Source organism: Triturus cristatus, chromosome 4_1 (assembly GCF_964204655.1).
Source record: "Triturus cristatus chromosome 4_1, aTriCri1.1, whole genome shotgun sequence".
Lineage (NCBI taxonomy): Eukaryota > Metazoa > Chordata > Amphibia > Caudata > Salamandridae > Triturus > Triturus cristatus.
Window position 1 is genome coordinate 727,781,842 of NC_140585.1, and position 288,358 is coordinate 728,070,199.

The window sequence follows — 288,358 nt, forward strand, 5'->3', positions numbered from 1 at the left end:
AAAGGTAAGGTAGCACAACAATACACCAAAATGTATCTACTTATGACAACTGTATCAGGACAAAAAATGATAGAATCCACTTTCTAATACGCTATACTGTAGCAGTAGATTTCATAGAAGAACTACCCTCTGGACAATAGTATTAGTTCTATTATGTTTGTAGAAGACTTATTTACAAAAATTGCATACTTTATACCAGTCAGAGGCAATCTTGTAACAGTAGAAACTAAGGAGTTGTTTCTAGAAAATATTGTTTACCTCCACGGAATACATTCTGTATTAATTTCAGATTGAGAATCTCAGTGAATATCACAATTTTGGGAGACATTTTGCAATACTTTAGGAATCCGAACTTTTACTGTCTACTCCATACCATTCATAGATGGCTAAGTCAAGATATAGAAGCTCATCCATGATGTAATCGGCAAGAACAGACATCTTGGGTTCAACATCTATGGTTGGCAGAATCTTTTTCATAATATTTCTGTTCAGCTTCAATTAATCTAGTCCATTTTTTGTCATCAAAGGTGTTGTACTGAAGTTCTCTTAGATATAGCTCAAGTAGTAACATTTGTGCCCTCTATAAAGGAACATTTACATTTAATGTCGTATCTCGATAACTAAGACAGCATTATAGAAAGCCAAAGAACTGTACAAGAAATATGCAGATAAACATAGCTGTGAAGGCTCCCAATTAGCACCCTGGGATTTCAGGCTGGCTCTCTACTAATCATTTGAATGGTAAACAAACATTTCAACTGTGTTTTATTGGTCCATTTTCTATCACAAAAGTAATAAATGATGCCACTGTGAAATTGGTCTTACCACCAACTACGAAGATTCACCCAGTCATTCATGTGCCTCTAGTGAAACCAGTGAAGAACAATACTCACCTGGTGCATCCTCCTCTATTGTAGTACATTTTGAATTTGAGAGGATTTTAGATTCCTGTCTACTTTGAGTTATACTACTATAGATAGAGGATTGGAAGGAAGTTGGCCGAAAAGAAAGATCTTGGGAAGCAATTACACATATTTATGCACCTAGACTAGTAAAGAATTTCCGAGATTCCTAACCAAACAAGCCAACAGAGGGACTGTGCTGGGGGGGGGGGTGTTGTGGAGGAGGGTAAGGTGTTGTGCTCTCATAACACATAAGAGGATTTGTCATGAGGGGCAATCAAGGTAGATGGACATAGGCATTCAGTACATTCACAGTTTCTTACATTTAGTAAGTCAGAACATTTATATCTTGAATATTGATTTCACAAATTTAATATCAAATGCAGATTTAAATAATGTTCTGTACTTTTAAGGTGGAAGCCAAAACAGTGAGTGACTGGTGTATCTTTCCCAGGCCTAAATAGTGTTCACATAGTGAGAGTCACATTCCAAACTAGAACAAATGTGAACTAGAATGTGACATCCATCTTGAACCTAAGTATACCAAGGTGTTATCCTGGAGAACCTTGCAGCTCAATGGCCACTTCATGTCTATTCTTTCTGCTTGAAGACTAAATGTGTGCTACAGTTATCTATAGAAAATCTTCTTTGTGGTATCAGGTACATTTCTTCAGTGGAACTGATTTTTGTTGGAGTGGCACCATCTTCGTTGTATGGACTTGGCTAATCTTCATGTTACAGCGTAATTGATACCTAAGAATTCTTGCTGCCTTAACCATCATATGTGGGTAGACAGGCCATCATCACTAACAATTAACAACTTGTGTAGACAGTAGCTGGTAGTTTTTTGTTGATTTTATAAAAACGTTACATTGTAATTCACAGTTTGTTATCACATCTCAAATATCCATCACAGCAGAGACTTCTTCAAGATCCCTTCTCATGTTTGGTCACTCCGAACCTCAATGCTATATGCAATAGAACAAGTGCTGACGAAAGGTGATCATAAGGAAATATGCTGTTGTGCAGTAGTAAGGCAAAGGGTGACCCAAGGTTGATAAAAAGGGCTTCAGACTGAAATAAACCAGCTATGCAAGCCTTATATTCTAGGACCATCTCCTGTCCATCAAAACCTAGCTACAGTGGAGTGTCATCCCTGGGATGCTGGGGATAGAACCACCTCCTAGTCAAGACATAAAAGTATAAGGAACTTCTGCAAAAAAACAGACCATGGTGTAGAATAATAGTCAGGAAAAATGTCCACCTATTGCCTCACAATGACCAACAATACTAGATTACCTCTGAGAGGTAATTCTGACCCAAATAAGTCCTTAAAAATCCTGGACAGCCACATACTTACCCGGGGACAACGTACTTTTCTCAAAGAATACCCACTCAACATCCATACTGACTGCTTCATCTAACAAAGCTGAAAAAGTCAGAACTGGTGACCCCAGAAATCCCTTGGAGAGACATTCTGCATCAGTGGAGGGGAAAGAGATATACAGGTGAGAAATGGAAAAAAGTTCCTGTGCACTTAGTAGGGAGGGAGGCACTATGATCACCTCGTCCTCCTCCTGAAAAACCATCATCAGAACCCTGGCAATTAACAGGAGGGAAGGAAAAGCAACAACAGGACCCTTCAGCCTTGGTGTCAAAAGAGCCTCTGACCCAAGGCAGACAGCTCCTTAAACAGGGGCAATGATTGACTGATGTATCTGAATTAACACTAAGCATTCATTGGCATACCCAATAGGTCTCACCTTTGGGACCTTATAAGTGTTTAGCTAGAGCCACTAGCTTTGCCAATGTCTTTAAGCTATGTTGCAGATCATTGTGGTTGTTGTGCAGTATGCTTAAAAGTTATAATAGAAAAGTGTTATAAGCATTTTTGTTGGCTTATATTTTACAAAGAAGACATTATGACATTATGTACAGCTGAGATTAAACAAAACCATTTAAAATAGGGTCCAAGGGATATATATTTTAAAGACCCACACCTGATTTTATCCCCAGCACCAACTGAATGTATAACACACGAAACACAGGGGGTCTAACAGCCAAATTTGAGAGGCTACACTGTCGATACTGAGTCAACAAGATCTCAAAATATCTTTATCGCACACACATAACGTATTAATAAAGATAAAGAAGGAAAAAAGGCTGACACTACATGCATAGAGGAGACCGGTACATCATCGATTATTCGCAAAATGGCTGATTAATCCACAACAGATTGTAAAGGGTTTCCATCAAATTAGACTCAATGATCAGTCCTATCATTTGGCCAAACCCATGTGCAAATGAGGCTGGTCCCCTGATCAGTGGGAAACTCAGCTCCGCACCTTATTGTTGTATCAGGATTTGGTCCACCAAATACACAAACCGTCCATGATGACTGATCTTTTGATGGTAAAGTAAGAAGAAATAGTGCAACGAACAAGAAAGTGATTTAAAATAGGATGGAATGTCCTCCTTCTAAATACTTTATTCTACGGACTGGACACACCTCCTAATTAAAAAATAGAACAGTGCAAAAGAAGACAGTGACAATTATCTGTCTACATAAGGGCCAACATGTTTCTGCCTAACGGGTATTTAATCCCTTGGCATTCGTCAGGGCCTCTGCTCGTATAATAGTTGCACTCCTAATAGTGAAATATAGAATTCACCACCATCACCAAAAACAAATTATAGTAAAACTGGTTAGAAACGGTACAACCTGTAACAACCATGGACATTAACCCTCCGATTCACAATGGTTACTGTGAATTCTGTGAAGGAAAACGTTATATCATTAGTACTGTATTCGATGCATCAGTCTCATGTGCATAGTGTGTCACCAAACCAACCAATAATGTGTGTCAGAAAATTAATTTTTATGCTTACCCTTTGTGGTAGGGCAATAGACCTCACCTCACCTGGACACTGCACAGGTACTAAGAGGCCCCGCACTACAAAGATATAGGGAAAACAAAAGAATGTGGCAAAGTACTGTAAAGAAATTTTTTCCGCTTTATACCCTGCCTATGATCATTCCTATAACCAAATGCCCTGTATCTAGAGGCAAAACATGTGAGGTAGATAAACACGCCAAACTCAGTGTACTAAGCCTCAAAATGACCCAGAAACTCGACTAAGACACCAAACTTTAAGGAAGATTAAAACTCCTTTGTATGCTTATTCAGGAATTTTACAACATACTGATCTACAAAACCTGTGATTTGCTAAAGTTTACAACATAGTATAGCTAAAGATATTCTAAAAATATTCTGTGGTAGCTGCTCCCCTTTCCGTCGGTACCTCAAGCTCCCATCTGAGACTTGGGGGAGGCACCGATCTGTAAGAGATGCTAGTATAAGTAGTCTAGAGAGGGTTTGTTAGTGAAGTATCCCTCCACCTTTAAGATGTATACTAGATAGTGGCGATCTTATCATGTGTCCCTTCAATTGGTATATATTAGTGGCAAGGACACTATTATCAGACATTTATTGTGAAGTAAGCCTTATTGGTCTTTATTTTCATAAGAAAACTAAGGACACTACTTTACGCTCGAAATCTCGCGAGATCTCGCGAGAGGAAGTGCTCAGAACTACCATATGATGTCATATCGGCCATCTTTGTAGTTCCTAACACTATGATTTGGTAATCATTAAACCGTGATTATTCCTCACGTGCATATGATGTTAGAATGCCCCCAGTGTTGTGAGTCACTGCCTATTTTTCTCCAAAATAAGCCTGCTTGAGCTTGTTTTCTTAGGAACAAGAGCGCACTACGTAGCGCTCGAAATCACGCGGGAAGATGCGCTCAGAACTACCCGATGACAACATATCGGCCATCTTTGTAGTTCTGAAGGCTCCAACCTGTATATCATAGAATCACGATTGACCATGTGTTGTTTTTGAAAAAGTACCAGTCATTGGGCAATGACAGCTGCCCAATGATGTCATTTCGGACATCTTTGTAGTGCAATGACTGCAACCTATTGGTCCGTGATATTCCTATGTTGTTTTTGGGAACACAAATGCTCTAAGTAGTATGCCATGAGTGGTTTCAGAGTGTATTCAATGGGCATAACTATGCAGATGCTCCAAAATCTTAAAATGTGGGAACCATCCTAATGGTTGTGCATAGCTATATGTCACCCTCCAGTGTATGTCAGAAAACTCCCATAATCAAACCTATTTGTGATATTATGAGAAGAGTGTGAGCAAAGTAATTCAGGCATGAATCAATATGTACAACATGTTTATATAGACACACCCTATTACAGTCAGTATATCCCAGTTATTACTCACTAGTGCCAAGGCTACAGGGAGGTCCAAGGAATATCATCATTTAATCCTCCTGTATCTGTCCGAAGTTTATAAATCCATTTTTGCTCTTTTCTAAAAAGGTAACCCGACACATCACTTATGTGACTGGGAATATATGGCTTCTCCAGGACAGTCCATTGGAAGTCCGTTTCTAGATGTGCACGCTCCAGGAAATGTCTCGTAAGTTTAGTGTTGTTTTTCTTGCAACGAAAAGAACTCTTGTGTTCCAACATCCTGGTGCGGACTTTGCGGGTCGTCATACCCACATATCGTGTGGAGCAAGGACATGTCAGCATATAAATCAGATTGGTACTATTGCAATTACTATAGTTACTCTGCAACCAAGGTCTCGTGGTGCCTATATCTATCTCCTTCGTATGTTTGGTCTGAGGGCAGACTGAGCCAAATGCCGCAAGGGTGATGCCCGACAGCTGGTGGAAGGTTCCACAGTGTTCCACCAAGTTTCCTAGGGAGCTCTTTTGGGCGTGCGTGAACAAGTCGATCCCGAATGCTGCTTGCCCTTTTGAACGCAAACAAGGGTTGCGCGATTTTCTCTCTCCCATGGTTCAGAAGGCGCCAGTGTCTTTTGACAATCTTCTGGATGGCATTGCTTCTAGTATTGAAGGTGCTCACGAAAGTGAGTCTAGTCAGAGGTGGTTTAGGGATTGGAGCTTCCAGGAGGGCCTCCCTATTGTTGTTAACCGCTCTCTTTTTTGATCTTTTTTTAAGTGAATTAGGATAGTGTCTGTCCCGTAATTGTCCACAGAGATTCCTAGCATGCACCTCAAAGTCCTCTCTATTGGAGCAGTTCCTGCGAACCCGTAGGAACTGGCCATATGGTAGATTCTGGCGCAGGGACTTCGGGTGGTAGCTCTCGTAAAGGAGAAGTGAGTTCCGCGCCATAGGTTTCTTGTACAGTTCACTCTGCAATCCTGCAGTAGTGACATAGATCGACAGATCTAGGAATGCAATTCTTTCCTTATTTGTTTCCATGGTGAATTTAAGAAACTGGTTTCTACTGTTTAGCCATTGGTGGAATTCATTGACGGAATCCACCGTGCCTCTCCACACCACCAACACGTCATCAATATAACGCTTCCACCACCTAATAGAGGTGTGGAAGGGGTTGGTGGGTGTCAGTACGTGTTGTTGTTCGAACTGGTGCACGTATAAATTCGCCAGGCTCGGCGCGAAAACGCTGCCCATACTCGTGCCCGAGATCTGGAGAAACAGCTTGTCCTCATACTTGAAGAAATTCATTTTCATGGCTATAGTTGCCAAAGCCATTATAAATGGTACAGGGGTGATAGTTTCACATATACTATCCCTCAGGATGGATGTTACGACTTCCAAAGTCTCATCCTGAGGGATAGAAGTATACAGTGATTCTACTTCGAAAGAGACCAAGAGGTCTCTTTCAATATCATAATCAATTTCTGGAAGGACACGCAAGACATCTTTAGTGTCCTGCACATATGTAGGCATTTTCTGTACAATTGGCCGCAGAAGATAATCGACAAAAGTTGACAACGGCTCCAGGAGAGACCTTATTCCTGAAATAATAGGCCTACCAGGCGGTGGCCTCTGTGGTTTGGGTACCTTTGGTAAAAGGTAGAAATAAGGAGTGGTTGGGTGTTTAGCAACCAAATAAGTCGCCTCACTTTGAGTGATCCAACCCTCAGATAAAGCTTCTTCAACCATATCCTGTATCTGTTTAGTCACCTCTTCTGTAGGATCTGTAGACAAGGGAGAGTATGCCTGTCTATTGTTTAGTTGTCTATAGCACTCAGTCTGGTAATCCGTGGTGTTTAAAATAACTATAGAGCCGCCCTTATCTGCAGGCTTTATAGTTATTAAATGATCCTCTGAAAGTGATTTCAGTGTCATTTGTTCTGATTTGGTAAGGTTGTTAAATGACCTGACTGTTGTGCTCCACAGTGAAGCAATATCACCCGCAACAGCTTGCTCAAAGGCTAAGACCTGTGGAGGAACCGTGTGAATAGGTGGCTGTAATTTAGATTTTGGTCTAAGACCGGTGTTTGTGTCGCAATCAGCATTAATCTGATCCTTGAAGAGATAGTGTAATCTAAGTTTCCTGAAAAACTGACTCAATTCGCATTGGAAAGTGAATGGGTCCCCATGATTCGTCATGACGAAACCCAAGCCTTTATTCAGTACTTGTTCTTCAAGTGGAGTTAGTATCTTGTTAGATAAGTTGACTACGAGGGATTGTTCGATGGGCCTGCTTTCTGGTTTTTGGCAGTTTGGCTCCGTGTACCTGCATGTGGGCCTGTCTGGTCTTCCCATTGTACAACTGTGTTTTGTGCTGCTCGCCTTTTGCCTCTTGGTCGGCGTGGGCCAAACCCTAAAAAATGTTGAGAATTGTAGGCATTTGGAAACCCTTGGAAATTCGGCGGAGGTGGAGGTACAGGGTAAGGCTGTTGGTTCGGTGGAAAACCCCAAGGGGTGGGTGGCCACCATTGCTGGTATGGATCAATATGTTGATTGCCATATGAGTAGGGTCTGTTCCCCCTACCTCTCCCACGTTGTGGAAAGCTAGGAGCGCACGTGTTGGTGTTGTCTGGATCACTATTGTCAGACCCTGAACTAGAGTAGTTAGACCCATAACGTTTTCCATTGTTTCTGTATACAGGTGGTGTGTACGTATCGCTCGTATAGGGGTACACACGTTCATGCTTCCATTTACTCAAATCTTTTTTGAATTTATCTAATTTTGTTTGCAGAATAGTCTCCTTGAATTCACCTGAGTTTTTGTTCGATTCGTCCTGCTGTTTTTTAAACAGAATCGGTGTTACTGTTGTTCTTATTGCTGCTTCTAAAACCTGTATTTCAACCAAGATGGTATCGGCTATTCTTTTTGCTGTGCTAATAATCAATATTAGCCAGTCTCTAGTACATCTCCATGCTATAAGCGACCAATCCTTCAGGAAGATCTTATCTTGTAAGAATAGTCGAGGAGCATTGGAGACCACTAGACCAGGCGGGGCGCAACTAGCCCTCAGATATTCTGCCATGGTTATTCCATGGACCAAGGTTCGGGCATGTGTCTTTTTTAAAATCATAACTTTGGCCCAATCATCTCCTGTACTAGGAATGGCTGTTGAAGGTATGTTCAAGATGCTGGGCATACTATCCAATATAGAATGATATATGGCATCATCATACGCAATACCACTAATTTCTGCCATGTTAGTGTTGGTAAAACTAGTTTGTGAAAAAACTAGTTTGTGAAAAAGGTGTCAAAAGCGAACCACTGAGAAATCGAGTCTCAATCACCACTAAGGTCGGGGGTCGACCGACTCTCAATGATATGTAACAGTTCTACAGCTGGTAACTGTCAAAGAACCATCTAATCGTATGGTTATATAGTCGGACCCACAGCCAGACAGCTGCTCCAGAACAGATTAAACAAAACCATTTAAAATAGGGTCCAAGGGATATATATTTTAAAGACCCACACCTGATTTTATCCCCAGCACCAACTGAATGTATAACACACGAAACACAGGGGGTCTAACAGCCAAATTTGAGAGGCTACACTGTCGATACTGAGTCAACAAGATCTCAAAATATCTTTATCGCACACACATAACGTATTAATAAAGATAAAGAAGGAAAAAAGGCTAACACTACATGCATAGAGGAGACCGGTACATCATCGATTATTCGCAAAATGGCTGATTGTTCCGATTTTCAACAATGAGCCACAAGTCCAAAAGTGGGAATGGACCACAATCCTGACCTAGCAGATGATGTTTGGGATAATATGTTGACCTTTGTGACTAAATTCACTGATGCAGTAAACATTTTAATACCATTTATACAGTTTGCTTCGTTATTTTAAGAGAGTTTCCCATTTTGCACATCTGAAGGGTACACTTTCTTAGACTCTGGACAAACCTATAACGCTTGGGCCCGTGTTCAAGGTTTGGGTGTATAAAGGCTTCCTTACACATCAATGGATGAAGGTGAACACTGCCACCATTTGGATGAACCTTCATATGCTTTTGATACATCTTGAAGCCATCCCATCTGTTTCTTACCAATGATGGAAAGCGTCTGGTTGTTGCCATTTTCTCAGGAATATTATTTGAGATAAACAAGGGGCTGTTTGAGAATTAAAGAGTAGTTTATCCTCGATGTACTATCTAGTTTGTCAAAGACCATACTCTGATCAGATGGGCACATGTGCTGGGTAGACTCATGTGCTGGTTATTTTGAGCTCTTTAAGATAGCAACTACATAGAGCAGATGGTACTCTCTTGACAGACCACAACATCCCATTAAATCAAACCACTCTGGGAACATCTGCACTTGTCTCGTGGCTGACAAGGGTTCAGGAGGTGTATCTTTGGGTGCGAGGTCTGTTCACAAGGATGCTCAGTTTGGACGATAAGAGTAGAGCTGAAGCACCAATAACATAAACATAACGTGTATTTGTAAATCTCACGTTCACCCAGAAGGGTATCTGGGTGCTAAGTAACAGATGTGTATTGTTACCCAACTCCATGGTACTCATGTTATCAACCTCAGGAGGATGATTGTCTGAGTGAACCTGCTGAGATTTGAACATGTGACCATGAGGTCAAACATAGGCCACTAAGAGTAGGCGCATTAGTCTACTAAGGGATCACCTACTGTCTTCACACTCCTTAAGCAGCACAGATGATAAACATGAAGGTGTGGTACTCTAGAACAGAATACTCTCAGGAGTATACTGCGGTTCTAAAACTTGGGAGGTGGAGGGAAGGCAGCTGAAAAGGAGTGGTTGAACGGACATTATCTCTTGAAAGACCAGCTCTTGTATTATTTGTATTGGAGGGATTTTAAATAAACAGAGGAAGTTTCTCTGAGACTTTGTGGCAATTTGTCTTCCAGTAATGTAAAACAGGAGGAGAACAAAAGGCAGGTGTGTTAAGGGAGACATCCTGGGACTCAGGTCTACTGGTGAAGCTATCAACTGAGCAAGGAAGAGAACTCCTCCTTTAAACAAACCCTGGGACACTGCTAAAAAAGCTTCCATTTCCGCAGGAATCAGTTTCGTAGCATGCCAAATTTAGGAGAACTTGGTATCAAGCTAAGCAGCAGCATGTAGATATGTTGCAAAAGCCGCCCAGCATTGCAATGGCAGAGATGCCGCCCTGCCAGACCTGCGGCAGTGCCGTAAAATGGTCCATCACTGGGGCACTCAGCGGGGATTACAGAGCGCTTGTGTTCACATATCAGCCCTTTCATGTGATGCCCTGCACTGGTCGCTCACTGCGGAGCCCATTCCAGTGCAGTCCTCCCCCTGCATTCAGTGGCACAATGCATTCTCAGAAACGGTGCAATCCCGGCCAATCCAGACACAGAGCACCCTTTCTCCAGGGAGCCGATTAAAGCTGCCCATGAAGGGCTTAGTCACTGACGGAGCACAGATTTGAACACCTTGTGCGGAGAGTCCCAAGCACATAAAGGTGAGCAGAGGGGTGCTTTGTGCCAGGTCGAGGTCTGCGCTGTCAGCTGTGCCACCCAGTGGGGGTTGGCAACCGGGGCTGTTTGGAACAGTGTGCATGGAGCAGTCCATGCACACAACTTGCATGGCAAGCATGCCCACATTGTATTGTTCAACCCTCTGCACGACCAACAGACCACAGACCAGTGTGAAACTACATGGGGTAGAATGCGGGCATCGGAGAGCAGGGGTGAATACTGCTTCCTGGACAGGCAGTTGGGTTTCTCTGGGGCACTGCAGTATCCAGTGCATGGAATATACTGTGATGTAGTGGGTGTGGAGGAAATAATAGGAAGTATTTCAGAGAGGAAGGGAACTGGACGCAGAAATGGGGCTGCTGGGTATGCAACTCACAGAAGGGTTACACCTGGGCTTCCAACTGAATGATTCTCCGAGGCCTGAACGAAGGGCATCATTTAACCTTCCATGAAACCAGAAAGAAAAAAGACTATGGAAAAGAACCTGGCACAGCTGCAACACAAACAAATATGAAGTGACCATACGGTGACCTACCTGAATTAACTTGACTGCACGAGGGACAGAAGCTAAAAAACGTCTTTACCTAGGGTGACAGTGACACAAACAAGGGCATAGAGACTAACTGGCCATCTGCATGTACAGAGCTACCCCCACTTCTGATTTAGTACCCACTGGCTAATGCAGTGTATCACACCCAATTTCAATGCAGACACAAGAACAATGCCCCTAGTTGTTTGACACAGCGATGGCTCACAGGGAGCTAGCTGCCTGGGATCTCCAGGTTTGCCAGTGAAGTCTCAAAGTTAATGCAAACGGACAAAATCCTGTCCCATTAATAATCACCAATTTTGAAACCAGCAAGCAGGTCACCGACAGGCCGACAACCCTCATCCCACCCGCCGAACAGAACCACTGGTGGAGACGGAGCACAATCAGCACTCCTTGCAGACCAAAATTTCAGCCTGACCGTACAGAGTGAGACAGACACAAACACACCGACAGAGAAGGACTACAGAGCTGTTCTGGGCATCCGTCATGCTGGAGTTCAGGATTATGAGTTATGCGAGTCCGCAGAAAGGAGACGCAAAATTACATCACTAATGCGGACGTCACATGCAGAGTCAATTCAATTCAATTCAATTCAGCTTTATTCGGAGCAAGTTAATGTCCATAAAAGCAAACACAGTCATAATCACAAATACAAACATGAACACTTATAGCAGACATAATCACAATTCATATACAATATTAATCATTAAAAACATAATACATCTTAAAATTACATATCTACATCTAAAAAACACATACTTTTCCTCAGGTTAATGCATTTGTTTAAAAAGGAAGCTGTATAAAAGCAGATATCAGCAGATTGTAAGTTAAAAATCAATTTCATAGCCTGCTCAACCGTCCGTGTGCCATATTTTACAAACATGGGCTTTAACAGAATAACACGGTAGTTGGAGTACAGTTTACAAAATAATATAAAGTGCATTTTGCTCTGCTTGGAAAAACCGTCACATCTACAAGGGCCTATAGGGTATTTTCTCATTACAGGATGTGCCACCAGGTGATGCACTATTCCAAATCTCAGTCTTGTTAGTACAAATTTGTGTGTAGGTCTGGTGACTAAAGTTAGATAGACGGGGAATCCATCCATGGACAAATATCTGTTATAGAACATGACAGTGGACAGAGAACCTGCAATTACTCTTCTTTTCCTCTCGGCAAAGGCTAGAAAAGTCACTTTCATCTCAGTCTTGGGGATTAATAAGACAGCTTTTGGATCAGTTACAATATTCAGGTTAAAAATATCCGAAAAGCACATAATAATGTATTTAATCCAGGGAATTGCCTTTACTTTATCTAATCGCATACAGTCCTGGATTATAGACCTAGTGAAAGATTTTTCTTCATTCAAATATATTGATCTCCACAACATTAAAGGTCTCAGTGACAAAAGATCGGATAAATAATTGACATTTAGTTCATAATGACATAATGCATTAGAGGTCGAGGTGGGTAAACACAACACCTTTTTTAGGAAAGAATTCTGTTCCAGTTGCACCTCGTGTGTGCTACTGTAACCCCAAATTCCAGCCCCATATAATGCAATCGAAACACATCTAGCCTGATAAATTTTTACCATGTCTCTGGTCCTACGATCCCCAATTTTCTGTGCAAATCTAAAAATTCCATGTGCATTTCTAGCCATTTTATTGCGAATATTATTAAATTCATGTGTCCACTTTTTATCTTCAGCGAAGGTTATACCCAAGTAGCAGAATTTGTCCACCTGCTGCACTTTTATTTTATCTATAAAAAACCCTTTCGCTGCATGTTTAATTTTCTTTGGGCCACAGATCATTGTATAAGTTTTGCTTTTATTGATAACTAATTTTTTATCTTTAATAAAAGATGCAAAACTATCCATTAATCGTTGTAACCCTATCGGAGTTCTTGACAATAATACAGCATCATCGGCGTATAATAACACCGGAACGGGGGTACCGTTAATCACTGGAACATCTGCTGGTACTTTTTTTAAAATAGCATCAACATTATTTATAAATAAAATGAATAAAAGAGGAGCTAAAACACAACCCTGCCTTATACCGCGTTTAACGCTAAAGTTCCTAGTGCATTCACCCTTCCTACCGAAACGTACACATGTTTTTAATCTCTCGTACATTCTGGCAAGAAAATAAATTATGGCTTTTGGCGCCCCTAATTCTAACAGGGTCCTCCACAGAATAGAGTGGTCGACCATGTCGAAGGCGCTGCTTAGATCAGCAAAGCACATGTAAATATGGCCATGTTTGGCTTCGCTGTATTTCCCGATCAGTAATTCTAAATTAATGCATTGATCGAGTGTACCCCTGCCTTTCCTAAAGCCATATTGGCTATCTGTCAGAATATGGTCCTGTTCTACCCATTCTTCCAGTCTAACCAACATAATCCTACTCATTACTTTTACTGAGGCGTCCAATAGTGAGACTGGTCGATAATTTTTCGCATCGGACCTAGATCCCTTCTTGTATATAGGTACAATTATAGACTCCTCCCAAGTTTGTGGAGGGCCTATACATACCGCGGCATTAAAAACAACAGCCAACAACGGGCCCCATACTTCCGGAGTCTCCTTATATACATCACTTGGGACCCCATCCGGGCCTTGGGCCTTTCCTCCCTTACTTGCTCTTATCCCACTTTCCACTTCTTCCACAGTAATATCAAGTGGTATGATAGGCCATCTTTCTGGCCCAACATTACTATTTTTATTTGAATCAAAGATACTAGAAAAATGGGTAATCCATCCTTCACAGGAGACATTTGCTGTTAACTCCGGGGTATTTGTTTCCTTGAGGAACGGAGAATTAATTGTTGACCAAAATAAAACAGAATTCGATAATTCTGCGGCCTGGTTAAGAGATTCCCACGCCTGTAGCTGCAAATCCTTCTTCCTATCTTTAATAGCCTTTTTGTATTCTAGCCTCAGAGTAGTTATTAATTTTTTATCCCTAGGTCTTATTGCTAGGGCTTGCTTAAGGTCGGTCAGGGCATCCGAACAAATTTTATCAAACCAAACGAAGCCAGGCTTCTTACTGCCCCTACTACCACTTGTGAACTTGTCGTTAATGGCGTTGTTGATATCTTTAAAACTAGACAAGACCCGCTCATGATCTAATCTATTATCTAAAATAAAGACAATGTCTGCTAAATTCTTCACGATAATAGACTTAGTTAATTCAGATGCTTTAGCACCTATCCACCTCAGCCTTACCCCATTAACCCTGTGTGCTTCAATGTTTCCAACTGTAACCCCTACCTCTACATCATTCTCCTCCCACAAAGTCATGGGGACAATAATACAGTTGTGATCACTAGTATCCATTATTTCAATTTCAAGTGGACCAAAACAATCGGCAATACTGGACGAAACCAACACATGATCAATTACAGAATTCGCACGCCAATTCCTAAATGTGGGGATAGGTGCACCATTACTATCCCTGCAACAGTCCAAAATTTCCAAGTCAAGGCCCCCCATTAGTGCATTCACTTTTTCCCCATACATATCATGGGCAAAATGTGGAGCCTCCCATCCAGCATTATTTGTAACCCCACAAGCTGTAGTGGATAGTAATTCACATAATGAAACATTGAAATCCCCACACCAAATGATATCAAATACTTCATGAGAAATCGAACTTAAGTTCTCAATAGCATTGTTCAGATCAGTAACAATTCTGCCCCTGCTACTATCAAAAATGTTATTATAATAATTGATCAGAAGGATATTACGATTTTTACCTTCTTGGATCCAAATCATCTGTATTAAATTTCCTACCGGCACATATTTTATCACCGTCATCTGTCGATGAACCGATACAAGGGTGAGTAGACCTCCCTTGGCTCTACCTGGTCCATCTCCATATGCTGGCAGGTTATATGAAATGAATCCCTCATAATCAATATTATCTTTGCACCAGGTTTCCTGAAAGCATAGGATATCAAACCTGTTAATAAAGGAGTTCCAACCCGGGTCCCTACTTTTGGATTTCAGACCAGCTACGTTCCAGCACACCAACCTGGAACATATACCTGCTCTGACCATATTCCCTCTAGGGACACCTTGTATAACATCCTCCATAATGGCAACCTCAGCAATTTGGCCCAAATCGCCAGAATTCATACAACCATCTGGTGTGGTCTCAACTTCATCCTGCTCAGGCGTCAGTCTGGGGGTCAGTGTTGTTATACCAGAACTTACAGATATGCAGTCAACTCTGTGATCCTCCAAGTTCGCTTCCTCTTCCCTTCCCGCACATATCTCCGTCTCCTTTATACGTCAATCGTTAGAGTCCAGAGTACTAAGTGCAAGAAATCTATTCTGGGTTGGGATATCAGAATGGGGTTTGCAAACAGGTGGGAAAGTAACATTTCTATTGTTGACCCTCCCATTAGCATTGAGGTGATTATAAAAGTATCCTAGCGCTCTTGCGCATACATTGCCATCTAAGATTGGGAGAGATGCCGCTCTTAGGAGGACGGTAGAGACGTGCTGCGGATATTTAAAGTTAATAATTACACAGTCCCCTTTTAACCTTTTCTTATCACTCCCAATCCAATTGGCTCTTCTGGTTGTCAGAATACAGTCAGAAAGATTCAGTGGGAAACCACATTGCCTATTTAACCACGACAAACATTTGTTTTTTAAAGAATCGTGAGTCTCTTGGGGAGCCTTGTTATCTAGCGGTGGCACATTTGTAAGCACCACCACATAGGGAGCACACTCAGGTGGTAGGTTAACAGCACCCTTCATTTTATTTCCCTCCCAGCTGTTTGTATTATCTAAAACAGGCAAATTACTTCCTGATTGGTTTGTGCCTATTTGTGGTACTACCGGAGTAGCACTACCATTCGCTTTGGTCCCTGTGGCTTCCTTAGTAGGGTCTCCCTGTCCTTGATTCTTACTTTGGGTATTAGTAGTGGTGTCGGCTACCACCTCCATAACCGGAGTAGCAGCAGACACTTCTCCCAGTTTGCCCAATGCCTGATTTAGCAGACCGCTCAATCTGGCAACTTCTTCCGTTAGCTCCTTTATTTTGAAAACCAGCGGATCTATTGTGTCCCTAATCTTTGTACTAATAATCTCCTTGATGTTACTAACAATATTATCCTCTGTTCCCGTCTTGTTCACTGATCTCAAGGCGGAATTCTCAATATCTTTATATGACTGATCTGCAGATTTCTTCCCATTATATGATGTCCCCTTTTTAGACTGGGTTTTCCTGCATGTTCTTACTGAACGTTTTTTTAAGGGAGGTGAACATTGTTCCACCCTGTCATGGCAGTCATCTGTTATTAACTCATTGGGGCTATCTTGTACAGGATCAAGGTGCCCCAGCTCCATTAACTCAACCACCTCCGGGGTGGTAATATCAAAAAGATTGTTTACATCCTCCATACTGGAGGTTAATAAACCTCGTGAGGGACTGGCTCCGGGAGGGGTACCAGCTTTCCCTAATGACTGTCGTCTTTCACAATTTATCTTATTAACCTTCTGAACCAAATAATTATCCATTGTACGTGGCCCTGAAGAGGCTTTAGATCTAGACATATTATGAACAGTCTCACCCTCGTTACAAGCCTGAATTGATAGTACGTTATATCTGTTAGTAATTATTAAAATGACGATTTGTAAAACACACTAGCAATGATTGGCAAATCCTCAATGTCACCCCCCGCTGCTTCATCCAGTTCTTGTGACCAGGACCAGCGTCCCTGGCCCAGTCCAGTCTCCTCAGGCCTCTGAGGGCCAAAGAGGGCCCGCCCTTTGCCCGGGCTTAGCCCGGCGCCGCCCGCGCGCGTCCCGCGACGCGGAGGGAGCCTCGCAGCTTTAAGCGCCTCCGGGCGCGCAGGGGATCGGAAACAGGAAGTGCCGCTAGGGCTTCTGGGGGCTGTAGTCCCCACGCGTCGTCCAGCAAGGTCTGTGGCGGCAAAAATGAGGAGCAGAACACCACCGGACCCCCCGGGCTATGCAGAGAGCGCAGCGGAGCGTCCACCAGCCAGGTAAGCTCTTTGTTGTGCCCCCGCTCCACCGAGGGAGCCTCGCAGCTTTAAGCGCCTCCGGGCGCGCAGGGGATCGGAAACAGGAAGTGCCGCTAGGGCTTCTGGGGGCTGTAGTCCCCACGCGTCGTCCAGCAAGGTCTGTGGCGGCAAAAATGAGGAGCAGAACACCACCGGACCCCCCGGGCTATGCAGAGAGCGCAGCGGAGCGTCCACCAGCCAGGTAAGCTCTTTGTTGTGCCCCCGCTCCACCGAGGGAGCCTCGCAGCTTTAAGCGCCTCCGGGCGCGCAGGGGATCGGAAACAGGAAGTGCCGCTAGGGCTTCTGGGGGCTGTAGTCCCCACGCGTCGTCCAGCAAGGTCTGTGGCGGCAAAAATGAGGAGCAGAACACCACCGGACCCCCCGGGCTATGCAGAGAGCGCAGCGGAGCGTCCACCAGCCAGGTAAGCTCTTTGTTGTGCCCCCGCTCCACCGAGGGAGCCTCGCAGCTTTAAGCGCCTCCGGGCGCGCAGGGGATCGGAAACAGGAAGTGCCGCTAGGGCTTCTGGGGGCTGTAGTCCCCACGCGTCGTCCAGCAAGGTCTGTGGCGGCAAAAATGAGGAGCAGAACACCACCGGACCCCCCGGGCTATGCAGAGAGCGCAGCGGAGCGTCCACCAGCCAGGTAAGCTCTTTGTTGTGCCCCCGCTCCACCGAGGGAGCCTCGCAGCTTTAAGCGCCTCCGGGCGCGCAGGGGATCGGAAACAGGAAGTGCCGCTAGGGCTTCTGGGGGCTGTAGTCCCCACGCGTCGTCCAGCAAGGTCTGTGGCGGCAAAAATGAGGAGCAGAACACCACCGGACCCCCCGGGCTATGCAGAGAGCGCAGCGGAGCGTCCACCAGCCAGGTAAGCTCTTTGTTGTGCCCCCGCTCCACCGAGGGAGCCTCGCAGCTTTAAGCGCCTCCGGGCGCGCAGGGGATCGGAAACAGGAAGTGCCGCTAGGGCTTCTGGGGGCTGTAGTCCCCACGCGTCGTCCAGCAAGGTCTGTGGCGGCAAAAATGAGGAGCAGAACACCACCGGACCCCCCGGGCTATGCAGAGAGCGCAGCGGAGCGTCCACCAGCCAGGTAAGCTCTTTGTTGTGCCCCCGCTCCACCGAGGGAGCCTCGCAGCTTTAAGCGCCTCCGGGCGCGCAGGGGATCGGAAACAGGAAGTGCCGCTAGGGCTTCTGGGGGCTGTAGTCCCCACGCGTCGTCCAGCAAGGTCTGTGGCGGCAAAAATGAGGAGCAGAACACCACCGGACCCCCCGGGCTATGCAGAGAGCGCAGCGGAGCGTCCACCAGCCAGGTAAGCTCAGCGGGGATTACAGAGCGCTTGTGTTCACATATCAGCCCTTTCATGTGATGCCCTGCACTGGTCGCTCACTGCGGAGCCCATTCCAGTGCAGTCCTCCCCCTGCATTCAGTGGCACAATGCATTCTCAGAAACGGTGCAATCCCGGCCAATCCAGACACAGAGCACCCTTTCTCCAGGGAGCCGATTAAAGCTGCCCATGAAGGGCTTAGTCACTGACGGAGCACAGATTTGAACACCTTGTGCGGAGAGTCCCAAGCACATAAAGGTGAGCAGAGGGGTGCTTTGTGCCAGGTCGAGGTCTGCGCTGTCAGCTGTGCCACCCAGTGGGGGTTGGCAACCGGGGCTGTTTGGAACAGTGTGCATGGAGCAGTCCATGCACACAACTTGCATGGCAAGCATGCCCACATTGTATTGTTCAACCCTCTGCACGACCAACAGACCACAGACCAGTGTGAAACTACATGGGGTAGAATGCGGGCATCGGAGAGCAGGGGTGAATACTGCTTCCTGGACAGGCAGTTGGGTTTCTCTGGGGCACTGCAGTATCCAGTGCATGGAATATACTGTGATGTAGTGGGTGTGGAGGAAATAATAGGAAGTATTTCAGAGAGGAAGGGAACTGGACGCAGAAATGGGGCTGCTGGGTATGCAACTCACAGAAGGGTTACACCTGGGCTTCCAACTGAATGATTCTCCGAGGCCTGAACGAAGGGCATCATTTAACCTTCCATGAAACCAGAAAGAAAAAAGACTATGGAAAAGAACCTGGCACAGCTGCAACACAAACAAATATGAAGTGACCATACGGTGACCTACCTGAATTAACTTGACTGCACGAGGGACAGAAGCTAAAAAACGTCTTTACCTAGGGTGACAGTGACACAAACAAGGGCATAGAGACTAACTGGCCATCTGCATGTACAGAGCTACCCCCACTTCTGATTTAGTACCCACTGGCTAATGCAGTGTATCACACCCAATTTCAATGCAGACACAAGAACAATGCCCCTAGTTGTTTGACACAGCGATGGCTCACAGGGAGCTAGCTGCCTGGGATCTCCAGGTTTGCCAGTGAAGTCTCAAAGTTAATGCAAACGGACAAAATCCTGTCCCATTAATAATCACCAATTTTGAAACCAGCAAGCAGGTCACCGACAGGCCGACAACCCTCATCCCACCCGCCGAACAGAACCACTGGTGGAGACGGAGCACAATCAGCACTCCTTGCAGACCAAAATTTCAGCCTGACCGTACAGAGTGAGACAGACACAAACACACCGACAGAGAAGGACTACAGAGCTGTTCTGGGCATCCGTCATGCTGGAGTTCAGGATTATGAGTTATGCGAGTCCGCAGAAAGGAGACGCAAAATTACATCACTAATGCGGACGTCACATGCAGAGTCCTCTGCACATGGTACAGTCCAGAATAAAGGGAAGAGTTGGTGAGCCATAGCTAAAATGATGCATTCTTTCGGGTTATTCTTGCAGCGCTGCTTGGCAGAGACCAGAGGTTACATTACACTGCGAGAAAATTGTATTTCTGACAGTCTGATTTTTTGAACGTCCTACCGTTAGCCTCCATTATGGAACCATCCTCCTCTGGATCTGTTTCACTGCGTGGGTTTTGGAAAAACAGGGAGAAAACTCCCAAACCAAAATTGCCACCGCAAAAGTAACCATTAAAGGAGCCTCACTGAAAGGGAAAGATTCCTTTGCTTCACTAGGCTCTGTCAGAATAAAACAAGAGAGCGCAGCAGCCGTGAAGAAAGATCAAGTGCTGCAAATGAAGCGGCCATGCTCATTTCTTTTACCAACACCGCGCCTGAAGTAAATAAACCACGAACACTTATAAGAAGTGTTTGTTGTAAAGTAAACACAAACCAGTAATAGTTAGAGGATCAGGCGGCAATGGAGTTCGAAGAAAAAAGAGTGCTCAGATCAAACCATAAATAAACAAAAGAGTAGGGGGATGTGTAACAGGGGCAGCATCCATGAAAGAGAAAAACACACCCAATGGCAGGACACATTGCAACCTTTCACCAATGAAAAGAAAGTAATTTAAAAAGGCACACGAAAGAACCAATGAAAAGTGATGGGTGTGCTGGAAGCCCATAAACTTAATACAGCATATCATGTGCTAGCTAGGCTCAACCTAAGAACTGTGAAACCACATTGGAAGAAACCACATGATGGAAAAACTATTTTAAGAAAATAAAAATAAATAGAATATTATAGGAAACATTTCAAAGGAAACATCATTTCAAGGGGAAAAAACTAAATTAACTGTGGAGTTTAGGGGTAGAGAGGAGTTTTCGAGTTCAGTGGTGGGTAATGTTGAGGGTTGATGACTGGATTTTAGGGGTCAGGGATGGTTGGAGTTCAGGCATAGAAAGAGGTTTCGGGGGTTCAGAGAAGGGTGGAATTTAGAGGTTGTGATGGATTTTAGGGGACAGGAATAGGTTGAGTTTAGGGCAGTGATGGGTGTTCAGGGTACACTAATGAGTGGGGATAAGGGGTGGAGGGTGGTTTAAAGGTTCAGGGCTGGGTTTAGTGTAGGTGTGTTGAGGGGTTTTACCCTAAATTCCCCATATTGGCAGAAATATGAGGGTTTTCAACGTTCCGTGATGGGTAGAGGTTAGGGGCGGTGATGGGTTTTCACGATTTAGGAATGGGTTGAGTTTTGGCGTGGTGCCTGGCTTTAGGGGTCAGTGGTCACTTTTAGATGCAGGAAGGGTTTTCGGATTCAAGGTTGGGGTTTACAGGTGGTTGAGGGGCTTTTAGGGGTTATGGATGACTGCTGTTTTGAGTGGTAAGGTTTTTTTTAGTGTTCAGGGGTAGGTAGAGTCAAGGGGTGGTGAGGAGTTTTAAGGCAACTGGGACCAATGGGGTTTAGGAGTAGAAAGATGCTTCTAGGATTCAGGAATGGGTAGAGTTTAGGGGTAGTGATGGGTTCAAGTATGGATGGAGTTTATGGGTAGAAAGAGCATTTAGGTTTCAGGGATGGGTGGGATTAGAGTTAAAGGATGGATGGATGGAGAGTCGGGGGGTAAAGGTTTTTAGGGTTCAGTAATGTAAGATGTTTTGGGGTAGAAAGTGCTTTTAGACTTTGGTACAGTTTAAGGGCCAGGCATGTGTGTAGTTAAGGTGTGGTTTGGGTTTTTAGGGCTCAGGGATGGGTGGAGTTTAATGGTAAACAGGGCTTTTATGGTTCAGTAATGGGTGGTGCTTAAGAGTGAGGAATGTGTATAGTGTAGGTGTGGTGAGGTGTTTTCAAGGGGCAGAAATATATGGTGTTTAGGGGTTGTCACGAGCCTAAGGATTGATGGTGTTTTGGGGTAGTGAGGGATCATCAAATTAAAATCCTCTGTAGTAATTCCTTGCCAATGAAAAGGATATAAATCAAAATAATGTACACTGTAGTAAAGCAATGAAAGTAATACCTGCAACCATTTCATTTACACCTTAAAAAATGAATGTGAGATCTGTCAGTCGTGTGTAGTCTCCTCCCAAACGTATTGTTTTTACCCTCTACTTTGCAGAATGTGTTTTATTGGCTCTAGGACTCTGTGCACTTTACCACTACTAACCAGTGGAAAAATGCTTGAGCTCGCTCCTTTAAGCAAGGTGAAATTGGCTTACCCCTGATTGGGTTATTTAATTTGCTTATAAGTCCCTTGCAGAATGATATACCATATACAAGGGTCTATAAAGTAATTGTTATTAGTGGGCCTGCAGCACCTATTGAGCCACACACTTAAGTAACCCCTTAAACCATGTTCCAGGCCTACCATTGAAGCTTTAATACAGTTTAAACTGCCAATTTGACTCGATAATATAGCACCTTGCCAAAACTTAAACTCCCCTTTTATTGCATATAAGTCACTCCTAAGGTAGGCCCTAGGCAGCCCATAGGGAAGGGTGCATTGTAATTAAAAGGTTGTACATGTACTTTTATTATTTAAAACCCTTTTAAATGGAGAAGTCAGTTTTTAGAAAGTTGGCATTTTCCATCTCTAAATATTTGGTGTCTGCAGCCTGTTACTGGGTTACATGACTGGATGCAGTTGGCAGCTGGACTTTATTTATTCCTCCCACACAACCACATAATGGAGGGATTAGGTATGCCTGGATGGGCCATCAAATAGCAGGGTTGGGTTAGCGAAGGAACTGGGCACAGCCCCACTTGCAACTGAATAGGCTATGTTCTGCCTTCACACAAATGACTTATCACACCTGCATTGTTCATGCAGCCAGCTTGGAACTAGGGTAGGGGATGCAGGAAACTTCAAGCACTTCAAATGAATGCTCTTGCTATTTCTCCTTCAAAGAAGGTTCTAGGTATAAATATAGGACACTCAGACCTGCTCTTCAGTTCGCTTTCTGCACCTGCAGAAGGACTCTCGGAGAACTGCCTGCTGCTGTGGCCTGCTGTTAACTCCACAAGTCTGCTTTTCTACACCTGGAAGGACTGCTTTGTTGCCTAGGGCCTATCTTAAACACTCAGTGGTCTGCTCTGCTGCTTGAGCCCTGTACCACTGCTTGAATCTAGGAATTTCAGAGTGACTCCATGGAGTAGTTGGGTGGCCTCCTGATAAGAGCCTCAGGGGCAAGGCTCCAACCATCTTGACTTTACACCTGGATCTAGCCTGAGTTAGTCCTAATCCCCTAAGTGGTGCTTCTCCAGTCCTAGACCCTTTGTGATGGTTCTAAAGGTGTCCAGATAGCCAAAAGTCAACACTTGGGACTTATTGTTTTGGCTACGGACTGCTCTGAGAACCAAGAAAAGACCGGGATCAACTTATTCATCTGTCTGCCAAAGGTGCATCGCCAGTCGGCCTTACTTCGCGGAGGCTCCTGCTACGTTCTTCTACGCAACAGCAAATTCTGTTCAGTGGTCCTTCGCCAAAGCGGTATCCGGCCTTGTGTAACTCTAGTCAACTACAACTTCCAACCTTGTCTCACTGGAGATATTTGACTTCCAAAAAAGTGACTGAGTATGAACAAAGAAATCCTCACTGTGAATTCGTCCAATGGCTCCCCGACGATGCCGTTTCCTTCGCTAACCCAACCCCATTCAACAAAAAATCCAATTTCTCACCATAAGCACGCAAAACCCCATTTCACAAAAAAGAAATTCTGTGAATTGGTTTCTATGAAATGGTAACTGTAACTCATCTTGCAAATTTCCATTAAACAGTATTGGTGGAATGGTTTCACTGTAATAGTGTTTCACAAAATCGTTTTGCCATGAAATTACATACAACCAGATTGGCACAGAAATGCATTGTCCCAAGAAGAAAACACGTTGATGGTAGCATGGCCAACTTGTCTTCAAAACACCTTGAAGGCCCCTTAAGAAAGAAAACAAAGTCTAAAGGCACCAAAACAGGCAGCTCAAGTGCTCTGCAAGTATGTTGTCTACAGTCCAGTAATAGATAGCCCACATTAAGACCAGATGATGCCCAGGCACATGTTATTTTATTCACAACTGTCACTTCTAGGATTTATGTGCTCTTGACAATTCACGTAAGTCTTGGTAAGTGTACTGTTCATCCTAATAAGCATAGATTGGTTGTCAAAGCAATCAGCAACAATCACTGACAAATGGCTCCCAGTACTCTCTTGCTGGAAGATTTGGTAACTCCCAGAGCAACCCAGTGACCCTTTGTCTCCAATCCTTTCAGAGTGATAGCCCTAGATAGGTGGGTCAGGAAGTGACAAACAAGGGGCTTGAAATGATACCTCATCCATGGAAACCAGTATAAAACAGGCTACCATGTGATGCTGGATCAGAGCCACAACCTTACTCGAAGTCCCAGACACAAAAGAAAAACGCAGTGTGTAAGGGTTGGGGAAGTACAAATATCTAACAGAAGTCTTGAAAATGAAAGTCAAGAAGCGAAAAAACTGTACATAAATTAGTTTTTCCCTTCATGATCAAACAATAACAATCTCTAAGAACAGTACAAACTACAGCCATGTCCCCGATTGACCAGCTGATATATGGAGTGTGAGTAAAACAGTCATCTAGGTAAAGGTACACAAAGACCGCCTCTGCATGCAGAATCCCAAAGGGTGTAGCAAGCGTTTTGCATATCTAAGTGCACCAGCAGGAAGTTGGGTGAGGGGGCTTAAACTTTTCAAAAACCCACCCCAGTGAATAGCCCCGAAGGTCTGAATACTAGGCCTTTACAACACAATTTGAGGAAGGAGCTCTTTAGTTGTTCGTTACAGCAGAATATGATGGTATTTTTTAATACTATTTGTCGAACTACACAGATAAGAAACGCGGAACATAATGTCTTTATATTAATTTCCCAGTAACATTGTTACTATCTGATTATCCTACAACTGGACAGTTTTTACATCACACATTCCATCCAAAGCTCATGCTGAAGATACTCTCTCTCAAAACATCATTTACAGAGTCAAAATTGGCCTTAGAAAATTTCCTGCTTTTGAAGCAATAATTTCAACCAAGGGATTTTTCAAAATCACTCCACTTTCCAACACATCAACATGCTCCACGAAAGAATCACATTTTCACCACAATCTCTAGTGCTGCTATCTCCTCGTCATTTGTAACTATTACAAGAACGACTCACAACCATCCTCCTCTAGGAAAACATTACAAGGGCGCATGGTAGCTCGTCCACAGCTGCACTACTCAAATACAAAGGAGATCTTCTCTAAACACTGTGATAGTACTTCCAAAAAGCAGATTATCATGGTCGTTTTGGTATAACATACTTCAGTTAACAATTTTAAAGTTAGAGTACACCATCATTGTTTTCTGTGCCTGCATAAATCAGCAACCTTTCGCTTCATATTGCATAGTAGACTTCAAAAACTAACATCCTTGTACACAGTTCATGGTACATTACTTTATACATATAGCCAGTATGCTATTAATTGGATTTACTATAGGAGGTTAACAGTTGTTTTCCTTTATGTACCTCAAAAGTCTATACTGAGATTGTGAAACAACAACTTTTGGCTGTTCATCTTTTATTGACAACTTGTAGTCTTAGCTGTAAACACACATTTTTAAATTAACGATTATCACCTGGTTATACAAAATAACTGCATTATTTTGTTCTACACTGTAGAACAAAACACAAAAAATCTGTAACGGATGACACAGGAGTTTTTGTCAACTTCCCTTGTTGTAATTTATAAAAAATAAACACAAAAGGCCCGATTCACAAAGAATTTCTGAAATGTATACCTGTTGATTCACAGATAAAATTTCTGATAGAATTATATTTTTTTGCATTTCTCAAAGGAAACCAAGAGTGTTCACAGTTGGTTTATAGGCGTACACACAAGTACACAATAATTGAACATAGTGTATTATTTTGCATTTTGAAAATTATCATTTTGGCCTTTTCAAAGGGAAACTATTTGTCCCTATACAAAAACACTTTCTTTTGCACTTTCACCAATTTTGAGATTGTTATTTGCCCACTGCCATCCTCGAAACAGGTCTACTACTTCCAGAACCAGATGTAAATCTCTGGATATTTCCTGAAAGGTAAATGTGCTAATGTGCTGAGAAAATAAAATGTATGTGAATACCCACTAACTCAAAGGGTTGTGGGTCTGCACAGACTTCGTTATGTATCCCCACATTTGCATGGCAACTCCTATACTTTACTCACACAGAATATTATACCACACTGATGTAATATTTTGTGTGAGTGAACAGATTTACGAGTATAAATTCAGATTCTGTAAATACAATCACTGAATTTGCACTTATGAAGTAAGCCATTTGAAGACAGTGTAGTTGACCTTACGTTTGCAAACAGCTTTGTGAATCGAGCACACAATAGCACAAATGCATCATTGTTATTTATATGAAAACTGGAATCTTTTCTTCTCTTAATAAAGGACTAAGAGTTTATTCCAGTTTGCATGACTATATTCCATACAGATTCCCTCTTACCAAACAATTCACTTCATAATTGAATACTGTGCATTTTTATTGTGCTTTGTAACTGCAATGACAATTAAAAGTGGGTAACCAGTATACATGTAGGTGTAAGTAATAATCCCGGTATTTTCTTGAGGGTTTATGGAGGTTTTTCAACAAAAAAAACTGTAAAGCAATTTTAAGCACGTAAATATGTACAAAAAACACACAATGAAAAAAATAGATAACACTTTAACATTTTATAAAATCAACCAAACGTTCTTGACTTTGCACCCACAAAAAAGGTCCCAAAGTCATTCTCTTTGAAATGAAGTGACACTTGCTTATAGCTTTTTCCATATTTGGACTACTGAACGGTCAAGATTGTATTTATCTACTTTAAATACCAGCATTTAGAGCTATTCTATTACATGCCGGAAACATGAAACCGATGCCTACACGTGGTATCGATATTCTGCCAAGTAATCTTTCAACCTTACTGGTAAAGGCAGTTCACAGATCTTTTGAGTACATTTGTTGACAGTTATCCTGCATAAATGCTGCAGAGTTGGACTAGAAATATAAAGAGGTTTGGTCAACCATAGATGCACTGTTCTGTTTGAAAGATTTTCAACCTCCATTCGGTTATTTTCTGACACACCAAAATAATATTCCACTAGTTGAACGACGCTGTCAAACTGTTTGAGTCTGGAACGGATGCAGATCACAGAATCCAATCTGAATTTGCCTTCCTTGTATTCTATTCGCAGATTTGTTGGTCCTGCTGATGTTTTAACAGATATTGTAAGAAGATACTCTTCATGCGAGCTATCTCTCAATAAGAAGGTCCCTTCCGGAGCATCCTGTAAACGCTCTTTGGCTTCCGCGACAGTCATATTGCCCCAGTACCATCCTATTCAATAGAATTGGGGAAGAAGAAAAAATATGGGCTCTCATTAAAATAATATAACCACGTCACAATTGGTGTAGAGTCAAACAAATGATCACAAAAATGGCATTTTATAAAGTCATCCTCAAACACTGGCTACGATTCAAGACTATGAAATGCAGACAACTGCGACAGTTGTTCTCTAACTCCTGGAAATTATCATGTATGGTATTTTCCTTTCATTTCTGGATATTTTCTTGATTATTCCTGATCTGTTCTATTATTTAGCAATTTAAAAGTAGTTTATGTTTTTTAGCAAAGGGTTTATGCAAAGACACATAAACCATCTGTTTGACGTTAAGCATTACTACTGGTTCATTTAATTTACTAAAGTTCTAGTTAACAATGACCGTCGATATATTTTATGCACAAAAATATAATCTACATGTAAACTGTGCATTTAAAGCCCCTCCAGTGACTGGCTGAGAAATTTCGGACATCTATAAAAGTGCTTCACATTTCTAGATAAATGGTGGAAATGGTTATCAGTGTCTACTAGTGTTTAAAAGTTTCAACCCAAATTGTATGTAACAAGTACATTTCCCGTTTTCTATTTCCACTGGATATATTTATCTAAAGAGCACTAGGTGAATGTAGCAAAATGTGATTAATGACAAGTTAAATATGACCTGGACCATAAAAACATCAAATCAAAGCTGGAAAGTGAACATCACATCGAACAAACATGGATGTTGGTGGTAAAGGCAACATACACCAAAGGAAATGGGCAATAACCCATAAGGCATGATCACATGCATTCTTTTAGACAAGTAGCACCCGAATTAACTTGATTTCCAAATACGTGCCGGATATAATGCAATTGCATATAATGAGTCTAAATTGAGGCTAAATTGAGGCTAAATTGGAACTCATGTACATTGTCAGTAGTTAATCTGAAAATCTGTCAAGGATTCGCCCTCCCCACCATAAATTAAACCCTCTTTATCTAGACAAACATAGCAATCATGAAAAGCAAAAAATCATGCATTACGCAGTGGCATCTGGATTACTATCCCAAAGATATACTGCCTGAAGTACAGAAAAGAAATCATGCTAAAAGCATGCTTACTGACAGACCCACCGAGAATGAAATGGCTAAAAAACAACCTACAAGGAAACAGAACTTCTCAGTACTGACAAATTTGCTAAGTAAAGCATTTATTCATTCACTCTTCTTTCTAACTTTCGGATCAAATCATTTCCCTTAGGATCGTTGTCCTGCCGGCATTTTTCCATCTGCACCGGATCTAATCAAAGCAACTCCTTTGCAAACATGTAATATCACAGTCTCCTAGGAGTAAGTCCATTTTTGGGAGGAAAAGGGCCCTGACTCATTTAAAAAGCCCAATACTGACCCTGTAATTTGTTTTCTAATGTTCGGCCTAATTCTCTCAACTTGCTGTACTCAGCAACATCCACCTTTCATTAACTATTCATCTACCTCATCAGAAGCTTTTGACAAGTGTCCCACACTATTCACACTGAAAGACTGCGGAGGTTTGGGTGAGCAACAGTGCTTGGCAATGACGTTATTCCTTTCCATCCATGCAGAGGCCGCTCATCTTCCACCTTTCTGTTTTAAGTTCCTCCCTGTCACCAAGGACTTTCTTTGGATCATCTACAGAGATCATTGCCCTACAATTTTCGATTTCCACATGACTCCACTAGCTCTATTGATCAGGAAGCATGACTCATTTTTAACCTATGCCGATGATAACCCATTGGTATTTGTCATACAATGCTCAGCCAATTTTACTGCACTTTAATCCTCCATTTTGAAACTTAAACTGACCTTCAATAAAATGGAGATTCTCGTATTTCCAAAAAAGCCTCATATTAATTCTTCCTCTCCTCTCCTCCCTCTATCTTGTACGAAAACAATTTTCAATATTTAGTCTATTCAAAAATTGACAATAGTAATATGGTCTTCTTGGATCTCCCAAAGTACATCAACTTATATAGTTTATTAAAAATCTTGCAGCCCATCCCTAGGTCCTCCAAGCTGTGAAAGAGTTTCCAAATATCTTCAAGCACTGCGCTGTATTCCTGTTAATGCACACATTCAGTTTAAAGCCCATTGGATTGTTTACAATTTTATTTAAATTTCAAGTCCTGTTCTTTTGCATCTTGCTTTCAGAAACAGATTCCAGTCAGTCATTCCGCTCTTTCTCCAACTTTTTACTTGTTTTTCCCACACTAAATGCCTGAATGCCAACATGTGGAAAGGCTATATAACGGTACCAAACCAACCGCTACCTGGAGGGGGAGGGACCCCAGTACCTGATTGTGGAAATACTCAGACTTCAACTTTCATACAATGCAGTCATTACCTGAAAAGGTACATACCTGTACTAATGTCCCCGTACACATACTCTACAGAGGTATAGTTAGTCTATCTGGGATGTGCCTAAGAACTGTATGCTGAAATTCAAATTTTGCGAGATCTGTGGGATAATGTGGATGAAAATCCCTGGCATCATTGTGACTATCTGAAAGAAGTGACAATATGCAAGTTTACTGTATTCAAAATATTGATTTATGCACTGGCAATTCCACCATGGAACGCTAAACAGGTAACCGCAACATCTGTCATCTTTTTGCGTAGATGACAGAAGAAAGAATAACCACTAGAGCATCTTACAAGAAAAACAAATCTCTGCAGCCTACACACTCTCTCTGCTTTGCTTATGAATCACTTGCTGGGACGGCCAGTGCAAAACCATTCCTAAAGATGCTAAACCAGAAAAATGTTTGAAGAGGGGACTGTGTACTCACAGCTAATACCATATTTATTTATGGCATGGAAAACAAGCATTAAACATTTCTAAAATTCAACAACTCAGAGGAGTGGGCTCATTTCTTTTGGACTTCCCATGTTTTGTGCCTACCTGCAGCACAACAGTTGAGCTCAACTATAATGTAAGGCACAGTGACAGCATTATATTTCTAGGAATGTTAATATATATACGATAGAAGTCCATGGTTGGTTAAATGTATTGCATAAATGCATCTCGCATCATTGTTTTCATTTATTGTCTCTTACTTGCGGTATTTCACTGGATTATCATATCACATTGTCATGCTTTTTATTGTTAACAGTATAGGAAAATCCAACAATACACCAAGAAACTCCCAAAGGACACAACAACAATCAGTTTCCTCCTACTTTAGAAAACAATCTGCGTAGGTGAAACTACCACCCTACATTGGAAAGTCTTGTGGGCCACTGGTTCCGAACCTTTTGACTTCTGTGGACCCCACTTAATCATTACTGGAATCCAGGGGCCTCCATCTGATTCATTATTGGAATCCGGAGACCCCCCACTGAGAGATTACTAAAAGTCAGGGATCCCATCCAAAGCTATTGCGATTATTTGAACCATAGACCAATACACACAATTACAGACACAAGCATTCATCAAACAAAAACACAAATTAACTATTTTATTTAAATCACAAACAAATATAAAAAATCTACGTTTTAGTTTCAGTGGGAAGGTTGGAGCTTTTCTTAATTCAACCGGTGTCACCCATCGTCCTCAATATATTCTGTTTGATGCATTTGTACTGCTCCAACAAATCAATATGAGGGTATCAACTTAATTTGTGTCCTTCAATTTCAAATTCCTTCACATTTACAAAACATTTTAAAATGTTCAATTTTCAATATTCCTTCTTTATTTAAATCAACTTTATTAATCTTTTAGTAGTATTTAATTTTCTAAGCAGTTGCGAAGCCCCTGAGTGGCCTTCACGGACCCCCAGAGATCCCTGGAAAATAGGTTAGGAATCGCTGTTGTAGCCTGTGAAAATTTACACCTGGATCTTATTATTGTAAAAATGCATTAATACATTTTATTATGGTTAAGTGCATATCATATACCCTAATGTCATAATTTCCATTTGACCAAGACAAAAGGACAAAAGCTAACAGTGTCAGTAAAGACAAACAAAAATAGATTATATACATATCAATCAATCAATCAGAAAATTTGTAGAGTGCACTACTCACCCGTGAGGGTTTCAATGCGCTGGGGGGAGGGGTGCTGCTACTGCTCGAATAGCCAGGTCTTGAGTAGGGAGGGTGTTCCAGGTCTTGGCAGTGAGGTGGGAGAACGATCTGCCGCCGGAGGTCACTCTTCGGATGCAGGGGACGGTAGCAAGGGTGAGGTCGGCCGAGCGGAGCTGGCGGTTCGGGGTGTAGAAGGTGAGTCGTCTGTTGAGGTATGCTGGTCCGGTGTCGTGGAGTGCCTTGTGTGTGTGGGTGAGGAGCTTGAAGGCGATCCTCTCGTTGACAGGGAGCCAGTGCAGGTCTCTCAGGTGAGGTGTGATGTGGCTGTGTTGAGGGATGTTGAGGATCAGGCGGGCAGAGGTGTTCTGTATGCATTGGAGCCATTTCAGGAGTTTGGCCGGGGCTCCTGCGTAGAGGGCGTTTCCGTAGTCCAGCCTGCTGCTGACGAGGGCCTGGGTGACCGTTCTTCTTGTTTAGGTGGGGATCCACCTGTAGATCTTGCGGAGCATGCGGAGGGTGTTGAAGCAGGAGGACGAGACGACGTTGACTTGATTGGCCATGGAGAGTGTTGAGTCGAGGTTGAACCCCAGGTTGTGTGCGTGGTCGTTCGGGGTCGGTGCTGCTCCCAGGGCAGTCGGCCACCAAGGGTCGTCCCAGGCTGAGGGGGTGAAGCCGAGGATGAGGACCTCCATCTTGTCAGAGTTCAATTTCAGACGGCTGTTCTTCATCCATTCGGCAACGGCTTTCATTCCTTCGTGGAGGTTGGTTTTGGCATTGAGGGGGTCCTTGGTGAGTACGCCAAAAACAGTTTAAGTTGAACTGTCTGCGAACCAAGTCATGTATCCCAAAAAAACAAATTCCTTGTCTGAGGGAAGGTAAAGTCTTTAAATAGTTGAAAGCAGAACAAGTGTTGACGTTTCGGATTCTCAGCATCAGACATACAGGAGACTCTCCACAGGATAACCCAGAATTTCCTCATCAGGTTTGTGCCTATTGCTACAAATGAAATAACTGCTTTAATTTCAAATATCACAGATATATCCTGATTGTATTCAAATACAAGTTTCAAGTCGAGAAAATTACATATTTGATAATATGGGAATGCTTTACAAATTAATTGACAAACAAAGACAGCATTTTTTACTTATATACACTCAGATCACCAAAAACAATATATTGAAACAATCAAGTCTTTCAAAGTATTATTTTCCTCTAAGTACTCTTCAAAAAATGTTTCCAACATAAGACTTTCTAAGAAATGAAAACAAACATGTAAAATCCTAGTGACAGAATGCAAATTTAATAGTGATTCTATGTCAGGACCGAAGGCGAGGATTAGGCTTAATTTTCTCCACTTTATTACATCAGCAGCCATTAACTTTATGTAGATGAACATTAAACCACATCTCCCAAAAGGCCTTGGGAAAGGAAACAGGAAACAGTTCATGCAATCCAGGCATTGCAGACTCTCTCAACATTCTCTGAAGACTCTCTATCTACCTCTTTCTTCGCTGCTCCAGCAGACTCAGACAAGTATTTTCTTCTCTCTGCACTTATATTGCCTTTGAAACGATGTTTACTTCTGTTTATGAACTGCCTACCCACTGTGTATCTCAATGAGTGAGATGGGTCCCGTGAGTTCAAATCTTTGGTATGGCTGCCTTCTTTCATGTCTCTGTCATAGTGTCGTTCTTCTTGGCCGCTTCTTGTCTGACGGACGCCAGCTGTATTCTTCCATGTAATGATTTTCATTCATATTGATACTTGATTCATGTATTCCCATATTCCTTATGTTCTGGCTCATCCCTGGTATGAGTACTGTGGTGGTGTGTCCCATATACCTTCTCATGTTTTTTGATAAGGTACATTGAACATACAATATGTAAGAATGAATGTAATATTTGATTTCACTGCCATCCAGTTTTGTAAAGCCCACAAACAGGCCATCCTGTTTGATTGTATTAGTTGCCACTTATGCATGGCCCATCATCTGCGGCCAGATGAAGTACATTATTTCGTACGAATGCACCATGTTTGCCTGCACATTGTGTTTTTCCCTTTGGATTCATAGTTATAGTGGTATTTTTATGGAGTACTTGCCTAAACTTTGTTGCACAAGTGATGGCTTTGTATGTTACGTACACTTTGTTATATGAAACCGTGCAGAACAGACTCAGATTAATGATTTTTAGTGGTGAAGATTATTTTGTCAATTGCATCATCTTATTTTCGTGGTGTGATTTCTTGGGCACTATATTTTCATTCAATCTATGGAAAAAATACTTTTTATTAACAAACTGAATGAAGATTAAAATAATATGCAATAAAGTCACAAAAATACTAATTTACAAATAGGCAAAAGTAGAAGAGCCACCCAGAAAAACTGGCACATGTACTGCCGTCTTCTTTTAGAGGTGAGAGAACTACTTCGGTTTTGACGGCAGACCATTTGCAGACTCTGCCATTGAAAGCCCTTTGGCAGTGGTCCAGCTGCCATATGTCTATTGGCTTAACAGTGTCAGAACACCCTCCTTACTTTGGGCTGTGTTTCTAATTCTGTGCTTTCCTGTTTGCACCCACCATGTCAGGCACGGAGGCAGCGAACAGCAAACATTAACAGTAACCACCACATGCTGGAAGAAAGCTCTCGATGCTTCGGGGACATAGACATTGTGTGGTTGCTACCCCCCGCCTTGGAGTCTGTTACTGTAAAATGAAACAGTGGCTAACGTACCAGCATTACATGTTTTCCTAATGAACACCCACTGTATGGACAGAAACATTTTTGGTGAAAGTTCGCGTCATTTGGGGAATGTCATTTATTTTGGTTTTTTTAACTTGATTTTCATTTTGCATAGCAATAAACAATTCAGCAGCTTTAAAGGTACGATCATAGCACAGAGTAATTACACAGTCGGTGTACAGCAACAGCATACAGTAAGTTATCCTGCACATACTTAAAGAGTAAATACTAAAATGTTGAGCACCATGGAGCAGATGATGGGCCCAAAAGAAAGGGAAGTGAATTTGAATATCTGTGACTTCCATTGAAACTGCAGGAAACGTCTGTGAGGGGGGGGGGGGACATGGAGACTGTGAGGTAGGCGTCTTATAAATCCGGGCAGACTATCTAGTCGTTTATCTGCAATAAGTCTGTGAGAAGATGGACTCAAATCAAGTATCGACATTAATTATAATTATTATAGGAAGGTGACAGTTGGCGTTACTGAGACAAACAGTGGCCAAGATGAACTACACCATGACAGAGACATGAGAGAAGCCAGCCATACCAAAGATTTGAAGTTGCAGGACCTGGTTGAGCTACACCATTGGAGGGCAGATCATAAACAGAATTAATTGATCCTGCTCTTCATGTAGAGCTTTGGGGTAGGGAGTAGCATAATGCATGAGGACAGCTACATGACAGAGGTATGCAAACATCATCCTCTCTTCAAGCACAGGCCCTCAAGGGCTGACCTAGAGGCAAGAGGGCAACAAACAAAAGAGCATCCAGGAGAGTGTATTAGCCCAACTGTGAGCCAGCACCTAGGAAGCGATGTACAAGGAACTCATTGAACACTTGGAGGCAGCTATTAAGACAAGGCAACAAGGAGATCAATAGTGCTCCCCCCCATCACTCCTCACCAAACACAGTAGCAGCAGGCAGACCATAACACAGCAGGGGAAGGGGGTGCAATGTTTTGAGTGAGTACTCTGCTAGAGAACAGAAATACTAAATATTTTAATAGAGATGACAGTTGTCTGCATCACCCGAATCATCTCACATATAAGCCAGAATAACAAAGTCGGCTGCTTTCAAGAGCTGGTGCATTGTGTCTGAAAAGACTGGTAGACAGTAAACAGTTGGCGGATCCTGCTTCTGCCATTTCTAGAGTAACCTGGTAGACTGAAGGTAGAAAGTGGGACAATGGGACCCGAGGTTACATAACAACCAGAGTGAGTGTCAAAAATCAGAAAGGATCTGTTTCTTTATTATCTCATAATCCTAAAATAAGAGACCAAAGCCCCTACACTCAAACATGGGACAAATAATGCAAAAATGGGAAAGCACACAGTGAACTAAATGAGACCCCTACCAACTGTTAAGCATCAAAATGCAAAAAACCCGCAGCTAAATACCGAGACTCAATTGAATGATCAAACTTAAAGCTTGTGCGCACCCACAAAACTAGATACATTTGACAACATATTTAAAGCAATAGGGAGCTCAAGGAAATCCATGGAAGCCAAAATAGTCTGTGGCCATCACCCTAGAACCTCTGAGGGAAGATCAAAAGAAACCTAAAGACTGGGTAACACAGACTGAAAACTCCTTGCAGGCACTGGAGCCACAAACAGAAGAATTGCAGCAACAAATACAGAATCAGCCAGAAATAGAAGACAGTCCTCATATTCTTTGATTAACACTGCCCATCCAGCATCACAGAGGTTCCTTCATGTGAGTGAAGCACAAGCTCTCAGAAATGGGCTCAAAATAAGCCTTGCTCATTGTGGCCAAACTGAACATAATGAACGCCAAGTTAACTTCTTTACTGAATCAGAAGTGCCACAGGATTGGGAAGAACAACACAAAACAGCAAGTCAAGCAGGTGCAGCAAGAACAAGGGAAATACTCAAAACCACGTGAAAGAGAACTATGAAGAGACTGAACACACAGCTGATTTAAACCTGGATGCCCACCCTGAAGCACTGAACAACCAGGAGGAATCCCTGAAGACAGCGACCTCCTTACTAAACTCTGTAATAATACCCATACCTGGGCCTCCATTTGCGAGCAGCGATGAAGATGGGCTAATACTGTCCTCCTTATCAAGTGAAGAAGAAGATCAACCAAAGATGACTCCACAATAGGCAGATGACCAGATAGCAACCTGTCCTGGTACTTAAAACATGTAAAGAAACCAAGACTGGACCCCAATGGAAGGCAGACTGCAGGGCACAAGAGGAAGGCAAAGGCTGCATGTTATGCAATTGGCCCACACAGAGAACTGGTAAGGCTGTCGCTCGCCCCAACATGCTTGACACAACCATGCTAGGCTCATATGACACCATGCAAAGCCTGACATGAAGGGTGAGACCCAGAATAAGGGGGCAATCCTGACAACCAAATTACCTGACCCAAGTCCCTTCAAATGTAGACAAAAATGAGTGAATGAGAGCTTCTGAAATGTTATTGTAGCTAAAGTCTGATAACACTGGTTGGTAGCTCAAAACAGTGACGACTACATAGCACACCCAACCCTATGTACAGCAGTTTAGATCAAAATGGGCATGTGGCAATTTGAAGTCCAATCCAACGAAAGGGAGTTCAGTTAGTGATATTATGATTTCTTAGTACTGTAGTATGAAATAGTAGACAGAAAACAAATAGCGGCAGCCAGAGCACAGTCAAGAGGCAGAAGATCGCAAACAGAAACGGAAGGCTTAGCGGGCCAATCAACAAAATAACTTTGAGTGATAGCAACATAAGATGTCACACTGTGAGTTTGCACTTTTGTAACACCACATACAAATGATGAAACCTGAACAATGCACCTTTCTGACAAGGAACATCGGATGGTTGGGACATTGGACCAAAAGACATCAATTACATGCTTACCTAAGAAGAGTATGATTGCAATTTGTGACACGGCAAGAGAAACACTTTCAGAAAACAGAGGGGGAGAGGCTAGAGGACACATGCACGATACCCTATACTCAGCCTATGCTGAAAGGTTTCGGAAATGGATGTGGCTAGGGGTCCCCTTGAAGATGGAAAGGAAGGTAGACAGTGCAGGAGTCTGATACATATATGTCAGCTGGCAATTAGATGGCAAATGAATCCACTTTCTGGACCTCTATTTCCCCAAATCCAAATAGGCAACCCTCATCAACATCACACCCTTGATGGTTGTGTACTCACAAAAGCTGCTTCTGATTTCTGATGGCAGGAGATTTTAATTCTGAAATGAATGTAGGTAGTGAGATATCCTGCCGGTTCTCTAGCTGGTGCACCAATTAGAAATCTCTCAGAAAAACTGATGAAATAAGCAGTGGGCTGGAACTTAAAAGAAAAATGGAAAGCTGCCTACCCAACACAAAGGTAATATTCACATTTCCCATATATACACACATTGCATACCAGCATTGACTTGTGTAAGACATTGAATTACTATTTGGGCTAGGTGATTAACAACATCAACGAATAATCACACCTCTTATGAGGATGATCTCTCAAAGTCACTTAATTATCCTGAGCTGAACACCTTGGCAGCTATGGCAAAGAGCAGACTGGCTTAAAGTAGGGCAATGTGTAAAGTATTTATGTAGTACCAAAAGAGTAATCAAGTCAAACACCATACAATAAAAATCCCAGACTGAAATAGAAGAAAAGAGTAAAATTTAACAAATAAAATGAAACCAAAAGGCCAAAAATCTAATCTCATATGGGGTACCTGAGATATGAGTTTAATGTAAAAATAGTATCAAAAAGCACAAAGGGCCAAGGGAAGTCAATGCATGCAGTAGATCAGGACAGAGGAGCGATTTGAGGCTGACCACAATGGAGCACAGGTTGGATACACCAACCAAGATTGACTGGTTAGAGGTTTTACCTTGGGACTCAGTCTTTTTTCTGGAAGTCATCTCCCTTCTGTGACACCTCCCTAGAGAGATACACAAGGCATGGTAATTAGACGTCCTACTTACAATTCAAGGGCTCAAAAAGGCCCAATATAAGGCCTTTCAGGGTCTTGTTGAATCTTTCAACAAGACCAATGGTTTGGTGATGACAGCACATGGAGAACTTGGGCATGGATTTCAAGTATGCTGACATGAAGTGTGTTCCCTGGTAAGACACTACCTCCATGGGGAACACTACTCTGATAACTATTCCCATCAGTGTTCTGACTACCACCGGCGCAGTCATCATCCTGAGGGGTATGGCCTCAGGGTACTGGATGGCATAGTCCATGAACACCAACTCAGGGTAGAACAGAGTTAAAACAATCAGAAAATGGAGCTTTGGGATTCTAAACAAAAAGACAGGAACTGACACACAAGAAGAGGCACAATGTGACCTATGCAATAGGCTGGAACTGCAAAATGATTACTAACCCAAAGGTATGCAGAAGCAATAAAGCAGGTACGCTGCTGGCAAGATTGATTCACACACACATGTAACACAATGCCACTACCACTATCAAGCATGCCAATGGACATCTTGTATATACCCAAACTGACATAAATGAGGCATTTGAACACAGAGAAAAGAGAGGCACATATACAGAGACATCTAAACCATAGTCCTAGGATTAGTCCATATGACACAGAGAAAAAGCACGAGGACAGAGGCGAAGTTTTCAAATGCTGTCGTCAATCTTTTTATTCATGCAGGTAAACAATACAAAACAGCCAACGCGTTTCACCCTTGCGGGCTTCTTTAGGGCTGTAGACATAACAATATAACATAATCACAACATTCTACACAATCAAACATTAAAAAACAAACACTGCCATACAATGACACATGTACAAAACATACATATGTTTAAACATCTCTCAAATCACCAGATTATTTACAAGAACAAAAACACAAAATATTTATTATATACACTAAACATGACAAACACTCACATATAAATCTATATACATGCTTGATACATCAAGAAATGGCAAGCTGTAAATCTATAATTAGTAGGCCCATCATGAGAAAATTAATGAGGGACCACAGAAAGAAGAAAAAGAAAGAGAAAGGAGACAAATGAGACAAAATGCAAGTGAAACAGAGGAACATAAGGGGGGGCCAATCAGTGGAAATAGATAAGGCAAGACAAAATAAAACATCAACCAAAGAGGAGAAAAGAGAAAAAAACAAAGAATACGGCAGCAAAAGGAAACACCCTGCTAACATTTGGGGCAAGCATATACAAGCACTAACACCACATAGTACCCTGATATGGTGGTGCCTCCTGATTTACCAGGTTCAAGAAATAAATCCGATAGAACACAATCTGCAAATTTGCAAAACCTCCCACAGCATCAAGTCATAAAACAGGTAGAGCGCCATCCGCAAGTTAGCAGAAACCCCCACAGCATACTAGTGTATCAAATCATGATGTTGCTACCCACACATTTTTAGGTGGCAAGACAACCCCTTGTCAATGTAAGGCGGTCTACCGTGCTAGAAGTCTGTCTTATGAGACAAAAAGCAAACGTCCTGACCAGCAAATAATCAAATGTATCCTAAGACTGGTACCCAACTAGTCACAGACCAGAAAAATTTAGCCTAGTACCTAGTGGATAACCAGTCAATCCCAGACAATCTAAGCTGGTCGAACGTCACAACTGAAGATTAACTAACAAAGCGCTGAGACTGATATCCAGCTAGGAGCGGTCCAGTCGGTGCTGTAGGGTACTAACCCGGGCATATTAGGCAAGGTTTCCTATGGAATCTTGATGTGTATCTGAAAAAATAAATACAACAAATACATGTTGACTACAATAAATGACTACTAAAGAGCACCAAATAATGTGTACACCTAAACAAGCGCCACACCTGTAACTCTAGTGCAACCAATCATATTTACAAAGGAAGAACCTGCGGGCGAAGAATCAAAAAACGTGAACACATGCTAAAAATGTAACACAGTCATTCCATTATATCTACAGAGAGGAGGGGGAAGTACAACCTCTACCATTCATCTATGAAACAAACATTTAGGATACAGCCTATGCAATGACACAAACATGCTCGTGTCCACCATCGTGTGTGTGTATACGAAAAAAACAGGCCGAGGTCCCAGTTCCATACACGTGGAACGCCAACAAACCCATGTGCGTCAGTGAAAGACAAATACATATACCCCATGCAACATACCTCAAACGGTCAAATGACAATAATAACAACGTAGAAGTTTGAGATTTGTAAAATCAAAAAACTGAAGCGCATAGTGTGTCGTGCTTGAGGACAGGGCTGAAATATAGACACAAAAAAGAGAACACGTACGCTTGTTACTGTTTGCCAACATTTACACCATTTGTATAGTAATTTCATAATGCTGGACAGGACCCCTGCACCAGCCTGTATAGCAAGTTAGTTAAGAAACGAACGAGAATAGCAGGTCACTTGTCCGTAAAAAGTACTCACCTAACTACAGCCGGCAAAGATTCACTACTGAGTGTCTTTTGAAGGTAAACCGCCGTGCAGCAGATTTTAAATGACCAGTGACCCGCAACGTCAAACAACGTGCATACACAGCGTTTGACCGCACAGATGCGACGTTCCACACAACTAGACTGCACCCACCATCCATCTCCTTATACGGTGTTTTGGAACGGTGCAAACACTAAAAACATATTATTCATTCCGGCTATAGATGAAGCCTGGTCAATATAAAGACAGATAATTACTATCAGTATGCAGAACTAGTGAGAAAAAATCAGGTAGGGAAAAAGTCATCAGGGGGACAGAATTGTGTACAGAATAGATAGAGCAAGAGTAGGAGAGCTAAAATTCCACCAATATCTCAAGAATTCAAAAATGCTTACCATTTTTTGATTTTATAACAATAGAACAACTGACCTCACATTTGTTTCCCATTTAACAAGGCCATAATATGGATAATAGGATGTAACTAATTGCTGTCCTCGGTCCAGAAAATGAAAGACAGACACAGTTTTAAAACTATCATTACAGAGCAAATTGAGAAATCATAAGAAATGATGCAGTACCGTGTCCAGATTGAGTCCATCACTTGTGGACCTTGTGGACCTTAATCTGCAGATCCACTTTGCTTCCAGTTTGCGCAGAAGAAGTTCCTTGTCACCGCCCCCCCCCTCTGGATGTTTGGTAGGTGGTCAATTGCATGGAACTTAAAATTAGACCTATTCTAAGCTGAATCACACACTTGGGATACCAGCGCATAAGAGGTATTCCCATTAACACACATTCACCTGTGTTCCTGAATGCGCGTTTTAAGTGGACGAACTGTACTTCCCACATAGATTTTCCCACAAACACAAATGATCACATATATTACATATCGTGTCAAGCAGTTTGTGTAATGTCTGGTGGAATAAGTCCTTCTTACATTGTATTCGAAGGTCTTTGTGATCTGTCCTAAGTGACAAATGTTACAACTGCCACATGGGAAAAAACCTTAAGGATGGGCAAGCCAGGTGTCTTGCCCCTTCTTTGTAGGCCGTGTATAGCTCGGGCACACCACCTCTCTAATGGTCCAGCACCGTCTGTACACAATGCTCAGGATGTTCTGGAGAAGATGACCTACTCCAGGTACCCCCTTAAGCAGATACCAGTGTTTTTTGAGAATCTTGAAAACCTCTTGGTTCAAAGTGGAGTTTGTAGTGATGAAAGATAAACATTCCTTGTTAGATTTTTTTTTTTTATAGTAATGTTTCAGGGCATTTTAATTTACTTGCTTTCTCCACTGCTTGTGAAAGCACAGAGTCTTTATATCCACAACGTTTCAGTCGTTGTATTAGCTGATGACTGTGATCTATATACTGAGTATCTTCGCTACAGTTTCTCTTAATGCGAACCAGTTCCTCATAAGGGATCGCTTTCTTAGTACTGGGGGGTGCGAACTTTGGAAGTGCAGCAGACTTTAACTGCTGTCTGTTTCCTAAATAAAGTGCTCTGCAAAGTATTGTTCTGCACATATAACAACAGTTCCAGAAACAGAATTTTAGACTGGGACATAGTCATAGTAAAGGTCACATTAAATGGATTGCTTTTAAGGTGTAAAAAATATGATTTGAAGGCAACGTCTGTTCCTGACCATATGATGGAAGTATCAGCAATGAACCGCCCCCAACAATTTATGAACTTAGTCCAGGGTGCAGCTGCTGGGGCCCAGGCGTATACTAGTTCCACCCACCCCATGAATAAATTAGCATACGATGGGTCCAATTTGGACCCCATCATGGTCCCTTGGAACCAAGTGTCATCATAGAGGAAAAAGTTGTTGTTGAGGATTAAAGAGATCATGTCCAGTATCATTTTGATATGATCATACTGGCTTGCTCTGCGTGATGATAAAAAGTGTTCTACTGCTCTACACCCAAACTCTTCTCTTATGCAAGTATAAAAAGACTCCACGTCTAGCGTAACAAGCCAAAATGACTCGTCCCATATGAGATCATCTAGTTTGTTAAGTAGATCAGTGGTATCTCTAATATAGAACGGAAGATTGCATACCATGGGTTGAAGAAAAGAGTCTACAAACTGAGCCATTGGTCTGTAAGAGATCCTATACCGGAGATGATTGGCCGGCCGGGTGGAAATTTCTCTTTTTTATGAATCTTTGGCAAAAGGTATAAACATGGATACCTAGGATGTTCCACTTGTAGGAATTTGAAATCTACCTAAGATAGAAGACAAGTCTCTTTCCAATGATTGAGCTTTTATGTGATGACAGCCTTTTGTTTTCGAGCTCATGGAGAGAAACAGTAACCTGGTGATGGAAGACATCAATACTATTCAGATGAGCCCCCTGTGGTGTAAATTTACTCCGAAGGTGTAGGCCACTATTTGTTGTGTAATCTTGTTCAATGCATAAGTCATCCATCACTTCTTCCACAGTGCGAGCATTATCATCATTTAGTGAAAGTAACAAAGAAACATCTTTAATGTGGGACACAGAAACTCACAGAAGAAAAAGATGTGCTGGTGCTTGCAGGTTTATTTAAGAACTGAACTGAAGTTATTCAAAAAGAAGTGACATTTTAATTTCGCCTGTCTAGTAAATTTACATAAGTCCACATGTATGTCCGAGAAATTTCCATGATTTACAGGACAAAACCCCAAACCTTTTATAAGGGCAGACAATTCATGTTCATTCAGAACATAGTCAGAAAGATTAATAACTACATTGTCAGTTATTGTTCGTTCAGTTGTCCTAACTGCCCCTGCTTCGGTCTCTGTCCCTATTGTCTGTTCTGTCTCTTCTTCTGGTTACGCGTTAGAACTCCTTCCTTTGTGTCTGTTCTTCCTTCTCCCCCTTCTTCTGGTCTTGTACTGTTCTTTTGTTGCCTGTTTCCTATTCTGAAGCGTCGGACCTCTTCTAAAAAAGTTGCTGAACACTTAAGCTGTCCTCTAGGTTCGCTAGCATCACTCGGTCCTGCCTCTTCTATGGAAGACACATCAGAGCTACTGACGGCACTAGATACACTGATAGCGTCCGGAGGCATTTGTCTCATAGCGCAAACAGCTATGCATTAAGCTGTCAGAAAAAAGACACCTTATGTCTAGAAGAATACATAAACAACGCAAGCTCACAATAGTTGACCTTTGACCAAGGAATTGATATGGAAACCTTGATCTTGTTGGAAGACATAAAAGAAGCTACACAAAAGCGAGCCACACGCTAAACACCTGAAAGTGACAGCCATCACAGTTCCTTGAAAATAAACCGACCCCACTTATCAAAGTAATTACGATGGATTCAACCAGAGAAATAGCTGAAATTTCCTCAGTGATGCGAGAAGTGAATATTGTAGTTCTCCCGAACGAGGACAGTGATCCCCTCAATTGAACCTCATATTGACCACTATCGATGCTAAACTTAGACTGCATAATATTTGGAAAAGTGATAATAAATAGAATGCAAAGACTGCTCCTGAATCTGATACATCCAGACCAAAGTGGGTTCATGTTCATGAGGAGAACTTGTACCAACATCCACAGACTTTTTCATGTGAAGGTACACCAGCTGAGCTTACATAATATAAATAACTAATTTCATATGCTCGACGTGGGGTACCTGTTTAAGAGTCTTGAAGTGCTTAGCTTAGACCATGGATCTGACTGCTGTATACAATCCCAAAGGTCAGAGTCAAAATAGGAAAGACAGTCATAAACTCATTGCAGCTACAAAGGAGGACTAGATATGGTAGCCCATTATCTCCACTGTTGTTTGCACTGGCCACGAAGCCACTAGCTAACCATATAAGGTGTGATGGGGTGCAGCAGGGATAGGAAATTATCGGGCACATGCATGTATTCTCTATATATGCCAACAACATCCTGCTGTTCTTCATGATGTATCAGAAGTTTCGGAGAATCAGAGAGGGCTTCTGGCCTGGTGGTCAATAGGACTAAGTCATGTCTTTTCCCACTGAAAGAAGGAGGTGAACAGTCTATTGCCTAACAGACATACAAGATGTGACCACGGCACTGCAAACCTTCAAGTAACTAGGAACTAAAATTTACAAGTTGCAGATTCGTTGGCAATCAGGAAAATTACCATTATTTATTCAGGAATAGGTCGCGCTCTCAAAATAGAAACGTTTGCCTTTATGCTACACTTTGTTTATGCAAATATACTGGTAACAATAGAACCTTTTTAGAGACTTAAATAATGTACTGATTGATGAGGTGACATGGGGCTCACAGATGCAATGAAGCTCTACAAAAGTTCTGTTTACCTGTTCGCGGGCGCGGTCTGGGGGTGACGGAATTTGAGATTATTTAGTGGGGTAACTCCAGTGGTTGGAGGAATGGCTGAGCTGGCTTAAAGTCCACATGCAGGATATGTGCAGGCGAAATTAGGTAGCGCCCTACTGGACGAATTTCTTCAAAAATGATTCCTGCTACACTCTGTATTGCTACAGACCGCCAAATGCAGCTGGACCAGGTATCTATACAAAAGAAAAGGCAATGTGTATTCCCCAGAATTACTTCTGCGATGATGTCTAACCACGTTTATGGGTATGGAAATCATATCCAACCGAGCCTTATGGGCAGGCGCATCGCTAACTAAAATAGGACAACTATAGGAATAAGGAACACTCAGGCCATTTGCATGACTTAGGAAGGAAAACGAAATATTGGCATGATGCCACACTGTGTGAAACAGCAGCACAGGGTTGAAGTAACTCCACAGAGGAGCCAGACACAGATGGGTACTGCAGAGAATATTAAGAAGGGTAGGGTGGATGGCCCATGGCAATGCGTTTATACCAAGCACCCAGTGGCACGCAGACACAGACCCTGTGGACATTCAGGAACAAGTGGGAGAGAGACCTAGGCGAGTGTCTAGCGAGTCAGAGTTACTGGAAAAAAATGATTCTTCAAGTGATCCGACTGACCAAAGTGGAACCTACACAGTCCTAAATCATGCCTGTTGGAGCTCAGGCCATAATGTGAAAAGTCTAATTGTAAAGACCTGGCTATGCTCCTACCTAAAAGGGCAATGTACAATGAACTGATGTTGGCACACACCCCAAATGTAGCAGTGTGGAAATTTGAAATTCACAAGTGGGTGCAAGTAGATGAAGATGTGAACAGGCGAGGGGGTAGAGGGACAGATAGGTGTGGAGAAATGGGGCTCTGTTCGTTGCACAAACTCCAAAATCAAATGGTAAGCCGCAGTAAAAGAAAGCATCAAAACACCACAATCGCCCATTCATTGTACTATGCCAATCATATACTGTGAAGAATGGCACAAACCATTAACATGCATAACAAAAAGAAGATTGCTTCTCCTACATTTCATTGCTCCCACACAGTTCTGATAGTAGCCTTTCCTATTGAACAACCTACACTTGCCCATTACATTGATTTTCATTTAATATTTTACTAGCACAAACGCGTACTTGAATGTTTAATGCACAGAGAAGAGAGCTGCATGTCTAAGAGTAATTTTAGTTGTACCACAAAAGACGGACACATGCATTAAAGGGAGGAATAAGATTTGTCTAACTGGGAGTGGAGGAAGAGCTGCTTGAAAAACGGTAAAAAGCAATAACTTGCGGAGAATTGGTGTGTTGGTGACATGGATTAAATAGACAAGCTTCAAACTATAAAAAAAAAGAGTGGTGAAAGAAGGCAAGCAAGAGAAGGAGCAGTGTGAATGGAAAGCAGCCCTGATGGGATGAAGAGTTCCTTGAGGGAAGGATCAAACAGCAACACACAGAAGCAGGTGCAAAGTGTTAACTATAGAATAGGTAATTTGAAGTTCTGTTTTATAAATAATCTGCATTGTGAATTATTTGTATGGTGTAACATATCACTAAGCCTAGTAAATTGTCTGTGAATTATTTGTATGGTGTAACATATCACTAAGCCTAGTAAATTGTATGTACACAAAAAATAGGCTGCCTGTGGCACTGTCATTTGTTGTAAAAGGATGGACATGGTCAATCTCCAGCCAGACTTTCTATGTTCTACACACAAGCCAACTACTTGAAGTGCACACAAGGTCTGTCGTTTGCCTGGTCTCGTATGTAGCTTACGGACTAGGCTGTAACAGGGCGTTAAATACAATGAGCACATGATACTCCCTATTTCGATGCTCTATGGTAAGTGCACAGAAGAGTATATCTGCGTGGTACCATTGTGTATGAGTTATAATAGACCTGGGCCTCAGGCAGGTTTGTGTAATGGAATCTGACAGCTGTCAGATTCCATGTATTTGTTGGAAAGGGTGAACGTTCTCTGGTGGGCAGTTAGAACCCTGCCAGCGTGTGTGTGCTCTGTGCTGTTGCTCCACAATAAACAGTTAATGCCAAACCTACCTGTTCTGTATGTGACCTTCCTTTACGACAATTTTGGCGATGAACTGGGCAGCAGGATGTGCGGGTGTCTGCTTTGAAAATTGGTGCAGCAGTGCACAGAGAGTGGATGGAATCCACGAAGCAGAAAGAAAAGTCGGGACCAGTCAGCAGTATACTTTGGCGCTGTCACAGCAAGTGTTCCTGAGAGCAGTCGTTGGCTGCAGAAAGTTCTTGGGGGAGTTGGAGGGTGAGTGTGCCAGCCGTTTGAGCCTGGACAGTAATGCACGTTTCACAGCATGGCGGCCCGCTTTTTTTTTATGGAGTTTTATATAGCGCGAACTTGACCCGAAGGTATCTGGTATCAGAGCGCTTTACATTGCACCAGCCGCGTTACATGAGGACACATTCATTTTTGTTTAGGCATGGGGAGATTAAGTGATTTGCCCAGAATCACAGGATGTTGGATGTTCAGCGTCATTGCCGAGACTGGAACCCTGTTCCCCAGATTCGAGGTCGACCGCCCTAGCCATTTGGCCAACTCCTCTCCCCACTTAATTTGGGCTCTGCACAAAGTCCAGTAAGAAAGACTGTGAGTTACACACTTACCCATACGTATTGTGGCCATTTTATGTTGGGACAAGCGCTCATGCCAGCCGGCAGCTGGTGTTTCTTTTCGGCACACATTTTGGCACTTACGGCGCATGTAGCAGTGGTAACAGTGATGCACACACCAGGAGACTTAGCATATTGCCTTAAACATTGGTGATGTGTACACCTCGAAATAGTATTTAAGATGATTTTAATTCTTATTATTCTCCGGCAATAAAACATTAGCAAAATCACGTATGTTGAGGCATGTCTCACAGCGGTGATACGCACACCTTAAATACATTGTGTGACAGTGTCCTCTGCTTTCAGGGTATGTAGTGTAGTACCGACATATTTTTCTTTGAAATACATGGAAAATTCCCACATCTCTGTAATTCCGCCACCATGTTTTCTGGTTCAGGCTGGTGCCCCACCAATCCCTTGGGAAGACTGGGTTTGATGTTTGATAATTATTTGGTAGCTCTAGACAGTCAAGAATTTCACCCTGCAAAGAAAAAGGCCTTACTTTTAGGTACCTTAGGAAAAGAGGGTCCCCATATTTTAAGGGAATTTGCCACAAGCACTTCAACCAAATAGTCAACAAATACTAGATATTCTTAAGGAGTCTAGACGCAGAGTAGAAATTAGATATGCAAAAGAATAAAATGTAGTCAAATTCTACAACCAACATCAGAAAGTAGAAGAGTCTATTGACGAGTTTGTAGCCAGACTAAGAGAGTTGTTGACTAAATGTCATTTAGGAGGAAGGACAGACAAACTCATCCGTGACCAGATAATAGTCCAGTGAAAAAGTAAAAAAATCCAGGAGAAGCTATGGGTAGGGAAACATCCCACCTTGAAGGACGCAATAGATATAGCCAACATTGTTGAATAGTAAAATATTCTTGGAAGAGGGTGTTCCATCAGTACTCATAACCGAGAATGGTACCCAGTTGGTCTCTTTTGAAATGAAGAGGTTTTGTTGGTGTGTGGCATCATGCACCATCGCACCTCTCTTTATAATCCCCAAGGGAATGGTATAGATGCGAGGGCAAATAGACAGGTGAAGGGCATCATTCAAATGACAAATGAGAGTGGTAGAGATGTGGAGAAATTAGCAGATGAAACATTGTGGGCATTTCGCACAACTGAGAAAGGAGTTACCCGAGAAATCGCCTTTTGAAATAATAGGAAGGAGAGTGCTGGGCATTAAGTTGGTGCCCTAATGAATGAAAGAGTGGGTATCTTATGGAGGGAAGAGTAGTGAGGATGAATGGAAAGATGCAAAGAATTCTGATGGTGTGATTAGATCGGGAAACAACCTTTACAGCACAGTCATTACATCGCACTACCTTTACATAGCAGTCATTACATCGCAACATCCTTTCCATCGCATGTCATTACATTGCATGTCACTACAACGCATGTCATTACAACGCATGTCACTACAACGCAGGCATTACCTCGCAAGTCATTACAATGCATACCATTACTACGCATAGTACCCTTACACTAACCATCACTTACCCTACTGTTGCACTCACGGGAGTTAGAATAGTAATTATTACCCCTATACTATCCAACACTTACCTTAGATGGGATGTAATCGTATGCATTTTAATGGTATGAGTTGTAAAGGTATAATGCGATGTAATGGAATGCATTGTAAAGGTAGTTTCTGAAAATGCGAAGTAATGGCATGCGATGTAAAAGAATGCGTTCTAAAGGATGTTGTGATGTAAAAACTGCGTTGTAAAGGCATGCTTTGTAAATGTATGCGTTGTAACATCATACATTCGATTAGATCTGGTGATTAGATGAAGGTCAAGGCATGTAGAGTGATGAGGGGTTTGTCAAAATTTAGAGGTCCGTTCAAAGTTAGGCATGTGTACCAGTTTTTTATTCTGTTGGAGGATGAAGAGTGGTAGAATTGCCGCAGGGTGGCGCTGTATCAGAAAGGAGGAGAATGTCACAAGAGGGATACTGAAAGTTGCAGTAGTTACATTTGTATGCAAGATGTAGACTTTGAAGGGGAAAGGAATGCAATGGATTCTCATTCTGTGAGTGTGGCGAGACGCACAAGTGTTTTGCCGACCCTCAGGGTGTAGAGGAGTATAACGGATCATAGACCCATAAAATATTTAAAATTCAATAGTTCCTTACCATTACTTTCTTTGTTTTTAAGGAAAATAATGTCATAAGGAAAGACACACTTTTATTAGTGTCCTTGAATGCTTGGAAATATTATATTCATAGAGAACTGGCTATTTGCTATGGTCCTTTGTACAATATTACATAGAGTACTGGTTATTTGCTAAGGTCCTTTATACAATATCACATCTCACATATTTATTTTTCAGGTTCTTTTATGTTGTTTCTTTATGAAGATATTCATGTACTCATTGCTGTCTGTTATATGGATGGGAAGGGGATGTGTTATAATGGACCTGAGCCTCTTGCAGGTTTGTGTAATGGCATCTGATGGCTGTCAGATTCCATGTGTTTGTTTGACTTTCCCTGGTGGGCAGTTAGACCCTGGCCAGCTATTGAGTGTCCATTCTGCGCTGCTGCTCCACAATAAACAGTGTATGTCAAACCTACCTGTGTTGTACGTAACTTTCCTTTACGGCAGTATGCTACATACAATACACAGAATGAAAACTTAGCCTTGTGGTCCATGATTGTTTCTGTATGTGTATACGTGCTCATTAGTAAGAGTTCAGCTACACAGAGTGTCCAAATGTTTTCAGTTGCAACTTTGCCTGAATGTTAAATGTACTGGGTTACATTCATGCCACCCTGTTTTTTCATGTCTTGAGCAGGTTGAAAGGCTAAAAAAGAACAAGTAATGCATAGATGTATAGAGTGCACTTGCATCCACAAAGGACATCGAGGTGCAAGAGAAGTAACTGACCCTGATTTAACTAAGGCTTAAAGGGAGGAGATTGTAGCCGCAGATTCTCTACTTAATAATCCTGCATATTATATTAACATGAAAGAGTTGCACATGTAATATTTTGACTGTGTTTTATAAAACAGGTATGTTGAGTTTGACATTAGTGAGGCTTTAGACCTGCTCATGTTATTAGATAGCATTTTGGAATGCTTTCTAGTCTTTGAAAAACTAACCTTCCCCCTCCCTGTCTGTGTACAGCAAAGCTTCAATCTTAACCTTTACTGCCTATTTAATATTAATTTAATAAATTCAGTTAACTCTATTGTCTCGATCGCACTGTAACATTTATATAGTGTAACGTTTTCCTGATATTCCTGGACAGACGGAATTTACAACTGTATATAAATTGAAGGCCACTTCCTCACTTCCTTACTTCCTGGACCGAACAGTGATGCAGATTAAATTTTGAAAGTGGTATTGTTTTCTCTGTACGGCATAGTACAGTGGATTTACTAGATTTAGGGTAAATGCCAATATTTCCATGTGATGAGGTTTTTGTTCAATTATAGGATGGTTCGTGACGATCCCCACATGTTCCTCTCCCTAGACGCTGAAAAAGCGATTGACGCTGTACACTGGCCCTTTTTAGAGGCTGCTCTAGTCAAGTTTGGCATTGGACCCAAGTTCCGACAATGGGTTGGACTCCTCTATACGGATCCCCGAGCTCGGGCTAAAGTGAATGGACTGTTGTCTGATGACTTCCCCATCAGGCGGGGAACCCGGCAGGGATGCCCGTTGTCCCACCTACTATTTGCCCTCACAATCGAAATAGTGGCGTGCGAGATCCGACAGAAAAGGGAGATACAGGGATTTCAAATTACACCGACTGACACGGGGGAAGAAAAGATCTCGCTCTATGCGGACGATATCTTGTTATATGTTACCCGACCAGATGACACAGTGCCTGACCTGTTTGAGCTGCTGGGCAAATATGGGTCCTTCTCGGCCTATGCCATAAATTGGCATAAATCGGTCATATATAGCCCAAGAGCCAGGGAGGAGTGCCCTCCTCTTCCAGGGGCCCTCCAGGTAGCGCAGACGGGATTTACGTATCTGGGGATATATCTTACCACAGATAGAAACCTCTCATATCAAAAAATATTCAGCGGGTCATAACAAACTTTGCAGCTGACGCGTTGAGGTGGAAAGCACTCTCCCTCATGATCCTTGGCCGAGCTGCGATGTTCAAAATGATCACCCTGCCCTGCTTCCTATATGCCCTCCAAAATGATTACTTCCTCCTCCCCAGGCAGACATTCCGGGTGATAGACACGGAATTGCGCTCCCTGCTGTGGCTCGGGAAGCAACCAAGGATTGCCCTAAGTACGCTGCAGTGGAACCAATATAATGGAGGGATATCCTTACCAGACATTGAGGCCTATAACTGGGCGGAGCATTAGACACCGGTGAATGAATGGATCCACGTCCCGGCTGATCACCCCTCCTATAGGCTAGAGAGGGACACCATGGCACACCGTTCCTGCCTATATTTTCTATAAGGGGGCGAGGTAGGGGACGCTTACTCCCGGCCACGCATATAACATTGGAAGTCTGGAATAGGGCGACTAAGGCAATGGGCTGGGCACGCAAACCAACTAAACAGACACCGATCTGGCACTGCACCTGGTTGAGGGAATGCCACAAACTTAGGGGCTTTGGGGGCTGGGATGCCATTGCCATCTCCCTTTAGGCGACATGGTGGCGAAGGGAGAACTCAAAACTTTTAAGACACTAGCCACGGAGTTTGGGTTGCACACTACTCAAATTTTTAAATATGCGCAACTGAGACATGCCTGGACTACCGAGGGCTCACTCTCCCCTTCCCTGCCAGAATATGCCCCGCTGGAGAGACGCCTATTGCAGGAGCAGATATCCAACAAGGCAGTTTCTCTAATGTACAGGACACTGAATAATAACATGCTGGATAGACTGGGGAAACTGAGGGAAACATGGGAGCAGAACCTGGGCACGCTAGAAACAGTGGACTGGGAGGCGGCCTTGATGCACCACAGGGAAGTGGCGATTAAATTCCACCTCCGATTCATCCAATACAAGATATTACGCAGGGTGTATTATGACAGGGCCCGGCTCCACCGCATCAGCCAAGCCAGCGAACCGCACTGCCTGCGTTGCAGACAGCCACAAGGGGACTTCTATCATACTATCTGGGACTGCCCCATCATACACACATACTGGGTACATGTATAAGGAGAACTGAGTAAAGTACTGGATGAAACATTACCTCTAGATCCTAAATTTATACTGCTGAGCATACCCGGAGATTTTGACTTGGGCCGCCCGCAGCTTATTTTTGCATTACTGGCATTGGTGGTAGCGAAACGAGATGTGGCCCGCACATGGGGGGCGCCGCTACCTCTCCAATTAGGAGAATGGAAGAGGGGAATGGACATGTATATGGCGGCAGGGAGAGTTACATACAAAGCGAGAGGGTGCCCACGGAAGTTCTGTAAGGTGTGAGGGAAATGGAGAAAATATTATGGATTGGATGGAGGGTTGGGAGCCGACTAGCATAACACGGTTTTGTACCTAACTGGGCTCTGGATGGGGGGGCCACTGAGTCTGTGTCTCCGACTCTCGGGGAAGACAAGGAAGATGGGGAGGATTCTGCTAGATCTGAGACCTTCGAAGAGACTGTATGTCTCCCCGGTTCATGGAATGAGGGGGGTGATGTGTCTTTTGATGGGGACAGTATGTGGGTGCTTTGGCGCGGTTGTGACTAAATGTGACACGCTAGCTGTTTTGTATTGGTTAAAAATGCAAAAGAAAATTTTTTACAAAAATTATAGGATGGTTCAATGTAACTCTCTCTGTCAGACCACAGTGGCTGCACAACATCTCTGCCTCAAAAAGTATAAAACCCATCATTTGGGAAACACATCAGGTGTTCCTCTGGCCCTCTAGGAGAACAGACTATTTACTAGTTTATCACTCTGAACACAGAATCATTCTTAGGTTCTTTCATGCCCTTCTGAGCAGTCTTTATGACAAATGTTGCTTGCCTTTCCTATGCCTTCTGGTAGCCTGTGTTTGGTGCTCGCCATCGACTACATTTGAGCTTTGTTTCCGCTGTCAATGTAATTTTACCTTTATTTGCATTTTGAGCATTTTGATATCATTTAACTGGCCAATATCTTTTGCCTTCTGCACTGACCTTATTTACAATAAACCTTCATGGTTGCTATTTTAAATCCTGTCTTGTGTGGATTTTACTGAGTGGATTTTCTTTGCCCTCTGGGTAAGTGTTATGCAAGTTTTGGGACTTTTGTCTTGAATCAACTCACACATAGGCCTGATCCATCAATTGTCCCTTTTGATATTTTAAAGTGCTAACAAGATCAAGAAGGGGCTCTTTGATTCCTTGTATAAAGCAAGGTGTTTGTCATTAAGACAGAGGTAAAGAGGTAGACCATTTCAGGCTTCATCAGCTATGAATGAAAAAGAGCAGCCACCAGAGTAGGCATTGCTCCACACATGGAGGTCTGCTGAGCCCAGCAGGCCACCATACCTGAGAGGGCCAGCCATTCCCAACTGGGTCGCAGTTTGCGAGTGCCTCATTAATATGCAGGAGGCAAGTAATTTGCAACCTCATTGGGAATCTCAATCAGTGTCGCAGACACTGTTGTACATACCAATTTGCGACACGCAAATTGTGTCGTTATTGCGACGCAATTTGCGAGTCGCAAATTCCTTGGTCGTACATCTGGCCCTGTAGCAGTTAACTGCGAAGATGCTCCAAAATAGCCTTATACGGCAAGTGGAGACAGGGCACCTGACCTCTCCACAACTAAAACGTTAAGGTGAATCCACTGAAGACGAAGAAGGATGGACAGGAAAAAACTGAAAGAAACACTGTAATGCAAAAAGGTCGTGAGTGCAAACTTGGGGTTGGAGACCATGCAATTCTTCCAACCACCGAGCGATGCGAGAAACTGAGTGGTGGCAGGCAAAGCAAGCAGGCAGAGCAATACATTACATTAAAACAATCAACCATAAAGAGAATTCCAATTAGAGTTTTTAGTGTCTAGTAGAAACAGGAACGAAAAAAGCAACAAGAGCCTCAGTCAAAACAATGTTCAGTTAGGAGTTTTGTATTTTAAAAGGGTGAAAACTTTTAGCCGTATCAACACTTGTGAATGATTTTAGAAACAATGCTTTTCAGCCTTCTTTAAGATGTTTTAGCAACATAAAAATGAATAATCTCCAGATTAGAAAGAACGTAAGAAATTCAGTGCACAACATATAATTTACCTGATTTTGGGATTGATAATTTGACAATAGGATACCGCCAACACAATCAACAGGCAGAGATCTCTGACTAGTGCAGAGAACGCGGCGCGACGCATTCAGAAGGCTGCCCTGTCTGAGCGCGCGCAGAGGCGCAGTCTATTTTGGACAGTTTGTCTAATGGGTATGCAGCAGAGGCCTTGGCAGCTTGGAGTGGCAGCACGTACAGTGAGTGATACATGTTTGTATTCTGGCGGGCGGCGGCGAGTGCCAGAAACAGCCCGTGCCCTGCCCTCGTGCTAATGACTGTCGACTTGGAAGAAAGCCAGCACTAGTCAGCTGAAAAAGCAACCGCATGCAGCCCTTTCCTCGGCGGGTCCCGGGGATTCTGCTACTGGTGGATGCGAAATCTTCGCACAGAGAAGTCTCAAGGGTTCCATTTGAAATCACAGACTGGTCAAAAATATTTCACAAAGACCTTTGGACTAATCACAGGAAGTGGGAAGTAAATACTGTAACTACTACTTTAGTAGTGCACGATCTCTGCCACAGCTGTGAGGTGACTGGTGCCTCAAATAGTCGACTGTCTAGAGCAGTGGTATGCTACTACCTTAGACAGCAGTAATTGGCTGTTTGTCATTGGAGCTTAAAAGAAATGTAGCAGCCTTGATGTCTCGAAAGTAACAACAGATCACAGCAAAACACATCACTGCAACATAACCAAAATAACAAAACAACAAAAGGGCACACCACCACGAAAGAATCAATACAGAACAATACTCCAAGACCATAGCACAACACAATGTAATAATGCAACACAAAAACACACAATTCACTGCACAAAAACCAGCAACACAACATTAAAACACAACACTATAGCACACAAACAACACAACAGTGCAAAACATAACAACACAAACATATTTACATAAGTGTAATAACAGCACAAATCACAGAGGTACAACAAATACACTAACATAATACACTACAACACACTTTCACAACAACACATAACAATGTACCGCAACTCAACAGAACAAAGCACAATTACAACATAATATAACAACACCACAACACATAACCAGTAAAAAAAAAACATAATTTGCAAGTTTGTCCTATTGTGTTGTTATGTGTCTGTGTATTATAATGTTATATTGGTGTGCTTTTGTAATTTTCAGTTGTTTTTGTGCTGCCATGTTGTATAAGTGTTGTGATATTGTTGCATTGTTCTGTTGTGCAGTGGTGTTGCTCTGCCTTAACTGGAGAATGTATACTGAAGTAGCCACACATAATCTTGTCACACATTATCACGTCCACAAATTTGCTTCCATAGTATGGTGGTAAAAAGTGTTCGAACCAAGCACTGCCTCATTTACCAACAAGGATATTTAGAAGCACCAGCCAAAAATGTTTTATGATCCATCCCATATGCTCCGAAATACAGGCATCCAAATCTCGAAGTAAATAAATACCTCTCAACAAACATTCTGACCTTTTTTTACGCAAACATTTTAGGACTACTTTGATTTACCATTCCAACTTAAGCCCTAGCATTTGTGGGGACAGTGCTAAACTTGAACCAGTGATTTTTCGGTGCTCAGCACAGGCACTTAATTGTTAACTCCGGCACTTATGACAGACTGCCACATGGTGGCACTGTTTATATAATTTAGAGATGAGCACAGCAACGGTTGTTTATTAATTTATTAATACATTGAAAATGAATAATACCTCCAGCTCAAGCCATTCTTTTAATTGGGATGCCTGGGATAGTCTGCATTGTCACACCTGTAGGAGTGTGATGATTCGTAGTTGTGATGGTAGTGTCATTGGAAGTGCAGGCAGTGCTGGCGAAAGGGTGGTGGAATTGCAGTGGCCTCCCGAAGAGGCCCCTGGCACTTATTATTTTCTATAGATTAAGACAATATTTTAGGTTGATATGTATCTATGTAAGATAAGGCTTTGTTGATGTATCTGTTACAGTCCATATTTTTGCAAAAAATGTTTTGCTATATTTTCATATGATACAATCACAATACCCAACCCCTTTTTATGGACTCTATTTTTGCTGTATTAGGACTCTGTATGCTGTGACTCCACCATTCAATGGCATAGTATGTGTGCTCTGAGCTGCCAAGGCTCGACCTAAAAAAGACATCTGCTTGAACAGACATCTGTTTTCTTGGGATACCATAATGAGTCATTTATGTTGATCTGTGTAATGTTGTTTCTATTTATTATGTTTCAGTCTTGATATTTGTTATTTTTGTATTTCCTAATATGTTATTGTATATGTTACATAACAGTCCTGTGTGGTCCTGTGATATGTTATTATCTGCATTACTTCACGATATATGATTGGTAATATACTGTGTTAAAATCTCTTCTTTGGTGTCATATATAATTTTTTCAAACTAGTGCACAATTTGTCAATCCTTAGTAACATATGGCACTAAATAATGTTTCGTAAACGAAATATCGCTTCTCCCACAGAACCGATTATTGTTACATACAACATCACCAATACATGGCACAAGAGATGCTTGGCTCCAGATAAAATCAATGTGCTCTAGCTGGTTCGCATTTTGAGAGTTGTTCAGGGACATATGTCAAGAAAAAGTGCCTTTGAAAATGATCCTTTAAGGTGTGCTTTTGAAACCCATAGAACTGGGTTCTTAATATATAAAATGTGGGATGCTACGCATTGGGAATAGTATGTCCTCACAGTGTACATCTGTCCAAAAGCAGTTTTACTACGTAGATAACGCTGCATCTTCCATGAATGTGCCTAACTTTGAAAACAATTATTATTCACGATCGTTGCTTGCAAAAATTCTAAACTTATTTATTTACAACTTCTTTTTCACTTATTTTCAAAAACACATTCAATTGTGAATGTAGGTTTTGACAACTTTAGTGGGAAAGTAACTTAAGAATGCATACCTTGAGCTGCTTGTGGGAAAACCAGTTTAGAACTGGTTTGCATCGCTACCCTTGCCCAGAGGCCCAACACACATCATCAGCTGGCTAGTAATTACCCTGCTCTTTGGGTACACTGGCTTGGCTTCTGGACCCAGGAAGGTCGGAATATTGCTAACAAGTTTCAGTTAGCAGGAATTAATAATCTAGGAGGGGGACTAGAACCAACTGGCATAACAAATGGCAACCTTAATAGTTATTCCTTCCACTTGGAAGATACCAAATGAAAATGACAGGAACGATTACCATTCATTTCCAGGGCACTGCGTGACTGTCTGTCTCCCACCCAGGAGCAGTTTTGCCCCTAAGAAAGAATAGCACACCATCACCAGAGGGGAGTGGCTAAAATAAGGGACTCCGGCTTCTGCAAATGGAAGATGCAAGAGCCACCTTGTTTTTAGTTCATGTAAAGGTTTGCAGTAAACCAAGAGAGGAAATGCTGCTAAGGGACATAGTTGTGAAAAAGTAGTCAAGATTGAGTTGAGAGAATTCTTGAACCACTGGCTAGTAAACAGGATAAGTCTGCCACCTCACTGCCAACTCCTCAGAACCTTCCTGGACCTGTAAACAAAACATCTTGAAGACTCTGACTGCTGGAAGAGGAAGACCTGTGAGCCCTACTTGTTCCTAGGGACTGGAACTGCTCTGCAGTGGTCAAGTAGTTGATATGCTGTTTACCTGCTACAGGGACTGAACAATTAACCTTGAAGGAGCCCTGGTCAAATAGAGACAAGACGTCTACCCTGAAGACATGTGGGCTGGAGGAGTGACCCGCAGGCCCTTTCCCAACAGTTGGAAAAAGGTGTACTTAGTCATTTTTCCCAACCCCCAGAGGACCAGGACAATGTGCTGAATTTCTCCTCTGAAGGTGCATTCTCTGCAGATAAGAATACTAGGTATGCCCCCCCCCCTTTGAGGTTTTATGAAAATGCATTAACTTGAATTCTGGATACAACAGAATGGATGAACTTTTCAGGACTTCTCTCTATCCACTGCTAACCATCCACAATAGGAATATGTTGATTAGCAGTAGACCCAGGGAAAGGTAAATGGGTTGAGAGAGAAACATACACTGGATATCGCCACTCTGGCTCATCACTCTGCTGGACAATGAGGTCTGTTGGGTCTTAGTAGATATATAAGGACAAGATTAATATATTTACTACCTTATCACTGTATTGAATTATCTAACATGTGCTTTTAACAATTGTTATGCCTTCACAATATGTCTGTGTCTTAGACTCTGTGATTTTTAGAGTAACTCTGACATTCTTGGAACTGAAATGTAAATAATATCTAAGTAGTTTGAATTTTGGCATTCTCTCACTCTGTTTTTCCAAGTATACGCTCCAAGTACACGCTCTCTGGTTCGGATATACATTCTAGGTTATTCCTCGAACTACAATATAACAAACATTCAACAATATTATATAGTTCACACCAATACCAAATAAATCATTTTCCTGAGAAGATATCACTATCAAAAATCTAATGTATGTGTCATGAAAATTTCAAGTCTTTTAAAAAGATGAGGATACTTTACTCTTTCACACATAGGATAGTATCCAAAAGTGGATAAGGAAAAATTAGTTAATTGTCCTGCAAAAATGCATTTGGAAAAGTACTTTAATTGTTGAAATTAATTTCCAAAATACAACTGAATGCCTAAGAATAATTCTCTCTGTAGAGTTTTAACTTCCTGAATTACACCTGATGCCTTTATCCAAGCTGTGCCAATGTTCCAAGATTTTGCCATATGAAAACTGATTCAGCAGGACCTCGCTTTAAATAAAGGTATATAGCCTTGTGAATCCCTGCCTGGCTAAAGCTTCCAGCTTGTCACACTGATGGATTTTGAAAACCAAAAATGTTACTCAGTGCAAATGTAAAATTTGGTTGGGGCAAGGTGGGAAATATATCCCAGCAGCAGAGCAACCTCAGGGGCTAAGAAAGCCTGCTGTGTCCCTCTCTGAGCTTTTGTCACCAAAACCAATAACTTCAGCTGGAGCTTAACAAGGACATATGAAACTTCAACGGAGCCCATATGGCTTCAGCTTTGGATCTTTCCTCAAAGGACGACTTTGAGCTCCAAAACGTAGACCATATCCTATGGTACAAACTATGGCAAGTAAGATTCTCTTGCTTTAGCCGACCTCCACTCCATTGTGGTTGGTATGATTGTACCTAGGTCCTGATCAACTGCGAATTGAAACTTTACATTGGTGCTTTATATTTTCTAGGCATGTTTGCCTTAATATTTTACATCTCTGGTTCTTCCCCTTATTCAGGTTTCATCTCTTTAAATGTTCTCTTACTAAATTGGTTGGGGAACTGTACGCTGTTGTTTTCTTGACTTCAAAGTTTTTGGGTAGTGCTTGAATTTAACTCGGATTTCTCAGAACAATTGCCCTTTGCTTGTGCCACGGCTGCCAGGGGGTTGAGCAACAACTTGCTAAGTATGGAGTTTTAGTATTACTAAATTGTGTTTACGTTGGCAGTGGCACCACTTCCGAAATTAATAACCCTATTTATGAGACAAGGGCTCAAAGGACCAGGGCCTATGCTGTTCTAGAAATTAGTTTGGAGTGGTTCTAAGCACGTTTGGCACTGTCTCTCCCTTTCTCCTATGGATAAATCCAAAACTCTTCCTTCAGACATACAATTTATTCTTTGTGCTCAAAAGCGTTTTGATCTGCCTTTTTGTCCAGTTATTTCCTACTGCAATTCAAGCTTCCACTGAGACCAGCTCAGACAGTTTGAGCTTAGACTTCAGAGCCCATGTAATAATCCAAACATCCAACATTCAAAAGAGATTTATAGATCTCAAACCATAGAAAGGAATGCTTCTGATTGTCAGAGAGAAACCCACCAAGAATCTAAGCATTGAGGTACTTGGTATACTGGTTTTAGCTGGTATGGGGCACTACATCATACATTTTAAGGGAGTGGCAGTTGATTGTACTGTACCATTTATTATTTCTGTTGGACAGAAAACTACTCAAAAATACACCGCAGTTCAAACAAAAACATAAGTCCATCATCACAAAAAACAATTCTAAACAGCTATTATAAAATAGTGCACATACTCAAAATTAAAAGCTGAAGCCCAGCTATTAATAGATATTATTATTCACTGTTATAATAAGATCATATCTATCAGACTACACATATTATGTGCAGGTGCCTCTTTCAAAATGGAGAGAGACAGATAACTGCACACAAATTACCTAATCTTCAGATGTCTTCATATATTGCTCTGGCTTGATTCTAAAATGCTTAAAAGTATTTATAGTGTGAAAAAGTTGGAGGGAATGTTTCTAGAGGTGAGCCCCATCTCCCTTCAAAATCTTCCTTCCATGCAGATATGCAGTTTGTGGAATTCTCAACTCATTATTTATGGTAGACCTCAGCTGAAAATAGGGTTGATGAGAAAGAACAGATTTGTCTCATAGCAGGATTACATTCATGCTGCAACTTCCAAGCAGTGATGCAGCAACAAATGATGGACAGAATGCTGAATTAATCAAACATTCAACCCCAGTCAAGATATCTGGGGTAAATCCATTATTCTTTTACTTACTATGACACCCCAGTTTGGACCCAACCATAGGCAATTCAGTCTTGACCCTGTTCCTCATGGGAACAGTCCAGCCCGAACTGCCAAGCCGGGCCTTCCCTGAACAGGAAACAAGCTACCTGTTTTTCAAGAAAATAGCAAATATATCAGTGAGGAATGTTGCAAATGTAGAGGACAAGAGCACATTTAGAAACCTTTCACATGCTTGGTCAGTATGAACTAATGTTTAATCGTGCAGGCGAAGAATATTTTTGTCAGCCATTTTCCACAAATGTAAAGTTAATCTAATATTGTTTTTGAATTTACTTGTGTATGACTCAAGCATCTCCATGGGGTCCTAGAGACACAGACGATGGTTGCAGGTTATGAGGCTATCACGAGAAGTCAGTTTTGCATATTTTATGTGCTTGCTCTTCTCTAATTAAGGCTTGATCACTCCTCCTAAAACCATGTTTTCTAGCATGAGCTATACAAACCTGTTGCCAAGCACTAATTGCAAGTGTTGACGGGCTAACACCCAACTGAACTGCAGGTTTGTCAAATTTATGATGGCAGCTGAGAAGCTCATTAGTTCCCAGCAACTTGTCACGTACATTTTTATCTGACTCTTGTTAGAGCTTTTTATGCTTCACAGTTGATTAGCATTTTTACATTTTTATATTTTAAATTGTACATGTATCTGTTTTCTTGTCTATTGTGATGATCTTATGTATTCACACAAAACAATTTAATTCATGCAGACAGCCCTCTTCCATTGTTGAGATCTTCCCCTCCGCCTTCGTGACCCGATCAACCATATTGCATACGTCATGTCTGATAAGGGCTATATCAATCTTCATTTGACCAATTTTAGCTTCAAAGTAGGATTTGCGCTCTTGAATTGCCTGCAAGATCACCTCTCCAGAAAACATTGTAGGGTCTCCAGTGCCAAAAGTAGCATGGACACTTGTAGGGATGAGGGTCAGACTGTCTGACTGCCACAGCTATTGCTTATAAATCTTATTTTGGTTGCTGTGAGCCCACTGGTTCTTTATCTTTTACCATCTTTACACTAGCGTACGGTGACCACCTGTTGAGTTATGTTACTCACCATGGTTACAATTTTTGTGTGTAAGGTCATATGGTGACATGTAATTGTATTTAAAACAACTGCCTGGATACAGTTAAGTCACTCTGACTTCTGTTGAATTATCTCTGTTTTATTACGTAGGAGTATTGTGCAACCCACTCATTAATTCTCACAAGACACATATGATGCATCTCCACTTCAGATATCTCTGTGCCACCATCATATCTTTTCATCGGTGCACTGCTCAAACCTGCATCCCCAACATGTGTAATCTGCACCACAGAAATAAATGGGCAAGGCACCAGAGAGCTGGGAAATCCTTACACCCCCTCTTCATGGCTTACGTCTGCTACCTGTATCATGCCATATTATAGCCTGCAGCCCCTGCAGGCAGCTGTTGGGAATTTGTTTTTCCCTGACCCTGGGACATGCTTCAGCACTTCAGGACATCCCTATGTGGCCTACCCCAGGATGTAGTGTTTTTCGGGGTCCCAGAGGCAACTTCTGTTGTGGATATTAGAGTGAAATGAGGTCAGGGATCATCACAGATGCAACACCTGGGTTATTTTACTTTATCATCTGGACCAGGAGTTGGGCATCAGTGGAACAGTCCTTTGGTGGAAACAGAGGGTCATTGTTTGTTTGGCTGTGCCCGTTTGCGTGCCTGATGACCTGAGGCCATTTCCGTAAAGGTTTGCTCACCATGTATAGAGATCTTCATCACCCTGTATGAGATCTCTGTGACCTCAAAAGTGAATGCACTTCTATCACTGTTGGATGCTGAGTGGGTAGCCATGTCCTTTTTCCCACTTGGCATTCTCTTTTGCTTTTCAACAACAACCCCCACCAAAGTGGGGGATGTTGTTTAAAAATAAAACATAAAGGGCTCTGACATAGAGGTAGTTTTTCCCTGTGTGTCAGAGCCATTGTTTAATTTCCCTGTCTGGTTCCGCCATGCTTTCAAAATCACTGGCCATGGCTATGCCCAAAATAGGGTGGGGCCACTATGTCCCATTTGACTACTGGCTCAAGGGCCAGTTGTCTGATGAAATATTGCACATAAAATATCAGCGACAACAAATCTCACCTAAAAAATATTGAGAATACAAATTCCAACTTTATTTACTTTGAATGTAAAGTCAAAAATATTTACAAAAAAATACAAGACCACAATATTGACAAAAAAATAGGTTTATTGAATTTGAACTATTATATACTATATTAACTTTAAAACATAGGTCCTTATAGTGATGTCGGTCGGACCCCCACTGACAGGCTGTCGGTGGCGGTTCGACCGCTAATGCTGGTGGCCGGACCCTATACGGTTGGAGTCCACACCGCTGCCTCCACCAGGATCTCAGATCCCGACGGGGCAGTGGTGGGAGTCGCGGCTCTTAATGGCGGTGGTGCCAAGCCAGGCACTGCCATGGGATTTGAATAACCCTTTCCGACAACCTGTTCATAGCAAGAACACCACCGTGTACAGGCTGTCGGGAAGGGATATTGGGGGCCCCAAACAGGCCCCTGTCCCTCGTGGGCCACTACAACTTCTAAATGGAATGTTTTAAAAAACATATTTAGAAGATTCAGCCAGGTTTATTAGAGTTACTATCCTGCCATACAAAATGACCCAGGGAATTTGTGACTGGTTGTGGTTTTGTGTGTTAGTTTTATATAATAAGATAAAATGTCAATTTTTTTGGTCAATTAAAGCGAATTCAAGCTGAATTGTTTTTTCGAGAGGCTTTTAGTGGAAGACAGAATACTCTGCTATCAATTTTACAAATTAGTTTATTTATCCTGGTGGCCAAAGACTCAGCCAGAACAGCTACACCATATGCTAAGGTTGGCTGAATTCTACTTTTCATGGCCTTTAGTATTGGGTCAAATGATGGACAATGAACTTTCAATAGCAGTGAGTTGAAGGCCTGGCCCAATTAATTGCCCTTTGATTCCAAGGCGTTTGTACGATTCTGGAAGGTGAAAAATGATGGCAAAGTATTTTATACTTGCATAGTTTCGCTCTTTTCCTTATGTCAGTACCATGTCCAATTTATTTATTGTTCTCCTGCCAATAATAAGAGTTTTTGTTTTACCTAAATTAATTTCCAACATGTTGTTCTTGCAATAAGAACTCAAACCGTCCATTAGTCTGTGGGGTCCTATTGGAGTTTTGCTTATAAGAACTGTGTCATCTGCATACTTCAGAATTGGCACTTGTAAGTTGCCATGTCTTGGAGGATCTACTGCTAAATTTGTAATGGCCATATATAAAACACCTATGTTTTTTTAGAGATTGTACCCTTGCTACTGATTTGTATCTGTACCCATGTATTGAGTAATGGGATGAACTGCATTTAACAAAGTCCTGGGCATATTTCATTTACTCTATTCTCGCAGAGCAGTTTCCATCAACTTTGTTGAATGTGTCATTTCATTGTTATGACCTTAGATGTGAGGATGCTAAATGTTGAAATGTTAAGCATAGTGCCAAAGCCTAGACGAAAACTAGTTTGTATAATTGGTATTCAACCTTGTTCCTCAGCTTATTTTTTCAAGGTTCTGTAGAATGCATTTGACAAAAAGCTTTGCCTTAGTATCTAACATCTTCTTTGTAGATAGGTTTAATTTTGGAACCTTCCTACGATTTTAGAATGATTTTGGAATTTAAGCAAAAATTTTAAAACACTGAATGTCTAGCCTTTACTAGAGTATACTTTGATAATAAGCTGTCATTTGAAGGGCAGGTGAATTCCATTTCTTCATCCTGTTTCTTTACGTTCAAGACCCTCATAAAATCTTTCCATTCATCCCCTTGGACTTACGAAAAAGGCTACTGATTGGTCATCACTTCTCTCATTTTTGCTAAAATAGATTACTGTAGTGCGCTATTTGTTATCCTTCAGAAAAGATTTCTATACAAGCTGCAGATTAGCCAAAATGCAGCTGCTCGGCTTTTCCTGGCGATTCCTAAGTACCAATCGGTTCCCCATGTCCTTCCAGCACTCCATTGTGTTGTGTGTTGCTTAGTTACGAGGAATGCTTGATTAGCAAGCATTCCTAGAATATTTCTATATGAACTGCTAGGGGAATGACAGTTGTGAGGAGGACACCGATGGACCTACTGGTATCTTCGCTCTCTCCTCCGCAATAAAAGAATATACTCCATTTCTGCATCCAGTGGCTAATTTAACACTGGCAATGAGTGCTGAGGAGCCTGGGACCCTACACGTGCAAGATTGAAATGAATATCTACTGCAATTTACTTTAATTTGTTTCTTCAAGATTTACGCTGACGTACCAAGAAACCTATCTACTGCGGTAACTTCTCGAGAGCTGGCATTCTTGTTGATGGGTGCCTTAACAAGCTTTTTGCTTCACAACTACTTTGGGCTCTTTTAGATTTTAAAGTGTACATTTCTTAACGCTTCACTTAATCTGATGTGCAGCGGACTTCGAACCTCACCGTGGTATGTAGGTGAGTGTGTTTTCCCAGTTTCCAAGGAGCGTGTGGAATGTGTCTTCGTTGACCTCCTTAGTTACCAGAGGTGTTTCTTCTCCGTTCTGCACTAAATTGTGCATTGCATGCTGGTATTGCCTACGGCATTGCGCAAGGTCACGCTGCGTGACCTCTTCGGCGGCCATCTTAGTTTTACATGTTAAACTGAGGAGCGCTTTGGAGAAATGCATCGGAAGTCAAGAAGTGAAGTAATCATCAGCTGTTTTAGCTCCTTGTTCCTCAGATGCCGGAAATCGTTTGTGAAGCGCTCCATGGCTGAATTTCTACCTTCGGTTCCTGATTAATATAATTCTACGTTTCTACTGTATTTCGACTGGTCATTTTCTTTTCTGGAATTTTAGTCTTCAATTTCTTTATTGCTTTTATACTTATTGACATTAACTGTTTCTGCTCTTCTGTGTGGTGAAGATCAGGACAGTGAATTGACACTGAACGAATCCATACAGCAACATGGCCACCCAGAATTATAACATTAATGCAACTCAAGCTTTTTGGCCTTGTGGATCCGAACCACCTATTAAGTGGGTGGAATGGAGAGCCTATTTTACCAATTATATTGAAGCTGTGGATGAAGCTGGCAAGATGGCTGCTGATCAAAAGAAAAGATTACTTTTACATGCTTTAGGTCCTGCAGGGGTGAAAGTGTACAATCAAATGACTGAAACTGTTGTTTCTGGAGATATTCATGTTTTTGATTTGACTTTACTTCATCTTGATAATTATTTTACATCTAAAGTTTGCATTGGTATTACACGGTTTTCATTTTTTCAAAGAAAACAAGGTAAATCTGAAAACGTTGATGGTTATGTATCAGAACTTAAAACGTTAGCTCTGGATTGTAAATTTGGCAGGCTACATGATGATTTTATAAGAGATCAGGGAGTTATGCATGCTTCCAGTCCATCTATACAAGACAGGCTTTGGATCGATGGTGATACGCCTCTGGAAGAAATTCTTGCCTTGGTCCGCAAGGCGGAGATGTCTAGTAGGTACGCTGTTGTTCTCAAAGACGATACACAAGATTCTATTGTGAGTAAAGTCAATTTTAACACTAACAATAATTTGACAAGTTCGGCCCTGCAAGATTTGATAGACCAGGTCCATCTAGTTTTGGTTGTGGAAGGGCAAAACCCAGAGAACAAACAAGGTGTTATAAATGTGGCAGTCTAGATCATTTGGCTCATAGAAAACTCTGTCCAGCGACAAAACAAAAATGTAGTAATTGTGGCATTATGGGTCCTTTTTGAAAGGTTTGCAAACGTAGAAGTTGAAAAGTTAAACTTGTGAATGATGCTGATGAGGACTTTAACCTACAGAACCGATACGAGGAGGATTCTTCTGTTGATGACTTAGTTATGAATGTGAGAGCCAATCTAGTACTTAACATTATTGACTCAAATTGTAAAAATAAACCTGAATGCTGGATGAGTATTGGTGGAGTTGAACTTAAAATGTATGCAGACTCTGGTTCCCCTCATACGATCATCAATGAGGAATTGTGGAATTCCTCATTCATTTCATTTGGTGTATCCTTGGGGGATCCAGATCGTCACCTACGCTGACGATACGCAATTAGTGGTATCCCTTATTCAGAAGGACAAATCTGAGCCTGGTCTCATATCATGCCTGGGAAAGATCTCCGAATGGATGGATGTCAGGTATGCCAGGTTGTCAGTAGCGCCCAAGCCAATCACACGCCACTAACCTGTATAGTAGAATCCAGCAGAGACGATAGATGAGAAAGTCCCTGAATCCCGAAAACCTAATCCCCAGCAGAGGAAGGTAACCTAACTGCGTGAGATCAGGCCTGTGGGAAAAAGGGAAGTGGATAACATAAAAAAGATGAGGCCAGAGATAGGAACTCTCCAGGATGAAGGTCGGGGATGTAATCTCCTCTTGGAAGATATGTACCTGCAGACATAGGACGAGAGAGAGAGAGAACTGGTAAACAGAAGACTTCTCTCCTATAGTGTAGTGAAAGCACAGGACCTATGCCTACCCGCCAGAAAGGTGGTGTCTTGGAATTACCTTTCTTCCTGCGTAACACTCTAGAAATCTTCAGCACCCCCTTGACTGCCTTTCGCCGTAAACACCCCTTCCTGGGGTACCCCACAGTCCCCTACGTGCAAGGTCACAATTCGGAACTAGGTCCTCAGGAAGTGATACTCTCTCACCCCCGCTTAGTCAGTGACTGAATGGGTCCATGCGTGAGCCCTCCGTAAGTGCACAGTCACAGCGAAAAGGTAGTTTCGAAATAAACAAAAGGTAATCCCTTCCTTGGGATTTCGTGGATACTTTTCCAGATGCAAGGCAGGACGGCAACGAGGCACTTAGTGTCCGTGTCTACGTTACACAGTCCCCGCAATGTCAGGGTAAAGGGGAACAGGTAATCCGGGATATAATACTGTCTCTAACAGTCTCAATAAAGTTTTGTTGACAAAGCAACACTCGTGGCTCACCAGAAATGCAGGAGCCTCTGCCTTCCAAATACCTTGCCGTCTCTCACTCGCCGATGAATCAGGCTTGCTTCCACCAGAAATGCAGGAGCTTCTGCCTTCCAAATACCTTGGCACCTCTCACTCGCCGATGAATCAGGCTTGCTTCCACGGGAACGCGGGACTCGGCCCGTCACAGGAATGGCTGCGGAAATGCTTCTCGCTGGAATCCGGCGGGGAGCACCTTCCACCTCGAACATCCACAAGCTCAAGGATTGACAAGCACCTTCCGCTTCCAGCGGAAGTGCTTATGTAGAAAGGGTCTTCGGGTGCGCCCCAGTGCATGCAGGGAGTTGTAGTTCGGGAAACCCTGACATCGGGAAAACGCGGAAACACTTCCTGTCTTTTCCTGGCAATAGGCACATTCGGGGAGACTACTGGCGATTGCTACAATGGATAAGTCATTTCTAAAACTGAATGGAGCCAAAACAGAACTCATGCTCCTTGGGCACACTGTCCCTGCTAGTATTGATGCATCCTGGCCCAGTTGTCTGGGCCCCCCACCTGTACCAAAAAACCAGATTAAGAGTCTGGGAGTATGGCTCGACAGCAAATTGGACTTAAAAGAAAAGGCTCGTAAAGTCTCAGCTAGCTGTTATGGACTTCTCAGGATGATAAGGAAGATTCTTCCTTTTCTTCCTTTTGATGCTAGACGGGTGTTAGTTTAGGCGCTGATACTCTCGCGACTGGATTATGCAAATTCAGTGTATCTAGGCGCACCCCAGGGAACTACCAACAGACTACAAATTGTCCAGAACTGTGTTGCGCGCCTGTTAATGAACATCCCTAAACGCAGTTCAGCCAAGCCAGCCCTTACTAGCCTGCACTGGCTCACCATTCAGGCCAGAATTAGCTTTAAGGCAATGTGCATTGTTCACAAAGCCATCTCTGCAATAGGCTCCCCATTGATAAAGTCTATGGTTCAACTATACCACCCCAATAGGATGTTGGGATCTAACCATAAACGCTTACTTATAGTGCCCAGGATTAAGCGAGTTCGTACAGGAGGCCGGCGATTTTCGTATAACGCAGCCAAGTTATGGAACCGAATTCCTGAGCATATTCGCCTGGAACCAAATTACTTTAGTTTCAGGAAACAGCTTAAAACCTTACTTTTCCCTTGATTTGTGCTTGCTGACTGAGGAGCCACATCAAGCGCTGGGATGCCCTCGGATAGCCATGCGCTATACAAGTGCGTATTCATTTATTCATTCATTAATTTCTAAAGTTGGTAAACATTGATTCAACAAGATATCCATCCTGAGGGATACAGCGGGGAAATCATTGATTTTCTTGGATACAGATGGTTAAGTTTTGAATTCAAGAACAAACAAAATCGTGAGAAACTTTATGTGGCAAAAACAGGTCCACCCGTTCTAGGTTGGCTGGATCAAAAAGAATTACAAATTATTTTGGATCACAGTAAAGAGCAAGTACTTATTGTTGATGAAAGTAGCATTTTGGGGAAAAGAGAGCAAGGTCAGTTTCCTAGTGTGTTTAAGGACAAATTGGGAAATCTTTTGGGTTTTGAGTATTCAATTCGCCTCAAGGATGACGCCATTTCCAAAGTCCATAAATATAGGAATGTTCCTTTACTTATAAGAGGTGAAGTTGAAAACTAACTCAACAAATTTGTCAATACGGATGTAATTGAGCCTGTAGAATCTATGGATTGGATTTCTCCAGTGGTTATTGCCAGACGGAGTAACGGTAAGATTAGGTTATGTGTGGACCTGCGCCATTTAAATAATAACATCTTAGTGGACAGGTTTCCTTTACCAAAAATTAACGAGATGGTTACATGCTTGAAGGGTGCTAAGTGGTTTTCCACTATTGACCTCTCATCTGCGTACCATCAGATTTCTTTGTCACCTGAGTCAAGAAACTACACTTTCTTCATCACACCTTTTGGCTGCTACCAATTTAAGCGTAAGCGGTTTGGCTTAGCTTCAGCAGCAGCTGTTTTTCAACACCTTATGTTTCAATTATTTAATGGAATAGAAAGTGTTACATTATTCCAGGATGACATTTTGGTATTTGGTGCAGATAGAGAACATGAATCCAGGCTACTTACTGTGTTGACAATTCTACAAGAAAGGGGTCTTACTGTTGAACATTCAAAATGTAATTTCGCTCAAAGTAGTGTTACTTATTTGGGCCATGTAATTGATGAAAATGGTGTGAGACCCAAACCTTCACTAGTATCTACAATTGAGAATGCCTCTACACCACTCAGCAAAGATAATGTAAGATCTTTTTTAGGGATGGCTAAGTTTTGTGCTAAATACGAACCTAACTTTGCAGACAAATGTTACAATATTCGAAAATTACTCAAAAAAGATTGTCAATTTAATTGGTCTCCGGAATGTGAGAATTATTTTATGTGTATCAAATAATCCATTGCTAAATCTACTGCCTTATTTAGTTTTGATCCCTTAGCTGATAGCGTGATTACTACAGATGCGAGTAATATGGGGTTAGGTGTTGTGCTGGCTCAGGTTGATTCTGAAGGGAAAGAACAAATTATTGTGTATGCTTCCAGATCCTTGTCTCCGTGTGAAGAGAAGTATCCTATTATCGAAAAAGAAGCGTTAGCTTGCGCATGGGCACTTGACCATTTTAAATCATTTATTTGGGGTAAAATGTGTACGCTGCACTGTGATCATAAACCGTTAATTAAAATGTTGTCCACGGAAAGTTCAAATACCATTTCCTCTAGGTTGGCGAGGATATCTATGCGCATGCAATACTTCACATATAAAATTGTTTATACTCCAAGCAAGAGCAATGTTAAGGCTGACTTTTTATCTAGAATGCTAGTCATTCTGGAAAAATGTGAGGACAATAAATGACTTCCAAGTGGTATTTGTACATGACCAAGGACATACTACCTTCAAAAAAGATGAGCGGGAACAAGAATTCAAAACAGATGCGGTTTTGCAAGAAATAATTCCTTATGTCATGAATGGTTAGCCCCGCAAGCATGCTTTTAGTGATGCCAACAGACCTTTTTGGGAAGTGCGGTTTGAACTTTCTTTTAGAGATGGATTTTTGTTACGTGGTGGGAAAATTGTTCCACTTGAAAGCTTGTGTGTGTCTATTGTGGAACTGTGCCATGAAGGCCCTTCTGGCGCTTGTGGGACTATATCACTTTTAAAAAGTTTATTTTGGTGGCCTGGCTTAGACAAGCTTGCAGAAAGGATTGTGAGAGTGTGTATGGCTTGCTCTTGTGCTGAAAAATCCTTGCAAACCTTATGTCCTCCCATGTGTGATTCAAACCTTCCTAAAAATGCTTGGGAGATGGTTGCTATTGATAATAATGGGTCCAGTTAGGGATCATCACCAGGGTTCATACAAGTATGTTTTAGTTCAGATGGATATGTTTTCTCGCTGGCCTGTTGTAAGAGTTGTGGAGAGCACTGATGCCGATGTTGTGCTGAAATTTCTGGATGACATTTTTGTTTCTGAGGGCATTCCTGCATGTTTACTGAGCGACAATCGTGGTCAGTTTCTTTCGAAAAAAGCTAAATCTTATTTTGAGAAACTTGGAATCAAACATAAAACTACCTCCCTATATAATCCCAGTGGAAACGGCAAGGTAGAACGCTTTAACAGTGTGTTAAAGGACACTATTCAATTGGCTATTGGTGCTGGTGATGATTGGACTATGCAAGTTGGTAAGATGGTCTGGGCTTATCGGGTTACCAACTCTGATGCCACTGAATTGTCTCCTTTTCTAATAATGCGAGGACGTAAACCCAGGTCCAAGTTCAATCCTGGGTGGTTATTCACTTCTGGTGTAGAACAGTGGTCTAGAGAGGACGTTTGGAATAGAATGGAAAAAGTACATGACAGAAGTAAGGGATATTCTGATGATAAGCATGGTGTTAAAACCACACATATTGCTGTTGGAAATTGGGTATGTATTAAGAAACCTGGATTCATTGGTAAAGGTGATAGTTGTTTCTTTGAGCCTGAAGAGGTTGCTGAAGTTTTGCAAAATTCAGTAAGGCTGAAAGATGGGAAAGTTTGGAATCTTAGGAGAGTGGCTAAGTCTGGTGGTGGAATTGGTTGTGATGTTTCCAGTTATGATTGGATGAATGATGAGGAATCAAGCCAACCAGCTTCTATTGCAGGTCAGCCTGCTCCTACTCTTCCCACCACTGGGGATGTACCACTTATTATGGAAGTTGTTGATGATCAAATTGTTGTTCAAAACCTGTGAGGGAAGGAAGGCTCTAGGTTGGTTGAAGGATTTTGTGGTGAGCAATTCTTAAAACTTTATGTGCTACTCTACCAATTTAGTTGCGCTACTCTGCCAATTAGTTGTGCATATATTGTATTGTTCTAATGATTTTATACTACTATATATGCATACCTTGCTGTACCATCATACATATTTAATTGTATTTTTGTTTGTTTTTGTGTTTTGCTATTATATTTGTCTTGGTTTTTTCCTCCTTCATTTTGTTATTTATTCTATTTAAGGAGGGGGAGGTGTTGTGTGTTGCTTCGTTATGAGGAATGCTTAATTAGCAAGCATTCCTAGAATGTTTTCATATGAACTGCTAAGGGAATGGCAGTTGTGAGGAGGACACCGATGGACCTGCTGGTGTCTTTGTGCGCTCCTCAACAATAAAGGAATATACTCCATTTCTGCATCCAGTGTCTAATTTAACACATTGGCTTCCAGTTTAAATCCCTATGTATTGCATGTGCCCTGCACAATGACAGTCCAAAATATCTGAGGCAGTCCTTTTAATGGTATGTACCTAATAGATCTCTACGATCTGCCTCCTCAGCTAAATGTATAATTCCAAAGGTCAGAGGAGCCACATGGGACGGCAGAAGCTCCGTTGCTGGTATGGCAAGGCTCTGGAATTCTCATCCCCTAGTGTTAAAGCAGGAATCCAACCAGCTAGCTTTCTGTAAAGCCTTAAAACCTTTGCTGTTTAACTAATAGCCCTACTATCTCGGTTATCTCCGTCGTTCCCCAGTTTAGGTTTTCCTTGCCCTTTCTTTACCACTTTCTAGTCTCCTCCTTTCTGAATCCCTAGACACCTTTGAGCGGTCTAAAAATCTTAATTTCATTTATTTAATTTCATTCAAAAATTACCGTTCTTCCAAGTAGAATATGCCATCATTAACTGAAGCCAAAATGATTCCTTTGGTATGTTTTTTCCGGGTACATGGGAAAGAATAAATTCAGCTGAGGATATAATTGATAATTTAAGGATCATTGGGTAATAACTCAGGGATAAGGGCTAACTTTGAAATGCACAATTCTCTACATGCACCAGAAGGCGATGAAATTCATGAGAAGGTAACCATGGAACACCGTTCAATCCAAATTATGTCATGGAAAGTGTAAGAAGTTGGGTTACTGTTTGAGGTGGGTGAAACCCTTCTCAAGCAGCAACCACAATTCTTCTCAGGGCGAAGTCACAAGCAAACCCTGAATTAACCTGTGCTCAACCCTCGGGTAGCTTGGCACAGAGTAGTCAGGCTTAACTCAGAGGCAATGTGTAAAGTATTTGGGCAACACTCCAAACTATAACACATTGACAACACACCACAAAAGGAGCACACAACAGAGTTAGACAAATTGATTAGTTTTTAATAAATAAAACAAGCTCAAAATGACAAACATCCGATCAGTAGTGCCGGAGATATTATATTTGAAACATTTTAGTGAAAATAGCACCAAAAGGCATGAAGCACCAACTGTGGATATCTGATCGCGCCGGACTTAGACAAAATCAGAAGTTCAGGCAAACTGCACTGGACCATGACCATTACAGGGACCCAGTTAGGCCCGCTGAACAAAGTCTCTTCAATCTTTGTTTACGGAGAGTTGCGTTGATCCACGTCAGAGATGTTTTGCACAGATGAAGCGATGCGCCTACCCTTAGGGGTGACTAATATGTATTAAAAAGGAAGGTTTGGGCCTGGCACAAGGTTTATTTTGGCATATCAAAATGGTAGTTTAAAACTGCACAAACAAACAGGCTGCAATAGCAGGACTGAGACATGTTTGAGGAGTTGTATGTGAATTAATGGAAAGCGTTTTCCTTATACTACATTGTCATCGTAACAATGGAATGGAATTTTTTTAATAGAATTATTTTTTTTCCATTGGTTTGGATGTTTTCTCGAAACCTTCTGGAGGAATATCTTTTTCCCGAAAAAAGGCAATTTTTATCACGTTTCAAACTACTTTCTACTTGTGCATGTGAGGCATCAGTTTAGAATGTTGAGCTTTAGACAGATCAACTGTCATTCTAACTCAAAGGCAGCAGAGGGAGCAGCAACACAAGACCTGTGCTATCTAAAACAGCCATAATTTCTTCTGTTCTCTCTTGGTGATCTTAGTGCTCCTTCAGCACTGTGATCCTGACAGAAAAACACTCTCCACATGCATGTCCTTTATCAGCTGTTTTCTTAAATGGCTGGACCTGCCTGTGAACGTTAACCTTTGGGCAGGTTTAACAATAAATTGTTCTGGAGTTCTATTTCTAGTGACTTTATTTAAAAACAAACATTTTACAAGTTTGTGCCAAAGTTTTTAGAAACTATAATAACTTTAGAATTCTTTAAACGTGGTACACCAATGTTTCCCTCAGCAAACATATAGTTTAAATTAAATTAACTGTTCCGCCGATGTTTAAAATTCAATAGATCAATGAGGACACTAAATACTGTTTGGACGGCAGTTTCTATTAAACTGTGTTTCCATTTAAATGCTTCTTTACATTTTTGATTTCAATGTATTTCCATTTAAATGTTTCCTCTAATTTCCAATTTTTTGTATTTCGCTATACATGTCTTTCCTTAAATCAGGATTTCTATGACTTTGTTTCTTCCAATATGCTTTCTCTGTTTTTGTTTTTCCATGAATTTACATATATCAGATAAAAGTGCTACTTAAGTGGGTGTCACATACAGTGCTGCTGGCCAATAGTAGCCTTTAATTTACAGGCCCTGGGCACATGTAGTGCCACTTTACTGAGAACGTATAAGTAAATTAAATGTGCCAATTGGGGGTAAGTCAATATTACCGTGTTTTGAGGAGTGAGCACATGCACTTTAGAACTGTTTAGCAGTGGTAAAGTGCGCAGAGTCCTAAGGCAAGCAAAAACGAGATCAGCAAAAAAGTAACATCCTACTAATGAAGGCTACTGGTTGGTCTAGGTCCTCCTCATTTAGCTGTGCTAAGAAAGCCAATAAGCCATGCTCTGAAGCATCTGTCTGCACTATGAAATCCTTGGGGATGTCAGGAGCCTTGAGTAAAGGTGCTGTACACATGGCCTCCTTGAGAGTATCAAATGTTTTCTGGCAGGCCTCTATCCAGATCACCTGTCTGACCTGCTGTCTCTGTCCAGGGGGCAACAAGGGTTCCATAACCCTTAACAAACTTCCTATAGTATTCTGTGAGGCACAGGAAGGCCCTCACCTCAGTCTGTGTTTTAGGGAGTTGCCAGGTCAAGATCATTTTAATCTTGGCCTAGAGAGACTGCACTTTTCCCCTGCCCACCATGTGGCCCAGATACACCACAAAACCCTGCCCTATTTGGCACTTGATTGCCTTGATATTTAGGCCGACCTGTTATAGGTGGAAGTGGTACAGGTGCTCCTCCCAACTGGAGCTGTAGACAGCTGTCATCCTGGTAGGCAGCAGAGAATGACTACTTCTCAGCGAGGACCCTGCTGAACAACCTCTAAACCTCTAAACTAGAAGTGGCCCTCTGAGGTTGAGAATGCAGACCTCTCTTTGACCCCCTCAGTCAGAGCAATCTGCCAGTACCTTGATGTAAGGCCAAAGGTACTGAGGAACCTGGTAGCACTCAGTGTGCATCAGTCTTGTGATGGAATTGAGGCCCCTGTAGTCCACATAGAACCTAAGTTCTGTAGTGGCACCCGATGGGGCAGCCTTGGGTAACAGCTTCACTGGGCTGGACCAGGGAATGTTGGAGGGCTCAATCACCCCTAATGCCAACATCTTGCAGACCTCTTCCTTGATACTGACCCTCTTCTTATTAGCAGTGGTAAAGTGCACTGTGCCCTCACGCCAGCATAGACCACCCTAAGGCTGACAAGTCATTATAATGGAGAGTAAATAATCTTAATTGGGACTGTCCTACAATATGCACACAAAAAATTGTCAGTGGTGCCGATTCTGCACAAGACACATCTCAAGGAGGATAAATGTGACTTCTAGGGTAAAGTTGCCTATAGCAGTGTGTTCCATGCAGACTTCAGGGTTCAGGGATGTGGCTATTCACCTGCATAAATCACAACCACTGTGAGTCACGCCAATCCAAGCTGACAAAGTAGGCATTTTCATAGGAGTTTAGAGGGTAAAATATGGTCCCTGGTGAGGGACTATGCACCACCCTCACTCACCCAAGTCACTTTGCATTTGTGGGAATTCTTTGAGTTTTGCTCTCTTGGGCATCACCATTATTGGAGGAGACTTTAATGCCACAGTTGACAATCTTTTAGGTGTATTCCAGTCAGGATCCACACCCCAGCAGATGAGCCCTGTTTTGCAAACTGGGTCTCTTCTGTAAGCCCTACATCTTTAATTTTGGTGCTGATCACTCCTTCTCATGCATCGATTACTTTTTGCTCCTGCCAACAGATTTCAGATCACTCACCACAATTATTAGAATTAAATTATGGGCATAAATGCCAAAGAAGCATGTGCCGATGGAATGCATGGTGGTTGATTGGTAGGAGAAACAAAACAGCACTTTGCTTTGAATATTGATACAATAGACTCATACATTATATTGTGGGAGGTATATAAGACAGTGATAATCAGGAGGGTTAAATTCTACTTAAAAGGGAAAAACATTAAGCAGGGAGGCTAAGAGATAAGAGCAACAGGTGAAGAGGATGGATTTAGACGGAGACGACACCTCAACAAAAGATGCGACTACGAAGAGACAAATATATTACCACACAAAAACGAAGGCAACTGTCTCTCTCTTTCTCTGAAAGTGGCCAGGCTCATGTGGATAGCAAGTTAGAGGAGAATATATACAATAGAGGACAAGGAAAGAAGAATGCTGTACTGGCTGGCCCATCGGATAACAGCTACCAGGGTGGTGACTAAGAATACAGACATATGTAGTTAGGAAATAACTACCTCCATAGACATCGCAGACTATTACAAGCACTTTTACGCCGCACAATCATTGCCTCCATTAGGATCTGAACAGCCCTTATGCCGGTTCTCCAGACCCTGGCTCTATCTGTTGAGGAGCATTAGCTTCTTGAGAAGCCAATTATCGAATAAGAAGTTCCCGACGCAATCAAATCGATACAATCGGGGGAACACCTGGTACTAGTGCACTGCAGGGGCAATATTTCTGGAAGCAGGCATACTTGCTGACATCACAACTGTTAGCACTCTTTAATGAGGTGTGATTCCTTCACATATGATTTGAGAGGGGCCACCAAACCACTTAACTTGGGAAACCTAGGAGGTTCAATAGAAGTCGTACTAAAGCGTAAAGGCTGAGGAGAATGGACCATTGTGCAATGAGGAAGAAGACCGCTAATCTAGCTACAGGGTGCCCAAAGAAACATGGGGGAATTTGAGGTCCATGGCGTGAATGCTTTGACTTAGACAACACATCACATCCAAGTTTTCCCTTGAGGATGAGGCTATGGGAAGATGGTGCTGTAATACTGGGTGCTGTGCATCTCACCTATTCTTCTAAACTCTTTTATGTGTTGTCCATAAGACTTGAATTGCTGATATTTTTATAATCAGTAGTTTAAAGTGTCAACTGTTTAAAACATTAAAAAAGTGTTGACAACATTTTTTACCGAGGCTTCTGTTCTAAATTGGAATGTTAGATTTATCGTGAAAAGCATGTAAACTGTAAGGGCACGATCCTGAGGCTCTTATTTGTCTGACATAAAAACAGCGTAATTAAAATCAAACTGAACAGTACCAAAAAAAGTGTATTCCTTCCTTTTGATATCAAAAACGTTAGAAAAATCCCCACTTCTTCCCAGTAACTCCATCATTAATATGTGAAATTTTAATTGAAGCAAAAATGTTGGAAAGTTACACAAGACTTAAGTGTGAATCATTTGCTTTGGTTCAAAAGTAGAGATTTTAACTTCTACATACATCTTTTATGGTGATTTGCACAATTAATTTTATCAGCATGATTCTGCATTTTTCTTCCCTTGTGATTCACCACCCATTCTTCAGAAGGAAAACATCTAGGGAAACCATTTATTAGCCAGTTTCCATTTTCATGTACATTTTTAGCCTTTTCACATTTTTTACATTAGTTTATATATTAATTTTATGTTACTATTTACATAAATGTTATTAATTGTTTTTAAAATATACCTTGTAATTTTAAGGGATTTACGTTTAAAAAAAATACATTTTAATACTAATATATAGTGTCATAGTGGATTGTTGGGTTTGTAGGGGGATAGGGTGGGAAGTTAATTAAGTATTATTTAATTAGGAATTATTTAATACATTTTATTTAATTATATGATTGATATTTATTATGAAAATGATGTATTACTGATTTATTTTTGTTAAATGTTACTTGTCGGCTGTTAGGTTTGCAGGGGTATAGTAAGGGAACCTAACTAAGTAATAATTAACTAACAATTAATTAATAATTGTTAATCAATAATTCAATAGATTTTTTAATTATGTAACTTATGGCATACTCATTTTTTATTTGTCGGCTGCTAGTTTGTAGGAGTGTAGAGAGAGAGCTTAATGAACTAAAAATGTATTAATTGTTAATTGAGGATTTAATTGATTCTTAATTATGTGAAATATGGACCACTGACATGTTAGTTGCAGGATGCTAGGTTTGTAAGGATATAAGGTGAGAAGTTAATTAAATAATAGTGAATTAATTATTACTTGTAAATTAATTATTTAAATTGAGTTTTAAATATGTAAATTTTAGAATACTTATTTATTTTCATTTGATTTTGTTTGCAGGATGCTAGGTCTGTTTGGGTCTAGGGTAGGAAGTTAAGTAATATTTGATTGTTAATTAATTATTTAATTTAGTTTAAATATGTAAGTTATGGAATAGCTATTTTTTTGTTATATTTTAGGTGCGGGCTGCTAGGTTTGTAGGGGTACAGCGTGATAACATGTATTTATTGATAATTCGTTTTTTTGTTGAATAGTAATTATGTAAATTGATTAATAATTTTAGTCTTTTTGATACACACATATATATATATACAAGCAGTAGGTAGTTATAATTAGGACCTAGTCTCCATAGCAAGAGCATTTTTTCAACTGCCAATATCTTTGGTGTCGTTTGAGGAATCTTCACGAAATTTTCAAAACTCATTTGCCACTCACTTCAGCTGCTGTGTTGAAAGTTGCAGGGTGATCCATCAAGAGGGGGCCAAGAAAAAGGGGGGATCCCAATACGTGTTTTCTCCATGTTAATTTCCAAACTGCTGACCAGAATTACACCTAATTTGGAAAAAAAGTAGCTCTTGGTCCAGAAAGCACTCTTTTTGTTAAATGGTGTAAATCCGTTCAGTAGTTCCTGAGAAATGTAAAGATTTCTCAGATGTACAACTATGGCCGCGGTGGATCCGCGAACTCTCCTGATCTTGTGCCTGAGATCCTATTGGCTTCCAACACTTCAAACCAGGAAGTGCTGGCAGCCATCTTGTGACTCGGTTTAACTGAGTCACAAGGAAAACTTTTTAAAAAAAGAAAAAGGGGCAGGGTGGAACCCCCTGACCCACTAGACCTGTTCAGGGTGTCCCACAGGGGCCCCCTGGGCCCATAAAAGCATTTTTTTTTAAAAAACGATTGGTCTGGAGCTGCATTGGATCTGCGAATCCTGCCAAAAATGTTTTTAAAAAACGAAGCGCGTCTTGCCGCACTTTGTTTGATTGAGCCCCTGGGTGGACCAGGTCCCGGGGGTCAATAAATAATAATGATGCGGGACCCGAGCGGGCCCCCACAGCCCCGGAGACCACTACCTCCATGGGGCTGAATCACAGAAATGTGGGGGGCCAGGTGGCCTCCCCTAGCCCTGGTGACAGCAAGGGGCTATATTTAAATTAAAATGAGTGAGGGGCTCCAGCGCCCCAATGCAACTCCAGGGACCGCTACCTCCCCATGGCTAATATCTTGGAGTGTGGGGGGCCACGTCACCTTTCGCAGCCCCGGGGACTGCCATCTCCCTGGGGCTACTATACTAAAATGCGGGGGCACGCGCGCCGCCGCTGCTCCAGGCATTCCCTCCCCGGGACTATTTTCGATGGGGGAGTGGGGCTGCACGGCCTGGAGCGGTAAATGGCCCTGGGGACCGCCACCCTCCAGGGCCAGCTCCAGTAATGTCCAGAGGTGCCTACCCCCAGGACAATGTTATGGCATGACATCGATTACCGCTCCCACCATGCCATAACAAACAGCATTTTGCTCTCGCTTGTTCAAAGCGGAGCACATTTAGCTTTTTACACCTAGGTAGCTGCATGTTAGCAGCTCCCTGGCTGTAAAAAGAAATGCTGGCTCCCGCAGGAGGCGGGAGCCGGCCGGGACCGCGGGAGCCTTCATGCTCTCCCTACGGTCCCAAATGAGATTGCTATGCCCTGGGGGATGTTGTCCACAGGGCTGAAAATGTAGGCTGCACCCCGAGGGATGGGGTCCACAGGGCCAAAATCAGCCTGGGAAGGGGAGCCATGTGGCCCCACTTCCCTTTTTATATAATAAAAATAAATATATAAAGGCATAGCCCCAGAGGATGGGGTCCCCGGGGGCAGAAATTGGCCTCAGGAGGGGGGCCGCATGCCCCCCTCCCATTTTAATTTGAAAAAAATGTAAAAAGTGGGTCAGGCCCTGGGGAGGGGATCCGCGGGATGCAAAAAGGGTCAAAGGAAGGGGGGGCACGCAGTACTCCTTCCTTAAAAGACAAAACAAATCAAAAGACGGCAACTCACTGGTGGCCCTGCCCCCTTTCTCCACTACTAAATGTGCTCCTGGTGTGCTCTTAGGGGATGAAGTCTCCTATGCTGCCGAGGGTCCTTAGGGGCCAACTAGCTGACCTGTTACCTCCAGTGAGCCCCACACAGTGGGATTTCTGAGAGGTGGTCGGAGGCCATGCCCCTTTTTCCACCACTCTGCAAGTGTGCCTAAAGTGACTTTATCCCAAAAGCAGCAGTGTGCCAGGAGGCGAGTTTGCAGAGTGGTTTGCAGAGTGGTGGAGAAAAGAGGCATCTCCTCTGACCACCTCTCAACAATTCAGCTGTGTGGGGCTTACTGGAGGTGGCAGGAGGGCTAGTTGGCCCACAGGGGCCCTCAAGAGCGAAGGGGACTTCATCCCCCAACTAGTTGTGCTCCAGGAGGCGTGTTTGCAGAGTGGAGGAGAAAGAGGGTGTGGCCACTGAAAACCTCTCAGCAAACCCACTGTGTGGGACTTGCTGGAGGTAACAGGAGGGGTAGTTGGCCCCCAAGGACCCTAAATAGCCAAGGGGACTTAATTCCCCTACTAGTAGTGCATCAGGACTAAGGGGCTCATTACGATGGCGGAGGGACCGCCACCGCCAGGCCAATGGTGGCGGTCCCTCTGCCATTTCCCCGCCACATTAGGATCGCAGGGGGAATCGTTCCGCAAGCGTGGCAGGCGCAAAGAGAGCCCACCATGCTTCCGCCACAGGCAATCGATGCGATCGCCTGGTGGAGCAGTTCAGACTGGGGATATGGTGGCGTGCCTAGCAGGCACCGCCTGCCCGATCACAATACTGGCATCAGCCAGCCTTTCGCCATGGAAAGGCTGGCAGAGGCTGGCTTCGGGGGGCTGGCTTCGGGGGGCCCGTTACGGGCCCCCTCTGTGGTGGGGGAGCCAGTTGTGCACTGGGGCGTACCGACATGGTACCCCCTACATTTCTAAGCACAAGGTGGCAGGCACTGCACGGTGCCTGCCACGTTGTGCATGGAAATGCACATTGTGTCATTTTAACATAGCGAACGGTGCTGCAGCCAGCAGCACAGTGCCCAATGTTAAAATGCCAGTATGCGCCCACCATACTGGCGGGCGCATCTGAATTGTGCTGGTGGGACCACCACACTTCTGGTGGGCAGCTCCAGCACCGCTTTGACTGATGTCCGCCCGCCATCATAATGAGCCCCTAGGTTTCAATACCCACCTTCTCTGATACGTAAATCAGCGAAGAGAGCAAGAAACAACAATCCTAATGCACTCTTAGAGGTGCACTCATGAGAATAGTCTACAGGGCCTTTGGTTTGAACACCTTCTGCAGTTTCTCTGGTTAGATTAAGAAATCAATCAACAAAAGCTGCAGTGACGGCCCGTGTAGGGCGTTTTACCGGGGCGGTGACGTGGCGCAGAGGAGGGGCAGGGTGGGGTGTTGCAAAATGCGGCATACGGGCGAGTTCAGATAAGTTACGAAAAAAATTAATAAAACGAATTTCGTTGCGCGCGCTGCATCGCATTTGGCGATGCAGCGCGCGCAACGAAATTCGTTTTATTAATTTTTTTCGTAACTTACCTGAACTCGGCCGTATGCCGCATTTTGCAACCCCCCCACCCTGCCGCGGTTCCAGTGCATTGAGTGCAGCCTGTTTTGGATTAATGATAAGGGCCTGGGTACATTTTCACCATGCCTCATATAAACCATGTCCAATGTTATAAGCATATTGACTTTATTTCCCAGCAAAATCTAGGCACTGCCTGTAATACTGCACCCATGATAAAACCAAGGGTAATGTTATAGACACTTTGACCACATCTCCCAGAACCACCTCTGCAATACCTGAAATGTGGTTTTTCAAAATGTATAAATATAACCCTTGTACCACTCAGGGTAGCTGGCACACCTTCTTTATACTGTTTATGTATGCAGTGGTAACACTTTTTAATATCATTGGGTTACGTGCTAGGTAACAATATGCATGTTGGGATTGGACACGTTTTAGATGCCACTCTGTGTCTGCAACAATAGATTGCCTTCATAAAGATTTCTGCCCGCTCGTCCTCTGGTAATGCCTTTCCGATGGCGTGGTGACCTTTTTGTACAGGTAAGGCAACGCAATGCAAGAACAACGGCCGGTGCTGCCTATGTGTTTCATGAGGCACACTGTCTACAAAAGAGTTTGTCAAGTTGCACTTCTGACATTTCTACCACTGATGACAGCATGTTTTAGCTAGACTAAATTGCATGCCCTACTTTGATTACCTTGGGCTATATTAGTCCTGGTACAGCTAGTGTTATACTTCCCTTTTCTACATTGATTTTGGTTAAAAAAAGCTCACCAAAGTCGTCTGAATGGCACTGGTTTTCCCCATGGGGTAATGACATTATGATTTTGGTACCCCTATTATAAGAGTCCACACAGCCAGATTGTCGCATAAGAGTGATTACACCCTTGTCTTAATATACTGTAGGTTAATTCATGCACACTAGTTCTCCTGGGGCTTTGCCCCTACACAACCCTCATTCTTTTCTTGTTCATAAAGGAGGAGGACACAACCCATGTTTCCACTTTTTTAAGCTACAAGCCATTACCTTTGTCTTTTAGTGAAAAGGTGTTTCCACCTCATACCATTCTGAGTGACTGGCTCACTGCTCTGGGAATATGCGATCTGGCTCTCAGCTTGATATAATCCTTCCTAATGAAAAGAGTGCAACATGTGGCCATGGGGGAATACATTTCAGACCAACGTTGTCTACTGTGAGGGGTGCCACAGGACTGCTCACTGAACCCTCTTCAATGTTTACATCACCCCACTGGCAAGACTCATCTAATCAGTAGATTCTCGGTGCTGTCATATGCTGATGATACCCAAATAGTGTTATCAGTATGCAGTAATCCTGAAGACACAGCCTCAGGATTTAGCTCCTGTATGTCTCAGAAAGGCAGCTGGATGAGGCTAAACCGTTTAAAGCTTTATTCTGTGAAAATGGAGGTCCTTCTCTTAAGCAAAGACAACTCATTTTGGTCACCAAGCTGGTGGCCTCATGAAATGGGGGCACTTCCTTCAGCAGTGCGGAAAGTGAAGAACCGGACGATTGTCCTTGACAATAAACTTAATAATGAAGATCTGGTTAATACTTTGCTTTCATGAGTAAGAATTATTAGGAAAATCTGTTCTTTCATTTCCTCAGCACTCCAAAAAACAGTGGTCATCATTCTTGCCCTAGGCAAATTGTACTACGGTAATGCCCTAATCATGGGCATCCAGAAAAAACTTCTCCGTAAACTTAAGATGCTACAGAACACATCGGCCCAGCTACTGTTGGGAGTTCCAAAATATCAGTCTGTGACTCAAGTCTTTATTAAGGTACACTGGTTCCCAATGGATAAGAGAATAAACTGTAAGGCTCTCTGCACAGCTTTTAAGGCACCTAATAATATCGACCCAGGCTATCTTCAGGACAGATTTATCTGGTACAGTCCATCCCGGAACCTCAGATCCTCAGAAGCCAAGTATCTAGTGCTTCCCAGGGCAGTCAAAAACAGAATGGAGTGAGTATTTCAATTGTTTGCTTTGGCTAAACCAAAACAAGTAGTTTGCTGTACCATCTGATTTAAAAATATGAGCTGAGACGGTATCAAGCATGCGCGATGCAAGGATTCAGTGCCTTGCACTTGCCAATCTTTGGTACCCCAAATAGATTTTACATCAACTGTGTCCTTCCAGTAATCGTAACCTTTCACAGACAAATCAGTTATGAAGGACAAGGAATAGACCAATTTAATATGGCTCAGCATAAATTTGGTGTGGATAGGCATCTTCAGTTTATAAAAATAGGACACGGGATCAGAAAGATTGTAACCAGTAAAATACCTAAATTTACTCCGTTGGGTCTTTGAGCTCCCCGGTAACGGGGTTTGGCAATGTTTCCACTGGGTATAATTAAAATATGGTATCCGAGTATTGGTTTTGTGTAAAAAATGATGGTCATAATGTTGGTAACAGAATAAATCAGCATAATTTGCAGAATTCAAATGCAAATCTTCAGTGTCAAGAGCAGTACAATATTTCAAATCAGAAAACAATAAACAGCATTAACATCCCAGTCATCAGAGTGTATTCCAGGCAAAACCACATCGCCTAAAGAAACGTGGAATACATATGGAATGTTCAAAGTTTCGGTCGGGCCATGGATATCGAATGGTACCTTATTCCAAAAGATACCATCAACAATTGGGAAGGTGAAATATTAACTAGGGCTTGATCTCTTTTCATTTTATGAGATAAAGTATGAAGGGCCAGAACACCGTTAACCAAGTCCACAGCCAATCGTTCGGGTAAGCAATGGCCATTAATGAAGAGGAAAAATATAGTCACGAATCCAATCCAGATGAAGAGGAACACCATCGTCAGCACCATCCAGACATATGTCCAGGGCGCAACCTGGTACGTTTTTTTGAACCAGGAGATGAAAACACTGATACGTGTAGGGGGCTCTGCCACAGAAGATGACAACAAAGATGCATCAGAAGGAAAGCTCCATATAGTGACGGCTGGATCCTAGCTGAAAATAAGGGGTCTGTTCTGCCTTGGAAGGTGAATGAATTGCACTTTCAGGAATGTCAATTATAACTTCAACTTGAGGACAAGCATTCTCAGTGTCTTCAATTGTAGATGTAGAGGGTAAAACAGGCAACAAATTAACTGAAGATCCCATCTCCCCCTCTATTTGTGGGGGACTTGTCGAGGAAACAGAGGCCATCGGATAAAGTGAAATATCCTGGTGCTGAACACTTGTAGGCATTCTATTCAGTATCAGCCATATGGTGTAGCTTGACATGTTCCATTGAAATATATCAATTCTCCCTACCGGCAGTGGAGGCAGGATCACAGTACGGGTGCCCTTCAAACCAAGGACTGGTGCACGGTATGATGAACCAAATTCTTTCTCATTCTCCACCTTCCCACGGACCAGATATCCAACTTTAGGAAGCTAGCCAGTAACCGGGATCAGCACCGCTGCATCCATGGAAGAGGTCAAATGATCTTTCGTTAGTGAGTCTCGAGCCTTTTGTAGATCCTGTAACATAGCACAATGATTATCTACGTCAAACATTGCGGCAGCCGCCACAATGTCTAGACCATCAAGGTCTGGCACAAATATTTTAATGCCAAAGAGCAATTCGTATGGGGTCCGCCAACCCAGAGATCTTCAAGGGAGATTGTTAAGTGCACGTTGGGCTACATACAAATGAGTTAGCCAGCCCTACCAGTACCTAAAACCCTATCTGTCAAAGATTGCTTTATTTCACGGTTCATCCGCTCCACAACAGAATTGCCCTCAGGTTGATATGGAGACGAGAATTGCACCTGCACCCCCAGAGACTTCATCACATCCCGGTAAGCCTTACAGGCAAAAGCAGGACCTTGGTCTGAATAGAAGGTGTAACAGGCAAATTCCCCTACAAAGGCACGCAAATCTTTTATAGCAGTTCAAGCATCAGCACTATGTTGCGGCCAAACCCAAAGGAATCTAGTGCACAAATCCCCTGCAACCAAGATATACTTAAAATAATTATCAGACGTTAAAGGACTGCAGTGATCAAGATAAATACAACCAAACTGTTGATTTGAAATGTATAGTTGAGTATGGGGTGGACATGAAACAGTTGAAGGCTTAATCTGTTGACAAATGTCACAGAAAAGAACATATTTAAGTGCCTGTTGGTATAAACAACGCCACCAATAACGTTGCTGTAAAAGGGAAATAGTTGCTGTCACTCCGACATGTGCAGAATCAACGCCTTCATGTGCAGCCACTATTAAAGAAAGTCTGCAGTCCTCGTTGGGAATCAGCCGATTTCCAACGGATGGAATAGTCCCAAATGGAATTTTATCTGTTGTTAAATGATAGATATAACGAGAAGGGAAACCTTGGGGAAACTGCGTTCCCTCCTTTGTAGCAGCAATAGCCGCCAAAATATCATCATCAATTTTAGTCATAGACCTAGTAACTGCTGCTACTGAACATGTGGCTACTGCAGATGTGGCTGCCTCATCAGCCAGCGAATTTCCAGCAGCGTGTGCTCCCACACTTTAATGGCCCAATGTATGAATAACATGTGTGAGTGGCAAGCGTTCCTTAAGAGCTGCCACTCGGAGCCAAAAAGTTTTAGACTTAATTGTGTGGCCTTTAGAATCACGAAAATCCTTTTGTGTCCAGAAGAACAAGTTGTCTCTTTAGGATTGAACACAGTAAAATGAATCGCACACTACAAGTGTAGGAACATCTGGAACATCAAACTCAAGAGCCAAAATCAAAGCATGTAGCTCAGCCAATTGAGCCGTTTAATCCCCAAGAGATTGTGTGTGCACCAAGGAGGATTTGAAATCACCATCTACTATTGTGCCTGCCACAATCGCGCCAGCTGCCAAAATGCATGTTAAGACCCAATGGGTGGCTGGACAGACCCATCAGTGTAAATAATGCATTTGTACTGATCAAGAGGGAGTAATAATAAAGGATGAGGATGAACATGTTTATATTGTAAAAACTCCTGTGTTTGCAAAGAAGGGTCAAATATAAAGTTGACATCAGCTGATGTCAAAGAACTAGCCCATTGTATCCAACATGGGACACAACCTTTACAATGCAGTCATTACATCGCACTACCTTTACATAGCAGTCATTACATCGCAACATACTTTACATCGCATGTCATTAAAATGCAGCCATTACATCGCATGTCACTACAACGCATACCATTACAAAGCATAGTACCCTTACACTATCCAACACTTACCCTACTGTTGCACTCACTGGAGTTAGAATAGTAATTTTTATCCCTACTCTATCCAACACTTACCCTACTGTTGCACTTACTGGAGTTAGAATAGTAATTATTACCCCTATACTATCCAACACTTACTTTAAATGCGATGTAATGGTATGCATTGTAATGGTATGCGTTGTAAAGGTATAATGTGATGTAATGGAATGCGTTGTAAAGGTAGTTTCTGAAAATGCGATGTAATGTCATGCAATGTAAAAGAATGCATTGTAAAGAATGTTGTGATGTAAAATCTGCGTTGTAAAGGCATGCGTTGTAAATGTATGCATTGTAATGTTATACATTCATCCAACATGGATGAAAGGCTTTGGAATTTGGGACACTAGACTTTGTGACTGCTTCTAAAGCAGGTACAGGCGAAACCATGAAAATGTGTTTACCCTGAGCCAAAGAGCGTTTTTTCAGAATCGTCATCTGGACTGCTGTCAAACTCTTTTCTGTAGCAGAGAAACACATCTCAACTGGAGTATACAAATGCAATTTATAAGTAATGTAGATGGTGTCCCCTTCATTGAAAGTCATGTAAGTGAATCCTAACGCACCTGGTACAATCCGTATGAGCACATTAGTTGTATTATCTCTCGTTAACAAGAATTGTGTCGCAAGCAGATCAGACTGTAAAGTACTGCTGTATGTTCCAAAAGCCAACTGGAAGACGAAAAAGAGGGTTGTATCAACGCATACATTTCTTTGATATGATGGCATTATCAAGAATGTAAGTTCTGCCAAAATAGAAAAAACAGCAAAGGCTGCAATTTTTTAAGGGTAGAGGGAGGCTACAATTGAGCACATTTCTCCAAAAAGTGGGGGGCCAATCCCCTACCTTTGTTATTGAGTTCATAACCAAGGAAAAGTACTGCCAGAAAGGCAATATCTGATTTTGCTAAATTAAATTTGTAGCCTAACTTCGCAAAATATGTGACTATGCGATCCACGCGCATACGATGCAGAGTCATATCATCATCAGTCAAATAAATGTCATCGACGTACGAAAAGGCATCAGGGTCAATCTTATGTAAAATTGGAACAATGCATGCCACAAACATGCCTGGGCTATTCTTATATCCCATAGGCAATCTTGCATAGCGTCTCTGATTGCCTAACGCACTTAATGTGGTCAAATAACAGCTTTCCGGTGCCAAAGACTGGCCTGACAAAGCTGTTGGAAATATCCAAAGTAGTTTTATACTTTTTTCGAATAATGTTGTTTACTAGTGCAGAGCTATGTGTGTTCTGAACCACAAAGGCACGAACATGACTGTTCAAATGCCTGTAATCTAAAACTATACGATATGAACCATCGAGTTCAATATCGGAAAAAGAGGATTATTCATTGCTGAAACACAGGGTTCAATCACACCCTGATATTCCAATTGAGTCAAGAAGTCACTCACAGATGCTTTTGCATCACGTTTAATCGGATATTGCAGTTGGGGCAATGGTGTAGGACGCAAAGGGATCACATGAACTGGGGAATCCTTGTCCCAACCTGCCTGATTGTGATATAACGCTGGAGCTAGGGATATTGCCCACACAGAAGCATAAGCAAGTTTATCCTCAACAGGCACATATTGAGAAAAACTAGATAGAATAACATCCTCCCCTCTGGAGGAAGCAAGGACAAAAGGTGGAGACCAATCGCCCTCCGACAATAAAATATCATAAGATGAAGTAAGATTTTCCCAAAAGACTGCTTTTACTGGGCGTTTAATATTACCTTCAATTTGGAGGATTACTTCATAAATCCTATCATGAGGAGCAACTCGAGTATCAGCTGTTTCTTCTTGCCTCCAGAGCTGGTGGAGTGTCTGCTGCATTAGTGTAATCTCTGCTGCGCTGTCGAGGAGGGTTACCGGCCAACTCCTGTCGAGGAGCAGGGTTCTCATCAACAGAGGCATACTCTGCTGTCAGAGCGGCAACTTTTTTCTTCTAAAATGGGGAACAATATTGAGGTGGTTACTCCTGCTTGACTTTCACGTCAAACTGGTGCTGTGGGTCACGTCTTGCTTGCATAGACGCCTTGTCTGCGATCCTGCCACCCACCTCCACCGAATTGTTGATCTGATGATTCCTGAAAGGAACGAGGAGAACGAGGAACCTCTCGGGTGTTTTTGAGCGGTCACTCAAATCATATCTACATTCAGAAGCGTCAGGTGGAGGCAAACCCGCACGAGAACCAGGCTTCTGTTGCTGCTGCCGCTAGTTCTTGTTCCAAGTCTTTTTAGGGAAGACTGGATGACCCTCCTTATCGTGAGCGGGTTTACTCTGTGCCTGTGTAAATGGTCGAATCCCCAAGCTATTGCGACTCAAAGATGTTTACACATCTGCAATATTAATCGGCAACTGTCACTGCCGATCCACTTCTGCCACCGCTGCCAGGCATTGACATACTTGTAAGCAAACTGCCTCATCTTTAATGTTGGCCAGAATCATATCAGAGACAATAGGGAACATTCCCACTAACTTCATCCCCAAATCCAGGGCTGGACCCACCCCATGTTTAACCTGTACCTTCTTCAGAACGTTCGGCAGAAGGCTCATGGGGGGGGTGCCAAAGCACAGTGTATACACAGAAGCAAACACCGTCCCCCAGGTGGTGTGGTCAGCCAAAGAAGGAATCAGACCAGCGGCATACTCATTGTAAGGATCCTGTGTTTTTCAACAGGAGTCTTATGTGGAAACATTGCCTCAAGCTGCTCAAATTTTTATGTGAGCCAAAACAGCAAGTCATCACGATTTTGAGGACGTTTGCCCATCACCGAGTTAATTATGATGGGACAAATCACAAGTCTCATGCCGTGCCCTGGCGGCGGTAGAGCAGCTCCAGCCAGAGCTGCCTGAAGGGCACGTAACATAAACTGTATGACAAGTCTATGAAGATGAACCAATTGTGTGCACAACAAATGTAGCTCTACGATAGTCACATTGAGATAATTCGGATGTGGTGTAAAACCAGCCAAAACAGGCCAAGTGGCCCCATCGACAGACAAGGGGCTCATTCGAACAAAAGAAACAGGGTGAGGAAGGGCGCCATTAAACCAAATGGTATGCTCCCATGATGTCAACAGAACTTCAATTAAAGCATAAGGACGATAGGCTGCTGGAGGAGCAGCGGGTGTATATTCATGAAACAAATTATCATTGCATCTACTGCTGGAAATGTAACCCAAGAATAAAATACCTCAAAGCGGTATGCTGGATCAGCCTCAACCACCAAAATAATGTTTGCCCCTGCATCGGGGACTCCGTGTTGAGTTAAGTAAGCTGTAACCGCAGCGCGGTTATGTGCCGCAATAGCAACATGGTGTGCTATGTTTATAAAGAAAGCAACTAGTAAAACGGCAGCGCAAAACTGGGCCCAAAACCCTTTTAAACTTCAAGCTTGAAAAACCGATAGAAATAGAGATACCCTACAAATACAGGAGGCTAAGCCCCCCCACCACAGACGTTTCCGGAACTGGTGAGAGGGTATTGTGGACAAGCACAAGCGCTACTCAGGGGTCTCGTGAATATGTACCAGACCAAACATTTGCAGCGCAATGTTGCAGGGATTCTGCCCAAAAAACAGAACTATGCGCAGGATTATGGGACCTTGGTGTATAGGGACTGTCATCCTACCATCTTAGTACCCATGAGCCCAGGACCGACAGGCTATAGTGTCTCACTTGCTCTCCTCCTCACTCACTGAGAAACAAATGATTAGACACTCTAGAACACAACACTCCCAGATCTCTCAGGAATCACGTTAACAAGACACACCCTTTCACTCGCACTCTTGTACTTATCCACAATAAGATCTGACAGAGACACAAAACAGTTTATATTATTTATTTCAACTAACATGTGCTAACATGCAGTATATGTGCCACAACAAGCTGGTAAATGCATAGTACAAATACAGTCAGCATAGCAGCCAGTCCATAATTCATGAAGGGAGATGTCATCATGAAAAGACAAGAGAGCCTAACCTCCCGCCCCTTGCTAAGAAGCAGTATTATTATATATTAGAAGATGTCTGGGCTTTGTCAGCAAACCCCATACCCTAGCCTATAAATGGAAGATCTACATCATAGGTGCTGTCTTGCTCTTCTCCCTGGAAAGGTCCCACTACAAGTGTCTGCCACCTATTCATGTATTCCAATAAAACCAAAGTATGTTGTCCAAACATCTGCTGCATCGGTATGTTTTGTCTAAGGGCTAAGGCCTAGCCAGAACAAAGTAGCAAAAGGCATTGTTGTTCGACCTTGCTCACAATGTTCAGTGTAAATCCCAGGAACCTACAGAGTGAGAACACAGTGAAGAGTTTTCATGTGAAAACAGCCATAGAAATATTGCAAAAAAGAAAGTTGTGTAGTAACGTGCGCAAAGCAGCGGGCAAGCTGCAGCGTGCTCATGCCAACTTAGAGAAGACGACAATGTCCCCTTGTGACAAAACATCATGGGGAGGTAGGAGTTTCTTCCTGAGGACGGCCAAATTGTGGAACTCTCTCCCCATGAATCTAAAGAAATGCTCGGACATATTGTCCTTTAGGAAATCTCTTAAGACCTGGCTCTTTAGGCACTAATGTAGCTCTCTTTCTTTTTCTCCAATGCTATCCATGACGGCAGCAGTGCCAAGAACCTCGAAATATTCGATCGCTGTATAAAATTAAAAAGCACATCTCTGTCAACATAGGTCACCTCGGTCATCTTAGAAATACTCACCTGTCTATTTAGACAGGAGATGAACATGTACCGAAATTATTGGAGGACAACTATGTGGGCGTATATATGGGTCACAGATGCTGTAAAGAAATTTGGAATACCTTCAGTCTCCCTTTCCTCCTCCTCTTTTTCATTTTCACTTTTGTCTCTGTCCTCTTACTACCATTTAGGACAGATGCTACCTTGAGCACCACACTAGGGTAAGGTTGAGGCATGATGCTCAACGTTAGCGGGTAAGCCCAAACTTTCTTTTCCAAGAACAATGTTGTTTTTCATGGCAAAATATATTATTATGAGGATGCTTCATTTCTAACAGAATGGGTGGATTATGCATACAAAAATGTTATCATCTGTTAGGTGAGGCCTTGATAGGTATCCTGACCTTACAGTAGGATTCGGACTGGACATTTGACTGTTCAACCAAGTATTGTTTTGTTTAAAGAATTGGTGGATTTAATGAAGATGTTACATATAAATGTTTTCAGGTAAACCACGAATGGATTCCTGATTATGTGGACTGCCACAAAGACCAGTGGTTCAGTATAAACCTGTTTTTTCTCTTTTTTATATGTGAGCACTTTACTATGCAGAAGATTCAATAAAGGGTCTTGAAGAAGGCAGCCACACCTCTATTGAGGGTAATAGGTTGAACCATGTCAACATACCATTGATCTGTACCTAGAAGCAGGTTGAGTTCCCTCCTGTTCTAGCTTGGGTTTAAAGCCTGGCCCAGAGATGTACTAATAAAGTTTTTTGAATCCCCTTGAGCTAGTTTAAGCTATCACACTTTCACTTTGTTTTCCTCTGCTCCCTTCATCACACTAAGCTTGTCCAAGGTATTTAGTATACCTCTTCTCAAAAGATCCCTGAGCTCCACCCTGTCAGAGAGGGGGTTGTAGCCTGCACTGTTACTAGGTTTCACGGTGTGAGGAGGTTACCCTCTGATGAAGCATGGCACCTTTGGGTGGGTGAGGGAAACCGTCCATTACTAGGCTTTGAATATTCTATTCATCATTGACCCAGGGGTTTCTTGTTGTGGTGAATATAGTCTTATTAGAGGAGCTAACACCGCAGGTCTTAAAATCTCCTATGGTCCTTTTTATGTTTTGATTTTTAAAATTATTTCTACATTCATGGGGTTACTCATTCATGTAATGTGCTTGAAGTGAAGTGCTTTTCCTACTCCTGCATAGACTGCAGTAGGAATAATAAAATGAACCTCTTTGCAATTCATCACTTTCCCTACTTTTGCCCTATTTGGAGTAAGAATAGTAAATTTCACCCTTCTGAAATCCAATGCCTTCCCTACTATTGCACACACTGGAGTGTGAATAGTAAATTTTACACCTCCAAAATCCAACACTTTCCCTACTGTTGCACAGACGGGAGTGGGAATAGTAAATGGAACCCCTCAGAAGTCTAACACGTAACCTACTGTTGTTTAGACTGAAACAGGAATAGAATATTTCCCTCCTTCAAAGTCCAATGCTTTCCCTACTTTTGCTTAGACTGGAGTGGGAATAGTAAATTTGCCCCCTTCAAAGTCCAATGCTGTCCTTGTTGTTGCACTGACTGGAGTAGGAATAGTAAATCAAACTCCTCCAAAAACCCACATTTTCCTCATTATTGTGCTGATTGGAGTAAGAATAGTAAATCTAACCCTTCCGAAACACTTGCCTTACTCTTGCTTAAATGAGAGTGGGAATAGTATAGTTAATATTCTTAGACTTGAATAGTTTTCATAATATTGGTTAAATAGATTTTATAGAAATAATTGTTTCATTTTGTTATATTTTATATTATTTGTTTTTAAATTTATTTTAATGTTGATAGTATTTTTAGTAAATGTGTTTTGGGGATTTTTCAGTTTTCTAATATTTTATTTACTGTCTAAATTAATTTATATATTTTATCTTATTCAATTGTTTATATTTTTTGTGGTTGTATTGTGAACGTAAGCCATTTGGCTTCCACTCTGGGTTTTGTCCTCCTGTACAGCTTTATAGTTTATCTGATGTTAACCACTTGGTGATTAACACAGTATCCACTATTGATGCTGAGGGTTGACATGTGAGGAAGGGGTGATCTTTGATCCCCAACTGGCAGTCTTTCCTCTGTGTAACTTGATCAGGGGAACCTCTCATGGACCATGAGTCAGTTTCACTTTTTTCCGGCACTTGCCGTTCGATGCGTGTAGAATTTTCTAAACCGCCTTGTCCAGTTTGGATTACCTACCCACTCAGGTATTTTCCCTTTCTATAAACCTGGGTAGCATGAGTAGAAACACTACATGCTTCAACCTGGCTGGCACTATATACACATTTCTCTCTTTATGGTGTTGATTGTCCTGAGTCCCTGCATATTTGAGGGTCAATATTAATTTATCCTTTTCTCATGAATGCATAATCGAGGACCCTTTGACATATGTTAATTACATGGTTCACACTTTAACATGGGAAGCCTGTTACTCTTACTTTTGCCGCAACAGCCACTGCTAGGCTGAAAACCACAGTCCCTGAAGGTGAGGGGCGCAGGGGCATTGAACAACAGCCCCCAGCAGCCAAAGCGAGACGAGCCGCCACCGTCGACGCACCTGTGAGCGCCAGGAGGTGCATAAAGTCAACTGCGGGCCCCCGCGGCGCTGGAGTCCGTTACTGTTACTTTTGCCGCAACAGCCACTGCTAGGCTGAAAACCACAGTCCCTGAAGGTGAGGGGCACAGGGGCATTGAACTGCAGCCCCCAGCAGCCAAAGCGGGATGAGCCGCCACCACTGACGCACCTGTGAGCGCCAGGAGCGCCAGGAAGCACATAACGTCAACTGCGGGTCCCCGCGGCGCGGGACGCGCCAGGGCAGCACACGGGTGAAGCCTGGGTCAAGGGCAGGCCCGCCGGCAACAGGAGAAGGTGGGGCTACCCCCCTTGAATCTGATTTCCTAGGAACTTCCCTTGCATGCCTGCAGCTAACTATCGATTAAGGGACCTGAACACTTAAAGGTACTTTTAGTTTACTCTGCAGCAGGCCCTCAAAGATTTGGAACTTATCAAGGGGCAGGAGTAATAAGACTAGAGCGATTAATTTGTATCCTTTTCTTGAACTTGACCTCAAATTGTACAAACAGTTGGGAAATTAAAAACATTAGTAACACATAGTATTCACCACCTAAAGTTGATATAGCATGCGTAAAAGAAAGAATACAGCCATCATAGGAAAAGCATGCACCCCAGATAAAGCACAAATGTCCCTATTGAAATACGTCACAGGGGCTATGGGGGCCATAGAAAAGCAGATTGTTAACAGTAGAAGAATCCCTGGGTGAAGTTGCCCAGCCCCAGAATTCCATAGTGCAGGCCCTGGTTAACGACCCCGAGGACTCTGGAGCTAAGGTAGAAGCGGAGAACACCACTAGGAAGAATAAGGAAGAGGGTGCAAATTTGGCTGTATACAATTTATTCCTAACAGTGTTTCCCCCTCAAGATCAAACTTTCCATCCCCTAAATGTGTTAAATTCTTAGACTTGAATAGTTTTCATAATATTGGTTAAATAGATTTTATAGAATTCATTGTTTCATTTTGTTATATTTTATATTATTTGTTTTTAAATTTATTTTAATGTTGATAGTATTTTTAGTAAATGTGTTTTGGGGATTTTTCAGTTTTCTAATATTTTATTTACTGTCTAAATTAATTTATATATTTTATCTTATTCAATTGTTTATATTTTTTGTGGTTGTATTGTGAACGTAAGCCATTTGGCTTCCACTCTGGGTTTTGTCCTCCTGTACAGCTTTATAGTTTATCTGATGTTAACCACTTGGTGATTAACACAGTATCCACTATTGATGCTGAGGGTTGACATGTGAGGAAGGGGTGATCTTTGATCCCCAACTGGCAGTCTTTCCTCTGTGTAACTTGATCAGGGAAACCTCTCATGGACCATGAGTCAGTTTCACTTTTTTCCGGCACTTGCCGTTCGATGCGTGTAGAATTTTCTAAACCGCCTTGTCCAGTTTGGATTACCTACCCACTCAGGTATTTTCCCTTTCTATAAACCTGGGTAGCATGAGTAGAAACACTACATGCTTCAAGCTGGCTGGCACTATATACACATTTCTCTCTTTATGGTGTTGATTGTCCTGAGTCCCTGCATATTTGAGGGTCAATATTAATTTATCCTTTTCTCATGAATGCATAATCGAGGACCCTTTGACATATGTTAATTACATGGTTCACACTTTAACATGGGAAGCCTGTTACTCTTACTTTTGCCGCAACAGCCACTGCTAGGCTGAAAACCACAGTCCCTGAAGGTGAGGGGCGCAGGGGCATTGAACAACAGCCCCCAGCAGCCAAAGCGAGACGAGCCGCCACCGTCGACGCACCTGTGAGCGCCAGGAGGTGCATAAAGTCAACTGCGGGCCCCCGCGGCGCTGGAGTCCGTTACTGTTACTTTTGCCGCAACAGCCACTGCTAGGCTGAAAACCACAGTCCCTGAAGGTGAGGGGCACAGGGGCATTGAACTGCAGCCCCCAGCAGCCAAAGCGGGATGAGCCGCCACCACTGACGCACCTGTGAGCGCCAGGAGCGCCAGGAAGCACATAACGTCAACTGCGGGTCCCCGCGGCGCGGGACGCGCCAGGGCAGCGCACGGGTGAAGCCTGGGTCAAGGGCAGGCCCGCCGGCAACAGGAGAAGGTGGGGCTACCCCCCTTGAATCTGATTTCCTAAGAACTTCCCTTGCATGCCTGCAGCTAACTATCGATTAAGGGACCTGAACACTTAAAGGTACTTTTAGTTTACTCTGCAGCAGGCCCTCAAAGATTTGGAACTTATCAAGGGGCAGGAGTAATAAGACTAGAGCGATTAATTTGTATCCTTTTCTTGAACTTGACCTCAAATTGTACAAACAGTTGGGAAATTAAAAACATTAGTAACACATAGTATTCACCACCTAAAGTTGATATAGCATGCGTAAAAGAAAGAATACAGCCATCATAGGAAAAGCATGCACCCCAGATAAAGCACAAATGTCCCTATTGAAATACGTCACAGGGGCTATGGGGGCCATAGAAAAGCAGATTGTTAACAGTAGAAGAATTCCTGGGTGAAGTTGCCCAGCCCCAGAATTCCATAGTGCAGGCCCTGGTTAACGACCCCGAGGACCCTGGAGCTAAGGTAGAAGCGGATAACACCACTAGGAAGAATAAGGAAGAGGGTGCAAATTTGGCTGTATACAATTTATTCCTGACAGTGTTTCCCCCTCAAGATCAAACTTTCCATCCCCTAAATGTGTTAGAAAGCCTATCTCCCAGGGTGCCGTGATTAAGCACGGTATAGAGATAACTCGTAGTAAGAAGGGAACTACCCTCCCACAGGGCCCAAAGCAAATTGAGACCATCATTCCCAAAACTCTTTTAGACCCAAATTATAATCTAATTATTGGTAAATCAGACACCTTGGTCGAGGCCCTCAGAAATCTTGACCAGCACGTAAATCAAACTTTAGGGACAATACAAACGAGGTTAATGAAAGTAGAAATAAAAACTGACACAGCACACATAATACAGTACCTGAACTGGTCACTGAAGGGGTGAGAACTACAGATGGCACTGCACTAGTAGATTCCATCACACGGTCCTACCGCCTAATCAGCTGCAAAAGACCAATGGGGACGGGGTCGAGATGGGGTAGGGCAGCCTCTGGGGATAGGCATAGGACAACAGGAAATTACGGCCCTCCTTTAAACACGGCAGAAACCACTATTGAGTATAGAGAGCAACCCAAATGCATATCAGATCGTCTGAACCTCCCACCAGCTGCAGCACCATAAGTGGTAGTTCTGACAAATGTTCCCCCCTAACCCTAAATAGTATTGAGAACTGGATGTCCATGAGAAACAAATCTCTGAACTGGCTGGGTGTGAGATCGGGACTAACTCACCATTTATTTAATGATTTTAAGATGGCAAGGAGAGTGTAATGGGTAGGGAAGGGGAAAAAAGATCAGTCTGGTGACTGTGTGGTACTAACATTTTGATCACCAGCTTTGGTGGAGACGGTCATACAGAGAACAGGGCACATAAAACCTGATGGAAAGGGAATCTTCCTCTGCCCCCTGGGCAGAGGAAGATTCGCCCTTTAAACCCAAGGAGTAATTTAAGACCACAACCCCTCATAGAGCAGAGACTGAGGCTCCCAAATTACATTGTCCAAACTAAAAATAGATTTCAATGCTTGTCTGAATTGGACACCCTGGACTGACTCAAGGGGGGGCCCCGCATAACCGAAGATATGAGTAGTCAGAGAGAGGTAGGTATAACCATGCACAGGAATAACCCTTTGGTAATATCCCGGGAAATACCTCCGCCAAAGATCACGGTCTTGCAGGCGACTGAAGTAACGTTATCAGGTGATACTATAGATAACCCGACATCAAAGGCAAAATGTTCTTCAACAAAATATTTGGGCTGCATATTCTGGAACATGGCAGGGCTAAGGAGTAAAATAGATACCACAGAGTGTCTTGATTTTATGGAGGAATATTCAATTATATGTTTACAGGAGACTTGGCTGACAGAGACCATTCACATAAACGGGTACAGAAACTATTGCACTTTGGCATTATCATCAAGACACGGCAGGGCAAAAGGGGGGCTGTGTATATATATATATATATCTAATGTCTTGCAATTTACAAAAATTGTATTTTATACAGACAACCCCTATTACCAACTGGTTGTTTGTACTATGACAGGCCCCATGAGTCTACTTATAGTTAACTTCTATAATAATGCCAACATCAAATTAATAACTGATGTTGTACAGGAAATTAATAAGGATATGGAGGGTATTGTCAGTGAAAAGAAAAATAAGGTGACGATCATGTGGGGCGAGGATTTTAACTTGCAACAGTGTATGGCACATTCAAATAAAATGTGTGGGACAACCTATGCAGAGGATGAAGAACAGCCCCATTTTGCCTACACCATATATGGTGAAAAGATTAATGAATTGCTCCTTAAATTTGACTTAACATTTGCAAATGAAATCTCAACACCTTATGCTATCCGCAAGAAAACTTTTAATGGGAGATCAAACAATAGCATCATAGATCACGTTTTACTTTCAAGACAAATGTTTGCCCATGTTTTTACCTTCTGTACTCATTTAATCGCTCTCAGCGATCATTTCCCCCTAAGTGTACAGCTATCATTTGAACTCCTTTTTAAAAATGGGAAAGATAGGACAGCTCATCAAGTAGAAAGAATTGAATTAACAAAACGAAATGGCTATACGCTGGACCCAGATTAACCCAGAAGAATTCCTTACACAACTGATAACCTCAAAGAAAGAGGCCTTTGACTAATGTCTGAGTGATTCCACTCCTTCTAAGGAGATAATTGAGGCATTCTTAGTTATCTGCCAGGGAGCAAGAGAGAGCCTATTTGTTAATAAGGACCGAATTAATAAAGGATGATTTGACGCCACATGTACAAAGGCCCACAAATCCTTGAAGGAGGCACTGCATAGAAACCCTAGAAGTAAAACTGAGGTACATCGCTGCAGAATAGAATATAAACACGCAGTGAAGAGAAGGAAATTGCGTATAAGAGAGTCTGCCTGGGAATCACTACAGCAGGTAAGTGAATGCAACAACGAAAGAGCCTTTTGGAAGATAATTCATTCACCTCCATGGAGTACAGATAACCCTCCCAAAATTGAATTAGCAATATTAGAGCAAGAATGGATTAAGCACTTCTCTAGTATTTATACCACACCACCCCTGACAACCACACAGGTCAAGGGAGTTACTAAAAGTGAGGAATTAATTCCCCACTTAACTGCGTCGATCGCCCCATTTACCTTGGAAGAAGTCACCAAAGCTATCCAAGTGAGCAAGAATAGTAAAGCGCCAGGACCCAATGCCATCCCAGTAGAATTATACAAGAACAATATTGCTTTGTGGGGCCCATTATTGACTATGGTACTGAGGGCCGCATGCACTACAGGTCTTTTAACTACATGGGGAGAATCAATCATTGTCCCTATCTATAAAAAGGGAAATCGCTTAAAACCTGCCTGTTACAGGCCTATTTCCCTGATCGACTCCCTAGCTAAGATAGCAGGACGTATAATCCTGGAGAGGCTACAGAATTGGGCAGAAACACACCAGAAATTGTCCAACCTTCAATATGGGTTCCGCACTGGGATTGGCATGATAGAACAAAGCCTTAATCTAAATATAATCATCGATACATATGTGAGGATGAGAAAGGGAATGCTCTATTTAGATTTCGTTGATCTCTCATCAGCTTTTGACTGCGTGGTACACAATAAATTGTGGTTGAAACTGAAAGAATTGGGGGTAGAGATCACGATAATTAGCTTTTTGAGGGATCTATATATGGGGTGCAGAGCCAGGGTGAGGTAAGGTGTCAGAGGAGAATGCACAGAATCGTTCAAAATGGAGAGGGGGTGAGGCAGGGCTGTGTCCTGGATCCTTTCTTCTTCTCACTTTACATCAACAGTGTGGGGGAGGAGCTAGTGGCACTTGTAAAACATCTTCCACAAATAGGTGTGCACCCTGTCCCGGCCCTCGTTTATGCCGACAATCCAGTCCGTATGGTGCGTACCACCCTGGCCCTGCAGCTGCTGCTTACAAGCTTTGTCGACTACATGAGAGAACTGGGCCTTCAGGTGAACCAATACAAAACATACATTATGAAATGCGGGAAGAAATCCACGAAATGTAGGGACATATTAATATCTGGTTCGAATATTGAGTTCACTGACACCTTCTCTTATCTAGGGGTCTTATTCGACAAAGCCAGTTCTTAGAATAATACAGTTGACAACAGACAGAAGCTATTTACTAAGGCATGCTGGTCCCTTAGAACCTTCACAATGAGATTGAGCTCTAACCCCCCGAGATTATGTTGAAAATATACAAAGCAAAGTGTCTCAGCATAGCGTTGTATGGGGCGGGTATAAGGGGACATAAAAAGTGCGAAGGTGTGCAGGTAGTAGAAAATGATTTTTTTAGATACCTTTTGGCAGCCCCAAAAAGCACTTCAGTGTATGTATCTCACGCCAAACTGGGGGTACCCTTTGTCACAGACTTGATTAAGATAGAACCAATTCGATTGTGGCACAACATTTGGACATCAGACCACACAGACTTTAATCGTGCACTAATTGGGGATTGTTTAAAATCAGCCTTGTACCCACGTATTGCATGGTTGGCGTATGTCCAGAAGTTCTTTTGTGACATGGCCCACCCAGAGTTCTTTGAGAAACCGGAATCAATGGGAATGATCAGTAGAAAAACACTAAAAACAGAAGCAATGGCACACCAAGATACATTAAAACTGACCACTGAACTTTGCAAGCCTAGTGTTTTAAAAAATCAACTGATTTTAATTACTTATAAATATACAACCATATCTTAAATGTGTTTTAAATGTCCGTCATAGGTATATTCTTACGGGTTTTAGACTAGACATATATTACAGGCTAATTACCTTTCCCTTTATGAATGATTGGTCTCCAAATCTCTCAAATTGCCCGTGTGACGACAGGATGCCTCTGGATAATATGCATGTGGTACTTTTCAGTAAATGTTATACTATGTACAGAAGTTACTGGATTGAATAAATCAAGCACTGCATTGTGATTCTCCTGAGTGTGTGCTTTTCTTGGACTGCTGTGCTTTACAATTAGCCCGGCATGCTCCGCCAGCACAGCGTACCACCTTACAACAGGACCTGGGTTTCAGAAGGGGCATTTGTGGGTTTTGATATATATATCTATATATATATATATCAGAAACGTCCTGGCCACACTTGTTTCCTTTCAGCGGAACCCCAGGCACGGACCTCCAGACTCCAAGGACAAATCACGGACTCCCACAAGACATAGGTGGGTGAAGCAGTGGCAATTTATTAAACAACAAATATCACAGGAGCAGTGCCTGCCATGACACGTTTCACTCCTCGGGGGGAGCTTGATCACAATATATTCATTAAAAAAACACAGTTTTCAGGGACGTTATAGTTAGTTGGACTTTCACTCGTACAAAACCAGAGAAATTCAGCCTCGCAATGCACCGCTGATGACATCACATATTACATCACTCATGACACAATCAGTGACATCACTTATGATATCACTGATGATATCTCAAATGAAATCACTGATGACATCCCTGGGGCTTACTGTAGGTACCTAGTTGGCTAGTTGGCTCTTAAGGACCCTTAAGATTGTAGGGGACTTAATACCCCAATCCAGAACGCGCCAGGAGGTGGGTTTGCACAGTGGTGCAGGGAGGGGGCGGGGCCTTCGGCGAGATGCTGGCTTCTGCTGTTTTAAATATTGTTAGAAGGGGGGGCTGTGTGGCCTCCCTTCACTTAATATTTTGCGGGCCCTAGGGACCCCATCTCCCAGGGCCTGACCAATTTTCAAAAACAAAAATTAAAACATGGGAAGGGGGCTGCGCAGCCCCCCTCCCGAGGCCAATTTAGGCCCCGGGGACCCCATCCCCCAGGGCATGGCCGTGTTTTTTTTAAATTATTATCATTATTATTATTATACGGGGGCAGCGTGGCCCCCCTTCCCTGGGCCACTTTTGGCCCCAGGGATCCCATCCCCCAGGGCCTGGCCTCAACGTTGGGGACTGCAGGAGAGCCTCAATACCCCACAGTCCCTGCCGGCTCCCCGCCTCCTGCGGGAGCTGGCATTGCTTTTTGAGCAAAGGGAGCTGCTGACATGCAGCTCCCTTTGCCCAAAAGCAATTCTGCTTTGCTTTGTGGAAGCTTCCACAAAGCAAAGCAGTGTTTGCTATGACAGGGCGGGAGCTGTGCTCCTACCCTGTCATAGCAAACTGCAATATCCCGGGGGTGGGCACCCCGGGACATTGCTGGAGCCGGCCCTGGGGGGGTGGCGGTCCTCAGGGCCATAGAGGGCTCCAGGAGGGGGAGGTGGCCCCCCTCCCAACTGTTTTAAAGCGCAAGGGAGGTGGTGGTTCCCGGGGCCGGGGGTCAGCAACGGACCCCCATATTTAAATAAAGTGTGCCCCGAGGATATGGTGGTGCCTGGTTTGGGAAAAAGGGGGTGGTGATGGACAGAGTTTCTGAATGATGCAGAATACTCTTACCAAGTCAAGAGATCATGGTTTTAATCCATCACCGTTTTTTAGCTCACTGCACCATCCCAGCTCAGAACCTGGCTACATGCAAATTAGTCTGTACCTGTCCCAGTGCATGATGGGAACAGGGCAAACCAAACTACCAAGCCAATTCTTATACTGGGAAGGAAACAAGCTTCCGGGGACCGGTTTCTGGCATCACAGCCTTCGTCGGCCCGGCTTGCCTGAATCCTGATGGTGCAATGAGCAAGGGACTCACGTCTGAGCATACCCTCCCACACTGAGTGTGGATAAAAACGATTTGGGAAAAAGGGGGTGGTGATGGACAGAGTTTCTGAATGATGCAGAATACTCTTACCAAGTCAAGAGATCATGGTTTTAATCCATCACCGTTTTTTAGCTCACTGCACCATCCCAGCTCAGAACCTGGCTACATGCAAATTAGTCTGTACCTGTCCCAGTGCATGATGGGAACAGGGCAAACCAAACTACCAAGCCAATTCTTATACTGGGAAGGAAACAAGCTTCCGGGGACCGGTTTCTGGCATCACAGCCTTCGTCGGCCCGGCTTGCCTGAATCCTGATGGTGCAATGAGCAAGGGACTCACGTCTGAGCATACCCTCCCACACTGAGTGTGGATAAAAACGATTTGGGAAAAAGGGGGTGGTGATGGACAGAGTTTCTGAATGATGCAGAATACTCTTACCAAGTCAAGAGATCATGGTTTTAATCCATCACCGTTTTTTAGCTCACTGCACCATCCCAGCTCAGAACCTGGCTACATGCAAATTAGTCTGTACCTGTCCCAGTGCATGATGGGAACAGGGCAAACCAAACTACCAAGCCAATTCTTATACTGGGAAGGAAACAAGCTTCCGGGGACCGGTTTCTGGCATCACAGCCTTCGTCGGCCCGGCTTGCCTGAATCCTGATGGTGCAATGAGCAAGGGACTCACGTCTGAGCATACCCTCCCACACTGAGTGTGGATAAAAACGATTTGGGAAAAAGGGGGTGGTGATGGACAGAGTTTCTGAATGATGCAGAATACTCTTACCAAGTCAAGAGATCATGGTTTTAATCCATCACCGTTTTTTAGCTCACTGCACCATCCCAGCTCAGAACCTGGCTACATGCAAATTAGTCTGTACCTGTCCCAGTGCATGATGGGAACAGGGCAAACCAAACTACCAAGCCAATTCTTATACTGGGAAGGAAACAAGCTTCCGGGGACCGGTTTCTGGCATCACAGCCTTCGTCGGCCCGGCTTGCCTGAATCCTGATGGTGCAATGAGCAAGGGACTCACGTCTGAGCATACCCTCCCACACTGAGTGTGGATAAAAACGATTTGGGAAAAAGGGGGTGGTGATGGACAGAGTTTCTGAATGATGCAGAATACTCTTACCAAGTCAAGAGATCATGGTTTTAATCCATCACCGTTTTTTAGCTCACTGCACCATCCCAGCTCAGAACCTGGCTACATGCAAATTAGTCTGTACCTGTCCCAGTGCATGATGGGAACAGGGCAAACCAAACTACCAAGCCAATTCTTATACTGGGAAGGAAACAAGCTTCCGGGGACCGGTTTCTGGCATCACAGCCTTCGTCGGCCCGGCTTGCCTGAATCCTGATGGTGCAATGAGCAAGGGACTCACGTCTGAGCATGCCCTCCCACACTGAGTGTGGATATGGTGGTGCCTGGGGCAGTGTGGGGGGGCTCGAGCCGCCCACACAAAGTTGTTTAAAGTATCTCCAGGGAGGTGGTGGTCCCCAGAGCTCGGGGGCCCACAAGGCCCCCCCACCCTATATAATTTGAAGCCCCGGGGAGGTGGCGGGCCCTGGGGCAGCGTGGAAGGGGAAAAAGCTCCCCCACGCATTTGTATAATAAAGCCCCGGGGAGGTGGGGGGCAAGTGCCCCGGGCATCATCAGCAAAGTCCTGGGGAGGAGGTGGTCCCCGGGGCTGCGGGGGCCCCGAGAGTCATCGCTACATAAAGCAGGATTGCCTCTGGGACCTGGCCAACCAGTGGCTTCAAAAAAACAAAGTGGGAGAGACCGCGCTTCATTTTTTTTTCTACCAGATTCACGCACCCGACGCGACTCCGTCCGAGAATTAAAAAATAAAAATGCTTTTTTTGGCCCTTGGGCTCAGGGTGTTTTTACCCTGCCCCCTTTTCTTGTTTTTTAAAAATGTTTTAACCTTTTTTCATGTGACTCGTTACCGAGTCACAGGATGGTTGCCAAGACTTCCTGGTTTGAAGTATTGGTAGCCACTCAGAAACAAGCTTGTGATCGGGAGGTTTCAGCAAATCAGATCTCACAATTCTCAAATATCAATATCTGTAAATCTTTACATTTCTCAAAAACTACTGAACGAATTTACACCATTTAAAGAAAGGCGTGCTTTCTGGACCAAAAGCTACCTTTTTGCCAAATTTGGTGTAATTCCGTTCCGAAGTTCGGGCTGTAGCCGTGTCTAAAGTTTCCTATTGAAATTAACATGGAGAAAATACGTTTTGGGACCCCCCTTTTTTCTCGGCCCCTGCTTGACGAATCAACCCAAGACAAGAGCTGACCGCAGTGCACCGTTAGTTTACAATGTTAAGATGCCTATAGGCACACATTTGAAAACTTGCTTGCGTCTCAAAAGTTAAGTACCAAAGTTTTTAAATGCCCCCCAGAGCTCTACTTAACTCTGACGTGTGAATTTGCAGTGATACCCTGCTGAACTGCTTTTGTGACCTACACGTAGTAATTTGCATTCCTAATGTGCTTTCCCGCCCATGAGGATGCCAGCTGCATGCTGAAGCTCCGCCTGGGAAGTTACTTCACAGAGAGTGCTCTCGCACTCCATGAGGACGTTTCCCTGAGCACCTTCTGTAGCATTCAATGCCAGAGGTGAGATGCGTGTACTTACACGTTCCCCGAGTTGTTTCAAATAACGGTGGAAATAGATTCTAAACAGACCCTGTGATGGTTTTGTTTTTTACAGACGGTCTAAGGAAATAATTGTTTACCTGGACCTCCGTGAAAGAGTTGTATGGAGGCGCACTGCCCCTACAGACATTATTAAAATTGACCTTTGGAACGCCAAATAACAGACGATCCGAGCACATGACGGCGGAGATTAGTACGGTTAACTCGCTTTAATGAACCTTGTGGACAGTATACACAGTTGTTTCCTACTGCTGTAATTACAAAAAGGTCAACAATGTATTTTTGTAGGCCTTGTTGGCGAGAGCACGCTGTGCCATGTATTTTGAATCTTCAAACTATTTGACCAGAGAATACCCACTTCGAATTAAGGTACAGTCCCTTCATGGGCATGCCAAAGCAATTTAATTTAATCTAATATTTGGCCTATAAAGCATCTGGTGTTTAAGGTCACATTAATTTACTTTTGACAGGTGAAAACCTTTCTATATACAAGCTGGCTTGCTGTAAAGGCTATTTATTGCATTGGTATCCAGTTGGAACCTAACCTAAAGGTGAGCAGAGATGTATGGTCTCTCCCTGGTAGTCTTATAGTCATATCAAGAACTGTCCAAACACAATACTTTTTCTAAGTAGTCTATTTTTGTTTCACACAGGCAACACACAGACACTATATTTAGTCCTGAGGAAGACCCCGAGATGATGTTTCTATATTCACACTAATTCCCAAGGGGTCGAAACGTCAACGCATATTTACAAGCGTTACAGATCAACTTGACCATTATAGAATAAGAGGATAAATTCCTGGTCTTGTTAAATCATACTTTCTATGTATCTCGCGATGTGTCTAAATGTACTATTGTGATATATGATTTATTGGTTATGTTTCAATTATGTTGTGACATATATGTAAACACATTTTGTTTTCACTTTTCATGTTTTTTCATTCGTATAAAAGTGTAGTTGCACGCTGTATATCTGTGTGTACATATATGTTCTGTTTTTGATTCATTTATGTAGGGCGCAGGTTGGCTTCCCAAGCGGAAATGGTCTTTCCCCAGGAACGCTGAGAAAGCCTCTACCTTTCCTGAAAATACCACCCACTCAGTGGATTTAACGAACACACGTGAGCAAGGCAAATATTCCCAAAAAATGGAGAGACCAGATAGGAGCAGCTATACGCCTCCCAAGGCTGTCAACAGGAGGTGGTCCAGAGAGAAGAAGAAGGAATAGCAGTGCCCTACAAAAGTCAAGAAACCCATTAGACCTAAATCACACCTATATAATAAACTTAATAACCAACACCTCCACCTCCCTCTTAACCCTATCTAGGTTGTGTGCTGTTCCATACCTACCTGTTCATAACACAGGGAACAGGCTTTTAATTCAGGTTCAGGAACACTTGACACATGTCAGTCTCTCGCAACACAAAAACGAGTAAAAAAATTAAAGGAGACTAAATAAGTCTTTAGCCGCTGGTTGCTGCAGTCTGCGAGTATCTATGTTTACCAGTAAGTCTCTAATTGCAGACGGTATTCCAAAAGAGCACACAAATACCCAAAAAATCTCAAAACGTTATAGTTTGTTCTTTAAACTCAACTCATACAAAAAGGTTTCAATTTCGTACTGACTCTTGGAGATCGTGGGAGAGAATTCGGATTGTGTCCATCTCGCAGAGCCAAACAAAGGAGTAGGAAGGACGATGGCAGCCAGGCCTCCGATTACTCACGTAGTGCAAACATAACTCCAATGCACCAGGTGTCCGGTATTTGGGGAGACACGAAGGTTGAGGAGGGGGCGTCAGGAAAGGCTGCGGGACATTGAAGAATAAACAACGCTTCCTCGCGCTGTTCGTCGACTGGTTAGGAATGTTAAACAGCACAAGAATTCTGACCCGTCTCTGGCGGGAAAGAGAGACTTCAAGAGTCGCGGGCCAGGGGCGGTGGCAGCAGTGAAGCACAGCCTTGCAACGTTTAGCGCTTCCACGCACCGCTGAATGCACCAAAGCTGTGCCTTCCGTCGATAATGCCAGAGAAAGGAACGGGAGGCCAAAAGGTAACTGTCCTAAATCGCGCTTACTAGCGCTAAAGTCTCAAACTTAATCTGAACCTGAAAAGCACAATCCAATGTAGCAAGGGAACTCGAAAATCAGGAATCCAAGGTTAGCAGGCAGGTTTCTCTCGAGCAAAGCCAAGCACCTGAGGCCGGGTCACGGGGAGCTAAATACCCTCCCTAGCCTCACGGTAGTATGGGTCAGCACACAACCCGCCTCTCTACTGTAGCATTCTGGGACAAGTAGTCCTACTTATTGCACATGATGCCTGAATCCTAACAATTTATGATTCTTTCATAAAAACCCTAAACATATTCTGAATTGTGTGATTAGTTTATGGTATAGTAATTATGTTTGGACTGATTTTTATGTTTATCATTAATTGAAATCCCATCTTTTAAGAGGGATACCAAAAATAACTTTTTCTATTTAAGTATTGCGTGGCTGAACCACTGTTCACCTAATGTACCCTCAGAAGATAGCAGTTTCCTTTCACTAGGCAGCAGCTTTGACAGCTCACGCCAAATGAGAGCACACTGTGAGTCTGCTCCCACCAAACGGGAACAGGAAAACTACTTCTGCTCACTGGTAATGGACTTTTTGTCACTTTCAAGCGGGGAGGAAGACGGATGAAACATTTGCTCCCACACGCAGGGAGCATCATTTTTTGCTGCCCCCTATGTGTGGGAGCAATGCTGTCTCCAGCTGGGGGCGGGGAGCTGGCAGGGAGCATGGGGGCATTGCGGCTCCCCCACAGTCCCCAACGCAGCAGACTGAGTGCCCTGGTTGGGCACTTGGCCCTCCTCCCCATTAAATTGTGGCTGAGCCCAGGGAGATGGGGTCCCCGAGGCTGAAATCGGCCATGGGAGGAGGGCCACACAGTCCACCTCCCCCATCAAGTTTGGCCAGACCACAGGGGGTGGGGTCCAAGGGGCTGGAATCGGCCAGGGGAGGCCACAAGGCCACGCAGCTTCCCTACCCTTGTAGAATTTTAGAATGTGAGAGCATGGATCTCGCTTTTAAATACCCTGAGTAGGCAAATGCCCAAAATCAACAGCAAGCTCTGCTCTTTTGGACTGGCCCCATTTTCCTTAGTAATATAAAAGGGTCTTCCTGCCTTTTCCCACCTTCATGTTTACCTGACAGTTTAGCAAAAGGTCCCCACGCTCTTCCCACCGCTTTTGGTGCCGGTTCTTGATGCAGAGGAATACAAAGACATGTGCACCAAACAAAGAAGCACTTACATATAGTTAATAGCTTTAGCCAACAAGGTAGCACTTATTAATTAACTAGCAGAAAGTACTCCAGTTGCTTAGACATTTTGAGCAAGTGAGTGGAACCAGATTACTCCTTCCCCCTTTAGCAACAGAGATATTATACATCAGAGACTGAACAGAGGGTACTCTGAGACAGCAGTAAGCTTCTGTTAATTCTTTAAGCTGTGTTTTTTGGGATTTTATAATCAGTTGTTTTTGCTAGGAGAGTCAACAAAGTTTTGTACAAACAGTATTGTTAGAGGGAAAAGTTTGTTAGGCCCTTACCTGCAGAACTCCAAAGTGTGGATTGAGCCTGTCTGTCTCCTAGGAGATTCTGAATTGAGGAGCAGCTTCCAGCCCCCTAGCCAGAAAACATTGCCTGAGGTCACAGGGACCTTATATAGGCTGCTATTGGATGCTACATGTGTGCACTGATTGGTGGTTTTGTCTCGTGCTTCTATTGGATTAGGGCTACTGTTATCATTGGTTGGGTATTTAAGGGTACTAATTGGTTCCTGGGTCAGTGATTCTATTGATGTAGGGCTTAGGGCTAGTGATCTGATTGGTGGATAGGTTTAGGGTTTCAGATTGGTTCCTAGGGTTGAACTTTCTATTAGACATAGGGTTTAGGGTTTCCTGTATGACTGGCTGCTGGGACCGGGGTTGGGACTAGGGATGGGGTTAGGCTTTCCATTGGATGTAGGGCTTAGGGTTTCATGCCTGATTGGATGCTGGGACTAGGGCTGTGATTGGCTGTAGGAGGCGGTTCTCCTATTGGTTCTAGGGCTTAGGGCTAGTGTTGTGATTGGTTGGGGTTAGGGCTAGGGTTCAAATTGGCTGAAGGGTTCACCTGATTGCTAGGGCTATTTAAGTTTAGGGTTCATAGCATCTCAGCCCAGGTGTCAAGTCTACGGGTGGAGAGGACAAGAACAATTGCCTATTTGAACCTTTTCAAGACTGATCAGGACTAGGGCCAGAAATACTGCCCATCCACAACCAAAGAAACACTCACAGCATATGTACTCTACTAATTTACTAAAAACTAACCCAACACATAGTTCAGTGTCTCAGCTCCCACTATAAAACTCCAAAAGCCACACCTCTACACCCTTCTATCCCAGCTACCACACATTTTTTCATCATGTACAAACAGTACACAACTCTATCCTATACCACTAAGTAATCCACACATCACTAACACAACAAAAATCCACACCATACTTAACTATGTCCCATCCAGACTCACACGTCCTGCTCTAATTACTCCTATCAGCGCCCTTTTTGTCACTAGCAAACCTATACTCAGCCTTTCATAATTTTTCCAACCAACACTCTCTTCTTCTTTCTACCACAATAGCACAAGCGCACAACACTTACACTCCACTGCATGACACATATTACCTCTTGCAGCAATCAATTCTAAGACAAACACTCTTAACTCTACCCCATCCCTTGTTACACACAACATACACTCTACTCACAAACACATCACCACCCCTTTACCTTACAACTTCCACTCACAAACAATACTATACAAATAGATCCATCTAAAAAAACAAATACATCAGCACCTTGTTTTACTACACCTCAAAAAGAAAACATAACACACTCACCAACATAACAAAATCTCTCAAGCGCAACACCTCATAAGACTTTACGTCACAAATTATAAATATACACCCACCTTTCAGGCTACACAAATGAACAAACTCCAATGCCAAGCTTTCTCTCTTCCACCCCACCTAACACATATACAGCAACATAGCAGCTCTCCTATTGATTGGACAATTTAGAACCTCACTACATAACCCACATGCTGCACCACCACTCCTAACACATACACCTTCAGTCCTAAACAGACAGAAACAAAATAATCAATGTGCCATACCTCACAACTTCGCTTAGCCATGCCTACTGCACAACTAGTACAAAACAACACAGCACACAAACTCACTCTCAACCACCCACTCCAACACCTGCACACGTAGACCCATCAAAATGCCTTCTTAGCCTGCTGGACAAGGAACACAGCTAATACCAACACTAAGGACACACCTGCTGCAAGCCCACAAAATACTACTCACTCTTCTACAAACAAAATCCCTCTATCGCCAAAGCACATTCTCTAAGCTATCTACTAATAAATGCTCGATGGCTCTCTAAAAACAATAACCTCTACGAACTTCTCACTGACGCAAAATCTGACATACTATTCATAACTGAATCATGGTTGGGAGATTATATGGCCCGAGTCCTGCATGAAGCCGTTCCTCTAGGCTATCAAACGATCACCCAAAATCGTATAGGCAAAAAAGGGCTAGCTGTTGTGTTCAGACAAACATTGCATATAAATAAAGCTGATGACGTCTCCATAAAAGATTGTGAGGTCCGTTTCACCAGATGCAATCCTACACCTTCTGCATCCTGTAGCTTCCTGCTCCTTTACAGACATCCACATAGCAATGCAACATTCCCAGACTCACTTCTAGACACGGTTTCAAACCTGATAATACTACACTACAACCTATGCGTTTTGGGTGACCTCAACATTTGGTTTGAAAAACCCAAAATGCCCATTCTCAAAACGTCCTCAAACCCACGCACATCACTGGACGCATCCTAGATGTCATTTTTACAAATACAGAATTAGTTATCTTCTAAACAAGGACTCTGGTCACTTGGTCAGACTACCATTTGCTTGCTTTTCAACATAAAACAACACTAAGCTACTCACCTAAAACCACCTTATGTTCATCCACCTATCGACTGTGGAACAAACTCAATTTAGGACACTTAGAAACACAACTAACATCCAGTACAGATCTAGACACAATAAATTCTGTTCAAAAATTATATGAGTGGCTACAGGAAATTTTTGATATCCTAATACCACTAAAAACCACAAACAGAAAAAAGAAAACAAGCACCTTGGAGAAATACAGAGATAAAACTTCAAATTAGAAAGAAGCAATGTACCTGGCTCAAAACAAACACCAATCAAGACAAAATTTGCCAACAGAAAATTAACAGATTATGAAGTCAGCTATCAAACAAGCTAAGAAAAGATACTATTCAATTCAAAATGCTAAATGTGCAAATAAAGAATTCTATAAAATTCTCAATTAATTTCATAAACCAAATTGCCTAGAAGGAGCTCATCCCATTACTCAAGATTTCACAGATAAACTGGCAAATCATTACACAGACAAAGTGGACTCATACTTAAAGCAAAGACAAAGCACCAGCACTGACCCTTTTCCAAAACAACAATCCAAGAATACTCTAACTCAGCCTCTCGTTTCTCCCAACACATTTCACACAATACATTTATGGATCTGTTCAAAGCAAGCAGGCCTGCCGGCCGCCCTTCTGACCAGTGTCCATCGCAAACATTCAAGACAATACTTTTAATAACCTCTGATGCCACTGCAGTAAGAAGAAGAATCCACAATTCCTTAACTACCGGAATATTTCCAGAACAACTCAAAAAGCCATAGAAACGACCATTACCAAAGAAATCAAAGTTTGACACAGTGAACGCTGACAACTACAGACCAATTAAAAATGGACCTTTTCTGGGCAAACTGATAGAAAGAGCAGCATTTGCACAGATGTCATAATTCTTTGAAGATAATGCCATCCTTTCAGACTTCCAAACGGGATTCCGTCCAGGAAGAGGCACAGAATCTGCCCTACTTGCCATGTGGGATGACCTGTTGTTGTGCTACTTCTCTTGGACTTCTTGGCTGCCTTTGACACAGTTGACCATGACACTCTGATACAAAGACTCTGCGAAGCAGGCATTAAGGGAACTGCTCTAGACTGTATCACATCCTCCCTTTGCAACAGAACTAATGTCATCCATGTCCCCCCCTTTCTCGTCCAAACCGTACTCCACAAAAGCAGGAGTCCCTCAAGGCTCTATCACCTCGACCATGCTTTTCAACATCTACATGAAGTCATGACCAGAACTGATCAATCAGTTTCACCTCACATGCTATAACTATGCAGATGACACATAAATACTCCTTCAACTGGAATGCCCCAAAGACATTGGAAACTTGCCAACTTTCAGTTGTCTCAGAGCTGTAGATCAATGAATGACATGCAGCCTTCTCAAATGGAATGCTTCCAAAACAGAAATAATCATGGTGGCAATTGGAAACGTTTTGACCTGCTCGCCGCGTTGCTTGATGACCTGGAAACACCGTCTAAAGTATCGAAGGAAGTACGAAACCTCGGAATCACCCTGGACTCCAAGCTATCAATGAATGCCCAAGTGGACAAACTAGCAAGATCAAACGTTGTTACTATAAAAACTCTGCGGCAAATCTTCCCCCATTTGGGATTTCCACACATGGTCCAACCTACCTTCTCCCTTGTTCTGTCCAAACTTGATTACGCCAATAGCCTCTACCACGGATCACCTTTAACAACCATGAAAAGACTACAACTGATTCAGAACTCGGCTGCTAGACCACTCTTCCATATAAAACTGCTAGACCACATCTCCCCTGCCTTGAAAGCCCTGCATTGAAGATCCACGTTCAAGCTGCTTTGTATCACCCACAAAGCGATACATGGAACAGGACCGCTCTTCATCAGGAATAAAATCACCAAACAAACACATTTAACAAAGGAACCTCTGCTCTTGAGTGACACCTTGCCTCAAAATCCAAATGTACTAGAAAAAACCATGGGTGGCACATCCTTCTCTGTTCAAGCAGCCAAACTATGGAACTCTTTACCCCCAACATAAGATCCACGGATAACCACCTTATATTCAGAAAACTACTCAAGAATTGGCTCTTCCCACATAACCACCATACCAAACAGAAATATACAGCATATGTACCTATTTATGTGTATTGCTTTGAATAAACATGTAGAATAATTATGTTTTTAAAAATCTAGATATTCATTAATTCTGCTTAACAAATGTACATATTACTGATGGTTACATTATTCTATGTTTTTAATATGGATATAAGTGACTGCATAAATGAGTAAATCTTTTATTATAACTATTTATCTACAATTGCTTCACTATTAAATTACAGGAAAAAGAAATGTAATTTAAAGTACAGCAACACTTGAAAGCCAGAGTTTATTTTAATGCATCTTTAATCTACACATACTACCTTCCTTTATGCATCTATATACCTTCCATGAACCTATGGATCTATATATTTATTACTTTTCTTCTAATTCAGCACATCCAATGCACTACCCTTTTTCTCACCCTATACCGCTCTCAATATATCCTCTACCTCAATTCTCTAACTCATCTCAAACCTCTACTACTCTTTCCAATGCACTACCCTATTTCTCTCCCTATATCCCATCTATATATCCTCTACCTCCACTCTCTCATTCATTCCAAACCCCATGCCACTACTATGATCATCAAAATAGCCATTTCTAGACTCTTCCCTACTCTACCCTTCCTTGCATCATCCCATACCTCTTTTACCATTCCGATCTCCCAAAACAAGCCTTTCTAAACCCTTCCCTCTGACTCTTCCCCCTCCACCTCCCTTTTACACATCCCTACTGCTATGAGCCCCAAAACAAGACAAAATAATGTAACTCCTTCCCTCCTCTATCCCTCCACTATCCTTTTCAATCCAAATAACAGACTAACATGTCCACCACTCGAATTAATTTAATATTTCACTATACTAATTCACTACTAATCCTTTATGGGTTCCAGAGTAGCGTGCTCCTTGCCGAAAAAGTGCTTCAACACCTCATCAGGGGTAGCAAGCGCTATATAAATGCAAACCTTTTTGCCTCTTCTATCCCTGCACTATCCTTCTCAATCCAAATAACTGACTAACATATCCACCACTCAAATGACTTTCATATTTCACTATACTAATTAACCACTAATAGTTTATTGGTTATGGAGTAGCATGCTACTCGCTGAAAAAGCACTTTGACGCCTCGTCTGGAGTAGTAAGTGCTATATAATGCAATTACAATACAATATATAAAAGCTGGGATTACTCCAAAAAGAGTTTGAAAAGATGTCACGAGGCAGGAGCCCACAAGTTTAAAAAGTGTGCCAGGTCAGTGGTATCAGACGCATTAAATATTTTTTATATCAATTTCCTGAAATGTATGGGGAGATTTGTGTTTAGCAATGACTGTATTTCACTAGACGTTCTCCCCACCTGCAATTCAAAGGTTTTGTGTGCTGAAGTGAGAGCCACTTCTTGTTGAAACAATAACGCTTTGAGTCGGTTGAGCTTATTGAAATCTGTTTTCAGAGTTGGAATGGAAGGCCACAATGAACGATCTACACTCCCATGAGGAAACAGGACGTTGTTGCAACAAATAACTAACTGGGAAATAGACACCACATATGGGATTTCCGCCCACAGACCACAACAGTCCTGATGATTAAGGATGAGATAACTGCCATTTGAAAAAAGTGTGAGAGTGGGATTAATTGCGAGAATAGGAGCTCCTTTCAGATAACAAACCAAATTGGAGGCAGAAACATTACAAGCGCTGTGAATTTTTACTTTTAGACACACAAGGGAATGACCAGCAGTGTAGTCACATTCTTCCCCTGTAAGAAAAACTTCTCTTTCAGCTCATTGACAACACTATGTAAAAGGCAGGGACTATACCTCATGTATGTAACTGCTTCCAAGGGGTTCATATCTACATACTGAGAAGTGTTTCATGCAGTCAGTGAATTGGAACATCAAGGTGGGCAACGAGATAACTCTGTGTATTAACCAAACCTCAGAATGAGTCTCCGCTACAGTGAAGGGAATATGTTCAAGTTTCTCTTTATGAAGCATGGTATAACTAGCGTCTTTCATAGCTATTGTTTGTTGTTTGCATGTCAAATTAAGCGGTAAAAACAATGCGCTACAATTTAGATAATGCCAAGGAACGTGCCCATTTGTACGTATTTGCAGTGTCCATCCAAATTGCATGACTGATTCTGTCTATTATACAAGACAGACACTTCACTTTGTACAATATCAATTACAGAGGACACAATATTATCTAAAATATAAACACAAGATGACAACATATTTATACTGTTGTTGACAACAGCAAGCACTTTAACTAAATTATTCTGATCAATTTGGTGTAAGCATACAGCAGCCTCCATTTGTGATAATTTCCAAAATTCATTATACACTGCATAAACAAATCATTTCGAATGTAGAGATTTTTGGACCCAAAAGGAAATCAGAAAGGTTTATGTCTGCCGATAGGAGAGAAAGATGTTGTTTCACGGCAGACAATGTGGAGTGTTCTAATCATTGTTGACATAATTTGCCTACGAATAAGTAGCAACAGTATTAGAATGTGGTGTTTGTGGATAACATGGATCAGTTCTATTTAACTTGAACGCAGAGGTGGTATTCTCGCAACTAGAATGGCAAACATTTGTGTCTGTTGGCCATAATGCCCACCCAGTTGGAATTATCATAGAAGTATTAAATGTATCATTTCTTGTCATACTATTTGGTTCATCTTTAGTATAATCCATATAGGACTGCTAATTGTCAAAAAGGGCTAAAGATGGAATAGTGGGAGTATTTAATTCCTTAATCTCAGTTTACCCCAGACAAGTAGTCTGTTGGACTGTGTCATTTCGAACAATAATTTGCATAGGACCAGATATGCGTGGAATAAAGATTCTGTACCTTGGACTTGCCAGTGCCCAATATCAATTTCAAGTCAATATTGTCCTTCCAATATGCATATCCTTTCAAGGGCTAGTTTATCGATAAATAAGGATGCATAGATCAATTTGGTCTGCATGAGCATATATAAGTGTGGGGACCAATTTAAAATAATATGATACAGGATCTGTAAGCTCATAACAGGTGAAATAAGTGTACTTCATCTTTTGTATATTGGAACCACCCTGCGATGGAGTTGGGCAATGTTCCCATTGAGTATAATTAAATAGAGGACGCTGTCCATTAGCTCTATGTAAAAAATGGAGTCCATAATGCTGATAACAGAATAAATCGGCATAGCTGGCAGAATTTATATATACATCTTCAGTGTCATAGACAGTGTAATATTGTAATTCGGTAAACATAGAATTCACAGCATTGACATCCCAACCATCTGATTACAACTCCGGTATTATCACATCAACCATAGAAACACAGAATACATAGGGTATCTGTAGGGTCACCGTAGGACCGAATACATCGAATAGTACTTTATCCCATACAATTCCATCAGTGACTAGGACCGATGCAATGTTAACAATGGACGGGTCTCTTTTCATATTATGCGAGGAGGAATGTGGGGCCAATAACCTGTCGACCAGCTCTGCAGCAGAACGTTCTGGGAGGTAGTGGCCATTGATCATAAGGAAAAAAACGATCACAAATCCAATCCATATGAACAGGAATGCCATAGAAAACACGATCCAGACATACTTCCAAGGTGGAATCAGATAAGTGCATTTTAGCCAGAAGATGAAAATACAAATCTGCGCAGGTGTTGGGGAGAAAACAGAAGACAATGAAGAACAAGTCTCGACAATGACGCTGAACATTCTGTGATTCTGGAAAAATCACTTAGTCTCCCCTTGCCTAACAAAAATGAATGTGTGTCCTCATGTAACGTAACTGGTGCTATGTAAAGCGCTCTGATACCTGATTCGGGTCAAGTTTGCGCTATATAAAACTCTGCAAAAGAAAAACTATCCGAAGATAAGTTGTCTTGATCAATATAGTAGATAGAGTAACCAGAGGTACTCAGCTGGAATTACAGATGCTGGGATTCTCGATGTAAACCTGAGGCTAGCACTCCCAAAGGGGCCTCAGGGGGTGGATCAGAATAAATGATTTCCATTGTGGAATGTGAAGAAGGTAAAACAGGCAGTAAGTCAACTGAAGACTCAACATCCCCCTTCGGCAGCCGGGGAGAATCAGAAGTAACAGAGCTCACAGGCTGTAAAGGAATATCCCATCATGGGACACGCCGAGGCATAGTATTAAGTATTGGAAAAATAGTGTAACTTGACATGTTCAACTGAAACAAAGCTATTCTCTTTGTTTCCAGGTAGTGGAGGTAACATCACAGCTCAGGTACCCTAAAGACCAAGCACTGAAACAGGAGCAGGGTAGGAGAGACCAAGTTCTTTCTTGATCACTACCTTTTTACGAACCAGATCTCCAACTTTAGGAAGCCAGCCAGAAAAAGAAATCAGTGTCTCTGCATCAGAAGGCTGAGTCGAAGGCAAATGGGTTTTAGTGTCTTGGCCAGGGCCGGACTGGGAACCAAACCGGCCCTGGCAAAGTGCTTGGCCGCCCCCCCCCCCGGGCTTGGGGGTGCCCCTGAGCTCTTTCCCAGGGCCGGTTTTCAGCCGATTTTGTTACAGGGCCGATTTTGCAGCTATGCTGCAAAAATGGCCCCGTAACAAAAACGGCCCCCAGGGGCCCAAATCCGGCCCCCACCCGTGCGGCACACCAGGGGATTGCCCGGTGCCCACTACGGCCAGTCCGGCCCTGGTCTTGACAAGTTTGTAGATCCTGAAATACAGCACAATGGTTATCTATGTCAAAGGCTGTGGAAACCGTCACAACATCTAGGTCTGGAACAAACAACTTGATGCCAAAGAGCATTTTGTGCAGAAGCAATACCTTCATGAGCAGCCACCATCAAAGAATATCTGGGGTCAAGGTTGGGAATCAAACGATCACCAACCCCAGAAATGGACACAAAAGGTACTTAGTCAGTAGTTAACTGATAAGTATAACAAGAAGGGAACCCTTAAGGAAAGGGAGTACCATTCTGAGTTGCAGCAATAGCTGCTAAAATGTCATCATCAATTTTAGTCATAGAATGTGTAACTGCGGCTACTTTAACTGTGGCTACAGCAGATTTTGCTGCTTCATCATCCATCGAATTTCCAACAGTGTGCGCTCCTGGACGTCGATGTCTCAACGTATGAACAACATGCGTAAGTGGCAGGCGTTCTTTAAGAACCCAAACGTTTTATGCTTTATCATGCTACCTTTATAATCCTGAAAATTATTTTATTTCCAAAAAACAAATTATCATTGAACGATTGTACACAATAAGGGTGGGCAATACATGATCAGCATATTCGAGAGCCAAAAGGAGAGGCCTTAATTTGGCCAATGGGCCATACAGTCCCTAAGGCACTGGGTATGAACCATAGTAATTGTACCCATGACAATAACGCAGGCTGCATAATACGTCTGCTTAGAACCAATGGCCGGTTGGGCCGAACTATCAGTGTAAATAATACATTTGTAGTGATCAAAAGGAAGAAGCGAAGAAGGTACAGGGTGAACAATGAAGAAATTCTAGTGTTCGCAAAGAAGTGTCAAAAACAAAACTGACATCAACCGATGTCAAAGATGTAGCCCATTGAATTCAATGAGAATGCAGAGCTTTAGAATTTGGAACACTAGCTTTTGTGACCACTTCTAGGGCAGGCAAGGGCGAAATGACAAAAACATTTTTACCTTGAGCAAGAGGGCATTCCTTCAGAATGGCCATCTGTACAGCCATCAGGATCTTTTCAGTAGAAGAAAAAGGTGTGATTTATAAGCAATTGGACTGTGTCACCCTCATTAAAATCCATAAGTGAAACTGACCGCACCGGGCAAAATCCTGATGACCAAATTGGTAGTATTCAATCTTGTCTGTTTAGCAAGCAAGACAGACTTTAAAGTGCGCAACACAGCGGTGTGTTCCAGAAGCCTGGAGGAAGCAGAAAAGGATGGGTGTATCAAAGCATACAGAGGTTTGATATTCCGATCATAATCAGGAACGTATGTCCTGCTGAATTTTTTTTTTAAAAGCAGAGACTGTAACTTTTTAGGGGAAGATGGAGGTTGCAATTGAGCACATTTCTCCAAAAAATGGTATGCTAAACCATTTGTCAATTGATAACCAAGAAAAAGAACGGCCAGAAACACAATATGCAGCCTAAAGCAGCGAATCCCGTAGTGATGCGATCCACTCTCATAAGATGAGGATTGAATTCATCATCCATTAGGTATATGTCATTGATATAGAGAACGCGTCAGGATCAATATCATGCAAAAGGGACAAAATACGTTCCGCAGAGACCCTAGGGCTAATCTTATATCCCATGGGCAGTCTCACGTATCGTCTCTGAGAATTGAGATCACAGAACGCAGACAAATCCCGGCTCTCAGTGGCCAGGTTATGACTGAAAAATCCATTCAAAATATCTAGTGTAGTTTTTAACCTTTTATGCACAATATTTTGATTAAAGCTGTACTGTGCGTGTTTTGCACCACAAAAGTACGGGTATGACTATTCAAATGTTTATAAACCAAACCTATGTGATAGGAACCATTGGATTTCAAAATCAGAAAGAGAGGATTATTCATTGCAGAGACACAGGGTTCAATTACACTCTGATACTCCAATTGGGTAAGAATCTCTTTAACGGACGCTTTAGCATCACGTTTAATTGGAAATTGAGGATGTGGCTGAGGAGTAAAGAGTTTAGGCACAACATGTAACAGAGAATCCTTATCCCAACCAGCCTGGTTGTGGTATAAGGCAGGAGTTAAGGCAAGAGCCCACTCCGAAGCATAGGCATGCTTAGTCTCATCAGGGACAAATTGCAAAAAGAAAGGTATAACCACATCCTTTCCTTGAGGACAAGCAAGAACAAATGGGGGAGGACAAAAGACCTCTGCCAGTAAAATGTCATAAGAAGACATCAAGTTGTCTCAAAAAATAGCATTTATGGTGCGTTTAATATCACCTTCAATCTGAATGTCTACATGGTAAAGTCTATCAAGGGGAGCTACAAGGGTGACTGCGGTTTCAACAGTTGCACAGGTGTCAGTTGCTTTTGCCTACAGAAACTGGTGAAGTGTCTGGCGCACTACAGTAACTTCTGCCGTGCTGTCAAGGAGACTCACCGCCCAACCCCTGTCCAGGAGGAGGGTTCACACCGTCTGGGGCATATTTCACTGTCAAAGTTCCGACGTTCTTCTTATGGAATGGGGCTCTATACGGAGGTGGTTCCTCCCTCTTGACTTTCACATCAAAAGGGCAAAGCGGGTCCAACTTGGGTTGCGTGGACTCCCTGTGTCTGCAATCTTGCCATTTTCCTCGGTCATACTGTTGACCAGACAATTCCTTAAAGGAATGAGGAGAACGAGGATCAGGAACAGGAAACCTCTCAGGAGTTTTAATCTCAGGGTGATCACATAAATCATATCTAAGTTCTGAAGCGTCCGGTGGCGGTTTCCCACCATGAGACCTAGGCTTTTGTTGCTGCTTAGGTTTGTCCCATGTCTTTTTAGGGAAGAAAGGATGACCCTCATTTTCAGGCGGTGGCTTACCTTGAGATTGAGTTGAAGGTCTAACCTCCCCAAGTTATTGTGTCCCAAGAATGTATAAACATCAGCAATTATAATCCGCAACTCATGTTACCGGTCAATGTCAGCCACCACCGAAAGGCATTGACGAACCATCAAGGACGCTGATTCACCTTTAATATTAGAAAGAATCATTTTGCAGACTACGAGAACAATACCCATCAACTTCATCCCCAAATCCAGGGCAGGAACTGCCCCATGTTCGTTCTGTACTTGTCCGAGAACACTCGGAAAATGTTAATCGAGAGGGTGCCATAACAGAGTGTATATACTGAGGCAAACACAGTCCCCCAGGTTTTGCAGTCGGCCAAAGGAGGAATTAGACCCTAGGCAAGCACATAGTAAGGATCCTGTGTTTCTCTACAGGACCTGTAAGAGGGAAAACTACATCAAGCTGATCAATTTTCTGAGCAATCCAAAATGGAAAGTCCTCACGGTTCTGAGAACGTTTGCCCATTACTGAATTAAAAATAATGGGGCTAATGACAAGAACCCCACTGTGCGCAGCCTGCACAGGAGGCCCAGCTCCAGGCGGAGCCGTTAAAAAAGCACAGGCAACAAAATGAATCAGGCATCTATATAAGAGAACAATCTGAGCATCCAACAAACCTACCTCCACCAAATTGGCGTTGCGATAATTAGGGTATGGAGTTGAACGGGCCAACATAGGCCAGGTGGACCCATCAATACTTAAGAGGCCCATACGAACAGTAGCAATAGGATGGGGTAGGGCACCATTAAACCAAATCTGGTGCTCCTAGGCCATAAAAGGAACATCAACAACCGCATATGGGCGATAAACCGCCAGAACTGCAGCAGCTGTATAAGCATAAAAAGAATTATCATACGCATCCACAATGGGAAACGTAACCCAGGAGTAAAACACTTACAAGCGGTACACATGAGCCGCTTCGACAACAAAAACAACCAGAGACCCCACATTGGGGACTCCATGCTGCAACAAATGTTGATTATCTGCCGTGCAGAAAGGAGCCGGAATTGGGACCGGTGTAGCCATGAATCAGAGAAAAGGGATTTAGACGGTAGCACTAAAGCAGGTAAAAAAAACTTTTAAAATTCAAGCTTGAAAAACCTGCAGTAATAGGTGATCCCTACCAACTGAGGAGGCAAACCCCTCCCACCACGGATATCTCTGGGAAATGGTGTGAGAGTATTGTGGACAAGCACAAGCGCTACTCAGGGATCCTGTGAATAAGTACCAGACCAAACGTTGTCTGCACCAATGTGAAGGGATTCTGCGAAGTCACAGAACTGTGCTTGGGATCATAGGACCTTAGCTAGCAGGGACTGAGTCATCCTACCACCTGAGTACCCATGAGCCCGGGACCGACTAGCTATAGGGTCTCACTTGCCCTCCTACTCACTCACAGAGGAACAAGTGATTAGACACCCCAGTACACAACCCCCATCCTCTCAGGAATCACTGTTGCAGAACACACTCTTTCGTTCTCACACTCGTACTAGTCCACAATAAGTTCTGACAGAGACAAAAGAAAAGTTTAAAATGTTTATTTCAACTATTGTGCTCCAGTATGCAGAATACGTGCCACAGTGAGTAAAAAAATGCCCAACACAATACAGTCAGCATAGTAAGTAGTCCATAAATCATAAAAGGAGCTGTCACTGTATAAGACAGGGTAGCCTAACCTCCCTCCCCTTCTACAGAAGCGAAATGATTATAAACAGAAGATCTCTGGGTGTTAGCATAAATGTTCTACATCTCAGGTGCTGTCACAACCATTTCCCTGGAAATGTCCCTTTCCAAGTGTGTGTTACCTATCTGTGTCTACCTATTTGACAAAGGTATGTGTTCCTAAAAAACTGCTGGATTTGCGTGTTTTGCATAGATGCTAGGGCCTGACCAGAACACAATAACAAGGGGCATTGTTGTTTGACTTTGTCTATGGTGTTCAGACTAAATCCCAGGAAAGTACAGAATGCAAAAACAACAGAAAGTTCTATGAGAAAGTACAGTGTGGCAACAGACAAAATAAGCTAGTGCATTAAAGTGCACAAAACAAAGGGCAGTCTGCAGCGTGCTCGAGCTAACATAGAGAAAAATGACAATGGGCCTGCACAAGACATATGACACACACACCCAGTCACCAACTCAGGCTGCTACTCACACACCCACTCCCTAACCCATACAGCCACTCACATACCTATACAGCCATTCACACACCCACTAACTGACTCATACAGTCACTCACCGGCCTAAACAGACACTCACACATCCAGTCTTAAAGGTTGCATGTTACAGTTAGGAAATAAAATGTATTAAAAAAAACCTTAGAAGTTCACTAAAAAACCAAAGGTTACAGGGAAATTATAGTTAGGAAATAACATTAAAAATTAAAAAAACGCAGAAATTAACAAAAACAAAGGTAACAGAGATTAATGGAAGATTATAGTTAGGCTCAGATTTCACTTGTACAAAACCAGTGAAATTCAGCAGTTATAGTTACCTGAGCTAACCATAACTTACGCCCCGGCATGCACTGCTTATGCCCTAACATATTACATCATTCTAGACGTTGTAAGCGACATCACTGATGACATTTCAAATTACATCACTGATGACATCATACACAGAACCATTCACACATCTACCAACACAACCATTCATACACTAATACAACCACTCACTAACCCCCACTCATCTATACAGTAACTCACACAGCCACTCACTCACCCATACAGCTTCTCACACACCCACTTATTCTCCCGTACACCACTCACCTACCCACTCACTCATCCATACAGCCTCTCAACAGAGCCACTCACTCACCTATACAACCACTCATTAACCCACTCACACACCCAAACAACCAGTCACATACCCATTCATTCATCAATATAATCATTCACACGTTCACTCACTCACCCATACAGCCACTCACACAGACACTCATCCCCAATACAGCAAATAACACATCCACTCAGTTAACCAAACACCCACTCAAACAGCCACTCACTCAATCATACAGCCAATTATACACCCAGTCACTCCTCCATACACCCACTCGCAGAGTCAGTCAGTTACTATACAGACAGTTACAGACCCGCTCACCCACCTGTACAGCTACTCACTCACCCATAAAGTCACTCACATACTCATGTACTCACCAATAGAGACACTCACAGAGCCACTCACTCCCCCATTAAGCTAGTCACACGCCCACTTATACACACACACACCCATACAGCCGCTCACACACCATACAGCCATTCACCCACTCACTCACACGGATACAGTCACACAACCACTCAGATCACATATGTTAGAAATTGTATCACTTATTAGTAGTACAGAAAGAATAGTAATTTAACTTACACAGTAGCTTAGTATATATCTTTAAGTCTCAGAAACATGTAGAAAATACTTACACTCACTTGACTGGATGATGTAATCAATTATGTCATTTGAGATGTCATCATGATGTCACTGACCATGGCATGAGGGATGTAATATGTGAGACCATAAGCAGTGCATTGCGGGGCATAAGTTATATTTAGCTCAGGTAACCTAAACTGCTGAATATCACTGGTTTTGTATGAGTGAAAGAAATATGAGCCTAACTAAACATCCCTGTAACCTTTGTTTTTTCAGGGTATATATATATATAAATATATATATATATTTTCTTTTTTTTTCACTGAAAAAAATAAAGGTTACATGGACAGTATAGTTAGCAAATATAAATAAAAACCTAAAACATTCACAGAAAGAAACAAGGGCAGGTTTTCTCTAAGTATAGACTAAGGATTGTTAAAAAAATGTTTTGGAGGGCTGAAAAATAAAGCGTCAAATTTGAGGTTTTAAAGATAATGTTCAGTGTATAGATACAATGTTTAAGTGTTTTAATAATACTTCAAAATTAAAAAGTAGGTTAAGTTAATTAAATTACTTAACTACTTTGAAAAGTATTGTCTCTTAAATAAATATCACTTAGGGTATTCTTCTAAAAAAAAATCAACAACAAAAAATACTTTCTAAAACTGGCATTTTCATTCCTGCAACTAAGAAACCAACTTTACTAAAAAAAAGGTGTTTTCAAATTGCAAGTCCAGAGACGCCAAATCAATTTCCTATCAGCTCCCAATTGGAAGATACACTTGTAGGAATGTTACAAGGCAGCTTCAATGTTAACCTATGGGGGAGATACGTCTTCTTGTAGTGAAAAACTAATTTAGCAGTTTTTCACTACCAGGACATGTAAAACTTAAAACCACATATCCTACCTTTTAAATACACTGCACCCTGCCCATGGGGTTACCTAGGGTCTATCTTAGGGGTGCCTTAGATTTAATAAAAGGGAAGATCTGGGCTTGGCAGTTAGGTGTACTATACACACACATACACACACACATATATATATGACATAAGCACGACAAAGAACATTTGTAACAGGCACGCAAGCAGGAAGGTTTGCAAGGCTATGCCAAGAAATGTAAATCATTCTTATACTTTATGCACAAGCAGTTGGCTGTTAAACAGTCAAAGTTAGTTCTTAATTTCCATCCATCAGCTGTAGCATAGCAGAATGTAACCACTCGACTCTCAAGCAACGTACAATATGTGCTTCTGATTTTCTGGCTAAACTTGGATACTGAGAAACCCTTTCCATGTAAACAGTATCCTGAAGCAGTTATTGGAATTGGTGACTCATTTATTCGCATGCCTTTGATTGTTAGGAACAACAAAACAAGATTTCTGGCTATTTTCCCACACTGTTACAGTTTGCATTGGTTTGTTGATATTTCTCGGATTGCCCATTTATGTAGCTGGGCTCACTTTGCAGGCACCCTTGCATATTATTCAGGGGTTCACAGTAACAGACACGATTTGGGTGCTCACGCTGCTATGCAGGCAAATTACTATAACAAATTATGGGAATAAAACAAATTAGTGTTGAGAATATCTACACTTAATGCCGATATAATGTTTCTGGAAACTATCCCAGCACTAATTATGGTCTGGCTTGACAGTGCAGCTGTTATCATTTATGTGAGTATCACCTGGATAGGGGCTTTGGCTCTCCCCACATATTGGGAGCCTCGAGTACATGTTTTGATTGGGCAGAAGTGTGCTTCCACAAAAAAGTGTTTGGCCTCCGCACAGCTGTGGTCATTTTCTTTATTTATCCAGCAGCCTGAGTTTGAACTATAGGGGCACACGCATGACATTTATTATGTTTTTCTCTCGTAGCAGCACAGGTTGAAGGATGATAGTCACTAATGTAGATAGATTTTTAGTTCTGGCTAGACAGTGCAACTGTTGCCTGACCTTTTAATCTACACCAAAATTATTCTACAGCGCTTAGCTTTCACACAAATGCATATCCATTCCTATGCTATCTACTTGTAATGCTTCGCATTACTATACAACATTTATTTATAGCTAGACCTATTGAAATCATCAAAAGGAGGTGTTTTGGGGACAAATTCATAAGGTAATATTGACAAGTGATTTCAGGGGAATGAAAAAGAGAGGCCTCTATATGGGTTATGGACAAAGAAACGCAACTAGGAATTCTTCCAGGAGGTGGGGTCTATGTAAGGGCATGGCTTAAAACATTTGAACTAAAATCCAGTGCTTTTACAGCATGCCCCCTGGCCCATATTTGAGTTTCCTGTTACTGCATCCAGACATATCACACAGCGACGAATACACACCTAAAACAAATGAGAACTATTGGCTTTGCCAGTGCTTGCTAGCAGTATCACATTAATGTGGAACAAAGATTTTGTTGGGAATAATTAGAATTGAAAATGTTTAGATTCTGAAAATATAAGGTTGTAAATTAAACAAGGTGTGCAGAGGGATAATAATGTTTGGGATATACCAACCCTCCCATTCTCTCTTTCATATCACTTTCCTCTGCAATTTCTTTTTGTCAGACTCTTACACCCTCTCCTTCCCATATCTTTCTGAAATCATTTATCTGTATATCACACACGCCGTATCTTTACTCTTCAGCGCCGCCTTCTTACTCTGTTTCTGCTCATACTTCCTTTCATTTCCTCCACTTCACCATCCCACCACAAACACAATCCACTCACTCACCTGTAAGCAATGCCTTTTCTTTTCCTTTGGCACTGTCAATATCTCAACAGCTTTAGTCCTCCTTGACACACTTTCCCATAGAATTGAATTACAATTTCCACATATGTTTTAATAAAGAATGTGTGCTCTGCAGAGAGGCCAAGTATTGGATGTGCATGTAGTCTGAACATGTGTATGATGCACTGACAGAAACTGAGAAACTTGCACAGCCTTGTGCCCCATGATTAGCTCCCGCCAGCAACCTGAACTCATCCCCGCGTCTGGAGCAACGCACTCATTGAATGCACTCTACACGGGTTACATGTTACCTTAAAAAATAATTTACAGAAACACAACATTTAGAAAAAGCAAATACTCCATTGAATGCAGGATAAAGTACAACATGCAAAAGGTACACACGGACTGACTGCATTATTGAAATGGATTACCCTAAGGGTTTTTAAAGTAATTGTTGAGAAACCGTTCAGTGATTTTCCGTGGAAAGTGAAGGGGCTCAATAGCAACCTGTTTCAAGGTCAGTTTTTAAGGATTCAGCACAGAAAAAGCCCTGATTTAGTCTCTAATGACTTGTCCATGGGTGCAAATACTATTTTCATCCATTTTAATACTAACACTGACAAATCTAAGATATGCAAAATAGCGTGTATAAATATAATTCAAGCCCATTAAACTCCATTTTTGCACTTTTCTAAACTATGGGTGCAGAGCTTGGCAAAACCCCTATTGTAAATCTCATTTGTGTCAGGAGTTTTTGTGTCAAATGGTACACCATTCCTCAAATGGCCCCAATGTGTAGCACAGCAAGAAATTGGTGATGTTACCATTCACTGCATCCATGCAACTAAATATTCCTTTGTTGATTTCTTTGAAAATTGGCAGACTTCTCGAAGACCATTCATGTGTATTAAGCATAACAAAGAAAGAAGGATAGATTCTCTGGAAGAGTGTGTGTGTGTGTGTGTGTGTTCACCAGTTATAGTTATCTCAAGTAACTATGACTTGAGCACTTAAGTAACTACAACTAGTGCCCTGCCATGCACAGTGTTGTTATAAAGGACGTAATTTCAGATGTCAAAAGTGATGTTCTCAATGCTCTCATTGCGCATGTCATCAGTAATGAAATATGTGAGGGTATAAGCAGAGCATGGCGAGGGCACAAGTTATAGTTCCTTCAGGGCTCAAGTTATAGTTATTTCAAAAAAATATAACAGGTGGATTTCAGTGGTTTTGTTAGTTTATTATGATGTGTTTTAACTAAAATTCTCACCTAACTATAACATCCCTTGAACCTTTGCTTTTTCTTTTAGCTAATGTCTGCATTTTTTAAATTTAAAGTAAGATATAATTACAATTCCTAACTATAATATCACTTTAACCTTTGTTTTTTTTCAGTGAATTTCTTATGTTTTTTTTCCGTAAAGTAAAATGTCAATCACCGTGCATGGCGTGAGATTGGGTGCCCACTCCCATGCTGCACACGGCATTTAACCATGCACAGGGTAGGGTTGAGTTAGGGCATACCCACTGCGCCTAACCCCCTGTGGCTGCCCAACCCCCCAAACACACACCCTACCACCACCGCACATGGCCTTTGGCTGAATGCAGCTTGAGGTTGGGCACAGGGCCTGGCCTGTCCATTTAATGTGGTAGCGCCATATGGGGTGGGGCCATCAGGGCTTGATGATGGCTCGAGGAGGGGGGCACATGCTCCCACCTCTAAAAATATAATGCATCCATGGACCACCCCGCATTTTCTTTTTTTTTACATTTTAGATCAGATCCTCAGCGAGGCTGCAGTGCATTTTATGTTCAACTATGTGTTTGGCACGGTCGTCCCTCTGGGAACCCCCCAATCACGCCCAGGGGGCAGGGTATCCCTACCCTGCTATATATTTATTTTTTAATTATTTTGCAGGACAGGAGACTGATCCCTTGAGTCATAAAATTGCTGTCATCACATATTTGTTGATGTGGTGGCAGTCAATCAGATCTTATCTCTAGATATGTTGGTTGTGCAAATCGTCAGCGGCATGATATACATACATGTTGAACCTCCATTTCTCAAAAACTGCTGAATGGATTTACGCCAAATCACAAAAAGCACACTTTATTGACCAAGAACTGCTTTCTGACAAATTTGGTGTAATTCCATTTAGCCATTTAGGTGTTTTTGGACCCCCACCTCTTATCTCAGCCTCCACCTGACAGATGTCCCCAAAACATTACGGGAATGAGCTGAGGTGGATGGCATTGTTTGGGAAAGTTTTGTAAAGATACTGGCGGTCCCCAGTAGATAGTTATAGTTAGGACCGTGTTACCATAGGAAATCTGAAAATTCTATTTTGAATAACTTTGGCGCCGGTTGACGAATTCTCGCGAATTTTTCAAAATAGGTGGGGCGCTCCGCTCCGCTCCTACCCTGAAAGTCTCGGGGTGATTAATCAAGCGGGGGCCGAGAAAAAAGGGGGGTCTCAAAACGCGTTTTCATGCATTTTTCCATAGGGACCTTTAGTCCAAGGTACAGCCCGAACGGCTGAACAGAATTACTTGAAATTTGGCAGAAAGGTAGTCCTCAGGTCAGGGATGTGCCTTTTGAATATCTGGAGTTAATCTGTTCAGTAGTTCCTGAGAAAATTTCAGTTAAAAGTACATATATATCTATAAGCGCGCACCGTGCGCGCACCGTGCGCGCAAGGTGCGAGCACGGTGACGTGCGCGAGCGCAATTCTGATTGGTTGTTAGATGTCAGTAAACATTCGAATCGCTCAAAATCAGGAAGTGTCGGCCGCCATTTTGTCTCTCGCAGTCTGAGGCAGTGAAAAACAAAGGTGGAGAACGTGAAAAGGGGCCAGGGTGGACAGTTCCTGACCCCCTAGCCTTTGTCAGGGGGTCACTGAAGGACCCCCAAGGGCGAAAAAAACATTTATTTTTTTGACAAAAAAGCGCGGGGTGCGTGCACAGTGCGCGCACGGCACGCACAGTGCGCGCACGGCACGCACAACACATCGTGGGCGCTCGGTGCGAGCGCACCGAGTGCCCACAGTGTGCGCACGGTGCACAGAGCGCGAAGCGCACTGTGCGTGCACGGTGCGCGCACGGTGAAAAACCTGAAAATAAAATATATTAATAAACACATAACTTAGTATTTAAAAAAACGTACAAATTCACTTAAAAAACCATAGGTTTCACACACGTTATAGTTAGGAATTAGCATTTAAAAAACCTTGCAAATTGTTATAGTTAACTGGACATTTCTCTCGTAAAAAACCAATGAAATTCCCCCGTTATAGTTAGTGCAGGCAACTATAACTCACGCGACCGCAATCCTCTGCTGATGACGTCAGATATTACATCACTGATTACATATGTGTCTTTCTGAAAAATAAATATTTGTAATATATGTATAGCTAAGGATTAGTGGAAGAAGACATGGGTAAATAGGTGTCTAAATACAGTGATGTAATATCTGACGTCATCAGCAGAGGATTGCGGTCGCGTGAGTTATAGTTGCCTGCACTAACTATAACGGGGGAATTTCATTGGTTTTTTACGAGGGAAATGTCCAGCTAACTATAACATGTGTGAAACCTATGGTTTTTTAGGTGAATATATATATATCTATATATTCACTGAAAAAACCATAGGTTTCACACACGTTATAGTTAGGAATTAGCATTTAAAAAACCTTGCAAATTCAGTGAAAAAACCATAGGTTTCACACATGTTATAGTTAGCTGGACATTTTACTGATAAAAAACCAATGAAATTCCCCCGTTATAGTTAGTGCAGGCAACTATAACTCCGCGACCGCAATCCCCTGCTGATGCTAATACTGTATTTAGACAATTATTTGCCCATGTCTTCTTCCATTAAATTTTAGCTATACATATATTACAAATATTTTTTTTTCATAAAGACACATATGTCATCAGCAGAGGATTGCGGTCGCGTGAGTTATAGTTGCCTGCACTAACTATAACGGGGGAATTTCATTGGTTTTTTATCAGTAAAATGTCCAGCTAACTATAACATGTGTGAATCCTATGGTTTTTTCACTGAATTTGCAAGGTTTTTTAAATGCTAATTCCTAACTATAACGTGTGTGAAACCTATGGTTTTTTCAGTGAATTTGTACGTTTTTTTAAATGCTAAGTTACTTTACGCCATTCGTGGCGTACGCGCCCATTTAACGCAGTTCGTTCCGTGCGCGCACTTTACGCAGTTAGTGCCGTGAGTGGGCCATGTACGCACGATGCGCTTTGCGCATCGTGCGCACACGGAGGACATATTATGCGCTTCGTTGTGAAAGGTAAGCTTTTTAATTTTCTAAAAATAGATATGCAATGCACAAATGGTGCCCTGCGGGCACCATTTGCACACGGGGTGGGGAGAGTGTGGATAATTTTTTATTTTTTTATTTTTTTTACAGTACGCGTACGGTAAGCGGAATCGGCGATTTTTCGTAAAAAATTGAAAATGTATTTTTGGCCTTGGGGTTCTTTGGGGACACATTCATCAAGGCTAGGTGGTTAGGAGCTGTCTAAACAGTCCCTTTACATGTTTTTTGCCTTTGTTTTTCCTCCCCCCCTCAGAGTGCGAGAGAGAAAATGGCGGCCGCCGCTTCCTGGTTTCGAACGATTGGAATGTTTACTAAGATCTAACAGCCAATCAGAATCGCGCTCGCGCACGGCACCGTACGCGTACGGTAAGCTTACCGTAAGCGCACGGTAAGCGCACCGTAAGCTGGCTCAGATATATATATTGATTTAAATGCTATTTTCTCAGGAACTACTGAACAGATTTACACCAGACCTACAAAAGGCACTTCCGTGACATGAGGACTACCTCTCTGCCAAATTTCAAGTAACTCTGTTCAGCCGTCCGGGCTGTAGCTGTGTCTAAAGGTCCTATGGAAAAAGGCATGGGAAAAACGCGTTTTGGGACCCCCCTTTTATCTCAGCCCCCACTTGACGAATCCCCCCGAGACTTTCAGGGTAGGAGCGGAGCGTAGCGCCCCACCTATTTTGAAAATTTCGCGAGGATTCGTCGACCGGCGCCAAAGTTATTCCATATAGAATGTTGCGGATTTCCTATGGAAACAGGGTCCTAACTATAACTATCTACTGGCGACCGCCAGTAGATAATATATACATATATATATATATATATATATATATATATATATATATATATATATATATATACATATATATATATTCACTGAAAAAACTATAGGTGTTAGGGAAAGTTATAGTTAGTTGGACATTTCACTCGTACAAAACCAGAGAAGTTCCCTCATTATAGTTAGTTCAGCTAACTATAACTTGCGCCCCCGCAATGCACTGCTGATGATGTCACATATTACATCACTCATGACATGGTCAGTGACATCACTGATGACATCTCAAATGACATCACTGATGACATCATCCAGTGACTGTGTGTTTCTGTAAAGTTTAAATATGTTTAACATATATAGGGAAAGGCGTATTGAAGAATGAGTAGGTGTATAAGTGTCTGAATGGATGATTTAGTAGGTGCGTGACTGACTCAATAAGTGAGTGATTAAACATATCTTACTGAATGCATGGGTTAGTGACTAAACTGTGTGAATGTCTGTATCTGTCTGTCTGTTGGTGTGTAAGCGGCTGCATGGGTTTCAGAATAGCTACATGAGTGTCTATATGGGTTATTGATTTGTTGTCTGAGTATCTGAATGGGTGCCTGAGTGTTTGTGTGGGTGGTGTGTGTGGGACTAGATGTGTGAGTGGTTGATTCACTGGGTGCATGTTTTCAAGAGTGCATCTGTGTTGGACTGTATGGGTGGGGAGTGTGTGTATGGGTGTGTTAGTGAGTGAATGTATATCTCATTGGTACATGTGTGAGTAACTACATATGTGAAAAGCAGTATATATGTGTTTTGGAGTACATAAATGGCTATAAGTGAGAGTGTGTGATTGTGAGAGTGGCAGTATGGATGAGTGTGTGCTTGTATCATTGATTGTATAAGAGCGTAAGAATGTGCTAGTATTTGTATGAGTAATTGAGCTGGTGTGCGTATAATATATAATGGGTGTGTTAGTGATTGAATGTATATCTCAGTTGTACATGTGTCAGTAACTACATATGTGAAACGCAGTGTATTTGTGTGTAAGAGTATATAACTATCTATATGTGAGAGTGTGTGATTTTGGGAGTGGCTGTATGCGCCATAGTGCAAGGAGATCTGTGTCATGTGCTGTTTGTTTTTCTGCAGGAAGACACAGAATTTGTTAGTATTTTTATGAGTAAGTGAACTTGAGTGTGTTTAACTGTATAGGTGAGTAAATGGCAGTGTGAACAATTATTTGCATGACTGACAAGGTGTGTGAGTACCTCTATGGATGAGTGGTGGTGTGTGAGTGTCTATATAGGTGTATGAGTGCATATGATAGTCCTGTACTAAGTGACCATAAGTATGAGTGACTGTACGGGTGAGTGAGTGGATGGATGTGTGTGTAGACTGAAGAATCAGTGAGTGGGTATGTAGTTATTGGTGTTGGAGTGTCTATGGTTTTGAGAATGGCAGTCTGTAATTTAGAGTGGGTGTATCTAAAGTTATATTAGGGTGTGAGAAGATACATGAAATTATCACATGGATGATGTCATCAGTGATGTCAGTGATGTCAGTGACCACCTCTCTGCAACGCAGCGCAGTGGCGCTTACTGGAAGCACCTGGTGAGCTAGTTGGCCCCCAGGGGCCCTCAGGATTAAAGGGGACTTAATTCCCCAACTTAAAATGCGCCACAGGGTGTGTTTGCACACAAGTCACCTCAGGCCCCGTCCCCTCCCTTCACCACTGTGCAAAGGCACCCCGTGGCACGTTTTAAGTTGGGGGATTAAGTCCCCTTGAATCCTGAAAGACCCTGGGTCCAAATAGCCCACCATGTACCTCCAGTAAGCACCACAGAGCTGCATTGCAGAGAGGTGGTCCGAGACCATGCCCCATTTTACACCTCTCTGCAATGCAACTCTGTGGCACTTACTGGACATACCTGGTGGGTTAGTTTGCCCCCAGGGACCCTCAGGATTCAAGGGGACTTAATTCCCCAACTTAAAATGCGCCACAGGGCGCGTTTCCACACTTGTGACATCAGGCCACACCCCCTCCCTGCACCACTGCGCAAACGCACCCCCTGGTGCGTTGTAAATTGGGGGATTAAGTCCCCTTGAGTCCTGAGGGTCCCCGGGGGCCAACTAACCCACCACTTACCTCCAGTAAGCGCCACAGAGCTGCGTTGCAGAGTGGTGTAAAAAGGGGCATGGCCTGGGCCACCTCTCTGCAACGCAGTGCAGTAGCGCTTACTGGAGGTAAGTGGTGGGCTAGTTGGCCCCCAGGGACCCTCCGGATTGAAGAGTAATAAATTACCCAACTTATTTTTTTATTTTTTTTTATTATTATTTTAAATCACAAATGACAACAAAAACCAGAAGAAACATATATAGCACAGAGAAAAAATAACATATGAAGAGAGGAAAAAAAAAAGAAAAAGAAACGGAGAGTACACAGCAGGATAAGAATATCATATCCCGAATATATAAAGGAAAGATATATACAGATTAAACATGAGCATAATATTGTCATATCCCATTTAAGAGTAATTAGAAGAAAGATTGTCGACGATTCATAGTCAGAGTAAAAACAAAAGAAGTATGAGGCAGTTAGTCCCACTGATGGCTTGACCAAACCCTTCCGAATTTCACCCTTGAGCGTGGACCCCGAGCTTTAGCTAGTGCCAACTCCATTTCGAAAACCCCCCTCAACAATACCCAAAAATCAGCAATCTTGGGAGGCAGTGTGTCGATCCAGACCCTGGCAAAAGACAACCGGGCAGCACTGATAATGATTGAAATTAAGGAGATGGATAAATAGCCTGGGTCTGCTACCAGACTCAAAACTATGGCTTTATCATTTAATTGAATCTCCTTACCGGCCAGCCTACTTAACACACATGTAACATCATACCAAAACGAAGCTAGTCGAGGACACGTGACAAACATATGTCTGAGATCAGCAGCATGCTCATTACATTTAGGGCAATATGACTTCGATGAATCATACGAGGTAGTCCATTTCGAAATAACCTGCGGGGTGTAGTATAGCATAAACACAGTGCGGTGTTGTTTTAGCTTTAAATTGATTGAAGTAACAGCATAATTGATTATGGCCATTGAATCAGTGATTTCTTCTGTGTTAATGTCCATTAAGAACATGTGAGTGAGTTTAGCCGCCATCTGCAGTCCGTCACTTCTATTTACAGACAAAAAGCTCCGATATATTTTCCCAATCTGACCCCGACCCGAAGTCTTAAAGATAGCCTGTAGTAGTTCTGTAGTGTAAGGGAGGGCAACTAAGCCCTTCCCTTGTAGAAAATAATCCCTAACTTGTAAGTACTTAAAAAAGGAGTTATGGGATAACCCATACTCCTCCTTTAGTGAAGAGAAAGATCTAAAGCCACATTCATCATACAATTGCCCTAACAGTGTGATTCCACACTGTTGCCGTGACCTACATACCGAATCCGAGAATATACCCGGAATCCTACGATTGTCCCACAGAATAATAAATTCATGTAGATCTGGTATAGTGACGTTTTTACCAATGTCCTGCCAGATATGGTGAACGTGTCTGACGATCTTGAAACGGACTCTCTTAAAATAGTTAGGGTCCGACATGTAGTGTAGGAGAAACCCAGTGTTTAAACCATATGCAAGCTGGTACGCAAGCCATATTTTGACCACATTGGGTCCTAAGAGTAAGCTCTGAATACGATTAAAAAATGCTGACCAAAAATAGGTCTTAAAATCGGGGAGAGAAAAGCCCCCTTGCTCATATGTCAACTTTATGTATTTGAGAGCTCTTCTAGATTTTCGAAAGTCCCAAATAAAACTTCCAATAGCAGAATAAAGCCGTTTAAAAAAGGACATTGGGACTCGTAGAGGAATGGAGCGGAACAAATAGAGGAATTTAGGCAAGATATTCATTTTCACTATATTACATCTCCCAATGATAGTTAAAGGCAGTCTATGCCACCTACGCATATCAGCTGTAATTTTTTTAAGCAATGGTTCGTAATTCAGGGCCATAAAGTCCTCGGTGCGACCGCTAATACAGACACCAAGATATACAGCAGAAGTAGTTAGACCTAAATAAGGTGCTGCAAGTGTGGGCACATAGTTAAGGATAGACTGTGTTTTATTTATATTGAGCTTATAACCCGAAAAGGAACCAAAGAGTTGTGCCTCATCTGTTAGTACGACTATGGCCATCTCAGGCGTGGTAGTGAAGACGGCGATATCATCTGCATAGGCTGTAACTTTTAAAGTCATACCATTAAGTGAGACTGGAGATATAGAAATATTCTGAAGGAGATGTCTAATGAAGGGCTCAATATAGAGAGCGAATAGTAAGGGGGAAAGCGGACAACCCTGACGTGTACACCGCTGAATACTGATAGGGCTAGATGTACAGCCGTTGAGTTTGATGACAGCAGACGGATTATGGTAAAGTCGCTGGACCGCCGAGACAAACCTCCGACCAAGGCCTAGAGATAGCATAGTACTCCAAAGAAACCCCCAAGCTACACGGTCTAAGGCCTTCTCGGCGACCAGCATTAACATGCCAATCCACTGACCCAAATGGCCAGCAACATCAAAAGCTGCGAAGGCAGTATTTATGAGTTACCGTGTCTCTACCGGGGACGAAGCCATGCTGTTCTTCTAAGACCAATAGGTGTATAAATGGGGCAAGACGTGAGGCAAGAAGCTTAGAGAATATTTTCGCATCTGTATTAATAAGGCGAAATCGGTCGATATGACCCTAAGTCTTCAACAGATTTGCCCTTTTTGGGGAAAACCACAATGTTAGTTCTATTCCAAGATGGAGGCGCATCCCCTCCCTGCAGTATATCATTGATTAACTCAAGAAGGACTGGCATCAATAAATCCCCAAACATTTTGTAGAACTCGAGTGGAATAGTGTCCTCACCCGCTGCCTTACCACTAGGCAGAGACCTGATTGCTACATTCAATTCCTCCACATCGGCAATGTTCTCTAAACTCAGCGTATGAGATACATCTAACAAGGGTAAAAGACTTTCTCGTAGATAATTCATGGCCACCTGTTGGTTATAACTGCCAGATTCCTTATATAAGTTTGCATAGAAGATCTTGAATTGCTCGGCAATGTCCTCAGACTTCGTATAAGTGAGACCGTCTACCCCATTAATAGTCTTAATATGTGAGTTAACCTTCTGATCAGCAAGTTGGTAAGCCAGTACCCTTCCCACCCTCTCCCCATACTCATACTGCAGAGATCTGACCTTCAGAAAATTATTGGCAACCTTATCCTTCAGCCCTCTACAAAGTTTGGCCCGGACTTCAATAATTTGAACGTATATCAGTGACTCGCTAATATCTTTTGAAGCCACTGCCAGGGCATGTTGCTGCTCTAATTCGATATACTGCTGTAGTGATGGTAAGGAAGATCAGGTCCACGTAGGTTCTTGTAAGAATAGGTATTTATTGAGTAAGATGGTACAAGGTGGTAATTATAAGTATTAAGGTAAATCCATATGATAAAAACCCCACCAGGAGCTGTCACCTTCCAGCTCAGTCCCAAGCTCCCAACTGACTCCAGCTCAGAACCCAACATTCTAAATCTGTCATCATGCATAATCACATTCCAAATGATGACAGCAGTGAACATGCTGGAAAGCCAACAATACACATCTTCCCCTTTTATACATTTTGGAATTGCAACCAAAACTTCGATGTGAACAAGCAATTACAAATAATGACAATGAATGTGTGAAAGAAAAGTAGGAACGGTTAAGAAGGAACATGAATGAGGGAAAGCATAAATAATAGAAACCTTGAACACAAGTGGTGGTAAATGAAGAAAGAATTAAACTGAGAAGATTTGAGAGAAGTAATAAGGAAGGCGAATAAAAGGGAGAAGAAGGAGGTAATGCGAAGGCGAACAAAAATAAGAAAGAGAACACATCCTCTCTTTAAAGGACAAAAAGAAGGAGATAATACCAAGGTGGAGAAAATAAGAAAGAGAACACATCCTCTCTTTAAAGGACAAAAAGAAGGAGATAATACAAAGGTGGAGAAAATAAGAAAGAGAACACATCCTCTCTTTAAAGGACAAAAAGAAGGAGATATTACAAAGGTGGAGAAAATAAGAAAGACAACACATCCTCTCTTTTAAGGACACAAAGAAAGAGATAATACGAAGGTGGACACCGACCACACCCGTTGAAAGTGTCACAATTAACACCAATTGGCCAGACTGGAGAAAATGTGAACCAACAAACGAAAAAGTGAAAGGTAGGACCACAAAGTATACATAAGAATAAAAGAAGTGCTCCACAGGAGAAAACAAATAGAAACTCCAGTAATATTAAGAAGAAGGTGAAAATTAACACCTAACAAGAGCACGAACAGAGGAAAACCTCAGTTGCCAGTAAGAATAACTAATTCTAATATAACCCTATAAAAAGGCCATGAGAATCTGGCATTAAAATCACATAAAAACATTAATAGCATAAGTGCAGGGAACATTTAAAAACTCATGAGTAATAAAATATGCTAATAACTATATTTCATGTAACGTACGTCTACGCACAAGAAAATATTTAGAATAATAAAACTTTTGCGCAAAAGGAAACAATTTTAAAAATCATAGAGCTCTAATATAATAGGTAAGCAGTACTGAACCTTAAAGGTTGACGGCAGAATATAACATTAGAAACCGGTCAATGTAGACAAAGAACGTCCACTCATAAAGAATACAGAAATATTATTCAATTAATTAAGTAACTTCAATAACAGAACTGCGTCATGGATCATAAAAATGAAATTATAAACAAGTATTAAACCAAGAAAAATTTACGTAATTTTAAAGAATTGGTAATTATACTTGTTACAACAGAAAATCATATTGCATATAACATTGGAAAAACATCACACCATAAACACTAGTTCAAATTAAAGATGGTGAGTGAAGTCTCACCTACAATGTAATAATTAATAGTAAAACAATAAACTAAAATAAGTAAAGTGGTCTCCGTTGTCATTTGTTACAAGAAAACAATAAACTAAAATATATAAAGTTGTCACCGTTGTCAATGCACTTTGAAATGAATTAAAGGATGTAAAAGGCTGTGTGAATTAACGCAGAGGATTCGCAGTTAAAAACTCAGCACAATAACATTTATCAATTAACTTGCAAACGGGACGAACGCTGAACTTGCCATATATAAATAATTAAATAAATGGTGTGCATATCACCGAAAGCTTGAAGACATGCATGCCGTTTTTGTTCTCCCTTGTTGACCAAGAATAAATTGAAACAGTACCTGCGTTTCCATTCCGAGGACCTTGCAGTAAATCTACTTTGCTGAATTAAGCACTGAAATTGATGAAAGTACATGCGAGAAGTGCGTGAAGGAGGCCTCTGAATGAAAAGTGAGGTAATTTTGCCAAAGTAAATATGGCGGCACGCTTTTGACGTCGTGCAGGGTGGTTGAAGGCAGGAAAATGCATCCATAGCTACTGCGCAGCTTTGTTGACGTTGTAGGAGCGTCATTGCATACGAAGAAACAACGAAAAGACGTCGGGTTTATGTGATGCTGCACGCACTGGATGGACGCGCAGAGTGTTAACGTGAGCCTCATTTGAATTGAAAGGATACGGTTCAACTGCCGATTTGTAAATGCAAGTAAAAACATATTTAATCTGTATAAATCGCCATAAATCCCTGAAGGTTTAAATCCCAAACGCTTGAATCCAATTAATGTTGTTGAATAAAGCAAAGCATGGTCAATATTTTTCACAATGGTTAAAAGTCTCGTGTGAAACGCTGCAGAAAGGAAGCAGAGAATCACGAAACACGGGCAAAATGGTTTTTGCTTCATGTCAGGGAAACAGGAGTTAAATCACACGCAGAATGAATCACCGTAGGCTTAGAAATCAATTGCTGCCTTAGTTTGAAATGAAGGTCTTAGAAAGCAGGGAATCATGAAACACGGCAACACGACATTTGCTTTATGGCAGCGAAACGGGAGTTAAGTGACCAGCAGAATGAATCACTGTAGGCTTAGAAATCCCTTGCTGCCTTAGTTTGACATAAAGGAGTTAGAAAGCAGGGACTGGCAGGTCAGGATGAGGACGACCAATAGAGTGGGATGGTCACTGGTGGGGCCTTTTTAACGTGCCAGTATGCTAGTCAGTCAATTGAAAGAAGTAAACTTAAATGGTTACCTTGTTGAAGAAAATCATTTGTAGTTGCTGAAAAAACGAAGTTCACTACCTTGATGATTCCTGGTCTTGAAAATCTTTAAAGTTGTAGGCTGAAGTGAAGTACGCCCAGATCGTCACCAAAATTGTAGTGATGGTAATGAAGATCAGATCCACGTAGGTTCTTGTAAGAATAGGTATTTATTGAGTAAGATGGTACAAGATGGTAATTATAAGTATTAAGGTAAATCCATATGATAAAAACCCCACCAGGAGCTGTCACCTTCCAGCTCAGTCCCAAGCTCCCAACTGACTCCAGCTCAGAACCCAACATTCTAAATCTGTCATCATGCATAATCACATTCCAAATGATGACAGCAGTGAACATGCTGGAAAGCCAACACTACAACTGCCGATGTTCGTTGCCCAACTGAGCACCATTAAATCTATTTTGCTGGACAATAAACTGAACAGTAGCCCCTCTCACACATGCTTTTAAACAATCCCATACCATCCCGAGGGAAGAAGTATGATGATTATTAGCAATATAGTCCGTCAGGACAAAATGCATGCAATCGAAGAAAACAGGATTGTTTAGAAGATGCCGAGGAAATGAGAATTCCCTAACTTGACTTTGTCTGAAGGAGCCAAGATGTACAGAGAGAATAATGGATTTATGGTCCGAGGTTACTTTTGGACATACGACCATAAGTGCATTAACCAAAAGTCTATGATTAGTGAAGATCATGTCAATCCTGGAATATTGTTTATGGGGGTGAGAAAAAAAAGTAAACCCAGAATTTGTGGGAAACAACAACCTCCAGGCGTCGTCCAGTTGATGAATATGTAGTAGATCTCGAATTGCAGCCGTAACCCGGACCATTCTGGCTCTTGCAAACATGTTTGTGGTATCAACTGTTTTGTCTAAAATACAATTAAAGTCTCCCATTACAATAAGATCCCCAGCCCAGTCTAAGAGTTCAGAATTCAGGTGAGAGAAAGCCTCAGGACAGTCCGTATTAGGGCCATAGACCATATATACTGTGACCTTCTTTCCAAAGATAGAGAGTTGTGCAATTACCCACCTACCCCGGCTGTCAGCAAGAGTTCGTAATACGACAATTTTAGAGAATTTATCCTTCAATAAGGCAACCCCCCTAATAGAGACCGTCTGTGAAGTACAGACGATCAGGTCGAAGCCAAGCTGTTTAAAAAGATTTCTATCTTTGTAGGCCAAGTGAGTTTCTGCCAATCCGACTATTTGAGGCTTAAATCCTCTGAGCTCTTCAGCCACCAATCGCCTTTTGCTAGCCAGATTCAGCCCACAAACATTCCAACTCATAAATTTGACTCTAAACATTACCAGAAAATTATTCTAAAGTACTAAATGATTTCTCCTCCTCACGTTTCTCATTATTGATTTCAAATATTTCCTGTGCTATTTTAACAATTCCGTGACTATTTGTCACCAGCAAACCCCCCGACCCCCTAGAGCCATCCCCCACCCCTCCCACCCTGTTTCTTAAGAAAGGAATCACCCCCCTTGAAGCTGTCCGAACCCGACAGCAAAAAGAAGGACGCCACAACCACTCCCCCAGAGCTCCCCACCATGTCCGCACACCCTACCCCCACCAACCAATTCCACGAAAATACAATTCCCTCTTGACATTAGTGCCACCAGATGGCATTTCCAAACCCCTTATACTAGAGAACAGAGAAGAGAGGGGGAAAGAGAGCGTCAAGCAGAGACATTATAATAATCAAGAATTAGGGGTGATTTGCCAATTAGCAAGCGCTTTTTTAGCCTCCTGTTCACTTAAAAAAAAATATGAGCGGCCATCCTTAACCACTTTAAGTCGGGCAGGCTCCTGCAGACAGACCTGAGAACAAACAGACTTAAATGCGTCCATGAGCTGACGAAACTGCCATCTCTTATCCATAGAAGATTTGCATAGATCAGATCTCACGAAAATTGACATAGAGTCAACTTGAACAGGAGCCGTTGGTCGGACTTTAAAAAAGATAGCATGACGGAGTAGAAAATTACCCAGAAATACCAAAATGGGCCTAGAGAATTTTGTTTTAGCTTGAGAGTTTGATGATAGGAATAATGGGAGGCGATGCACTCTTTGAACCTGCGTGTCCATGTCCCAATCCCCCAAGTCCGGGAAGGCTTTCTGTAATAGGTCCACAACAAATGCACGAGGATCAGAGCCTTCCCTCCCTTCCGGTACCCCGAAAATCCTCAGGTTATGTCGCTGCTGTCTATTTTCAAGATCATCGATCTTTAACTGCATAGAAACCAGCTGTGACTCCTGTGAGGTGACTAACTTAACAGTTTGGGTATTGACTTCCTCCACGTCTGCCACCCGCTGCTGCAGTTCGGTTACATCGGCTGTTAAGTGATGGACCTTAGTAGAGACCTCGGAAATTGCCATTTTAATTTCGATGCTGTCTGCCCTTGCCTGCTGATAATAAGGTTGTGCTTCTGCTCTCTGACTGTTTAAAGCCTGCATAATATTAGAGAGAGAGGGCTCATCTTCCCCACCATGTCTTCCGTCTGACTGATTCTGCCCAGAAGTATGACTTGTTGGACCTTCGACAATGACCTGGGAGCCAGAGGGGGAAGGAGAGGTGAGAGAATCGAATACTGTGACTGGAGTATTACACGTAGCTTGCATTGGGCCCTTAGAGTCATAGAGTGGCCCATCAGCTGTGTTTTGGCCATGATCCGTGCAAAGACCCTCGGGTGAGGCATGAGCATATTCCAGGATGTGTGTATTAGTAGAAGCAATAGTAGAGTTATTAGATGGTAAATGGCCGGGGAGGATAAGACCGGCCGTTGGAGTCATCAGATTGGCAGGCACATCAGACCTATTTACCGGGGAGGGGGCCGACATATCCCCCTGTGAACCGAAATTAGATAATCTGGAGACAATATTTCTCACTTCGCCCTTTGAAGAGACCCATTGACGCAATGGGCCTACCCCTGGATCGGCCTTAGACAGGCTGGTTGCGCCCTTCAAACGACCAAGTACATCTGTAATTTGAGCCCTGTTTCCAGTACCACCACGGCTCTACCGCCTTTACCTGGTCGGTTTGATTTGGGAGCCTTATCTTTTTGGCCTTTAACCTTCACCGGGGTATTGCCCCCTGGGCTATGCCCAGCGTTGATATTGATTCTAGTGCTAGCACCATCAAGTCCGAATGACACAGAGTTCGCGAAGGACAACAAATCCTTCCCGGATTCCGTACATGAGTTTACTTGCTCCTTGTTGCCGCCAGCTACACTGCCAGTGTTGTCTACCAAGCAGTTATTGTCGATGCATAGACTAGCCGCCTGTATTAGACCGTCGGAATGCTCACAGCCTATGCTATTTATATCCTCGGATTGGGGGGTCCATCCTGGGACTGAAGAGATAATCCCAGCTTCAGTGTCAAATGGAAGAGGATCAGCTGGGTCCACTAAGCTCACCCCGACAGGAGAAGGCTCCATTCTTAGAATAACCAAAGGCTCCTCCAGAGATTCCTCCGAGCCCCCCCAACCCTCATTGACTGCTTCATTAAGAACTTCGGCCATCTGGGTGGGGGGGACAGCAGATTCTGAGCCGCTGGACCGAAGAAGCGCTGTGACTTTCCCGAGCTTAAAAGCTTTAGAATAGGCTTCCCGACCTGAGGATCTTTTGGACTGGCTGGAGCATTATTACCTGGCAAAGCTCTGCGGGACGTTATAACATTATCAGCAGCACTATCAGTGGCAGAATCAGTCTCAGAAACAATCTGACCTTCTAGGCGATCCATTGGAGCAGACTGGCCATCACTCTCCGCTTGAGCCCCAATTTGCCCTTGACGAGTAGCCCGGGGGGGGGGCCATCCCTCCGAACGGCACCCTTGGAAGTGATTTGGATCCTGGAAGACGATTTTCAAAGAAAACAGCAGTTCCACTCCTGCCCCCCGCTGCTAATCACCCAGGCGCCGGCAGCCTCACCGTTTACCAGCCTCAGAGCACGAAAGTCCACCAACGGAAGGCAAACAGCTGCCTGGAACGGCCTCCGGGCTGAGAGCCAGCCCGCCACGCGAGCACCGTGGATCTCACAGCTGATGCGGGTTAGCCGGCACATCCGTCAGTTCTTTGCAGAGCCGGAGAGGAAATGGACACGCAGCCGTAAGTTGTTATCGTCTTTCTGGATATCTCAGATTGTGTTTTTAAAATTCACCTCGCATACTCTCGAAGAAGCGAGAAAAGTGATAAGCTTCCATATTGCTAATTAAGGATTACAGTAATCATCGTTGGCGAAGAGGCAGCGCGGCAGGTATCCCAGACCCCCGGGAGGGTGAAGGCGCGTCCTTCAGCGGCGGATATGATCCGCCATCTTCCTTTCCCCAACCACTTTCCTCAATTCCCCAACTTAAAACGTGCCACAGGGTGTGTTTGCACACATGTCACCTCAGGCCACGCCCCTCCCTTCACCACTGTGCAAATGCACCCCGTGGCGCGTTTTGAGTTGGGGGATAAAGTCCCCTTGAATCCTGAGAGTCCCTGCAGTCCAACTATCCCACGAGGTACCTCCAGTAAGCACTACAGAGTTGCGTTGCAGAAAGGTGTCAAAAGGGGCGTGGCCTCTGAACACCTCTCTGCATCGCAGCTCCCTGGCGCATATTAGAGGTACCTGGTGGGCTAGTTGGCCCCCAGGGACCCTCAGTATTCAAGGTGAATTAATTCCCCAACTTACAACTCGCCAGGGGGCACGTTTGCACAGTGGTGAAGAAAGGGGTCGGGCCTGAGGTGACATGTGTGCAAACACCACCTGTGGCACGTTTTAAGTTGTGGAATTAATTTCTCTTCAATCCTGAGGGTCCCTGGGGGCCAATTAGCCCACCAGGCACCTCCAGTATGTTCAGAGGCCATGCCCCTTTTTACACCACTCTGCAACGCAGCTCTGTGGCGCTTACTGGAGGTACCTGGGGCGCAAGTCATTGCAAACAGCAGTGTCCCGGGGTGGGCACCCCGGGACACTGAAGGAGCCGGCCCTGGGGGGTGGCGGTCCCCAGGGCCATCACTGGCTCCAGGAGGGGGGGCCGCGCAGCCCCCTCCCAACATTAGCAAAGCCCCGGGGAGGTGGTGGTGCCCGGGGCTCGGGGGGTCCGCAACGGACCCGCAAATTTACATACTTAGTGCCCCCCACACAGGTATTTTTCACAAAAAAAACAAGCCCCGGGGGTGTCGGTCCCTGGGGCTGCGGGGGGGCATGAGCCCCCCACCAATTTAAAATAAAAGCCCCGGGAGTTGGTGGGGGGGCTGTGTGCCCCCCTGCAAATATTTATAGGAAGCCCTGGGGGGTGGTGGTCCCCGGGGCTGCAGGGCTCCCCTTGGGCCCCCGCAAATATATTTTTGCGATGCCCCCGGGACTTGGCCCACCCGGGGGCTAATTAATAATGAAGTGCGGGAGTCCGCGCTTCATTTTTTTTATTCTCGCTGCCGGATCCGCGGATCCTCCACGCATCCCACGGTTTTATTTTTTTTTTAATGCTATTTTGGGCCCTGGGTGTCCTTGTGGCAGGCCTAGGGGGTCAGGGTGTTTCTACAATGCCCCCTTTTCTTCTTTTTCGCATTTGGTTTACTGATTTCTTGTGCCTCGGTTCTACCAAGGCACAAGATGGCTGCTAACATTTCCTGGTTTGAAGAGTTGACAACCAATTAGAACGCAGCTCGTGATCGGGAGGGTGCGCGGATCCTCCGTGCCTCTAAATATCGAAACTTTGGTTTTTGATTTTCTCAGCAACTACTGAACGGATTTACACCATTTTTAAAAAGGTCGCTTTCTGAGCCAAGCAGTACCTTTTTGCCAAATTTGGGGTAAATCCGTTCAGTGGTTTCGGCTGTATCCTTGCATAAAGTTTCCTATGGCAAATGGATTTTTTTACTCTTATTTTTTGAATTTCTCATCAACTACTGAACGGATTCACACCATTTAAAAAAAAAAAGGTCTCTTTCTGAACCAAGGGCTACCTTTTTGCAAAATTTGGTGTCATTCCGTTCAGCAGTTCAGGCTGTAGTCGTGTCTAAAGTTTCCTATGGGAAATAACATGGATAAAACGCGTTTTAGGACCCCCCCTTTTTTCTTGGACCCCGCTTGGCGAATCACCCTGAAACTTTCAGGATAGGAGCTGACCGGAGCGAGACCAACGTTTTGAAAATTTCGCGAAGATTCATCAACCGGCGCCAAAGTTATTGGGAAAAGAAAAAATGCTTTTTGAATAGAAACAAGGTCCTAACTATAACTACCTACTGGCGACCGCCAGTAGGTAATATATATATATGTGCATGTCTGTATGTATATATATATATATTTATGTGCGCATGTGTATCTATCTATCTATCTATCTATCTATATCTATCTATCTATCTATATATATATAGCTAGATATATACATGGATTGGCGTACATGGCTTAAACGAGAGACAAAAATGCTACCCCCGTGTCGGTGTCCGATTCTTTAGGGGGATTCGGAAGTGGTGTGTGTATGTATATATATATATATATTCACTGAAAAAACCATAGGTTTCACACAAGTTATAGTTAGCTGTACATTTCACTCGTAAAAAACCAATGAAATTCCCCCGTTATAGTTAGTGCAGGCAACTATAACTCACGTGACCGCAATCCTCTGCTGATGCTAATACTGTATTTAGACACTTATTTGCCCATGTCTTCTTCCATTAAATTTTAGCTATACATATATTACAAATTTTTTTTTTTCATAAAGACACATATGTCATCAGCAGAGGATTGCGGTCGCTGTGAGTTATAGTTGCCTGCACTAACTATAACGGGGGAATTTCATTGGTTTTTTACGAGTGAAATGTACAGCTAACTATAACTTGTGTGAAACCTATGGTTTTTTCAGTGAATTTGCAAGGTTTTTTAAATGCTAATTCCTAACTATAACGTGTGTGAAACCTATGGTTTTTTCAGTGAATTTGTATGGTTTTTTAAATGCTAAGTTACTTTACGCCATTCGTGGCGTGCGCGCCCAGTTAACGCAGTTCGTTCCGTGCGCGCACGGTGCGCGAAACTTCGCGCACCGCGCGCCCACTTTACGCAGTTAGTGCCGTGCACGCACGGTGGTCACGCGGTGCGCTGCGCGCACCGCGTGCCCACGTTACGCGGGATTGGCCATGTACGCATGATGCGCTTCGCGCACCGTGCGCACATGGGGGACATATTATGCGCTTCGTTGTGAAAGTTATTCATTTGTACTTTCCATTTATAAATATCCCATGCACAAATGGTGCCCTAAGGGCACCATTTGCACACGGGGTGGGGAAAATGTGGATAATTTTTTTTTTTTTTTAATTTTTAACCGTTCGCGTACGGTAAGCGTAATCGGCGATTTTTCGAAAAAAAATTAATTTGTTTTTTTGGCCTTGGGGGTTGTTTGGGGACACATATATGGATGCTGGGTGGATAAGAACTGAATATACTCCCCCTGTAGATGGTTTTTGTCTTGGTTTTTGCAGCCCCCCTCAGAGTGCGAGAGAGAAAATGGCGGCCGCCGCTTCCTGGTTTCGACCGATTCGAATGTTTACTTAGATCGAACAGCCAATCAGAATCGCGCTCGCGCACGTCACCGTACGCGTACGGTAAGCGCACCGTAAGCGCACCGTAAGCTGGCTCAGATATATATATTGATTTAAAGGCTATTTTCTCAGAATCTACTGAACAGATTTACACCAAACCTACAAAAGGCACTTCCTTGACATGTAGACTACCTCTCTGCCAAATTTCAAGGAACTCTGTTCAGCCGTTCGGGCTGTAGCTGTGTCTAAAGGTCCTATGGAAAAATGCATGGGAAAAACGCGTTTTGGGACCCCCCTTTTATCTCAGCCCCCGCTTGACGAATCCCCCCGAGACTTTCAGGGTAGGAGCGGAGCGTAGCACCCCACCTATTTTGAAAATTTGGCGAGGATTCGTCGACCGGCGCCAAAGTTATTCAAAATAGAATGTTGCGGTTCTCCTATGGAAACAGGGTCCTAACTATAACTACCTACTGGCGACCGCCAGTAGGTAATATATATATATATATATATATATATATATATTCACTGAAAAAACCATAGGTTTCAGGGGCGTTATAGTTAGCTGGACATTTCCCTCGTACAAAACCATTGAAATTCCCGTTATAGTTAGTTCAGCTAACTATAACTCGCGCCCCCGCAATGCACTGCTGATGACGTCTCATATTACATCACTCATGATATAGTCAGTGACATCACTGATGACATCACTGATGACATCTCAAATGAACCGAGGCACAAGAAAAGCGTAAAACAAATGCGCAAAACAGAAAAAGGGGGCAGGGTAGAAACACCCTGACCCCCTAGGCCTGCTCATGGGTCTCACAAGGACCCCCAGGGCCAAAAAAAGCATTGTTTTTTTAAAAACCCACTGGATGCGCAGAGAATCTGCGGATTTGGCCACGAAAATGAAAAAAAGCGAAGCACTTAATTTTTAATTAGCCCCCGGTGGGCCAAGTCCCGGGGGCAATGTTTAGATTATAATGGGGAGCCCAAAGGGGCCCCCCAGCCCCGGGGACCGCCACCCCCTGGGGCTTTTCAAAAGTATTTGCGGGGGGCTCACGGCCCCACACAGACCCTGGGACCGCCACCTCCCAGGGATTTTATAAAATATTGGTGGGGGCAAATTGCCCCCCTGCAGCCCCGGGGACAGCCACCCCTGGGGCTTGTTCTTTTTAAAAAATTAACTGTGTGCCTGTGTGGGGGGGCTCGAACCCCCCGATACGCCCCGGGGACCGCCACCTCCCCGGGGCTCTAATTATTAAAATTGGGGGGTCCGTGATGGACCACCAAGCCCCGGGGACCACCACCCCCTGGGGCTTTGCAAATGGAGCCCTCAATGGCCCTGGGGACCGCCAAGCCCCAGGGCCGGCTCCTGCAGTGTCCCGTGGTGCCCACCCCCGGGACACTGCCCGGGGTGCCCACCCTCGGGACACTGCTGTTTGCTCTGGCAGGGCGGGAGCCATGCAAACTCTGCTTTGGTTTTTGGAAGAGAGAGCAGGAAACCTGCTCTCTCTTCCAAAAAACAAAGCTGATTGCTTTTCCACACGGGAAGCTGCATCCTAGCAGCTCCCCGGCGGGACCGTGGGGGGTTTGGGGACCCCTCCACCGTCCCCAACGGAGAGGACCAGCCCCGGGGGAAGGGGTCCCCGGGGCTAGAAGTGGCCCGGGAGGGGGGCCACGTGGCCCCCTCCTCAAGAATTTGGAGTAAATAAATGAATGAATAAAACAAAGGCCGGCCCCGGGGGATGGGGTCCCCGGGGCCATAAATCACCTAAGAATGGGGGCAATGCAGCCCCCTTCCTATTAATTTGAAAAAAGAAAAATGGCCATGCCCCGGGATGGGGTCCCTGGGGTCGATTATGGCCTCAGGAGGGGGGCCACGCTGCCCCCTTCCAATTTAACAAATAAATAAAAATAAAATAGTAGTCAGGCCCTGGGGGATGGGGTCCCCAGGGCCAATAAAATAGGAAAAGAAGGGGGGCTACCCAGCCCCGTTCTTACAAAAAAAAAAAAAAGACTGGCATCGCGCCGGGGGCCCCGCCCCCTCCTTGCAGCACTCTGCAAATGCGCCCCCTGGCATGTTTGCAGATGGGGAACTAATTCACCTTGAATACTGGGGGTCCCTGGGGGCCAACTAGCCCACCAGGAACCTCCAGTATGCGCCAGGGAGCTGCCTGAAACCTTTGGTTTTTTTCAGTGAATATATATATATATATATATATATATATATATATATATATATATTTTTTTTTTTTTTTTTTTTCAAGGTTGCCATGCATTGAGAAACGCTCTCCTCCAGCTGTCGGAAACAATCCTTTATTTTCAAGAAACAGGAATTCAACTCCGATGATATATTTTGTCCATTAGCCTAATGCATTTCGGAGCGATCGCGCTCCTTCCTCAGAGGCAGATTGTCGGCACATCCGAATCAAGGTTCCCACAATACCCTGCGCTGCCGCACCAATTTCAAGGCCTCAGGTGTGCCATATTTGCAGTGCACGCTGGGAGTTGTAGTTTATTAACCGCTTGTTGCCTCCAGTGGCTGTGAGCTGACAATATATTGTTGGACTGCTTTTCACCCTCCAGTGGGCCCCGGGGTTGAATGCCTGTTTCGCCATGAAGAGACAGCTGCGCCGTTAATTCCTGCCCATTTTCAGGTAAGACGATCCCCAGAAGATATAGGGGGCGATGCAGTCTTCTCCGCGGCTGGACCTGCCGCGTCACATCTTTTTCAAGGTTGCCCTGCATTGAGAAACGCACTCCTCCAGCTGTCGGAAACAATCCTTTATTTTCAAGAAACAGGAATTCAACTCCGATGATATATTTTGTCCATTAGCCTAATGCATTTCGGAGCGATCACGCTCCTTCCTCAGAGGCAGATTGTCAGCACATCCGAATCAAGGTTCCCACAATACCCTGCGCTGCCGCACCAATTTCAAGGCCTCAGGTGTGCCATATTTGCAGTGCACGCTGGGAGTTGTAGTTTATTAACCGCTTGTTGCCTCCAGTGGCTGTGAGCTGACAATATATTGTTGGACTGCTTTTCACCCTCCAGTGGGCCCCGGGGTTGAATGCCTGTTTCGCCATGAAGAGACAGCTGCGCCGTTAATTCCTGCCCATTTTCAGGTAAGACGCTCCCCAGAAGATATAGGGGGCGGTGCAGTCTTCTCCGTGGCTGGACCTGCCGCGTCACATCTTTTTCAAGGTTGCCCTGCATTGAGAAACGCACTCCTCCAGCTGTCGGAAACAATCCTTTATTTTCAAGAAACAGGAATTCAACTCCGATGATATATTTTGTCCATTAGCCTAATGCATTTCGGAGCGATTGCGCTCCTTCCTCAGAGGCAGATTGTCAGCACATCCGAATCAAGGTTCCCACAATACCCTGCGCTGCCGCACCAATTTCAAGGCCTCAGGTGTGCCATATTTGCAGTGCACGCTGGGATTTGTAGTTTATTAACCGCTTGTTGCCTCCAGTGGCTGTGAGCTGACAATATATTGTTGGACTGCGGTTAATAAACTACAACTCCCAGCGTGCACTGCAAATATGGCACACCTGAGGCCTTGAAATTGGTGCGGCAGCGCAGGGTATTGTGGGAACCTTGATTCGGATGTGCTGACAATCTGCCTCTGAAGAAGGAGCGCGATCGCTCCGAAATGCATTAGGCTAATGGACAAAATATATCATCGGAGTTGAATTCCTGTTTCTTGAAAATAAAGGATTGTTTCCGACAGCTGGAGGAGTGCGTTTCTCAATGCAGGGCAACCTTGAAAAAGATGTGACGTGGCAGGTCCAGCCGCGGAGAAGACTGCACCGCCCCCTATATTTTCTGGGGATCGTCTTACCTGAAAATGGGCAGGAATTAACGGCGCAGCTGTCTCTTCATGGCGAAACAGGCATCCAACCCCGGGGCCCACTGGAGGGTGAAAAGCAGTCCAACAATATATTGTCAGCTCACAGCCACTGGAGGCAACAAGCGGTTAATAAACTACAACTCCCAGCGTGCACTGCAAATATGGCACACCTGAGGCCTTGAAATTGGTGTGGCAGCGCAGGGTATTGTGGGAACCTTGATTCGGATGTGCTGACAATCTGCCTCTGAGGAAGGAGCGCGATCGCTCCGAAATGCATTAGGCTAATGGACAAAATATATAATCGGAGTTGAATTCCTGTTTCTTGAAAATAAAGGATTGTTTCCGACAGCTGGAGGAGTGCGTTTCTCAATGCAGGGCAACCTTGAAAAAAAAAAAAAAATATATATATGTATATGTATATATATATATACATATATATATATATATATAAGTTTCCAAAGGATCGTTGCGAGATCACCGCTCTCCCTCCTATCGACGCCGGTGCCAGCAGCGGTCGCAGCTCCGCTAATTACATTTTCTACTTGGACGAAATCCGAGAATTCCCAGACAGTAATCCAGCGGCACACCAAAGGACGACACAATAAAGATTTTATTGTGTTATACAAACAGAACTACGCGTTTCGGCGAAGCCTTTGTCAAGTCGATGACCTGTGCCCAAATTCCCTTAGAAATACAGGACATTGTTCATAGACAGTGAAGAAACATTGCGTGCATAGTAATGAGGCATAATCATCAAACAATAAAATGTGACATCAGCGATATTTGCCTTGTGATGACAACCGAATGTTTTTTACCTTTGAGAAAATAATTATAATTCATTCATTTTCAATTCTAGAAATATATACCTGTATACATGTGTATATCGTAAAATAGATGATACATCATTTTAATCATCAAATCATTTCATTTTCTTTCCTTCTTTCAATTAATTGAAGGTAATCATTTTCTTTTTGCATCGGTAATGTACCAAAATTATGTCATTATTGAGGGCAAGTGCCAAATTATTATGTGATCACGTATTGCATATACAGTATCCTTTTGTCGGTAAAATACCAATAACCTATCACTATTAGGGCAAATGCCAAAACATTATCTGATCACATATTACATTTACGATATGCTATACCATACAGATTTCATGATAAGGCGAAAACAATCCATCAAGTCATCATTGCTGTTTTTCTCTTTGCAAAAATGTCTTATGTATTAATATGCATCAATTATTGGGCAATATATCCAGGGGCATGGGTCAAAAACTGTTTGTGAGGGGTGTAAACAACTATATATATCCAAAAATGAATAAATAATAATATATATATATATATATATATTAAGCCTGACAAAAAACATTTGTAACAGGCACGCCAGCAAGAATGTTCGCAAGGCTAAGACACAAAATGTCACTCTTACTTATACATTATGCGCAAGTAGTTGACCATTACAAGGGCAAAGTTAGTCCTTATTTTTCAACCAAGTGCTGGAGCGTGGCAGAATGCAGCCGCTCGACTCTCAGGCAACACATGATATGTGCATCTGATTTTCAGTCTAAACCTGGATACTGAGAAATGGTTTCCAAGTAAACGGTATCCTGAAGTAGTTACTGGAATTGGTGACTCATTTATTCGCTCCCCTTTTCATTGTTCAAAACAGAAAACAAGCTTGCTGGCTCTTTTCCTGGGCTGTTAGAGTTGGCATTGGCTTGGAGATATGTCTCGGAATGGCTACTTATGGTCCTGGGCTCCCTTTGCAGGCCCCCTTGCACCTTATGCAGGGGTTCACACTAACAGACGTGATATGGGAGCTCACGCTGATATGAAATTCTGGAACTGTTTGTCAGGTGCGTACACCACCACAGTGTTCCTGTGTGTATGAAGAGTCTGCTGAAGGTCATTTCATACCATCTGCTCGCCGCTGAGGGCTTGTTTCAGTCAGTAAGAGTTATTGGCCTACTGCGTTACAATGTATTCAGCTTGCTAGTCTGTGCTTACGGGTTTCCTACTCCTGGACTTGGACACTCTTTCCTGTGGCTTCCTCAAATCCAGTAGTCTCCACCATCCCATTTCTGTGCAGCTGAAAGGTTCAGCAGTTGGTGAGCTACACCAATTTAACCAATACGATCGAAAAGTTAAGTAAAAACAATAACGAGAACTGTCCAGCAAAAACAATTAGCAACCAGAAGATGTTTTCTACATTTCCACCTGCTATTTTTGGTACTGCTTTCCAAGGGACGTCTGGGTCTTGCTGCTGACTTGGTGTAGCTTCAGATGTCAGCGCCCTTGCTTGACAATGGTAGTGAGCTCCACCGAGTAGTGTAAATAATAAACACTGGTGAATATCGGTCAATAGCACCGAGTAACTCCTCAGAGGTGAACGTGCGCTCTCTAAATACGTCTGCTTGTGTTTTTTTATATAAAGGATTAACCCTGTCAATCCTGGTTGCAGGTGGAGGTGTTTTTGCTTCTTTTGACATTATGGATCAGCTCGGAGCATTAGTGTTTACGGTACAGCAGGGTACCATGATTGAAACACTGAAGAATATAAACTCTACAAACCTCAGCTACACACCTAACTTTCAAATTTCCTTTGGCCACTACTGGCGGTCCCAAGTTCAACAAAGACCCATGAAAGATTAAGGAATTTTTCGAAGCTCGCTAGGATCTAATTACTTTTTGCTCAGTACAACGGCAAAGGGATCATGCCATAATCGCTCACTGGTAAGTAGTTTGAAAGGTGCAGGGCCGGCTTCAGGGCAGTGCGACTGGTGCGGCCGCACTGGGCGCTGACCTGTAGTGGGGGTGATGTGGCCTCAGGGGGGCGCTGTGCTTGCCAATATGAGAGATGAGGGGCACTTCTGCAGGTGGTAGTGAGAGACTAGGAGGAGGTGGTCATGGGACGCGGGGGCGCCAAAAGTGATTGTCGCACCGGGCGCCACCAGCGCTAAAGCCGGCCCTGGAAAGGTGCCGCCCTGTTTGATGATGCAGCATCAATGATAGATGCTAATTAGGTCACTTTGACTAATTAGGTTATCATTTTGGGACGCTAAAAAGATGTGGAGACTTTTACAGAAGCTCTCTCATCTTAATCAGGGTTCTATGGATGCCATGGCTTAATTACCAGGTTCAAGCAATGAGCCACAGAGACTACAGAGAATGTAGATGACGCATCTGAAGGCTACTTCGTGGAGGAATAAAGGAGTTGGCATAAGTGAATCACGCTCATCCCTGGCTAGCCCAGCTGAACGGATCCAGCAGACTGACTCTTGAATACGAGAATGAAAGATGGACAGCAAGGAAGAGTTATGGGGACATAGCCTCGATTCGACGACCAGGAGCTTCCCCATCTTCTTCTGAAGTGCTGACTGAGATAATAACGAGTAGGCGCCACTTTCAGAAGACAAATAGGCTGAGGCATCGCCTTAGATTGTACCTGTACTGTGGCAATTAGGGTTACAGAGGAAAAACACCATCCATTTGTTTATGTTTTGAGATCCTGGAAGGCCAATGACTTGATACCTAAATAGGTTTTTGTGTAAAACCCTATGTATTATTTTAACATGGCAATTCGGTCTCGGTTTGCTTGGAAAAATATTTATGAATAGCTCCAATATCTCTTTAGCCATTTTAATAGGCTTTAACATAAAAATACTGACTAAGTGGCAACCCTAAGGGCGCCATGTATAAGAACATACTAGAAAATATCGCTAGAAGTCTATTAGTCCATTTTAGGTTAAGCATACCTGACAGCACAAGATGGCTGCTTGCAAAAAACCTATTGTGGGTTTACAAAGAAATTAAAAGAGCTTACAGCCTAAGAAATTCTGAACATATGATGGCTTTATTGTCACTCTCATTTGCTTGCTTCTTAACCAATGGTTTTCCATGTCCCAGCTTCTCCATCTTGTATGTGTCCCTCACCTGGAGCATAGCCCCTTTACCAACTCTCTGACTGGCTTCTATCATTCCAGTGCTCACTTTCAAGGATCTAGTTTCTTTTACTATTTGCTTAAGCACTCCATTGGTGAGCATGTGTTTTGTTATGTTATGTTATAGATTTTATAGAGCGCACAGCTCTCTCCCTCATGTGCTTCTCCCCCACCAAATACCTGTCTCCTCCCAATCCATGGTGCTGTCTCCCTCATGTTGTAAGTGCTCAATCATGTGTTTCTCCTCCTGCCAAACACCTTAGCCCCGTGCTTTGTATTGCTTTCTCACTCTTGTGCTTCTCCCCTTCCCAGTGCTACTCTCGCTCATGGGCCAATTTCCTCTCCTTCTGCCCACTCCCTGTTGTTTACACCCATCCTAGTCCTCTGTTACCTCCACATTCCCCATTCTTTTTTAATTTTTACACTTTATTTTGGTGGGGGGGTTGGGAGGGGCAGGGAGGAAATTGCTGTCAGCTTCTCCTCATTAAAAAAGCATTCTTGGGACACTTTTTTCACTTTTTTTGCTGATCCATCTCTGATTGATAAATTAAGAAATGGCACACACATCATTTTGTAATGACACATGCAGCGCACGTTATCGCATGTGCCTACAAAACGTGGCAGCCACTGTAACCATATCATCGCACATTTCTTTGGAGTTTTTGTTTACCTTTGACCATGCTTGCAGAAGCTGTAAAGCATTGACACCACCAGATTCAACTTCCAGAACACTATGACCAATGTCACTAGCTGGACGAGATCTAACTGCCTGAAGCTGAATAAAGACAATACAGACATGCTCATCTTCGAAAAGAACATCTCCCCACTAGACGACACATGGTGGCCAACTGCACTCGGACCCTCACCCACCCCCACAGACCATGCCGGCAACCTCGGCATCATATTGGACAGTGTTCTTCTCTCCATGAAGCACCAGTTCAATGCAGTAGCCTTCTCCTGCTCCCACACCCTCTGCATACTTCACAAGGTTTTCAGGAGGGTCCCCACCAGCACCAGGAAAACAGTGACTAAAGCCCGCGTCACCAGCCGACTGGACGACGGAAAAGCACACTACCCCGGAATCACCAACCACCTCCTCAAACAACTACAGACTATACAGAACACATCAGCCAGACTCATCCTCGACCTCCCCAAATGAACTAGCATCATCCCGACCTCAGAAGCCTCCACTGGCTTCCCGTGCAGAGGAAATGGCAGTTCAAGCTGCTGACTCATGCCTACAATGCCTTGCCAATGCCGGACCGTCCTACACGCCGGACCTCCTACACGCCGGACCTCCTACACGCCGGACCCACTACCTGACCAGAAAAGTCTGATCCACAACCCTTGCCTTCGTACACGTTCACCGCATCCGGCAGAGCCTCAGAGGAGGTCATTCTTTCTCCTACTTTGCCGTCAAGTCCTGGAACGATCTCCCACTCCACCTCCGAACCTTTCCTTCACTAACTTCAGAAAGGGACTCAAGACTTGGCACTTCGACTAAGCCTCACCATTCCTCAGCGCTTGGATATCCCCCCCCCCCCTGGGCTGATAAGACGCGCTTTACAAAGATTGATTGATTGATTGATTGATTGATTGATTGATTGATTGATTGATTGATTGGCAAAAGGCAATGGCAAGGCTAACAGAACCCAAAGGCTTTGCCAATGCTTTTTTCAAATGGTACTGATCTAAGTGCAGGGAATCTCCAAATAAATTCCAATACAATACAATAATGTGACTATCACTGTCTGGACTTGGTGTGGTACTTGAGCATAGAATGCCTCAAAACTCATGTTGAATCCACATTTGGGTAAATGTGAGGTAATCAGGGCTCGAGTCCAGGGTACACGCAGGTACACGGCATCCCCCCACTATTTTCACAGGGTGGATGCTGTCTCCCCTGCCAAGAAGTTGGGCCCCACAGAAATATGCTGAACTCGTTCCGGTGTAATTTTCAGACACCAGGACACGTTCAGCAGCACCTGCACGCTGCCTGCTTTCTATTCCCAGCAACAGCGAGGGAGCCTTTTTGCACCTCCAGCTGGGCCGAAGTTAAGGGGCCATCCGGCCTCCTTTTGTTTGTATATGCTGACTGGGGGCTGCCTGAAACCTTACATTTACATGTAAATGCCACAGAGGGAAACAAAAAAACACAGCCTGCCTTCTCTTCACAGGTACTTAAGAGAGGCATGCTTTTGCCTTTGTTCTGTCCCTGTATATAAATGCAGACACTGTAAGACTGTCAGATGGGTTAGTCTGTCCCAGTATTTACACAAATATTTTAAACAGCACTATTTTATTTCTTTTATAGCGCTACGTCGTGACGTCATGAGGTCATTTGCATATTGTCTTACTTGGTCAGTCCCCCCACTTCTTTTTATAGGACTTGTGCCCTGGAGGGAATAGAATGTTTCCGTAAAGTTTTTTCCTGGGATTGTATTGGCCTTCCATCCTGGCACAGTAAATAGCCCATTTGTAAGAAGCTGCTTTTATTCACAATATGGGCATTATCATGAAGAAATACAAAAAAGCAATTGCCACACATTGAGCAATAAACAGCTGTCCACACATGATCAGCAGAAGGTCCCTAAATCCTGTGGTGCAGTCATGTCTTTTCAGGGAGGTGCGCACCATTTTGTGCTGTTTTCATGTGAACCTCAAGTCTGATGCGATGAGGCATGGAAAGAAATGTACTGTGTGAGCCAAGCTTGTCCTCGCTTCATTAAGCTATTCAGCTTAACTGGAAAAAGGCATCTGAAGCTGCAAGAAATGTATTTGCATTAGTCATTTGACTGGTGACGTAATAGTGAGTTAGATATGGCATGCAATTGATCAATGGCTCATGGAGTAAAAGCTGTTTGCATAACTTCACACAATGTGATCAAAATGAGAAGCCAGGATTTGAGACCACGCCTTTTGTTATCAATGTCAACAACTTACCCACAAGATCCTTATCTTTCCAGGGAGGTGCACTTCTGTTTGTGTTACTTTAATGTCATTTCCTGTGATGTCTTTGGTGGCAGAGGTCATGTGACATTAACTCTTGTGATAATATCACTAGAATAGTGGCTGACGAAAAGGTAATCGAATACCGAGTCAGAAGGTGTATTTCAAAGTAGTAGCCAATATACGGTTTAGTTGGAAGCTGTTACTCAGTTGCATACTGGATGTTCTTTCTAGCTTTAAACAATGTTGGATTCTACGCCTTCATGGATGTTATCCTGGGTGAAGTGAGCGGCTAGGGCCTGTGAGGAAGAGGTCTGTGAATAATACAAATTGTAGTAAGAACAATTTACCTCTACCGGATCTGCCAGGATCATTGAGTGTAACATTTAGTGATCATGAGATACTCTTATTTATCCGAAGATTTTTGAATCCTTATACTGGAGAGTCACCGTTGGAAAAATAATTTGGTAAACCATTATATTTCTGTTCTTTGGGCGAATCATTGTATTACCACATCAGCTTTTTGTGAGCACTGTCTCTTACCTTGTGGTTATGGGGGTATATGTTACAATGGGAAAAAAATAGACTTGTAACCTGGAGCTAGGGTGAAGCTGGGACACAGACTCACAAAGATTTTGTTGTAACTTTTTCATGTCTTACTTCTCACTCCCAGGAATAAGCCTGGAGTACTCCTGGTTTACTCCTGAAATTCATGAGCAAGCAGAATTACAAGAATATGTCAGACCTACTCATACATCAATCTTTGTGAATGGGGCTCACATTCTTTATCTCATGTGGAATAAGAAAATCTGTTTATGGCTTAATCGCACCGTCTCACTCTCCTTGACACAAGCACTCATAAGACTCCCTCTTGTCTGACACATTTAGTGCACTGCCATCTAAGCTATCACCTGAAGGCAGAACATTAATGCAGCAGTGATCATCAGTTCTTCCATATCTGCTGGGCTTATTCTTTTCAACTATCTAGATATTTATTACACATCAACAAAACAATGCAAAGGCGTCCTCATTTATGTTTCTGTCTATGTAGCACTCCTTGCTCTCTCCTCTCATTTTTTACCTCAGAAAGATGCACTGAAGGAACCTTTCACTTTTTTGTTGCCTTTAGTTTGAATATCATTCACTAGGCCCAGCAGATAATTCTCTAAATATCGAGCAACGTCTAGAGTTCCTCAATTTTTTGATAGTTATAGTGGCAGGTAAACTACCTTCCATCAAAAACATTCAATCAATCCACATTTGTAGACAGTGACACTGTCACCCCTGGGGTTATCTGGGTCATGAGGTGCGAGGTCTCCGTCGAAAAGCCAGGTCTTGAGGAAATAGCAGGAAGAGGGAAGAAACAAGCAGAAAAAGGCAAAACAGAGGGCAGAAAAATGAGCGAGCAGAAAAGGCAAAGCAGAGGGCAGAAAACCCAGCAGAAAAGGCAAAACAGAGGGCAGAAAATGAGCAAAAAAGGCAAAACAGAGCAGAAGAGGGCCAAACAGAGGTCAGACAAACAAGCAGAAAAGGTAAAACAGAGGGCAAAAAACCCAGCAGAAAAAGGCAAAACAGAGGACAGAAAACGAGCAGAAAAGGCAAAACAGAGCAGTAAAGGGCAAACAGAGGGCAGAAAACTGAGCACAAAAGGCAAAACAGAGCAAGAAACTAGCAGAGGAGGCACAAACAGAGGGCAGCAGGTAGACAGGCAGCAGAGGGTAGCGGACTGTGGGCAAGCAGGACAGGAGAATCTTTGCAGGGGAAGCTGGCGCAAGGGCCTGTTCAATGGGGTCACGCTGCGGCCTCCGTTAACTAAGTCCTGGTGGGAGGGCAGTGCACTGGGTGGTGGGAGGAGGGAAACAGTGGGAGGAGGGAAATGGTGGGAAGAGGGAAGAAACAGGCAGAAAATGGCAGAAAATGGCAAAACTGAAGGCAGAAAAACCCGTCAAAAAGGCAAAACAGGGCAGAAAAACTAGCAAAAAAGGCAAAACAGAGCAGTAGAGGGCAAAACAGAGAGCAGAAAACGAGCAGAAAAGGCAAAACAGAAGGCAAAAAATGAGCAGAAAGGTAAAACAGAGAGCAGTAAAACAAGCAGGAAAGGCAAAACGGAAGCCAGAAAAATGAACAGAAAAGGCTAAACAGAGCAGGAAAGGAGCAGAGAGGGCGCAAACAGAGGGCAGCAGGTAGATAGGCAGCAGAGTGTAGTGTACGGTGGGCAAACTGGACAGGTGAACATCGCAGGAGGACTTGCACATTAAAAAGTATGGTAAGTAGATGCTTTAAAGTCTTCATTTGAAAGTGCATAATTGCTCAAAATATAATGAAGTGTTCAAATAATAATGATTTATTGCATGTTAGGCTGCTTCAGAACCATTGGGACAGGATAGAATTAGTAATACATTTTTTGCCTCACTGCCAGATTCATTGCGGTGACACAGATAATTTACAACTCAGTTATTTCACATTTTTACTCTGCTACCAATTTTCTAACTTTTATCAACTCATTATCCATTGAGTCTTGTAAAATGACTCACTGACTGAACAGTTTATTTGCCATCAGATTACCCTTGTAAGGGGCCGATTACGATGTCGCTCGGAAAGGCTCCCAAATTGCAATTCAGTCAGTAACCGAAAAATGGGGTCAGTATATTAGAAAAAGTGATTTTGGGTTTGCAAATTCTGTGGATTACAGGGTTTTGAAACTAAAACATTTCAAGTTACATCTGACACCTAATCTCTTGGTTGATTTGTCATTAGCTTCAAAGCTTCGCATATTCTGCCCAACACTTTCTTTTTGCTTATGAAGGAGGTCTGTCCTTGAAAAGAGATCTCCAAAATCCTAACACTACACCAAACAAACCTGTAAAACACAAACAAATAGTTCTAAAATGCATAAAAATAAGAAAGAACAAATAGTAATAGCGACATCAACTGAATCCCTACCCGGTGGGCTAGCTCCCCGGTACCTGTGGGTAAGTGTCATCAGGCTGACCGTAAAAGCTGGACATCCTTTGTGTTGATACGCAGGAAGCAGGACATGTGGTAACCCCACAGTGTCATCTGAGTGCTCCTCTGCCTAAACAAGGAAGTGGTTTGTATTTAATAACAATGGAACCGATGTAACCATGTTGCAACCCCTGTCAGGCCGTAAATATTTATTCTAGTTGGATAGAGTTGTCACCTTTCGGACAATAACATAAATAGCTTTGCACAGTGAATTTTATCCCTTGTACTGAATGTTCAAGGTATTGTGATAGTGTGCCTCTGAAGTGAAATGTAAGCAGTGCAGATTCAGATAATGTTATCCTGCATGGTCAGGCGCGCAAATGTATGTCAAAAATCACAGTGTGTAAAATAGAAGGTAAATTTAAAAACGTGAGTATGTGAATTGGCAGCATTTCTAACTGGGCTTATTCTGATCACAAGACACCCATTCCTTGGACATAACTCGGTGAAAGTTATCTCTCAATAAATGCTAAAATATAAGGGTCAAAACTGTATAAAATGAATGCAACTAAAATCCAAAAAGCATCACGCTTCATTGATAACAGAGAGCAAAGAGAAAGCAGTTACTTAAAATCATTAAAATAATTAAAAGCTATAAAAAACAATTTAACATCAAAACAAAGGCAGATTAAAAACTGTCCTACAACTTGAAACTGCCAGATCGATTATTTGTTCCAAAAGGAAAATGAAACATTGCTGTTCCAGCCACCGCAGACGATGTTCCCAGAAGCACCCATCAAATCAGATCCATGGAGCAAACATGTTCCCATCCATCCACCTTAGCAGCCGCCGAAGGAGGAGTAGCCAGTGTGAGATCCGCATTAGCTGAGCCAAGATCCAAATTATTAGGAGCAGAAGCATCCCAGGAGGGCTCATAGAAAGCATTCCAAACCAGCGGCAAGTGCAAGTGACATCAGTACAAGTGGGCTGTTAACAGGCTTACCAGTAGGTCAATGTACACCGGCTCAACCAATTGCATTCCTAGTCATATATCCAGTGCACACTCAGATGTGAACAGAAGACAGAGAAATACTGCCAGCACACAGTGTAGCAACCCTGTCCGAAAGGACAAGAACCAATAATCGTTTAGTTCCTGAAGCAAGGGTGTGCCAAAACAATGTATTATGCGTTCACGACACAGGAGGACGTGTGGAAGTGCTAGTTCCATTTGGCCTCTTAAAGGGACATCCATTAGGGAACAGAAAAAGTCAAAGCAAAGTCCCAACAATTCCGAGCAGGAGCAATGGAAGACCACCAAAAATGATTCCCAGCACGAAGTGTATGGAATAAGTTAAAATAATGTCTGGAAGATACTTACCAAGTCTATTTTCTTGAAAAAGTAAAGTACCCCCGCGGTACTAGACATGTTAAAAATGCGATGCACAAGCTCCCCAAAATGTAACGGGAAATTAGTGCGAAGTAGCGACTATATCACAGAGGAAGACAAATGTCAAAAGTCACTGTGTGTAAAAGAGAAGACAACTTAAGAAATGTGAGCATGTAAAATGGCAGCATTTCTAACTGGGCCTATTCTGACGACGTGACACAACGAGACACGTCGGCCCTCATCATTCTGGACATCTCCACAACATTTGACATGGTCTCCCACCAAATCCTAATCTAACGACTACACATCATTGAAATCCAAGGACACGCACTCCGATGGATCTACTCCTTCCTGACTGGAAAAACCCAGTCAGTAAGCCTGACACCATACACTCTGACTCATGTGACCTCATCAGCAGAGCTCAGATATCAGCACTCCGAAAACCATACTGCACACTCTGGTCTACCATGCTGCAAGCTGGACTACGGGAACCTTCTCTATGACTGGATCAACACAAAACTCACCAGAAGGTTGCAGGCAGAACTGGGTGGCCCTGAACCTGAAGTCCTGGCTGTCTGAGGAGACCCAGTAGCCCCTAGGTTTGGCTAGACTCCCACTTACTTAGTGCCGGGATACTTTCCTAGATAATAGGGTGCTCTAAACTTCTGCATAGCATAACAAGCCATATTCTACATTGAAATTTCAGGAGCTACCCTACATAAAACCGATCAACTACATCGAAAAGTAAAATAAATCCATTAACCAAAAATGAAATCAAACTATTTCCTAAGGCTTAACTAAAAACAATAACATTAAAATAAATATTTTCCCTTATACCTCCAAACTTTAAGCACCAGTACAACATTATAAATAAAAAAGCCATCCGGGTCACCAAAAACACCAACTGCCAAAACAACAGTCAACAAGCAGACTGAAAATGTAAGTAAATATAACGAAATATTTAATAATGTAAAACACTAAACGGCAAAGAAAACAACCAAACACCCCTAAAATTAAGGGAACAATTGTTTTAAACTTAAAACTAAAACAAACCAACCATCCAAAAGACAAAAAAACAACACCTGACCCACATCTCAACTGAAAACATTAAAGAAAAAAACAGCATGTTAAAAGGACTGTAGACATGTAGGTATAAAATCTACACATGTACAAATTACATTCATGTTATGTTATGTTAGGTTAATAAATGTATTAAGCACACGAATACCCGATGTTTTATTTACAGTTAAAACGTTTAACTGTAAATGACAACAATTTAAACACAATGTAATAAATATATATTTCTAACATTTGCAGTTATAATATCAGAAATAGCTACATACACCAGCGTCCAGAAAGGTAAAAAACTATTATCGCACATGGAATATACCTAAAGCCAGGAGAGCACAAGAATAAGAATGGACATTGGAAATGTACTAAATACTATGCTAATATTTGTTATGGGATGGCTGCAACAAGAAATAATGTTGCCATTTATGACAGAGGGTACAACTCCCCTCCAAAATATAACAAATATAACAGTGATAGACGAGGTGTTGCGAGACCCAAGAGAAGCAAGTTCCTAGAAACCTTCAGCAAGAATCTTAAAACACACACACCACAACACAAGGCAAATGCCAGAAATCCCCAATTTAAAAAGATTATTAAAATAAATTAAAAAATCTGCAAGAGAAATGCCTGCTGGCCCCAGAAGTCACAAAGATAAAGGGGCTGATTATAAGTTTTACGGTATGGGAGCAGGGCGGCACCACCCCACTCACACACTGCCAAACATAACTGCCGGCCACCCGCCAGATTATGAGTTTTCTCGTGGTCTGGTGAGTGGTCCTTTGGCATTCCCACGGCGGTGCCTATTAAAAAGGCATCACATTGGGAATGCCAAAGCCCATTCATGAACGGCATGGACTGTGCAGTCCATGCAGTGCAGGAAAGGGAGTGCATGCAGACAAGGGGGCACAACATGTGCCCCCCTGCATGCATCCTAAGGCCATGAGGGAATAGAGGGCCCTGTAGGGCCCTGTAGGGCCCCCTTAGTTTCCTCACTGCCACAGGTTTTATGGCGGTGGAGGTGAGGAAACTCATAATATGCTTAGCAGTGCCGCAGCAGCACCGCCAGTATATTGTGGCTCTCAGATCACCGCACAAATCCAGGGATCACGGATTCCTGGTGGTTGAGGTGGTCGTATATGCCGGTTCATCCACTATAGTTGTAATACGGCGGTTGGACCAGTGGTGCAGCAGTCCCCAACCGCCACCGCACCTCTATCACAAGTTTGGCGGTCCGGTGGACCGCCAAACTTGTAATTAGGCCCTAAGTAATATATATTAAAAAATGTATTATTACAAAAACATTTTTTATGTTTTTTAAACATGTATGTGAAAAACAAAATGTATGATATGTTACAATGTGAACTGTATATGCGACATACAAAGTACATTACATTTCTTAACATAAAAAATACATGTAAAATACATTGTACAACAAGAATATGTGACAGAATGTTTTCCCTATTGTTTTAAACCTATATTTAAAAAAATATGTAAAACTTATGTATGCGTTACATAGTTTAAAAATGTAAAAATAAAATCCATGTCAAACTATACACATGTATTATTAAAATGTTGAAATACACAAACACTACAAACCAACACTATAAAACATACATAATAAAATTGATTTATTTATCGTATCCCTCTCTACAATGCATTATCCATCAACGTACATGTTTTCTTTAAATATAGCTCACTCACACATTAAAACACAACACATACTAATCCCTCTCCAATGTAAACCATTTTGGGAAAGATGTTGGACACTGAAGGGATCAGGTTTACTATTTGCACTCCAATCTAAACCATCCTGGATAAGGTGTTGGGCAGTGAAGTGATCATATTTACTAATACCACTCCAATGTATACCAACTAGGTCTAAATTACGAGAATTTGGTGGAGAGGTGGCCACCCACCAGATTACAACTTATTCGTAGTCTGGCGGGCTCCCATTGCAGTGCCCTTTACAAGACCGTGGTGCCTTTTAAAAAGGCACCGCTATGGGAATGCCTCAAAAGGTTGCTGTACGGCATGGACTCGTAAGTCCATGCCATGCAGGAACCTATGTGCATTGACCCAGGGGGGCACATATTATGCCCCCTGTGTTATACCACATATGTCTGAGGCACAGGGGGCCCTGTAGGGCACCCTTTGCTTCCTCTACGCAATGCTTTTCATGGCGGTTTAAAGCCTGGCAGAGAGGAAACTCGTAATATGCTTGGTGGGACTGCCATTGCGGCCTCTGACTGCTGCTCCTATGCCAGGGAACGGTGGTCCCCTGGCGGAGCCGGTGGCCCTAGTGTGGTCTGACTGCCCGAGTCGTAATTGGGTGGTCAGACTGCAGGTGCGGCAGTGGCTGGATCCGCCACTGTTGCACCACCATGAGTCTGGCAGTCGAAGGACCGCCAGACTCGTAACCTGGCCCTAAGGGGAATATGTTGGACACTGAAGGGGTCATAATTACTAGTCCTGTTCTAATGTAAACTATTTTGGGGAAGGTATTGGATGCTGAAGAGGTCAGATTTACAATCTTCACTCCAATTTAAACTAAAGAGGTTAAAATTACTTTCCCCACTTCCATGTGAACCATTTTGGAAAAGATGTTGGACACTCAAGGAGTAAATGTACTATTCCCACTCCAATCTAAAGCATTTTGGAGGTGTTGGACAGTGACGGGATCATATTTACTAATACCACTGCAATCTAAACCACTTAGGGGAATGTGTTGGATGCTGAAGGGGTCATAATCACTATTCTTACTCCAATGTAAACTAATTTGGGGAAGGTATTGGTCGCTGAAGAGGTCAGATTTGCAATTTTCACTCCAATCTAAACAACATCGGGGAATGTGATGGACACAAAAGGGGTCACTGTTACTACTTTCACTGTAATCCAAGGTGTTGGACCGTGAAGGGACAAATGTTCTATTCCTACTCCAATCTAAACCAGTTTGTGGAAGGTGTTGGACAATAACGGGATCAGATTTACTATTCCCACTCCAATCTAAACCACTTTGGGTAATGTGTTGGACACTGAAGAGGTCACATTTACTATTAACATTTCCAACCTAAAATGCTTTTTGGGGAATGTTTTGGATACTGAAGATGTCAAAATTCCTTTTCCCACTTCAATGTGAACCATTTTGGAAAAAGATGTTGGACACTCAAGGAGTAAATGTACCAATTCCACTCCAATCTAAACCATTTAGGAGGTGTTGGACAGGGAAGAAATCATATTTACTAATACCAATTCAAACCCCTTAGGGGAATGTGTTGGACTCTGAAGGGGTTATAATTACTATTCCCACTCCAATCTAAACTATTTATGTGAATGTGATGGACAGTCAAGGGATCATATTTACTAATACCACTACAATCTAAACCACTTAGGGGAATGTGTTGGACACTATAGTGGTCACTGTTACTATTTCCATTCCAATCAGACCCATTTTAGGGATGATATTGGACACTGAAGGACGGATTTACTATTCCCACTCTAATATAAACCACTTTGGGGAATGTGTTGTACACTGAAGAGGTCAGATTTGCTACTACTCCAAACTAAAACACTTTGGGCGAATGTATTGGATACAAGAGGGTAGAAAGTTCTTTTCCCACTTCAATGTGAACCATTTTGAGGAAGACGTTGGGCAGTTAAGGAGCCAGATTTGCTATTCCTGCTCCAATCTAAACCACTCGGGGAAGATATTAGACACTAAAGGGGTGACATTTTACTATTCCTACTCCAATCTATAGAATTTGGTAAATGAGGTGGACAATAAAGGGGTCAGAATTACTATTTCCACTGCAATATAAACCATTTTGGGGAATGTATTGCAAATTAAAACAACCTAATTCCCTATTATAAACCACTCTAGAGATTTTTTAACCTATTAAAGGTATCATATTCACTATTTCATCCCAAAATAAAATATTCATTATTTTAGAAAATAACAAACGTTACATGTTTTTGTTAATAATACAATTTCTGAAAAAATTATACTTGACAAGTTGACAAGTACACAAAACATAAATATAAATTTAAAAAAATGCATATATTACCAATTTCCTAATCAAAACAAAATAAAACAACATTTTGAAAAAACTACTCTTAATATAAATGATATGTAAAGATGCAATTAAAACGTATTGAAATATTTTAAAATTATTTTTAAATTATTCAATAAATTAGAAGATAAAATTATCAACAAACAAATATTTAAATACATTATAGGCATTTAATAAGTTTGATTTAAAACTATAAAATGTATTACAATTTAAATATACAAGTAATCAACACTCAATTGCAATATAAAAATATACATAAAAAATAAAAATTTTGAATATCATCTAAAAAAATGATAAACAAATTACAAATACAAATGTAAACAGTTACAATATATATTTTAGAATCTCCCCACCCTTCTTATTATAAACATTACATCCTGCTATTACTAAATACAAAATAAAATATAAATTTCCATTAAATAATTTAAATAATTTATTTTACCATTTATACATTTAACCATAATATTCTAGTAAAAAAAATAAACTACAAATATTAAACAGTGCAACACAAAAATATTACAGTAAAACAAACACAAGCATTACAAAAAATTGAAAAGAACAATATTACTTACAACAATATTTTAAACAACCATATTTAAAACAACACTTAAAAACAATATTCTTACCCGTGATATTCTTGTTGCTTCTATTTATACATCATGATATTCATGCAATGATATTCTGGTATCATGATATGAAAAGCTCAATATTTTGTCCAAACACAAAGCGATAAATGTAGCACAAACTTTTCTTCAAAGGCTCAGATGTCCTCAGGCTTATCTGGATCCTACTGTCAGGATCCTGTTGCCGGTAGAACACTATCTGCCCTCCTAATGCGAAACCGACAGTAGAGGGATCGCAGCAGGACTACATTTCCCGGCGAGCAATGTGAGTCACGCTTTGCGTGGCTCGGATGCAGCGCCGGAAACAGGAATAAAGACGCCAGAAAACCAGACCGTGCTGCCGATTATTCGACCCGGATTCACAGAAGTTGGACGTCTCACAGACTTGCTCCGTTGGGCAGTAAGAGTGCATTAGGCACAATTCTTCCGGACCGCCATTTATTCAAAAGACGGTGACGGGATCACCAATTACGATAGACTCCTCTGTTGGATGAGACGCACGGTGACGAGATCTCTTGCAGAGGAGCTTAGGTGCCCATTGGGGCGCTTGGTCTGCGCTCTCCCTGTTGGAGAAACCATTTGCCAAACCCCATTTCATGCAGGGGGAATTAAAGCGCCCGCGATTTCTTCCGGCTGTTGAGACTATTGCTGCCGGATTGTTAGACTTGAGACTTGGTGTCTGTTGACACTTGTGGGGGTAACACAACACGGTCCTTGGACTACAGCCGGGCTGTGTGGTTTGTTATATCGCCCATATAGTAACTGTGTTTAGTGTGTACAGGGTAAATAGGGGCAACGTGAACAATAACGTTTCCCCTTGTTCCAGAGTTGACAGAGAGACTTCTGGCACAATACCTTTTTTGTTTTGGCTGTTCTTCTTTGTTTTTGTTCCTATTCTTTAACACAGGAGAGAGAAAGCATAGAGGGGAACACGGAGGGCATAACTAGGCAAAGCAAGGTTTACAGGACAAGAATCCCTGGTAGGTGTTGTTAGCAAACACTTGGGGGTTTTGTGAAGAGCAAACGTGGGGACAACAAGAAATAACCCACTCATGTAGTCTTTCTTGTTTTGTGTTTACCGATAGAGCTTTGTGCCACCACCATCTGCCCTCTTCTGATGTTTTCTGTTTCACCTTTATTTGTTACAGGTAGGGACTGTTGTATTGGGGAGTATTCGGTGGAAGTAAATGTCATTGTTAGAAGGAAGATTTGATAGCAGAATTCTCATGGTGTTTCCATGTATCCCTCGCAGGTCTCCCTCCCCGCAGTTCCTACCCTTTCCTTCCCCCGCTCAATTGCCCCAAAAGTCTGTGTGTTTATAAGTGTTCCAGACTTGGGTCAATTCAGAGGTGGGCCCACTTTGAGCATCGGCATAGCCCTGAGGATTCGGAATTGAGGAGTCTGACACCTAGGACTGAAGATCAACTATTGTCCCACACCCCTCCATCTCATAAATCAAGACTTATACTTCCAAAAACTGGCAATATATGTTCTAACTATGGAAATTCAAATTGAAGCCTTAAAGATGTTCCACAATTCTGCCGTTTCTGCACAAAGAGGAATAAATTCCACACTAGATGTGTTTCTTCGGTCCTTTTGGTGGCCTTCAGTTAAACAAGATGTTAAGAACGATGTTCAGACTTGTCCCATATTTACTCAGAATAAAGCAAGCCACGAAAAGCCTTTTGGCTATTTCTGTCCTCCTCCTTTTAGACCCTACTCTTTGGTATACGATTTCTACAGACTTTAATGTTAATCTACCATCCTCCATGGAATACCAAGCCATCATGGTAACTGTTGATGCATTTGTGACCCATTTCTCTCCATTTAAGATTCATTCAGCCCCAGAGATAGCAAAAATTTTTATTGCAGATGTTTTTTCCTACATGGACTTCCTGAGAACATTGGGCCTCATTACGACTGACTATCTGACCACCGAGACAGTGATCAAATTCCAACTGTTGAGGACAGTTACCCCCCGCCATATTACAATGTAACCACTGCTACCGCAGCAGTCTTCAGGGTTCAGCTGCTGAGGTGAAGGGGGGACCTGGAGAAAGGGATCCACGATGGAGACTGTCGGGGAGAAGCTGATTTGGGTGCGTAAGTACCCCAAATCCTTTGTCTCCAATGAGTTGAGGCAGCCAGTCGGACTGCACGTCATAAATGCTCATCGTAATCCATACGGTTGTCGAAACTCCCTGTACAGCTCTATGACTGCTGCTTTGGCCATCTCAGCGGTCAGAGAAAGGCTGTTGGAGTCAGGGGTCTGTCAGCGGCCGGTTGGAGTACACGACACAAGCATCATAATCTGGTGGTTGGACCATCCGATTCCCATGAGACTGCAATGGTCCTACCACCTCCGACACAACCGGAGAAGCCGGTCTGACTGGCATCGTAATGAGGCCCACTGTTTCTGACAGAGGACCACAATACGTTTCTCATTTTTTTAATAGGTTTTGCTCTACTCTAGGCATCTATCCGTCCTTATCTTTCAGATTCATCTTCAGTCCAACAGCTTGACAAAAAGAACTAAACAAACCCTTGAACAGTACTTACGTTGCTACAGTAATACTACTCAAAATAACTATTGAAACATTTACCGATGGCTGAGTTCCACTCATTCAGCCACAACAGTTTCTCAAATTTTCAGTGTTAAAGATTCCCACTTAAAGTATTTTTCTTTCTTTCCTCAGGTTTTTCCATTTTATCTTGCGGCTTCCGATTTTTCGGACCATCTTGAGAAACAAACAGAGATCATCTCTCAAACTTTAAAAATATCAAAATCGCTAATGGAGACACAAGTTGATATACATTGTTATCTGTTCCAAATCTAAAAACCGAAGACAAAGTCCAGCTACCCTCCCGATTTGGTCTTTTCATAAACCTTAAGCAAATTAACTTAGTAGCATTCCATTTAAAACTAGCTTCTGGGTAGAGGATTCATCCTACTTTTAATATATCCCAATTCAAGCTGTTGCTTTCTGACTCCCTTCTTGAGTAAGTTCCTCCTCCACCTCTTGTTTTGGTTGATGGGAGTCCGGAGTTTGAAGTCAGTGAAATCTATGATGCACACTTGTATAAGGGTTAACTACAATATCTGATTCATTGGAAAGGATATCTATTAAGTGAAATATCTTGGGTACTGGGCCTTTCAGTACATGCCCCTACTTTATTAAACTACTTCTTTTGAGCCTTTCCACATAAACCAATGCTTTAGGGAGGGGGTGTACTGTTGCGATCATGGCAGGAGGACTAATCAACTCAGGCTTACCTGTTTGTCCCACTCCTTGCTGCAGGCTCCAAGACACTGCCACTGCAGAAACTCTGTCAGAATGCAAGGCAGCTAGGAGCATTTCAAACGGCAACAGAGGTTCCCTGGCCTGCAGGTGGATGGGACACACCTGGAGGTCACAGCGTTTCTGGAATGAGAGGTTCAGACAGACACATATCAGTACCTCTGAGTTCCAGCATCTGTGTGGTACATCATAACCTTTAAGAGGATTTCTGAAAGTAATGTTGTCCTGCCAGAAGATTCGGGAAGATTGTCATCTCCAGGACATATTTTCCATACAATTGAGCCCTACCAAAGATTCTGAAAGATGGTATGACATTTTTCTGTTAGAAGTCCTGCTTATTCTTCGTCGTACTTTTTTCAGTTCCTGTGTTTAATTTCCTCTATGCAGGTATAAAAGGCGACCCAAGATGAAGGTCCTTCTGTCTCAAAGCAGTTATAGTTTGTCACGTGTGCTAGCTCCAGTCTTCTGGTACTCAGTCATGTTCTGACTGCAGTGCTGGTTTCTTCTGCCAGGGATTCTCAGCTTCTTGTCATCAGGGAGTTTTTTCTACCTTTAGCTTTTCCCCCTGCAGCTTGTCACTGTCACCACAACCATCAATTTTCTAGCATATTTATAATCGTGCTGAATCAAGGTGGCAACTGGAGATTGTCGACCTTATCTCTAAACCTCCAAATCAAGGGACCTAGTAAGGCAAAAATTTGGGCTATGGCATTTCTTTTTTTTTCTTATGTCTTTTGCAAAGTTTCATTGTTAGGGGTGCTGCCATGTCCTGGTCAATGAAACAAAAACATTGACTGAAAGTAATACTTTTATTTGGTCTCAAAAATCACAAGTTGCCATAGAAGTGTCTGGCACTGAAGGGACCCACTTTGTGTGTGGTTGTGTTCTTTAGGAAAGTGCAGAAAGCTGTCACTCACAGTGACCCACTGCCTTACGCTGTATGCAGTAGTAGTCATAAGTATAACAGATGTGCCAGAGGCAATAGTTTAGGAGAAATTAAGCAGATGGGCAGGGAAATATAGTTTAGTAAATCCTGCTGTCACAATGAAAGATATGAAAATACTTCGGTTTTTAATGATTGGATAAATCACATCCATCAAGTGACAAAATAGTGCAAAATATATACAGTGTGCATAGCACGAAATAGTCTTAACCAACAGGACAATTATTCAGAATTAAAAACCATAAAATGAATCAAATCAAAACCCATTCCTCAAAAAGTCCCTTCAAGTGGCTGAAACATAACAGTTGACATTTCGACCCCACAGGATAATTTAACAGAGTCTGCATCAGGACAGATGTAGCAACCTAGAAGGAGATAGGATTTGTCAAGATTGAACAAAGAAAGTGTAACTTTAATAGGAAAGAAGAAATTTCCAGAAAAAATTACATCTAACTACTCACCTGACTAAGGGTAAAGCAATGTCTAAACAATGAGACCATCAATGTTGTAGAAGGATCGCCTATATAAAGACAAAATCCTAAATTGAAATAAAATAACTGCGTCATACAGGACACTGGTCACAGTCAACAGTTACCCTACATTAAACAGTAGTGACCCCTACATGGAAAACATGTGTGAACAGATCCAAATGTACACAGCAGAGAGAGAGTGAAAATAATATGTGGTCAGAGAGATAAGGAAATATATATACACATGCCTGTGTAAGCAAATAAGTATGAAACCATCTTACTTCCAATAAAGAATTTTATAGAAGCCTATTAGTCCACAGGCACCAACTGCGTTAAGTGCCAATTAGTTAAAAAGCCAAGCCGATATGAAAGCAAAAACATTTACCATGAGTAAACAGGATAATGATCCTACCCACAACTTAAGAAGAATCTGCAGGAAGCGTAAAGAATACTGTCACTGAGCTTTCCTGGGAATAAATGTGGACATCGCAATAAGGCAGAAAAAAGGTAAACAGCACATAGGCACAAGTATGAAGAGAAGTGTGCAAGGGTACATACATGCAAGCAGAGTCACAGCTCGTCAATCTGTAGGATAAACCTCAACGTTCGAAAAAGCAACGAGCCGAGATTTAATTAAGAACCATAGAAAGAAGACTGGGAAAGTATTCCCAATTCCGAGGAAGTCTGAGTGCCATAGTGAAAAATACAGGGCTGGGAATATATCCAAAGAAATGCCAAACATTAAAAATACACAAAAGGGGGAAAGACAAAAAGAAAACAAAGACGCACCAGTAGACATTGCAACCAAGACAGATATGTGCTCAGAACAGGGGACACAATCCAGTCCAAAAATGCAGGACATAGATTAAGGACTCAAGTCACAGATTTTCAGAGATCGAATAGGCGCCATCTTGTAAGTTGGGCAATCAACAAGAATAAACAAAGATGAACTTAGATCTAAAATTAATAGTAATACCAACAGTTATATATGAGTGAAACCAAGAATGGAGGTATAACTAGACTCTATGGCTTTACTAATGAAACATCATATACAAGCCAAACCAAGCAAATACATACACTATCGCCAAAGTATAGACCTCAAAGGTGGATATTCAATAAAAGAGGTTTAGATGTCCCAAATGACAGCAACGAATGCCTATAGTTAACAAATATTCAAATAGACAGAATATATTATATAGAAAAAGAGACATTACTGAAAGTAAAAGCATAACATCATACTAAAGAGAAATAAATAAACATTAAAATAAAATATCAAGTTAAGAAACCAATAAGGACAGTTCAACAGTTAACAAGACATTTTTGCTGAAAGTTTACACGATTCATCATTAGCATTAAGACCTTTATCCATTGATTTCAAACGTTCAATCCATTCATATTCATGAAGCATCTGCTTGGCTTGATGGTGGCCTCCTCTGGGATACCAGGGGAGCACCTTGATCACCTGCCACAATATGCCACCGAATGATTGTCCATGTTGCTTAAAATGTTCTACAAGAGGGGCTCCGATGGTCCCACAGTGAATCCTGCTTCGGTGTTGGGGTATATGTGGTTTAACTTTCTGCAAAGTCTGCCCCACACAGATCTTATGGCATAGGCAACAGATAGCATAGATTACTCTGCTTGTGTTGCAGTTATAAAATGTATTCAGTTCAATATTCACATGTTCATGTTCACACTTCTTAGTTTCTAAGCAGAATTCACAAGCCATTCACCTGTCACATTTGAAATAACCCTTTATAAATGGAAGGTCCCACAGCGAATGTATGGATGGAGTATCAGGGGAAGGGCGAGCGGCCCTAACCACCTTATCCCTGATGTTTAGCCATCTTTTAAATGAGCAAAGGGGAGGTTTGGTACAGTTCAAAGTCTCCTCGATCAGATGATAATGCCTTATACCACCTTTTTCATAGTACTGCTGGCAGTATTGAAGGTACTAACAAAAATCAAACGATACTGTTGTGTCTGATGGATTTTCGGGACCATGAAGGCATCGCTATTGGTGTAGCATACCCTCTTGCATGCTTGTTCAAGTAATCTCAAGGGGTAGCCTCTCTCAAGTAAGTGAGATATTAATAAGTCAGATTCCCGAAGGAAATCACTCTTTAGAGTGCAGTTCCTGCGCAGTTTCTGGAACTGCTGTAATAAGATGAATTCCACGCACAGATAGCTGACATCTTTAAGATGTTTATTGAGTTGTTGAGATCCATTGTAACAACCCCACCAGAAGCAGCCTGCTAGCTGCTCAGCCCATCTTCCAACTGACAACACTCACACCAGGCACCCAAACATTCCACTCATGTCAATCATACCAACATTCCACTCAGAACACTCACACTGGCTGAGCAGCTAGTTACAAGGTAAAGTTGAACACTATAAACCTAACATGGAGATACTACATTATCGTCTCTCTTTAGAAATTAAAAATTAGTAAAACCATACTGAAAATGAACAATAAATATACACAAAATATACAGATGAAAACAACAGTCTAAAACCCAGGGGTAAAGGTAAAACCCACACCACGAGAGGGAACCGACTAGACTAAGGAAGAGAGAAGGGTGAAAAGATAAACACAACCTAACACCATCCTCCTCCTTAAATAAAAAAATATATACATGAAGCGCAGGGCAACTTACACAAAAGAAACACATGAAGCACAGAGCGACTTACACAGAAAAACGTGTGAGGCACAGGGTGACTTACACACAACAAAACCACATGAAGCGCATGGCGACTTACACGAACAACACGTGAGGTGCAGAGCGGCTTACACACAACCCAGAAAGATATGAGGTGCAGGGCGGCTTACACACACCAGACAGAAACATGTGAGGCGCAGAGCAACTTACACATAAAGTGAAAGACGTGAGGTGCCGGGCAACTTACACACACCAGACAAACATGTGAGGCGCAGGGCGACTTACACACAAAGTGAGAATGGGACAACACCCATAATTACACACCCTAAGTAGGGATGTACCCTTGTACATGTAATGGAACTAGCATCCATAACACAACCCTGTGTAAGGTTTCATGACAATGTGTAAATGGGAACTAATGCGTGTAACAAGAGGGAGAGAGAGGACTAGAAAGCTAGTCCATGTCCCCGAGGGATTTATATGAGATTAAACAAAGAAGACTAGCTTAAGTTGACCAGGGTGATGCAGTACTCAAAGTAGTTCTGTCACAGACACCTTGTAGGTGTATTCATGAAGCCCTCACCCACCAACCTAGTTGGTGGCATGCTTCATCATCGGGCCCACCCAGTGACACCTAGTATGTCCCGGGTGTGCTACGACGCCTGATTACAGCGGAGCTGGTATATTGCTGAGAGTGCAGTGAGGTTGGGTGAATTGTGATTTAAAACGGCTTGGTGGTGGTCCCAGTACCCAAGGGTAAATTAAATTTTAATAACTGGGCCGACACCAGCGGTTAAAAGTAAGGCTACAGGACGTGTAAGGGTGGAGAGTTACTGCCCACTCACTAAGGCGTTTTTCTATGTGTGAGAGGGGGATTCCCTTCTCATGCATACGTTTTGGGTTATTAGCCAAGGCTTCCTGAGGGAAGCGGTAAGGGGATGACCAGTCTTTCTGGTCAGTGCCTGCCTTGTACCTGTTGTCCCGCCGTCGTCCTCCGGTCACCGGAGGACGACGGCGGGACAACAGGTACAAGGCAGGCACTGACCAGAAAGACTGGTCATCCCCTTACCGCTTCCCTCCAGGAAGCCTTGGCTAATAACCCAAAACGTATGCATGAGAAGGGAATCCCCCTCTCACACATAGAAAAACGCCTTAGTGAGTGTATCACATTGTCTGTACCACAACACTAAGTCTGTTTTATTTTCACCACACCCTTTTAAAAACGGTCCTGAGGAAAGCCAGAATACTCTAAGGCACTGGCTGAAACATGTCGACCATCTGAAGAACGCAGGGGGCAGTAACTCTCCACCCTTACACGTCCTGTAGCCTTACTTTTAACCGCTGGTGTCGGCCCAGTTATTAAAATTTAATTTACCCTTGGGTACTGGGACCACCACCAAGCCGTTTTAAATCACAATTCACCCAACCTCACTGCACTCTCAGCAATATACCAGCTCCGCTGTAATCAGGCGTCGTAGCACACCCGGGACATATTAGGTGTCACTGGGTGGGCCCGATGATGAAGCATGCCACCAACTAGGTTGGTGGGTGAGGGCTTCATGAATACACCTACAAGGTGTCTGTGACAGAACTACTTTGAGTACTGCATCACCTAAATGGGAACTAAACCATGAGCCTACCTCTATGTAGAGGTCACGAAATGTAAAATGTAAGAATGGGACTATGACTCAAACCCATCCCTCATGTAAGGGATAACACTGTGATGGGACTAATACCCAAACACATCCCTCGTGTAAGGGATAAGACTGTGATGACCGCCTACAAAACACATGGACCACCCATCCATAGAAAAGCATAAATATGTGGCATCACGAAATACGGAAATGTAGGATAGTTAATACAGTTCAAATACTTTAGAACAGTACTAAACTGTGCTCCATGCCAGTGAGCGACCTCTCACCCGAGTTGTACTACACTGGGCACACACACACAAGTACAGAACACCTCAAGTAGAATGTGTTAAATAATAGTGGGCACATGTAAAACTTAGGCAAAATGAAGTACTCAATGCTGTAACGTCTAAAGTTCACAGTTAATCTATGGAATTAAACTCATAAATTCCTCCAGAAAAACAAAATAAGAGGCAATTGACATATGTGTACATCAAAAGTTGAGACCATTAGACATGTAATGCAGCGTAAAGCAAGATAATCAATGGAGTTAAAACAAATTGAGTCTGTAATAATGACCAGAACCAGTCTGTAATAATGACCACAGTCTTGCTGATCTTCTTTTACCTCACCTCCAGTTAATTTGTCCATGCGAAAAACAGAACGCTGCCAAACTGTCAATCGACTCGTAGATTACCTCAGGGAAATCCTTTTGACAACACACCACAATGCCCGGAAAACTACGGACTAAGTGTCCACAAAGTAATACCGGGCAACCCAAATGCTGCTGTGGCATGCCCATACAAAATGTGACTCTAAAAAAAAAACAGTACCTCCAAACGCCCAGCTTCACAACAATGGCGTAAACTCTCAAAAAAACATTTGAGTCCACAAGATGCTGTTTACTCAAAGGTTTCCCAGAGGAAGACAGACAGCAGAGTAGATCTGGAAACGAGCTGTACCAAGACTCCTACTGGAATTATTAAAACGTTATTGCAGCAAGGAAAAACAAAAGAACACAAAATGAAAAACACTGTGGTTGGCAGAAAACAAACAGGAACCACGCTCTAGATCTAGTATGCTGCAGCATACAATCCCAAGATAGAGGCACGTTATAGCACATAGATGCAAAGTGGTTCACGGTGCGTCCATGCACCAAAACGTCCAAAGAGATAACACAGAGCTGAAACAACTACATACGTCACAGCCGAATGTTCCAAGATCGCGATTACAGCACATCACTGAAGAAACAACATGCGACCTCCATGAAGATAAGTGTGTTCCATCGTGACATTCAAATTTTAAACTGAAAAGTGACAGCTTAATAAATCAAATGGCAGGCAACAAGTTGTAGTAGGGATGATATAGCCAGATAAAATCACCATCCTAAAAGATAGAAAATTAGAAAAATCCCACTTTCTTTTGCCAGAGCCAACATCTTAATAGCGACGTGTTGCCTGAAATTGCCAGCAAATGTGAAGCACAACACATAGACGGTACAATTAGACGTGCAACCAAAAGAACTATAGGTCAAGACAAAGGCACAAGCTGAAGCGATCCTTCAATGATGCGCATAGAAGCAAATAAAATAGCTGTGTGCACAGCGTGAAGCGGCATTAAACTTTTGAAGAATGTGTGCGCAGCGTGAAGTCTTTAAATCTTGGGTTGACGCTTTTAAAAACGAAGACACAGTCCAGGGAGATCTCACACCTGTACAAACTACAGAAAGATGAGTGCTGCAAATTTCATGTCCAATGTAGACCACCGCAGAACGAAGTGACAAGATCACTGACATAAGGTAGTAGTTAGCCTTACACCACAAACTCACTAGCATCAATGTCCTTATTGTAAGTCCAATGGAGCATGTCCAGGTTGAGCAATGGTGGTTTTGCCATCCGTTGACAAGGACACTGGTGAGTAACCCTGGGCGTAGTTTGCGTAGTAGCACTATGTGTAGCTACACGAAGTGCACTTCGCACTACGCAAGCTACGCATAGCTACGCGAACTGCGTAGTGCACTGTGCAAAATGTTGTTCGCACTGATTGCACAGTGCCGGATGCATGTCCGCACTGTGCAATCATTGCAAACCGCATCTTGCACAGTGCAAGTGGTTGTTTCTGCCGCTCGAGTAGATGTGTACTCGAGCGGCAGCTTTCTCAACGCGGACTGGTAGTTTCTCATCGCGAGCGGTCGCGAGCATACGCGACCACTCACAATGAGAAACCTGACCTCGTCGCGTTGAGAATCTCGCTGGGAGGTTTATTTTCCACGCACGCGATCGGCAACTTGATGTTGCTGATCACGAACGAGGAAAAAGTCTTGCCGGGATGTTATTTTGCTCTCTCCCGGTCACCAACTTGACGTTGAGGACCGCAAGCAAGCAAAAAATGCCCGCTACGCTATGCGTTTTTGCACTGTGCTACGTGCAATTCGCATAGCGCGTAGTTGCGCAAAGTGCGCAAGCGTAGCGTAGTCCTACGCCCAGGGTTACTGGTAAGGCTGACTTGCCTGTAGTAGCTCCAAACTTACTTCTTGTAGTTGCTGTAGTTTCTTTTATTTCCTCTTGATTTCTGTATTTCCTCTTGTTTCATGTCCAGTTGTATACAACTTCTAAATCCTTTTATACGCTTGGGTCCATTTCCAGTCATCGCCAAATGTAATAAAATGAATTCCACGCAGAAAGGTGACATCTTTAAGATATTTATTGAGTTGTTGAGATCCATAGTAACAGCCCCACCAGAAGCAGCCTGCTAGCTGCTCAGCCCATCTTCCAACTGACAACACTCACACCAGGCACCCAAACATTCCACTCATGTCAATCATACCCACATTCCACACAGAACACTCACACTGGCTGAGCAGCTAGTTACAAGGTAAAGTTGAACACTATAAACTTAACATGAAGATACTACAACTGCTCATAGGGCAAGTTGTCCCTAAGTGCTCTAAGTTGGTATCTTGAGCATTTAAGTAGTGAGTTATTCTCTGTAGGCTTCCTATATAGAGCTGTGTACAATGTACCATCCCCTTCCTTTATGTTCAAGTCAAGGAAGGCAATGCTATTGGTGTTATATTGCATAGTAAATCGAATGGCAGGTGACCGTATGTTTATCCGCAGCAAAAATTCACTAAGTGAATTTGTGTCACCTTTCCAAATCATAAAGACGTCATCGATGTAACATCGCTAGAAAGTGATATTCACTGTGAAGGGATTTTGTTAATTGCATAGGTATGTATGCTCGTAGTTATCCATGAACAAATTGGCTACATCAGGGGCAACCCCAGCACCCATCGCTACTCCTTTGTTTTGTTAATAAAAGGTGTTCAAGAATTTTAAAAAAACTTTTTGACAATGCAATCTCACTCAGTGTAGTTGTTCCCTTATATCCAGAGTTTGAGTAATTAACCGTAATGTGTCCAGCTGAGGAATGTTAGAATGCAGAGCTTGTATGTGCAAGGTAACAGAAAGGGCATGTGTATTATCAAAGATCATACCTTTTATATGTTGGATCAAATACATACTGTTCCGGGTATAAGAATGGGTCAAAGAAACAAATGGGTTGAGGAAGATATCAATTTATTGGCACAGTGGCTCAAGTAGGTATCCACATGCTGAAATGATGGGCCGACTCGAGGTATCACGAGATCTTTATGTATCTTCAGTAAAGTAAATATAACGGGAGTTCTGGGATGTTGTACGTTGAGGAAGGTGTGTTCATTCTTGCTCAGATTATCATCAGCTACTCCCCTGTCTGTGTCCACTTGTATCCTAGCGTGTACCTTAGATGTTGGATTGTAGTTTAACTTTGTGTAATGTTCCTCTACTGACAACTGTCTGAGAAGTTCAGTACAACAGAGATCTTTGTTCAAAACCACAATACCCTCACCTTTGTCAGCTGGTTTGATTATGATTTGAGTGTTGTCTGCCAGGGCTCGTAATGCAAGATTTTCAGTTTTTTTGGATACGTTGTATTTGATGTATCTACACATGTTCATAACCTTGTCAATGCCCTTAAGGACAGCTTTCTCAAAAGTAGTAATCTGAGCTGGGATAGATTGGAAGGAGGACTAAAGGTAGAGGTTGGTCTGAGTCCAGTAACACTTTGATTCCGTGCATATTCATTATTAGCATTATTGGTATGCTGTAGTAGACAGAAAAATGTGGATGGCATAATAGCAGTTCATTGAAATTATATATTTTTTATTGTGTAGGATTAATTAAAACCTTTATAATATTCAATATGATAAACCGACTCATATTAAAAAAAACTAGACAACTCTTAGATGGTATAAAGACAGGTTGAAAATAAATACATAAAATACAAAAATGATTTTCAAGTACCTTCCTGGTGAGCCATCTAAGGGACATAAACCTTAGCAGACCAATGGATGAAGATGGCTGGCTGAAAGCCCCTATATGTAAATGTGACATATACTTTTAGTAAAATTAAAAGTTCTTGGCTAATGCCAGACCAAAGATTCAAGTAATACTTTCAAGAGAGACTATTACTTGGTTGTGGAATGTGAGATTGCCATCAGTTCATCAGCAGCAAAAGAATGGATACTAAACGAGTTAATAAAAGGGACCCATGAGTCATCTATGCCACACAGATTGTAGATAGGAAATGCAGTGACAGATCCAACTAAACAAAGTAATCAAGTATCTGCAACACTGTGCTCCAAGATGGCAAATGGCAGAAGAGTGTGACAGTCTTAGATAATGCAGAAAAATAAGGGGGTGACCAAATCGCCTTTCTCAAGAAATGTGTATCTGAAGTAATATCACCTGTTCATAGACCTGGAGCATGCACACAAATATGACTAAGAAGCCTGGAGGATGGAACAGTGCTAGAGCAATGATCACTTACTCCCTGGGAAACAAACATGCTGCAACAGTACTGTTATATCTAGCAATCATTGGTAAACTAAATTATTTTGGCTTTTGTGGGGCAAAACAAGATGTTCTCATGCCTTAGTAAGCCCCCTAAAACACTCACAGTAAAGTTGGTTGCGATTAAGGCTTCCCTTACACTAAGAGCACTTACAGGTCAGAGAGAAATGATGCCTGACTATGTCTATGTGGGACAGAAACAGAACGGATAGGGGAAGCACAAGTTACTGTCACGCACACAATGGAAACAGCAGAGACAGTTCCACCACGAGCTTCTTTCACATACACAGAGCAAGTACAGCAAACTTCCCTCATACACAGAAAGAGATAACAGAAGCAGTTCAAGCTGACCGTTCACACAATAGACAGGAAAGGCACAGCATTGTAAGCTTCTCCCCCCCAGAAAAGGCACAGCACAAACAGCAAGCATATACTCCACTGACAGAAGCCAGCAGCAATGCAAAAACTGCTTTGAGCACACTGAATGGGTTTGGAACATCAATAGAAATGCAGGCTTCCTCCAAGGAGTCCAAACAACCCGCACAAACAGAACAGGTAAAACGTGAGGGTCCCAAGTATGGCCTTCGCTAAGTGTTGGCTGGAATGTGGTGCACTGATATTGGGACCTGAAGCTCAGAATCTGACTGGTATCCTCACAACAAATTCCACTGATTCTGAGTTTTCTACCGAGAATGGAGATTAGTTGCACATACCAGGAACTACCAGGTCCTTTACAGTGCATTTTCCCAGTTCCAAGAAGAAACCACTGATATTTTCCACCTGTCTGAACAGGTTGAAAGTGTCAACGGCAGCGCAAGTGTGTGGGAGGGCAGGTGAGGGGGTGAGTTGGGTGCGCAGTGGGTTAGGGCAGGCTTCTCTCTGTCCAGGGTGAACATTGTCTGCTCCTTTTACAGGGGGCGTGGGGAGTTTGAGCAGTCACGCTACCTGAAACCCACAGCCCCTGCAGCGATGAATACAGGCCTCTCCAGGTGTGGATGATTCAGTCCAGAGTTTGCAGATCTAATGATTCCAGCCCCTGAGGCAGTTGTATTTGGAAATGGCATAATCCCACCTGGATTTATCAATGTGTGTATACTTTTACCACTTCTAATGATGGCCTTAATGTGAAAAAGGCCCATATGGCTGCAATGTAGCACCAAATGCCTGCCCGGTCCATAGCAAACTTGAACCTCCACAAGTAGAGTCGGATGGGGAAGTACTGCAGCAGCGACTCTCATCAAGAGTCATTGCCTCGTGAAGCAGCAGTGGACTCTAGGGGCAACAAGAAGGACCGGTCAGATGACCAGGGCATGCACTTCTTGCTGTAAATATTTGACTAGGTCTCAGTGCCCCTGGCCTGAGCCACAGTAATGTGCTGATTTGGAAGAATATGTTGATGCCTGTTATGGACATGAGTTGTGCTGCTTCCCTGTCTCTCCTATGGCCCAGAGAATAGCCAAAGAGCCAGATGGCTAAGTAACAAATTAGGATGGGCTCAAATTCATCTCTCTTCCTGTCACAATGGGCAGCATGATCAAGGAGCACGGGCAACTTTCGCCATCACTGACATCATGATGTTCAGGTCCTTTAATAATATGCACTGCTCATTGGTGTCTCACCAAAGCCCAACAGGAGCTGCAACAACATCCATACTAATAATTCGCAAAACTGAAAGGTCACTGCACCTCTGCTCACCTCTGTTACGGCTCCAGAACTATGAAGAACAAGAAAAAGACACGAAAGATGCAGTATGGAAATCAGATTTGTCCCAAGACATACCATCTTAACATCACCTGCAGGCTCAAGGACCCGAACAGTGATTCTTAACCTTTTGACTTGTGTGGTCCCCCACTTAATCATTACTGGAACACAGGTACCCCCCACTGAATCAGAATTGGAAATCCAGGGACCCCCACTAAGTCAATACTGAAAGCCAGGGACCCTGGCCTAAGAATTTTCGATGATTTGAACTGCAAACTGATACACAAAAACGAACTACAGAAACAAACATTCATCAACCAAATACACAAATGATGAAATATTTTGTTTAATTCACAAACAAATATAAAAAAATCTACATTTTAATGTGAAGGTTGTAACTTTTATAATTCAATTTAGGTCCGTATTAAAATCTGTTTGATGCACTGGCACTGTTTCCACAAATCAATCTGGGTATAATAATTAAATTTTGAGCTTCCAATTTCAAAATCCTTCACATTTACAAACGTTGTAAAATGTTCAATTTTACATTTTGCTTCTGTTACTATTATTTGATTTTCCAACCAGTGGGGGGCCCCCTAAGTAGGCTTCACAGACCCCCAAGAATTTCCAGACCACAGGTTAAGAACCGCTGAACCGGAAGATGATTTGTGAATCAATAACATCTGTAGTTAGGGGCTCACACAAAGAACAGAGATAGGAAATGCTGTGCTGACCTGTCTGCATTGATTTAACGTCGATTTGTACACTATGTTCCATGTGCTGTTTTGTACTTTTGCTGGTGGTGCAGATTTTACCTCAGTACTGTTTGTAAAGCGCTCTGCTACCCATTCAGGGACAGATACACTTTATATAAAACTACAAACATAAATACGTAACTAAATGTGGAGATAACTAGAGAAATGTACGTATTCAATGTTCAAGTATTAAAGACATGGTGGAGGACAATTCTCTCAGGCCTCGATTTTGGAGACCTGCCTTGGGGTCTGTTGAAGTTGGAGGGTAAAGTCTGGAAACATTCAGGTGGGAGAAATATTCTTTATTTCATGTTAGGCTTAGGTTACAGCAACAGCTTCCAATTGTAACTCTCTCCTGGCTCCCACGCTACACATGCATAAGAAAATTCTACTACATCATTCCCTCTCAGGATTCAAGATACCAGCTCAGACATACAGGGAATGAGGACACACAAGCTCAAACAACCCTCTCTTTCTTACAAACATCAAAACAAAAAACAACTGTTCCCTAGTATACAAAGTAAATGGACAATCATTCACAATCACTCAATCTCCAACAGGTTGAACATACACACCTACATTCACAAACTCCCCAGTACCTACACAGACACACAACGACAACAAATAGCAGTCAAATAAACTCTGTGACGGGCCAAGACATGGGGCTCCCCACACAAAGAAACAAGACGACAACTAGGTTGTGACTACCACTGCACAATGGTACAAGATATACACGTCTTGGAACCCTACCATCATTGAATGAAAATATACACCATTTTAGCATGCATGAAATGTAGTCACGGATGTTCAGTCATGCGGAAGCAAGAGCAAAGTTCGCATTAGCTTCAATGGTCAAAGAGTTTCCCTGTCATCCCAAAGTCTGTACATTCAAGTCACAAAGCACAAACAGAAAGTTTAACCCTACATCTCTATAATACAAAACTCCCTTGACCAGACTCCAACACAAAACCTGTCATCACAACGACCATCAAATACAATGTCCCCAGACATTCATCTCCCGTTAGTAAGTTACACTGGTACAGATACAACAACTCTCTTAGTTGCTATGATGGGAACTCTCCAAAGGCATGGATTAGTTTCGGCCACAGTCAGCTTAAATAAGAAATCATACTGTGCACTCACCAATGCTTTTCCTTATTTCCCCATCACTGTTACATATGTTGCCACCTCAAGATCCCGGGCTCATTTAAAAATTACCAGGACTCTGTTGTCCAGAATCCAGTTGGGGCTTCGCTGTGGAAGGAGGGGCTGGTGACAAAGCGCTACTTAAGAGGCTCAACTCTCCTGCCGCATGGGACACACCTGAGCATGGCCTGAGTGCAGACCAGGCCAACAGTGGGTCCATGTGGATTAGTCAGAGCTTGGAGGAGCTTGGCCTGGTCCCTCATTCCTGGACGCGCGACTATGGCTCCACAGTGGGTAAAAGGGAAATCCTCTATGGCTTCTGCACGAAATGACAACATGCTAAGTCCATAGCTGACTATCTTACCTATGCCATGCAGGCCATTGATAAAGGGATTAGTTATGCTGATGAAAGAATATTCATTTTACAGAGGAGTAACTGTAATAATGAAAGATGTCTCGTAGACAGGCCGCTTAGAACAAGTTGTAGGTTTATTTGACAAGTAACAAAGTCCATATAAAGATCATAAGTAAGGCCTCAGATCTCCAGTGGAGCCCCACCAGGAGCAGCCTCCCTGCTGCTCAGCCCCATCTCTTCCAACTGCCAACTCCTCCAGTCCCTCACACCCAACATTCTAAGTGACATCACACATGGCTGAGCAGCAAGGGACAGAGTAGCAATGAGGAAGATGCACACAACAAAACAGGTTATAACAGTAACCCTGTGTCTCTCAGAAATACGGTATAGATCAGTATATAAGAACAACAATTCTGTTGGGGAGAAAAGCATTCATTTCATATAATCACTTTTGCCATTACCACTTGAGGAAGCGTATCTCTCTTTAAGTTTCTTCACGTAAATAAATGATGCTTCACGTAAATAAATGATGCTGTATTCACTACAATTATATCAAATAAATGACTCCGAAGAAATGGGGCTCATTTTTGCTTTCCTTTTGTGCATTCAATACAACTGTATCAAGATTATATTAAACAAACAGAAAAGTCTGCTTCGAATATAACGTGAAAAAACGTGGTCATGCAGTGCAATTGATAAAATCAAGTGATTCAATGAGTATCGGTAAAAACAGAATGATTTCTCAAGGTTGCTGAAACAGAATAGATTTGAAAAAAAATAATGTCTATAAAAAGCAAATTCATAAGATCCAAGTGTACGGACTTAAGATCTAATAGGTGCTGGATATGTAAATTATCGACGTTTCGACCCTTATTTGACATAATTTGTAAAAACATCAGTCCGAGTCCTCATCAGGACTAAAATAAAATACAGCCTGGAATCAAACAGAAATCAATGGGTTGAATCGTCGGGTAATCTCATGGGCCTCATACACATCCTAAAGGTGCTCGTTTTAAGATATAGTCCTACGTGACAAGTAACTCCTCCCGTTCGGGGAAATTCAAGGTCGGTAAAAAATGCCTAAATGGTACGCCCTTCTGGGGCTCTGCAGAGCGGCCGTTGCACTTGTTTCAAATTTAAATTTACAGTGAAGAACGGATCCTCCTACAGAATCATCCAGTACTCCACCAGTGGTTCTCAGCCTGCTCAGCGATAGAAGGCGCATACCATTTAGGCATTCTTGACTGACCTCAAAGTTCCCTGACTGAAAGAAGCCACTCATCATGGAGCACTACCTTAAAACGAGCATCTTTAGGGTGTATATTAGGTCTATGATATTACGGGCCTTGACCTCAAAACTAATGTGATAAACTGGTTGGGGAACAAGGTTGGGTGCACCAATTAACTTTTTAATTATATTTTTATGACAGAAAGGGTTTGATGAGTGGGTAGAGGGGAGAAATCATATGTAGGTAATTGGGTCATTTTAAACTTTAGATCACCAAGCCTGGCTGCAAAGTTACTGCGGAGATTGAGACCCCCGGTCCTTTTACCAAACCAAATTTCTACTGTTCCATTAGGTGTTGTATAAACCTAATCACTTCAATAAGAATCCAACAGCCTCAAACTCAACAGTTTTGCATAGCCTTATGAAGGGTTGACTGTTTCGGCTTTCAATTGCCTTCTCCTGTTGAGGGCATTTGAACAAAAGGACTGACTCCCTGACACACTGCCAAAGAGTAGTTCTTTTGTAGCCACACGATTGGGAATTGCCTAAATGTCATCCAGGGCACAGAGGGGTTGAGTGGTTCCACCACCTCTGTTCCTGAAGAGCCCACTCTGGTTTCGGGGAACACATATAAATATCTGGAGGGAGCCCCCTTCTATCAAATTTTAGTATTTGCCATGACTAAGAATATTTATTTGGTTTTAGTGAATTACTTAAATATATTCTCGTTCTGGAAAAACTGCAGTTTTATATAAACTGGATAAAGATTTGACTAATTTACAATTTAAGACCACCAAGGAAAATTATTATCTGTTGGTGAGGACATCAATGCACATCTCTGCCCTTCATTAGATAAGAAAGTATGTGGTTTATGGATACTGACGGCAGCAGACAGACCCACTTTATGCTTGATAAATATGGAGACTTGTTATTGAAACATAACTTTGATTTCTCTAATGAGGTCTGCACATCTCCTGTCTCATTTGAACTTACGTTTATTGGGGAGTGCACCGCAGTTTAAATTTCCCTCCAGCTATTGAATTCATGCAAAACAGGCAGTTAAAAGAGGCAGCTGCTAGGTTAAAATACAGATGTTGCTCTGTCCCTACTAAACACTCTTTCCTAGGCCTACAATTTAGTTGCCACGTACTGGCTAGGACCAGCAGACACCAGGGGTGTGTGGCGCAAACGTTGCAGCCTTGTTTGTTTTTATTATGACCTTTTTTTTTAAGTGAGAGATGTTAAAATGTTATACTTCTCCGTTAGAAAACCTTGCATTTAAGTAATTCCAGCTGGCTGGAATTATTGTAAAGAGTGATGGCCTGATTACGAATTTAGCGGTTCTACAATGGTGGCAGTTCTCCAGCGTCTGCTACGGAACAGCCAAACCTGTGGTGCGGCCGCCTGCCAGATCAGGAGTTAAATCCTGCTCTGGCGGGTGGTGCTGCGGCAGTCTGACTGCGGAGGTCTGCAAGGCTCATTGAAGAACCTATAATGTAGACCGCCACAGTCAGACCGCTGACTGCACCTTCCTGAAAGGTGTGGCATGCATGCCACACAGTGCAGGAAGTGGGGTGCAAATACAGGGGGGCACTACATGTGCACCCCCGCATACACCCCCAGCCTAAATCCAGTAGGGGGCATTGCCTTTCTGTCACCCTTTTCAAGGCGGGTTCACCGCCATGAAAAGAGCTATGAAAATACAACTTGTAACAGGCTTGGCGGTGCCAGCAGCAGCACCTCCAGCATATTACAGCCGGCTGCAGACTGCCGGCCCAGCTGGATTCTTCATGCCGCCGGTGCTAGCAGTCTCATGGCGGTCTCATGGCTGTCCAACTGCCGCAGCGGTCCCACAGTGTGGCAGCAGTCGGACCGCCACCACAGGTTCGGCAGTCCTATTGCCACCGATCTCATAATAAGGCCCCAAGTCTCTTTAGGACGATTTCATCCAACGGACACAAGTATGATTTGACTAATTGTCACATCACTTGATTTGATGTTGTTTTAATTGTTTAGGCGTCCTACAATGTATTGTAATGATTTTAAATAACTACAAACAATAAAAATCTATCTACCCGTTAACTGCTCCTTATCCAGTCAGCCTTTCATCTTTCAAAGGTCGATTATCCTCGAATAAGGTAACAAAAAACATGTTTTCATTCAATAGGCTGAGGCGCCCAAGGGGGAGACAGGTATGATGTACAAATACTTTTGTTAGACCAACTCGTTTTACCAAGAAATAGCACCTGGACATCTTCCCTAATTTATATTTGTAGTAATGACGCTGTCGTCATTTATATAGTGCACAATTTGCCATTGGCATGGCATCACAGCCCATTCTTGTTCGTGATTTGGAACAAGTAATCTAAAAGTGCTTAACTCTGGGGCCCATTAGCTCAGCTGGCTAGACAAATCTTAAAGGAAGTCTATCTTTAAACATCTTATCCAAGCCTGACTGTTGCTTTTTAATATTATTTTTTGTATTAATTAATTTAGGGGTTTTGGCAGTGTGTAAACACCAAGGGATTTATGGCCACTGACAAATTAATCTGTGGGTGTGCTGTACTGACAAATGAAAAATGTGTTCAGTTTCTTGCTGAAAGAGAGGTGAGAAGGGATAGTGCGGGGGTGTCAGGAGGAATAGGGACACTACACTACAAACGTGAAGACAAGTCAGCTTGGAAAGGGAACATATTTTTGTATTTGGTGGGCATCTTTATTTGTAAATATCGTGAATGAAACCGCTCCACATAAAAATGAAATTAAACTGGGTCAGAACTAATGTTTCTTGTCAGTGCAAAATGGGCCGCCTCTCAGTTTTCATAATAGTAAGCAGACATGGAACTTGAAGCAGTGCACTGGCCTGGAATCACACAATTCAGGCAGATAGGTGTGCGGGGAATGAGATCAAAGTCTTCTGGTTTGAAAGTCAGCGTATGTCCCACAAAAAGGTATTGGTGCATAGTAACAGATGAAAACATGATTTGAGGGAGAGGATGCATTGGAAATCCGATATTTATTTAATATACTCAGGTACAGCCAACGAGTGTCTCTTTATCTTTACCTTTATTGCTTGACTTGAACTCCATGTATATTGCCTGTACGCAGTGGTCGAAGTGGGGAATAAACAGTAGGGGAACTGTGGGTGGAGAATCAGAGGGCGGTAATAACCAGAGGATGGGATCACTGGGCGGAGTCGGAGGTGTGGCCAGAATGCGCAAAACATTCAGATTTTTAGTATTTGTTTGCCATTTCACTGACCAGTTGCAGCTTAATATGTTATTTAATTCAACCAATTGATACATACGATTATTTAAGGTTTAATATTAGCTATTGACATTAAAATAAATACACAAAGTGGGATATGTTTCTGATCACAGAATGTCCCAAATACTCTAAATACTCTTAAAAGTGGAAGCACAAGCCATTTGTCTCCGAGCCATGGAGTTTCTGTCATCAGCACTTCTCCCTTTTTCCACAATAAGTTCAAACTTAAATGGCGCCAAATATTCTATTTTTGCAATTTAATTTTTTTCTATGGTTTGGCCATATTTGCCACATGATACAACATCTGCTGCATAATCTGACAATCTTAACTAATAAACTTTTTGTAGCCCAAAAGGATCAAAAGTTACTAAAGTTGCACTGGCACTAATAAGGCAAAATCTTTCCAGAGACTGTAAGCATGTGTAAAACTGTCAAAATAATAAAGTATCAGTAAATATTTGTCCTCCTTTGCTGTATAATTCCAGTGGCCCCCAGGCAGGCAGCATATGTTAAGAGTGCTTGTGCATGAAGCAGAGAGACTGTGAAGTTTGCAGACTTAGTTTGGTGTGCCTGCAAATCCTGCATTTCTGATCCCTGGTGAGTTGCACCTACTACTGCAGAAACAAGGCCAATGGAGGTACCAATGGGTGAGGTGGACTGGCCTCAAGGGCAGGAACGGCTTTAGTGCTGGTGGCTCCCTGTGCAAAAATGTGTGTTCATGCCTGCCAACAACCACCTCCGCCATGGATTCCCTCACTACCACCCTTTAACGGTGCCTTCAAGTCTTCATAACCACACTCTCTCAGATGCATTTAATTGGATTTAAAGCATCACTCATACCAGTGTAGCATGTCAGAGCACTTTACATCACACACATTACACAGAGACAAATCAAATATACGTGTGTAAATCACTGTTTAGGAAATGTTACATAAGACTAAGGACCACAAGGTGTTGGAGTCACATGACAACCATACTAGTAGGCAGTATAGTTTAATAGTGATTGATCTGGAGAAACACAAACTCAGAATTTAAAACATAAAACCATTGTGGGGGGTTGTCTTTAATAATCAGAATTTATTGCTATCCAAATGAACACTCATTGCAACATTAGGATACAGAAAGCTCTAATGTACACCTTGCAGTTTGCATGCAGCTCTTGGATGACAATTAATAGCTCACTGTTCTATGTTAGGATTTTAACTTATAAACTGAAAGTAATGAAAGGATCTCTCTGACAAAGCAGTAACCCACTGACCTATTTACATTATGTGCTCTTTGTCATCTACATGGTACATGTTCTGTGCAGCAGGCACATTAACCCTCTGCACTACCTTTTTATTAGTCGAAACATCACCTGGACAAAACTCAGATTTTTCTCTAGGAAGAACATTAATCACAGGAGTTATCATGACGTTTTTTATTGTTGCTGATGCCCCTCCCAAAGTCAGCGACCGGTGGGGTCACAGCGGTCGCACCACCCTAAAGGTAATCCTTCTCAATGGTCATGTGACCTCAGTGACAGAGTCATTGTTGCTCTAAGGCAGAGGTCTTCAAACTTTTGGGTGCCGAGACCCCCCTGTCAACATTTTCAGTCGTAAGGACCCCCTCCTGATAAACATTTCTAAACCTGTAGGCACGGCTTCTGGAATTACGAGGCAGGTGAGGACCAAATTACACGACAGGCTTGACTAAATTATGTGGGAAGAAAATGTAAATAATGTTATGTGATGCAGCGTTATTTTGTGATAGAATTGCTTCATTATTTTGATTTTTTTTGCACATAGTAACACTGAGGAAAGATTTCACCCCTTCAGTACCAGTTTATAACCAAAATACAGCAATTAACATCAGAAAGATGTCTAGTCAACCTTTGTGATGGGCCTTCCACTCCACAGGAATACGTGTGCCACATTAGAAGCTCACCTGGCCCTGTCCGGGAGCAGCAGGGGTCCCTTAAAACCCTGGCAGTCTTGTGCAGAGTTGAGCAATTTACCCATGCCACTTTCCTCTCACCCCTCCCTTCCATCCCTCTCTCCTCTCCTCTCCCAATCCTGGATCCCTCTCTCACTTTGCAGGCCATTTTCTTTCACCCCTTCTTACAACTTCTAAACTCTCCCCATTCAACTTCTCACTTCACCCTTAATCACCTCTTGCCATTCTGCCTTTTCACTGCCCTCATCTCTAACAGTTTCTCGCATTTATCTCATGGCCTCTCTGGCCCTGTCACCTACCGTGCCCATCTGCACTTCTCATTCATCTCAAGTCTCTCCGTTCAAATTGTTGTCTATTTGTATCTTACACCTCTCCAGTTCCCCATTCATCTTTCACATCTACCCTTTGTTTTTTCACACCTTCTTGAACCAATGTCCCTCTCCCCTGTTACCTCAGCACCAGTGCTTAATTTGAGCAGGTGGTTTCCGTTGCTCCGCACTGGCACCTAATTGTGCACACTGGCAATATGACAGTCTGCCACATGCCACTTGATGGCTCTGTCTGTGTAATTTAGAGATGAGCAGAACAGCTGTTTATTAATTCAATATACATTAAAAACGATAAACTCCTGACATCCATGCCATTCTTATAGCTTTGAGGGCTTGAAATAGTCACACTTGTACAGAGTTATGGTTGTTAGTTGCATAGGTATTGACATTGGCCGCACATGCAAGGCAATGGGTGGGTGGTTAAAGTTGCAGTGGCCTACTGGTGAGGTTCCTGGCACATGTTTAATTACAAATTAATCACTGCTCAGCACCCACCGCAGTACTCCCTCTCTTCCCCTATCGCTGCTGTCCCTCACCAATGTTGCTTCAAATTACTTTTTAGGTCACAGATCATCTCTCAGCTATCTTCTCTCACAGTTTGACAGTAGCCCTCCTCTGTGCCCTCAACTTTCCCTCACACTCACTTCTTGCGTGTCTGCACTTCCCTTCGGCACTTCACATTTCTCCTCATCCGTGACCTCTTCAATCAAATTCCCTCACTCCCTTGCTGTCCTTTCTCATCCTCTCATCTCTCCTCACTGAGCACACGGGTTGGACCCGTATGCTCCTCTTGGCCTGTGCCACTCTGCTTATTGTTCCCTAATTCAGGAAGGCACGAATTGTCTGTCTTGCTGTTTTGGTGCAGGCCACACAGTTATGGAATGTCCACCATCCTTTGCTTCGCTCCACCAAGACTCTATAATGTAAATAATAATAGTAGTAGGCAGAAGCATGGGAGCGACTAGACCCAAACTTCGCGAGGGGGCCTACACTCCCAGGCAGGGCTGGCCATAGCACTGGCCACACATGGCGCAACAGTCTTTTTTGGTGCCCTATCCCCGTTTCCTCCTTCTCTATAAATTCCCTCACTACCATTCACCAACAAAGCACCTCATCTCTCTGTAGCACCTTTCTGACAAACATTTTTTTTTTTATATTGCCACTCAGTTTACTCACAGTTCTGAGATCTGCATAGTACATGTTCTTTGTAGCAGGCACATTAACCCTCTGCACTCTGTGGATGAGAAGTGTGCCCATGTGAGTGCACCGTGAGTGATGCAACAGTGTGAGAGTAGGAAAAGAGGAGTGTCTGGAGGGTGAGTGAGGTGACCATGAATTTGGGTGCGGATGTAAGTGCAGAGCGGGATGAATGAATGCATGGTTAATGATGGGCTTGTTTGAGCAAGTTGCAAATTGAGCAGTGAGGGGACAGGTGAATGAGGTGTCACATGAGTGCAGATGAGTGGTATGACTGCAGGCTGAGGTACAGGGTGAACAACGCAAGTGCATTGTGATTGCAGAGTGAGCACTGTGAGTGCAGTGTGAGAGGGTGAATGATGTGAGTGCATGGTGATCAGTGTGAGTGCATTGTGTGCAGCGTGAAAGTGAAGTGTGAGAATGAGAAGTGAGTTCTCTGAATGCAGGGTGCATTCCCAAACACTTGAAGTAACTCAGCATATTATTGACGGCAGCGTAGGGTTTAAGATATAAGTTAAACTATTGCTATTATGGCATTAATCAGGGATCAAGGGTGGAGGAAATAAACAATATGCTGATCCTGCAACACACTTCCTGTCCTATGGTTAGGGTTGCCTGCTCATTATTTTGATATCCCAAACGGTACAAAAATAAGCAGTCACCTAAAGCTGTATATTTCAGCACTCATCTGTGCGTACTTAGAACAGCAAATATAAATAGAAAGCACTTTTGTGTTCTAGGGCTGCCTCAATGACCCATGACTGATAATTAAAGGGAACAAAGACAGAAAAGTCACATTACGAATGAATGCATATGATTTTATTTACAATCCCATTTAGTGTCAAGAGGAGGCCTTTGCAGGCTCTTTAAACATCAAATGGCTGGTATTTTTCTTCTTGCAACCCTACTTTATATTTATTTTCATGAAATGCATTCTCGCACTACTGCAGTAACTGTAAAATAAAAATGTAAGGAAAAGGCAGAGTTGGGGCCCAGGGGGTACTGGAGCTAGAAAAAAAACTAAGCCTCAGTAACCACTTTACAAAAGGTATGTAAATCTGCAAATGGTCCTTAATGACCTGTGAAAAACTCAGGAGATAAGACTGCAGACATCCCAGCGGAGTCCACAGCAGCTCGAGCTGAGACACACTACGGGGGAGGAGGGGGGCTGAATCCCTTGTTGTGCCTGGGCAGAAGTGTGACCGGGAATGCGCGACCCCCTTCCATCACTTCACGGCCCCCCTGGGGGTCGCGCCCCACACTTTGAAGACCCCTGCTCTAAGGTGTGCTGCTTCATAGTCCTGCCCGCAAGACTGGAGGTGATCTTCAGTTTAGATTGTGGTGGACAAGCCGTTAAGGTTAACCCACACTTGCCACTGCTAGGGTTCACCTGCTGGTGCTGAGACACCAGGGCTTCTAAGGTCTTGCAGGCCGTCTAGCAAGGGAATGTACTACCTCAGGAGAGTGGTCTGGGGGACTGGTCATAAAGACTGAATCTGGTTTCCCAGTTCCAAATTTGGCAGCTCATAGTGCCATATCCTCTCCCCCGCAGAACACCATACTGCTCCACTGAAAGAAACTCACCGAACCTTCAACTGCAACCCAATTGTGCCCCGCTATAAACACCTGGTTGCAGCTCAATTCAAATCACACACAAGGGTAATATGTTGCCTGAAAAAAAAGTAACAACATGCTGGAAAAAGCTAACACTCTTAGGGAATGTAAGATTAAGTAAAGCATGTGAAATGTAAGCAGGAACAACATGGTTAACTTAATGCTTTTACACTCACTAGTCAGAAATCGGTGAGTGCTTTGCCTGAAAAGTTAAGGACATGACTACAGGGCCAGGAGGGGACTCATTTCATAGTCCATTGCTAATATTCTTACAAAACATAAGCGGTATGGTTTAAAAAGACAACATCTGTAAACACAGACCTGCGGTACACATTTTTTTTCCAATCCAACCATCATGCAGGCATTACAGTACCTCCAGGATTGGTGCACTTCCCCACCCGGGGGAAACAATGCGGTTCAAAGAAAGACAAGAAAACAAAAGTAGTGCTTCACTTGCAAACTCTGTAAAGTGACACTGATGTGTTTGGGTGTGAATTAAATCAATCTGGTCAATTTGCGACCACTCTGTCTTGCTTTATTTAGTTATTTCTTTATTTTTCATATTTTTAATCTTTTGTTCCCGAGACTGCACTTTGGAATAGAAAAATGTCAAAAAAATATGACATTTCCAGCAAAAGTGTTTTTCTTTTTTGGATCCATTTTACAGGGGAACCAATAAACGAAAGGAGGAAAGAGAGAGTGAGAACTGTTTCTTGAAGTCACGGTTTTCAGCAACAGAGGAGGAACTAGACAGAAAGAGAGGGAATTAGAGGAATAAAGCAAGGGGGAGTGGTGTGGCAGCTGCCAGCGGCAGAGCAGATGTGGTCACTGTCTTTGTCTTCTCTGGGTAAGAAGGAAAAGACAGAGTCGTTTTCCTTCTCTGCCCACCCACCCATCCCTGAACGGCCACAAACGCTGAGCCTTATCTGTAGGCCTTGGCATTTTCTGCCGTCCTGGGAGGCATGTTGAAAATAAAATAGAAGGGGAATGGAATCTATTGACTTAAAGAAGTAGGGGCAAGCCGTGCCCTGCCGATCCCGCCCCCTTCGACCACTGCCTGTAGGCATCGGTCTGTTTAACGCCCAATCAAACGTCAGGATAGGGCTGATTCACTCCCTGCTCTAACCTGTCTTCTGATAGGGTGTTTGGATAGCTGGACTGAAATGCCTCACTGCTCAAGCAGCCTTCATTCTTCAAACATGCAGTGTAGATTTGGGCATTAGCAGCATGTCTACGGCTTGTGAATGTTTGAAGGGAGCTGAGATGTAAAGAAACCCTTCAAACATGTGCAATCCCCAGGATTCTGCTGTTGCCCCTTTCTTTTTAACTGCTGACATGCACACTTAGCGACATCAGCACACAGACAACAGAAATTAAAGCATTCAAAGTGACAGGTGTGTCAGTTCATCTGTTTTCATTTCTGCTGCAGTAGCTGCAAAAAGCAACAGCTTCATGTAGTTATGATTAAGTTAGTGGGGATGCACTCCTGTGCCCTCTCTGGACCAGCCACCCCTGACTCTGGGAACCCTGTTCCAAGTAGATAGGCTGGTTTGACAACGGCTGTACCAAGGATCATGTTACCTTAAAAAAAAAAGCTGTGAACAAACCAAATAGCTGTAAGGGAGAAATAGCTGCTTGCAGAAGGATATATAGACAGATGCTAAAAGTGTGTAAACAAGCCATAAAAAAGAGGCCTGGGTAGACCTAGTTAAGGCGAGTGAGAAAAATGATTCTTCCGATTTCTGGAAGGTTGTAAACAACCCATATTTCGGTGATTGTGGTGCCCCTTCGCCGCAGACTGTACTTGCGGCTGAAACCTGGGTCGACCATTTCAGCATCATCTATGATAATTCAAAGTCTAATATGGATTGGATCTGGAAACCTCTGTCATTAGCATCACTATTTCCTTCTGAGCCGAGTCAGATCCTTAGCAGCCAAAATAGCAATATGTTATTCCTGCCACCATTAAAATTCCAAATGCCAATGCACCTGGCCCTCATGGCATTCCGTCCGATCTTTTTAAAGTGAACATTGAGCTATGGGGCCCTCTCTTAACCAGCATTTTCAGAACTGTGTGTCCTTGCTCCATTCCTTTTCACCCTCTGTATTAATAATCTGGAGAGGGTGTTGGCAGAGGGAGGTAGGGATATACCCAAATAGGTAATCAACCAGTGCGGGCCCACTTGCATGCAGATGGCGCTGTCTTAAAATCCCGCACCGCAAGGTCCTCCAACTTTTGGTGAACACCTAAGTAGATTTTATGGGAGAGATGGGCCTCAGGGTAAACATGGATAAAGCATACATGTGTACATATGTAGACCCCGAAACCCCCCATCTCCCCACCCTTCACATTGAAGGCATTGTTAAAGCAGACTAGTTCCCTTTCACGTTTAGGCATACAATTTGATTCTGGTGGCACATGTAAACAGCACATTGGCATTTGACAGAACCAATTTAAGAAGACGGCAACTCCCCTTTTAAATATTTCTTCAACGTCACGGATGAAACCCCTAAATCAGATGGGCAAACTGAATAGCACTGGCTACCAATTGGGTTAGATGTTTGGGGGCTCAAAACCCTAATGAAATTGCTGAGGTCAGAAAATAGTTCTTTTCTTTGCAGAATGCTGGCTGTTCCAGCTAGTTTCCTCGCATTTGTGATGCATAATGAGTTGGGTCTTTGCTTTCTGAAAGCCCTTATTAGGATTCATCCCCCACTTGTATAGAGGAAGGCTAATCCATCAGGCTGATAATACAAAACTGTCTCACTTTGGATTAGTCAGGCCATATTCCCTGGTGGAGGTTTAAGATACTTAGTATGACGATGGATAGACCTAATTGGTCCAACGACCCGAAGTTACTGAGCCTGATTAGTAAAGAGGATTAAAATCTTGGTGTCTCCAACTATTTGAAGAGGAAAGATTTTAAATCCCCAGCATAGGTTTGTGCCAACCAAGTTCAGATGCACTATGATCCACTGGTTAGCAAACTTCCCAAAACGGCTTGACTGACCTACAAATGTGCATCCTGTCCTTGTGATAGTATCTCAAAACAATGCACCATACACACGTTATATTTTTGTGCATGTTTTTTGATGTTCCAAGGTTTAGTTTTATTACACCATTACTGAGCAGACTTCAGTTCAAGCAATGTAGATCCGTCTTAGTTTGCTAGCAACAACTACAATCACTGGAGGTATGTTTTGCATTTCAAATTAATATTGGTCATGCCATTGGTATAAGGAAGAGAATGGGGGACTTTTAATCAACTTCTAATGCCCTCTTTTTACTGTTTATTCGCTGGGTAGCAGGGGTTTTATTGATGTGTGCAGAATAGATGTGGCCTATATTAGATTTTACTTGAACTGAGATTCTTTTAGAATTTTGTAAGTGCACTTTTGATGTAAGTAATGTTGATGAATCAACTGTTTCTTTTTAGATGTTACTTTTATGGTTTCTTTTATGCAACCCGAATAATGTTGATTGACTGACTGACAGACTTTATTCAACTCTCTTTTATAAGAGCTGTGCATGCACTGTAAGAATTCCAGAGTACTTGTGTGCATGAATTACACGAATAATGATTTAAATGTTAGTCATTTATTTTTTCATTTAATTATTTTATAGCAATGCTCATCCCAGTGCAGGGTGTCAGAGCGGCAATAAATCATACAAATGTGTAAATCAATGTACAGTAAATGTTACAAAAGGCAATGAGGGTTATAAAGTGTAAGAGTCACATCTCTTTCATCATATCCAAAGCACTACTGCCATGCTTGGACAATGGCCACTTGTAGAGGTTGGCCGCAAGTGGTGGTGTAGGGTCCGGCCACAGTTCTGGAAAACGGCCAACGCCCTTCAATGGGCACATGTGGGAATGACTACCCACAAATAATCTGGGCAAAGACCCTAGCCCGAGGTCATGTGCTGCTGCCACCAAAGGCCATGCACTGCAAATGTTGGCTGGATGCAAAGTATTCTAGATCAAGACCTGGCCAGCAGCCAAGCCCTGTGGCCTACTGTTGATGAGCATGGCCAAAGGCAATGCGCTGCAGGTGCTGGCTGCTCAGGATGTGTTGGGTACTAGGCCCTGCGAACCCTGTGCACATATGAAGGCAGTGCGCAGCTCAGTTGGCCGCTTGTGGAGGGTTGGTCACAGGACCTGGCCTCAGCCAGGATGTTGGCCCCATACAAAGTGTTCCAGTGGTCAACCCACGCTGCGCACTGCAAAAAACATGTGCTGCGGGTGTTGACCACTGATGATGGTTCGGTGCGGAGACTTTGACCTGCAGCCAACACCCTGCTGGGTACGGCTGAAGGCCATGCACAGCAGGGTTTGGCCATCTCGCAGGTTTGAATGCAGTAGGCCCTGATGTGCACCCCCTGCTGAAATCAGGCAAAGGGTATAGGCAGTAGGGGTTGGCCACTAGCGCTGGGCTGAGTGAAGGGCCTGGCCAGAGGTTAGGACCTGTGCTAACCCCTGACCAGTGACAGAAGGTTTGGCGCAGGGCCTGCCAGAAGGTAAGGCCCTTCGCCCAATTCACAGCGTACAACCAAAGGCCATGCAGTGTGGGATTGGCCGCAGGCGGAGGGTCGGGCTCAGGGAACTTTTGGATGTGATAAATGATCAAAAACAATATACTGGAAAAAGCAATAAAGTAAAGCTATGGTTTGCCGTAAACATATAGTTATACAAACCTCAGAAATTCACTTGAATAAACACAGGTAAATGCAGTTACAGTAGCAAATTAAAACTGAAACCCACTGAAATTCACAAGTTATGCACAGTCCACAACTCACACCACAGCAATTCAAACCATAACCAGCACACCAAATGTAAAGCTTATGACCTCAAAATATTTAGAGCGATAAATAACACTTAAAAATAAAATGTAATTGGACCACACAAAATCATCTCAACTATAAGTAGGGCCTTTGGAATTATGCGGCAGGAGAGGACCAAATTATGTAGCAAGATTGACTAAATTATGTGGCAAGAAGATGCAAATTATGCAGAGTAATTCGGACCATTTTATGATAGTATTACTTCCTGGTGTTGTCACTTTTTATGAAGGTAAACACTGTCTAGTACCAGTTTAACACCCAAATACAGAAATAGGCAATGCAAAGGTGGACAGTCAACCTTTGCAAAAGGCCTTCCACTGCACAGCAACACATGTTGCTGCATTTTTAGGAACTTTTGATCCATTTGTTCTAGAAACTATTTTTTGTTAAATCTGCAGATTATGGAGCAGTTGATGGCAAAGTTACAAATCCATAATTATGCAGAAAACGATGCAGCTGCAAAATTACATATTTCCAGATGGCTCCGTCTGTAAGATCATTTTAATTGCATCTGTCTTATTAAGGGTGAGGTGATGACAGTTGTATTTGGTGTGCTCTTCACCAAGTGAACGTGTTTCAAGAGAGTTGATATTGTGTGATACATGTTGGCACTGTGTGAGTTGGCAGGTTGGGTATACTCACTTTCAGTGGGGATAGTCGAAAAAGAATGATACATTTTCAGACTTACATTAAACGACATATGCATGAATGGTGAATTAGGCAAAATGACTGCTGGGCATCTATGTCTATTTTATGCATAATTTACAAGATTTGTTTATACTATTTAATAAAAACATCTGTCACAATGACGTGCAAGGACACAAATGCTTCAGCAGAAGCAGAGATACTCAAAAACTACACCACCAACACAAATACACCAACAAACAGCAGTCCATAGACCAGTGGTTGAAATGTATTCTTAAAAAGTATGTGAGCTGTGATGCTGTGCGCAAAGGGCGTGGGGTGAGTGAGCATAAGGGTAGGGTCAAAAGCATGGCCAAAAAGACAAAATATTATGTAACTTTGTTGGTCTTTCACCTTCAGGTAAGTACATATAAACTAAGGAACTGCTTCTATGAAAAATAAATGCGAGTTAAGTTAATCCGTGGGAAATGCAGTATTCTACATTATGAAACCTCTATTAGTGCACCGCAGAGGTCTGTGTCTGTAACCAGTGAGCCACAAAATGGAATCCTGGTTGTTGCAGTGGAGAATAGTGGCTTGTGAATGTTTAGTGCTGTGAGGTCCCAGTCTGTGACAGAAAGCACTGTGAACATGTAGGCAAATCCTTATTTTAAACGTGCATTACACACAGTATAAGATAGGCAGCTACATAATGTGTAAAAAGGTTTAAGATTTTAAAAAAGTGTTACAAAATATAGATTTTAGTAATACCCAGGCTGTATGTAGTGCCATTATTTTTTATAACTGCCCTTTAAATGCACACACTTCACAACAGAGCTGGGAACTCCCTAGCAGTACCACTCAAAAAGAATAAATCTGGGTCATATGAAACTTCAAGTGATTCCATCCATAAAGCCAATACCGCCTTCCAAGCCCCCTTCACATTTGCCGATGTACAAGCTGAAGACATTTGCATTTCTTCGAGGCAAGCAGGCACCCTGGCACAAGGCGTGTTAAGCTGTCTGGCCCTCACAGCACAGGGGAATCCCTATCTTGCACTTTACCTGAAGCATTTCAACTCACGGAATTAACTGTCCCAGGACAGTGGTCTTTTCACAAAAAGTAGCGGAACTGGTTTTCTTAAATTAAAAAAGTTTGGGCACCTTGTGCCCCTACAATCCAGCCTAATTCGACCTCAGCCATTGACTGAAATCATAAACAGATGTTATGTTGATATTTTTGTATAAAGCGCACGGATACCGAGCTAGGATCTATACAGTATTCTGGAACAAAGGACAACTGGCACCTACTTAGTGACCAGAGGGAAAAAGACAGGTTTTTATTTGTTTTCTGAAACTTAAGAGATTGGCCTGCGGCCAGTGGGGGTCAAATGCATTCCATCGTGTACATGTGATATACAAGAAACTTCTTCCTCCCCACTGGGCCTTTCTAGTTCTACCTTGTTAGTAGTGGTGGGTCATAGATTACGTGCTGGTACCTCCCATTTAGAAATCTTTTGGCAGGAAAGAGGGCCAACCTTGTGTAGAGCCTTATGTGCCCAGCGCAGGGCCTTGACCTTAATCCGCTCTCGGGTCTGTAGCCAAGGCAGGTCCATGATGCTCTGTGAGGTAGAGCTACATTCAGGAAGCGTCAGCAACACTCGAGCTGCAACATTTTGAAGTGTTTGTAATTTTCTTAGTAGTCACTGCTGGGAACCTACATACAGAGCATTACAGTAATGGAGCCTCGAAATTACCAGGTCTAAAATGACTGCTTTTCAAGGCACTAAGGGAAGAAAAGGGAGGCTTTTCTTCAAGACTTTTAGTTCAAAGAAATAGGAGGAAGTCACCTGATTGACATGGTCGGCAAAGACCAGCTTAGATACTCACTCACGCATGTAGACACGTCACACAGACACAGCACAGACACAACAAACACGAACATCAGTCTCCAGCCCCTACACACACATTCACACTCTGGAAACACGCATACCTCACTCGGAGATGTTTAGCAATCACAGACGGAGCAGGCAAGAGCTGCTGGTGTATGCAGGCCTGCGCTGCTCTTTCCTTGTGTGCCAAACACCATTAGTGTCCCATTTGTTGTTTGATAGTGTCCATTCCTTTTGAAAAATATGGGCCTTCCACTACGACCAAAAGCAAATTTCGCACTTGCAGTTCACAACCCTATTTTGCTTTTCAGCAGACTTATCCTGTCTGTGACTATCTACCACCACATCCTGTGCCTATTCGCCACCACATGATGTGCCTATCCGCCACCACCTCCTGTGCCTATCCGCCACCACATCCTGTGCCTATCCGCCACCACATCATGTGCCTATCCGCCACCACATCCTGTGCCTATACGTCCCCACATCCTGTGCCTATCCGCTACCACATCCTGTGCCTATCCGCCACCACATGATGTGCCTATCCGCCACCACCTCCTGTGCCTATCCGCCACCACCTCCTGTGCCTATCCGCCACCACATCATGTGCCTATCCGCCACCACATGATGTGCCTATCCGCCACCACATCCTGGTGCCTATACGTCCCCACATCCTGTGCCTATCCGCTACCACATCCTGTGCCTATCCGCTACCACCTCCTGGTGCCTGTACGCCCCCACATCCTGTGCCTATCCGCTACCACCTCCTGGTGCCTGTACGCCCCATATCCTGTGCCTATCCGCCACCAGCTCCTGTGCCTATCCGCCACCAGCTCCTGTGCCTATCCGCCACCACATCCTGTGCCTATCCGCTACCACCTCCTGGTGCATGTACGCCCCCACATCCTGTGCCTGTACGCCCCCATATCCTGTGCCTATCCGCTACCACCTCCTGGTGCCTGTACGCCCTCATATCCTGTGCCTATCCGCCACCAGCTCCTGTGCCTATCCGCCACCAGCTCCTGTGCCTATCCGCCACCACATCCTGTGCCTATCCGCCACCACATCCTGTGTCTATCCGCTACCACCTCCTGGTGCATGTACGCCCCCACATCCTGTGCCTGTACGCCCCCATATCCTGTGCCTATCCGCTACCACCTCCTGGTGCCTGTACGCCCTCATATCCTGTGCCTATCCGCCACCAGCTCCTGTGCCTATCCGCCACCAGCTCCTGTGCCTATCCGCCACCACATCCTGTGCCTATCCGCCACCACATCCTGTGTCTATCCGCTACCACCTCCTGGTGCATGTACGCCCCCACATCCTGTGCCTGTACGCCCCCATATCCTGTGCCTATCCGCTACCACCTCCTGGTGCCTGTACGCCCTCATATCCTGTGCCTATCCGCCACCAGCTCCTGTGCCTATCCGCCACCACATCCTGTGCCTATCCGCCACCACATCATGTGCCTATCCGCCACCACATGATGTGCCTATCCGCCACCACCTCCTGTGCCTATCCGCCACCACATCCTATGCCTATCCGCCACCACATCCTGTGCCTATCCGCCACCACATCCTGTGCCTATCCGCCACCACATCATGTGCCTATCCGCCACCACCTCCTGTGCCTATCCGCCACCACATCCTGTGCCTATCCGCCACCACATCATGTGCCTATCCGCCACCACATCCTGTGCCTATACGTCCCCACATCCTGTGCCTATCCGCTACCACATCCTGTGCCTATCCGCCACCACATGATGTGCCTATCCGCCACCACCTCCTGTGCCTATCCGCCACCACCTCCTGTGCCTATCCGCCACCAACTCCTGTGCCTATCCGCCACCACATCATGTGCCTATCCGCCACCACATGATGTGCCTATCCGCCACCACATCCTGGTGCCTATACGTCCCCACATCCTGTGCCTATCCGCTACCACATTCTGTGCCTATCCGCTACCACCTCCTGGTGCCTGTACGCCCCCACATCCTGTGCCTATCCGCTACCACCTCCTGGTGCCTGTACGCCCCATATCCTGTGCCTATCCGCCACCAGCTCCTGTGCCTATCCGCCACCAGCTCCTGTGCCTATCCGCCACCACATCCTGTGCCTATCCGCTACCACCTCCTGGTGCATGTACGCCCCCACATCCTGTGCCTGTACGCCCCCATATCCTGTGCCTATCCGCTACCACCTCCTGGTGCCTGTACGCCCTCATATCCTGTGCCTATCCGCCACCAGCTCCTGTGCCTATCCGCCACCAGCTCCTGTGCCTATCCGCCACCAGCTCCTGTGCCTATCCGCCACCACATCCTGTGCCTATCCGCCACCACATCCTGTGCCTATCCGCTACCACCTCCTGGTGCATGTACGCCCCCACATCCTGTGCCTGTATGCCCCCATATCCTGTGCCTATCCGCTACCACCTCCTGGTGCCTGTACGCCCTCATATCCTGTGCCTATCCGCCACCAGCTCCTGTGCCTATCCGCCACCACATCCTGTGCCTATCCGCCACCACCTCCTGTGCCTATCCGCCACCACCTCCTGGTGCCTGTACGCCCTCATATCCTGTGCCTATCCGCCACCAGCTCCTGTGCCTATCCGCCACCACCTCCTGTGCCTAGCCGCCACCTCAGACATTGAAGGCAGGGAGAGAATCAAGAAATCATCAACTTCAGGGAGTGTGTGCGGCTCACCGACGACAAGACCAGAACTCCGCATTTACGGTCCAGACACCTTTTAGCGTCGGTCACTGCCCCTGTAGTTATGTACAACGGCACCTTCCAGGCACTAATGTCCTTGAAGAATTAGACGAGGAATTTCCTTCTGAATATGAATGGAAGAAAATATGTTTGTGGACCTTGCGAAAATGTGTGTTTTAAACATATTTTTATTTACATCGTACGTAAGATTTTGCGAGGCGGCATTTGCTTTTAGGGTCGGTCGGGTGTTAAAAATACTACTTTTCTTTTCAGCCTTATGTGGCCCCTGAACAAGGGTTTAATTCTCCTGAAAATCCTTTTGCGGTCGCTGAGATTATGCAGGTGTCTCTAAGAGAAGGTGTGCACTGAACCCTCTACAGTAGCTCCCTGGTACCCTCGCGCTGGCAGTCAACCATGCCCTTATTAGCACCCCAGAAAAGATGCGACGGTGGTATGTAAACAGAGCTGTCTTCTACTCCCCCAACCACCGGAAACACACAAACCCGTCTTCTTTACATTTATACATGCATGCAATTTCCATCACCCACCTCCCGACCATCACCACCCCCACATCCACTAACATTCACCCAACACCACCAGGTATTGCTACTGATATTCACCCACCAATGTACCCACTCATTCACCGACTTGCAACCTCTTCGAACACACGCTTATGCCCCATCAATTAAGCAGACCTCTCAATGATGGGAAGTCATACCTGCTGGCTTTGCTTTGGCTCGTTGCGTTCCTGATTACTGTAATGGTGTTTCACCTGCGTGCCTGGGGATGCACTTCGATGGGAACCATATAAAGCTAGTGCCTCCGCTGCACCTGTGCTGGGCTGGGCCCCGCGTGTGACCTTGTCGGTCAGAGCATAAACAAGAGACGTCAGCGGCTCCGAGGGCAACATCCTGTCGTAGTGTTTTTATTCGTGAGTGGTCTGGTTTGCTCTTCTTGGAAAGCCGACCCTAGTCAGTGAGCGCGAGGTGGCACTTCATTCTTTCCTTTCCTTTCGATACACGTTGTCTTGACTTTGCCCTCGGCATTCCTTTCGCCAGACTGCCCCTTCTCTGGCTAGCGCCTCCATGTGCGCCGACTCTCTGCCTTTTAGTATCGGATTTTCTATTAGTTTGTCCCAAGGAAAGGGGTGACTTCGGTAGACGATACAAACAACAGTGTTTGTCAATTACAACACGTCCCGGGGCATTGAGCGCACGAGCCTCATACACAACCAAATAGAGAATTTTTCCAAACCACACACTCGCGTGATGAGCACGATTAATAACTGCTATTATTACCATATCTTCATTGTTATCTAACGCAGTTCGGAGCTAAACAGACGGAAAGGGCATCTCACGTGAAGAGGCAATTTACTCTCCACAGCTAAGTCCCAAACAAAACGATAAGAACAAATGAAAACAAGTCTGGGGTGCACACACAACATATACTTAACTTACTGAGAACGAGCGCCATTGAAGTTAAACCAAAGACTGACGTGGGCACCTTTTCGACTCGACTGTAAAGCCCCTGAGCACAGCCTTTAAAGAAGCTTTTCTTAAATGTATGTAGGAAACCACTAAAGCTGGGAATGGCCGGCCGAGGGATTCGGGGCTGCACTGGGACGTACATTTGTTATTTACATTGTAATGACAGGACGGTGGGGCTTGCACTAATGCCCATTATGAGTTCACACTTGAGCAGGAGAGGTTCGGTGCACCCTCCCACTCACATCCCCGACTCCGGACAATCCTTACCTGACCTCTTGAGCTCCCCCATGGCCACTGCAATGGGGTCCTCGACCTCCGAGCCCACTGGGACCCGCTGGACACTGGACCCGCTGACCTCAGCCGTGACCCCACATCGCAAGGTCACCGGGGGATCCAGCGTACCCCTCTTCCTCCGAACGCTCCTTCACTGCAGACACAGTCGGGGGTGTCCCCGGCCAAGGTCGGGGCGCATGGCAGCCGCCATAGGCCCCTCCATGCCAAGCCCAGTGTCGCGAAGCTGTCTCCTCTCTGCAAGAGAAACGAAAGGAAAAATATGTTTGGTTTCACGACGGGCAGCCAGGGAGGGCACTGCATATGGGGCTCCCCGGGTTTGGGGAACCTGAGGCTTGAAGAAGCCAGTAGGGGTTAAGGGCGGGGTCCGGCAGCCCCTTCTGTTACTTGAAGCGTGCGCCTGACAACCTACACCAGGGACGATGCCGGTCACCGAGGCGCCTCTAAGGTGCCCCCAAGGGCTGCCTGCTCTGGCTGTGCTGCTCCCGCCCTGCATCAGCACTCTTTACCCTGCTTCGCCAAAGCTGGCATGTATATCAAAAGGTAAACTACACACGTATCAGGGGATGCTGTTTCGGGGCAGCTGTTTTAGCGCAGGTGGCCATGCAGCCATGCAGACGCCGCTGCTTCTCTCTGTCCCAGTCAATGCCAGTATTTGGAAATGTGCCGCTGGCCTTCCATGTCTACTGCCCGGCCGCCGGTCAAGCACAATCCAGCACTAATCCTTGCCTTGCCCCTCGAAGCTGGGACCCCGGGCCCCTTGTTCCCGTCTGATAGCCCCCCTCCGACAGTGTGTCCTGCACCTGCATGACGTTAACAAGGCCCATAGAATCGCTTCAAGCCCCGGCCTAGGTTTAGCAGCAACAGTCCCTACTACGGGTCCCAGAATACCCCTCTCGATCCCAACCGGCTGTCTGCTCGAAAAAAAGAACCAGTCGCAGGCAGATCGTCTTACCTTTCCCAGGCAGCGCTCTTCCGAGGACTTCACCACCTGCCCAGAACCAATTCCCGTATTTCCAAGCTCTGTCCAGCGCCACTGCCCTCTGCGCCGGGCATCAATTTAAGAAAGGTCCAGTAGCCCTTCCGATACTCTTTATTCCGTGACAGTGTAGGCAACAATAACAACTGCTGAGCGGCGGAGAGGCATAGTAAAGTGCAGAAGTGGTAGTGAACGCTGAGGTGGGCGTGCAGCGCCCGCGCGAGAGGAAAGGAGTTGCCGATATATTTTCTACGAAAGGCGCAAAAACAGAGAATAAACTCCAGGGCGGGATGAGCTGTCTGACGAATTACCATTCAAATCGCAGTGAGAGCCCGTGGCCAAGATGACTGCGCCCAGAGAGTGGCAAACAAGCTCAGCCAGGACGTCCGCAACCTGGGATTGGGGGTTATCTGAGGCTACGGCACATCGTTATCCTGCCGCAACCTTCGCTGCCAGATGAAGGCGGAAGCAGCTCAGCGGAAAACTCTCCTCCTCCTCTGTTTGCGTTCTTGCATTTCTCCCCCTTTCATCAAACAATTTTCCCTTTCATTAGCCACCCCCTTCCCTGCACCCCCTTTCTTCCCCATCTGGTAAATATAAAAGCCGCTTTCCAGGAACTTTCCAGGAATCGGTGCAACGTGATTGCAGTGGCTCGTAGTGCAGACCGGGGAGAGCGCTGGGTCTCCTGCCGGCAGCCGGCGGCAACTGCAGTCACCCAGTGGCACAACAACAGCTGTCAGTGCTAGAAAGAAGCGCGGAGAATGGTGGTGGCGGAAACCACAGCCATTTAATATAGCAGTTTGGGAAAAGGTCTCTTCGTGTCTCCGTTTTGAAAATCAGTTTACTACTGGGGTCCCCGACCTCATCTCGTATGGGTCATGATTAGCTGGGCTAAGTGCAACCCCTTCATCGTTTGGCTCTCAGTGAAGCGGGTGTCGAGTAGTCCAAGGCTTTCGAGGGTGGGTGGTGGAGGGTGTAACAGCTTTTACGTCGTACTCAGGACGGCCTGTTGATGCTTTTATTAGGCTCACAGAATATTGCTGCTTGTTTCTCCGAATCCTCGAGAATTAACTGAGAAGCATATATTCTAACTACTAAGCATTCTAACCTCCCTTCATATTCTAGCATGGAACTCTCCCCTTTACCTTCCAACATTACTTTCTCCCCCTTTCCCCCATTTTTGTTAAAAGAAGAAAGAAAAAGAAACAACTCAGGAATAACATCACATCTGTTTACTCAACAATGTTCACTTAATCGATCTGGTTTCCTTGAAATACTTGCAGATTTTCTGAGCAAATGTTTCACACACTGATTATCCGATTGTAAATTTTCTTGCTCGTGAACTCTCACTTACATTTTATTATAGAAAGCTTTATTCCTTGTTACCAATCAGCTTTCATCTTTTGCCGTGACTGCAGTTCCATGAACTTCTGTCACTTCCAAAGGAGTAGGATGAAATCTACTTTGCGACTTTCTTATTTGCTGTTGTTTTACTAAATCTCCTATTTGGTACTCTTGATCTTGAATATTTTTCTTGCAATCTGTATAATGTTTCAATTCTAGGTCTCGCTTAGGCAGCACTTGTGCTGTCTCTTGGAGACATGCTGTATCTAGGATATGGGCTTGAAAACACTCCCATCTTTTTCATTGGTTCCACTTGCTGTCCTTCCTAAATTCCTACTTCTCATTGGCTAATATGCTTAGTAGTCCCTCCTTTTCTACTTCTGTAACCTCCCATGAGGACTGTGCCTTTTACATGTGCCGTTACTCCTCATGTTAATTTATGGGACTTGGAGAGCACTCTTTTCTTTTTGTCAGCCTGCCTCTGCTTGTATGTCTTATCCTTACATCGCGCAGGCCAGCAGAATCTTTAACCAGTGCTTCTATTTCACGGTTGAAGTTTGTTCTGCACATTTTTTGTGCAGTTATTTTTTGTTTATTTAAACTTTTACAGGCTTTGCACAATGTTAATTTTATTTTGTTTTTCGTATTTTGTTTTGTTTTTGGTGCTGTCACCACTCCTTGCCACTCCCCCTCCATGTTCACAGTCACCCTGAAGGTGAAGCTCTCAGCTGCTCTTGTTGGATATTTTTTTAATCAGCTTTTCAGCAATTGTGATCGATAATCATGTATTTACATTCTAATTTTTATTTTTAAAGGCACTACTTACTCCAAGAATCGAACTGGTTCCTCAGGTTCCAAGTCGGCAACTGTGGGGGTTACGCCACAGCCTCTCTCCTGCTTGTTTACTTTTGCCTTTGCTTGGTAAGCTCTCCATGTCTAATATCAGTTTTGTGCAGCAGGTGGGGCCATTGTATTACTTCTTTTTCTTGTTAGGGCAAAGCAGCCATAAGTTCCAAAGGGCTATTCCAGCCTTCAACCTCTTAAAGACACCATTAACAGTTCCCGCGTTGTCAGCCACACTGTTATGTTAGCTGGTTACAGGAAAATAACACAGCGCCTTGTTATTTTCCGGTACCTCGTGATTGGACATTCAGGAAATCTGCCTAGCACCGTCTTACCGGTTGATGCATTTTGTTTAATCAGGTATGACTACTTGGCTATCGAATGGAAAATGCAGTATCAGGGGGATACTGTATACAGTGTCAAGCAGCAGGCCTGTGAATGATCTCTCATGTTTTTAGTCTTCCGGGTTTCGTTGCTTGTTTTATGTTTTCTGTATGGACACAACATTTTGGCATTCGTTGCTTTCCAAGTTGTGCATCTGAGCTGGCTGTCCAAGTCCATATTAGTCAGGTGGTCACCCTTCTTATAGCGCAAACAGGGCATTTTGACTAGCCACGCAGTGTTCCAATGTTTGTTGACATGTTTTCATTTAACTACAGAAACAATCTTCAACTGTGTTCTCTCCGCTCATGAGAAGTCAGAATCCCTAATAAATGTAATCGTTCACTATAGTTATACAAGTCCATTGTCACATATTATTGAGCTTCAGCTATTGAAAACAAGTACATTTAGTGAATAGAGACTAATTCCCTTTTCTAAGATTTCTTAAGCCTTTTCTTTTACCACTTTCTTTAGTATAATGCAGGTGTAATGTTGCAAACACGCATCATAAGTAAATTATTAATAATAAAGTTAAAGAAACAGTCTAGATTATTTTTACAAAGATAAAGAGACAATCGTCAACTTTATACCCCATGAAATAAAAGACAGCGTGCGCAACATGTCCAAATCAACACCACATAATTCTACCACACACAGCACTTTTAAACATCTCATAATTCCATGGCACACAATTAAACTGTACATAATTCCACTCCACAACATTCCATGCCACATAATTACAATCCTAAAAATTAAAAACCACATATTTCCACTTCACTCCAAACCTCATAATTCTACATCACATAATAGCACTCCAGGCAACAAAGGATATGGAACTACTCGAACACGACCGTACAGTGGGTGCTGTGGCCTGTTTGGCACATGGTAAATACCTGGTGGAGGCCCCTCAGATCATGCATCCAGGGTACCCAATGTTGGTAATACCCCCTTTAGATAGGGGGCCCGCATCGGGCCCCTAGGAGCTCAATTGGGCCCCTATGTGCTGAATTGGGCCTGGAATCCTGCGAGAGATAAAGACACTGCTGCTGCAAATACATGGTAGGACCGGGACTTGGTGGGGCCTGAACTCTAGCTGGTTATTATGCAGTACAACATATGGCCTGTGTTGGCACCTGCATGCTACATCAAGCAGGAACTGTAGCTGCTACCACTCACCAGGGTTCTGTTTAAACGAAACCAACAAAAGGGAAGAGAATCACTGACTTCTTGCCCCCCCCCCACATTTAATAACCCCATAAAAGAAGAATACGATGGTTGTGGTTACCACAACAAAGGAGTGAGGCGGGTCTGCAGCTACTACATGTGAACAGAGATGACTTGCATCACTTCCACAATACTTGAAGAGTTGCTAATGCGCCATTAATATGGTCCAGCAATAAGACTATCAAAATGTACTAGAGGGTCTATAGCAGAACTAGGGGAAGTATTGGGAGTGTAGGAAATCGCCCTCATTGGCTATATACTTTATAAGAACATCAATGCAAACATAGATTTATAAGACTCCTAAAAGGGTGCAAGACACACCAACCCCAGTATTTCAGCTACTGAAATAGATAAGTACACTAAGCAGTCGCTGCAAGCAGACATACCTCAAATCAGGATGAATCTCAGCAGGTACAGGAGTTGCCACTGTCCTGTGCGTGTCATTTAAAAAAAAAAACCTCGATCTCTCGCTATTGCTACTATTTTTTGTGAATTGAAATCGAATTTCAAACTGTTTTTATCATATATTTAAAACCTACCTACACCTTTATTTTACTCGGGGCTATCACAACGCGAAGGGGCCATTTACTTCCTGTTGCTCACCCACCAGGGGTGTCCAATCATAGTGGGTGGGGAAAGAGCTAAGACTGCAGCCAGCCATTTAATGCTGGTTGCAGCGCGGAAGCCCAGCAGACCCGCGCAGCTGGCGCGCCAGCGGCACGCCAAAGGCACACCAAAGGCAAGCAGGTTTGTGCCTGTCCGCGGCTACGGGCTAGCCATTATGCCCACATTTTAAACCACACCCCATTAGATTTAAAATCATTGCACTCTATAAACTACCCCCTGAATCCCTTGCTAGACCCCAGATTGACCAGGGTAGGGATCATGGAAACTAGGACTTCCTTCCCAGAATTTGAACAATCTTCCTCTGCCGCAGGTAGCACCCAGAGATGCGATAACCATGGAACCCAGACACAAATAATCACAATTACATATCTAAACACCCGCTTCTTGGCAAAACACAAACTAGATCTATTCCACTTACTGGACTCTACTAAACCAGAAAACCTTTTGTCAACGGAAACCTGGCTCTCACAGGAGTCCACCCCCAATATTTTGGCCGGCCTCCCCAACATCTACTACATCCTCCAGGCAAACCTATCAGTCGGGAAAATTGGTGGAGGGGTCGCCGCCATAATACATCTAGAATTGAAATTTACCAAACTCACTATGCTAGGCATTACTTCAGTGGATAATCTAGTTATCAAATTGGATTCGGCACAGGTACCATTAGTCTGTGTACTGCTATATAGGTACACAGAACAGGCCCCTTTTCCCCAAAATATTAGGTGAGCAGATGGCCCACCTAACAATCAACTATGCCGAAATTTTGCCGATCGGCGACTTTAACTATTGGGCCAACGATGCGATGGGTGGACCACACTCTGCATAACTGATAGATCTACTTAGTGGGATGAACTACACTCAACATGTAACATCGCCCACACACATCAAAGGACACATACTAGATCAAATTTGGACGTCTAATCTTACAGTGTCCCCTTGCACTTGGTCTGATCACTTTCTAATAAAGTTTGGGATCAACAATATATCTACAGATAAACCTCCAGTTAAAGAAGGATTCAAGGCAAGGAACTGGAACAGCATTGACTTCAACACCTTTTGCAACAAACTGGCAAATGCGGTTCACACTAATCAGTCATCCATCAACCTAAACGAGGAAAACATCACTGCGTGCCTGACAGCAGCCAGCAACAAACATGCTCCCCTCAGGGCAATAGAAATAGCCAGGCATCATGAGGCCCAGAAATGGTTCTCAGAATATTTAAAGGCCCAAAAACCTGCCCTGCGCCAAACTGAAAGGAAATGGAGACGGAACTACTCCCTTGATAGAAAAGAGATTTACTTAGCTCAACTTAACGAATATAAAAAATCCATTCAATCCACCAAGGCCACTCATTTCTCTTCAAAGATCCTGAGCGCTACAAATAAACCAAAAGAAATATTCACAATTGTCAATGAGCTGTCCAATCCTGATAGAGTCACAATAAAACCCACCCCTTCCCAGTCATTCTGCAATTCCCTGAACACCTTTTTCATTGACAAAATCTTCTCAATTAAAGCCAGCATTCCTGCTAGCCCAATGGCATGGAGAAATCTCTGCTCCCTTCATAATTTCCCGGAAATCAGTAGAGAAGCTGTATTGGAACTCTTGACCGAAGTCAAATCTGGATCCTCTACTGATAGCTGTCCACCACATTTTTTAAAGAAGTCTTTTCTACAAATCCGGAACCTGCCCTCACTCTGTTGAATGAGTCATTAATACAAGGCTGTGTCCCCAGAGCCTTTAAAAAAGCTATTATAGTAGCCTTGTTAAAAAACACCCGGGGCATGCCCCTCGATTCTGATCAACTACCGCCCCATATCCTTGCTTCCCTTCCTGGCCTAGGTATTGGAATCTCACGTAGCACAGTCTCCGTTCATTTACTGAAAACTCTCATTACCTTGATTCCCACCAAGCAGGGTTCCGACTCTCTCATTCAACTTAGAAATTAATACTGACAGACTTGGACAAGCTACGGAAGGATGCCGACAAGTTCACTTCTCAGGCTCTAGTGTTGTTGGATCTGTCAACAGCATTTGACACGGTCGACCATGGCATTTTGGTGGTCCGTATCAGGGATGCAGGACTCCATGGACCGGATCTCAGCTGGATTACGTCATTCCTGGAGGACCGCTCCCAGTCTGTTTGCCTCTCCCACTTTACGGAGCCTAACCTGAATTCGGCGTGCAGAGTACCTCAGGGATCCTCATTATCCCGCACCTGTTCAATTTGAATCTACTCCCTCTAATCTTGTCACTAAGAGAAAGAAATGTGAGTACATTCAGTTATGCAGATGACCTGCAACTAATATTCACCATTGACAACACGGTTGACTCTATATCTGAATTTCAGGCCACCATGCTGCACATCCGCAACTGGATGAACAACAACCACTTAAAGCTAAACCTAGACAAAACCGAACTGATCCTGACAGGAAGTGTTCGAAATCTGGGGAGCTTGATCTTCTGGCCCTCTGAGTTGGGCTCTCCCCCAACTCTGTCCTCCACAGCTAAGAGCTTCAGGGTCAAAATCAACTGTGATCTAGCTATGAAGTCCCAGATCGGAACAGTAGTCTACTTGCTTTTTTCAGCTGCAGAAGATAAGGAAAATCAGCAGACTCCTTACTAGGGAAGCACTGGTGCAGGAAGTTTTAGCTCTGGTCATTTCCCACATAGACTATGCTAACTCACTGTACTTCGGTCTGAAGGTTATATCTAGTCAAAAGACTGCAACTTGTGCAGAACCAGGCCCCACGACTGATATATCAGCCTAGATGGCAACATGCTCCCCTCTTATGTGGAAGCTTCACTGGCTCCCCATGTCACAATGCTGTGCCTTTAAAATCGGCTGCTTTATTTTCAAATCCTTCCATGGCACTTGCCCAGAATTTGTTTCTAATATCATTCAGAGACATATACTCACCCGTAATCTGCGCTCAGCCCACATGAACCTTTTGGTCATACCGTCTTACAAATCAAAGCGGCTAGGCGACCCTGCCCCTTGACATCAGATGCTGAACAAACCTTCTGTGATTCAGGAAACTCCTTAAGACATGGCTGTTCACCCAGGCATATGATTAACTCACTAGGACTCTGGTTACTTCTATATATAGCGCCAACAAACTAACCGGTGGGCGTGCACTCTACATATAATTTTAACATAACAGGTGCAGAGTGAGGCAATGGCTACAGCAACAATGGACACTGTGGTATTTCTACATGTCAAAGAAGGTACTCATGTAGTCCTGGTGAACAATATTGGTGAAGTGACTGCTGATATAACACTTATCTGACAAGATCTGAGGAATGCCATGGAAAGGCTGACAGAAGTAGAGGAAAGGATAAGTAAGATGGAACACATAGGTAAAGAAATGCAAACGGAACTTAGGAAAACATCCGTTACAACTAAAACATTATTGGCAAGAATGGAGGCTGCGGAAGTACCAGTGTGTCAGAATAACATGCACCTGATTGGTTTTCTGAAAGGTACAGAGGGTACTCAAACGGACAATGTCATGCATGACTGGCTCATATCCTGGATGCCAGAGAAGGAATTGTTAAACTGCTTCATGATAGAAAGAGCTCAAAAACCCTTACTCATCCATCACCGCAGGGAGCCCCTCCCTAACCATTGATGGCCAAAGTGTTAAACTTAAAAACAGGGATGCAATACTCCGAATAGCCAGTACCGGCAGCCTGCTTAAGTATGGATCCTTTCTGATCTTGATATTTTCAGACTGTACTAAAAATGTCCAGCTACAACAGAAAACATTTGAGGGAGTGGAACAAAACTGTGGGCTGTAAATCTTGAATATCAACTGAAATGCCCAGCTAAATTAAATGTCATCCTCCAGGACAGAGAGAATTTTTTTTTACATTCCTGAGTCTACTTCCGAATGGACAGGAGAAAGGAAAGAATTGAACCGAGGTCTGGGTGAAGGGCGGGAGCTCGAAACATGGGCACTAAAAATGGGATTGGGCCGTATGGATGGGGACCAAAGACAGATATACGTGGGAGAAGGTACCTATCCAAGGTCAAAAGAGGAGATGGCCATCTGCACAGGGGATCTAAGTCAGAGAAGACACTGATTACTAAGAGTATGAGGGGTCTAGGTCCCCACACTGAGAAGACAGGAACTAGATGGAAAAGGATGAAATCCTGCCGAAATCACCTTATGTGAATGACATTGAAGGTATTTTATTCAGAGTGGAAATGGTATAAACCATCAGTAGAATATCAATGGACAATAGATCTGACACTATAAACTCCCCTTATCATTGTTTTCCTTTTTCCTTTTAGTACTGTCTTTGCAAGTCTTTGTTTGCTCATTGTTGGTACCTATATATGAACTCAGTGAGTGGAGTGAGAACAGATTGAAGAGTTAAATGTTAATGTTAGGGCTTCAGGAGACCCACCTGAAAAGTACAACCTGCCAGTTTATAAGAAGAGGGAAATACACAGTACTGTGGTACTCCGGGTTTACAAGTGTATAGGGCGAGGGGGGCGGTTGGGTGGGGCTGCAATGCTGCCTAAAAAATCTATAGCTTCCACCCCTTGGAAGTATAATTGCATACAAATGGGAGATAGACAGTAGGACTGGGTGATTGGTGTGAGGGAGGAGAAACCATGTTATTGGTGAACGTGTACTTTCCACCTGGTCTGCAAAATGACAAAATGCAAGTCCATACCCGATTACATTCACAATAATGAGGGCCAACTTTCATATTTAGAGATCAGAGCAGGGGGCCTGGGACTGGTTTAGTTTTTGGTAGAGTGCAGGGTTTTAGGCCTCAGGGCGAGGGGAAGGTGTAGTTTTCAGGGCCATGTGGTATAGGCCTCAGGGCGGGGGTGGGTGAGGTGGGGGATAATATTTTAGGGCTTAGGGCGGGCAGGAGGTTGGGGTAGTGTTAATCTTTACCACATCCCTTTACCAATCATGCCTTTACCACAAAATTGCATAGTAAAGGCATGCATGGTAAAGCAATGCGTGGTTTAGACGCATTTGTTGTTAGGAGGGTTTTGTAAAGGCACACGTGGTTCAGTCATGCATGCCTCTGTCATACAACCATGCCACAGATGACCCCTTAGATTTATCAGGGCCAGAATACCTGGGGAGAGGAAAATCTTATTACTCCTTGCTTCTTGTCACATTACTTGCACAGACAAAATGAGAAATAGGGGAATAGCGAATTGCAGCATGGCGTTTAACTACCCAGAGGTGGACAAACAATTAGAAGGAGCAACAGAGACATAATTCTCAGAAAACACTGGCACAGTACAAAGTGTAGAAACATTTAGGGGGGATATAAGGCTACAGAGGCTACAATAAGAGGGCAAATAGTATCTGGGAAATAGGAAGTAAGAGAGAAAAGGATCAGCAGATTACTCACATGGAACAGTAAGTCCTAAAATTAGAAAACAAATATATTCTACACCTCACTGAGGGGAAGATTTAGTATATATTGACAAAAATGGAGGAATACCAAACATTGGCAGTCAATGAGGTAAAACCTCCTATCTGAGCAAGCAAAAGGCTATATGAACAGGTGACAAAGGAGCGAAACTTTCAACTTGGCTGAATAGTGGGGAAGAGGACCAAAGAAATGTCATGTAATTGCAGAAGCCTTCACAGATTACTTACAACACTTCTAGAGGTCTCAGTTGACAGAGCACCCTGTAGACCTGTTGCCCCTCATTAGGGGTTGCCCCACCACACAACTCTGAAGAGACCTGAAAACGAACTGGAAAACCATATCTCGGATGATGTGATAGAAGTAGTGCTAACACAACTACAGTCACTAAGAAGACCAGGCTCAAATAGGTTCCCAGCAGAACTTTACTAAAAAAAGGCAAGAATAGTGATTGAACCATTACATGATATGGACACTCAGGTACAGCACACACACAATGGGGAATTGTTGGCGGGCTTAAGGACCGCAGCAATTGCGACAATCCACAAAGCAGGAAAGCCTAGGGACCTTTGTGAATTCTATCAATCAATAGCATTACTGAAAATGAACATCAAAATACTGACAAATAGGCTACGGGGTGTGCTGAAAGGATCCACCTGCATCAAACAGGCTTTAAGATATCAAACCCAAGCTTAGGCAGCTATATAATAACCTGGCCAAAGATGAAGGAGCTGGGGAACCAATAACAGTGACATCACTAGATTCAAATAAAGCCTTCAAATCTGTGAAATGGCTATTCCTGTTTGCCATTTTAGGAAAAATTATACTGGGACCAACGTTTATAACATGGATTAAATTACGATGTAGTGAACCCACAGGAAAAGTCAGGGTCAATGGGCAGGGTCGAACTGGGACAGAAAATGGCCCGGGCACCAAAATAAAAGTGTCCTGAATTAGCGAATCATATAGCTAAAAAAGTGGCCCACATTTGCAAATTAGGGCAGGTTTGAACTTGTAAAGACAAGCTGTACATGTTTTTTGCAAGATATGGGCGACTGCATGCATTTGTGCTTGTTGCATGCAATGTGTGTGATAATAACAGCTCACTAGTCCATAAAACAGGCCCACAAACAGCCAAAAAAACAGCCCACACACTGGCATGTCAGACCAGCCCTCCAGGCATTGTCAGAATGCCCTATAGGCCAGTACAACAATGTCAATGCCACGTGTAAGAAATTGGGTTATTGGCTCAGGGGGATCAATTCCCATTCAGGTGATTACCAGAAACCTTGTAGGGTGAGCCACAAAATTAATTAAATTAACCTTAGCTCAACCCTCCGGTAACTTGGCACAAAGCAGACAGGCTCAACTTAGAGGTAAAGTGTATAGTATTTATTCAGCACACAAACAGTAATAAAATGAAAACACAACACAAGAAAAATCCCAAATCAATTTAGAAAAATAGAGAACATTTTAACAAATAAAATGATACCAGAAAGACAAAAATCCAATGAGTAGAACCGGAGTAATTCAATTTAAAAATTTTAGATAATTATAGCGCCCAAAAGTACAAAGCAGCTACACCAGGGGAAAGTCCCAAATTTAGGCACACCATGATGGAGCGTGGCCTGATACATGGACCAGGTTAGTCCTGCTGAAAAAGTTACCTTCTCAAAGTCCAGCGTGTTCATGGGGGAGGAGGCTGCGAGGAGCAGAGAGAGTGTTCCAGATAGTTGTCACTGTAGTGCGAAGAGAAGGCCTGGCATAGCTGACAGACATCGCTGTAGAGCAAAGATCCGGCCGGACATCACAGACAATAGTTGTGGAGCTTCACGTTGGTAGTAACGGCAGGCTGTCATTGCTGTATCGCGAAGTGCAGATCTCGCATTGCCAGTCGTTGCTGGCAGTCCCGGTAGCCTAAATAGTCGGGTTCACTGGAGCTCCTCGTTGGTGGTCATCACAAGCAGCAGAGTTTGAGCACAAACAGGCCCGTCACAGACAAGAAGAGCTCACAACTTCAGGATTTTACCTTCTTTCACAGAAGGAACTCAAATGAGCAAAAGATGCAGGACCTGGGGGAGGCACCTCTTGGAGTCCGGAACTCATCCAGCAAAGGACAGCAGGGCTCAGTCAGGTCCAGTTGTAGACCCAGGCAGGTCCAGTGCAGCAAGGCAGTTGGGCAGTTGCAAGGAGGCTTCTGAAGCTTGTTGTTACCCTGTACCTCAGACAGGAGGTCAGTCAACTGACCCTTGGAGTGAGTCACTAAGGTAGCTTGGGATGAAGGAAGCAGGTCCAGGGCAACCCACTGGGGTCAAGGCAGTCCCCAAGCATCAGCATAATCCTCTGATAGCAGCAGGGCAGTCCTCTGGGGAGCCAGACAGGCCTCAAGCAGTAGTGCAGTCCTTTGGGGGAACCAAGCGGCCCTTCTTCTGTTATGTCCACAGGTCCAGAGGTGTACTGAAGAGTGAATCTGGAGGTCCAATATTTCTGTATACAAGTGGAGCATGCAGTTCCTAAAAGAATCAGAAAAGGAAACCGAAAAGTCAGTAGGTCAGAGGGGTCTGAGCAAGCATATTGGAGGGATTTGATTGTTCAGAAGCAAGAGCCCTCACATGCCCAGGTGGGTGTCATGCTTCATCATCGAGCCGCTCATTGTTGAGCTAGTGCAACAATGCCCAAGGTGCCCCACCAGGGGGCTCTTTACAGGAGGTCTTTTAAAAGGACAACCTCCATTGTTAGGGTGAACAACAGGCATGGGTGCGTATTCAGGATGGTGAGTGTAAACATTTAGGATAAAGGGTCAAAATTCAGGACAAAAGTTTAGGACAGATGGTCAAAATTCAGGACAAAACTTAGGGACAAAAGGTACATTTTACAGACACATCAGTGCCATTGTATGAAGTAATAGGATATAGGAACAAGCGACAGGAGGGTACCCTCAAACCCAGTTGAGACGGGGTGATTAGCATAGCAAACAACAATGTCTCAACAGGCAGTACTTGAAAGCAATTATGAACAAAAAGCACAAGAATTGCAAAAAGAACGAGACAGGGAGGCATAAATCGTAATGTCACTTAATGTAAGGAGTGATCTGTTTTTAGAGCAAGGTGGGGGGAAAAAAGACAATAATAACACTCTGTTACATTAAATGTATATATAACCTGTACGATCTTGTGCACAATAGTGCTTGTGTGAAACAACGTGAACAATGCAAGTGACAAGTGCAAATGGTAGCGAAAAAACGGCGTGGGAAGGACAAAGTTGTCAATGTATACAAAATACTTTTTTGTGGATAGCGTAAAAGAAAAGAAAGATTCCAGGGACCAGAGAGATCAGTTTAAGGCGGTGAAAGCAATACCTACGTAATGCTAGAAATCAAGTCCAGCAGGCGAGATGAGCAGCACCTTGGAATAAGTGTGCCGAGTGGATGGCTGGTCGAGGCAGACAAGGCGACCTGTGGGTTGAAGGAACGCTGTTAGACTGGAGCAGTACTAACAGCAAACAATGGCATGAGCTAAGCTTGAGGTGGAAGTGGGTACGTGAGCCGATACTAATTACCAACGCCGGATAACCCCAGAAAGTGCCAGGGCTCATAATGGATATGGTGAGAAGTAACAGGACTCTCCCGGCCTTAAAGACAATCGTTTGTCACAGCATGTGAGATGTAAAGCAACACGCATAGGATGTAGCTAATTGGGACCTGCAGTGCTGGACTAGGGTGCAGTCCTCCAAGTGGCCAGCTTTAGGTGAGCAAAAAAATGATGGATTTAGGCCCAGATCTCTGTACTGGGGTGAATGTATGACATTGTTCTGCATTCTGTCCATCAGCTGTTGTTTTTGCAGGTGTTTAGTTGTAGGCAGCTGTTTTTCATCCATTTGGTGATGGCTTCCATGCCTTCTCAAAAGTTGTGTCTGGCGGTGTTGGGCTCGTTGGATAGGGAGAGGATGAGTTGGGTGTCGTCTGCGTATGACACGATGTTGAGTTTGTAGGTTCTGATGATGGGGCGAGGGGAGCCATGTAGACATTGAAAAGCGTCGGGCTGAGGGAGGAGCCCTAGGGGACTCCGCAGGTGGTAGGTGTAGGGTCTTAGAGGAAAGGGGGGAGTCTGACCCGCTGCGTCCTGCCGGAGAGGAAGGAGCAGATCCAGTTGAGGGCCTTGTCCTGGATTCCTATGTCGTAGAGTCTGCGTATTAGGGTGCAGTGGGAGACTGTGTTGAATGGCGCTGAGAGGTCGAGGAGGATGAGAGCTTCTGTCTCTCCTTTGTCCAGTAGGGTGCGGATATCGTCTGTTGCGGCGAGGAGGGCGGTTTCCGCACTGTGGTTTATTCTGAAACCGGACTGGAAGGAGTTGAGGATGTTGTGTTCTTCAATGAATGTGGCGAGTTGGCTGTTGATGGCTTTCTCAATGATTTTCGCTGGGAACGAGAGCAGGGAGATGGGTCTGTAGTTTTTGAGGCCGGTGGAGTCCGCCGAGGGTTTCTTCAGAAGGGGGTTGACCTCGGCATGTTTCCAGTCGTCGGGGAACAAGGTGGTCACCAGGGAGCTGTTGAAGGTGTGGCAGAGCATGGGTGCGATGGTGTCGGCGGCTCTGTGGAAGATGTGGTGGGGGCAGGGGTCCGTGGGGCCCCTGAGTGGATTGACTTCATTGTTTTCAGTGTGTCTTTGGTGGTGAGGGCTGTCCAGTTGTCAATCGCTGGTTTCTGGGCATTGGGGGTGGTTGGTGAGGGTTCAATGTGTTGGCTGTCTTCATCGAAGTTGTCGTAGATGCTCTTGATTTTGTGTTGGAAAAAGGAGCTCAGTTTGTCGTGGAGGTCTTGTGAGGGAAGGATGTTGGTAGACTCGCTTGTGGGTTGGGCAAACTCCTTCATGATGCTGAAGAGTTCCTTGTTGTTGTGCACGTGGGTGGAGATTCTGTCTTCAATCGCTTTTTTCCTCGTTTCTCTGATGAGTTGATGGTGGGCGTAGGTGGCGGCTCTGAAGTTGTTGTGGGCTTCTGTGGATTTGGTGTTCCTCCAGGCCTTTTCGAAGCGGCGGCAAGTGCATCTGGACTCTCGAAGTACGGTGGTAAACCATCTGGCTTTCTTGGCGCAGGTATTGTTGTTTTTCTTCTGGGGGGCTAGGGTGTTGGCGCTGTCCGAGATCCATCTATGCAGGGTTTGGGCTGCCATGTTGAGGTTGTCGTTTTCTACGATGGTAGGGGTGGAATTGTTGAGTGAGGAGGTGAGCTGGTCGTCGGTGATTTTGGTCCAGTTTCTTCGTGGAAGCAGGTGCTGGTGTCTGTGGATGGTGGGTGTTCTGAAGGTGAAGTGGATGCAGCGATGGTCAGTCCATGGGAGTTTGGTGGTGTGACTGAAGGTGATGGAGTTTCCTGTAGTGAAGAGTGGCTCGAGGGTGTGTCCTGCTGAGTGTGCGAGCTCGGTCGCGATCTGGCATAGTCCAATGTTGTGGAGGTTGTCCAGCAGGGATGTGGTGTTGGGGTCCAGTTGGTTGACGAGGTGGAAGTTGAGGTCTCCCAGCAGGATGTAGTTGGTGGATGCGGTGGCCTGCGGGGAGATGATGTCTGTGATAGAGTTGGCAAAAAGTACGCGGGGTCTGATCGGTAGATGAGGATTCCACGGAGGGTGGCGGTGGGGCTGGCCATTATCTTGAAGTGAAGGTGTTCCATCAGTTCTCTGGGCTCGTCGGGGAGTGTGGTCAGGCGGAGGCTGGATTTGTGGACGATGGCGATTCCTCCTCCCGGGCGGGTGGGGCGGTCCTTTCTGGAGATCTTGTATCGTTGGGGGATGGCAATGGCGATGTTCGGTCTTGAGGTAATGTTTGTCCAGGTTTGGTTGAGGAACGCTATGTCCGGGGTGGTGGTGTCGAGGAGGTCCCAGATTTCGATGGCGTGTTTGTGGAGGGATCGGACATTGAGGAGGATGCATTGCAGGGTCTTTGGTTCGGTTGTGTTCTTGCGGGCGGGTTGTGCTGGGTCTGTGTTCTTGGCGGTGCTGCAGGAGTGCTGGCAGCGGTGACAGCTGAAGGGTCCATGGGTGTCGGCCGGTGATGCTAGCTTGCAGTTTTTGTTGTGGCCTGAGCTGAGTGCATGGAGTACCACTGGGTCGTAGCGTTGGCGGGGCAGAGGTCCAGGGTTCCTGGCACTGGTCGCGGTCAGGGACGGGCACAGACAGGCTTGCCTTTGGCGCGCCAGCGGCTGTGCGGCAGCCATTAAGTAGGGGTTGGGGAGGGCTGGACAGCTGGGAGGCGAGAGGGGGAGGGGAGCGGGATTGAGCCCGTCGCGCTGGTGGCGAGGGGCCGCAGGGGCAGCAGCGGCAGGGAAATAAGGGATAAAGGAGATAAAGGAAAGGGGGAAAATAAGCAGAAATAAGGCACAAAAGAGCAGACATGCAGAGAAGTGCAGAAAGGTGAAAAATAGAAGAGGGCAGAAAAATGAGTGAAAGAGCAGAGCGAGAGGAAGAAGACAGAGGTCCACTGAACCACTAGGGATGAGGCGCAGGGAAACCTGCGGCTGGAGGAGGGCCTCGATCACCAACACTCGAGAGTGCAGGGGCAGGGGCATGCCTCACTTAATGGTGGAGCTGAGAGGGTGGGAGAGCAATTTCACTGACAATGAGTCAGTGGTCACACTTGTAATTTACTGCCCTAATCAAGAGGGTGGTAATGCACTCACAAATGGGAAGGGGTCCCCAGGGGACGCATTTCCCTTTGCGAATGCAGGGGAAAATATTTTTTAGGGGCAGGCAGTGGTCACAGGGACCACTACCTGCCCTTAAAAAATGAAACGAAAACGTTTCTTTTTTTAAATGCATCTCGTTTTCCTTTAAGGAAAACGGGCTACATTAAAAAAAAAATGCTTAATTTAAAAGCAGTCCCAGACATGGAGGTCTGCTGAGCTCAGCAGGCCACCATACCTGGAAGGGCCAGTCATGCCTAATGGGGTCGCAAACTGCGAGTGCCTCATTATATGCATGAGGCATGCAATTTTTGACCCCATTAGGAATTGCTAACAGTGTCTCAGACATTGTTGTACATGGCATTTTGCGACTCGCAATTGAGCTCAATTTGCGAGTCGCTAAATGACATGGTCGTACATCTGGCCCTTAGTTTGAAAGCACTACTTTCTTTAATGGGATTTTCTTACTGCAGGCATGAAGTGCTTTGCTTACACTCAGCGCGCCATGCCAACTTTCTGTTTTCAAGCAGCCAGGACAATGGCAGCCACTTCATTTAGTTTAGTACTAGTTGACACTGACACCACCCGCTGCAGTAGTCATGCGCTTTTGAACTGCTGAACAGCACTGGCAACAAGCATTGTTTCCTTTCTGCCGATAGCATCTGGCATCACCAACAAGCAATTGTTTTTGCCATAGCTTGTTAGTACTGATTTGTTGAAGACACCGCTTACAAGGTTCCGGCAGTCGCGTCCGAGGATCAAATACCACAGGTAGGTTTGTGATCTCTCCTTCCACCCAAGGTTGGTCACAGGATCCGTTGATAATCACAGCGATCCAGAACATTCTGCATGATGGACATTGGTATCTGTCCCGCCCAGACTTCCTGCAAAAGGCCACTCTGCATGTGGGGGGAGCATGAGCTTGTCAAACCCAGTGTGGGGTCCACTCTTCTGCGCGTGCACGTCTTGTGTTCTACCCTACAACTCCCACTTTGTTTCCCTTTCTGGGACCTGCCCTGCTCTGCTGTTACCCCTCCACCCTTCAAGCAGCCGGGACAAATGCAGTCCTCGCCACTATGACAGCAGAAAGTAGTATTGTGATAGATATTATGGTGTTCTCAAGGCATCTTATCATTCTGAAAAACAAGATGCAAGAACACATTAATTTTATGTTTTTATAGTTACCATGTAAGAGCATTACTTTTACTGGTCTTCGTTCGACTCCAAAGCAGTACCAGTGATGCTCTTACATACTAACTATAAAAATATTTTTTCCATGTTACTTTTTCACTGGTTAACAATCAAAAAATCTTTATCCAAACAAAGTGAAAACAATATTCAAATCGACTCTTCACAGTGAAATCAGAATCCACACACACTGGTTGAAAACTAACAGAAAATAATTTCCATTCAAATTCTTAGCTGGTTTCTTGTCATAGAACGGTGCCTCAAGGATCATTCAGCTTAAATGCAACAAAAACTGCAGCTTCTGTACACAGTAATGATTTTTTATTGATCGAGTAAACTGTAAACAGAACAGATGCCTTTCCAGCTTTCTGAAGTCAGGTGGGACACACAGCTTTAACTAGTGTCTTCTGAAGATGTCATTCTCTAGAAAGTTGAAACAATGCTTGTACATGGGCTGGGCTGTCAGGACTGATGAGAGAGAGAGAGAGAGAGAGAGAGAGAGAGAGAGAGAGAGAAGGTGTGGAAAGTACTTTTTGGTCTCGAAGTGCAATGTTATGAGCAGTGGTGCTCAAATGTGTATTATGTTGTACATTGGGAGATGAAGTGTGTGATGCTATAGGAAGTGGTGCACAAATGTGCATGGTGTTGTACATTGGGAAGTATATATGAAGTTCTCACTATTGGCTTTGAGATGCCCTCATGTCATCTTGAATTCTGACTCTGTCTTGCTTGAGCTTTTTGTGCGCACAGGCAGGCCTCCAGATTACTCAAGTTGTTTAGGTTATTCACGTTCAAAGTTGCTTTGTTTTTGGAGATTGTTAAATGTATTGCCGGAGACTTTCGTAAGCCTCCTTAAGATAAAGGCTGGAACACATGAGAATGCAGAAGGAACGCGAGAACTCCTTTGCCTTCGGAATGCTTGCATGGAAAGTGGCCAGTTCCAGTAAGTTTCCTTGGCGCAGAGGGAGGGCCTCTCGGACCTTCTAGTGTGTTTTGAGATTATGAAGCTGTGGTTTGTTGACTTAGAAACAGGGATTTGAGCCTGAACAGTGGACGCATTTTCAGTGCAGGAATCTGGTTGCTGAGTCTCCTGACCCCGGGTGTAAATCCCCCAGTCTGGAGTTGGCCACGATGAAGTTTGCACCAGGTGATGTATTTTATTTTTTATTGTTGCCATTGTGATGCGGGACTATCTGTGTGCACATTCAGTTTCCAGTGGCTATAACAGTCATTGTGATGCGTACTGTCTGTGTGCACCTTTAGTTTCCAATGGCTATAATAATCTGAGGTGTTTTATTTTTGATTGTTGCCATTGTGATGCGTGACTGTCTGTGTGCACCTTCAGTTTCCAGTGGCTACAATCATCTGAGGTGTTTTCTTTGAGTATTGTCATTGTAATGTGTGTACATCCAAGTTAATCATCTGATGTATTTAGTGTACTTATCTTTCTGATTTCTTGCAGGACATCCAGTATAATCTGCTTGTGTTTCATTCCAGCATAATCTGCTTGTGTTTAATTTTATTATTATTATTATCTGCTTGTGTTTCATTTCATATTATTATCCATGCATTTGACAGTTGCATTTGCCAAGTGTGTTATTATTGCTTGTATATATATCTATATATACACAGTACATGTAGTCGTTTTATTTTTCCCTAGTGCATTTCAAATAACAATAACTGTTTTATTTTTATTTTTCTCCGACGTTCACAGCTTGTCCATGTTTAAACAGTACAACACGATCTGTTGTGAAATCGTGTTTGTCACATGCCATACCTGGTTATGTAAAATGGATGATGCTTCACTGATGTATTATGGGACTATTAGTCCTTTGAGATTTTTCTACAGTGGCGTGGCAGTAAGAGGGCTTTAAGTGATGTTAACTTTAGACAGGAGTGTGCGCAGTATGTCTTGGAAAAACTAGCATGATTATCTAAACATGTGTCTGAGTCATAGAGGTTTTATGTATTTTTACAAAACTTATTAGAACTAGGCTGTTCAGCAAATGTGAGGCAAGCAGTAATATCCAATTAGTTTTAGGCAAACCATGTCCACACTACGATACAAATAGAAACAGACCAGTTGACATATTAGTGCTATCTGAGGTGGTTTGCGCTAATCTTTTTAGTTAATGAATAGAAGTGGTTTTAACAAGTGAAATACATTTTCCTATACTTCATGTTTTTAATGTGCAATGTGTTGTAGGTATATTATGATAGCACGCTTGTATTGGCAACAAAATGACTATTCAAGCAGTTTTATATGTTTAAGACGCCAGACAATGTTACCACATGATTCTTTGTATTGATGCACACAATGCAAAGTAGATCTATGCATTATGCATTGTATACGATTGCATATTAGCATGTAGTATTTTTACTCTATCAGGCTGTTCCTATATATTGAATGAAAAAAATGGCACTCACCAGATTGACACAGGCTGCCGTCACAACCGAAACGCGTCTCTCCTGGTAGCTGGGTCGAGGGAGGCCCAATGTATTAAAGAAGCCGTTTTCCTGCAATTCTGATGTGCGTACTCTTTTCCTTTGGGAGCAGGGGTTGTGATATATATATATATATATAACACTCAAATGTACACAGATATATATATATATATCTGTGTACATTTGAGTGTTGTTCATTTGACATCTGGGAAAGCCTCTCTGTTAGACAGCATTGCATAAATAAAACCCCAAGCCTTATTCTGAGAACAATCTTTGATGTACTTCATCTTATAAAGTAAAATCCCTTTCCGGGTGGTGTTGTGTTGTGTTTATTGCTTCGTCATGTTTGAGCCTCTGTGTAGGAGAGTGCTATTCTCTATTATTCTGGGAGTGCGAAGCAATAAAATGCCTCAAAGCACGTTCCGCTTACACCACGTGATTAGGCCACCATGCTGTATGCATGCTTCATCTCCTTCAAGGTGTAAACTACATGGTCTCCTCAATAGCTGTTCACGCGAGTCCTGGTGTCTGCTGCTACAGGGCAACGTTTAATTAAACCCTATTAAAGCAGCTGAATGAAAACAGTTGCCCCTAAAAAATGTGCTGCTGACAGGAGGCTTAGAGCTGTCAAAGAGCTGCAGAATCTTCGCAACGCTAATACCGGGTGCGAGGGCACAGACTTCCAGGTCATGGAATGGCCCCTTGGATGCGATTACAAAGCTACTGGCTTGAGCAAGACATGGGTTCAGATTCCATTTTGACATTGTGTGATTTTTGGGCAAATCTATCTCAATGTGCTTCAAACTGTAAATGTATATGTTAACGTGCTTTGAGTTACGTGCCTAGTTATACACCAAGTACATGTTACTGCGTCTCTTCCATTGATCCTTCTCAGCACACATCACGCTGTTGTAGCTACCACAGCCCATATCCAAGATGTTCCTGCTGCAATAAAAATGTTATGCATAGAGCGTTTCAGTGCCTTTCAACATGGCAATGCAAAAAGGAATTTGCAGATGTGTGCACAAGCGATGCCGTTGATCAAATCCATGTGTTGTGAGGCAGGGGCTTTCCAAGATGTCAAATGAACAGCACTCAAATGTACACACATATATATGTATTACCTACTGGCGGTCGCCAGTAGGTGGTTATAGTTAGGACCTTGTTTCTATTCAAAACCCGTTTTTTGTTTTCCCATTAACTTTGGCGCCGGTTGATGAATTTTCGTGAAGTTTTCAAAACTTATGGCCTGCTCCGGTCACCTCCTATCTTGTAGATTTTGGGGTGATTCGGCAAGCGGGGGCCTAGAAAAAAGGGGGGTCCCAAAACGTGTTTTCTCCATGTTAATTCCCATAAGAAATTTTAGACACGACTACAGCCCGAACTGCTGAACGGAATTATACCAAATTTGGCAAGAAGGTAGCCCTTGGTTCAGAAAGAGACCTTTTTTTTAAATGGTGTAAATCCATTCAGTAGTTTCTGAGAAATTCAAAAAATAGAGGTCGGAAAATCATTTTTCCCATAGGAAACATTAGACACGGTTATAGCCGAAACTGCTGAACGGAATTGCACCAAATTTGGCAATAAGGTAGTGCTTGCTTCAGAAAGCATCCTTTTTTTTAAATGGTGTAAATCCGCTCAGTAGTTACTGAGAAAATAAAAAAATAAATGTTTTAATATTTAGAGGCACGGAGGATCCGCGCACCCTCCCGATCACGAGCTTGATTCTAATTGGCTGTCAACACTCCAAACCAGGAAGTGTTGGCAGCCATCTGGTGCCTCGGCACATTTTAAATTGGGGAATTAAGTCCCCTTCAATCCTGAGGGCCCCTGGGGGCCAACTAGCCCACCAGGTATCTCCAGTAAGCGCCACAGGCCTGCGTTGCAGAGAGGTGGTCCAGGCCACGCCCCCTTTTACACCTTTCTGCAACGCAGCTCTGTGGCGCTTACTGGAGGTACCTCGTGGGCTATTTGGACACCAGGGACCCTCAGGATTCAAGGGGACATAATCTCCCAACTTAAAACGCGCCACGGGGCATGTTTGCACAGTGGTGAAGGGAGGGGGCGGGGTCTGAGGTGACATATGTGCAAACGCCCTGTGGCACGAGTAAAGATGGGGAATTAATTCTCTTTCAATCCTGAGGGCCCCTGGGGGCCAACTAGCCCACCAGGTGCTTCCAGTAAGTGCCACTGCGCTGCGTTGCAGAGAGGTGATCCAGGCCACGCCCCTTTTTATACTTCTCTGCAACACAGCTCTGTGGCGCTTACTGGAGGTAGCTGGTGGGCTAGTTGGTACCCTCAGGTACCCTCAGGATTCAAGGTGACTTAATCCCCCAACTTAAAACACGCCACGGGGCATGTTTGCACAGTGGTGAAGGGAGGGGGCGGGGCCTGAGTTGCCATGTGTGCAAACACGCCCTGTGGTGCGTTTCAAGTTGGGGAATTAATTCCCTTTCAATCCTGGGGGCCAACTAGCCCACCAGGTGCTTCCAGTAAGCGCCACTGTGCTGCGCTGCAGAGAGGTGGTCCAGGTCATGCCCCTTTTTTACACCTCTCTGCAACGCAGCTCTGTGGCGCTTACTGGAGGTACCTGATGGGCTAGTTGGACCCCAGGGACCCTCAGGATTCAAGGGGACTTAATCCCCCAACTTAAAATGCGCCACGGGGCGCATTTGTACAGTGGTGAAGGGAGGGGGCGGGGCCTGGAGCGACATGTGTGCAAACATGCCCCCTGGCGCGTTTTAAGTTGGGGAATTAATTCCTCGTCAATCCTGAGGGTCCCTGGGGGCCAACAACCCCACCAGGTACCTCCAGTAAGTGCCACTGTGCTGTGTTGCAGCGAGGTGGGCCAGGCCATGCCCCTTTTTACACCGCTCTGCAACGCAGCTCTGTGGTGCTTACTGGAGGTACCTGGTTGGCTAGTTGGACCCCAGGGACCCTCAGGATTCAAGGGGACTTAATCTCCTGACTTAAAACGGCCACAGGGTGTGTTTGCACACGTCACCTCAGCCCCCCTCCCTTCACCACTGTGCAAACGTGCCCCGTAGCGCGTTTTAAGAGAGAGTTTAAATCCCCCTGCCCTATTATGTACTAGGGCCTTACAGAGGAGGTCATGCTAATCACAGGGGTACCCTAACGCATAGTGTTCTCTAGTGTATGTAGGTGTTTTCACTGTATTCTAAGAGTCTTTTAGCATAGCACTGGCTCAAGGCCTGGTTAGTCAGAGTCAGTTACTACCAGTACCCGTATGAAAAAGTTGTGGGCACAAGATGATTTTGCAACATGGCCTCTTTCTGCTCCTCTGTTGGTTCTTTCTGCACATGTCTTTCTTCTTCCTGCACTTTTCTTCGTCTTTGTGGACTTCTGTTGCTTCTTTCTGTATTTCTTTTGCTTCTTTCTGTGCGTTTTTTCTTCTTTCTTCACATGTCCTACATCTGTAGGCATAGTTAGAAACTAGCATTTAAAAAACCTTTAAATTCACAGAAAAAACCATAGGTTTCAGGCACGTTATAGTTAGAAATAAACATTTAAAAAACTTTAGAAATTCACTGAAAAAACCATAGGTTTTAGGGAAAGTTATAGTTAGTTGGACATTTCACTAGTACAAAACCATAGAAATTCCCTCGTTATAGTTAGTTCAGCTAACTATAACTCGCGCCCACGCAATGCACTGCTGATGACGTCATATATTACATCACTCATGACATGGTCAGTGACATCACTGATGACATCACTGATGACATCTCAAATGACATAATTGATGACATCCTCCATGTGATAATTTGATGCATCTTCTCACACCCTAATATAACTTTTGATACACCCACTCTAAATTACAGACAGCCATTCTCAAAACCATAGACACTCCAAGACCAATAACTAGATACCCACTCACTGATTCTTAGATCTACACACACATCCACTCACTCACCTGTACAGTCACTCATACTTACGGTCACTCAGTACAGGACTATCATATGCACTCATACACCTATATAGACACTCACACACCGCCACTCATCCATAGAGGTACTCACACACCTAGTCAGTGATGTAAAAAGTTATTCACACTCCCATTTACTCACCTATATAGTTATACACACACCAGCTCACTTACTCATACAAATACTAGCACATACTTACGCTCTTATACAATCAATGATACAAGCACATACTCATCCATACAGCCACTCTCACAATCACACACTCTCAGTTATAGCCATTTATATACTCCAACACACATATATACTGCCTTTCACTTATGTAGTTACTCACACATAAACAACTGAGATATACATTCACTCACTAACATACCCATATACACACTCACCCACCCATACAGTCCATCACAGGTGCACTCTTGAAACCATGCACCCAGTTAATCACCCACTCACTCATCTATGTACAGAGAGTCACACACACCCCACCCACACAAACACTCAGGCACCCATACAGATACTCCGACAACCAATCAATAACCCATATAGACACTCATGTAGCTATTCGCAAACCCATGCAGCCGCTTACACACCAACAGATAGATGGATACAGACATTCACACAGGTTACTCACTAACCCATGCATTCAGTAAGATAAGTTTAATCACTCACTTATAGAGTCAGTCACGCACCTACTAAATCATCTATTCAGACACTTATACACCCACTCATTCTTCAATACGCCTTTCCCTATATATATTAAACATATTTTAACTTTACAGAAACACACAGTCACTGGATGATGTCATCAGTGATGTCATTTGAGATGTCATCAGTGATGTCATCAGTGATGTCACTGACCATGTCATGAGTGATATAATATGTGACATCATCAGCAGGGCATTGCGGGGGCGTGAGTTATAGTTAGTTGAACTGACTATAACGGGGGAATTTCTATGGTTTTGTACGAGTGAAATGTCCACCTAACTATAACTTTCCCTAAAACCTATGGTTTTTTCAGTGAAAATATATATATATTCACTGAAAAAACCATAGGTTTCACACACGTTATAGTTACGAATTAGCATTTAAAAAACCTTGCAAATTCACTTAAAAAACCATAGGGTTCACACATGTTATAGTTAGCTGGACATTTCACTCGTAAAAAACCAATGAAATTCCCCGTTTATAGTTAGTGCAGGCAACTATAACTCACGCGACCGCAATCCTCTGCTGATGACGTCAGATATTACATTACTGTATTTAGACACTTATTTACCCATGTCTTCTTCCATTAATCTTTAGCTATACATATATTACAAATATTTATTTTTCATAAAGACACATATGTCATCAGTGATGTAATATCTGACGTCATCAGCAGAGGATTGCGGTCGCGTGAGTTATAGTTGCCTGCATGTGTGAACCCTATGGTTTTTTAAGTTAATTTGCAAGGTTTTTTAAATGCTAATTCGTAACTAACCTATGGTTTTTTCAGTGAATTTGTACGGTTTGTTAAATGCCAAGTTATGTATTTATTAATTTTTTTTTTTTCAGGTTTTTCACCGTGCACGCACTGTGGGCGCTCGGTGCGCTTCGCGCACCGAGCACCCACGGTTCGCAGTGCGTGCCGTGCGCGCGCAGTGCGTGCCGTGCGCGCATCGCAATTTTTTTTTTTTCTCCCTTGGGGGTCCTTCTGTGACCCCCTGACCAAGGCTAGGGGGTCAGGAACTGTCCACTCTACCCCCTTTTCACGTTCTCCACCTTTTTTTTCACCCCCTCAGACTGCGAGAGACAAAATTGCGGCCGACACTTCCTGGTTTCGACCGATTCGAATGTTTACCGACATCTAACAACCAATCAGAATTGCGCTCGCGCACGGCAGGATGCGCGCACAGTGCGCGCACGGGGAGCGCGTATAGATATTGATATGCTTTTATATGCTATTTTCTCAGGAAATACTGAACAGATTTACACCAGACCTGCAAAGGCACTTCCTTGACCTTATGGCTACCTCTCTGCCAAATTTCACGTAATTCACGGCACTAACTGCGTAAAGTGGGCGCGCGGTGCACGAAGCGCACCCTGCGCGCACGGAACGAACTGCGTGAAGTGGGCGCGCACGCCACGAATGGCGTAAAGTAACTTAGCATTTAAAAAACCGTACAAATTCACTGAAAAAACCATAGGTTTCACACACGTTATAGTTAGGAATTAGCATTTAAAAAACCTTGCAAATTCACTGAAAAAACCATAGGTTTCACACATGTTATAGTTAGCGGAAATTTTACTGATAAAAAACCAATGAAATTCCCCCGTTATAGTTAGTGCAGGCAACTATAACTCACGCGACCGCAATCTTCTGCTGATGACATATGTGTCTTTATGAAAAAAAAATATTTGTAATATATGTATAGCTAAAAATGTATGGAAGAAGACATGGGCAAATAAGTGTCTAAATACAGTATTAGCATCAGCAGAGGATTGCGGTCGCGTGAGTTATAGTTGCCTGCACTAACTATAACGAGGGAATTTCATTGGTTTTTTATCAGTAAAATTTCCGCTAACTATAACATGTGTGAAACCTATGGTTTTTTCAGTGATATATATATAGATATATAGATATTACCTACTGGCGGTCGCCAGTAGGTAGTTATAGTTAGGACCACGTTTCCATAGGAAATCCGCAACATTCTATTTTGAATAACTTTTGCGCAGGTCGACGAATCCTCGTGAATTTTTCAAAATAGGTGGGGCGCTACGCTCTGCTCCTACCCTGAAAGTCTCGGGGGGATTCGTCAAGCGGGGGCTGAGATAAAAGGGGGGTCCCAAAACGCGTTTTTCCCATGCATTTTTCCATAGGACCTTTAGACACAGCTACAGCCCGAACGGCTGAACAGAATTACTTGAAATTTGGCAGAGAGGTAGTCCTCAGGTCAAGGAAGTGCCTTTTGTAGGTTTGGTGTAAATCTGTTCAGTAGATTCTGAGAAAATAGCCTTTAAATCAATATATATATCTGAGCCAGCTTACGGTGCGCTTACGGTGCGCTTACCGTACGCGTACGGTGGCGTGCGCGAGCGAGATTCTGATTGGCTCTTAGATCTTAGTAAACATTCGAATCGGCCGAAACCAGGAAGCGGCGGCCGCCATTTTCTCTCTCGCACTCAGAGTGGGGCAGCATAAATGAAGCCCAAAAATGTGTAAAGGGGCAGTATATTGAGATAATAATCACCCAGCAGTGATATACGGGCCCCCAAACAACCCCCAAAGGCAAAAAAAAAATTTTTTTTTTTCGAAAAATCGCCGATTACGCTTACCGTACGCGTACGGTAAAAATTTAAAAAAAAAAAAAAATTATCCACACTTTCCACACCCCATGTGCAAATGGTGCCCTAAGGGCTCCATTTGTGCATGGCATATCAAATAAATGAAAATAATAAACAAAACATTTCACAACGATGCGCATAATATGTCCCCCATGTGCGCACGGTGCGCGAAGCGCATCGTGCGTACATGGCCCATCCCGCATAATGTGGCACCGCGTGACCACTGTGCGTGCATGGCACTAACTGCGTGAAGTGGGCGCGCGGTGCGCGAAGCGCACCGCGTGCTCACAGTGCGCGCACGGTGCGCGAAGCGCACTGTGCGCGCATGGTGCGCGAAGCGCACCGTGCGCGCACGGAACGAACTGCGTTAACTGGGCGCGCACGCCACGAATGGCGTAAAGTAAGTTAGCATTTAAAAAACCGTACAAATTCACTGAAAAAACCATAGGTTTCACACACGTTATAGTTAGGAATTAGCATTTAAAAAACCTTGCAAATTCACTGAAAAAACCATAGGTTTCACACATGTTATAGTTAGCTGTACATTTTACTGATAAAAAAACAATGAAATTCCCCCGTTATAGTTACTGTAGGCAACTATAACTCACGCGACCGTAATCCTCTGCTGATGACATATGTGTCTTTATGAAAAAAAAATATTTGTAATATATGTATAGCTTAAATTTAATGGAAGAAGACATGGGCAAATAAGTGTCTAAATACAGTATTAGCATCAGCAGAGGATTACGGTCGCGTGAGTTATAGTTGCCTACAGTAACTATAACGGGGGAATTTCATTGGTTTTTTATCAGTAAAATGTACAGCTAACTATAACATGTGTGAAACCTATGGTTTTTTCAGTGAATATAGATATATATACATAGATAGATAGATATAGTAGGAGGGTAGGATCTGCCTCTTATGTGGCCCTCACTTTTTTTCTGATGTTTACACTGTTTTCTGGATATAGTCTGGCTGGGACCCTTCTAATAAGGGCCCCCACCTCTCTGCTCTCTCTAAACGACATGGAGTGCATATTAGGTGCAGTAGTGATTGGATACTGTGGTACCTAATGAGTCCCAAGTATATGGTACCTTAGGTACCAAGGGCATAGGTACTTCACAGGCCTACCAGGGGCTGGAGCATGTATTATGCCACCCCTGGGAAGCAGACTAAATCTGACACCACCGGCCTGCTACTCCTCACTGAGATATAGGTTCCCTATATCTCTCCAGCACACACATTAAAACCTATCAGTCACCCCTAAGGCAGGCCCTATCAATCCTGAGGGCAGGGTGATTGGTTTCTATGCAAGAGGGTGCCTCTGCCTGAGCAGGGCCCCTCTGCAGCTCTCAGAGTCAACTCTCTGGGGCTGTTTGTGAATGCGGTCAAACCATATACTCTTAAGTGCATTAAAACCTCGCGGTAAATGCTAACTTTGGAATGGCTGCATCGAAACATGTTGTGCTTGGTGTCAAACGCTTTGGAATCATACCCCCACACCAGTAACTGGTGTGGGAGTATGATTCCACCCTTCTAGAGGGATAGACATGTACCTACTGTGGAAACGCAGTAGAATTCTGAAGAGCCCTGGCATCACAAAATGGATGCCACTAGTCACAGACACTGGGCTGCCCTCCTGCTGATGACTGAAACTCGTAGTGGAGGAAGCCCAACAATAGGTATCTGTCACAGGGAGGTGTGACCACCTCCCAGACACGGTTTAGGGTATTGGGGCCGGGTGGGTGCACTCTTAGAGTGCTTTGAAGTCCTGCACTGGGGGAGCAGTAGGCTCCTCTGTGCATACACCAGTTCAAACCGGCTCAGGGGCTACCTGCCCCTGCTCTGGCATGAAACTGGACAAAGGGAAGTGGGTGTAGCCACCCACTCCCCTGACCCTCCCATAGGTGGGGTCACAGAGCTAGTCCCTCCCTTCTAGTATAAGTTAGGCAACCCTTGCCATTGAAAACTAGATATCCCTGGACGACATTCTGATGAAGAATCCCGGACCTCCGACGTTCCACTACCTCTGGAAGACTGAAGAATCTCCCTTGGAGTCAAGGAGTGACTCCCCTGCTTGGCAGGAACCAAAAACAGCATTAATGATCGCAAATTCAACCGCTCCCACCAGAGCCCGATGTCCCTGCAACCCAGGAAGAGGATTTCCTGACTTCTCTAAGGCCATCGTGAGTCCCCAGCGACGCTAAGGCAAGTGGACCCCACGAGTGACGAGGAACCGCAATCCCTGGGTACAGTGCACTATTGTCGAGTGCAACCCCTTCACGATGTTCTACGAACCTGTGCATTGGGCCATGTGTGGTCCAAGCCTCTAGCAGAGATCCCTCCAAAGATCAGAGGCCTACCCCGTCCCGAGTGACCGTGGGCCCCTGTTGAGTGGATCCTCCAGAGGCGTCTTTGCGATCCCTTGCTGGCTGGCTTGTGGGTCCCCTGAAGACTTTTCTAAAATTCCAAAGGGCTCCTCTGGTTGCTCCAGGCCTGCCCTGACTTATCCTTGCTGGGTGAGTCCCTCAGATCTTGCTGGTCTGCACCGCTGACTTTTTGTCCTTTCCAAGAGACTTCATGTTGCCAAGGCTTGTTGGCTCCAATCTGGTCGCTGACACCGCAGTAAGCTGCAGACTTTGTGGGACACGCCGAATCCAGCTCCTGGTTGTTGTCGATGCCTCCTGGACCTCGTGGCTGAAGAGTCAAGACACCTGTGAACTACCTGAAAACACCCAACGACTGTGGGCATTCATCTTCCTTGCCCCAGGTCACTGCCAAGTGACTTTGAACATTGTCCCCTCTGCTTTCAGGTCTTCCTTCTTCTGAATCCAGGCTTGGATTCCACCGGACACTTCTTCATTCTTCACAAGCAGCAAGTCTTCACTGGCTCCCATTGAAAACACCGCGCCCGACACCTAAAGACACCAGTGCACCCGGCTTCCCTGGGTGAGGTAACTCCAGCACTACGGTGCTCCTGTAGGTGTTGGCTCTAGAACTACTTACCCTGTAAGTGACTTGCTTGTAGTCTCCTTCAAAGTTCTCTAAAACTCTTAATTTCCAATCGCGACTTGCTCCATTGAAGTCAACGGGGATTCGTGGCTGTGCTAACATACTGCATGCATCCCCCGTGGGTCCTTTACTTACCTGCCTTGGGTGGTTTCGTGAGGCCCAACACTTCTAAAGGCCCTAGGCCTTGTTCCTTTGCAAGTCGTTGTCTCTAAGTCTCTTTTTTAATATGGTCTGGTACGCCCCTAGGGCCCCAGCCATATTTGTACTTAATCTATTGTGAAACGTTGATTCGTGCATATGTTCCTGACTTCTAATCTTATAAAGAGATTAGTAGAGAGTTGTTTAGTAATAAATACATATATATTTGATAGATATACCTGTGTGGTGTCCTTTCATTTAGTGAATCAAGAGATTATGTGGTAAAACAAGCTGCTTTACATTTCTCCAAGACTTAGCCTGAAGGCTGCTCTCCACAGCTACCACTAGGATAGCTTTCTTTAAAGGCTGTCTTAAACCTACTACCATAAGAGTCGAATTGTACTGGTGCAAGGTGCCTACTAGTGAACAGCATATACCAGGCCAACTTCTCACATTGGTGGTCAGCGTGTGGGATTCCAGCTTACCATTGTTTTACCAGAAATTCTCTATTTGAATTACTAACTGAAAACCACTATAGGTACTCAAGGTACATATAAAGTCATGCTTAGTATCAATAAGGTCTACTGAAATTAGAGCTGTGTGTCAAGGGATAGCACACCTTTTCTACCACTCAAGCTAGGATCAGTAGGCCACAAACTAGTGTAGGTAGTACAACACTGCACAACACTAGAATGTCCTTAAGGGCTGGAACCAGTGGATCCACCCAGCCTCAGTATAAGGACATGACTTTCTTTGACTTGAAAGCCATGTGTGCTGCAAGGCACCTGAAGCTAGGACAGCGTCCCTCCACACTACACCTGATAGATCTGCTGACAGCAGATGATCTTAGATTAGCTCTAGGAGCTAATGGGTCTGAATCAGTGAGTGGGTCAATTACAGTGTCTGGGTCAGAAGATGGACATCAAGATGACCAAGACTCTGTGGTTGAAGGGCCAGATCCCCAAGGGTCTGAACAGGACAGAAGAATTCTCCCTAAGATAACTGACAGAGTGGAGGAAAGGCCTAGGCCCCTTTCCAGGGAGTCTGACCACTCCTATCACTCTGGCAGAGAATCTGTCCACCAGAGGGGTTCCTACTCCCCTAGAAGGGAGACCTCCTCTGACAGAATGTACAAACTGCTGCAGTATGGGGAAGCAAGATATGCCCTCAAAACCAAGCAGTTGGCATTAGATAGAGAAGCCTTTGAGCTCCAGAGAGCTTCTAGAAGAGAGGGGTTAGAACCCCCTGGTGGCAGGAACAGTGTCCCTAGAGGCAGAGAATATATTCCAGACCATAGGAACCTGAGCAAGGTTGTTCCTCCCTATCAGAGTGGGGATGATATCCACAAGTGGATAACTGCTATGGAAAGGGCCTGTAGAGTACAACAAGTCCCCCAAAAGCAGTGGGCAGCAATCTTGTGGCTCTTCTTTTCAGACAAAGGTAGAGACAAACTCCTCACTGTTAGAGAAGAGGATGCTGATGACTATGAAGTCCTGAAGAGTGCACTGATAGATGGTTTTGGCTTAACCACTGAGCAGTACAGGTTGAAGTTCAGAGACACCCAAAAGGCACAGACTCAGGACTGGACTAACTTTGTAGATTGTGCAACCAAGGCTCTGGAGGGTTGCCTGGTAGGCAGTAGGGTTACTGATTTCAAGGGATTGCATAATCTAATGATGAGAGAACAGATCCTCAATAATTGCCAAAAGCAGTTGTTGCATCAATACCTGGTGGACTCAGATCTGACCTCTCCCCAAGAATTGGGAAAGAAGGCAGACAAGTGGGTTAGAACCAGGGTGAGGCAGAAAACCCAGAACCAAGGGAGTGACACAAAGAAGCAGGATTCTAAGGGCTCTGAAAAAGGTGGGGATAAGTCAAAAGACCAGAAGTATTCACAAGGGCCCCAAAAATCTGCATCTGGTGGGGAGTAACAATCCAACAAGGGAAAGGGCCAAAAGAAGTCCTGGTGCAAATTCTGTAAACAGAAAGGGCACTGGACTTCTGATTGTAACAAGTCCAAAGACAAAACCACCACCACTCCTGCCTCTAAGGCAACTGTTCCCCCTAGTTCAGCTACTGGTGGAGGTGGTACACAGAATAAGGGTATAGTAGGGTTGACCCTGGGTTCTGAAGTGGACTCTAGCCTAGTCAGAGTACCCACTCAGGCATTGCTGGTTTGTGATGGAGACATTGATATGTCCTTCCTAGTGAGCCCCAGTAACCTGGGCAAATACAAACAGCAGCCTGTAATAAATGGCAAACAGGCGTTTGGCATTTAGGGACACAGGTGCTAGTGTCACCATGGTGGCAGAGGATCTTGTGGACCCTGGACAGATCATCCTGGTAAAAATGTACCAGGTGACCAATGCAAGCAATGTCAGGACCAACCATAGTCTGGCAGTTGTGAATTTCACCTGGAGAGGGGTAACTGGCCTCAAGAAGATTGTAGTCAGTGCAGACCTCCCTGTAGAATGTCTATTGGGCAATGATCTTGAGACTTCAGCCTGGTCTGAAGTAGAGTTATGGACTCATGCTGAGATGTTGGACATTCCTGCAGAGGTATTTGCTGTGACCAGGTCACAAGCCAGAATGCATAACACTGAACCAGCTCTGGATACTGAAACCATGGACCAGATGCTTCCCAAGAAGAGGAGCAGTAGGGTTAAGGCAGTGCCTTCCCCTCTGTCTCAGATCCAAGACTCACCTCTTGAGGGAAGAGAAGCAGATCCTGAAGAAGGAACTGCCCCAGAGGGACTTGAGCCTGATCAGGTTGAGTTCTTGGGGGCAGAGGGCCCTTCTAGGGAAGATCTGAGTAAGGAGCAACAGTGCTGCCCCTCTCTTGAACCCCTCAGACAGCAGGCTGCTGCTGAGGCTGCTGGGAGTGCTGGTGGTTCCCATAAGGTTTATTGGGATGGGGGACTCCTATAGTTTGAGGGTAGAGATCCAGCCCCGGGAGCCACCAGGAGGTTGGTAATACCTCAGAAGTTTAGGGGGTTCCTCTTGCCCCAAGCACATGTGTTGTAATATGCTAATTTGTGTTATGTCACTTCTGACATCTCAGTGAGGGGTTGGGGTTCTAGAGTGTCAACTCATCATGAGCTGGCTGTAAGAATGTTGATGTGAGATCTTGGGATGAACCTGCTGGCAGTTGGATGGCTGAGCTGTATAACCTACATCTTCAATTAAACCTCTCTATTTATCTACAAATTGATTCTGGATCTTCATTCAACTCTCAGAGGTGTACTTTTTAACACTGGCGACGACTGGGAAACAACAGCTCAACTCCAGACAACAGCAGTGACTTCTAAGGATCTGGAAACGGATTTCATCCTCATTACATCGATGAGATTTTAACTTTCAAGTAAGATCTTTCCTTATATCAAAGCGCTTGTTGATTGGTGACTGGTCCATCTCATCTGGCAACATTTACAGTGCACATGAGATATTTACCCCATCATAACGTCTACGCTTTGGCCATTAACTGTTTCCAGCGCTATCTTTGCTTTCATGCAAATACATGTAAGCGTTCCTACGAGTGACTGTGTATCTTTCAAGAACGCTATCGTGGTGTGGGAACAGCTGACTATTTCTTTGAGTTAGGGTGGATTGAAGATTTCAATACTTGCCAGTTACATTATTATTATTTAAATTAGACTTGCCCACCTTTTGCTTGTGCTCTCTCTCGAGCTTTGTTCAGGTGTTCGTGCAACATTCCCCTGACGTGTTCTTCATTCTGCTGAAAATCTCCATTGTTAACAGCTACGAGCTTATTGGTTGTTGTCATACGTCTGAACGTACAACGTCCCTCAGTCTGGAACGCAGCGTCACTCACGGAACCTGTTCGCTTTCTTAGCAACGGCAACCCTGAAGCGCATGACACGTTGATACGCAACGCCACGCACGGAGCCATTGTACAACGTCCCTCAGTCTGGAACGCAGCGTCACTCACGGGACCAGTTAGTTTTCTTAGCAACGGCAACCCTGAAGCGCACGACGCGTTGAAACACAACGCCACGCACGGAGCTATCTTAACTCGCTCTTTGCCTAGCAACATTGAGACGCATAGAGCACTGCACATCTATATCGCGAGTGTGTCCTTTGCAGTGTTAGTCAAACCCCGTGTGGACAAAAGACAACATTCGACATTGGCCATGCAGCGCTGACACGCACAGCTATTTAGCAGTAAGTGCAATCCTACTTATACTGCGTGTCTTTTGCCAAGTTACGCTGACACGCACAGCTTCTAAGTTCGCTGACCTTTACTACCTGTGCACGTATCACTCTTTCAGCGTGTCCTTAATTATACAGCGCTGACACGCACAGCTTTTTCAACATTAGATCTTTATCACCGCTACAACTCAAAGTCATTCTGTGTGTTTTGAGTCATTCAACGCTGACACGCACAGTTTTTAGCATACAGAGTGTCTTATCTAGTATAATTCTCGCTTATGCAGTGTGTCTTTTATTAAACATCGCGGACACACACAGCTTGACACACAACTCTTCAAAAAAAAAAAGGAAAAGAAAAGTTTTTTTTATTAATAACGATGTCTTTACAGCTTGTTCCTTGTACATATTAAGCCTAGCATAATTGGCATGTACAGTTTTAGTATTTGGTGAAGTTTGTTTTGTCTCACGTTTAATAGGAAGAGAATTGTAGTGTTCGTTAAAAGGAAAATAAAGTCATAACAATCTTTATCTCAAATTTTCTGAGTCATGCAGAATGTTACGGCTGCACCGTTTTTCTTACAATCTCCTGGTGATCCACCTATTAAATGGTCTAAATGGAAGAAAGTTTTTGAGCGATATGCTCAGGTATGCGGCACTTCTCTCAGTGTTGAGAGGAGAACGGCTCTGCTAATGCACTGTCTTGGATCCGAGGGTCAAGATGTCTTCGATTATCTTCCTGATGTTCCAAGCAGTGCTGCAGCGAGTTTGAATGAATTTGAACAATGTATGTATAAGCTTGATGCGCATTACTTGCCTAATGTTAGTACTATCTTAGAACGCTATCATTTTGGTAGGCGTATGCAGAAAGAGGGTGAAAGTATAGAAAATTATGTAACTGATCTCAGACGTTTAGCTTCCACTTGCAAATTTGATATCCTGATTGAGGAAAGAATAAGAGATCAATTTATGCTTGGTTGCATCTCTGAAAAAGTAAGACATGAACTTTGGCTAAAAGACGAACCGTCTCTTGATGAGGTTTTGGTAATAGCAAAAAGGATAGAACACTCACTAGCGTGTGTGAAGGCAATTAAAAAAGATCTTGACAAAGTTGTTTCTGATGTTACAGTAGTTAATACTAATGTGTCCCATAAGCCTACTGATTCCTTAATGAAATCTCAGACTAAGGACAAGTTGAATACTAAGTCTCGAGCTCAGTTCAAAAAGAGTGGCAAGTGTTATAGATGTAACAGCACAACTCACTGGGAGAATGATAAATCTTGTCCTGCCCTGAATACTATATGCTCTTTTTGTAAAAAGAAGGGACACATTGTGAATGCATATAGAATCAAGGCTTCTAGAAGTGTTGTAAATGAAGTTTCTCAGGAAAATACAACAGAACTGCATGATTTTGAATGTGGACAAATTGTAGTCCAGGTTGGAAGGGATGGACCTTTAGACTTTATATTAGTAGAAGGTCATAGAACTAAAGTGTTATTTGATTCGGGAGCTAAGATTACCATTGTTTCTAATAAATTCTTTAGTGACAATTTGAGCGACAAAGTAAAGCTGTTGAAACCTGACATTCGCCCTACCGCCTATGGTGGTGACCCCATTGAATTGAGAGGGTACTTTGTGGGATTAATTGAGTTTGAGGATCGTTTCACCTCCGGGAAGATATATGTTTCTAGAAAGGGGGATAGTATTATTAGCTGGTGGCACCAAAAAGATCTGGGTGTCATGTTAGATCCTAATAGTATTCCTCCCATCATTATCAAAGAGAAGAATGCCATCAAGTCCATTGATAACGCTTCTTTACATCCTCAACTTATGGGAGAATTTCCCCAGGTGTTTGGAGAAAGGTTGGGTTGCCTTAAGGGCTACTGCCATAAAATAAAGTTGGCCCCGGGATCTATTCCTGTATCTAGTAAGGTGCGAAATGTTCTTTTTACAGTCAAAGAAGATATGTTTAAAGAGATTGACAAACTTAAATCTCAGGGCATCATTGAAGAAGTTGAAGGAACATCTTGGTTGGCTCCGGTAGTGGCTGCTAGAAAACCTGATGGGTCCCTGAGATTGTGTGTGGACCTTAGACAGCTTAACAAGTGCGTACTGGTAGACAAGAATCCCCTTCCAAACATATCTGAGCTGTTGAGCATGGTGGCAGGGGCGAAAATCTTTAGTACAATTGACCTGACGTCCGCGTATCATCAAATACTGCTTGATGAGTCTTCTAGGGATTTGACTGCCTTTGTTATGCCTTTTGGGACATTCAGGTTTATAAGGCTTCAGTTCGGGCTGGTTTCTGCCGCTTCTGTGTTTCAACGGGTCATGGAGAAGGTATTGGTCAATATACCTGGTATCTGTGAATATCAGGACGATATTTTGGTGTATGGATCTGATGTGTCTGAGCATGGGAAAAGAGTTAGACAAGTGCTAGGTAGACTTACTGCTCACAATCTGACCATTAAGCGAGAAAAATGTAAATTTGGCTTTGATAAGATTGACTACTTGGGACATACCATAAGTGCTGATGGTGTGGTCCCAAAAGCTGATCTGGTAAACACTATTAAAGATCTGATGGCTCCCACTTCTAAGGAAGAATTAATGCGCTTTCTTGGCATGGCCGAATACTACAACAAATTCATAAAGAATTTTGCAGAAGTCACATATAACATAAGGAACCTTCTTAAAAAGGGAGAGAAATTTTGTTGGGATGAATCTTGTGAGAAGGAGTTTTGTGAGTTAAAACTAATGTTACAAAATGCACCGAATCTTCGAAATTTTGATCCCACTAAAACATCCATTATTTCCACTGATGCAAGTTTAAAGGGGCTTGGTGCGGTCTTGTATCAAGGAGGTACTGCTCCTGAGAACACCATTATGTTTATTTCGAGAAGTCTGAAAGGGGCTGAAACCAGATATTCGGTAATTGAGCGAGAAGCTCTAGCGGTTTACTGGGCTATTAAGAAGTTCAAAAGGTTTTTGTGGGGTACATCTTTTGTTTTGAAAACTGACCATAAACCTCTGTGTGAAGTGTTAAATAGCAAAGGCATTGATTCGATTTCGCCGCGAATTTCAAAATGGGTTGTTGGTTTGCAAGGATTTGGCTTTGTTGTCAAATATGTTCCTGGTAGTGAAAATCTTGTGGCGGATACACTTTCAAGACTGGTTCCGTGTGTTGAACCAAATTTATTTGACTCTGAGACGGATTTTGCTTTTGGTCATCCTCATGATTTTGTTTTATGAGGTGATTTCTCATGAACGGTGGCTAGATGCTTGCAAAGCTGATGCATCCATTCAAGAGGTACTAAAACTCATTTGTAATGGTTGGCATCACAAGGAACAGGGTGGTCTTCAGTGAAGGATTTTTGGTCGGTGAAGGATCAGCTTTCCTGTTGTGATGGTTTATTGTTGATGGGTCACAGATTAGTTCCACCCATATCTTTAAGAAGAGTTACTAAATTTAGCTCATGAGGCGCATTTAGGTATCTCCAAGACGAAAGAAAGAGTATGCTCAAGTTATTGGTGGCCAGGAGTAGACATTCAAGTTGAACATTTAGTTCGAGAGTGTGTTCAATGTACCCTCAGCGAAAAAGGCCTTAAGACTAGAACTCAACCCATAGAGAAAAGATCTCGTCCTAGTGGTCTGTGGAAAGATATAGCCTTAGACATTTTAGGACCTGTTCATGGGGATGGTTCGGACACTTTTGTTATTGTAATCATGGACTTGTTTTCAAGGTGGCCTGAGATATTTTTTGTAAAGAATGTAAACACCAAAAGTGTTATTGATTGCTTAAAGAAGCTCATTGCTAAGGAGGGTATTCCTGAAACTATTCTGACCGATAATGGGGTCCAACTGGTCTCTGGGGACATGGAAAATGTTCTTAGTGGTTGTGGAATTGTGCATAAAAAGTGTGCTCTGTATCATCCAGAGTCCAATGGCACTGTGGAAAGATTTAATAGAGCTCTTAAAGATATTATCTCTTTAGCTAAGCAAAATGGGTTTGATTGGAAAGATGAAATATCAAAAAGGGTCTGCATATATCGTTTTGCTCCCCATACTACAATGGGGAAATCTCCTTTCCTTTTGTTTCGGGAAAGGAATCCTGATACTTTCTTAGAGCCTCCTTGGGTGAACAAATTTATTTCGGCCAATGGTGGGATTAAGGATTCTACTTCCTGGAAAGACAAGGAAGATTCTAAGTGTCTTAAGAGTAAAGAAAACTATGATATGCGACATGCTGTCAAAGTAACAAAAGTTTTGGTTGGTGACATGGTTAGGATTAAAAAACCTGGGTTTTGTGTTGCTAGTTCTAAATTTTCCAAACCCATCAGAGTGATAAAAGTTTTTGATAATGCAAAAGGCTGATTTCCTGTTCTCGGCAGACGCCAGACACTACTGCTGCTGTTCGGAGTGCCGAGTGTTCTCTCCCGTGAGCGTTCTCTCCCGGGAGCCGCAGAAGCCGCGTGTGCCTCTCATCACCGCACGGCGTTGCTGAGCGTTGGTAAGCGCAGAGGTGAGCGCGGAGGTGAGCCGCGGACTGTCCTCCTGTGCGGCAGGAGTTGCGGTCAACTGATCTCTCCCACGAGCTGCGGGTGCCGCAGGAGGCGCGAGTGCCTCCCAACGCGACAGGAGCCGCAGGGCGTTGTTGAGAGCGCGGAGAGCCGCGAGTTGTCCTTCTGTGCGGCGGGAGCCGCGAGTTGCTCTCTTGTGTGGTGGGAGCCGCGAGTTGCCTCCCTGTGCCTCCCTGTGAGCCGCGGTCCGCTTGCTTGGCACAGAAGAGGCCGTGTGGACCGTGTGGCAGGGGTCACAATAACTTTAACGAAAGCCATTCGTTTGCGCTGTGAGGAAGCTGCGAGGAAGCAGGCGGAATAGGCAAAGGGGCAGCGGAGGTGAAGGCGGAGGTAAGAAGAAAGGAAGCTTGTCCTCTGCCTTTTGCCTTTTGCGTTTTGTTTTTTGCACCTGTTGCCTGTGTGGACTGAAGAGGGAGCTTTGGACTGCGAGCACGCTGGAGCTGCTCTTCCTTTAATCTCCTCAATCAACTCCTCGCGGAACCCGCTCCGCGGGTCCCGCTTCGCCTCTGGTTCTCTGTTTAGCGCTGCTGGAAGTGCGCTGTGACTGTGAGGTATTTCTTCAGACAGAGCCTCTGTGGCGGTGGTGTGGGCAGGGCTGCGAGCGTGGTCAGGCGAGGACTTCAAGTCCCAGGAGCGCCTGACCATCGGCATCACCAGCAGCTGACCCGCTCTCCCTGCTGGCTCCTCCCCCGCCTCAGCGCGGCTATAACCCTCCCTTGTGACACCGCAACGCGGGAGCGCGTGGGAGCGCGCCGGGAGAAGCCCGGGACAAGGGCGGGACCGTCTGAGGCTGAAGAAGGCTGGGCTGGGCCCCCTCCCTTGGTTCTCCGGTATTAAATCTGTGTGACCCTGCCTCTATAGATTTGTATTGTATTTTAGGATTCTTAGGTTTCTCATTCTACAATTGTTATTAATTGATTTTTACTCCCCTTCTAATACAGTCTCATGACGGCTAAAAAACTACGCTCTGGGCGAGTGATGGTAGGGAGATCTGGGTCTAAAACCAAATCTAACCCCCTACGGAACAAAATTGCAACTTCCATGCAATTGAAAGGTCAATGTCAGCTTTTCAATTTATGGGACAAAGGGAAAGATAAACCCACTGATCTGCAGCCCCCGAATGAAATCCCAGGGTTTAACGATTCGGTGCCTGTTAATGGGGTCATTGATGTTTCCTCTAGTTTAAGCTTGGTTGCTAGTCAATCTTTGCCTATTCTAGTTAGTCCCGAAGTACTAAGGGGCTCGCCTTCGGCGTCAAACAATGTACATCTGAAACAGAATGCTCCCCTTGAATCTTCGGGTAATATGCCCTCAAAATCTGATAAAATTGTCCCCTCCCAAGTTGCACTAATGGATGTTCCTAAAGTTTCAGTGAATACTGATCTTTTGTCAGCCGCGTTAGTTAAATCCCCGGTAGTAGGGAATGATTTTACACTGCCTGACATTGATTTAACAGCTCATAGGGCGCGGGTGGGATCGTTACATGGGAACCCTAAAGGTGTGCCTTTAGAGGAAGCAATAACTATTTCGAGTACCGATCCTCTAAGTAGCACACCTTCTAATAAACTAGATTTTTCCCTTCCACAATTAAACTTTACATCTTGTTCAGGTCCAGTGTTGAACAATTTAGCTGAGGGTTCTCCAAATATTAATGGGAGGCTAATTTCTAATTCTTTGTCCTCTTTGGAATCAATTCTTTCTTCGATTTTGAGTTTACTTGAAAAGTTTGTGGGAGGTTCGGAATGTATTTTTGACACTGTAACGCAAATTTTGCAAGTTCTCTTGCTAAGTAAAAATGAGTTAGTGTCAGATCTTCCCATACCATCGGCTTCTCTGTTGGTGCCCCCAAAAATAAGCGCTCCTTCCGCTTCGGCAGTTTTGGATTTAGCTCAATCTTCTCCTTTGACAGAAGGTCAAAAGGAAAAGAAGCCTGTAGTTCTTCCTGCTGTCCCCAATCCTTCCAAAGTGGTTTCGGCTGGCGCTAATTGTATAGCCCCAATCAGTGACAAGATAGAGGTAATAGCAACATCTCCTCTCATTCCCAAATCCGAAATTCCATCTCTCTTTCCGATATTCTCCTTGCCAGCAAGCAAAGAAGAGGAGTTTCCCACAGTAAATACTGGATTGATGGGAAAAGTGAGTCCCCTGAAACACAAAAAGATTAGAATGAAGAAGAGGAAACCCATCCGAAGATTCGCTAAAAAAAGACAGAGGAAACTTCTTTTTGATAAGAATGCTGAATTAAGTCTAGAAGATTCTCCGCAGGTGGAGCAGTCTCCTACCTCTCATGTAGAAGCTAGGGTTGTCTCGCCTAAAGAAGACGCCCCTTCCTCTGGTCTAGGTCCTATAAGCTTTACCAATCCTTTCCTCCCCAAGGTTTCCCACCCTTCCGCCAATCCTTTTTCAGCATATTGTAATGTTAAAGCTGGATCTTGCCAAGTTATTTCTAAGGTTACCTCTTCTTCTGTCATCCCGTCCCCTACTTCCCTAAATCCTTCAGCAAGACCCTTTCAGGTTCCATCCTCAATGACAGTTATTCTCCCAAAAGAAAAAATAAATGTGGATACTTTATATCTTGATTTTTCTCCCTTATTTGAACTAGATTTAATTTTAAATAGATCTGCCCTACTGATCTGTTTTAAAGAGACCGAAAGTTTGAAATTAATTCAAACGTCCGATTTAGATATTGTATTTCTCCTTAACTCCTTCGTGGGGAAACCAATAAGATCAACAAGGGTGAAATTCCATTCGAAAGTTGTGTTAAATCTTGTTCTACAGTGGGCAGAGGAATTACAAGTTAGAGGGATAGATGTCATGCCACACTTTGGGGAAAAATGTACTCAAAGTATTCTCGCCAATTCTTCACTATCACTTCCCTCTAATACGGGTGTGCTGTTGTCGGATTGGTCTATTCTCAGATCAGAGGATCTAAAAATTTGTGTGGCTAGGAATGAAAGGCTAGTTTCATACAAAAACCCTCCCCTTAAGCAGACAGTGAAGGATGACCAATCTAAATGGAGTTGGTTACCTGGAGTTCTAGCGAGTAAATCTGCTCCCTGTTCTAAACAACATTTCAATTTTTAACAGAGAGCTGAAATTTATCTCATGGAACACTGCCGGATTCAAGGATTATAAGGAGAAATTGGGTTTCTTGCATTCTCAAAAGGCAGATATAATCTGTTTGCAAGAAACCTGGGTTGAAGGAAGATTAGCTTTGGAAAAAGACTATTTTGTTTTGGAATACAGCGCAACCAGCACTAGAAGAGGCCATGCTAAGGGAGGGTTAGCATGCTTGTTATCTAACAGATTGCAATGGAACTATTCACACTATCTAGATCCAGGGAAACTGTTTCAAGCAATAACCCTAAAAGATGTATTTGAGGATTGCCCTAATAGATTGTTGATTGTGGTTAATATTTATATTCCCCCCAATTGTAGTTTTAATGCTGGTTTAAAAACTTTGTTCACTTTTTTAACTAAAGCGTTGGATGTCTCCCCAACTCCGCATGTGTTAATGTTTGGGGACTTAAATTGTAATATATCTAACTGTGGGTCGGAGTTGTTTAGAAATATTCAATTGGAAGAGTCTTGGAATATACCATCTGCCCAGTTTCCCTCCAAAATTAAAACTAACAAAAGAGGTAAACTTATCTTAGATGGTTTACTTAAAGTTGAATGCTTAATAGTAAATGGGAGGCTTCCGTCTGACACCCCAGCAGCTTATACTCGTAAATCTAATAAGGGAAAATCTATTATTGATTTTATCATGGTAGATTATGCCGGTTTTCACCTACTGAAGGATATGAAGGTCATTGAGTCTATTCTTAGTGACCATAATGCATTGATGCTTTCTGTCTCCGTTAATCTTCAGAAAGTGGATCCGTGGAGTCTGGATACAGATTTTGTGAATTTTGATTCCAGCTCAGGGAAATGTTTTTGGAACCCTTGTACTGTTGAAAATGTGGTGCCTCTTTTGTATTTTACTGTTGAGAATTTACCCCTCTGGGAAGGGAGAGAGCTGTTGAGTTTTATTAATTTTTTAGATTCTGTAACTGCTAGTGCAAAAAAGAAACCAGGTGTGAAACAATCCCTCGTAGTCCCTCATCCTCTACGGGCTATAAATAGAGAAATAAACAAAGTGGTAAGGGGACAATTTTTATTCTTTACCCAAGAAGCTAAGTCTAAGTTGTTTCTCTTAAAAAGAAGGAGAGTTAGGCTTAAGGCCCGTTTAAAACGTTCTAAGGAAAATGCCCTCTGGATTCAACTGAGGGAAGCTTCTTATAATGGCCAAGCCAAGACATTCTGGTCCTTAATCGGCAAAGGTTGTGGTACCAGAGCCAGTCCTACGCCTATTGCCATTGAGGAACAGGTGTGGGTTCATTATATCGAGAAGTTGTACAGTAACAATAATTCTCAAGTTTTTAATGTTGAATCTGATAATGTCTCACGTATACTTGACTGTCCAACGGAAAAGGAAATTGAATGTGCCATTAAGAATATGCGCTCCTCTGGTGCGATGGGTCCTGATAAAATCCCAATTTCAGTATTAAAACACCAGAGTGAACTTTGGAGTAAAATACTCTTTCCAGTGTTTAAATTTTGTTTTTCTAGTGGAACAGTCCCCCCCTCCTGGAAAGGAAGTATTATTGTCCCTTTATATAAAAAAGGGGCAAGAGATCTACCGCAAAATTACCGTCAAATCGCTTTGCTTGATGCCATTGGTAAGGTTTTCGCAAAATGTGTGCTTACTTTAATGAATCAATGGGTATCTGAACATAAAATCCTTCCCATGGAGCAAACAGGTTTCAGACAAAATCATGGAACTTTAGACAACCTGACTGCATTGCAAGTTATTAATGAAAAATATGTGAAAGTCCGTGGTGGTCAGGTATATGGCGCCTTTATTGACTTCTCCACCGCCTTTGATAAAGTAGATAGAATTTTGCTGTGGAGAAAGTTATTTAACTTAGGTATGCCCCCATTCCTGATTAAGTTAATTCGCGCCCTTTACTCTGACACCTGGTGCAGAGTTCTACTTGGAGGTGAACGTGGTGTATCTAAATTAATTCCCACTTCCAATGGGTTGAAGCAAGGTTGCCTTTTGGCTCCATTGCTATTTTCCTTATATACAGTTGATTTACCCGTCACACTTTCTGCTTGCGCCGGTATTGCCCCGTCCTTGGGTGGAGTTCCAATTGCATGCCTTATGTATGCAGACGACATCCTGATTTTGGATCTCACCCCAAAGGGCCTGTACAATCGGTTGCAAGCACTCTCTGAATATGCGGAAAGTCATTTCTTATCAATAAACACGGCAAAAAGCAAAGTGATTTGCTTCTCTGGTAGAAAGAAGCCTAAATGCCTTAATTATCCATGGGTTGTGGGGGGGAAAAAACTGGAATGTGTGAAATCTTATACCTTCCTAGGTAAAATTGTCACTTATAATTTAAGTGACAAATTACACATTGACAATAACTCTCGGAAGGCTATTTCTCAGGGAAAGAGTTTAGTTTCCCTGTATAAAGCCACAGGTAGAAGGCATTTTTCTATTCTTTTAGATGTTTTCAGAGCGAAAGTTCCGGCCTCCCTGTTATACGGAATTGAGTTAATTGATGTAAAAAAGTGGAGTTTTTTAAACTCTGCGGAAGGGAAAATTTTACGCAGTTTAATGTCTGTAGGTACAGCAAATTCGACTGCTTCCTTGAGACAGGAACTGGGTTTACGTAGCAGCTGGGTTCAAGGTCTGGCAAGTATCATACGTTGGGTAGTACTTTTATCTAAAGGTGAACCTAATACCTTAAGAGATCTTATAAAAAATGAATTATTAGGATCTTTTAATGATTTCTCCCTGATTGTAAAAAACTTCAGATTTGCCGTGCTGCAATTGAAATTGGATGAGGAGACTTTATTTTTATTATCCTCTCATCAATTAAAAACTGTTCTGAAGTCAGCCTCCTGGGAATTGGGGTTTTGTCAGGATAGAGACTTCTGTTTAGTGAAAAAAGGTGGTACGCCTGTTATCGAATCTTATACCCTGCGGAAAGCTCAACCGTATATGTATTGGAACATCTCCCATGGCGTCAGACGCCTTGTGTACTTATTAAGACATAATTTGCTTCCGCTGAAAGTTCTACATGCCAGCTGGTATGGTCATTCGGCATGCTGTGATCTTTGTCAATTGTATGATCAGGACTTAGATCATGTCATGTTTGTTTGTCCTGCACTGATGTCTTGCAGGCGTAGATGGTTAAGATCAATTTGCTTACAACTCAACATATTATCTGCTTCTTCATTTAAGGCAGCCTTGATTAACCCACCTAATGAAATGTTTGCTTTTAAACTGTACAACTTTTTTAAATGTTTTTTGGACCTGTATTAAGATGTCTCGTGTAATTGTGATGGAATAATATTTTATGTATTTCTTGTTTTGTATGTATATGTTGTTTTATGTGGACCTCATAAAGAGTTCCTTATCATAATAAAATAAATAATTGTTGTAATTGATAATGCAATAAGAACTGCTGATCACAGGGTGTGGAATTTGAGTCGTGTTGCTTTATGAAATAGAAATGATGATTTATATTTTTCTCAAGATTTGCCAAGAAAGAAAACTGTTCCTCAAGTTATAATGAGACCTAGCAGAGTTTCACGCACTCCCTCTTATTTGAAGGATTATTTTGTGTAAAGTTCTGTTGCTTGTTGTAAATTTAATACAATATGTAAAGGAGGGAGATATGTTGTAAAATGCTAATTTGTGTTATGTCACTTCTGACATCTCGGTGAGGGGTTGGGGTTCTAGAGTGTCAACTCAGCATGAGCTGTCTGTAAGAATGTTGATGTGAGATCTTGGGATGCACCTGCTGGCAGTTGGATGGCTGAGCTGTACAACCTGTATCTTCAATTAAACCTCTCTATTTATCTACAAATTGATTCTGGATCTTCATTCAACTCTCAGAGGTGTACTTTTTAACAACATGATATCCCTTTGGCAGGTCACTTGGACCAAAACAAGACCTGGGACAGGCTTGTTCCACATTTTCATTGGCCACATATGTCAGAAGACACAAAGGAGTTTTGTCGCTCCTGTGTCACCTGTCAAGCCAGTGGCAAGACAGGTGGCACAACAAAGGCCCCCCTGATACCACTACCTGTAGTGGGGATACCCTTTGAAAGGGTAGGGATTGACGTTGTTGGTCCCCTTGACCCTCAAACTGCATCTGGGCACAGATCTATCCTGGTGGTAGTGGATCATGCCACCAGGTACCCAGAAGCCTTTCCCCTGAGGACCACCACAGCCCCTGTGGTGGCAAGAGCCCTCATTGGAGTTTTCCCCAGAGTGGGTTACCCAAAGGAGGTAATCTCTGACAGAGGTACAAACTTCATGTCAGGATATTTGAAAGCAATGTGGAAGGAGTGTGGTGTAACTTATAAGTTCACCACCCCCTATCATCCACAATGCAATGGGTTGATTGAGCGTTTCAACAAAATCCTGAAGGGAATGATTAAAGGACTCCCAGAGAAGCTTAGGCGAAAATGGGACCTTCTTCTTCCCTGCCTTTTGTTTGCATACAGAGAGGTTCCACAGAAGGGGGTTGGCTACAGCCCATTTGAGCTTCAGTTTGGGCATCCTGTAAGAGGTCCATTATGTTTGGTAAAGGAGGGCTGGGAGTTACCTCTCAAACCCCCCATATAGGATGTGATGGACTATGTACTTGGTCTCCGCTCCAGGATGGCCGAATACATGAAGAAGGCAACCAAAAACCTGTAGGCCAGCCAAGAATTACAAAAAGCTTGGCATGACCAAAAGGCTGTGCTGACTGTGTACCAGCCAGGACAGAAGGTGTGGGTGTTGGAGCCTGTGGCCCCAGCAGCCCTCCAAGACAAATGGAGTGGCCCCCACACAATAGTTGAGCAAAAAGGAGAAGTCACCTATCTGGTGAATCTTGGAACTCCCAGGAGCCCCCTGAGGGTGCTCCATGTCAACAGATTAAAAGCATATGTTGACAGGGCTGACATGGGCGTGCTCATGGCAACTGATGAGGAACAGGAGGAGGAGAGTGACCCTCTCCCTGACCTGCTCTCACAGAACCCGGATGATGGGTCAGTGGATGGTGTTGCCTTGGAAAGCAGCCTCACTGACCATCAACAAACTGAGTGCAGACAAGTTCTGCAGCAGTGCAGACATATGTTTAGCCTGACCCCTCGTCAGACTAGCTGGTGCACCCAAGAGGTGGACACTGGGGATAGTCTGCCTGTCAAGAGTAAAATCTACAGGCAACCTGACCATGTCAGGGACTGTATCAGGACTGAAGTCCAGAAAATGTTGGAATTAGGCGTGATTGAGCTTTCAGATAGCCCATGGTCTAGCCCAGTAGTCCTAGTACCCAAGCCTCATACCCAGGGTGGTAAGAAAGAAATGAGAATTTGTGTAGACTTCAGAGGCCTCAATGCAGTCACCAGGACTGATGCCTATCCTATTCCAAGGGCAGATGAGCTGATTGATACTTTGGCCTCAGCCAAGTATCTCAGCACATTTCACCTACCAGCTGGCTACTGGCAGATGAGGTTAGCTGATGATGCAAAAGCCAGAACAGCATTTTCGACCCCTAGTGGGCACTACTACTTTGTGGTGATACCCTTTGGATTGAAAAATGCACCTGCCAATTTTCAGAGGTTGGTGAATAAAGTTCTGGTAGGGATGGAAACCTATTGCTCAGCATATCTAGATGATATTGCTGTCTTTAGTTTCTCCTGGCAGGATTACCTGGTCCACCTCAGAAATGTTTTGGAGGCTCTGCAAAAAGCAGGCCTCACTATCAAGGCCACTAAGTGCCAGATAGGGCAGAGCCAGGTTGTGTACCTGGGCCACCTTGTAGGTGGGGGCCAGGTTCAGCCTTTACAGAGCAAAATCCAAACCATAATGGAATGGGTTGCTCCAACCACCCAGACACAGGTGAGAGCCTTCTTAGGCCTGACTGGGTACTATAGGAAGTTTGTGAAGGGCTATGGATACATAGTGACACCCTTGAATGATTTAATTTCAAAGAAAATGCCAAAAAAAGGTTCAGTGGACAGCAAGCTGTCAAAAGGCATTTGAAGACCTAAAACAGGCCATGTGCACTCCTCCCATCTTTACAGAGTCCAAACTACACCAACAAGTTCATTGTCAAAACAGATGCTTCTGAGCTGGGTGTGGGAGCTGAACTGTCTCAACTGAATGATGAAGGTCAAGACCAGCCAGTAGCTTTTATTAGCAGAAGGCTGACCCCTAGAGAGAAACGTTGGTCAGCTATAGAGAGGGAAGCCTTTGCTGTGGTATGGGCCCTGAAGAAGCTGAGGCCATATTTATTTGGCACACACTTCATAGTTTAGACTGACTAAAAGCCCCTCCTATGGCTTAAACAGATGAAAGGTGAAAACCCAAAACTTTTGAGGTGGTCTATTTCCCTACAGGGGATGGACTATACAGTGGAACATAGACCTTGGACCCAACATGCCAATGCAGATGGACTCTCAAGGTATTTCCACTTAGAACACAAGGACTTAACTGGTCAAGGTTAGTTTAGTGTCCCTGCGTTTTGGGGGGGAGGGGGTGTAGGAGAGTAGGATCTGCCTCTTATGTTGCCCCCAATTTTGTTTCTGATGTTCACACTGTTTTCCTGCTAATCAGGGCCCCAGCCTCTCTGTTCTCTCTAAACGACATGGAGTGCATATTAGGTGCACTAGTGATTGGATACTGTGGTACCTTATGAGTCCCAAGTATATGGTACCTTAGGTACCAAGGGCATAGGTACTTCACAGGCCTACCAGGGGCTGGAGCATGTATTATGCCACCCCTGGGAAGCAGACTAAATCTGACACCACAGGCCTGCTACTGCTGCCTGGGTGAGGTGGTGCTAGCACTCCTCACTGAGATATTGGCTCCCTATATCTCTCCAGCACACACATTTAAACCTATCAGTCACCCCTTAGTCAGGCCCTATCAATCCTGAGGGCAGGGTGATTGGTTTCTATGTGAGAGGGTGCCTCTGCCTGAGCAGGGCCCCTCTGCAGCTCTCAGAATCCATTCTCTGCACCTGTTGGTGAATGCAGTCAAACCATATACTCTTAAGTGCATTATAACCTTGCGGTAAATGCTAACTTTGGAAGGGCTGCATCTAAACATGTCGTATTTGGTGTCAAACGCTTTGGAATCGTACCCCCACACCAGTAACTGGTGTGGGAGTATGATTCCACCCTTCTAGAGGGATAGACATGTGCCTACTGTGGAAATGCGGTAGAATCCTGAAGAGCCCTGGCATCACAAAATGGATGCCACCAGTCACAGACACTGGGCTGCCCTCCTGCTGATGACCGAAACTCGCAGTGGAGGAAGCCCAACAATAGGTATCCTGTCACAGGGAGGTGTGACCACCTCCCAGACACGGTTTAGTGTATTGGGGCCGGGTGGGTGCACTCTTAGAGTGCTTTGAAGTGCTGCACTGGGGGAGCAGTAGGCTCCTCTGTGCATACACCAGTTCAAACCGGCTCAGGGCCTACCTGCCCCAGCTCTGGCATGAAACTGGACAAAGGGAAGTGGGTGTAGCCACCCAATCCCCTGACCCTCCCATAGGTGGGGTCACAGAGCTAGTCCCTCCCTTCTTTCTAGCATAAGTTAGGGAACCCTTGCCATTGCAAACTAGATATCCCTGGATGACACTCTGATGAAGAATCCCGGACCTTCGACGTTCCACTACCTCTGGAAGACTGAAGAATTTCCCTTGGAGTCAAGGAGTGACTCCCCTGCTTGGCAGGCACCAAAAACTGCAACAACGATCGCAAATTCAACCGCTCCCGCCGGAGCCCGATGTCCCTGCAGCCCAGGAAGAGGATTTCCTGACTTCTCTAAGGCCATCGTGAGTCCCCAGCGATGCTGAGGCAAGTGGACCCCACGAGTGATGAGGAACCGCAATCCCTGGGTACCGTGCACTATTGTCGAGTGCCACCCCTGCACGACGTTCTACGAACCTGTGCATTGGGCCATGTGTGGTCCAAGCCTCTAGCAGAGATCCCTCCAAAGATCAGAGGCCTACCCCGTCCCGAGTGACCGTGGGCCCCCGTGGAGTGGATCTTCCTGAGGTGTCTTCGTGATCCCTTGCCGGCTGGCTTGTGGGTCCCCTGAAGACTTTTCTACAATTCCAAAGGGCTCCTCTGGTTGCTCCAGGTCTGCCCTGACTTACCCTTGCTGGGTGAGTCCCTCAGACCTTGCTGGTCTGCACCGCTGACTTTTTGTCCTTTCCACGAGACTTGCTCTTGCCAAGGCTTGTTGGCTCCAATCTGGTCGCCGACATCGCAGTAAGCTGCAGACTTTGTGGGACACACCGAATCCAGCTCCTGGTCATCGTCGACACCTCCTGGACCTCGTGGCTGAAGAGTCAAGACACCTGTGAACTACCTGAAAACACCCGACGACAGTGGCCATTCATCTTCCTTGCCCCGGGTCACTGCCAAGTGACTTTGAACATTGTCCCCTCTGCTTTCAGGTCTTCCTTCTTCTGATTCCAGGCTTAGATTCCACCGGACACTTCTTCTTTCTTCACAAGCAGCAAGTCTTCACCGGCTCCCATTGAAAACGGCGCCGCGACCTGACACCTAAAGACACCTATGCACCCGGCTTCCCTGGGTGAGGTAACTCCAGCACTTCAGTGCTGCTGTGGGTGTTAGCTCTAGAACTACTTACCCTGTAAGTAACTTGCTTGTAGTCTCGTTCGAAGTGCCCTAAAACTCCTAATTTCCAATTGCGACTTGCTCCATTGAAGTCAACGGGGATTCGCGGCTGTGTTAACACACTGCACGCGTCCCCCGTGGGTCCTTTACTTACCTGCCTTGGGTGGTTTTGTGAGGCCCCAACACTTCTAAAGGCCCTAGGCCTTGTCACTTTGCAAGTCGTTGTCTCTAAGTCTCTTTTTTAGTATATAGTCTGGTACGCCCCTAGGGCTCCAGCCATAATTGTGCTTAATCTATTGTGAAACGTTGATTCGTGCATATGTTCCTGACTTCTAATCTCACAGAGATTAGTAGAGAGTAATAAATACATATATATTTGATATTTGATATATATACCTGTGTGGTGTCCTTTCATTTGGTGATTCAAGAGATTATGTGGTAAAACAAGCTGCTTTACATTCCTCCAAGACTTAGCCTGAAGGCTGCTCTCCACAGGTACGACTAGAATAGCTTTATTTAAAGGTTGTCTTAAACCTACTACCATAAGAGTCGAATTGTACTGGTGCAAGGTGTCCACTTTAACTAGTGAACAGCATATACAAGGCCAACTTACTCACATATATATATACACATATACATATATTTATATATATATATTACCTACTGGCGGTCGCCAGTAGGTAGTTATAGTTAGGACCCCTTTTCCATAGGAAATCCGCAACATTCTATTTTGAATAACTTTGGCGCCGGTCGATGAATCCTCGCGAATTTCTCAAAATAGGTGGGGCGCTACGCTCTGCTCCTACCCTGAAAGTCTCGGGGGGATTCGTCAAGCGGGGGCTGAGATAAAAGGGGGGTCCCAAAACGCGTTTTTCCCATGCATTTTTCCATAGGACCTTTAGACAGAGCTACAGCCCGAACGGCTGAACAGAATTACTAGAAATTTGGCAGAGAGGTAGTCCCTATGTCAAGGAAGTGCCTTTTGTAGGTTTGGTGTAAATCTGTTCAGTAGATTCTGAGAAAATAGCCTTTAAATCAATATATATATCTGAGCCCGCTTACGGTACGCTTACCGTACGCTTACCGTACGCGTACGGTGGCGTGCGCGAGCGCGATTCTGATTGGCTCTTAGATCTTAGTAAACATTCGAATCGGCCGAAACCAGGAAGCGGCGTCCGCCATTTTGTCTCTCGCACTGAGTGTTATTTTTCAAACATGATGCCCAAAAACATGTTACGGGGCTGTTTTGACAACTCCCTCCCACATAGTCATGTTGAGGGAGTCCCCAAACATCCCCCAAGAGCAAAAACGGTTTTATTTTTTTTTCGGCAATTTCGCCGAGTACGCTTACCGTACGCTTACCGTAAGCGTACGGTAAAAAATAGAAATAAAATAATCACTATCCACACTTACCCCACCCCCTGTGCTTTTGGTGGCCGTAGGCCACCAAATGTACAGGGCTTATTACATCAGTAAAAAAACTATATTTTGGCAACATGAAATTATAAAATCGAAATAAAAAAAACACTATCCACATTGACCCCACCCCCTGTGCTTTTGGTGGCCGAAGGCCACCAAATGTACAGGGCTTATTAAAGTTGATAAAAACCGTGCACGGAACGCACTGCGTTAAGTGGGCGCACACGCCTCGAATGGCGTAAAGTAACTTAGCATTTAAAAAACCGTACAAATTCACTGAAAAAACCATAGGTTTCACACACGTTATAGTTAGGAATTAGCATTTAAAAAACCTTGCAAATTCACTGAAAAAACCATAGGTTTCACACATGTTATAGTTAGCGGAAATTTTACTGATAAAAAACCAATGAAATTGCCCCGTTATAGTTAGTGCTGGCAACTATAACTCACGCGACCGCAATCTTCTGCTGATGACATATGTGTCTTTATAAAAAAAAATATTTGTAATATATGTATAGCTAAAAATGTATGGAAGAAGACATGGGCAAATAAGTGTCTAAATACAGTATTAGCATCAGCAGAGGATTGCGGTCGCGTGAGTTATAGTTGCCAGCACTAACTATAACGGGGCAATTTCATTGGTTTTTTATCAGTAAAATTTCCGCTAACTATAACATGTGTGAAACCTATGGTTTTTTCAGTGAATATATATATATATATATATATATATATATATATATATATATATATATATATATATACACAAAACTCAAATGTACACAGATATAGATATATATAGGTATATATATATATATTATCTACTGGTGGTCGCCGGTAGATAGTTATAGTTAGGACCTATTTTCCATAGGAAATCCGCAACATTCTATTCCCAATAAGTCCGGCGCCGGTTGATGAATCCTCGCGAAATTTTCCAAACTTTTGGCCAGCTCCGCTCCTACCCTGAAAGTTTTGCGGTGATCCGTCAAGCGGGGGCCGATAAAAAAGGGGGGTCCCAAAAAGCGTTTTCCCCATGCAATTTCCCATAGGATCTGTTGTCGCAGCTACAGCCCGAACCGCTGAACGTAATGACACCAAATTTGGCAAAGAGGTAGTCCTCAATTCAGACTCGTGCCTTTTGCATAAATGGTGTGAATCCGTTCAGTAGTTCCTGAGAAAATTAGAGTTAAAAGTACATATATATCTATGGCTGGGGAGGATCCGCGGACCCTACCCGCACCGTAAGCGCACCCTCCCGATCGCGCGCTGAATGCTAATTGGCTGTCGAGTGTCTGTCTACATTCGAAACCAGGAACTGTTGGCGACCATTTTCTGCCTCGGTAGAAGCAAGGCTGAAGAAGCAAGGGGAATAAGTGTGTAAAACATATAAAGGGGGAAAAGTGGAAATACTCTGACCCTCTAGAGGTGCTTAGGGGGTCCCAGAAGGACCCCCTGGGGCCCCCTTTTTGTTTTTTTTAAACAATGAAATGCGCGCACGGTGCGCGCATCCTATCGCGTTGGGTGCTCGGATTCTCCCGCGTTGGGTGCGCGGATCCAAGGAATTTTTTTTTTTAAAAAGCCAAGAAATCATTGGTTGTATGACAACTTTCTACACTGAAAGGTAGGGTGTATATTTAGGTTTTTTAAACGCATGATTCTTATTGGCTAACAAAAACTGATTGTAAGGAACATTATATATGATAAGCTGATATGTTGAAAAGTCATGCACACTTGCTGTCTTGTTTAGCAACATTGTGTGCTGAACTTGTGACCTGTGTGCTCAATGCAGTGTTCCATGACCTGGAAAATGAAAGAGAAACTTTTCAATTCTTTGTTTTTGCTGAGAGGTGCACGGTGCAGAGATTCTGTAAAAGCAAATCTGGTGTGTGACTGATATACTTCTTAATCTACAAAACAACTTGAAAGGTGAGTTATTTAATTGTGAGGGGATGTATGTAGACTATTTTGATTTTAATCAGACTAATGTATTTCTCCTGCTAAAGTGTAGGGAGTACTTTTTTTCTCTACAATCTTATTGACAGTGTGTGTGCATGTAGAATAAGCATTTGTGTTTTTCATGTGTTTGCAGACAGATAACTGTGCTGTTTTTATATTTTGGTAGAATTAGAAAACAGTCACTAATGTACCCTTACCTCTTCTAGACTAATGAATGAGTTTTTGAAACTCCTAGGATAGTGTTGCCTGTCTAAAATCACACTGTGAGTCTGTGTGCATTTGGGAACCACTGTGAGAGAGGCATTTGGTAGATCGTGTATTTGCTGATAGATAACTGTTTTAAAACTGGTCATGTTGTCAAGTTTTAGTAGCATTAGTAGCTAGTCTTTTGTTATGCATTGATAAAATGAGTGAGGGTTTGACACTAAAGTGCAGTACCATGTAGTATTCTCTTCACTGCACCAAAACTGAAAATTTAAGTTTTACCCAGCCACTGTCCTAGCAGTAGTCTGATGATTTAGTCAGTTTCCAAGTACTCATGTTGTGAACCATACATTACCACATAGACTGCTTCAAATGTCTATGCAGTATGCATGCAGTCTTCTAACATACTATACACTTGTCTTTCACATCTTCAATTCCCTAGTCAGTATCCATACAGTCCAGCAAACATCCTGTCACTCCCTTTGCACTCCTCTAGTGACCCATTCAGTATCAATTACTAATCCATTCACTGTGTCAAAAGCCAACCACTTATAAATTCACCCAGGCACTCTCTTTGCTGTACTCTAATCATTCCGTCAGTTCCCAAGTACTCATGCAGTGAGCCAGGCCTTAGCACATAGACTGCTTCAAATGCCTATTCACTATGCATGCAGGCCTCTAACCACCTATACAGTTGTCTTTCACACCTTCAATTCCCCAGTCAGTATTCATACACTTCTAGCAAACACCCTGTTACTCACCCAGTGTGTATCCTTATAGTAAGCGAGGTAGGCTTTAGGGCATAAACTGTTTCAAAGTAGTATGCACTATGCATGTACTGTTTTAACCATCGTCACACTTGTGGTTCAGGGTTATAGTTTCTTAGTCAGTTTTTATATAAAATGGGTTTGTACAGTAATGGAATAGTATACATTTGAAAGTTATTAATACACATTTATTTCTGATTCTTTTTTACAGATACAGAACAGGAGTGTTTCTCATCCGTTTGCACTCTTCTCGTGCAAGATTGTTTGGATGAAGGGTCCTTAGGTGTTTCATCATACTTGCCGTGCCGAACGAGTATTTCTTGTTAGGATCCCCTCGCAATAGAACTCTTTTGCAAATCATGCACGTGACCAAGGTGGCATTGATCTTTGTTTGCTCCTCGGGAAAAGTAAACAATTTCCACAGCACTGAAGAAAACCGTTGTGGGCGTGGTGCCTCCTCCAAAAATTCATCCTTAGATTCGGTGAATATTTTAAAGCGACAACATTTACAGTTTTTGTAAGTTAAACTTATAAAATTTTGTTAGCTGTAAGCATTTTATATATCTGTGATTTGTATCTTGTGGTATTTTGCTGAGAATAGCATGTTGTTTTTTTTTTAACAATCTTTCTGATTGTTTTTTTTTTTGCCCGCTGTTAAGTGATGAGTACGATTGAAATCACTATTTTTAGTGAAATTCAATATATTCTGAGAACAGCAAAAAAGGCAAACAAAATACTTTGTGGAAATTATGCTGTGTTGTAAAAAATGCATTATTACATGTTATAATTTTTTTTTCCTTTTCGTTCACAGATCCAAATTTAAAAATAAGCAATTTAGATGAATTTAGATTGCAATGAAAATCTGAAAAAAATGTATACCATTTTCTATTGCTATTACTGTGAAGGTAAGCTTAACTAAGTCTCAATATGCAGAATGAGGAGGTCTGCAAGAAGCTACAAAGTTGAAACACGTTTCTAAAAACACTCTGTTTATATCTATGTAGTTTTGAAATCTGACCGTAATCAGATATCATGTGACTTGCAAAAAAAGAGATTTGAGGGGTTCATAATATTTCCCATTGTAACTATTACAGGACCGCAATCATTTCAATCATTCTGCTTTGAACATCTTTGCAGACAAAACTCTGTGCTTACCTTCTATCATTCACAAGGAATTTTAAAACTGGAAATATGTCACTTTTTGTAACATAGTTATTGCGAAAGACACTCTTTCATATTTACAAAGAGAGGAAAAGGCACTCCGGCACTTTTTATACTCCATGTAAATACAACCTCATTATGCACACCAGTTTGCGTTGAAAGGGTGTTCTATAAGTGTTGTTGTGCATGATTGCACTGAATACTCATAGAACAAGACACATTTCTAGATTTGTCAGAAATCATAAATCTCGATATGTGTGTGAATGCTGCACCATTCTAAAATTGGTGTAGGAAAGCACAACAAGGAGAATTGTTTTAATTTCTCCACATTTTTATATCTTCAATGCATGCTACAATGCTCAGCATACATTGAAGGAGAAAAATGCCTTTACTGATTGTTTTTGTGCAGGAAGGTGTGTCTTCCTGCACAAAAACAAACAGCACATGACACAGATATCCTTGCACTATGGTGCAAGGGTGCCTGTGTCACCACATGGCTGCAGTTTAAGCAGCCGTGCAGAGAGAAGCATAGATTTGCAACATATTTATGTACATATGTTGCATCCCTGTGCTTTGGAAGTACTACAGCACACTGCAGTTAAAGAGGTTACTGTGTGAAGCTGCAGCACGTTATAGTGAAAGGCCTATGGAAGAATGAGTGGGTGTATAAGTGTGTGAATGGGTGATTTTCTAGGTGCGTAACTGACTCTATAAGTGAGTCATTAAATGTATCTTACTGCAGACTAGTGACTAAACTGTGTGAATGTCTGTATGTGTCTGTGTGTTGGTGTATAAGTGGCTGCATGGTTTTGTGAATAGCTATATGAGTGTCTATATGGGTTATTGATTGGTTGTCTGAGAATCTGTATGGGTGCCAGAGTGTTTGTGTGGGTAGGGTGTGTGTGAATCTGTGCATAGATGTGTGAGTGGGTGATTCAGTGGGTGCATGGTTTTAAGAGTGCATCTGTGATGGACTGTATGGTTGGGTGACTGTATGTAACGGTGTGTTAGTGATTGAATGTATATCTCAGTTGTACATGTGTCAGTAACTACATATCTGAAACACAGTGTATATGTGTGTAAGAGTATATACCTATTTATATGTGAGAGTGTGTGATTTTGGGAGTGGCTGTATGGATGAGTGTGTGCTTGTATCAGTAATTGTATAAGAGAGTCAGAATTTGTTAGTATTTTTATGAGTAAGTGAACTTGTGTGTGTATAACTGTATAGGTGAGTAAATTGGACTGTAATTAATTATTTGCATGACTGACTAGGTGTGTCATTGCCTCAATGGATGATTGGCGGTTTGTGAGTGTCTATACAGGTGTATAAATGCATATGATTGTCCTGTACTGAGTGACTGTAAGTATGAGTGACTGTACAGGTGAGTGAGTGGAGGTGTATGTAGACCTAAGAGTCAATGAGTGGGTATGTAGTTATTGGTATTGGAGTATCTATGGTTTTCAAAATGGCCGTCTGAAATTTTGAGTCGGTGTATCAAAGGTTATATTAGGGTGTGAGAAGATGCACTAATTTATCAGATGGATGACATCATCAGTGATGTCATCAGTGATGTCATTTGAGATGTCATCAGTGCTGTCATCAGTGATGTCACTGACCATGTCATGAGTGATGTAATATGTGACGTCATCAGCAGTGCATTGCGGGGGCGTGAGTTATAGTTAGCAGAACTAACTATAACAGGGGAATTTCTAGGGTTTTGTACGAGGGAAATGTCCAGCTAACTAGAACGCCCCTGAAACCTATGTTTTTTTTAGTGAATTTCGAAAGTTTTTTAAATGCCAATCCCTAACTATAACTCCCCTGAAACATTTGGTTTTTTCAGTGAATTTCAAAGGTTTTTTAAATGCCAATTCCTAACTAGAACATGCATGAAACCTATGGTTTTTCAGTGAATTTCTAAGGTTATTTAAATGCCAATTCCTAACTATAACGCACCTGAAACCTTTGTTTTTTCAGTGAATATATATATATATATATATATATATATATATATATATATATATATATATATATATATATATATTCACCAACACAAGAACACCAAAGCAACAGTAATCTTCTCAGGTTCTTCTGCCTGGACCAGATTGTCAAATCTGAAAGGGGAGGAGACCAGGTGAAGAAATTACGTATTCTTGAATCCAAGTACATCATAAAGTTGCAAACTAAAATACCGAAAGGACTCAATAATGAAGAGGAAATGTGGGTCCATATAAGTTAAATTGATGGTTCTCCGCATCCCATGAAGAGGTTATAACAGAAATGATGGCATTGTCCATTTGATGTAATAATGCAGACTTCTTTGCCCATACAGGGCGTAATTGGTATGAAATGCGGCCGAAGAAACCACAATATCATTACAAATTTATTTGGATGAATAATAATCATATGTAATGTTAATAAGTGATATATATAAGCAGATTCAAGTCATAAACCTATACATGAATGTAATGTATTGACCGTTCAAAGATGGCCGCTGTTTTAACAAAACAAATGTCTGCATCACTGGATCTTCTTCTATGTTTATTTAAAAACGTTATTTTCCATTTCTATGAATTGCATGAAAACTTTATTTAAAACACTCACAATGCAATTATCGAATAGACACTGACGAAGGCGGTTACGCTGAAACGCGTTTGTCTATTTGCAAGCAGCTGAGACGAAAATAAATGGAAATATTGCTTACGAAACGCTGATGGCTCTGAGTGCGCTCTATTGTAAAAGGTTCCTGGGGAGCGAGAAACCTGTGTTTTGGAATATATATATATATATATATATATATATATATATATATATATATATATTTTGAATAGTCGATTCCTGGTCAAGGAAAGAATCCACACGAGCCCACTTAGTCAGCAAAGCAGTTTATTCCTCACAGGGCAGAAGAGGACGACGCGTTTCGACCACGTCCACTCCCCTTCTCTCTAGTGCATCGTCGCACCAAAACAGGAGCACGGACGCTGCAATCAGCTGTTGCCAGAATATTTATTTAGTTTAACATGGTGTGTACAAACAGTGCTGCCTCAGACGCGTTTCGGACACTGGGCTGTGTCCTTGTTCACTTACTTAACGGGGAGGCTGAAATAATATTTAAAGGCACGGTGTTGGTACTGATGCGTGACGTGCATCGTCATTTTTACAAACATGGAAACAGTACTTGATCTGCATTGTTTTCTTCAGAACCACAATATGGTAACCACCAGTTCATTACTTTACAAAGTTTAACCATATTGATTCATAATATAAGAATACTAATATATAATGCTTTCACAGTGAATGGTTAGTGCAAATATGATCTTAATTCCATTGCTGATAGGCACATAGGTCTAATGCGAAATGCTCGTCTATTTTTATAGTAGACCTATATTTTACAGGACACAATGTAAATTTTACCAAATAAACATATTATGTTCAGTATAAATGATATTGATAATTCACGAGCCTGGTATGGTAACAATCACGGCTTATGTGCAAAGAAACGCATATGTGCAAAACAGCTAATAATGTGCAAAAACAGCATTAAATAGGATAAAACCGGTTTAAATACCAAATAATGTACATGATGGTAACAAATACATGTGCAAGCAACACCATACTCTAGTGCAAATAATGCAGTGAACGCTGAAATAGAATACTAAAATAGAATAATATACCAGGTACAAATACCCTGTTATTATCGAACCTTCATGGTATAGATGTACAAATACTGCTGTGTTGATTGACTAAAGCGGGTATTCTATATAACGATGACCCGTACCCATGTACATATATAATACGTAACTATGTATGTAATGATTATCCACAAGCTGTTCCATTAACGCAATTGTAAAATGAAATGGTGAGAAAATAATAATCAGTAAAACCAGAACAGCACTATTCAAAGTGCAAAATGTGCCAATACCAACAGTGCTAAAAGTGCTTACGTGGTCAAACATGAGCTCTTATGTTTGACTCAAATTACATAATAAAGAGATATGGCAGCCATAGTCGTTATTTATATATATATATATATATATTTTCTTTTTTTTTATCTGTGTACATTTGAGTGTTGTTCATTTGACATCTGGGAAAGCCTTTCTGTTAGAGAGCATTGCATAAATAAAACCCCAAGCCTTATTCTGAGAACAGTCTTTGATGTGCTTCTTTTTATAAAGTTAAATCAATCAATCAATCAATCAAATTCTTTATTTCGGCCAATTTGGCCATAAAAGATGCAAAAACAATATCATTAAAATGCATCCACATTAGTTTAAGAACATAGTAAAATACATAAAACCATCATAGTATAAAAAGAATTTCCGATTGCGAAAGGCGTTAAGAATCATAGCCAAAAGGATCAGTCTTTAAGATATTTTGACCTTAACTGCCACATGGCCATTAAAAATTTAGCAACTGCAAATACTATGTGGGGTGCCGTGCTCGTTTTCAATATTCTAAGGGAATGGAGATAGCTCCTTAAGCCCAAGTTTCTGCATAGAGGAGCTAACCAGTATTTTCTGGGTCGATTGTATGCAGGACAGAAAAACATAATATGGGGTTCTTCCTCATCATAAATGCAACAACCTGGGCAGATTTTATCCGTCCTTTTTGTCCAGTTGTAAGTAAATGTTTTAATGGGAAGAGTCCCTAGCCTCCATTGGATAAACAATTTTCTAGCTAGTATGGGGAAAATTATGTCCATAAACCCTTCGAATTGGTATAAATCCTTAAAATCCAAAAATCTAACAGTCAAAATACCTTTATTAGTGGCAGAAACAAGGGAGGCAAAACTTTTTTCCCTATAAATACCCACAAGGTGTTTGCGTGACACCTTGAAACAGCCTTGTTCCGGGGAATCCCATAGTTCGTGAAGACCTAGTCGGTAAAGTTCTTTCTTTATAAAAACCAGCCACGGGATTTTATCACAGAAATTATAATTCATGACATGGGCAAGCTCTTGCCTGTAGTGTTCGAGCTCAGCGGTGGACCAAAGCCTATGCCAGAATCTCAGTGGCATTAATTCCAGGTCTTCTCTTATGGAGGGTAGACCCAAGTCTAATCTTAGGGGGAGAAGGGGTGTGCCACAAGGGAGGGCCAAAAGGCGCCTTATGAAATTGTTCTCTACTTTTACAATTCCTAGACCCGCTTTGTGTCCCCAAAGTTCTCCACCATAGGATGCGGCTGCTCTTGCTTGCGTCTTATACATCTCAACTGCCGGACTGATAGGTTTGTATGTAGAGGAATTTGCCACTTTCAGAATTCCCCCTGACAGTTGAGAAAGCTTGAGCCGACTTCTAGTCACCTGAGGTTCCCAAGATAAATTCTCATGGAGAGTTACCCCCAGATACTGGAAGGTATTCACCCTCTCCAATCTTTCAGTGCTCAGAGAAGGATTAGGTCTGGTTTTAGATGATGGATTAAATATCATAAACTTGGTCTTTTCTGTATTAATTTCTAGACCATGTTGCTTACAGAAAAGGCCAAATCCATCTAGGATCCGTTGGATCCCCATCGGAGATTTTGACAGCAGGAGGGTGTCATCTGCAAACATGATGGCGGGTACCCTCCTGCTGCCCAAACAGGGGGCATCATTGTCGACAACAGTGTCAAGATGTGCTATGACACTGTTGACATAAAGACAGAACAGGGTTGGTGCAAGGACACAGCCCTGCCTGACCCCTCTGAGGACCGGGAATTTTGATGATAGTGCTCCCAACCTCCCATGCCTGACCTGTGCGTAGTTATTCTCATGGAGCCTGATAATGGCATTTAATATATGGGTCGGAACGCCTAACTCCTTTAAGGTCTGCCATAATTTTTTCCTGGGAACTAGGTCGAATGCTGACCTCAGGTCCACGAACACCATGTACAGCCTTCCCCTCTCGATGGTTACAGTTTTCCAATAAAGGAGAACGAGGCGGAAGATCTGGTCCATGGTGGACGTTTTTTTCCTGAAGCCAGCCTGAAGAGGACTAAGAATTTTATTGTCCTCCATCCACTCCGAGAGGTGGTTCAAGAGGAGGCGAGAATATAATTTTTGAGGGACATCTATGAGACTTATTGGCCTGTAGTTGGCTGGGAGAAGAGGAGAGCCCTTTTTAAAAATTGGAACTATCTCCGCCCCCAGCCAAGTACAGGGAATCTCCATCCCACCCAGAATGGAATTGAAAAGTATGAGGAAATAAGGACCCCAAATGTCTGGATGAAGACGAAAGAGGTCGCCAGGCAACCTATCAAGACCCGGTGCCTTGCCCTTCGCCAAACCCCCGATTGCATTAACCACCTCGACAAGAGTGAATTCCAGATCAGATGTGGGGTCATGGGCAATTGTAGGAGCCACATACCCCTCATCATCGCATCGAAGCGGTTCTTGATAAAGCTGTCCAAAATGGGCCTCCCATATGGATGCTGCAATGTTTGACTCCACTGCAGCTTTGGGTTCTGCCGTGCCGGCATTTACCAGAGACCAAAATTTTCTCATATCCCTTGTTTCAAGTGCGAATGTGAGATCCTGCCATCTGTTCCAATCCCATTCTGACCGTGCCACTGCCATAGCTCTCCTGTAGTTTCGTCTAAGCTCAGAAATTTTAGTTTTATCCATACCTATTTTGACTGTATTTAGTAATTCTGTCTTAATCTTTCTACAGGATGAATTAAACCATGTTGGGGTACGTGTTTTATTTTTCCTCTGCGGTAACACTGGGTAGAAAACCTCACCCAGTGCACCCACTAGGTCGTCATGGATTAAGGCCAGCTTCTCGTTAAAATGCAGATCTTTAGGCTGCATAATTAGCAAATCCAGTTCTTGTAGCTTTGGGAGTGCTATCCTGTAGATGTTACTTATGGACTCCTCTGAGTTCTCCAGTTTCCCCCACTTGACCCTGCGTCTGTTTGAGCTAAGTACCAGGTTCCCAGGATCATGACCAAGCTCAACAGAGGAAGATCGCACGGCAGCCACAGGATGCACCATCTCCATTATAAGTGCATTGTGGTCACTGTCCGATCTATCAGTGACTTTAAAGTCCAGGACCTTTGGCCATAGGCTAATGTCTACAAAAATATAGTCCAGCCTGGATTCATGGTTCTTCCTGTTAAACGTGCATGCAGAAGGGGTATCAGAGATAGTGCGTCCGTTACATGCCCTTAGAGAGAAATTAAGTGTTAGGGACATGATTTGCACAGCCAAGGGGGACCAGGATTTAGCGTATGGGGATTGGCAGGGGGGGACACCCCAGAGATCATCTTCTGCCGTAAGTGCACCTTCCTTTAAGCCTTCCAAGGGCTCAAAGTGGCAGTTAAAATCCCCGCCCAGCACTATCTTGTAGTTAATAGGAAGGGATTCCAGAAAGCGCGCAAGATCATCTAATAGTGGGGATTCCACAGTAATACCAATGGGGCGGGAGTACACATTAAGAACTGCTAGTTTAAAACCATTAGGCCACTTGAGTAGAACACATTGTATGTCCGGCGAGAGAGTCGGTAGACTCTCCGCATTACACCCAATGTGACTAGCTACCCAAATCGCCAGTCCTCCAGATGGCCTCCCCCTGCCAGACCAAACTGCATTTACTTCAAAGACTGCATAACCCGCTCTGGACAGGGGTTCCCTAGCCCAGGTCTCCTGAAAGAGACAAATATCACTGTTACTTACTAAAGTGTCCCAGTCACTCGTATCTATTTTATTGGTAATGCCGGCGACATTCCAAGAAAGGACCTTCAAGACGTTATCAGGCACTTCTGATCCACATCCGCCATTTCCCTCCATTATAACATCTATAGTTGGGGATGGAGGTGCATGCGATGATGTTGCAGGGGTCGGTGGAGAATTAGTAGAAACATTAGGAGTGGATGAGGTAATCGAACTTTGGTTTTTATTATTGTTAGGGCCCTGTGGTCTCTTGGGTGAATGGGTTGCTAGACCCTGGGAGTTAGTAGATGACGAAGACTCCCGTCGTAATACGCGGGATTTTCGAAGGGTGGTCTCTATTTTGGCACTTACAGGCTTTTGTCGCAGATAGCGTCAATCTACCTGTTCAAGGCAGCTATATCTGTTGGGATGTATGTAATTGGCATAATTGGGAGGAACATTGCGACTGGACCTAAGTCTGTGTCTGGATCCATCAACGTCAGGACCAACCCTGGACCAACCGTCATCATTATTCAAATTTGGATTACTACTATTAGGATAAAAATATGACAGGTGGGCCACTTCAATGGATGTCAATCCTGTATTACCAGACCAGTTACAAATGTATGGCACAATGTTAGGGCTCCTAAAATTTACAATTATGCAATCTCCAGCATTATTCTTATCAGTATGACCAATCCATGGGACCCTTCTTACCAAAAGAATTTTGCCATCAAGGCTAGATGGTAGTGGCCTGTGAGTATTTAGCCAACTAGTGACCTTATTATGCAGGGAGTCGTACGATTCCACCGCGTTTCCACGTAGCATAGGTACCCCCTTCAAGACAACTGAATATACTGCCGCCTCTGGGGGGAGATTTACCACTTTGCACCAATTTTGGGAACTAGCTTGCCTGGCTGGAGGGTGGTTTACATTATTTATTACTTTCTCCTCAGCCAGTGTATATAACGGCCCGGCTGAGCTCGACTTACTAGGGTTTGCTGTCAGAGGTTGTTGTTGGCTGCACAGTGTTGTGAGGGAAGATTTTAGCAGGGGAACTGTAGTAGTATTATCTATTTGGGTAGGTATAGGTAATTGAGAAGGCAAGATGACAGGGTTTGTGGGCAATTTGGAGGTACCAACAAAGTTCCCAACTACACCATGTTCGGCCATTCTTCGGCCTGAAGCTAAACCCAAAAGTCCCTTGCGCAGATCCATTAGACAAATTTCCATATTGGCCAAACGTTCTTCCAGGGGAATAAGCAGTTCCCTCAGTAGAGTACGGAGGGCCAAAAGAGTGACCTCCTCCCCCTCAGCTGGATTATGCTGGCTTGGAAGAGTTTTAGCCGGAATTTGATGATGCAATACACCCGTTCTACATAGTGGCTTTGACCCTTTGCTCGCTAATTTCTTTTGGATTCCCTTGGGCCTGGAGCTGGATTTAGCAACTTTGACGTGTTTGTCCCCCGTTGGGTTGGCCCTTGTTTGATTTTTCGGAATTGCTCCCTCCCTCTCACCCTGGGCATGTTGTTTCATCTCCCCATTACTACATGCTTTCTGTGTGGGAGCCGTCCCATCAACAGAGGGCTGGGGTATTGAGGCCTTACAGGGCGGTAGAGGCAATATACTAAGCTCAGCATTTCCTGAATTATCACAATCAGCGAAAGAAATGGCAGAGCAATTTGTTGCAGGTGTAATTGGTAATCCATCCATACCATTTCCCCCCCCTACTACTAAAGATGTACAATCTAGAGACTTGTCAGGAGTCATAGCACGTGCAAGAGGACCCAAGGAAGATCTCCTCACCCAGTCAATTTCTTGAGAGATTCGCCTTTCCAGGATGGTGATCTCGTCGACAAGGAGGGAACCAGCTTTGGCAAAGTACATATCAAGAGTTCCATTCGTCCTCCCTGTCGCTAAGGCGCTCTTACTCCGGGTTTCTCTGGTTGACATGCTTAGACACAGGTCAAGGTGTGGGGAGGGCGTCAGACAGCTCGAAGGGGCCCAAGCTCTGGTCGCCCTTGCTCGAACGGCCTCAAATGGCCCGCTCTTTGCCCCGGGCTATGACCCGCGCGCGTCCCGCTGGCGCGTGTGGGCTGGACCCTTGATAATGGTGGAAAGTGGGAGGACCGGGAGAAAGAAGGCGGGGCCAGGAAGAGGATGCAGGTGTGCAGGGTAAACTAAGCAACAAGCACCCTGGTCCTCGCAGTCCCGGCGATTCTAGCCTCTGTGACGGCCTCCCAGTTCAACACAGCGTCCCCCTCGCACAAATAGCCCAAACAGGCAAGGGAGCGAGTCCACAGCGTCCCACAATCAGGGCAGTGTGCTTTATAGGTAATAGCAGTAATAGCACTACGCTTAATTGCTCCTTCTTGTCTAGTTTTCCTATTGTCCTGGAGGCTGCTTGGTGTCACTTAAGGGAAGCTAAATAAATTTAAAAAAAAAAAAAAAAAAAAATCTGAGCCTTGCTCACTGCTTGCTGCTTGCTGCTCCCACGGCTGGCAGTTGGGGTAGATGCAAGACACGGCCTGGACCGGCAAGTCAAAGACTGTCCTTGGAGCAATACCTCCTTGTTTCTGTGTTTCCGGCAGGGCAATCGGAATGAGCTCAGGGGCGAGCAGGGCACGCAGGTGAGCCACAAGCAACAGCGACCCAGTTGGGCTACCACCTGGCTCGCACTCCGCGGCCGCTACTGATTGCGACCGCACCTTGGCATTCACCAGTCTCTTGCTCTCTGCACGCCGCTGATGGAGTTGCTGTCAATGCAGGTGAAAGGCAGGCGTTTTGCGCGCTGTCCGCGTTGTCCGGGGTTTTCACTGGGGTGGGCAGGGGAAGGTTTGGCAGCCTTGTTGTCCCCCCCGCCCCTGCGCGCTACTATTTTTCCGAGGAGCAATCGGGTCGAGTCGCGGGTGGAGTCTCGGTAGATTCTGAAGCCGCCCGCGGTGTATTACTTTCCGTCCCTCTACCTTTAATGCTCCGAACTTTCCCTGAAAGCAGCTGGGCTCGTAAAAAGGTGTTTCTCTGCTTCCAGCCCCGGTGTGTACGGAGTGCGTCTCCCGGTTCTGCAGCGCTCCGGCGATATCGCGAGGAGACTTCCTGGAGGTTACAAGAGTGGGACTCACCAGATGAGTTAAATCCCTTTCCAGGTGGTGTTGTGTTTATTGCTTCGTCACTGCCTTGTCGTGACTGCTCTCATGGGGGTATACAATAGAGAGTGCCTCAATTCCCCATTTCACACCAGGGAATATCATTCTTGAGGCCTGTCCTGGGTGTGGCTAAATGGAATATCCAATTGTGTTCCCTCTGAAAGAGGCTTTGTTTGTTCATTTTATGAACTGATTCAAGGATGGTCCAGTGTAGATCGTGTGGTGTTAGTTTTGTTTTACGTCAGATGCCTTTCGATGCTCAGTTACCCTCACCGTAACAGGCCAGTTGGTCATGCCAATATATCTTTTTGTACAGTTATGTATGCATAGTTTCTGGTGTTACAATTTGCATTTATTTTCTGTGTCCATGTGTGGGTCTGGTCGAAGATAATCTAATTTGTGAAATCGCAAACCCCACAGGAGCCACATGGATAGTGTACTGTGACATGAGGTAGATCCCAGAGGGAACTTTGTTCTGAGGTAGGTGTCCTTCATGGTATGTTATGGACAATCATGTTTCTCAGATTGTATGTTTCTCTGAACTCAAATCATGGCTTGAGAATCTGTGTGAGCCTGTCTGTAGGATGGACCTGTGCTTACGTTTGATTTGCTGCATCTGGCTCGAATTAGGTATAAAAGTAGTAACAGAGGTGATGGTGCTGTCCTCTGTTCTGCCGCGGGTTATAATAGTGCCACCTGATTGATGTTCTTGGCCCTTTTCCATGCTATATTGATGGAATGTGGTGAGTAGTGGCGGGCTGTCAAGCTAGTAATTAGTTGTTGTGCCTGTAGGTCGAAGTCAGCAATCTTGCTGCAGTTGTGACGTAGTTGCAGGAACTAGCCATAGGGCAAATTGTCCCATAATGCTTTAGGATAGTGGCTGTTGTACAGTAGTAAGCTGTTGCAGTCAGTCTGCTTTTGGTATGTGGTGGTCGTGAGTTTCCCATTAGTGATGGTGATTAGTAAATCAAGAGTCCTTTGTCAGAGATATTTTTTGTAAACCTTAGGAATTGATTGAGGGAATTAATCCATGTATGGAAATCGTGGCATTCATCAATATCTCACTGCCATAAAATCCAAATGTCATCAATATAGCAACGCCATAGCAGTATATTGTTGGTGTAAGAATTCACGGGGTCCTTCGTCGAGTAAGAAATAGGTACCACGAGGGTGTTTGACCCTGGAGTTTGTGTGACTATAGGTCAACACCACCCGTTTGGATCCATGGGGTAGGATTCTGCTACAACACATAGCTTTTTCTTTCAGATTGTGCTGAGAGTATACAACCGTAAGTTTGCGGTATTAAAGAGTCACAGGAGAGGGTGTACCTTAGCGTGTACATACCCTCCGTGGCTTTTCTGGTCCTGACGAAAGCCTCGCAAATTTGTGCAGTGAGGCTGAAACATGTAAACCAGCCATTCACCCAATTCACATACAGGATGTCATCAGTTCATAAAAACCAACTAAGAAATCCATCGCTCGTTCTTAACCTTGCCTTTCTTCTCCATTATTAAAAATTCTTTGGGCAAGGCAAGGCAAGGCATTTTTAAATATTCACAGTGTAATCATCCACTTTCACCTATTCACAAGAAATCCCGCTCTGCTGTAATCAGGCGTTGTAGGACACCCGAGAGGCACTCGGCCCCTCGGGTGGAATCCCCATGATGAAGCATGTCACCAACCAGGTTGGTGAGTGAGGGTTCTTTTAAAACACATATGTGATCCCTCTTGCTTTGTTATAACATATCATTCAGTATCACTCTTCCATTGTTTTTGATAATTAAATTAGGGGACCAAGAGTGGCTCCGACCAAAGTCCCTTACTTTCCTTTTGTTTATATGTAAGAATTCTTTTCACAAAAAATGTTTTCTTAAAGTTAGCCATATAGAGACATGCCAGACTTGGTGCAAATGTTCTTCCCATGGAAGTACCTTGTGTTTGGTGATAGAGTTGGTCTCCAAATTGGAAGAAGTTTTCTTTAAGTGCTATGGCAGCACATTCAATAATGAAACTTACTGGAGTAGAGAAGGACCAGGTTCCTGACAGGAGCGTGTTCTCTACCACTTCAAGTGTTGCATCTTGGGTTATATTTGTGTAGAGAGCCTCCACGTTAAGGGTCATGAGTAGATCAATGTTACTGATGTTGTTTGCGTCATCAATAAGATTAAGGACATCGCTAGTAGAAAAGTTGATGTTTTCATAACCAATGGTTGTAAAAAATGATCGCAGATGTTAGACAGTGGTTCCAGAAGGTAACCTATGCTTGGACAGTGGATATCCAGTGGGGGTTAACCCCCTTGTATATTATGGGCAGAATGTAGAAGTGCAGGAGCTTGGGATGGGTGTTATCCAAGAATTCCGCCTCATTTTGGCTGATCAAGCCCTGGGAGTCAACTGTCAGCACTAAGGAAGTGATTTGAGTAATAAGACTTGTGGACATAAAGACAAATCGCATCGACTTTGTCGGCTGGTTTGATTGTGATTGAAGCGTCATTAGCCAATCAATTCACTGCTGCCAGTTCCTTATGCAACATGCTGTGGAATGGCTGCCTAGAGTGTGATACTCCTATCTCTTTGAAGACTGCCGGCTCTAACGATAAGATTTTTTTTGGTCTTCCCTGCTGAGGGAGTGAATCTGGACGGGTTGCGTAACCCGATATCTGTCACGTCAGGTGAAGGTTTATCGTGAAAGAAGGCGTGAAGCCTGTTTTTCCTAAAGAAATTGTGGAGCTCACAATTCAGTTGGAATTAATCCAATTTGGGTGTGGAAACAAAGCCCAACCCTCTTGGAGAACATTAACCTCCTCTGTTGTGTCTTGGTGGATCAGTTCACAATCAATTTCTTTTTCTTTGACTCCTCGTCTGCTACTGGGGTTCTGGTTGTTGACACTGAACTTGTTTTTAACCCCCCCCCCCTCTTCTTCTGCCTCTGTCCCAACCTCTGTCTAAAAAAGGTTGGTACAGGGCAGAGGGAATGGAGTTTGGGGGCCATAGAGGAATTACGATGATGGGTGCCACATTGGTTGGAGTCCCTGATATGAGGCGAAAGGGTAGCATATGGAGGGGGTGGCGGAGGCCCCGTCAGCCATCACTGCTCGCCCAACTTTCTGTGCTAGAATGAAGTATTCTTCTTACGCTGGTAGTTGCCACTCTTATCTGAAGAGGTATTATTCTCTCCTACCGAGAATTTTCTTTAATATAGGGGCCGACTATCAATTTTTTTGATGTCCTTCTGGAGCTTTGATATTTTTTGCTCATCAAAAAATCTTTATGTTGATTGATTTTGGTGTAGATCTCTGCCAGTTTGGATTTGTAGGCTGCGATCAATATTCCACTTTTTAGGGAATTTTCTGCAATATTGATCTTGATTATCATAACCTCAGAGGGGCATTTTGCCATATTAATCTTTTAGATCAACCAGTCTCTGGTACAATTCCAGGCGATCTGGGACTACTCACGTCTAAAGATAGCTTCTTCTAAGAAGATTATGTGATGCCTTTGTCACTTTCAAGCCATTAAGAAAGATGCTGGTTCTGAGGTATTCAGTCATGATTGCTCCGTGAACAGCTATTTTTACTTGTTTTTGAGAGCAGTAACAGAGTTCAACTCCTCGTTATGGCTGCCTGATGGGGTGGTTCCATCGGCTCCCAAAAATGATGGTGTTGTAAGAATTTGAGCTATGATGTCATTGCCATACCCAAGGCCCTGGTTGTTATTCATGGTCATGCACCCCCATGAGAGCAGCCACGACAAGGCAGCGTTCATGGTCCTATACATACAAGAATGTACTTTACATACTTTATTAGTGCATATATGGCTTGCCATCATGATGCTTCCTTTAGTGATATATGCCATCTCATCATAGGCTCCACAACTTTGAGTCTTATTTTCTTTTGCTCTTGGGTACCATTTTTCACCAGTGGACCCATACTACACACCCCAGACTAGAATACAAAGGCCCTATCCTCCCTTTAGATAATTGCTGGAAATCCAAACCCGGAGCCGTCCCCCTTTTGTCGATATACACACACACCTGTGACAATTATGTCCTATTGGTGTTCATTTTGAATATGAGGATTTGTTCTATTTTTTGGAACTCAGCTTCCTTTATTGAAGATTTTGCCTCTTTGATGCTCTTTTTATTTCAATTATGGCTCTGTTCCATTCTTCCCCACAGAGACCATTCCAATATGCCTGCCGCTGCAGCAGGGATTACCCTTAATTAGGACTCTGCACCCGCTCACTTCATGATGGGGCCCAGCGACGTGTTCTGCCCCGACCAGGCTTCTCTTCCAGCGGCCGGCCGGGAGCAGGATACTGAGAGCACACCCAGCGTCTCCTAACCCCCGAGTGGGGACCTCCATGCATTTTACTAATATGAGTAATATTAAAATCTCACTTGAAATCGTGTTCTCCCAAAATGGGGGCATACTTGGAACATCAAGCATCAGATTTACATTCTAGCTCGAAAGTGAATGCGATTACTGTATGAGGCTGGTTTAGTATATGGTGCTCACTTATGTAAGTGTAGCACCCTGCACTAATCCAGACAACCCTTATGGTGATTTTAGCGGTCTTAGACAACCTTAGAATGCTCTCTAAGTGGTGGCTGTGGAGAGCAGCTGTCAGGCTTAGTCCAGAAGGAGTGTAAAGCATCTTGTTTTACCAGTACTAATTATATAGTGTAGGTTAAGTGAAAAAGACCCACACAGTGTAGTTATAAAAATATTTATTTATAATATACACTCATTAACACATTGCAATATCTCCTACCCGGAGATATAACCACAATACAACCAATACTTTAGTAATAGAACACTTAAGTAGGCCAAATACACAGTGGTCTCCGGGGGGAAACCAAACCATATACTAATAGAGTGGTATGAGAACCACAGCCTAAGTTGAGACTGGACCCAGAAGACGTAGAAGAGCCTGGTACCCAAGGAACCACCCAAGGTAAGTACCCAGGAACCCCACAGAGGCTGTGTACAGAGTGGGAACGCGACCGTGTGCTCAATACAAGTCAATGGGTAAGTCGCGGATGCAGTTTTCAAGTAGAAGGACCCTTCTCAGAGGACCCTGAATAAACCCCTTCGAAGATGGAAGGTTGGCGAGTCACTCTACCCCTGGATACCCGGGAACCAGTATACCTACACCAGGGTGCATAGGAGCGAAGTGACATCAGGAACTGGCGTAGACAACAATGGAGGACTTCAGTGAAGATGCCGCTGTCAAAGAAGATGAAAGAGTCCGGTGGAACCCAAAGGTGGATTCAAGACTAGAGGTACCTGCAAGCAGAGAGGACAGGGTCTATGGCACTCAGGAGTGACTAGGCGGAACAGAAGACTAATGCCCACCGATGTCGGAGATGCAGGAGAGTTGATGGTGATCTTCGCGCTGCAGCTGTGCGGAAGAAGAAATGCTGTGGAAGACCAGGAGCCATTCACAAGGTGTCCCACATCGGATGTCAAGAGCCAGGGGGTCAGTCTCCGTCGGGAGCACCAACAAACCTTAGCATCGACAACAAAAGTAGTAGTCAAAAAGGGGCAGTGTCAGGACTAGCAAGGTCCAAGTGCCTCACAATGAGCAGGTAAGTCAGAGCAGACCAGAGCAAGTAGGGGAGCCCACTGGAGTCAAAGAAAACCCTCAAGAGGACCCACAGGCTGGGGGCACAGGAGTCGCAAGAGGATTTGGAGCAGCTCACCAATGATGAGGGCCTACGGTGCAGAGTATGTGATGAGGATGAAGATCTTGGTTGCAAGAGATGCTTGAGGCTGGAGCTTCTTGGAGCCCGAAGATCTCTGGAGACAAGAGTCAACATGCCTTGGCAATGGCAAGTCAACGCTGTTCACAGGGGTACTGCTCCAGCTGTTCCAATGAGGAATACTAGCTTGAAACTTGCTGTGAAACCAGTGCAGGCCTCGAGGGAGTTGCAGAGCTACCACCTGTGTTGCTGAACCTTTCAGAGTCCGTAGGAGCTTAGGAACAGCAGACCAGTCAGCTTTGTTGAGGTGCCTGCAGATGAGGGGGAGTGCCTCCTTCACTCCAAGGGAGATTCCTTCGGGTGCCCTGGATGCCCACAGGCCTGTAGAAGAACCCGATTGGAGCAAAGGCACAGACAATGCAGAAGACTGGCAGGACAACAAGACCAGGAGCAGCAGGAACCTTCCCAGTTGCAGTCTCAGTCCCTAAAGTGAAGTCCAATGAAGTCCAAAGAACCCAGATGGTTGAAAATGAAGTGGTTTGGAATCGGAATGTTGTCCCATGACGAATCTAAGGAACCACGCACAGGTAAGCCCTTAAATACCCTAAGGAAAGGGTTGGGATGATTCAGGTGTCCCTCCCAAAGGAGGTCCTGAACAGAGGGGAGGATACTCCCATGTCATTCGTCCAGTTTCGCGTCAGAGGGGGGGCCAACAGCTTCCCGAACTGGTTCCAACTGGAGTATGCAAGGAGGACACCAAATGTGCCTTTCAAAGCAGTCTAGTGGGACTGGCAAGCACCCAGCCCTGCTCAATACACTAAGTCCTGTCTGGGAGTTGGTCACACCCCCGTGACAGGAAACCTATTGTCCTGCATTCCCCTGCTCGAGCTTGGCTCAGCAGCAAGAGGGCAGAATCGTGTCTCTGGTCAGCAGCAGCCATAGTTTGCTGTCCGGGTCTAGAAGATTGGTACCGGGAGGTATGATTCCGACATGTTTGTTACCAAACATGCCAGGGTTTGTTACAGCCAGTTTAGAGTTAGCCATTGTGTAATGACACATGGCCACTCTATGTATCGTAATGGCTGATGCACTTACAACCTGGGAGAATGGACTTCATGGATTTGTGGGGTGGCCTGCTCATGCAGGGACACCCTCACACTTATAACCGAGCACCCTGCCTTCAGGATTGAAAGGCGTGCCTTAGGGGTGACTTGTAGGTTTTAAGCGCAGTGACCTCAGAAATAAGGAAACCTATATCTGTCGTAAGTGGCGCTAGCACCAACTTCCACAGGCTGCAAAGGCAGGCATGTAGTCACAATTTGAGTGGTCTCCTATGGGTGGCATAATACATGCTTCAGCCCATGGGAGACCCCTGGTGTACCTATGCCCTGGGTACCTTAGTACCATATACAAGGGACGTAAAAGGGTACACCTGTAGCCAATCTGGGGTGTACCTAAGTACTCACCATGATCCAATTTAGGGAAGAAGCACAGAGACTGGGGTCCTGATTGGCAGGACCTCAGACAGACAAGTCAGAATAACACATTGACACCAGCAGAAAGTGGGGGCAACCATGAAAGCAGATCCTACTTTCTGACAATTATGCACACCTGTGCCTCTTCATTATACTTGCGAGCGATAATTATCATCCACTCCAGGATATATACTGCTGACTCTGCTCCCTCATTACCTCCAGGGTGGCAGAGCAGGGTAGGTCGTAGCATTTCTAGCATGCTGGACGCCATGAGTATTTTGAATAGTTCTTCCTTTATGTGCATTTCTCCACTATTCCAGTGCTGACTGTTACTTCTCTCTACTAGTTTCACTCCGCAGCTAGAGCAGTCCCTGCCATCACCTAAGGGGCCATTTACTTACTCGAATTAGTTAAGCTCTATTGCTCAAGTGGGATTTTACTGCATTTTTGCATCGTAGATTAGCAACAATAGTGGTTATCCTCACTCATTTATGTGGATGATGGAGCGTATATGTATGCCCAGAAGTGGGTCCCTTGCTCACTTTACCACTGGATTCAAGCTAGCCTGGCTGATGATGGGTGTTACCCCGAAACCGGTCACAGGATGCTTGTTTCCAGTTCAGGGAAGACCAGGATTTGCAGTGTGGGCTGGACTGTTCTCATGAGGCACAGGGTCAAGACTGATTTGCATATAGCTGGGTCTGAACTGAGGTGACAAAGTGAGCCAAAGAACGATAATGGGTTTAACCCAGATCTGTGACTGGTGGTGAGTGTCTGAAAAGTTTCAGCGCTCCGTCCATCATCTCCTTGTGTTTGCTTTGTTAATTATTTTCCTCACATGTATCACCTGCCAGTTGACTTATCGGTTTGTTTGTTCTTATATGTATTTGCACCTTCACTGACAGGGTGATTCCATTGATTGTTTTCTACAATTGCCTAATGCCATTGGTATTTAACAATGGGGCATGACCTACAGAATCTCCTCCGTGTGTATAATTTTTTTTCTCTATAAACCTCTTTTCCATTGCAGGTCAGGTTTTAGATGTCTTAAGGTGTACCCTACACTTTGAGGGTGGCATTTTAGATTGTTTATTGTTGTGAAATACCTTTACTATAATACCAATCATTGGAAGATTAGGTTAGATGGTCCTGACAAAGTGCCCAGATCTGCAGGGACTTTACATGGCAAACAAAAAAATATGTTGACCGACATTCTCACTTTCCTGTGAGCTGTACATTGTCTTCAACATAGATACCCTTTGTTTTTATTTATAACAAGAGGTCCCATTAAAACTTTCAGGGTCTCTCTTAGTTATTTTTATATCATGCTTACACCAATCTACACAAACACAGCACCTCCAATTACCCTCCATCACAGTGTCTTATTTTAAAACAAGACCTCCGGCAAACAACCCCTTTGAGGGACCCATTTGGCATTGCAACAACAGCCAATCAAGGAGATGTCTGATGATGAAGCATGACAACCTTGTTGGTGTGTGAGGGCTCTTGCTTCCCAGCAATCAGACCCCCCCTGATCTGCTAGCTCAGACCCCTGCTGACCTACTGCCTTTTCGGTTTCCTGTTATAAATCTTTTAGGAACTGCATACTCCACTTGTATACATGTACATTTAGGGAGCTTGTATGCTAGGCCAAGAAGTGCTCCCACTTCCCCAACTATTTTGTTTTTGTCCAATATTTATACCTAGTACGAGCCTTTGAAGTGGGGGGATTCTCTAAACTACCCCCACGTCTGGTTCTGGAAAGTTCTTACTTTCCCCTGTCGAGGATCCAAGAACTCTGGGGTGAGAAAAGACTAGTGTCAGGTTCCTTTGTGTGTGCAGGAGGCAAAGTCTTTTGAAATGTAAGTGGAGCTGTGTGCAACTGCCCCTCCCACCACCCTGCCAGGATAGACCTTCTTGTCCACACCTAATCCTCTTTTGTGTCACCGTCTGGGAGGAATACACAAACACCAACAGCAGAGCCATTCACAGTCATGTGACCCACGACACTGGCAGAAGCCACAAATGGTTAGGACTGTAAAATGTAAACTTCCTAAAAGTGGAATTTTCAGAATTGGGACCTAAAATCAGACTTTAGAAATAAAGGGGGTTTTAAATTACAATTCATTTGAGTTTAAACAGAATATCCCTACCTGCTCCCAATCAAAAGTTATTACTTATTAAATTTAATAAAGTAACACCCATGTTAGTCAATGGAAGGCCTTACAGTAGTAAAATCCACTTTAGGGGTTATTCACTTTGGGGGCATGTAAAACTTAAGCTCACATGTCCTACTTTTTAAATAGAAGGCACTCTGCCCTATGAGCCTTTAGAGCCAGCCTTTGGGGTACATGTATGTATTAAAAAGGAAGGTTATGGCATGGCAAAAGGTTTATTTTGTCAGGACAAAATGACGTTTTACAACTGCACTACAGGCTGCAGTGGCAGATCTGAGACATGTTTTAAAAGGATACTTTAGAGGGGTACACAATCAGTACTGCAGTCCCACTAGCAAAAGGAACAAATGGTAGACATGCTGAAAAAGTCAAAAATTCACCCCGTCACAAAGATCTGGGTTTAATCCATCGTTATATATATATATAGATTTATTAAGCGCACAGCTACCCGTAGGTTTCCCGGCGCTGAAGCATAGCAATGAAGAGCAGGCAAGGGTACAGAGAGAGAGTTATAAGGAGAACAACCAGGTTTTCACTCCTTTGCGGAACTTAAGATAGCACTTTTCAGACCGCAGAGGAATAGGAAGCGAGTTCCAGAGTGAGGGCGCCAAATACGAAAAAGAGCGCCCACCAATTCTGGTGCGCTTAAAACGAGGGATAGCGAATCTACATTGAGAGGAGGATCTGAGAGTACGCGAAGGACAGTATTGGTGAACTAAAGTGGATAGGTAATGGGGAGATTTACCTGCTTTAATGAGATGCATAAAGCATGAAGCTTTGAATTTAGATCTAGATTCTATGCGTAGCCAATGCAGGCTGCGCAGAGCAGAGGAAGCAGGTGCAGATCTGGGCAAATTGCACAGTAGTCGGGCAGCCATGTTTTGCACCAATTGGAGTTTCCGGGAGACCTCTTTGCAAGCGCCCAGAAGTAAAACATTACCGTAGTCCAGC

General features: G+C 43.4%; 1 protein-coding gene across 1 annotated transcript; it reads right to left on the reverse strand.

The window, feature by feature from the left end:
• Nucleotides 1–25,608: 25,608 nt before the first annotated feature.
• SOCS2 (suppressor of cytokine signaling 2) lies at nucleotides 25,609–211,328 on the reverse strand. The gene is made up of 3 exons (XM_085653196.1): nucleotides 210,746–211,328; nucleotides 209,767–210,027; nucleotides 25,609–27,445 (listed from the first exon to the last, which is right to left on the reverse strand). The coding sequence occupies exons 2-3, from the start codon at nucleotides 209,786–209,788 to the stop codon at nucleotides 26,988–26,990; spliced, it is 480 nt and encodes a 159-aa protein (XP_085509322.1). The 5' UTR covers nucleotides 209,789–210,027; nucleotides 210,746–211,328; the 3' UTR covers nucleotides 25,609–26,987.
• Between the last annotated feature and the right edge of the window lie 77,030 nt (nucleotides 211,329–288,358).

Bases quoted from the DNA above. Each gene is read 5' to 3' on its own strand.
- SOCS2 (XM_085653196.1), bottom strand. From the start codon at position 209,788: ATGGGGGAGCTCAAGAGGTCAG. The intron at 27,446-209,766 runs GTAAGGATTGTC...TCTATTGAATAG, and splicing joins GGGGGAGCTCAAGAGGTCAG to GATGGTACTGGGGCAATATG.